This window comes from Podarcis tiliguerta (genome assembly GCF_965153285.1).
Source record: "Podarcis tiliguerta genome assembly, chromosome: 13".
In the NCBI taxonomy this organism is placed as follows: Eukaryota; Metazoa; Chordata; class Lepidosauria; order Squamata; family Lacertidae; genus Podarcis; species Podarcis tiliguerta.
The window spans coordinates 43,542,236-43,776,012 of NC_139546.1; the positions used below are offsets into that span (position 1 = coordinate 43,542,236).

Genomic DNA, 233,777 nt, shown 5'->3' on the forward strand with positions numbered 1-233,777 from the left:
AGGGCCAGGCAAGCAAAGCAGTTTTTCTACCTTATTCCCACCCGCCCAGGAATGCTCCCCTGCCTTTCAACAGCTGCATGGCAGACAGAAATTCTGGATCTGATTCTTGCATGATTTGTGTAGCTGTAAGAGAGCATTTGGGCACGATGCAGGGTATTTTGTGAATCAGGGATGCACTTTGCCAAGCAGGAGGCTGAAGGAAGGCAGACATCCCTCACTAAAGCCATTTCAAAATGTCCTCCTATGAGTTTGCTTTCAGGGGTGGAGTTACCGTATATTGTTTTGTTACATCGCACTGTATTCTATTGTAGCTTCTCAGTTTCATTCATTCGGTACATGTGTTTCATCGGCTATTTTTTAAGCCACTTAAGGGACTAAGCGGTATATAAATAAATAACCTAAAGCAGCTGCAAGTGGAGGAGCAGGGAAACAAGAGTCCTCCTCATCTCTCTCCCGGCTGAGTCTTGAGGCTGACTGTAGGTACCGTTCTCTCTTTGGCGGGCATGCCTTGCTTCCAGGCAGAGCTGGACGGGGTGCTGCTGCAGACGGCAAGAGAGAAGCAGGAGCACGAGGAGAAGGAGCAGCAGATGGCCCACCTTCTGGACCTGCGTGGGGCCCGCATCCGCCAACTTGAAGGTAGGCATGTGGACGGGCATACCTCCTCTCCATGCAATCTCTAGCTCCCTATCCACACCATAGATTGAAAGCACTCTTTAGATCTGCACAAGGTGGAACGTGTGCAGAGGAGGGAGAATAAGATGATCAAGGGTCTGGGAAGGAAGCCTTATGAAGGGAGTTGGGTATGTTCAGCCTGGAGAAGAGAAAGCTGGGGGTTGATACGAAAGGCACCTTCGAATACCTGCTGCAGAAGAGGGAGCAAGCTTGTTTTCTGCTGCTCCGGAGTGTAGGAATCCAACCAATGGGTTCAAATTACAAGGAGATTCCAGCTGAACATTTGAAAGAGCTGTTCAATGGTGGAGCGAGCGGACTCCCTTGGGAGGTGGTGGACATTCAGTGGAGGTCGGATGGTCCTCTGTCAGGGATGCTTGAGTTGAGATTCCTGCATTGCTGTCAGGGACCGTGCTGAAGAGAGCTGCACTGAGGAGGAATGGTGGGAGCCTTCCCCTGCTCTTGCTCTACAGCCTGAATCTTCCCAGGAGCAGGAGGACAGTATAGATTTGGAACAGTGGTTTGCAGAGGGACATAGTTCAGAAGGCAGAAGCTGGGAAATACTGGGTGGGGAACAGCTAGGAGAAGAGAGACTGGAAGAGAGAGGGTTAACAGATTCACAGTCTCTGGACAGCATTCACCTCCCTTCTCCAAAGTCATGAGAGCTCAGAAAGTGGCAGCACAGAAAGTACAGAGGGTACAAGCTCAGATTACAAAACATAGGTGTGATGTAGATAATAATAATAATAATAATAATAATAATAATAATAATAATAATAAATTTTATTTATATCCTGCCCTCCCCAGCCGAAGCCAGGCTCAGGGCGGCTAACAACAATAAAACAGTACAAAAGTACAGCACAAACAACACTCTAAAATCATTCATTATAAAATTAATTAATTCAAGCCACTGGCAACCATTGGGCCAGAGCTCTGCGAAGATAACCGAGGGAGGGAGTCAGGCTGTGCCCTGGCCAAAGGCCTGGTGGAACAGTTCTGTCTTGCAGGCCCTGCGGAAAGATGTCAAGTCCCGCAGGGCCCTGGTCTCTTGTGACAGAGTGTTCCACCAGATTGGAGCCACAGCCGAAAAAGCCCTGGCTCTAGTTGAGGCCAGCCTAACTTCTCTGTGGCCTGGGACCTTCAAGATGTTTTTATTTGAAGACCATAAGTTAGGGACAGAAGGGGGTGCGATCCTTAACTGGGAGCACCGCAATTCTAGGAGATGTGTTCATTGTTCTCTTGCTATGATTATTAAAGTTTCTAACTGGTAAGAAGACTCCTATTACTTTGTTCTGCTTATCTACTGCCACGGGGGAGGAAGCCGATTCCCTGAAGCCTGACAATTGCAGGGGGTTGGCCTAGATGACCCTCGGGGTCCCTTCCGATTCTGTGGTTCTGTGAACAGGTCTTTGTGGCTCCGTCTTGTTTCCCCACCCTCCCACCCCACTCCAGCGCAGTTGAAGGACGTGGCCTACGGAACGAGGGCAGCCCCGTTTCCTCCCAGAGAGGGTGACCCATCCGTGGAAGCAGTCCCTGACCAGGCCCCACAGCTGCGGCACGGAGAGAACCTTTTCGAGCTGCACATCTCGGGCGCGGTGCTGTCGGCCGAGGCGCTGCGTCTGCTGGGGGACCCGGAGCCCCTCACCTTTTGCACGTACTCCTTCTACGACTTCGAGACCCACTGCACGCCGGTGGTGCGGGGCTCCCGCGCCCGCTACGGCTTCACCTCTCAGTACGTGGTGCAGGCCGAGCCGTTTTTCCTGCAATACCTGCAAGGCGCCACGTCCCGCCTCGACCTCCACCTTGCCTCGGCCGTCGAACACGCCACCCTGGCCTCCTGCTGGCTGCGCTTTGGCGAGGTGCTGGGCAGCGGGGAGAAGGTGCATGCCACGGCGGTGCTCCGCGGTAAGGATTGCGCCGCTCCAACTGTGGCAGACATTTTGGAGTCGGAAAAGACTCAAAGAAGGGCAACCAAAATGATAAAGAGCATAAGAGCCTGCCAGATCAGCCCTGTGGCCCATATATATAGTCTGGCACCCTGTTCTCAGTGTGGCCACCAAGATGCCCATGGGAAACCTGCAAACAGGATTTGAGCATGAAAGCAATTGCCCCCTGTGGGAATCTTCAGGGAGGCAGGAGAGGATATACAGTGGTGCCTCGCAAGACGAAAAGAATCCGTTCCGCGAGTCTCTTCGTCTTGCGGTTTTTTTCGTCTTGCGAAGCAAGCCCATTAGCGGATTAGCGCTATTAGCGGTTTAGCGGTTATTAAAGGCTTAAGGGATTAACAGCTATTAAGGGATCAACGGATTAGCTGCTAAAAGGCTATTAGCGGCTTAGTGGATCAGCTGATAAGTGGCTTATATCAGCTGTTCAGCGGCTTAGAGAACAGCTGTTAAGCGGCTTAGGGGCTGGGGAAAAAGGGGGGGGGAGGGAAAAAAACCCCGCAGAACTCGCAAGACATTTTCGTCTTGCGAAGCAAGCCCATAGCAAATTCGTTTTGCGAAGCACCTCCAAAACGGAAAACCCTTTCATCTAGCGGGTTTTCTGTCTTGCGAGGCATTCGTCTTGCGGGGCACCACTGTATTGTTTATTAATATCCTTCCTAACATGTGCTAGCAAGTTCTATAACTTAGCAGAGTTTGACATTCCCCTTTCTAAACACACAGCGGATAACTGGTTGCAGGCTTGCTTAAGCCTCTTAATATTAGCTTCCTGGTAAGTTCCCTTATATCCCCCTTAAAAGAATAAACATGCCACAATCTTGCTTAAAGTATATAAAAGAAGTTTACAGAGGTATCTCGGGTTACAGACGCTTCAGGTTACAGATGCTTCAGCTTACAGACTCCGCTAACCCAGAAATAGTACCTTGGGTTAATAACTTTGCTTCAGGATGAGAACAGAAATCGTGCTCTGGTGGCACAGCAGCAGCGGAAGGCCCCTTTAGCTAAAGTTGTGCTTCAGGTTAAGAACAGTTTCAGGTTAAGAACGGACCTCTGGAACGAATTAAGTACGTAACCAGAAGTACCACTGTACTCACATCATCAGTTCACAGTTGGATCCCTGAAGGCAGACTTAATTACAAAATATATAAATGTGGATCTACCCCATATGGGGGGGTTAATCCCCGTGACTGCAGACTGGCAGTCACTGGAGTTTACACAACGAAAAGACAATGGAAAAGAAGGAAGTAGGGGGAAGAGGGCTGTGTGCCTTGTGCTTTTGTTACCTGCACAGGTAAGGTCACACCCACCTCTAGTCACATGCAAGAGGAAGTATGTTCCAGCCCAGGAGGAAACAGGAAGTTCTGACTGGCTGGACCAAACATCCCCTTGCATGTCCACTCTAGGAAAACAAGGAATGTTGTAATTTGACTGCTACCTATGTATCAAATAACACACACACACACACACTGTGGTTTACAGCAACTAGTATAGTGGTACCTCGGTTTTCGACCGTAATCCATTCTTGAAGACCATTGAACGTCCGAAACATTTGAAAACCAAGGTGCAAAGGGTGGCCTGCAAATTCAATAGAGAGAATTGGGGGGGGGGGGGGACTCAGTGGAAGCCGTTCGACTTCCGAGGAGCATTCGAAAATGGAAGCATTTACTTCTGGGTTTTCTGCATTCGAAAACCGAAATGATCAACTTCCGAGACGTTCAAAAACCAAGGCACCACTGTATTCAGAAGCAGTGCTGCCTCTGACTGTGGCAGCAAAGCCGTCTGCTCCATGAATTGGTCTAATAATTTGAATAAGGGGATGGAGTGATTCCCCTCTAAGAAAAAGTTGCAGCATTTGGGGGGGGGGTTAGTTCAGAGACAAAGCAAGCAAGAGGTGGCATGATAGAATTTTATAAAATTGTGCATGGCATGGGTTAAGTGGATAGAGAAAAGTACCCCCCCCCCCCCGGGCCATAATGCTAGCACTTCTGCAATGAAGCTGAATATTGGAAGATTCAGGACAGATAAATTAAGAGTACTTTTTCTCGCAGCACAAAGTTAAAAGATGGAACAGAATGCAATGATGGCCACCAATTCACAGAGGATGAGGCTATCAGCAGCTATGGCTCTATTGTCGGACTTTGACAGCACACATCCCTCTCTTGTTTTCCAAAGCAGGTTATGTTCTTACAGAACAGGGATGGAGAACCTCCTTCCCTACATCACTTAATCATCATGCTTGAGCAGCTGGTAGTCGTGGCCGAGTGGTTAAGGCGATGGACTAGAAATCCATTGGGGTCTCCCCGCGCAGGTTCGAATCCTGCCGACTACGTAATTGTGCTTTTGCTTCTGAACGCGGGAGAGGAGAGCGGCTCTTGGGCTTGAGTCCTGCTTCATGGTTTCCCCACATGTTCAGGGCAGCCACTGTGAGATCAGGAGGCTGGGCTAGATGGGCTTGATCCAGGAGGCTGCTCTTAAGTTCTTGGGATGTGGGGAATCTGTTAGGGCTGGGGGCCACGCACCCCCGCTCCCTCCCTACCCAACTCCGGCAGGCTTCCAGAGGAGGGACTGATGCCTCTCTTTTGTTATTCCCACAATCCTTGCCGCAACCTCCTGCCCACACCCTGGCACCACATAACTCCAGGTTCCAATGGCGAAGATTTCGGCATCCTGGAATATTGGGCGAGGCTTCGCTTCCCAATGGAGCAGATCCTGAGACTCCACCGGCAGCGAACCAAAGCCTTGGGCTACCTGTCTGCGGGGGTCCAGCATGCCATGGTGGCCCATCAGGGCTGGAGGCAGGAAGAGGAGAAGGTGAGGACAGCAGAGCGGGGGGAGCTGGTGTGTACATTGCCAAAAAGCTCCAGTGTTCTAGTCCTCATGAGGATGGGCAAAACAGCAGTTATGTAAATATTTATTAATCTGAGATTGAGAGGAGAAGTGATAATCATCTTTAAATACAGTGGTGCCTCGCAAGACGAAAAGAATCCGTTCCGTGAGTCTCTTCGTCTAGTGGTTTTTTTCGTCTTGCGAAGCAACCCTATTAGCGGCTTAGCGGATTAGCGCTATTAGCGGTTTAGCGGCTATTAGCGGCTATTAAAGGCTTAAGGGATTAGCGGATTAGCTGCTAAAAGGCTATTAGCAGTTTAGCGGCTTAGAAAAAGGGGGTGGGGAGTGAAAAAAAATCTCAAGACTCGCAAGACATTTTCGTCTTGCGAAGCAAGCCCATAGGGAAATTCGTTCTTTGCAAGAATCCCAGGCCAAACCGAAGATCAAGGGTCTGGAAACCAAGCTTCATGAGCAATGGTTGAGGGAACTGGGCACGTTTAGCCTGGAAAAGAGGAGATTGAGAGGGGATATGGTAGCCATCTTCAAGTATCTCACAGAGAGGATGGAGTGAGCTTTCTTTCTCCTGCTCTGGAAGGTAGGATTGAACCAATGGGTTCAAGTTACAAGAAAGGAGATTCCGACTAAACTTTCTAACAGTAAGCCAGTGGGTGGGACAGTGCAGCGGGGGGGGGGGATGTGTGTGTGCAAATTACTTGCCTTGCCCCGGGTGCTGACAACCCACGCTACGCCACTGCAGACTCCCTGGGGAGGTTGTGGACTCTCCTTCCTTGGAGGTTTTTAAGCAGAGGTTGGATGGTCGTCTGTTACAGACACTTTAGTTGAGGTTCCTGCATTGCAGGAGGTTGGACTGGATGACCCACCTCTACAATTCTGTGATTGTAATATCTGTTCCTCCATCGTCACCAAAGGCTCAAGGTGGGTAGGGACACTGAAGAAATGAACCACAATAAGTAGATCCAAACGCATTGTGGGAGTCATCTAAAGAGCCCCAGACTCCCTACGTTGCTTTTTCACTCTTCCATCACCACCCTGAAACCTGAAGGAGCGTTGCCACCCCCATCATTCTGCCCGGACACTGAGGTTCAGCTCCGAGGGCCTTCTGGGGGTTCCTTCCATGTGAGAAGTAAGGTTGCAGGGAACCAGGCAGAGGGCCTTCTCGCTAGTGGCACCCGCCCTGTGGAACGCCCTCCCACCAAATGTCAAGGAAGTGAACAGCTATCTGACTTTTAGAAGACTCCTGAAGGCAGTCCTGTATCAGGAAATTGTTAATGTCTGGTGTTTTATCGTGTTTTTAATATTCTGTTGGGAACTGCCCAGAGTGGTGGGTGGGGTATGTATGTATGTATGTATGCATGTATGTATAAATTATATAATAATAATAATAATAATAATAATAATAATAATAATAATAATTTATTTATACCCCGCCGTTCTGGCTGGGCTTCCCAGCCACTCTGGGCAGCTTCCAACAAAATATTAAAATACAGTAATGCATCAAACATTAAAAGCTTCCCTAAACAGGGCTGCCTTCAGATGTCTTCTAAAAGTCTGGTAGTTGTTGTTCTCTTTGACATCTGGTGGGAGGGCATTCCACAGGGCGGGTGCCACTACCGAGAAGGCCCTCTACCTGGTTCCCTGTAACTTGGCTATATCTGGTTCCTTCTATCTTTCTTTCTATGACCCCTCTCTGAATCTTAATATTATTATTATTAATAATAATTACCCTGCCCTCTTCCCCCCCTAACAGGCCCTGGGAGCAGGCTGGAACGAGGTTTCTGTGCAGATCGAAAGCTGCTCCAGCTTGCGCAGTCGCTGGTTGGGCTCTCAGCCCAGCCCCTACGCCATGTACCGCTTCTTCACCTTCCCGGACCACGACACCATCACTATCCCTTCAAGCAACAACCCCCACTTTGGGGACGCCCAGAACTTTGCTCTGCGCATCACTCCTGAGCTGCACCATTACTTGCTCCGGGACAGCCTGCAGGTTTATGTGTTCGACGACGAAGACGAGGAAGCAGGCAGCTACCTGGGAAAGGCCCAGATCCCACTGGTGCCCCTGGCACAAGGGCGCAGCGTCGCAGGTGAAATGGGCATATCTCGGGGTGGAGGGATTTATCTCGGGCTGCAGGCACTCAATACTTTTAAGGCATGTTTCAAGCATATGACTTCCTCCCAAAGAAGCTTGGAAACTGTAGTTTTCCCCTCACAGAGCTGCAATCCCTAACACCCTTAGCAAACTGCAGTTCTCATGATTCTTTGGGGGGAAGTTGTGTGCTTTAAATGAACTTTCTGTGTATGATGTGGATGCAGCCACGGTTTCTCACTTCACAAAAATATTAAATAAATAAATAAATAAATAAATAAATAAATAAATAAATGAATGAATGACTGACTGAATGAATGAATGAATGTGGGGCTCAACTCATACTTTTCAAGAGATCTTATTTATGCTTTTCAAGTTTATACATTTCATTAGCTTTACAATCAATTTAACATTTCAAAATTTGACTTCCCCCTCTTTCTGCAGTTCCTTAATTTTTTTTTAAAAAAAGATCTTCTGCATATCCAAATTCATTTAACTTGCTCATTTAATTATCTACTGTAAATATATACTCTTTTGAAACTGCAGGTTATTACAATAATCCTGCTAATGTTTTTATCTGTTTACATTTTTGCAAGGAATTCCCCCCGATATAATGCATTTCTGTATGTCATTTTCACTATGATGAGCATCTTTCTACACATTTTTTATTGGCTGCTGTAGTGGTTTTAGAGTGTTGAATTAGGACCAGGAAGACCTGTGTTCAAATCTACACTCAGCCATGAAGCTCACTGTATGACTTCAGCCAGTCTATCTCTCAGCCTAATCGACCTCACAGGGTTGTTGGGAGGATAAAACAAGGAGCAAGGGAAATCATGTATGCCACCCTCAGCCAGTGGCGTAGCGTGGGTTGTCAGCACCCGGGGCAAGGCAAGTAATTTGCGGCCCCTAACCCGGGGCAAGGCAAGTAATTTGCGCCCCCCCCCCCCCCGCTGCACTGTCCCTCCCCCAGATAGTCCCTCGCTCTCTCTCCGCACCGCACCGCACACCTGGCACCCTCCCCTCCACAGTGGGCGGGGACCCGGCGGCTCGGATCGGATTCACACAGCCAGCACTGCAGTGAGAGAGAGTGAGTGAGCCAGGTAGGGGCAGAGAGCTGCGAGTGCGAGCGCGCCCCCCCCCAGATGTTACGCCCGGTGCGGCCGGCCCCTCCTGCACCCCCCACGCTACGCCACTGCCCTCAGCTCCTTAGAGGAAAGGTGGGAGGGGGTTTTCAGTAGGTAAATAAATAAATCGGCTGTATTGTGGAAACTGCACATTTTAAAGTCATTGGTGTCAAACCTGGGTTGCATCATCGTTCAGTGTGACAAAATCATTTCAGCTGAGACCCAAACACAAACCACCCGGGTCGACTCTTCCTCCTTCCTGCAGGAGATTTTGTCCTTATGGATCCAGCAGGGAAACCCAATGGCTCCATCTGCCTACGTCTGGGGTGGAAACTCCTTTACATGCCCCCGGAGGACTTCCGCCATCAGGTGTCCGCCGACTGGGAGCAACAGCGGCGGTCTTTAGAGCTGCAGATCGAGGAAGAGAAAGCCGAGCTGCAAAGCCGGGTATGTAAAGTCAGCGTCAAGGGTCGGACTTGGCTTTGGCTGTCGCAGAGCAAGCAGGCCAGTAAACCACACAGTCCGAAGATGGAGTTAACTCTCGATTAGCAAAAACCCGGTCTCCACCATCTTGGCTGAGTTTCAGGCCTAGTGAGATCAGTTGAGGACATTAAAGGTCCCCACCTCCCCACAGCTGTCTATGACACCTCCGCTCTAGGGCTTTTCCTGTCTAAAGTCCGTTTTGGTGGCCTAATCCGGCCTCCCGGCTGGTTTAATCCGTCCCCTGTGGCAGTTTATTTCTTGGGGTCAAGAAATCCTAAAGAAAGCTCAACAACTTTGGCTGGTGACGAGGACCTGCTCATCATCAATAGATCAATCTCACACACCAAGATGGATTTTGAAGGGATCTCACAGCCTCAAAAGCTGTTGCCCGAATTTATTGTGTTCAGCAAAGGCATACAACATTGTATCAGCTAGCAGACAAAGACAGTACAGTACACCACGCCACCTCAGGCTATGCTACGTGAACCAATCACTAAATTAGCATGGACTGTTCACGCGTTGTCCATGCTCCAAGCAGCGTCTTGCTTGACCCTGTATCATACTTCCGCCCATGCCCTAACCATTTCCCTACAGGCTGGCCCTCATGAAAGTTCATCAAATCTGGCCCTCTTTGAAAAAAGTTTGGGCACCCCTGTCCTAAGCAGTCGGAGACTGTGTCTGTATGCAGCCAGTCTCCCCTCCGCTCTCTTCATGCCTCTCCTGGTTCTAGGAAATTGGAAAAGGGGAGCTTGTTGCAGAAGGAAGGGGAGACACCCATGCCTCTTCACCAGCCAGGCTCATCCCTGCTTCTTGGCCTCCCTCCTTCCCTGCTTCAGCTTTTACCTCTGATTTTGAACTTCCTTCTGCCATAGACTCTCCCCAGAACTCACTAAGCCCTGTTATCTCTTCCGCTTCTGATGCTTCTTCCGAGCTTTTTCTCTTTGACCACTCTTTGTCGTCCTACCACCAATCCCCTGGGTCTGAGCCGTCTTCCCTTGGGGGTTCATCAACTGGTTCCTCCCAGCGTTCCTCTGCGTCCAACTACAGCAGATAGGGGGACCCAACTACTTCTCATTTTGTCCTCACCTGCCTCCCTGCTGAGTTCCACAAGGGCAACACTGAGGCTAAGGAAGAGCAGGCTTTATAGCCAGGGCCATAAATAGCTGGTTATAAGGCAGGCAGAGGGATCTGGCTGAGGGCAGACTAAGGTCGATGGGCCAGCACCCTAATGGGTAAGATTCTGCTGCTTAAGGATCTTTGAAGCGGTCTCACCCTGGTTGGGCAATAAGTGTTCATCTGCAGGCATAGGCAAACTCCAGCTCTCCAGATGTTTGGGACTACAATTCCCATCATCCCTGACCACTGGTCCTGTTAGCTAGGGATGATGGGAATTGTAGTCCCAAACATCTGAAGGGCCTGAGTTTGCCTATGCCTGATACAGCAAGGAAGAGGCTGTGTCAAGGCTTGAGGCTGCACCAGCCAAGTGGAAATACCCTTACAATCTCAGTTCCTTTTAATAAAACAAACTTATGAAAAGGCTTCCCACTGTCCTTTCTACTTCTGCCATTCAGGCTTTGCATGTCATTTATTGTGTCAGGATGGCCGAGCGGTCTAAGGCGCTGCATTCAAGCTGCAGTCTCCTCTGGAGGCGTGGGTTCGAATCCCACTCCTGGCAAATAGTTGTTTGTTTTCAAATTTTCCACACATACAAGAAGAAAGGGAAAACATCAAAAATAAAAGATGAGCTTATCTAACATTGTATATTCTTAGACTGGCATAATTATTACAGTGTAGATAATAAAATTGTTGTGAAATCTAAGATAACTATATAAATACAAATATGTAAATATGATAACGTTACCAAGCATAAACGAGAAAAGATAGGGAGAGAGAGAAAAGATGAAAGCGAAAAAGAGAAAAGAAAGGAAAAAAGAAAACAGCAAAACCAAAAAACTATTAAAAAATAAGAGGGATAGAAATCTACCGGGGTCTCGTCTCCCTGCACAGGCCTGCAGCTCACTGGCAGAGCCCTCGGTATTTGGAAAAGACTCTCAAAGCATATGTCTTCACTGCCAAGCCAAAAAATAAAGTGGAACATAAAACAGTGGCATGAAAAGTTACAGGGTTTCCCTGCAGGAACCTACAGGGCATGCACTGATTGGAAACGAAGCAGTACATCCACCTTGAACCGTTTGCAGGTAGAAACCTGATACCATCATGCGCAGAAATAATTGCGAATGCACAATGAAAAGGATGCCTGGAGAGGACCACGGACTGGCAGTGACTCTCCAGAGCTTCAAACAAAACCTTTTCATAGCCCTAATTGCTGGGGATTACAGCTGGCGACACCCATCTCCTGCCAACAGTGTTTTGGTTTTTTAAAAATTAAATAAAACCCTGCAAGACGAGTGCTGGGAAAACGGGGTACTCATTGGCGCTATACATTTAAAGCCCTCTTTTGCCACTTTCAATGCTCCTGGCTTCCCTCAAAGGATTCTGGGAGCTGTAGTTTAAGGGTGCTGATAGATGTTAGGACACCCCCACCACCAGTCCCCTCACAGAGCTGCAATACCCATAGTCGTTTAACAGTCAAACCTGCTCCCTTTCCTGCAACCTCAAAATCTACCACCTGAGTGGATCCATTGCACTTCCTTCCCTAATGGTAGGGCCTGGCCTGGCAGTGGAGAGAGAACGCCAAGCTGACCACTGGCTTCTCTCTCTCTTTTTAACAAAAAAAAAACAAAAACAACAGACAATAATTACAGATCTCTTGTGTGTCGTTGTTGCAGTAGATGAGTGGAAAGGAGCAGTAAGCGTTAAAATCAGACGAACATTTTAAGTAAAACAACTTTCTGATACGGCCCCTCCACAAAACCCAGGATGGGCAGTTGGAGATCATGAACTCCTCGAGATAACTATTTATGAAAGTTAAGAATGGAAACCAGAGGGTGCCAGATGACTTAGTTATAGGCTGGTCCCTCAATTACTTCTGGCTTCTCTTATGCCCGTTCAGGTCTCCCGAGAAAGTGGTAGTGAGCGTCTGCCTTCCAGTCTCCAAAGGAAAAAGCCACGTCTCTGTACGTCCGAGGCGGAGAAACGCATTCGGAAACATGCCAGGCCAGAAAATGGAGCCATCCAGCAGGTGAGAGATGAAGACTTTGGCCCCAAGTACACTATACATTTAAAGCACTCTTAGACCACTTCAAACAGCCATGGCTTTCTCCCAAAGGATTCTGGGAGCTGTTGTTTGCTAAAGGTACTGAAAATTCTTGTTGTTGTTTAGTCGTTTAGTCGTGTCCAACTCTTCGTGACCCCATGGACCAGAGCATGCCAGGCACTCCTGTCTTCCACTGCCTCCCGCAGTTTGGTCAGACTCATGCTGGTAGCTTCGAGAACACTGTCCAACCACCTTATCCTCCGTCGTCCCCTTCTCCTTGTGCCCTCCATCTTTCCCAACATCAGGGTCTTTCCCAGGGAGTCTTCTTTTCTCATGAGGTGGCCAAAGTATTGGAGCCTCAGCTTCATGATCTGTCCTTCCAGTGAGCACTCCGGGCTGATTTCCTTAAGAATGGATCGGTTTGATCTTCTTGCAGTCCATGGGACTCTCAAGAGTCTCCTCCAGCACCATAATTCAAAAGCATCAATTATTCGGCAATCAGCCTTCTTTATGGTCCAGCTCTCACTTCCATACATCACTACTGGGAAAACCATAGCTTTTACTATACGGACCTTTGTCGGCAATGTGATGTCTCTGCTTTTTAAGATGCTGTCTAGGTTTGTCATCACTTTTCTCCCAAGAGGCAGGTGTCGTTTGATTTTGTGACTGCTGTCACCATCTGCAGTGATCATGGAGCCCAAGAAAGTAGAATCTCTCACTGCCTCCATTTCTTCTCCTTCTATTTGCCAGGAGGTGATGGTACCAGTGGTCATGATCTTGGTTTTTTTGATGTTGAGCTTCAGACCATATTTTGCGCTCTCCTCTTTCACCCTCATTAAGAGGTTCTTTAATTCCTTCTCACTTTCTGCCATCAAAGTTGTGTCATCTGCATATCTGAGGTTGTTGATATTTCTTCCAGCAATCTTAATTCCGGCTTGGGATTCATCCAGTCCAGCCTTTTGTATGACGAATTCTGCATATAAGTTAAATAAACAGGGAGACAATGTACAGCCTTGTCGTACTCTTTTCGAACCAATTAGTTGTTCCATATCCAGTTCTAACTGTAGCTTCTTGTCCCACATAGAGATTTCTCAGGAGACAGATGAGGTGATCAGGCACTCCCATTTCTTTAAGAACTTGCCATAGTTTGCTGTGGTCGACACAGTCAAAGGCTTTTGCGTAGTCAATGAAGCAGAAGTAGATGTTTTTCTGGAACTCTCCAGCTTTTTCCATAATCCAGTGCATGTTTGCAATTTGGTCCTCTGCCCCTTCGAAATCCAGCTTGCACTTCTGGGAGTTCTCGGTCCACATACTGCTTAAGCCTGCCTTGTAGAATTTTAAGTATAACCTTGCTAGCGTGTGAAATGAGCGCAATTGTGCGGTAGTTGGAGCATTCTTTAGCACTGCCCTTCCCCTCTTCCTCTTGGGGCGCTACAATGCCCAGAGTGGTTTTAAAAATCAACCCCCCTTCCCTTTGCTGATGGTCACGTGTATAGCTTTGTTGTTTTTATAGTTTTTTGATGTGCATGGTGCTTAAAGTGCAAGAGAACAAGTCCCTTGCCCTTGCAATCCATAAGGTCTCATACACACTTCCACAATTTAGAAGAAGCTAAATTATGGAGAATGTTCAGACCCTCCGTATGAAAGCAGATTTGTATACTTGCTTATTTAACACCAGTGTTTCTGTTAGAAGTCAGAGGAGAAGCCCGGTTGCTGTGCTGTTCTCAGACCCTGACCTCGGTGGGGCTTGTGTCTGTGCAGGTGGCCCTGGAAGGAGTACGAGAGGAAGAGGAGCACAAGGCGGCAGAAGCGGAAGAAGAGATGACAACCGCAAGTCGCCAGGAATCGGAAGGGAAATCAAGCCCACCGGCTGAAGCAGCCATGCTGAGTGACAATGGTACATGAAAGCTTACAATCAGTAGCTCTCCACTTGCTGCTGGACTCCAACTCCCATCAGCCCCAGCCGGCCTGGCCAATGGTCAGGGATGATGGGAGATGGAGTCTAGTAACAGCTGGAAGATGCAACATTGGCTCTTTCTGTTATGGGTGGTGTCAGGCTACTGTTGCCCCTGGAGCAATGAAACAAAATACGAGGTGCGACCAGAAAGTTCGGTGAATGGTCACAGAAATCAGACAGCGAGAAATATTCGAACATACAATCGGCACCGATAACCCACAAAATGCTCACAGTTGTGTACGGAGATGAAGCTGCAACTTGGCAGACAATGTATGACTGGTTTAAGTGTTTCCGCGAAGGGTAGCAAACCGTCAATGATGGCCCTCAATCTGGCAGACCGTCGAGAATGGCAGCAAATGTCGGCAGAGTTCATGAGTTATTGATGTGGGATTGCCGTTTGTCTGTCTGAATGATGGCGGAAGAATTGCATATTCCCTGTGAAATCGTTACTGAGGGTACTGAGTTGTCCCACCCTCCATATTGTCCCAATCTGGCCCCACCGGATTTCTTTCTTTTTCCAGAACTGAAATCTGCACTGAAAGGGCACAGATTTTCCAACATTTCACACGTCCAAGCTGCTGCGACGAGGGAACTGAAAGCAGTACGAAAAGAGGATTTCTCCAGAAGTTTCCAACAGTTCTCTGAATATTGTCAACAGTGCCTTGTATCAGAGGGGGCCTGCTTTGAAGGCCTGCAAGGCATGTATGTTCGAATATTTCTCGCTGTCTGATTTCTGTGACCATTCAACTGAAGTTTCCAGTCACACCTTGTAAATATTAGAACCAAGTCTAAGATCAGTTGTGGCATAAGCTTTCCTGGACTAGGTCTCGTTTTGCCACATTGCAGGGCAGTGAGATTGTAACAGGAGTGGGGAATAAATATGGAGGCTGTCTCTTACGTAGCTGTCTCTTGAATCTTGCCTCTAGCCTCAGAGAGACCAGATACTTCCAGTGAAGCCCAGACCACAGAGAGCGATGAAGTGGTGGTGCAATCTTCCGGGCTCCAGGAGTCTCTGGGACCGGTGGGTACTGGATTTTCTAAGCTAGTAGGGCGCGTGTTGAAAACATTGACCAAATACAATTTGTGGTGGGCTTATTCAATGCTGTATGTAGTACGTGGCGCTGTGGGTTAAACCACAGACCCTAGGACTTGCCGATCAGAAGGTCAGCGGTTCGAATCCCCGCAATGGGGCGAGCTCCCGTTGCTCGATCCCTGCTCCTGCCAACCTAGCAGTTCGAAAACATGTCAAAGTGCAAGTAGATAAATAGGTACTGCTCCGGCGGGAAGGTAAACAGTGTTTCCGTGTGCTGCTCTGATTCGCCAGAAGCGGCTTAGTCATGCTGGCCACATGACCTGGAAGCTGTACGCCGGCTCCCTCAGCCAAGAAAGCGAGATGAGCGCCGCAACCCCAGAGTCGGCCACGACTGGACCTAATGGTCAGGGGTCCCTTTACCTATTCAATGCTGTATGTCGTCCATGGGTCATGATGTGCCAAGGGGGTCGTCCCTGGGCCCCACAGGGTCTCATGCCAACTGCTGGAATGAGGCATAACAGAAGTCTTATTTCGCCAATAGATAATACATTTTTTACACCTTAATTACAGTGCGGGAACGATTGCATTTTGACATCGGGTGATAGGTAGGTGGAGTCACACATCTGATAAACATAGCCATGTGGATGTAAAGATCTGACCCACCCGCCTTCCTGATCCAGTTCTCTCTTCTCAGTGAGCATCATTCTACTCAACTGATTTGCCTCTTGGTAAGCCAAGGTTTTTGCAAAGGTTTTATTTCATTCCTATTCCTCTCCCAACTTAACCGGCAGCCTTCAGGCAGGATCCGCGTGGAGGTCATCTCCCTGAGCCTGCACCCAGACAGCCCACCCATTGCTGATGAGAACATCCAGCAGCTGTACGTGGAGTATCGCTTCCCTGGCCTGCTGCTGGAGGAAACAGAGACCCCCTTCTCTTTGCGGAAGCCCCAAGGAAACCAGGAGATCTACTTCCACTTCAGCAAAGGTGAGGAGGCGTGTGTCTGGTTCCCTTGATGCAGAAGGAAACTGTGATCTAGGGAAAGAAAAACCCATAAACTTGTAAGAGTTGGTATGGTCTACAAGGCTCCCTGCTATATTGCCAAACTTACCGTATGTTTCGCTCCATAAGACGCACCAGACCATAAGACACCCCTAGTTTTTGGAGGAGGAAAACAAGGAAAAAAATATTCTGAATCTCAGAAGCCAGAACAGCAAGAGTGATCGCTGTGCAGCGAAAGCAGCGATCCCGCTTGCTGTTCTGGCTTCTGGGATAGCTGCACAGCCTGCATTCACTCCATAAGACGCACACACATTTCCCCTTACTTTTTAGGAAGGAAAAAGTGAGTCTTATAGAGCAAAAAATACGGTACATGCCTCTAGGCCAGGGTGAGGAATTTCAAGCCTGGGGGCCAAATGTAACCCCCCCCTCCAAGCCACACCCCTTGCTGCCTCTGACTTTGCAATTCTCCTTGGGTATTTTTGCCTGGCTGGAAAATGCCCTTGAACTCGCAGGCTTCTTATCTGCCGGGCTGGAGTTGAGAGAGAAGTGTGCAACTCCTGTAGCAAATGTAAAAAAAATAAAAAATCACACCTCTTGTTCCGCCCACTTTTGTATGTAGCCCCGCCCAGGAGTGAATGTTGCCCTCGGGCAGAGAAAGGGTCTATACCAGTGTTTCCCAAACCTGGGCCTCCAGCTGTGTTTGGACTACAACTCCCATCATCCCTAGCCAGCAGGACCAGTGGTCAGGGAAGATGGGGGTTGTAGTCCAAAGACAGCTGTAGACCCAAGTTTGGGAAACACTCATCTAGTAGCGTGGAACATTTTACAAAAGACCATTGAGGGCCACACTCCATCCAAGATGAACTCTTGGGGGCCACATTATTATGATTAAATTTGTATTCCACCCTATACCCATAGATCTTAGGGGGTTCACAACCCACAGCAGCCCCCATTTCTTCTCCCACCCCCACCACATTAAATTCAGCTGCCCAGTCCTTCTCTAGGTCCTACCACCTGTTTATATCAGAACCTAGTTCCCTCTACTGCTTTCGGATACAATGCTCAATAGCACCATCTAGTGTGCATTTGAAGGGCTCCATGCTAATTTATGCACAACCCTAACTCCCAAGAGTGGGGTGCACAATTCCCTTCCACCACCAAAACCTACCCAATTTTATCCCCACCGTAAAAACGACCCCATGAGGTGTGTTAGACTGCAAAAGAGACCTGCAGAAGGCTACTTTTCTGTGGCTGTTTTAGAACTCGCCTCCCAGCCCACCCCAGATGCAGCCATTATCCCATGCCAGGTCTCACCAACAAAACCACTCTAAGCTGCCTCCCCAGATTCAAAGGCCAGCATCTCCTATCTTCATTTCCATTCTTGCAGATGGCTACACCATTGCACAACGTACGGGGATGGGGCAAGAGTCAGCTAGAATGTGTTATAAGCCACTGGCCGCCCTCCTAAATTTCTCCCCCTGGACCAGTTTGAGGAACCCATGTTCCACAAGGCCTGTTTTCCAGGCATAAGGCAGGATTGAGACCACGGGATGAAGAATTTTAAACCACAGAGCCTAGGACTTGCCAATCAGAAGGTCGGCGGTTCGAATCCCCGCAACGGGGTGAGGTCCCATTGCTCGGTCCCTGCTCCTGCCAACCTAGCAGTTTGAAAGCACATCAAAGTGCAAGTAGATAAATAGGTACCGCTCTGGCGGGAAGGTAAATGGCATTTCTGTGCGCTGCTCTGGTTCTCCAGAAGCGGCTTAGTCATGCTGGCCACATGAGCCGGAAGCTGTATGCCAGCTCCCTCAGCCAATAAAGCGAGATGAGCGCCGCAACCCCAGAGTCAGCCACGACTGGACCTAATGGTCAGTGGTCCTTTATAGCAAAGGACTAATTCCACTGTGGACCTCTCATTCTGGAGAAGGCATATTTTAGTATCGACAGCATGGTTTTTGTTGAACGCGTCTGCTTTTATCTATCTCCCTGCACTCAACATGCCAAGTGCTGTATCAGAGAGCAGCAGCGGCTCCAGTAAATGTCTTCTTGAACCTTCTACTGCAGTGATCAAAGTGGACCCAGACCCAGAGAGCCTTCAGAGGCAGCTGCTCTTTTCTATGCTGGAGGCAGAGGAGCCCCAGCATAATTGGTGAGTATCGTGTTTCCCTTCCCCTGAAACCCCAGGCGACAAAAGAATGAATGATCCCAGTGCCTGTATTCATGGAGCCCTCTTCCTTGACATAGGCTGCAATTTGCAGTGGTGAGCGAACCCCTGCCAGGGACCGGAGGAGAATGCGAAGACGTCGGCTTTGCCTACTTGGACTTGCGGGAGATTCTTCTGACAGGTAGCGATTTGCTGGAGCGAGAACTTGACGGTAAGAAGCTGGCGACTCGTGACAAAACCGAAGCTGTGTCAGAAGGAGCCTTCAAAGCCCTTCCAAGTGATGTCTAACTACAGCTCCCATCAGCACTAGCCACAGATGCTGGGAGTTGCATCCCAACATCTGGAGGGCACCAAGTTTAGGGAAGGCTGGTCTACAACTATGCCAGCTTGCTATGCCACTTGTTCTGGACCCGCCATTTCAAACCAGCCCTAATAGCTGTAATGACAATCTCCTTTGGTTGCTGCATTTTATCGACAGTGGATTGTGCAATATTTAAAAGCCAGCATTTGCAAATCTCCAAATGGGTCCGAACTTCAATGTCTAAAACTCCTGGTAGAGGACAAGGATCTAGAGATCACGATAAGGGTGGCCAAATTCTGTGGGGCTGCCATAAAACTTAGGGAACAAGCTGTTCTACCAAAATTATTAAGGTTTTAAATGACAATTTAAAGTGATCAAGATTTAATATACAGTGGTACCTTGGATTAAGTACTTAATTCGTTCCAGAGGTCGGCTCTTAACCTAAAACTATTCTTAACCTAAAGCACCACTTTAGCTAATGGGGCCTCCCGCTGCTGCCGCACTGCCAGAGCACGATTTCTGTTCTCATCCTGAAGCAAAGTTCTTAACCTGAAGCACTATTTCTGGGTTAGCGGAGTCTGTAACCTGAAGCGTCTGTAACCCGAGGTACCACTGTATATTTTTAACTGCCGCTATATCTGTATTATCTCTATTATACCCAATTGAAATTCAATGCATTCCTGTTGTGTTTTATGATTTTCCTGATATTGTAAGTGAGCCAGAACAGGTCTGTGACCGTAATAATAAAATTCAAATTCACCAGCATTTGCAGGTTCCCTCATGCGCACCCATAATAGGAGTGGGTGCTAGAACCTTAGTCCTTGTAAATGAAGACTGAGACTCTCGTGCTTTCTTCAGTAATAACAGACTCGGTTCCACATCTCTTGCACACACAAAAACTATTTTAACCTTGTCATTCTAGTTATCAGTCCTTTTGATCCCGACGCCAACATTGGGAAGCTGAAAGTGTCCATGGAAGCAGCTTTTGCCCTGAGAGCCATTTACTGGGCAGGCAAAAGGAAGAGCAGTGAGGAATGATAAGCTGAACGGGTGAAGACTGCAGAAACTTAACAGGATTCCATGACCGAAAAGATGCTTTGGGACGTTTGACAGAAGGCAAGGACGAAGCCAACGAATAAACTTTTCCAAATACTTAAAAAAACATTTTTATTGATCAGTTTTTTTCCAAAGTCAAAAATACCGAGAGTGCTAACTGCTACGGGATGGAGGGGGTTGGGGAGAAAGGAATTTTGAAAAAGCCTTTCCCTGCCCTCCCATGGGTGGGTCATGGACTCCCTCCCTTCCCCCCAGGAGAGAAGGGAGGCAGAGGGCAGACAAAGCATTCAACCCCCTACCCCTTGTCCCTAAAACACTTGCTCACTGGAGACCAGACTCTGCAGCCAAGGAAACAGATAAATACAGACAGTGCCTGACGTTTTTGTCTTTTTTAAAAAAGAGAAGAGAAAGCAAGAACCCTTGTCATTCAGTTGCGTTCCCCTGGTCTCCCACCTCTTCAAAAACTCTTGCCCTCTTCTGTGTCACTGTTCCACGGTGGGATTCCTCTACCACCCGGGGGGGGTCTGCTTCAAAAACATGGAACGCAACCACCCTTGCCCCAGCACAAAATACCACAAAAAGTTGCACAGTTCATTTTGCTGAAGTACATGCTCTGGTTGTGGAGTAGATCTCAGGGCAACCTGCGCCTCCCTGCCCCCAATCCATCCGAGAACAAAGACACCGAGAGTCGGGGAAGAGATGTAAGCGGGAATGGAGAGGCCAAGGTTAGGTGACAGAAAAGGGGAGGTGGGAACAGCAGATCACGGACACCAGATTCCTGAGCCTCTCCCCCCCCCCCCACCTTTCCTCCTCGGCAGAGTTTGCGTTTGTGGTTGACGTAACCGCAGGGCCTGGCATTCTCTCGCAGCTGATTGGTCCGTACAAATGGTCAGAGAGAAAAAAGAGAGACTCAAGGAACAAAAGCAAAATACTCCCCAGGGAGACAGAAAAAAAGGGGTGAGGGTGCGTGAGGGAAAGAGGGGAGAAGTTTGTGGGGAGGGGCTGGCTGGCCGCCCCTCGTGCCCTAAACGTTGGCTGCTGGATGAGGCCTTGAAAGCCCAAACCCCCTAAAGATTGGCGGGTGGGAAGGGCTCGCGGTTTACTTCCTCTTCTTCTTGGAGGGGCCCGAGCTTCGGCCGGGGCTGCGACTGTGGGAGCTGCGGTGGTGCCTCGAACTCTGGGACGACGACGACGGGACCTTCCTCTTCCGGCTGATGGTGCGGCTTCGCTCCTCTTCCTCCTCGTATCGGCTCTCGCGGTCAGCTGCAGAGAGACGCAAAGGACAGGACTTGGTGGTGGTGGGAAAAGACGATACCTACATTCCTGTAGTCAACTCATGGCTATTTCTCACAGCTGGGCACATATATTATGAGATACCTGCTGTGCGAGGCTAAGCACCTTTACTAATTTATCGAATCTGTATGCCGCCCTTCATCCGCAGATCACAACATATTAACGAATCACAAAATGCACAGTAAAAGCAACAAGCCAATAACCCACACAACACATTTAAAAGGGCATCGGATGTCACTCAGCCAAAGGTATGGTTAAAGAGGAACGTTTTCACCAGGCACCTAAAGGTATATAGTGAAGGTGGCAGGCGAATCTGTCCAGGGAGAACATTCCACAAATGGGGAGCTGTTGCAGAAAAGGCCTGTTCTTGTGTTGCCATCCTCTGGACCTTTCATGACTGAGGCGCATGAAGAAGGGCTTCAGGGGATGATCTCGGGGTCAGGGTTGGTTCATATGGAGAGAGGCATTTCTGAGGTGTTTATAGGTCAAAGCAAGCATTGTGAATTGGGCCCAGAAACTAACTGGCAGCCAGCGCAGTTGGACCTTTAGAGGACTACACCCTTACAGTCCTACTACAACTCCCATCAGCCCTGAACATTGGCCATCGTGGCTGTGGGAGTCCAACACATCTAGAGAAGCACTGGCTTCCAATCCCCGATACAGCTCCCCCAAGTATTTTTTAGAACTTAAGAAGAGCCTTGCCGTATCAGGTCAAAGGCCCATTCCATATCAGCGTCCTGCTGTCGCAGTGGTCAAGCAGGTGCTGGCGAGAAGCCTGCATTCAGGTCCTGGGTGCAACAGCAGCCTCCCTTGTGGCAGATTCCCCACAAACTGGGGATATATCCTGCCTTTTTTTCTTCCTTTGTGGAACCAAAGGTGGCATACATACTCCTCTCAAGCAGGCAGCCATTCAGACATTGGCCAGAACCAAGGAAGCAGGCCTCATGCACCTCCAGGTCATACCCTGGGACCCATTGTTGCTCCTGTGAACAGCCTTACAAATGCTTAAAGCAGCGAGTCCAGAAGCCTTTGCACCAAGTTGGGCTGAGCAAAGGTTCTCTCACCTTTCCGCGCTTCTTCCTCCAGCTCGTCCCAATCTTTCCCGCTCTCCTCCTCGCTGCCCATGGACTCCTTGGAGTAATCTGCTGAAAGTGGGAGGGGCTCAGAATTAGTTGCCGTGCAGCCAAGGAGGAAGTGGGGTGACGATGGAGACCCTGATAGGGGAGCAACCTGCAGTCCCCCAGGTTTTGCCAGGCTCTGTCTTTGATTTCAGGTTCTCCAGTGATAATAGGATGCAAACAGACCAAGTTAGCGTCACTTAGCACCCACTTAAAGATCAACGGGGACTTTGGGTACCAGGTCAGGCATGAGTGTTCGACTAATTTACAGTATAGTAGGATGCCTGTTTACTCAGATGTAAGACTCACTGGGATCAATGGGATTGGCTCTGTGTACCTGCGGTTAGGTTTGCAGCCTTAAAACAGCTCCGGTTCTATGAGTTTCCAAAGACTTTGTGTTGGCGCGTGTTGCATAAGAGTCAAAGAACAGAGCTACTATTTCAAGACATTTCACAAGGGAAGCACTAAACAGCTCTCCCATGAGATTTCTTAAGCTGGATCTGCAGTCGGTGCCCCTGTTTCAGCACATCACTGATCAAAATGTTTTCATGCACTTAGACACCCTGCGTCAACTTCCTGAGCAATAATGTGAAACTTCTGTTATGCTACAACCCCATGAACAATGCAGGGAAAGGGAGGCAGGCAAGGCAGGGCACAGAGCCCAAGGTTTTAAAAGGAAATGGTGATGCTACTGCTTTTATAAAAATAAAGAAAGCAAAGATGAGTGACTTCCCTTGGAAAGGAAGGATGGCCCACACAATGTGGCTCAGGAGAACTGGCTGTGCAGAAAAGGTTACTGGATATGGGTGCTTGAGCAGAACGTGTTTAAAGAGCAAGAGGAACAGTGAAATGTGGATCCACACACAGGTAGGGAGTCGAAGTGCTGGAGGAAAACAGCCCAGGAATATCCTGAGTACAGGGTGCTTGTGTGTGTGTGTGTGTGCTGGGTGTGCTGAAAAACCAAGACCCAAGGGGAAGCGAGGGCAGCTCTCAGTGGGCCTGTGGCTGGCTGTTTCCCCTCACCAGAGTCCTCTGCCTCAGAGGAATAGTCCTCATCGCTGTCCTCCTCCTCATCTTCATACTCTTCCTCAGAAGGGTTGAAGGTCTCGTCCTCGATCTCGGATTCCGACTCCCCGGCCTCGGCATCACTTCCCTGCGGGAGAAGGAAGAAGAGTCTTAACTACGTTGCTGGAATCCCATGAGTTCCATTCCGCTAACAGAAAGTTTTGGATAGGAATATGAAGTCAAGTTTGTTGGTCCATCCAACTTAGCACTGTCCACCCTGACCGGCTGTGGGTCTCCCAGGTATCAGAGGTGCTTCAGCCCTACCTGGAGATTCCAGGGATCAAAATAGGGACCTTCTGCCTGTACAGCAGATGTTCTACCATGGAGCTACGGTCCTTCCCCTGCATTAGGGTTGCTTTTGTTTTTTGTGGGGATGCAAAAGTTGGGCTAATGCAGGATTCTTTATCCCGACACCCGTTTCCTGTTGCACTAGCTTCTGAGCAGGATTTCCAAAAATCCCCAACTCCCGTACAAACCCGTTTAGCCTTTCGAGAAAAGGTAACAACCTAACAGCTAAAGATGAGGTCTTGTTCCCTGTTTTCTGGCTGCCCCAACATACCTCTCCTTCGGGCTCGAGGAATGACCAGCCCCCTTGCTCAAAGAAGCCTTCTGGGTCGTCCACAATAGTTTTCATGATTTTGGTCCAGTTAAGGGATTGTACTCCTTCTGTGTACTTAATGTCACAAGAGCTGATGTGGGTGGAGAGGGAGGGAAGAGATGAATGCAGAGAGTCAACAGAAAGGTGGGCTCACGTCCACCTTTCAAAATAGCACTAACTCACTCCTGTAGCTACTAACCTGCTTCCAAAACTAGTTCATATGAGGGTGGAGTAAATATTCTCCCATAGCTTTTCACTTATGGCAAGTGGGGAGGGAGGGGGAAGAGGATAGCTGCAGTTCAATTCTGCATTGCTTGAAGAGGCAATGCAGTCTTCAGAGAGGACTCCTGACCCAGCTACTTTTGCAGAGGTAAAAAATGGACATGTTCTAATCTGCAGCTGCTAGCACTGTCTCTTTTGAGCACTTTTTAGGGGTGTGATGAGACAGGAGGGAGCAGAAGGCAATTCCGAGGAGCCTTCCAGCAATAACCTAACAAAGGAATGCTGCCAGCAGGGTGATCCAAGAACATTCCCAACCCCTAACCCTACCCCCCGGGCCACTCACTTGAGCCACTCCTTGATGGGGTCGAGTGAAGCCACAGGAATAGCGTTGATCATTGTGACCTTTTTGCTGTAGTCTTTGTAGACGATGACCATGTCAAAGTTCTTCAGGTGGAACTGCACACGCTCAAAATGTATCAGCTCCACCTCATCCAGTGTCACCACAAATGGAGGCTGGAGGCAGAACAGAGAGGAGGTATTAGCTGTCTAAAATCTCCAAATAATTCAGAGGGACAGAAATGGGCTGGGGTGAGGCAGCTCAATCCACAACCACCTTAAATTTCTGTTCTTGAACCTCCAGTGCTGTTCTGATCTCAACAGACCATGAAGAACAGTAAGCAAATATCACTACAGTGATACCTCTGGATACAAATTTAATTCCGGGGGTCCGTTCTTACCCTGAAACATTCGCACCCAGAGGCGCCTGTTTTGCGCATGCGCGCAGCGGAAACCTTTCCGTTACTTCCGGGTTTGCCGCATGCGTAGCCTGAAGGATATGTATCCAGAGGTGTGTGCAGCTAGAGGTACCACTGTACTGAGAGCACAAAATAATGTCTGCGTAAAAGAGGGATCTCCTTGCCAGACTTTCGTTAGTAGGCCAACATACCCTCCAACGAAGACCAATCTTAAGGCTCATGGTCTCTTCATAAGTTTATTACATTTATATATTGCTTCCCACTATGAAAAGCCCCAAAGTGACTTACAACCAAAGTTAAAATGATAAAGATATCTAAGCCTGTTTTTAAAAAGTCAGAATACAAACACCCAGTCACAGGGACTACCCAAATGCCTGGACAACAAAAATGAAAAACAGCTGAGCCTGAAACCATTTTGATTTCCTAGATCCGTTTCAGTCTCATGCAAGAGGGTCAAAACCATGCCAATTTCTGGTAATTAGAGTTTTCATTTTAAAAGGACTCTGTGGTCGAGAGAAAGTGGAGGATATTCCTCCGCCAGGTGTTCAACTTGTGCTCTCCCCAGTCAAGCACAAGCTCACACTCACCCACTCCGTGCAATTCACCAGGGCGCTGCTGGTTGGTTGGAGCAGGCAGGTGCTTCTGTAGGGGGCGCCGTTGAACCTGCCGCGGTGAATTGGGGGAGAGAGAAGAAGAAGAGTGTGAAGCAGCTAGTGCAGGAGAAACAGCCAATTATCTCAACGTTTGCAACCAAGCCACCCGTTCAAGTAAGGCCTTGAGTGCCTGCGAAGTCAGAATATGAGGGCGTGGAGTTCCTCAGGGACAAAATATGCCCCCAGCAGCTTCTGCTGCCTGATTTAGAAGTTAGGAAAATTCACAAAAATGTGGTGCATTTCCTCCTCGCCACCACTAGTTCCTATTCCTAGCCATAGTGCTTTCCTGGTTCCCTGAGGCAAAAGGCAGGGTGGAAATAAGACTGTGTGTATGCATGCACTCTATACTCCATCTACGTAAGCTGGATATTCCAGTGGCACAATTCCTTGCCCCCTGTGTATTTTCTCCTCGTGTAATTCGTCCCCTGATCCCCAGCCATCCCCTCTCCTACTCAGAAGAATCCTGGAAGCTCGGCTCAAACTATATGTGTTTTATTGTCCTGCAAAACAGAAGTTGCCCTGTCACAGGGGTCCTTACCCCAGCTCCCGGAAGGGCACCTCAAATTCCAGTTCCTCCTTGGTCAGAGACTCCACCTTCTCAATGAAATTCTTGAATGCCGTTTTCAGCTTGTGTCTCATCTCACGCTCCATCTGTGCCAAACAGGATCAATCGGGATCGGCCCCGCAGCCCAGAGTTAGCTCTGCCGGGATCTGATTTCCGCCCCTGCTCCCCCCTTCCCCGGAACAGGGCCACAAGCAGCCCCCTCTCTCACCTGCTCGGCATAGAGGTCGTCGCGGTCGTGCATGTGCTGGTGCTTGCCCAGGTCGGTGGTGATCTCGCCCACCTCCGTATAAAACTGCACATCGGTGTGGCGCTTCTTGCCAAACATGATGGCATTCTGGGGTGCAGGGAGAGAGAACGGAGTTAAGCAGGGCCGGCACATTTGCGCGCGCCACCAGCGAATAAGCGGAATGCTGTTGCAAGGGCCACATAGGTTTTGCACCAATTAAAAGCTAAGGCCAGCATAAGGGATATGTTTGCACTTCTGGGGCAGTTATTTTTCACACTTTATTATGCTTATACTGGCTTGGGAGGAAAAATTTTGAAAATCAGAAAATTAAAGAATTGCAGAGTTGAAAGGGACCACAAGGGTCATCTAAGTCCAACCCCCTGCAATGCAGGATTTTTTTGTCCAACACAGGGCTTGAACCCATGACCCTGAGAGTCTCGTGCTCTACCGACTGAGCTATGTCAAAAGCAGTCGCTCTTCTCTCTTCCTTCTTACACCCCCATCCCAAATAACAGAAGTTTTTATTAGCTATGACTTCATCAAAGCAAGCGACACCTACTACAAGCTTATTTCTAAGCTTCTTTTTACAAGGACACAGGTTTTCTGGGGGAAAGCAATTCTGCAGCGAATCCAAATTCTAGGCGCAAGGAAGGAGACCTGCACCTTTGCTTTGAGTAAGACATTGATGGGGGATGATCCACAACAGCCTGGTATAATAACGCCTCTTAAGTCCTCCTAACTTAAGCTGGATAGCAGGTAAAGGTAAAGGACCCCTGGACGGTTAGGTCCAGTCAAAGGCGACTATGGGGTTGCGGCGCTCATCTGGCTTTCAGGCCAAGGGAGCTGGCGTTTGTCCACAGACAGCTTTCTGGGTCATGTGGCCAGCATGACTAAACCACTTCTGGTGCAACGGAACACCGAGACAGAAACACTGTTTACCTTCCCGCTGCAGCAGTGCCTATTTATCTACTTGCAGTGGCGTGCTTTCGAATTGTTAGGTTGGCATGAGCTGGGACAGAGCAACGGGAGCTCACCCCGTCACAGGGATTCAAACCGCCAACCTTCTGATCGGTGAGCCCAAGAGGATCTGTGGTTTAGACCACAGCACCGCGTCCCTTTTAAGCTGGATAGCTACCTTGAGGTGAAAGTGTAGCACAATGATCATCTCCCCATCGCAGGGCTGAAACACGGCATGCTTGATGTTGTTGTACAGAATGTCCACTTTGTCCCCACGCACCGAGGTGAAGCGGAAACCTGCAAAGAAGGCGTGTCAGAGAAGGAAGCCGCCTGCTCCCAGCTGATGGTTGGGCCGGAGTTGCTGGCATAGTGGGTGCTAATTGCCGCCCGCCCACCCCCAGCACAAGAGGATGTGAAAGAAGCCGATGGGTAGAGCTGGAATGAACCTAGGTATGGGATCATTTGTGAGAGTTTGGCCAAAATCCCTTACAAAAGAGGTCCTCTCAATGAACTCCTCCTGGCCTCAAGGGTATGAACACTTGTCTGCCCCCCAAAGGCAGTTCTAGGCATCCCACAGACTTCTGTACCATTTACGTGGGCCTCCAAAGACCCCTGCATCCTTTTCTGGGCGATGTTGGGGCGGATGTAAAGGTCCTTCAGCTTGGGATTGCTGCGGTTTAGGTTGATCACTAGAGAGTCTTGCTTGACAATTCCCTGGGGAAACAGAAAACAAACAGCCATGTCAGGGCGGAATTCCCACAGAGCTCCACCAACTCCACCCTCGCCCTCCCCAAGAGCCATCTGCCCAACCCAAGGGGTCCTTTCCATCACTGCGGTTTCTCAACAATTCTCCGGAAAGATGTGCAAGGAAGCTCCTGTGTGCCTCACCTCCTTCTCCTTCTCCTCAGCCTCACGGGTTTTGTAGCGCTTCTGAACCTCCTTGATGATGCGGAAGGCGTTCTGGAGGTTGAGAGCTGGCACCATCTGCTCCCCAGGTGTTTTTATATTGGATGCCCGATATGTTCTGGGAGGGGGAAGAAGAGCAGAGTTGTGTGGCTACAACACGCAGGCCCAGTTCCTTTTGGATAGAGGGGGAGCTTTGAGAAGACTCACCCAGAACCTGCTACTGGAAGGGAAGAAAGAATGATGGGACTGAAAAATACAAAACTCTACTGAGGCCTTTTAGATGCGGCTTAGGAGGCAGCCTTATACAGAATCAGACCACAGGCCCAACCTAGCCCACTGACAAGCAGCCGTTTCAGACCCTACCTAGATATACCAGGATCGAGCCTAGGACCCTGTGTAGGCAAATCAGGCGCTCTGACAGCTGAAATGCAGCATGCTCATCAGACAAAGCTAAAGGAAAAGGAAGGTCATTGACCTCCATTACATGAATGGGATAAGCCACTGGGCATGCTCCCAAGACTCACAGCGATGAATCTGCAGAGCAAGACGTACAGACAACCAATCACAAGCCCCGCAAAAATGCAAGAGGTGACTCATAAAGAGGTGTGGGGCTCGCAGGGCAATGAGGCTTCTTGACCAGACCCTGCAGTTGGTGCAGACTATGCAAGAGCGACTCACATTTCTTTAACAAAGGTGGCTTCCGGGTTGGGGAAGATGTTGCCTTCGTTGCGACCCAAAGCACTGCCCGGGCAGTAGAAGTTGATTCTCAGGTAGGTGTAGTCGCCCTCCACTGACATACTGATGTTCTGTAAGGAAGGGGAGGGGGTTTAATTGTTTATTGATTTGAGAATCGCCTTTCACATATATATACCCCCGTCATGCAAAGCCCACTCCTGTCCCTGCCCCAAGCGCCTTTTCTACACACAAATCAGAGTTGCGACGACAACGTTGAGAAGAGTGCCAGTGCATTTTCTTTGGGGAAGGTTCTGTTGGCTGCTAATCCCCATTTCAAAGCCATTTCGTCACCCAACTCAACTGCTGAGCTGGCGACCGGCATTTATCCCAAGATGCAGCAGGCATCGAGGCCCCCAGTTGCTGCAGCTGCCGTACCTTGATGGTGGCGATGTGGAAAGGGGTGGCGATGCCAAAGACAGGCATGATGACCGTCTCATACTTCTTGTCAATGTAGATCTTCATCTCCCGGATGTGAGGCTCCTTTGGCATCAGAGACGGGTTTTTGTAGGAGACGTTCGACTTACGAGCCCTGCAAGGGACCAGAAAGGTGAAGAAACCTGACCCAAGCAGCGGGGGCTTCTAAGCAGCTACTCCTGACCTTGCCAGAAGGTAGCCACTTTACAAGCAACGGAAGCCCGCATCGCTTCTACTCACTTCTGGATCTGCTGCTCCCCCTTTTGTTCTGTCAGCCTCCTCCGGGCTTCTTCGTTTAGCTGGGCAGCCAGCTCCTTCTGGTGTGCCCGACGCTTCTCCTCAGCTGTCAGTTCATTCTGGACCGGAGGAAGGAAGACAGCAAGTCTATTATTTGCCCACATACCATTTGCCAGAAACGCCCCTCTTCAAGCTGAACACAGGCAGCTTCCCTCCTTGAGGCAGCCTGAAGACCTTTTCTCAGCCCTTGAATACTTAACCCAACCCCCCACCCATCCACTCAAGCCTTCTATACCCGAGTTCTTTCTGGCAGCAGAGCTGCCCTGGAACCACGGCCAAGCAGTATTCCCTCCGTATCGTCTTCTTCCTCCTCCTCCTCTTCATCCTCTTTCTAGAATAAAAAAGCAGAACTTAGAAACTATACCCACATAAACACATACACTTGTTTTGCCTTCCTCAAGCTAGGCTTTCGTTCCCAAACTTAATCCACAATATCCTTGTTCATAAATTTCCTTCAAAATGTTTTATTTAGCAGTTAAAAACAAAAAGAAATTACAACACTGGACGCCTCTTTTTGTTCTAAATTGCCTACATGTTATTTTCATGCTCAAAACAAAACCACGTCCTCGACAATGAGGGTTAGAAGCTTAAGAGAACTTATCAGGACTTCAAATTACCAATAGGTAACAACTCTGCTCCTGCTCTCATCACAAGTTTTTCAAAAGTATCATGCTTTTTCCTGACCATACCACAGAGAAAAGCACACGTCAAGTGCCTAAGACTTGCCCCAGGACTTACCTTGAGTAAAATACTGACATTCTTGACCTTCTTCTTGACAGAAGTCAGGAGAGTAGCTGGACCATCCTGGAGGAGAAACAACAACAGTATCATCACAGACGATGTGAGCATAGAGCTCCCCGCCATCCTGGATGTTTAGGTGAGGGAGATGTACTCAGGGGCTTAGAATCTAAATATTGGTCACCTGCAGATGGGGCGCAGAGTGCAAGGAGAAACAGAGCAAGTCAGCTGGAACTCTGGGAATGAACAGGGGGCAAATGAGGCAGGATGTCCCCAAAATTAAGGCATTTGCAGATGATCTGGTGGTAACAATTGAAGAACCAACAACTACTGCTAAAGAAGTAATAGAGGAAATGGACAAGTTTGGAGAAGTGGCAGGTTTCAAATTAAATAAGAAAAAGACGAAAATGATCGTGAAGAATATGGACCAAAGTGCAATTGAAATAATGCAACAGCAAATTGAAATAGAGGCGGTTAAAAAGGTGAAATATTTAGGAATATGGTTAACTTCAAATAATATAGATTTATTCAAGAACGACTATGAACCGGTGTGGAGTGCAATAAGAAAGGACCTGGAGGTGTGGGGAAGAATGTAACTATCATTTTGGGGAAGAATATCTACAATTAAGATGAACGTGTTGCCAAGAATGTTATTTCTATTTCAGACTATTACTATTATCAAGGGGGTCAGACTTTTTAAAGAATGGCAAAGAGCAATTTCAAGGTATATATGGCAGGGCAAAAAGCCGAGAATTCAATTTAAATTATTAACAGATGCAAGAGAAAGAGGAGGCTTTGCCCTGCCTGATTTGAAATTATACTATGAGGCATCATGCCTTTGCTGGTTGAAAGAATGGATAAAATTAGACAATAAGGAACTGTTGGACTTAGAAGGATATGATAATAGATTTGGATGGCACGCGTATTTGTGGAGGGATAAAAAGAAAGTGCATAAAGGTTTTGAGAACCACATCTTCCGAGGCCCCTTAATGAAGTATGGGATAGGTATAAAAACCTATTAGAACCTAGAGTACCACACTGGTTATCCCCTCTAGAAGTCATGAGTGTAAAGAAAACTAATATGAGAGGCAATTGGGCCACATATGGCCAACTGCTATTTAAAGAGGGAGGAAAATGGAAAATGAAACCATATGAACAGGTTAAAAAACATGTATACGATTGGCTACATTATTATCAAACAAATGAAATGTTCAGGAAAGATGTGAAAGAATGTGGTTATACAGATAAAGACTCAATATTCCAGTCAGAAATAGTAAATAAGGAATCTAAAACTCTGTCTAAAATGTATAAGTTGTTATTAGAGTGGAATCTGAAAGACGAGGAAGTCAAGTCGGTAATGATACATTGGGCCAGAGACTTTGGTTATAATATCCAATTTGAAGATTGGGAAAGATTATGGAAGGAAAACTTAAAATTTACAGCATGTATGACACTAAAAGAAAATGTTATGAAAATGTTTTATAGGTGGTATATAACACCGGTAAAACTAGCGAAAATGTATAAGACATGCAATAAGTGTTGGAAATGTAAAGAAAAAGAAGGTTCATTCTATCACATGTGGTGGGAATGCAAGAAAGTGAAAGGCTTCTGGGAAATGATATATAATGAATTGAAAAAGATTTTAAAATATACTTTTACAAAGAAGCCAGAAGTCTTTCTGTTAGGTATTTTAGGAAAGGAGATTAAGAGAAAGGACAATAAGTTTTTCCAATATGCAGTGACAGCTGCAAGGGTGTTGCTGGCTCAGAAATGGAAACAACAGGAAATACCGACAATGGAAGACTGGAGATTGAAGTTGTTAGACTATGCCGAGTTGGATAAGATGACTGGGAAGATCAGATACTTAAGAGACCAAAAGTTTACAGAGGACTGGGGAAAATTTGTTGAATATCTGGAGAGTATAAGTGAGGGCCAAATAACGCTAGAGGGTTTTAAAAGAGCACTGTGAAAATGTGAGAGGTATTGTTAAAAGGGAGTAGAGGAAAAAGATTCAAATAATGACAATATGAACAAAGGAAATGCGTAAATTAATAATGACTACGAAAGATTTGCGGAAAAGCTGAAGGAAGTCTAAAAGAAAGATTTGGGAAAATTTGGATGTGAAAACAATGTATGTTTTGTTTTGTTTTTGTTGTAAATTAATAAAAAATATTTTTTTAAAAAAAAAAAAGAGACAGGATGTCCCAAGCTATGTATGTCTGGTAGGACTCCATTGACTCTTTGTTTATAGCTGAGAAAGGTGTGCCCAGCCCCTATGCAACTTCCTTTCTCAGCTAAGTAAGAGTGCAGGGAACTGGGAAAGAGCAAAGTCTGGGAGAAGAATGAACAGAAAGGGGGTTGGGTGGGGTTGCTGATAATGCTCTCACAGTGCAGGCCTACTGAGAGCATTGAAGGGACAAAGCCTTCTTTTCAAAGGCAGAAACAGAACTGAATGTAGGAGGCGTCTTCTCCTTGGATGAGACGTCACACTTTCTGAAGGTCTTGCTCCCTCTTGTCCACTGTGGTCTCTCCACCATGACTCACATTCTTCCCACCTCCCCATCCTTCTTCGTGCCCCTCGTACCTCTTCCACCAGCACCGTGTCCCCGATGAACAATGCGTACGTTTTCTCCTCCGGCTTCTTTCCTTCTTTGTTGGTGAGGTCTGAGAACCCTACGTTGAGGCTGAAAACCATTCCTGCATCAGACAGAACACAGCTTCAGAGGAGAGCGAGCCTCCGCAAATCTTTTCACGAGCAGAACCGAGCTACTCACTTCCAAAACGTAAATGAACTTTGGGTGGTATATATACGAATGAACTAATTAAGCAGGACATCCTTGCCGCTGTGTTCCTGCTCTACAATCCTTTCTTTTTAAGTCGGGAGGAGGGACGTTCTCACCTTTTTTGAGCCGATACTGGTTTTTGCTATTGATCACGAGCGAACTCTCTCTGAACTCGATGCCCATGGCAAACCTGGGAAAGAAGAGCAGGGAAAACACTGAACCCTCCAATCAAACCACTCATGAGCCTGTAAACTGGCAGGAAGGATGCCTCTGTTCCAACGGAGAGCCTTTTTTTACCCCAAGTTCTTGGTGATTTTGCTCAAGAGCTCTGGCTTTTGCTTCTTCACCATATCCATGACAGCAGCGTAGACCTCACACAGCTTTACACCTAGGATAGGCAGAGAGGGAGGAGGAAGTTAAGGAGGGAAAGAGCAAGCTGGGTCCTACTTGAAAAATAAATGCTTCAACAGGTTTTGCCCCCTGCCCTGCCCCAGCCTACTCCAACCATCACTCACACCCAAACAGTAAAAAGGTAAAGGACCCCTGGATGGTTAAGTCTAGTCAAAGGCAACTATGGGGTTGTGGCGCTCATCTCGCTTTCAGGCCGAGGAGGCCAGCGTTTGTCCACAGACAGCTTTTGGTTCATGTGGCCAGCATGACTAAACCGCTTCTGGCACAATGGAACACAGTGATGGAAACCAGAGCACATGGAAACACCGTTTACTTTTACCTTCCCACTGCAGCGGTACCTGTTTATCTACTTGCACTGACATGCTCTCAAACTGACATGCACAAGCTGGGACAGAGCAACAGGAGCTCACTCCTTCTCGGGGATTCGAACCACCGACCTTCTTATCGGCAAGCCCAAGAGGCTCAGTGGTTTAGACCACAGTGCCACCCGCATCCCTTCACGCCCAAGCACCCCATTTCTGCCACTCACCATGCCGCAGTTCTTTGAGCATCTCCTCCTGCAACTGCAGCAGGAAGGTGTAGTTGTCCTGGGTGTCCTGGGGCGGGTCAACCATGAGTGTGCGTACCAGGTTGGAGCAGTAGGATTTGTAGCGGATGCCCATGGCACAAGTCACGGTACCAAAATGCATGTAGCCCTTCTCACTGGGGACAAAGAGCAGATAGCTATATGGAGAGGCCAACTGGCAAGCCACACACAGGCAGCTTCAAACACAAACAATTGGCACTCCCATGCAGAACATTTGCCTCCAACAGATCTCATCCTTTATTTAATTAGGAAAAAAAGATCCACATATGCTGCTCTGAGCTTCCTGGAGGATGATGGGATAAAAATGTACTGAAAGAGATACAGAAGAGTGGCAAACTGGAATCTATTAAGTTTCAGCATCCTCTACTGTCCTGTTTCTTAATATATATTACCATAAAAATGCCAAAGGAAAGGAGGCTGCATGACCAGAGGTTTTAGGATACAATCCTAAGTAAGCTGCATTTGAATGGAAACCAGTACAATAAAATCAAACCACTGCTAACCAACTAAGAGCGCCCGCTCATTCAGGAAGTGCATGAATTACAAACCGGGAAACATTTTTCCTTGGCGATCTGAAAACAGTTTGCACTACCCCCATGGAGATTTGCCTACCTGACAACGCTAAACTTGAGGTTGTAATTTCCTCCACTCTGGATAATGGGAGGGTAGCACATTTCCACAGTGGAGGGATCAGCTCCGGACAGGTATTTTTTCTCCTCGATGGCCTTCTCTACAGACTCTGCCAACTTGCTGTGCCGCACTTTCTGCCGGAGGACAGAGAGGATTCAGAGGTCAGTAGAAACTTGAGGATTTGGGGGGGGGTAGGGGCTCAAGTGCCTAAAGGAGAATTATAATCCCAGAGGGTTGACACACATACACAGCCATCACAAGACCAACACTCCAGATTTCCCAATTCTTTTGCTGAAGAGGGTCATGCATCTAGGGCACTACAGCAAGGTGGTTTCTCTAGTGGATTTCTCTTCTCTGACTCTTAAAGATGTATTTCCACTGACCATTAAGACAAAAAGAGAGCATGCATACACAGCCTGTATACCGCAACCCTCTCTCTTCTCCCAAGGCAGCATGGCTATCCTAGCAATAAGTCCCATCTTAAATGGACCAGGAGAGACAGGGAGAATGTGCTGGTGTCAAAATGCCCAGTATGCAGTAGGAGGAAGCAGCAAATAGGCCTGGCAGCCAGAGGCCAAACTGCTTGTGAAAACCCACTGATCCAAGAGAGAAGATGGGCCAAAGTCAGAGGTGGTGGCCCTGTGGCCCTTTAGATGTTATTGGACTACACCTCCCATCACCCTGACCATGCTGGGTGGAATTGATGCGAACTGAGGAGTTCACAACCTCTGGATTCCCAACAGGTTTCTCATCCCCAGCCTAGGTAAAATAGCCCACCTGCCCCACTTTACTCAGGGCCTATATGTAATGCCAGCCTAGAGAGCATTATCCTTCTATCCAAGCTAAGATTTCAAACTCACGGACAGGCTCCTTCCTCACCTCATCAGCATCTACTATCTCCATGACACGCTCCTTCAAGAACTTGGTGAAGACCTCTGAAGTGATGGCGGCTGCTTTGCGCATCAGGGTGAGCTCCCCGTCCTCTTTGACGGCAATCGTGTAGGCCACCACCGCACTGATGTCCACCTGCACCAGGTCAGAGGAGGATCAGCAAGAGCAGCATTCAACCCACCTTCCTAAACCCACACGCCGGAGCTGGTGCTCCTCACCTTCTCAAAGCCTTCCTTGCTGAGAGCATCATTCCAGCTGTTCATGAAGTCCCCGGGGAACTTGTCCTTGCTAAAGATCCCAATGCGTTTGCCATTCTTGCTGCCCTTTAGGGCTTCTATCATCTTGTCAAAGTTCCCCTTGTTGCTTTCATTCTGGAGTCGGGAGAACAAAGAGGAAACAGGGGGGAGTGTTAGCAGTTTCTACACATTTCAGCCCCAAAGCTCTCTCCTTCCATATTACCTGCAACTCTGGACAGGGCTAAACAGAGGCCCACTCACCTTCTCCCGCACAAGCAATGTGATAGCCGGCACCCCGTTGGTGCTTTCATTGCTCTTGCTGTTTGCAATCTGCTTGAGAAACTCCACTTTCTTCTTGCTGGCCATGAAGAGGATCTTGTCCTCGCAGAAAACCATGATCGTGTCGGTGAGTTCGTAGCCAAACAGCCATGTCTGCAAGGGAAAGGGGATTCCAAGAGGAGCAAAGATACTCTTTTCTTTTCTGCCTAATAGTTATGTCACTTTGAGGCAGGAGCACGCCTCACCCCCGCTCACCTGCAAGGCAGTGGACTTGGCATAGACAATCTCTTCATCTACTCCAACTGAGACCACAATAGCATCAATGGTGGCATATTCGTCTTCTCCTTTCTGCAAGAGAACAAAGCCTCATATAGTGCTGTGCATACGAATTTGTACTAAACCCAGCCCAAGTGAATTTCGTCTCTCAGCTGTTGTCACATGAGAAGGATCTGATCTCCTCCCAACAACAGTAGTAGATTACAATTCCTAAGAAGAAACAAGACAGAAAAATGGGAAACAGCTGACCATTGTCTTCTGACAATGGAGCAGTTTCCAGCTTTAGCACCTTGTTATTTCCCTAGATCCTTCCCCCAACAGTCACCAAACACCGTTACTTCTTCGGCACAGCCTTTTCTACCCCCACAGCTACTCTGGGGAAAATGTCACCAGTAATTCTGCTTTTGTCATTTCATTACGTATGTGAATCTCTTACAGAAGCTACACCAAATAAAGCATATGCCTTATCACAGTAGAACACTTCCTGAAGGACTACCGCCTGAACTCGGAGAATGGGACCTGCAACAAAGTATTGTAGTATTGAGTGCTGTCATTCAGGATTCCAGCCATTCTTGTCCCCTCCTCCTATCCCTGCTCCCACTTTTCGTACTTCTGAAAACCATTAGGGCTGCCCAAGCCAGCACAAGCCTCAGACTTGTGCGTGGGTAGTTCTTTTTGGCCACATAAGCAAGAGCATGCACATCAGAAATGGGAGAACCAATGATAACTATATATTGAATTATAACACAATATTCCCTAACCTGTTGCTCTCCAGATGCTTAAGACAGCAACTCCAATCACCCTCAGTCATCATGCTCAATGGTCAAGGATAATGGGAGCCTAACCTCCAAACATCTGGAGGGAACCAGGCTGAGGAGGGTTGTTATAAGGGGTAACACCATTTTGCTGTTTGGGTCCTGAATGTTCTTCTGAGAAAGGTAAAGAAATGCACCGTGAACCAAATTTCCTTGTCCCGGCACCAAAAGGAAAGCTTTCAACAGCTAGGCACGCTGTCTCAAAAAGACAGAGAGTATTATCAAATGCAGGAGAAATCCCACTACCAAGATACGACACAGCATCCAGGAGGGAGGTGAAGACAGGAAGTGAATGGAGAAGCTTGCTACTAGTATTTTGGATCAACATCCCTGGGAACAATCTGCAATCTAAAGCTGGAATGTCCAACTACTCCCAGCTCATAAAAGAATTCCACGTCAACAGGCAAGCAGGAATAGTGCTCTCTGTCAAGACTTTCTCCCTTCAGCTGGAAAGATTCCATCACTCTCTGTAATTTGGCATCATACCAAATTTGACTAGTCCAACAAACTACAAATAAGAGCTACATATAAAGAATTTTGTACAGCTGAAAGCCACGTCCACTGTTTGATCTGCTGCTTATTGCCTTTCCTCCAAAAGTTCCTGCTTCCTCCCCAAATGTATCCTATGATTATTCACTAACCCCTGCCATTGCCCCAGTATTGATTATTGCTACCAACTTTTCTGAGTTGCCCCAATGGCAGGTTGGAAGGGCAATCTTATATTTTGCTGCCCCTTTCTAGAACAGCCCCGGCACCATACTGTTGTTACATTTGATATTATGCTATTGTTTTATTATTCCTGTTACTATGGAATTGTTCTTGTGATGATTGATCTTGATGTGTACTGCTGTTCTTCTTGCTAAGCTACTTTGGGCACAATTTTTGGGAAAGACAGCATACAAATAGTGAGGATACTAGGAAATCTGGCTCATAAGTTTTGGCTACCTGTGTCCTACATGATAGCTTGCAAGGTGTTTCTCCTGTGAAGCTTCCAATCGCTGTGATTGGGTTTCACCTGCTGCACAGGCAATTTCTCCAAAACAGCCTAGAAGTGCTCTTCCGGGGACTCTATAAATTGACCCACATGGACCCGTTTGGCATTTCTATGTCCTGGAAGCAATGAATCCTACTTTTCATTTTAGGATGGTGAGAGTGGTAAAATAACAGGAACTGGGGGATAGGAAGAAATTCAACACTGTTATCGTTGCAAATTCTGCGTCAAAATGCAGCATCTCCACCCTGGGCACTCTTGCATTTTTGTCCAAAACAGCTGCAAGAGATTCTCCAACACTAGCTTGGTATCTTCTGCCAGTGTTACAAAAACGATTTGCAAGTTACATGCTGGTCACATGGAGCTAGATAGAAAATACGCACACTGCTACCTCCTGCAACTAATGTATTTTCAATGGAGTCGCTTAATGCTGATTAGCGGCCCATTAACATGCACTGCCCAACCACACTCACAATCAGGATAGCAGAAGGCGATGAGCAAAACAACAGCTGCAATCTGCACGGTCATATACAAGGACACAATCACATGGTGAGTTAACAGGCAACGCAGCAATAGAATGGCATATTGGAAAAGTAGCAAAACGTGTATAGTAAGCCCTCACATTACACACATGCACAGGGGGGTAGTTATGATCAGGAAATGCTGCCTAAAGCCAAAATTGCACATACTGTAGTCACTATATATTTGGTGCAATGACAGATGGGATTGCCAGTTTTTTCTCCCTTTGGACAGCTGCCCCCTTTCTAACTTTTTTATTTGGTTTGCCAAGCACGTAAATCTGAGTAAGATCATTGCACATTCAACTAAAGCCATACATTGGGATGGGGAAGCGGCAACCCTTCAGATGCTGTTGGACAACAGCTGTCATCATCCTTGATGATTGGCCATACCAGTTGAGGCTGATCTAGGAACCAACATTTGGATGGCTACAAGTTTCCACTCCTCCTGCTATACAGGATTATCCTTTACAATGAAAGCTGCTTTTACAATGCAGAACAAGAAATCTTACATTATGTACAAACAAATTGGAATTACTGGATATGTTAACATGACAGAGAGGGGAGACTGCAAAAGAAATGCAAAAATGTGACAACAGAGCAGAAGGAAGTGGACTTTTTTTAAAAAAAAATGGTTTTATGGCAACATTGAGAGGATTATTAGTAAGATAGACACTACTAGTGTCTCTAGGCAAATCACTCCCTCAGTTAAAGACAGCAGCCACATTTGGACAAAAGCAGCGTTTCTGAGCACTATCCCTGACCAAACCGGGGGTGGGAGGGGAGCCACTCGTGAGAGAATATTAAAGAGAAATGGCATTTGACAAACCGTAGAGGGGAAAGGAGGGAGGGGGACACACCATGAGATGCCAAGGAAGCGGGGCAAAGGAAGGCAACGGAAATGCAAATATGTATTTTTAAGCTTTTTCTCGCTCCCCGCCCCCTTTCTTTACCGGGCACCTTGGAACTTTTGCAAAGGTGGAATACCGGCGCCTTTATTTATTTATTTATTTAGCTTAAAAGCGCGTGCAAGATAGGAATCCATCCCTCCTGCTTCCTTGGCGTCCATGGGGCACAAGGGGAGGGTCCGGTCCCTCTTTCATCCCCCCCACCCCACCGGAGGTATGTGGTGGTGGGGAGGGGAAGGGGGGGTCCCTCAGTCGCCCCAGCCTCCCGCCCCCCTCGCTCTCTCCCTCCGCCCCACCCCCGCCGCCCTCACCTGCCAGTTGCTGTAGAGGCGCTTGACGCGGCGGTAGTAGGCCTCGCGGTCCAGACTCAGCGCCATGGAAGCGGCTCCTCCGCGCCCTCCGCAAGCCCCGCCTCCTCGCACGCTCGCGCCCCGCCGCCGCGACCTCCCCGACCCCGGAAGTGAACGCTTATCTCGGCCAACCCCCGCGGACCCTTCCCTCCCGCGGACCTTTGACCCAGGACGCAACTTCCTGTTGTTGCTTATTTATCGTATCGTTTAATGTTATTATTTATTTATGTTTATTGTTTATTTATTTATTTAAAAACAACAACAGAGGGCGTCGTAAATAAAACCTGTGTGCTCATATCTAAATATGAGCAATATTGGTTTTACACCTAATAATAGCTTTGTATTTTTTTAAAAAAATATATTAAATAAATTATATCTATAAACTGTGTAACAGCAGCAATGTTGACCTAATTGCTCCGTCACAGGGTTTCCTCCCCATCCTCCCCCACACACTTTAAAGTGGGGCAGCCGCGCATGCGCCTCGCTTCAGCCCCGCCCCCCACCCAACGTCGCGCGCCTGCCTCAAGGAAGCGCGCGAGTCTTTACGCCGTCACGTGAGCAGGGCCCGCCTGCCTTGACTCAGGGAGCTCTGGCGGCGTTCTTCGCAGATTTCGCGCCCTCCGGCGCCAACCGGGCACGTGACCAAGGGAGCTGCTCGCTCCCTCCCTCAGCCCCTCTATCTTAGTAGCGGCGGTCGCGTGAGCCTGTCCCAAGCCCCGCCTACGTTGCTCCTCTAGATCCCTTAGAGATAAGGATAAAAAGTGACACATCTGCTTTAACTTCCGAGCTCGATATGACTTCCCCAACCTTCCTTCCTACTTACAGGTGCATTGTGGAATAATGCCACAGAGATCTTGATTTTTTTTATTTTAAAAAAGTAACTAAAAGCATGAAAGGGGAAAGGCCCATTGTTATGTACTGAAGTTCTCACCCCGGGCCAGCAGGGGGATACTGTAGATAGTTTTCACTCAGGTCCACATATGCAAATAAGGAATTGAAAGTGACGTTCAGTGAATGGATAGTTACAGAAAGTTGTTACTGTTGCCTTGTAGTTGAGCTCTATATAAGTAGGTTGGCTGAACCCTTCAGCCCAGTTCTGTTCTGGCCTGTGAATAAATAAGAGCTGTCTGAAGAATCGCTGTGTCGCCTGATAGGTTCACCCACAACTTAACACAGAGCGTAGCCCTCTCCTCCGTGAAATCATCTAGCCTTCTTTTAAAGCTGTGCAAATTGGTGGCCATCACTGCCTTCTGTGGAAGTGAGTTCTATAGTTTCTATGCGCAGCGATGTCCTTTCTTTTGCCCGTCTTGAATCTTCCAACATTTAGTGTCATCGAATGTCAAGTTCTAGTATTATATGAGGGAGGAAAATGTCTCTATCCACTTTCAACATGGCATGCACAAATTTTATAAACTTAGAATCATAGAATCATACGAGTTGGAAGAGACCACAAGGGCCATCAAGTCCAACCCCTGCCAAGCAGGAAACACCATCAGAGCACACCTGACATATGGTTGTCAAGCCTCTGCTTAAAGACCTCCAAAGAAGGAGACTCCACCACACTCCTTGGCAGCAAATTCCACTGTCGAACAGCTCTTACTGTCAGGAAGTTCTTCCTAATGTTTAGGTGGAATCTTCTTTCTTGTAGTTTGGATCCATTGCTCCGTGTCCGCTTCTCTGGAGCAGCAGAAAACAACCTTTCTCCCTCCTCTAGGTGACATCCTTTTATATATTGGAACATGGCTATCATATCACCCCTTAACCTCCTCTTCTCCAGGCTAAACATGCCCAGCTCATAAGGCATCGTTTCCAGGCCTTTGATCATTTTGGTTGCCCTCCTCTGGACATGTTCCAGTTTGTCAGTGTCCTTCTTAAACTTCTACCACCTCTTAATCGTTTGGCTACGAGATTGTCTTAAAATATTGATGTTTTGTTTTGATCTGCAAATGTAAAGGAAGAAGCAAACATCTGAGTAAAGTAGGGCAGAAGAGGTAGATTGGGTGGTGGGGAGAGACTCATTGCTCACTTTACATCAGGTGTAGGGAACTTCTGACCTTCTAGCTGTTGCTGAATTACAGCTCCCATCATTTGACCAGGCTCCGTGGGACTGATGGGAAGTGTAGTTCAGCTACAGCAAGGCAGCCAACCATTTCTCCAAACCTGCTTTGCAGGAACTGCTAGATATCCTGCTAAACCATCTCTGCCAAAACCAATGGTACCCAAATGAAATCTGGGCCAAAGTTTCTACCACTGGAAAACTTTAGCCTATAACTTCTCTTCATGAAAATTCTGTCAATGGTGCCCAAAAAGCTGCCAGCACTAGCCCAGGAAAAGCTCAAGCTGTTGGCTGCCGTTGACAGAGCTGATGGTCAAGACACCCACAGCAGAGTTCTTCAAAACAAAATTTGCCCTCAAAATAAGAGCAAGTATGACAAAACAGAAGTAAAATGAAGTCTATGCACAAGAGCATATGGCCGCTTGACAAAAAGCTTGCCATGTTCCATCTCAGTAAGCATGTGTAGTGAAAGAAAAAAGGAGGTTGTGGTCTGGTTTTGGCAGATGATTAGACCCCTAGCCTAGATAAAAATTGGCTACAAGCACACCCAAGGCAATAATAATGCTCCTGATGTAAAAACTGGGGGGTTGGCTTTTGCTGCCCAATTTCTCATGGGACCCTTGAGTCCCTTAAGTCCGTGATCAGTCAGAGAAGAATGGATGGAGGCAGGATCCAGTGGAAAACAAGGCAGATATTTTTCTGTTGCCTCAGCGTTCCCTCCCCTCCTTCCAAGGAGGGAGAGACCATGAACGAAAGTGTGCAGGAACCTTTAAAGATTTTTGACATTGTCCAGCCCCCTTAGCCAAAGAACACCCCAAAATCATCCATCTATCATAGGAAGCTGGTCTACAGCAGAAATCCTGTCTGCTAGGATACCTAAAATGGTCGCTAATTGCATCACCTGGCCATTCTTTTGTGGTTAATACTTTAGTTCCTGAATCCAGGTCACAGGCTCACCCTATTCATACACAAATATGCCGTTAAAACAGGATTTGTAAGTGAAAAGACAATGGGAAGGCTTTCCCCATTTGCCTCCCTTACTGCAGAGGAATATTTGGGGTCATTGGGAGAGTCAAAATGGCTTCAGGATTGCTCTCCTGTACTATTTCAGACACATGATTTATACATTTAGATCTGTGTGCATTTATGAATATTTATTCTATATTTGATACCTTAGAATTCTTATAACACTCCTTTGTCCGTTAAAAGCCAGTGCTTAGTGTGTGTACAAAGTGCCATAATTTTTATTTTTAGTCCACGGCACCTGTTGTGTTCTGGCACCCACAGCTCTTTTATCAAGCGATGAATGCCGGCACCTCATTTTTAACCAAACGAAATCACCAATGTATTTGCTGCTTGAACTTTGAAGCACCACTAGGGTCTAGCTCATTCCGGTAGAAGCGCTATGCTAGCTCTTAAAGGCAGATCAGGGCTTTGGGGGGGGGGGGGAGAAAGTGTCAAGCTCAAAGCTAGCTGCCCTAGTAAGGCGGCTCTCCACCACTGCCTATAGCGACTGTCAGTTTCTCTCCACAATTTCAGATGGGGGTCTTTCCCCCAGCCCTACACGGAGATGCCAGGGATTGAACCAGTAATGAGCAACAACTATAAGCCATAATATTTGGACTCTGCATGCGAGATCCTGGGCTCAAATAGCTGATCACACGTTTTGGCTCAGGGTCCCTTCTTTCAAGGTGCTTTATGCCTGAACTGGTGCAGGTAGCCAGCGACAGGAGGGATGGATATTCTGTCTTGAATCCAAGCCATTGTTCCAAACAAACCATCATATTTGACAGCTAAAGTTTCAAAGAGGATCAGATAAATCTATGGAAGGCTCACACTTTTAGCCACAATAGCTGTGTTTCACCACAGCTGTCAAGAGGCAGCGTGCCTCTGAATGCCAGCTGCAGATAATCACAAGAACCGAGAATGCCATTGTGCTCCTACAGGCAACTGCTTGGCCACTGTGAGAACAGGATGCTTTGGCCTGATGCCACAGGGCTCTCAAGTTCACACCTTACAGTAACTTGCAAAAAAGAGGCAGCATGGGGAAATTGCTTGGCTGAGAAATCATCCTTGCAGCTTGTTTGTTTTCTAAAGGGAGAAGCAGCCTGGATAGCTCAGTTGCTTAAGCGTATGCTGCTGCTAACACCACGGCTGCAGGTTCGATCGCCGTATGGGACAGCTGCATGTTCCTGAATTGCAGGGGGTTGAACTAGATGACCCTCAGGGCTCCCCCCACCTTTACAATTCCAATTCTCAGTGGAAGAGCTAAGGTAGGTAAAGGTACCCCTGCCCGTAGGGGCCAGTCTTGACAGACTCTAGGGTTGTGCGCTCATCTCACTCTAGAGGCCGGGAGCCAGCGCTGTCCGCAGACACTTCCGGGTCACGTGGCCAGCGTGACAAGCTGCATCTGGCAAGCCAGCGCAGCACACGGAAACGCTGTTTACCTTCCCGCTGGTAAGCGGTCCCTATTTATCTACTTGCACCCGGGGGTGCTTTTGAACTGCTAGGTTGGCAGGCGCTGGGACAGAACGACGGGAGTGCACCCCGCCGCGGGGATTCGAACCGCCGACCATGCGATCGGCAAGTCCTAGGCGCTGAGGTTTTACCCACAGCGCCACCCGCGTCCCAGTGGAAGAGCTACAATCCATCTATTGGAACACAGGAAGTCATACTGAGTCAGACCACTGGTCCATCAAACTCGATATTGTTGACACTGGCTGGCACTGGGTCTTCAAGGTTCCCAGCAGACATCTCTCCCAACCCCACTTGGAGATGTAGGCAATTGAATCTGGGACATTCTACACACAAAGCAGATGCTCCTCTGCTGAGCTGTGGCCCTTCTGATGGAGGGTAGGCATGTCAGGATCAGAGCAAAAACAGGGCACTGTGAAGTATGCTCCTAGGCACATGTGCTGAAGGACACAGTGGACATTATTGCCTGGAAAGCATGCCAAAAAATTGGTAGGGAGAGTTTGAGGGTATGAAATAATAATTAAACAAAGGTTGTTACAACACAGGAGGCTAACTTACACCAAATCAGACTGCTGGACAGTCTAGCTCTGTATTGTATACTGCCTGGCAGCAGTTTCCCTGGGTTTGAAAGAGAATCTTCCTTCTCTGAGCCTTTGACTGAAATTGGGACCTTTAGTGTGCAAAGCATGAGTTCTGCTACTAAAACAGGCATGAGTTGTCCCAAACAGATATACAGCGGTACCTCGGGTTACAGACGCTTCAGGTTACAGACTCCACTAACCCAGAAATAGTACCTCGGGTTAAGAACTTTGCTTCAGGATGAGAACAGAAATTGTGTGGCAGCAGCAGGAGGCCCCATTAGCTAAAGTGGTACCTCAGGTTAAGAACAGACCTCCAGAACGAATTAGGTTCTTAACCCAAGGTACCACTGTACTATCTCTTAGGAAGTGGGGGCGCTGTCTAGATCCTAAGTCTTTACTTCAGTGGTGTCCAAACTTTTTTCAAAGAGGGCCAGGTTTGATGAAATGAAGGGCCGTGAGGGCTGACCAAAGGGCCAACCAAAGTTGTTGACCTTTTCTTTTTTTAAGGATTGAAGTTGTAGAGATTTTTTGGTGGGATTTTACCTCAGGAAATAAACTGCTACAGAGGTCGGATTAAACCGACTGGCGGGTCAGATTAGGCCCCCGAAATGGACATGCCTGCTTTACTTGGACTTCGCATGACTCTTTATTTGCAAGGATGAAGAGAGAGAGAAACACACACCAGACAACACAGATGCACGTCCCAATTCTCAGGAAGATTTTTATGCAATTGATACAACAGCATGGAGGAGTAGGATGGGGGGGTGGAATTGGTTTTTTCTCTCCCGTGTGTGTGTGTGTGCATTTTGTTCCTTTTATTAAAAAATGAAAGAAAAAAAGGAGAAATCCAGCTACAGGAAGCTCTACCTTCTCTTCCCCCCACAGCCCCTTGCCACCCCACCCCCCAAAAACCCACCCTCCGTGACTTGACTCCCCCACAAGTTCAACCCCACAGCCTTGGCCATATTACACAAGACATATTACATATTTATAAATATAAACCCCACCCACATGGAGACAGGGGGACGGAGGAAAGGGGGAGGCCCCACCCTCTTTTCGCATTTATGTTACAGCACATGAACCTGGGGTGGGGGGGAGGGGCAGGGAGGGAGGGAAGGGCAGGAGAGAAATGGAACAGGCTGTGGGGGGAGAGCCAAAAGGGGAGTGGGGCAAGGAGAGAAGAGGAGCTGCTAACTATACCCAGATCATCTCGACTAGACAGGGCCCCCCGCTGTGGTCCTTCTGCCCAGGCAGGTCAAGACTGCAGCTCACAAGAACAGTTTCACAATGGATACCAAATGCCGGCGGGGCTTGCCAACCAAACCAACAGCCATATTTTGTTAAAAAAAAAGAAAAACAGTAAGCCACGCAAGGAGAGCGGTTGCCTAACCGGACCTTCCCGGGCTGGAAGGAACCTCTTTGCTTTTTGCCCTTCCTGCAAGCCACGTGTGTGTGTCGGAACGAGGGAGAACCCAACTGGCCTGTCCCTGGGCCTGTCCAATTCAACAATGAGGAGAAGGCTAAGTCCCAGCCAACTGGACCCTGTTTTGCGTCCTGCCCATCTGCGGGCGCGAAAAATGCTCAGTCGTCGCCCTCCTCGTCGCCCTCCTCGCTGGAGTCGGAGTTGGCCGGCATCATGGGGTCGTCGTCGAGCAAGGAGAAGTCCCGCTCCGAGCTGGCGTAGCCCTGAGACAAGTCGTCCATCTCGTCTTCCTCGTCGTCCTCGTCCACGGCCTGTGGGTGGCCCAGGTGCAAGGCACCCGTGGCGTAGCCGGGGTGGCCCAGGCCAGGGTGGAGCAGGGCTGCGGCAGCGGAGGACGAGGCGGCGGAGGCTGAGGCGGCAGCGGCGGCAGTCGAAAAGGGCATGTACTGTAAGGGAGAGCCGTGGGCCGTGCTGGCCTGGAAGTGGGCATGGTGCAAGGAGAGGGGCCCCGCGGCGCCCAGCTGGACCCGCCCGGCACCCATCAGAGCCATCATGTTGGAAAACTCCATGGGGGTCTGGCGGCCCCGCTTCTGGGCACTCTCGGCCCCAACTGGTCCGGGAAGGAGGCGGTTCATGGTGGGATCAGGCAGGAAGCTCTAGGGAAGAAAGAAAATACAACATTGCGTTGCAGGGGGCGGAACTAGGGGGCCCTTTGCATCCCTTCCAACTCCACAGTTCTACGATTCTAACACTTGGATGAAGCAAAATCTAGTAGGCTATTCCCTTCCCTTCCATCTTTATTGCCTGCCTCAAACTGTCTTCACGCGTGCCATTTGTAGGGCATGTCTCTATACAGATCACCAGGGAGAATGCAATACTTCCTCATACTGGTATTTATTTATTTATTTATTTAAAAGCATAAAGGAAAACTGTGAAGGGCATGAGTTTTTTCAGCTGCCATTTTTAACGGCAAATAAAATCAAGACTCAAAACTGAGAGTATAGAGAAGCTCAATTTTAAGTGACCAGTGTTTCAACAGATCAATCGTTATCTGTTTGGACTATATGTTGGCCTCACATTATTACTGAACGGCTATAGAAAGAAACCAGAAGCCTTTTTTGCTAGCTATAATAGGACAGGAAATTCCAGATAATGCAATAAAGAAACCAGTGGTTGTTTAAATTAATAGAGTATGCTGAACTTGCCATTATGATGGCCAAAGAAATACAGAAAGACAGTGATAAGTGAGTGGGAACAACTAGAAAGGTATTTAAAACAGAGTGGTATAAATATAAATCTACAAGCAGGGATTGATTTATGAGCACCAGCAAACAAAACAGAGTTAAGAATAGAGGGGGGAAGAGGGGAATTCCAAGGAGTTGTAGCAAACCAAAGAGGGTAAGATAGGATGCCAAGATAGGTTGGGAAGTCCATGAATAGTCAGAGAGGAGAGGAGGAATGTATGAAAACAAATCTAATCAAATGTGATCAAAAACTGCATGCATGCATAAATAATATAGAAAGACGTTTAATGCACCCATACACATTTGTTTTTGGCTCTTGCAAGTGCAGCATGACAGTGTCTTGAATGAGGATCAGGTTCTGGGGGTAGCGCATATACACAAAACTGCGTATACTCACACCTATATAAGCAACCTTACCTTCCTGAGTTCTGTGCTGAGCGGGCATTGCCCGCCAAGTATTCCAGAGTATCTCTGTTAAGCGAGGTGGAGAGATTAAAAGCTACTTCCATGCCTGCGCAAAAAGTGCTTTTAAGCTCGCCGCCTTCTGTGCATTTGTGTGATTTCAACCGTGTAATCACGCCCAAGTTGCTATTGCACTGCATATGCTGAAAGCTTTGCAAATCAGCAACTTGTTTTGCTTGGCTCGAGAAGCTGACTGGGCCACTGCAAAGAGCAAGAGGGAACACCTGTGGTTTAATCACCTTCTTGCCGTTAGCAGAGATGCTGGCTGCCTGCATCCGCTCCAGACCCATCAGGCAGGCCGGCTCTATCGGAACAGGCTTGGGAAAGCGAGGCCACCTGTGCTTCCGCCGCTCCTCCATGTACTGGCGAGAGGAAAAAAGAGATAAGAGTTAGTCGCTGTCCCGTGGAGCTAGGGTGGGCCACGTGTCTCTGAACCAGAGATCCAGAAAAGGTTTGTTTCAGTTGTTTTGTACAAAACAAGGCTCTCGTCTACAGATTGCTTTCAGAAAGAGGGCATTGTAATCTGTACTAGGATCCCCTATGCTGACGGGAAGCAATAATCCGTAGGCAGAGAGAGCACAAACAGGGAAATCTCAAGGAGTTCAAATCCATGAGCATCGGGACAGTCTTAACATCTCAGGTCACCGTGAGGATAAATGGGAGCAAAGGAGAGAACAGACACTTGTGCTACCCTGAGATTATTAGAAGATATACCGTATTTTTCGCTCTATAGGACACACTTTTTCCCCTTCAAAAATGAAGGGGAAATGTGTGTGCGTCCTATGGAACGAAGACGCCATGGCCCCGCAACCCTCGCCCGGCTGGAGAGGTGACGCGCGGCTATGGCAGGAGCCTCTATAGCTGCGTGTCACCTCTCCAGTCGGGAGAACGCGCGCGGGGCAAAGGAAGCCCCCCGTGACCCTCTCCAGGCTGGAGAGGTGACGCGCGGCTATGGCAGGAGCCTCTCCGCTGCGCCTTTCCGCTGCTCCCTGACCTGCTCTTTGGGGCTGGTGGTGGGCTTCCCCCCGCCAGCCCCAAAGAGCAGGTCGAAAGGAACCTGAAGCCTGGAGAGCAAGAGGGGTCGGTGCACACCGACTCCTCTCGCTCTCTAGGCTTCCAAGGTAGCCGCCTGAACACACCTTAAACGACACCTTGTTTTAGAGCAGGAAAACAAGAGGGGGAAAATTCTCCCCCTCCCTGCGCAGCGCCTCCTGCTGCTTCGCTGAAGGGGCGCTGGGCAGAGAGGGGGAGAATTTTTTTTCCTTGTTCTCCCCCCTCTAAAACAAGGTGCGTCCTATGGTGCGAAAAATAAGGTAAATGATAATACAGTCGTACTTTGGAAGCCAAATGCCTTGCGAGTCGAACGTTTTGGCTCCCGAACGCCACAAACCCGCAAGTGAATGCTCCGGTTTGCGAATGTTCTTTGGAAGCTGAACATCCGACGCGGCTTCCGATTGCGTGCAGGAAGCTCCTGCAGCCAATCGGAAGTCTCGCCTTGGTTATCTAACGTTTTGGAAGTCGAACGGACTTCCGGAACGGATTCCGTTTGGCTTCCAAGGTACAACTGTAATAAGTGAGTAAATATCCCAGTCAAGGAAACCAGAAATGGACATGCCGAATGTTGACTGGGGGGCCTGGCACCCGAAGTTGGAATGAAAAGGTGTTTGAGAGGCTTAACATCCAAGGAGCCCTACCTAGGGCCATAGTTCAGCTGCAAAGCAAAAGGTGCCAGGTTCAATCCTCAGTATCCCCAGGTTGGCTGGGAGAAACTCCTGTCTAAAGCCCTGGAGAGCTCTTGCCAGTCAGTGTGGACAAAGCTGAATGAGATGCAGGGGTCTGGACTCGGTAAAAGGCAGAAGCTTGCTATGTTCCTGGAGTTCTTAGTACTATCATTTGGGCACCAGATAGACAATTTCCCCCGGCTTTTAAGAACTGTGAATGAAAGCGTTCTTTCATTGATGAAAATCCTCTTTGATTTTACCATGTATTCAAAATACCTGCTGCTGATGAATCTGCATGCATTGTTGTTTTTATCAATGGTCCTTTTTGTTTCTTACTGCTGCCATGCCACTCTTGGGGACAGAAAACTATGTTGAGCGTGGAACAAATGGGAACATAGGAAGCTGCCTTTGACCAGGGACCACCGGGATCCTCCAGTTCAGTACAATCCATACTAATTGGCAGCGGCTGCCCAGGAATTCAAGACAGGGGAGATCTCTACTTGGAAATGATGGGGACTGAACCTGTGACTTCTGTATGCAAGGCAGATGCCCTACCACTCAGCTAGGGGGCCCTCCCTTGTTCACTGGGGCAGGGAACGTGAAGGTCTGAAAAACCCGGAAGCAGGAGAAGGAGGAGGAGGTGGGTCTGCAAACACTCACCGCCAAGAAGCGAGGGTCGACAGCGTACTCTGGGTGGGCCTGCAGCCACACCTCAAGGTCAGCTCGCCGGGGGGCTGCGTCACCCACCAAAAGTGTCCCGTCAGTCTTGTTCACCACTGGGATACGGGCCTCGAGGTCGATATCGGGGCCTCTCAGCGCCTCCAGACACTGCAGCTCCAGCTGAGACCCGAGAGAGATGGTAAGATGGGAAAGAAAAAGGGAGGCTGCCCCACCAAAACATTTCCCTCCGCTCCCCGTGCTCTGGAGGCTCCCATCTCTTACCTCCACCATCTTTTTGCTGCTCTTCTTTTGGGTGAGAGCGGGGCGGTCGCGCATCGTGCCGTTGGGGACCAGCTTGTGCTTCTGGAAGGTCAGCTTGATTCCCTCTTCCTAGGGACAGCACGAGAGGTTAGGCCAAGGATGGGGAAATGCTGAATTGAGGATGAAGCTGAGGGACTATGCAGAATTAGATAAACTAACAAGAAGGATTCGAAACCTGCGGGACCAGAGATTCTCAGAAGACGGGAGTAAATTTACGGACTATTTGAAAAGTAATTGTGATGAACAGATCATGCTAGTAGGTTTGCAAGAAGTTTTGTAAGGTGAATTATTTGAAATATTGCAAAAAAGACAATGAGAGTTATTAGTTAAGGATAATTAAAGGTAATATGGAATTAAGAAATGCATAATAAGTGATAAAGTAAGGGAAATCATCAGAGGCGTTGACGGAAGTCCAAAAATATTGTATAAGCTGAGAAGTTATGTTGTATGAACACAGGAATTAATATGTTAAAAAATTAATAAAAATGTATATATAAAAAAAGGATGGGGAAATGCTTTTGACCCAAGGACGGCACTTATGATGGGGCCAGGTATGGGATTAAATCTGCTTTAATGAAAAGGGAGGTAGGCAAAGACAACCTCACAGCTTCCTCTGCAGTAAAACTGTCTCCTCCATCCCTATCTCCTGGCCAACTGTGGGAAGGATCCTGATGCTTCTTACACTTTGCGACTGTAATCTTATGAATGCGTTTCAACATAGCCTGTAAGCAACCTTGTAAGAATTGGGATCCCTGTATGAGACAGCTGTATATTCCTGCATTGCAGGGGCTTTGGACTAGATGAGCCCCAGGGTCCTTTCCAACTCTTTAATTCTTTGATTACAGGAAGTACTTTCAACCCACCACTCGAAATTCCCATCTATACTGAGCATCAAGGATGTAACAAATGTTGGAAATGTAAAGAAAAAGAGGGTACATTCTATCATATGTGGTGGGAGTGTAAGAAAGTAAAAAGCTTTTGGGAAATGATATATAATGAATTGAAGAAAATGTTTAAGTACACTTTTGTTAAGAAACCAGAAGCGTTTTTACTTGGTATTATAGGGAATGAGATAAATAAGAAAGAAAGGAAGCTATTTTTATATGCAGGGACTGCAGCAAGAATACTGATGGCTCAGAAATGGAAGCAAGAGGAGCTACCTACATTAGAAGAATGGAGAATGAAGATGACGGACTATGCAGAACTTGATAGACTGACGGGAAGGATCCGAAATCGACGAGATCAGAGATTTATAGAAGACTGGGAAAAGTTTACAGAGTACATGCACAAACTAAGTGAAAATCAAATAACGCTTGTAAGCTTTAATGAAGCTCTGTAAGAAGAAATGTTAGAATATGAGTAAAATAAGACTTAATTTATAAAAATAATAGAAGTAAGGTTTTAGAAATGTGTAAGAAATTAAGAAGGGAAGGAGTATCAGTCAAGTTGAGGAAAGTCAAAAAAGAGAATGGATATAAAAAAGATGTATGAACTGTATAAATTTTATATTGGAAAAATGGAATAAAAATTATTTATATAAAAAATAAAAAAATATATATACTGAGCGTCAACAGAAAGCAAGGCTATTTCTCCGACGCTTCCTCCACTGACGCTTCCCTAAAATGGAGTACCTTTGAGCATTAGATCAGAGGGAATTGACACACCTCCCCCAAAATATTAAGTATGAAGAAAACCGGCCACTTCAGTTTCGTATGCTGTGAAATCAACCAAGAAAACCTCTCCTGCGTTTGACATATCTGGACTGCAAAGGAGGGCTTGGCTACATCTTCACCCTTGGCAAACCCCCTGGGAAGAGACTGATAATGGCTCCTTTTTCAAGTGGGAAAGCGAGGCCAAACTAGTATGAGGCCCAAGGCAGAGACCAGGGCAAAAGCAAGGCCTGCTTCCCTAAAGGAGCTTCCCCAACCTGGTGCCCCTCCAGATGCTGCTGAACAGCATCTCCCACCAGGTCACGGAGAATGGGAGTTATTGTAGACCAGTGTTTCCCAAACGTGCATCTCCAGCTGTTGTTGGACTACAACTCCCATCATCCCTAGCTAGCAAGACAAGTGGTCAAGGATGATGGGAACTGTAGTCCGAAAACAGCTGGAGACCAGTTTGGGAAACACTGCCGTAGACCAACATCTGGAGAGCACTAGGTTGGCAAAGCATCTGTTTACTGTATTTTAATTTTTTAAAAAATCTGATTTCAATATTTCACTTCTCTTTCATTACACTGATCCTTTACCAACAGTTTTGTTTTTGTTTTTTTAAAAAAAGGCCGTACAACGGAGGTGCCTCAGTGCAAAAAAGTGAAATTGCTTCATCCATCTCCGGACCAAAGCCTCGGCTCTGATCAGGGGAGATTCGGTATTAGCATGGCAAGTCATCACAGGCAAATCTCCCTGGCGTATGTCACCAGCCTGAACATCAGGCGGATGGACATTGGCTGCTCTGCCACCCTCAGCCCAGCTGTCACTCACATCTTTGATCTGCACGGTAAACTCCTTCTCTTGCCCACTGTGCCGGAGGCGGGTGAAGGAGGCGGCCCCTTCTTCTTGCGACGCCAGGGGGCAGATGTGGGGGATGGGAGAGCTGGTGTACTCCCCGTGCAGGCGGGGGAGGCCTTCTCCCTGCATGAGGCAGGATCCCACCTGGCCCTGCTGCGCTGTCGGCCATTTCCCAGAGAGCACGGCTTGACATACCAAGTCGATGCGGTTGATGAGCACTCGGTCCTGGCAGAAGGAAGAGAACAAGAGGCCGTCAGGACTGACCACAGGCAGAGCACATCCTCCAGGTTCACTCTGGCACTCCTCCATCTGGAAACTGGGTCATTCCAAACCCCCCTCCCTTTCCCTTTTAGGGACAGAAGCCCATTTAAATAATTATCTAGGGGATAAGGGTTCATCAATAAAAACCTGGTTATGTTTAGAATGATACTGCATAGGGAAATGTTCCCTGATACCAAGATGAGAGATTCTATGGAATGCAGATAGAGATAATTCATAAGAATAATGATCTGTTCTGACTTTGATGGAAGCGTACAGTAGACGAGCCTTCTTGTGTTTTGGCTCATTTTCCTCTTTTTTCCCTTTCTTTTTTCTTGTTCTCCCCCCCTTTCCTTTTTCTTTTTTCTTCTCCATAATGGCTTATATTCTATGCCATGTACTTTGCTATTTTTTGTAGTTTTTTTTTAGCTTTTTCCATTATGATTCTTAAAGATTTTTCTTTTGTAATTTTGGTTGTTTATATTTATCTGTATTTGTTTAAAGCAAAATAAAAGTATTTTTTTTTAAAGTAAAAAAAGCCCATTTCTTATTACTGAGCTATATTTTCTTATCGTGCCTCATTGCTGATCTTCACAAGCCGCTCTGGGATCAGTCTGTGGATAATTATTTCTTATAGAAACTTATGAAAATATCGGTTTCTTTCACAACCTTAGAACAGCTTCCGGAGAATGGCAGATTATTTGGCACTGGCAGACTTGGGAGGGCTGTGTACAAGTTGTGCTGAAAGGAACCCAAATCTGCTTGGCAGGGGATAGAATTTGTGAAACTGGGGTACCACCACTAAGAAGGCCCTCTCTCTCATAACCAGTTGCTGCATCTCAGACTCAGGTTCACAAAACAAAGGTTTTAAAAAGAGAGGTCTGCTGACTGGGGGTCCCCAACAGAATGCCAAACAAACACGGGGTTTAAGTGAAAACTAGGCCTTTGTTGCTACAAGCGGACGCAGGGACAGTTTCCTGAAAAATGAGAAGACAACTGCAACGGTGTACAAATAAGCAGCGCTCTTGTACAAGTCTGGTCACAAGAATGCATTCTATAGCAGTTATAACCCATTTCAACAAATCTAAGACAATCGGCAATCTTTTCGCTCCTCTGAATCGTGCTCCCCAACTTTCACATTTTAATAATGTATTACTGAACTTAAGGACAATGAACAATAACTCTTTAGTAAGCATGCATTCATCAACATCTTCATTCATTAGCTGTCTACATTGTTCAGTTCACCCTTATTCAATAGTTTAAGATTAAATGTAACTGCAATGCCTAGCTGAGTTCTTGCATTCCTCCAGGGCGCCAGAGTACTGGTTGCTATGGTTATTATCTTTAAACTGAGTCCCCCCTCCCCACGGGGAAGGGTTAGTGCAAGTTCACACAGTTATGCCAAGATAAAAACTACCAAGAAAATGGAGTCTTTGAGAAAATGCGGCTTTTGAGTTTTCTCCTTCATTCACATGGACAAGCTGGGACAGTGTGTTCCTTTTGGTACCCTGACCCTAAGTCGTGTAGGACAAATGTGGGGAACCTTTAGCCTGCCAGATGTTGCTGAACTACACTCTCTGGGCCACTGACCAAGCTTCTTGGGGCTGATGGGAGTTGTAGTTTAGCAACATCTGGGAGGACGGAAGGTTCCCCACTCCTTGGCCTAAGGTTTTAAAAAGACAAATGCCAGTGCTTTGAACTGGGAACCGCTGAAAAAGATGTGCGAGCATTCAGTTAGATACTTTCCCACTGACTGGTCCACTTCCAACAGCCTAAAAAACAACACGGGAACGGCCATGACCGGATAGTTCAGTTGGTTAGTGTGTGGTGCTGGTAACACCAAGGTTGCAGGTTCAATCCCCACAAGGGACAGCGGCATATTCTTGCATTTCAGGGGGTTGGACTAGCCTATGCTAGTTCCTACACCCCCTCACCTCCTCCCCCCACACTCTGATATTTTCAGCCAGGCAAGCAGGAAAACAATGCTAGAGTCCAAAGACACATTCCAGCCAGGGAAAAGACACTTAAAAGAGGATGTGAGCTGGGGAAGAGTCCCTATGGGCCAGAGAAGAGGGGCCTGGAGTGCTGTACAGCTTGGCTCTTCGGCCTGAGATTCCCTCATCCATGCCCTGGACCCCTGGCGATCCAATTCGGGATGCACTTAGATGGAGCTTGTCCCCCACTGCAGCACAGCTTACAGAGCCACAAACCACCTCCCTCCTGTTACCTTTGGCCACTCGTGGGCCCGCTGGCGCTCCTGCAACAGCAGGTCAGAGGCGCTGGGCTGTGGGGAGTTGCCCTCGTGGGAGGTGGGCAGAGAGAGAAGCGACGACTCTTCCTCCTCAAACAGCTTCCCGCCACAAGAGGCCTCTTCGCCTGGCAGGGAAGAAGACGGGGGGGGGGGCGGGGGGAGAGGGGGGAGAAAGAGCCTGAGAGGTGCCGCCGTGGAGAAACACATAGTGAAAACAGGCAGAGATGTCAACCTACACAAAGCCTGGTTGAGGGGCTTTTTTTTGTGCTGCCTGAAGATAGGAACGCTCTTTACCTAGAGGAGACGGTGCAATAGCTGGAATGAAAAAGCATGGGGCCACCCCCTAGCAAGGCATGCCATTTTAGGGGGATAAACGTTAACCTTTGCACGTTTCCGCAGCGAGTGGTCTTTCAAATATGTTTTGGATTCAAATCTGCTATTATTTTTGTGACTGGACAATATTTAGCTTGGTATGCCTGCATTTGATGAAGAAGCACATAAAACTGCTTTTGGGAAACCAAAAAATGTTAATTTGACCTTCTGAAGATCCCAGGTGATAATAAAAATAATTTTAATATTGTAAACTGCAAGTACTTGGCAATCATTTGTAACGATTCACACACGTTTTACTTGCCAAGCAAAACTAAATTACCTTCATTTAGCCAAAATATATTTTGAATACCCAAGTTGTGCTTCCCGATTTTCCCTCGTTTTGGAAATTTGAGAGTGGAAAAATCCGACACGCTGTAACGCCCCCAGGAAGGACGCATGCAGGGCGACTGTGGCATGCAATCGTTTCTGAAAGGGTCTGAGCGCAAATAAGAAGCCACCTTCGCTGGTCTGGGTCTGTGCCTAAACAGAAGACCACTGGGGACCCTTCTGTACACCCATCTTGATTTCCACAATGGAAGAACAGGTGGGGATTCACATATTCCAGTGGAGAATCACAGAATCATAGTGTTGGAATAGACCACAAGGGCCATCGAGTCCAACCCCCTGCCAAGCAGGAAACACCATCAGAGCACTCCTGACATATGGTTGTCAAGCCTCTGCTTAAAGACCTCCAAAGAAGGAGACTCCACCACACTCCGAGAAGTCAGAGGAGAAAAGGGGGGCAGAAAACCCCTTGGGAAAATTCCTCACCATCGCTATCATCTGAGCACCCCGAAGTAGAAGAACAAGACGAAGAAGCGGAGATCTTGCTGAGGTCCAGCTCAGAGTCCGAGTCGTCCACCGATTCAACTTTAATGGGGAGGGCCGTGGGCTGCTGTCGCGGAGTGGGGAGCTCATGCAAGGGCGGCGGCAAGAGCAGGGGGGCAGGAGGAGCGGCCGCTGTCACCACGGCAGCCCCAGAAAGAGGCAGCCCCAAAGGCTGTGGCGGGGGAGGCGGCGGGGGTGGCGGCGGCAGCGTCCCTGTGCTCCCCGCCCGACTGTGCATGTGGTTGAGTCGAGCGGCCAAGAAGGAGAAGTCCGGGTCCTGCATGATGGTGGCGTCGGTCTGGCTGAGGCCGTGGCGGGCCACGCCACGCAGCAACTCTCCGTCGTGGCGCCCGCATTGCCACCAGGGAGGCATCTCGGGGCCCGGGGGCTGGCAGAGGGCGAGGCGCTCTTCCAAGAGCGGGTGGCACAGGACTTGCTCCCGCAGGCGCCGCAGGAGGTCAATGCGGTACAGGGTGCGCGAGGCCCTCTCCTCCGTGATGGGCTCAATGAAGAGGGTCGGGTCTGGAGACTCTGGGAGGGAGAAGGGGGAAGGATGTACTAATTAACAAGAGGGAGGCACATGGACGGATGCTCCCGCCAGCTCATGCTAAAGTAGGGATTACATGACTTCATTTTGGGGAGATGATCTATAATGAACTGAAAAAAGTGTTTAAATACACCTTCCCGAAGAAACCAGAGGCCTTTCTCCTGGGCATGGTCAACCAACAGGTACATAAGGACAGGACATTTTTTATGTATGCTACAACAGCAGCAAGAATGCTCATCGCACAGTATTGGAAGACACGGGAACTACCCACGCTGGAAGAATGGCAGATGAAAGTCATCGACTATATGGAGTTGGCAGAAATGACTGGCAGAATCAGAGACCAGGGAGAAGAGACGGTGAAGGAAGATTGGAGGAGGTTTAAAGATTATTTACAGAAATACTATAAGATAATGAATGTTTGATGACACCAGATTGAATGCAAAAGGTTATTAGTAAAAAGTTTAATGATTAAGAAAGATTAAATATTTTAAGATATAAGGAAATGTAATTATATGATAATAAAATTATGACAAAAATTAAATTAAGACAGAGGGAAGGAATTTGCTGATAGAACATAAGATTTGGAATACAGAAAAGGAAGGTCTGTGGAGGTCGGAGACACAGGTTAATGCTAAGAATATAATGAGGATAAAAATTGTTTCTATTTTTTCTTTTTCATATTTTCTTATTGTTTTGTGTTTATATGTTAGGTTATTGTATTTTTCGGGGTTTTTTGCTGTATTGTCTTTTGTTTTTGTTGTTATATATCTATTGTAAAACCCAATAAAATATTTAAAAAATAATAATACATGACTTCATTTTATTGAATTTTATGTATGGCGTACATGTGCTAAAAAACCAATGGAATTGAGATTTAACCTTTTCGTTTTATCCACCTGGCAATTCAAGACATTGGCATTTACTGCTGTATTTTCTTCTCCAAAAACAGTGGTACCTTGGCTCCTGGACAAATCAGCTCCCGAACGTCGCAAACCCGGAAGTGTTTTGGTTTGCGAACTTTTTTGGAAACCGAATGTCTGTTTCGGCTGTTGGCATTGTTTCCGGGGCCAATCGGAAGCCGCGCCTTGGTTTGCGAACGTTTTGAAAGTCAAACGGACTTCCAGAATGGATTCAGTTTGGGAACCAAGGTACCACTGTAGGTGAAAACTCAAAAAGGGAAAGGAGAAAAGGAGGGGTGGTCAGCTGAGCCCAGAGAGTAGCATGCCAGAAGTGCCTGCAGCTCAGCAGGAGAGCGTCTGCCTCGCATGCAGAAGGGACTAGGTTCAATCCCTGGCTTCTCCAGGTAGGGCTGGGGTTTCCCCTGCCTTAAATCCTAGGGAGCCAGGCCACTGTGTAATAATAAATAATAATAATAATAATTTATTATTTATACCCCGCCCATCTGACTGGGTTTCCCCAGCCACTCTGGGCGGCTTCCAACAGAACACTAAAATACAATAACCTATTAAACATTAAAAGCTTCCCTAAACAGGGCTGCCTTCAGATGTCTTCTAAAAGTTTGGTAGTTATTTTTCTCTTTGACATCTGGTGGGAGGGCGTTCCACAGGGCAGGTGCCACTACCGAGAAGGCCCTCTGCCTGGTTCCCTGTAACTTGGCTTCTCGCAGCGAGGGAACCGCCAGAAGGCCTTTGGCGCTGGACCTCAGTGTCCGGGCAGAACGATGGAGGTGGAGACATTCCTTCAGATATACTGGACCAACAATACTGATGTATATACCGTATTTTTCGCCCTATAGGATGCACTTTTTCCCCTCCAAAAATGAAGGGGAAATGTGTGTGCGTCCTATGGGGTGAATGCAGGCTTTCGCTGAAGCCTGGAGAGCGAGGGGGGGGGGTCGGTGCGCACCGACCCCTCTCGCTCTCCAGGCTTCAGGAAGCTATCCGCTAGCCGTGGGAGACGCAGCTCTCCCACGGCTAGCGGAGAGCTTGCCGGCACCCAGAAGCACGCCCCAAGCTTCGGATTTCGCGCAGTCCTCCGCTAGCCGTGGGAGAGCTGTGCGAAGTCACGCAGCTCTCCCATGGCTTGCGGATAGCAGCCTGTTCTGGGGGCTGGGGTCGGGGGAGGCTCGGGCTTCCCCCGCCCCAGCCCCGCACCTGGGGGGAAAATAAATTTCCCCCCCCCCTTTATTTTCCCCCCAAAAAACTAGGTGCGTCCTATGGGGCGAAAAATACGGTATATACTGATATATACAGTACCAACAATACTGATCTGACTCGGTGTAAGACAGTTTCCAATGTTGCTATGGAAGCCCTGGTGGGGGATGGAGGTGGGTCGGCAACACAAACGGGCAAGGACTATGAAGGAGCTGGAAGGAAGAAGAGACTATACCCACAGCTGACCTCCCACTCACCATCCACAGAAACAACTGCACATTCCTGTAGGCCAAGAGATGGCAAGGAAGGCAGATGAACGCTGATTGGACCAGCCACTCTATAGTTTACATCTCAGCCTTGTGCCCTCTGGCTGTCTTTGGAACTCCAACTCCCATCAGGCTTGGCCAGCCTGATCAATGGCCAATGCGGAGGGCTGGACACTTCCCACCCACCACGGCCCCCAGGTACTAACCATCGCTTGCTGCGGGAGGCAGCCGGCACACTTGCCGGCACATGGCCACGAAGCCGTGGAAATACTTGGCGAGGCTCTCGTCCGTCTTCTTCTCCAGCCGGGCCATGGCCCGGAAGCGGCCCCAGTGGAAGCGCATGGTGTCTGGGTCGTACTCCACCCCGAACGTGGAGACGACGCGGTAGAAGTCGGATTGCTCTCGGCGTGTCCACCTTTGGAGGAGAGGCAGGGTTAGAATCATAGAGTTGGAATAAACCACAGGGGCCAACATATGGTTGTCAAGCCTCTGCTTAAAGACCTCCAAAGAAGGAGACTCCACCACACTTCTTGGCAGCAAATTCCACTGTCGAACAGCTCTTGCTGTCAGGAAGTTCTTCCTAATGTTTAGGTGGAATCTTCTTTCTTGTAGTTTGGATCCATTGCTCCGTGTCCGCTTCTCTGGAGCAGCAGAAAACAACCTTTCTCCCTCCTCTATGTGACATCCTTTTATATATTTGAACATGGCTATCATATCACCCCTTAACCTCCTCTTCTCCAGGCTAAACATGCCCAGCTCCCTTAGCCGTTCCTCATAAGGCATCATTTCCAGGCCTTTGACCATTTTGGTTGCCCTCCTCTGGACACGTTCCAGTTTGTCAGTGTCCTTCTTGAACACTGGGATTGGGGAAGAGCAAACCCGCTAGATGTCTTCATAGGAGAACTTCTAACCAAATCGATCCCAAGTCTCCTTCCCCTTCCTAAGCCAATGGCTGGCTGATGCAGGGGCGGGGCTAAGCAACCACTTCCTGGTTCACCAATCAGGACGATCAGACCACACTGGCAGGTACCAGGGACAGGTGTTCCCGCCCCCCCCAAAAAATGCCCATTGGTGATCCCACACTTTTAGAACTCCCATCCTGTGAGTTCCATTCTGCCCTCATGCTCTCCCCATTTTGACAAAGGCCACTGAAAATATCTCTCTCTTCTAGTATTTTTACTGAATATTCTTTTTATGGATAATCCCTGATGGTTTTCAACAGTTCATCCTAATGCACGCTTGAGGTTTTTTAAAAAATAAAAATAACAATGGGTGGATTTGGTATTTTTAAACTTTTTTTATTGTTTTATGTCTTTTTCTTGTTGCCTTGGAAGGATTGGCACCCTAAAAAGTAGGGTAGAAAGTAAAGGGTTATAGCCAAGGTTAATTTTTCTCAGAGTTGACCATTAAAATTAATGGATGTTCAATAGGTCTACTCATGAGTAGGCTTTCCCTGGCCAAGAATATAACCCAAAGGTATACCACCTAATTCTGATTTTTATTTTTTTGCTTATATGCAAATCCATCCAATCAACCAACCAACCGACACTCTAGCGGGGTAACCCTAAACATGATTATTCAGAAGCAAGTCCCAACCAACTCAATGGAAGCTACTCCTTAGTATATGTGCTTAGCACTGAACCTTAAGATTTACTTAACTGGGTGTGGCAGTCCTACTAAACAGAATGTCCCCATCATCTTCATGAAGTAACGCTACGCCTGTTTCAGGGGCCCTGAGCATTTCTGCCTCTGGAACTGGGGGTCACCTCAGCCCAGGCTACTGCGAAGACGTGCCCCTCGGTGGCCTCGCAGCCAAGCCCAGAGCTTTTACCTCTGCTGCTTCTCTCGCCGCACCATCTCCTTCAGCTTGAATGCGGCCTCACAGCGCCGCCGCCGCCGGTCCCCTCGTTCCGCCGCCTCCATCTTGAGCTGCTCGCGTTTGTAGCTCCTCTGGAAGGCGGTGATCAGCCTTCGCAAGCGAGCCGTGATGGCCGAGGCTGGGGGCCAGAACAGGTTCCCCGGCTGACCTGAAGGGAAGGCGCAAGCTGCGTCACAGAAATTCCTGTCCCCCTTGGCACCACAGCTGACACACAGCTAGTACCCCCCTCCAAAGCACTGTTTCCATCGACTCCTTTGACAAGCACTTTCAGCCAGCAAGTATTTACCTTCTTCACCGTCCACCACAGATATTTCCTCATCCATCATCATCAGTGGGTCACCCTGCGGCAGAGAGACTGGTGTCAGAAATAAGGGCCATTATTCTGACTAGATACTCCAACCATAGAGGGGCCACACCCAGAACATACCACCAAAATGAAAAAGAGACCCACCCCTCCTTAAAAATATATATCCCTTTTTAAAAATCAAGCTCCTAATACAAATTCTTGGTGGCCTTCCATCAACAGGCAAAATCTGTTTCATTTTAATGTCTGGCCTACTGGGCTGATTTGTTTGGTATGTGCTATTCTGCATTCGAAACAGTATTTCCAATTTAATTTTGCTGCAATTTTTACCTGCTCTTATCTGATTTTGTTGTCGTGTTGCTTACTTGTTTGGGTGTATAATACATGTAACCAATAACTTAATGTTAACTTAATATCTATAGAATATACACGGGGGTGGGGGGAGAATAGATTTCTTTTTACTTTTTTTAAAGGAAGTTTGTGGGCACATCGAAATTTTTGAACACCAACAGCACTGGTCATTCCTCTCCTCCCCGAAGGAGAAGAAAGTGAACCCAGAAATGCGCTTCCTTTTTCAAAAGGACCCAGTAGAGTTAATTTGAGCCTTGAAAAGCACATAGAGCTGAAAGAGGAAGTGGGGCAGAGTGTCACTCTTCCCACTTCCCCTCTGGGAGAAAAAGGTAGCCACCACCACCAGTTTAAGACTAACGGGGCTGTAGAGCCTTTGCGAGAAGCTGGGAACTAGATGAAGGGGGCGACATGGAGCAACAATTGTGGCTCCCATACTGCGCTGGCTCCGGATCTCACCTCATCATCCGGCTCCTTGGCAGGGCCTCCCACTGGTTTGTACTCCGGGTCCTCGCAGTCCTTGTCGAAATCAACCCTGCCAGCAAAAGAGGGGAGAGAACTGGTTCGTCATTTCCGCTTCAATCTCACCTCTCCCCCAATCCCTTTCATACAGACACACCTCAGGTCTTGCTGCGAGAAGCAAGCTGAACTCACTGGCACCCGGTGCCTCGGTATTAGCATGGCAAGTCATCATAGGTGTGTGCTTCTTCAGGCCCCCCCTCCCCCCGCACCAGCTACTCACCCCTCTCCCACATCCAGGCGATGCTCGGCGGCGATGGCCTTTTCGTCAGGGCGACCAGCCTTCTCCAGGAAGCAGAGCGCAGGATCCGCTCTCATGGTGTTGTACTTCTCGTAGCCTGAAAGGGGTGCCAGAGGGATGAGAGATTTCGGGGTTTGCCTGCACCCAATCTCAGAGAAGATCCACGGACCTTAGATTCAATACTGTCATCTTTACTTAATCATATTAAATAAAGTATTTTTCCGTGTATAAGACTAGGCTTTTCCCCTAAAAAATAATGTCAAAAATTAGAGGGCTTCTTATATAAATGGGGGCATCTGATAGACAGAAAAATACAGTACTTTAAATGCGCAATTACCGTATTTTTTGCTCTATAAGACTCACTTTTTCCCTCCTAAAAAGTAAGGGGAAATGTGTGTGCGTCTTATGGAGCGAATGCAGGCTGTGCAGCTATCCCAGAAGCCAGAACAGCAAGAGGGATTGCTGCTTTCACTGCGCAGCGATCCCTCTTGCTGTTCTGGCTTCTGAGATTCAGAATATTTTTTTTTCTTGTTTTCCTCCTCCAAAAACTAGGTGCGTCTTGTGGTCTGGTGCGTCTTATAGAGCGAAAAATACGGTATTTTGATGGATCTCCTCCAAGCATCACTAATGTTGAGAGTTACCCATATATTTCGTATGATCACAGAATCGAAGAGTTGGAAGGGAACCAAACGTAAAACTCCCTACCCAACCTATTGGTTCTCAAGGCGTACAGCACATGCTCATCACTCCATAAACATTGAATTACTTTCCCTTGGTATAATAGGGTTCATGTTTTGTAACCTTGTCTTGTTTAACCGTCATGTCTATGTTATGAATAGTTCCAGCCGCTACCTTCCATGTGTTCACATACCTGTGGTTTGTTTGTTTCGGTGTTATTTTATGTCTCTGTTTGACAGTGATATATCACTGCATATGGACTATGTTTATTGTCACCAGATCCTGTTTGGTTTTGCAGAATCTTGCATAACCTTTTCTTTTTTGAAAATTAAGAAAAATGGAAAACAAATGCCACACACCAACTTTGAAAGGAAGGACGTGGCCTACAGAATTTTAATGGAGGGGGTGAGAATGCTGGGAATTAACCTGCTATCAGGCAAGACACTGAACAGGAAGGGCTGTAGCAGAACTGTAGAGCACAATCCTAACCCGAACATCTAAATAAATGAGGGCTATAGTTTAGTGGTAGAGCAGCTGTTTAATTTCTGGCATCTCCAGGTAGGGCTGTTTCAACTATAGTGATCTAAATGAACCTATCGTCTTGATAGCCTTCATATGCTACTGTGAGCGCAGCTCAAAAGAGGATGTGACCTCAGATTCCTTCCCCAGAATGGTACTGCAGCAGCACCTACCATGTTTGAAGACCCCAAGGAGCAAAGACTTGTCAGCTTCTGTATCCCACCAGGCTGTGGGGACCTCTGCTTGGTCCACCAGTGGGAACCACATGTCGATTTCACTGCAGGATCAAACGACATTTGGGAAGGGGGTGCAGCAAAGGCAGGAGGGAAGAGGAAGAGAAAAAAACACGAGAGAGAAAAAACAAAGCGTCAGAGGCAGCCGAGTTCACGGAAATGTAATGTTCTATGGGAACAGATGCAATTAGAAGTTCATAGAGAACAGGAAGTGGGGTGGATGTGATCAGTCCTGGAATAGTGAACATAAAAACATTGGCTTTAAGAGGGATGTCACATTTTGTTTTTACAGGTAAATTCATGGAGGGGAAGGCTATCAATAGCTACCACTATGGGAATCACAAGAGAGAGTGCTGTTGCACTCAGTTTGTTGCTTGTAGGCTTCCCATGGTTGGTGACTGGGAGAATGAGATGCTGTACTAGATGGTTATGGGTTCAAGCCTCAAGTTGGGCAAAAGATTCCTGCATTGAAGGGGGCTGGACTAGATGACCCTTGGGGTCCCTCTTCCAGCTCTACAATTCTATTCTTCTTCTTATCTGCTTACAGCCCTATCTGTAAACAAGGATGCTAGGAAGCTACAGCTCTCATTCCAGGGATGGGTTTCAGCCATGAAACTCACTAGGGGATCATCTTTCAGCCTGCCCTGCCCCGCAGAGCTGTTGTGTGAAGATAAGCACAGTTGCGGAAGACACATGCAGGCTACTCTAAAAGCTGCTGAAGAGGAAAGGCAGGGTTTTTAAAAAACACCCCCCAATGCAACTTATGAATAAGTAAATGAAATATTACCTGGAAATAGTGCCTGCCAAAACTTTCTCGGCTTGGTCCCCGATCACCTCCTGGCGCAGGTAATACAGCATACGGACACGTAGGAGAACTCTGGGGAGAGAACAAGGACTTTAAGTGGGGAAAGACAGGGGGAAAGAACTGTGCACCCTTTGCTAGCTATACCTGACAATATCAAAGACTCTGCCCTTGTTATCTCTCTCCTAGGGAACTGGAAGAGGACAGTGATCATCTTTTTTTTTTGTTGTTGTTCCAGTCTGAACACATATGGATTGCAGTCTGGGGGCAGGGAGGTGGAATACACATGCTAAAGATTGGAGAAAAATCGTAAGCTTCCTGCAGGCAGAAAAAAAAATCAGAAGAGAAAGGGCAATGGGGACAGCACTACCACTAATACTCATTAGATTTATTCAGCGCCTTCCTCAGAAAAAAAAGTCTGAAAGTGCCTAGCAGAGCCATAAAAGTATACCAAACTCAAATTCAAAAATGAAAGCAAGGAAGAAATACAATATAGCGGAACTATTTACTAAAAAAGCTCATCAAACCAATGCTATAAAAAGGGCGAATTCTACACACACACGATTAAAAGATGGACACTACAAACGGGGTGGAAATTAACCACCAAAAGTCTGGGGAAACAGGAATGTCTTAGGCTGCCACCTAAAAGCTGATTGCGAAGCCACCAGGTGCATTTTCCCTAGAGGGGAGCAACCCCTGAGAAATCACGTCATGTTACCACTCTCCACACCAACTTAGATCTACGGTCGTACCTTGGATCCCGAGCGCCCTGGAACTCAGACGTTTTGGCTGCCAAACGCCGCAAACCCAGAAGTGAGTGTTCTGGTTTGCAAACGTTCTTTTGGAAGCCGAACGTCCGACGGGGCTTCTGATTGGCTGCAGCCAATTGCTTCCTGCAGCCAATCAGAAGCCGCGATTTGGTTTTCAAACATTTTGCAAGTCGAACGGATTTCTGGAACGGATTCCATTCGATTTCCAAAGTACGACTGTATGCAATTGTGTTTTTTTGGAATGGACTGCAGCCGGCCACATCCTGAGAAACCAAGCAGTTCGCAAAGCTATAGCTTTGGGGATGGGAGCAAAGTACCTGCAACTATTTCTCTACCACAGTGGCGCTGTGATGGGGCTTCTCTCTATCCCGAAGGAACAGTTAGAATGGGTTTGGGAGTTAAAGTGGGGGAAGGGACCTGCTCTCTCTAGCTGCACTGGTGTGTCAAAAAAAGAATCCCTTTGCATCCCATCCCATCCTTACTTGTTGCATTGGTGCTTGAGGTGCTTCTTGTAGCCCTCATCCTGGAAGAGGGTGTCGGGGTTGTACTTGCGGATCCATTCGGCTTTCTGGACGTCAAAAGTGGTCTGGGACTTGACCTTCTTCCCTTTGCGGCCTCGTGGGACTGGGATGGACAGGCCTGCCCGAGGAACAGGAAGTGAGCTCAGAGCAGGGGCATGGCTCTCTAGGTATAACATGGAACCAGTGCAATAGGGATTAGGGTCACCCCAGATTTTCCATCGTATCTCGAGCTCAAACATATTTCAAAAAAGAACCCATGCACACTGCCACCCAAGCAGAAGAGACAGAAAGAACCTCCCCGACTCCCGCAAAGCCATCCATATCCCCCCTCCCCAAGAGTCCCGCCATCTTGAATTTGCCAGCATCCTTGAATTTGCTTCTTCCCTCGCCCAAACAACCCACATCTTGCAATATCCCAAGACAGTGGCAATGTAAAATGACAGGCCCGGCTTGGCCAAGCCCTTCACGACAACGGAGAGAGAAATTAAAGGAGGCTTACCGGAGTGGTTCTGTAGTTCCTTGGCTTTGCCGTTCTCAACCGGGCTGATGAGATCCCAGATGAACCCCTTGATGTTCTCGTCGCCCCGGTAGTGCATCAGGCAGTAGACGAGGATGGCCCGGCAGATGGTCTCCACGTCCCGTTCAGACATGCGTCTCTTGAACCGTCCATGCGACAGGATTTCCCGCCAGCGGCCCCAGCTGTCAGGGAAAATGGGCAAAGTCAGAGCCGTTCCCTTGCTTTGTCTTTTGTCATGACTAAGGATGAGCAAGTAAAATCCTCAATGATACGTTGGGCAATACATACTGGTCATAATGGGGGAATGACAATAAAGATATTATTATTATTATTATTATTATTATTATTATTATTATTATTTACACATGGGAAGCATGGGAACAATTGCGGAATATGGATATAAAATTTACAGCATGTTACAGTCTGAGAGAAAATTATATGAAAATGTTATCTTGATGAAGAAGAAGAAGAAGAAGAGTTTGGATTTGATATCCCGCCTTTCACTCCCTTTCAGGAGTCTCAAAGCGGCTAACATTCTCCTTTCCCTTCCTCCCCCACAACAAACACTCTGTGAGGTGAGTGGGGCTGAGAGACTGTGACTGGCCCAAGGTCACCCAGCAGCTGCATGTGGAGGAGCGGAGACGCGAACCCGGTTACCCAGATTACGTGACTACCGCTCTTAACCACTACACCACACTGGCTCTCAATGATGATATCTAACACCAAGTAAATTGGCAAAAATGTATAAATCTAAATCATGTAAGTGTTGGAAATGTAAAGAGAAAGAAGGCTCTTTTTATCATATGTGGTGGTCTTGTAGTAAGGTTAAAGCTTACTGGGAAATGATACATAATAAATGAAAAGGGTGTTTAAAATAACCTTTGTAAAAAAACAACAACCCAGAAGCTTTTCTTTTGGGAATTATAGGGATAGAACTACCTAAAATGTATAGAAACTTATTCATGTATGCTACCTACAGAGGCAAGAATGCTACTTGCCCCAAAATGGAAAGAAGCAGAAGTCCCAGAAAAGGAAGAATGGATACAAAAACTTATGGAATACACAGAAATAAAGAAACTTACCAGAAGAAAAAGTAATCAAGATAATAAACTTTTTATAAAAGAATGGAAATGGTTTATTGAATAGTTACAGATAAATTGTACACAGATAAGATCACTGGCAGGATTATTGTAATAACCTGCAGTTTTATAAGAGTATATATTTAAAATAGATGAATAAATGAGCAAATTAAGTTAATTTGGATATGCAGAGGATATTAAAAATGAATTTAAGGAACCGCAGAAAGAGGGAGAAGGAAGTCAAGTTTTGAAATGTTAAAATGATTGTAAAAGTAGTGAAATGTACAGAACTAGTGAAATGTATAAACTTGAAAAGTATAAATAAAATTTGAAAAACTGGAGGTGGGGGGGGGGAGAGAGAGGGGGGGGGGGAGGAAGGAAGGAAGGAAGGAAGGAAGGAAGGAAGGAAGCATTCCCTTGCTCGCCAGGAACTGCAGACCTATGCATGCTCACCTGAGATTAAGTCCTGTAGAACACAGCGGCACTTACTCCTGAGTAAGCATGCAGAGAACTGCCCTGTGTTGTAAGCTGATCGCTGCTTCTAAAGTGGATTTATAAAAGAGTCCACCTGCCCCATAAACCCCAGAAACACATTGCCCGTACGCTGGCGAGTTTTCACCCACAACCAACAAAATCTTCCCCGTGCCACATACCCATAGACTAGCAGTTGTTTCTCCACCTGGAAGCAGTCCGTGCGCCCGTAGGAGTGGTGGAGCGGGTGGTGGTGGCGGTCGTGGCGCCGCGAGCGCGGCCGGTCGTCGTCGTCGCTCTCCAGGTCGGAGAACTCCACCAGGTCGTCGTCCTTCAGGGTGCTGAAGTGGCGTGTCTGCTTGCGCACGCGGGGGGTGTCAATCACCAGGTTGTTCTGCGGAGGGGAGAGAGGAGGAAGCCTTAGGCTGGTCTACCAAAGCACCAACCCCTCCCACGGGTAAATGCCCAAATCCCCTGCCTTCATCAAGATATGTGAAGGCTGGACCGCCTTCTTTTATTGTGGAGGCAGCAGGGAGCATTTATTTCATTACATCTGCTCAACAACCAATGCTAATTTCTCCCACTCTTATTTCAAAGCTATTTTTGCCTTTTTATCAAAAAGGCACCTGGCCCAATTTGGTTGCTGATAAATATTGCTGCAGACTTTTGTGAAATCATGGTCTTTCCAATGAGTAGCTCCGGTCCAGGTTTGTAAATTGTCTTCCTTTAAATGTTGTGAGGATCCTACACCCTTTAAAATGTGGGGGTTTTTTTGGGGGGGGGTTACTGGGTTGTTTTTATTTTATTTTGATTATGCATTTTATGGTTTTATATTTTGATTTTATTCTGTGAACCGCCCTGAGACTTTCAGGTTTGGGTGTTATATTATTATTATTAGTAGTAGTAGTAGTAGTAGTAGTAAATAAATAAATAATAATAATAATAATAATAATAATAATAATAATAATAATAATAATAATTTAAGACAGGCTGAGGGTTGGGGAAGGAAATATAATTCACTAAAAAAAAAAAAGTACACCATGCCTCAGAATGTGAAGTGTGTTGTGAAGTCCTCATGTTACTAATGCAGCCAATCAAAGCCTGAATTAACAATGGGGCAGGCTCTTTCCCCTCCCAAGCCCATTCCTCAACACACCTTGCTGTTGAGCATATCCAGGTCCAAGTCTGCCTTCTTGGCCCACTTCTGCCAGAAGTTGGGGTCGTCCAAGGCGATGTCCGTCCTATTTTCTGAGGCCACAAAGCTCGCCTGGGAGAGGAGGACACACATATATTTAAAAACAAGAATAATATAGTTTTATTTCTTCCATACAGAAAGTTATATTTGTTACGTCAACAATTATATTCCAGTTGAGAGGAGAATAATTTTTTTTAAGGATTTATGGGGATAGGGTTGGCTGTCCTACTGTAACATGACATGCACCCTTAGTGAGCATAACATCTCTACTATGGAACCTGGCAGGTTTGGTTTAGTTTTAAAACAAGGCAAATGGGTTTCTATGCTTCATGGCTTGGGTGGGAGTGAGTCAGCCAGGAACACACAATGTAAAACATTAAGAGCCTCCTGGATCAGATTATTAAGTTCAGCACCCTGTTCTCAAAAGTGGCCAGCCAGATACCCGAAGAAAACCCACAAGCAAGAAGAATCTGAGTACAAACAAGCAAATGATGATGATGATGATGTGCCCTTTCCCCTCCAGTGGTTTCCAGCAACTGGAAGACGCTTTCCTTTTCACTTCTTCAGCAAAGCCTCCCCTCCATCAATCTCCAATTCCCCTAAACGAAAAAGGAGGAGGAGGTAGCTAAAGAGCAATTACCTTGGCAAAGGTGGAGCCCTTCCCTTCGCTCTCAATGGTGATAGTGGTCGTCCGCCGCAGCAGAATCTGGTCAATGTCCTCTTCGCAGAACTTGGAGCCCTCGTCGTCCTCTTCCATGATGGCAGCATAGGCTCCCTTCCGCAGCAGGTCTTCGATCTCCTTCTTTGAAAACTGCTGGATCTGAGAGGGGAACAGGAGGCAACGACAAAGGGGGCGGGGAGATTAGAAGACCATCTTCTCTGACCTGCCTTGGAACGGAAGCAGGAATCATTCTATCAGGCTCTGCTGAAAAGCTCAACTCAAATCAGGAGAAGCCACCTTCCTCTGAAAAATTTCTGTTCCAGCTGGTTAAGATTAAGAACTACTATGTAACTTCAAGAATTGGAGTCTGAGGTTAAGCCCTGCCTTGCCTTCCTCTCCCCTTTTCCCTGTGTGTCGTGCCTTTTAGACAATAAGCCTACAGGTAGCGAAGGTTTTGCTTTATTGTACGCAAAGTGCTCTGAAAGCCTTTCTGGCTGAAGTATGGGATGCAAATGCTCTAAACTTTGTACTGCTTTTGATATTTTCTTATATTGCTGTACTTGCAAACGTGCAGTGGGTTTTTCTTTTTTAAATCAGAGGATGGTGAGCATGACTGTTTACGACTGAATGAAGAAATACACAAAATTATATTATGCAAAGCCACCAGAGCAGAATATGGACAATTGTGATACTCTGCTCTTCACCACCATTACCCAGTCTAAAAAGCAGAGTGGGATGATGCACAGAAATGGAAATAAGTTTCCAATGAAGGAGGAATGGCTTTTAAAAGTTATGGACTATGCGGAAATGGAAAAGCTGACAGCAATATTAAGAGATCAAAATGACAAACTTTTTATACAATGAACAGAGGCCTTTTTTGGACTATTTGGAAAAGCACCTGGAACAAATGAAATCGCAGGGAGAATTTGAGATAGCAGCAGCAGGATAAAAATTATAAAGGGGATGAGGGGGGGGATTTTGGTAATAGATGAGAATCTGATATATAACGCAGAAGAAAAGAGTTTGAATAAAAACACTGTGGGGGTGGGAAGTCAGTACATGAAACAATGCAACTAAACAGTTGAAGTCAGTTCGTAAAAAACGGGAAATTCAATAAAAACTATATTGGAAAAAAGCAGTGTGATGCAACTAGCTAGAATAGATGCTTCTTCGGGGTGGGAGGGGAGGAAGGTGGGCAGGGGGAAGGCTCCCAATTGGGCACACATTCCTAGAGAAACTTCAGCCTAGATCTGCAAATCCCCACATTTGCAAGTTCACCCAGGACTGCCTCTCCACCCACTGTCACTGACGTTATTTACCCCGGCGATGCTGCCCTCTCTCCCGCTCATGGACTGCAGGACGGCCTTGTCCAGCCCCAGCTTGAGGCTGGCTTTGTCAAACATCTCTCGCTCGTAGGAGTTGCGGGTGATGAGGCGGTAGACCTTCACCGCCTTGCTCTGCCCGATACGGTGGCAGCGTGCCTGGGCCTGGAAGGAAGAGGAGAAAAGAGCAGAAGGCAACTGAGCGTGTGAGAGATACACCCACTGCACAGACCCCTCTTGGGACAGAGAAAATTGTGGTTTTCTTCAAAAGAACGCTCCTTTTAGTGGCCAGAAACAGGAGCAAGGAGAGTTAAAGTTTAGGCCCCTGGGAGGCAGTAAGTAATATTCATTGCTATTATAAAGATTGATTTTACATTTATGGAAAAAGTAGGCATACATACATATATAGCGTTATTTTCATAATTCAATTTCTGACCTCTTTAATGAAAAGTAAAATTGCAAGCCATTATGTAACATCATAATACAGCATAAAACAAATTACTACAATGCTACTGCCTTTGCAACCCGCCCTAGAATAACATTCCGTTTTATGCTAGTACTACCATCCGGTAACAGAAAGGTCCTAGGATGCCCAATGACCTCCCATTTCTAAAACTAACCATGTCTGGATGGGAGGCAAATGGAAGGGATTCTTGAGAAAAGGAGATAGGTGCTAAATTATGACACAAAGAGGAAGCTTGGATACAGGTAAAGGACCCCTGGACATTTAAGCCCAGTCAGTCAAAGGCAACTATGGGGTTGCGGCGCTCATCTCGCTTTCACGCCGACAGAGCTGGTGTTTGACCCAGACAGCTTTCTGGGTCATGTGAACAGCATGACTAAACCGTTTCTGGTGCAACGGAACACCTTGATGGAAACCAGAGCACACGGAAACGCTGTTTACCTTCCCACCACAGCAGTACCTATTTATCTGCTTGCACTGGCATGCTTTTGAACTGCAAGGTTGGCAGGAGCTGGGACAGAGCAATGGGAGCTCACTCCATTGTGGGGATTCGAAGTGCCAACCTTCCGATCGGCAAACCCAAGGGGCTCAGTGGTTTAGACCACAGCGCCACCCGCGTCCCAATGCTTGGAAACAAGGAGGAAAGGATGTGTGTGTTTGTGTTCTGCTCAGTATCTGTGTATTGCTCAATAGGTAGAGTATGAAACTCTTAATATCAAAGTCATGGGTCTGAGCCCTACGTTGGTGCAACGGATTCATGTATTGCAGGGGGTTGGACTAGATCAGAGGTAGGCAACCTAAGGCCCGGGGGCCGGATGCGGCCCAATCGCCTTCTCAATCCAGCCTGCGGACGATCTGGGAATCAACATGTTTTTACATGAGTAGAATGTGTCCTTTTATTTAAAATGCATCTCTGGGTTATTTGTGGGGCCTGCCTGATGTTTTTACATGAGTAGAATGTGTGCTTTTATTTCAAATGCACCTCTGGATTATTTGTGGGGCATAGGAATTTGTTCATTTTTTTTTTCAAAATATAGTTCGGCCCACCACATGGTCTGAGGGACAGTGGACCAGCCCACAGCTGAAATAGGTTGCTGACCCCAAGACTAGATGAACCTCGTTGTCCCTTCCAACTCTACAATTCTATGATCTATCCATCACAGTTGTAGCCTGTCCTGTCTTCCTGTCTTGCCCAGGATGGCATGCATAAGGTGATCCCATCTGATTCTCACAACAAACTTGCAAGGTAGGTTAGGCCATGAGAGAAAAAGGTGAGCCTGAAGTTACTTGGTAGGCAAAGGGGGAATGGGTAATATGCCTAAAACCAGGATCAGGTTTAAGGTGCTAGTTTTAACCTTTAAAGCCCTATACGGCCTAGGACCCTCGTACCTACGGGACCGCCTCTCCTGGTATGCCCCACAGAGAAACTTACGGTCTTCAAATAAAAACATCTTGAAGGTCCCAGGCCACAGAGAAGTTAGGCTGGCCTCAACCAGAGCCAGGGCTTTTTCAGCTGTGGCCCCAATCTGGTGGAACACTCTGTCACAAGAGACCAGGGCCCTGCGGGACTTGACATCTTTCCGCAGGGCCTGCAAGACAGAGTTGTTCCACCAGGCCTTTGGCCAGGGTGCAGCCTGACTCACTCCCTCGGCAATCTTCGCGGAGCTCTGGCCCAATGGTTGCCAGTGGCTTGAATTAATTAATTTTATAATGAATGATTGTAGAGTGTTGTTTGTGCTGTACTTTTGTACTGTTTTATTGTTGTTAGCCGCCCTGAGCCCGGCTTCGGCTGGGGAGGGCGGGATATAAATAAATTTTTTATTATTATTATTATTATTATTATTATTATTATTATTATTATTATTATGTTTTCACTCAGCAGACTTCAGAGCTTTGTCTGTGGACAACACCCAGCCCCCCAAGCCCGCCCCCCTTGGAAGAAGACTGCCTCTTCCCACCCTGAAGGTGTCCCTGCTTGCTGTACCTGCAGGTCGTTCTGGGGGTTCCAATCCGAATCAAAGATGATGCAAGTGTCGGCAGCCGTCAGGTTGATGCCCAGCCCTCCCGCCCGCGTGCAGAGCAGGAAGACGAAGCGGTCCGAGTCAGGCTTGCTGAAGCGATCGATGGCCGCCTGCCGCAAGTTCCCCCGCACTCGCCCGTCAATGCGCTCGTAGAGATACCTGCGTGGAGGGGCAAGGCAATTAGGGAACACAGAGCCTGAACGAGAGGCGGCACCCCGTACAGGTGCCACAGGGAGTCATAAGAGTTAAGAACCCCCTGGCAGGAAAGCAAGAGGCTAATGGACCTAGGCATGGCATGCCGCAAAGCCAGGGCTGGTGTGCGTGTCTTGAATTTGCCACCCCCAGTAGGCTGAAGACAAGAATGTGCAAATACAGTGGAACCTTGGTTTTTGAACTTAATCCGTTCCGGAAGACCATTTGGCTTCCGAAATGTTTGAAAACTGAGGATCAATGGGCCGGCTGAAAAGTCAATGGGAAAAATGAAAAACGTGGCTCGGAAACCGTTCAGCTTCTGAAAATCCTTCAAAAACAGAAGCATTCACTTCTGGGTTGTTGGCGTTTGAGTTCCGAATTGTTCGGATTCTGAAGGGTTCAACAACCAAGGTTCCACTGTACATGATTTCCCCCGCTCCCCTTTTGGATAAGACTATGAGTCAGTAACTGGCCCAAGGTGACCCAATGAGCTCCATGGCTAAGTGGGGATTTGTTTGTTTTCATTTTTTTATAGAAAGTATTTCAACTGAACAAAATAATGTAAAAAGAAAGTGTCCCTAAAAAGAAATAGGGGGGAAAGTATAATATATCACTACACATGCAAAGAACTACAATTTCATACGTGCTTATACAATATATAATGTGTTAATGTTATCCAAATACTTATAGGGTTATTTATAAATGACATTTTTTAAAAAAAGTGTGTTCCAAAGATCATTGTACAGTGGTACCTCGGGTTAAGTACTTAATTCGTTCCGGAGGTCCGTACTTAACCTGAAACTGTTCTTAACCTGAAGCACCACTTTAGCTAATGGGGCCTCCTGCTGCTGCCGCGCCACTGGAGCACGATTTCTGTTCTCATCCTGAAGCAAAGTTCTTAACCTGAAGCACTATTTCTGGGTTAGTGGAGTCTGTAACCTGAAGCGTATGTAACCTGAAGCGTATGCAACCTGAGGTGCTACTGTACTTGGATTTGAACCCTGGTTTCCCAAGTCCAACACCGGGTCTCTTCTCGGCACAAGCCCTCACCTCTTCTGGATGAGGTAGTCCTCCAGGATGTCGAGGCAACGGACCATTTGGGAGAAGATCAGCACCTTGTGCCCGCCGGCCTTCAACTTGGGGAGCAGCTTATCAATCAGCACCAGTTTCCCAGAGGAGCGCACCATGGCCTGCAAGGGGAAATCATGGGGCAGGTGGTGGTGGCAGGAATCCCGGAACTCGGTCAAGATCTTCTCCTCGGCACCTGATTCGGCGGAGGGGGCAGAGCAAGAGAGAGAGGGCATGTCAGAATGGACTCACAGGGTCCCTGAAGCCAAAAGGCAAAGAGCCTCAAAGCACTGAAACTATACCGCAACGCGAAGTATTGGAAGACACAAGAACTACCCACTCTGGAAGAATGGCAGATGAAGGTGATGGACTATATGGAATTGGCGGAAATGACCGGCAGAATCCGAGACCAGGGAGAAGAGTCAGTGGAAGAAGATTGGAAGAAATTTAAAGACTACTTACAGAAACCACTGTAAAATTAATGAATGTTAGAATGATGTTGGATTGAAGTTAAGTGGTTTTTGCTAGTAGCAATGTTAAGCAATATGTAAAAAAGGATTATTAACGGGTGATAATCTAAAACTATAATATATTAAGATAAAAGATAAAATTAAAGGGGGAAAGGATTTGCTGAATTAACCAACTGAAATGGAATACAAGAAAGGGAGGTGTGAGGAGGTCAGGGAAACAAGTAAATGAAAGATAAGATATGGAGAGACTGATTTGTTTTTAACTGTTTTTACTTTGTATTTTTTTTCTTTCTTTTTTTCCCTTTCTAATTTTTGTAATATGTTGAAATCTCAATAAATATCTTTTTTTTTTAAAAAAAGAAACTATACCGCAATGCCCCCCCCCAAAGTAATGAGAACTAGAGACCTGCTTTTAAAAACCAGCCCTGCCCTATTTCTACTGATCCAACATATCAGAAATTCTGTCTCTGAAATGATCTCCACCCCCCTCCTGCCCACCCAGCTAACTTGCCGTTGATGAATACATCATTTATGTATGTGACCACAGCTGCTCGGATGTTATTGGACCAGAGATGGAAAGAAGATAAAGTCCAGACCAGAGAATAGTGGCAGATTAAGTTGATGGATTATGCCAAAACAGCAAAAACGACCGGAAGAATCAGAAATCAGGAAGACCCAAATTCTAATAAAGAATGGGGGAAATTTATAATTTAGCTTAAAAACCATTGTAAACAGTTAAAATTGTTAGCAGGATTGGAATAACACCTGTAGTTTAATGGTGAATTTTGGATATAACGTAGATGTAAAAGATTTGGATTATTATTAAAGATGCCGGAGGAAATGACTAACAATAGGTCCCACAAAGGGGAGGAGGGAAGTCCAGGAGATTCTTTGGATTCTTGTCTTTACATTGTATATTGGATATGTCATTGTAAAACTGTACAGTCGTACCTTGGAAGTCGAACAGAATCTGTTCCGGAAGTCCGTTCAACTTCTGAAACGTTCGACTTCCAAAGCGCGGCTTCTGATTGGCTGCAGGAAGCTCCTGCAGCCAATCGGAAGCCCCATTGGAGGTTCGAAAACTGGAACAGCCACGTCTGGTTTTTGATTGTTCAGGATCTGGAACGTTCGACTCCCAAGGCGTTTAGGAGCTGAGGTACAACTGCAACTTGAAAAACCAATATAGATATATTAATATATATATATTAAAAAAAAAACACTTGCCGTTGATGAGGTAGGGATGGTTGCAACACTTGCGTAGCTCCATCATGGTGTTGAGGAGGTTGGGCATGTTGCTGTGCCCTGCCCCTTTGGACAGGAAGTTGAAGTTCTTCTCCAGGATGGCCCGGTAGTACTTCTTCTGGATGTTGGTGAGCTCCACCTCAATGATGGTTTCCTGCTTGGGGGCCAAGTTCTTCTCCACGTCCTCCTTCAGCCGCCGAAGCATCATGGGCTTCAGAATGGCCTGCAGTTTCTGCACCTAGGAGGGTGGACGGAGAAGAGATTCTTTTAACGGCTGGGCCTATCCGGTAGGAAGGGCGAAGATGGAGGAGGAAACCAGAGGCCTTTCTCCTGGGTATTGTAGGCCAGAGTGTGTTAAAAAAGGACAGAACATTCTTTATGTACGCAACAACAGCAGCAAGAATATTAATTGCCAAGAATTGGAAAACTCAGGAGTTACCCACTGTGGAAGAATGGCAGATGCAACTGATGGACTATATGCAATTAGCCGAGATGACCGGCAGAATTCGAGACCAGGGAGAAGAAAGGATGGAAGAAGACTGGAGGGAATTTAAGATTTATTTACAAAAATATTGTAATTTGGCTGAGTGTTGAATTGGATGCCAGTGCAGATAATTGTCTACCATTAAAGTAGATTTAAGGCTGAATTATATGTCAAACCAAATTAAGATTATTAATTAAGATGAGTTAAATGATAATTTGTTTGAAATAAATTTAATAATGATGTAAGTGTATGCGGGAGGTGTGGGGGAGTCCCATGTAATAATTGAGAGATGTTAAATGGACAATGATAAGTTGTGCTTATCTAATATATGCTTTATTTGAAAACTTCAATAAATATATATTAAAAAAAAAAAAAAAAAAAAAAAAAAAAGATGGAGGAGGAACTCAAGAGTGCCTGAGAAAAGCTTCCCATGTGGTTCTTCTCATCTCCTTGGGTTGTGCGTGTATATCTTACTATATAATAAGACTGCCATGCTGTTGTCATGCTACAGTTCATGGCAGCCATGGCAACCCCAATGTGACGATGGACCAGCAGGCAGGCAGGCAGGCAAGCAAGCAAGCAAGCAAGCAGTTCGGGTGGCAAGCAGCCCAGGTGAGCTGTTTCAAGGTGAGCGGGCAGTGCCTCCCCCTCTGTATTAAACAAAGCAGGAGTGGTGTTTAAAGCAGGGGTGCTGCTGCAGAAAATGGTCTGCCAAACTGCCTCCCATCCTCCTTGAAAAGGGCTGGGGCAAGCTTTGAGGAGGTGGGTGAGATGTAAGGAGAGGAGGGAAGGGAGGTTGGCAAAAGAGTTGGTGGGTTGATAAGTGGAGAGAGCAGAGGCAGCAGTCGTGTGTGTGTGTGTGTGTGTGTGTGTGTGTGTGTGTATGAGGTGGAGAGAGACAGACACACAGAGAATTAACCAAGTAGTGTTTATTGGAATGGTTTGAGAGCAAGAAGTGGTATAGTAGGTGAGATGGTCAGGTTAGGTGAGATGGTCAGGACACTGGAACCAGGACTCCTGGGTTCTATGTCTGCTGGGCAAGGCCCAACGGGATACAAGGCATTAAAGAGAAAGGAGACCCGCCCTCTACAAAAAGAAAGAAAGAAAGAAAGAAAGAAAGAGAAAAATGGATGGGTAGAGTATATTAAATTGGGAGAGTAATGGGGAATCTGACTGCCCTGGAAGAAAAATTGGTGGAAGTCGCCACATTGGGATCAGTTTCAATGTTGCATGCTGATGATCATGTGGTGAGGGCAACTACCTGACTCCTGCCCACCATGGCTTTTAAAATCTAGTAGGAAGGGACTGGTTGGGTCCCAGGAGTGGATAATACCCAATTAGAAGAGGGAGTTATGCCCACTGCCTTGAAAGAAGCACAGTGGTGAAGCCCACCCACCCCCTTGAAAAGGCCCTCTGTGGATCCAGAGCTACACTGTGCAGTCTCTGAAATTCCCTTCATGGGAAGTAAACCTGAGGGAGAAGCCAGTGGAGGAAGGAGGAGGGCCGAGGGCCGCTGCTTACCTGCTCCTCAGTTTTGAGGTCACCAAAGTCCTTGAGGAACTCTGATTCTGAGGGGAACTGGGAGGGCTCGAGGAAATGCAGGAGGCTGAAGAGTTCCTCCACTGTGTTCTGGAGCGGGGTGCCAGTCAGTAACACTTTGTGCTCCTAGAAGAAGGGGGAAGGCAAAGGGAGGTGTCAATACATAAGCTCAGGCCTGCCCCATAGATGAAATGTGTGCGTGTGCATGTATGTGAGCAACTGCAAAATAAGTCAGGCCCTCCAATAAGCCCCAAGGTTTTAGGTAACAGGAGAACAGAGAGACTGGCACTTATGCCAACAGACTCGCTTGCAGGTCTATCCGAGGTTTGAGGATAGGGAAGTTGAGCCTTGCTTACCAACCCCCATATACAGGTGGCAAATCAAACAACTGCACATATATGTCCAAAAAACTTTGAGATCATTATTTCTGTTAGATGGGGGGAGGAGAGAAAAGGCAAAGCTCTATGGGGCTATGCTGAACCCTTCAACACTGGAGACATCATGTGGTTTGGCCTATGCACTTCTACTGGGGCATCTAATCTGACTCATGAATCCCTTTCCCCAAAAACCTCTCCTTTGTTTTAGCAGGAGATTCTGTTGCAACCCCCTCCCTGCTTCAGAAAGGGGCCTGCATCCCATCCCTTGCTAACATGAAGGGGTGGGAGAACCCCCATTGCTTTTCAAAGCATCTTGAGATGCCAGGTGATTGACAGGTGGGTGGTCTGCAGAGCCCAAAAAGGCTTCCCACTCCTGCTTGACAATCTTAAGGGCTAGAAACTCATTTTCCCAAAGTTGTGTACTTCGTCTCACCCTTGTAAGCTAGAAACAAGGTTCGACTCCTGACACCGGGGAAGGCGGGAAAGCAAAAAATAGGGTTCCCTTACCAGGTCCATGTGCTTAAGACTGTCCAGCAGTTTACAGTTGCGGTTCTTAAGGCGATGGGCTTCGTCAATGATGACGCAACGCCACTCTATTTCCCTCAGCTCGGGGCAGTCCGACAGGATCATCTCAAAAGTAGTGATCAGGGCATCAAACTTGTATGCGCCTGGAATCAGGCGGCCCTGTTGGGGGACAGAAAAGAAGGCATTCAGATAGTATATGAGCATTAAGTTACTCAAGGTTTTTGCTTTCTCCCCCAACATATGCATTTCTATTTATTAAGTTGCTAGTCCTTCTTGTTGTTATTTATCCAAAGGCAAATGTACAGAAACCGTAAAGGGGCAGGTGAGATTCTAAAGATTCAATCAAATCCACCCCCTCTACAAAAAAGTAGGAATGCTGGGAACCGTAGCTTTGCAGTCAGTTCAGAATGATGGGCTTAAACCCCAAACTTGCACTTTACAGAACTATAACTCCCAGATACCTTTGGGCGGGGATGACTGTGTAAGCAGACATGGCACTGGAACATAATTCTTCATCTCAACCATCACCCAATGCTCACTTTTGTTGTGTCCCCCCCCCCCCCCAAGTCATGACAAACCTGACTGCTGAAGTGTCATAACCCATCAGTAGTAATGTTCAAATCCCCAAAGGATGTGCTCAGGAAGGTAAGGGCAAGTGCCATACCCAAGAATCCTTTTTTCCTCTGTTTTTGCACTACTACAGAGCCCCCTTCCCAAGCAAAGATCGTGCGTTAAAGACAGAGCTTTTCCCATCGAAAAGCTATTTTGTAGACTTCTTGATACGGACAAATAGGGGACTACCTGCTCATTGACAAATTGGGAAATCAAACAGGAAGACCCAGGAGGATCAGAGTCAAGCCAGTTTCTCATCTGGACGCCTGTGTTCCATTCCTCTGGCTCATAAGCTCAGAGCCATCCTACCCAAGCACGAAATCGTTTTGTTTAATTAAGAACACAAGAGCAGCTCTGCTCTGGATTAGACCAATTTGCTCCATATGATGGGATGTGCTTGGATTCTTGTAAACCGCTTTTGGGGGGGAAATACCATACCCGGGAATCTTTGCAGTACATCTCGTATTGCTGGATCATCTGGCGGGAGGCGAGGCTGCCGTGGTAGACGATGGTGTTCATCTCGGTCCAGGTGTTGAACTCCCTCTCCCAGTTGGTGATGGTGGAGAGAGGGGCAATGACCAGGAAGGGGCCCCGGATGCCCACGTTGTAAACCTCCTGCAGGAAGGCAATCGACTGGATGGTTTTGCCCAGGCCCATTTCGTCGGCCAGGATGCAGTTTTGCCTGAAGAGGAAGACAGGGCAGACTCAGCGGTCGTTCTTTTTTGGGGGGCTTTCAGGAGCCGGTTGGTCTATTAATAGCTGGGATATTAAGGATCTAAGGCTGCAAACCCTAAACAAATCCAATAGGGACTAAATATCATCACCTCTTGAGACTACATGCGTACGATTGCACAGAAAGCAGTACTGTGCCCGTTGGACCAAGGAAGTGCAGCATTTTGAACTGGATGGACAATGCACCACCCAAATAATTTCAGATTGATTTTGCCTTGGAGTAAGCAAGATTTTAGCCCTCAAGGGTGTGAAGAGAAGCTTGAAAGTTTGTGGGGGGTAGGGAGGGACGGACACTACACCTGCTGAAATCTTAAGAGGCTGGAGGGGAGCTGCTAACAATTACTGGAAAAGACTCCCGTGGGAGATAGAGGACTCTCCTTTGCTGGAGGCTTTGAAGCAGAGGTTGGATGGTCATCTGTCATGGATGCTTTAGTTGAGATTCCTGCATTGCAGGGGGTTGGACTGGATGACCCTCAGGGTCCCTTTCCAACTCTTAAAATTCTATTACAGTGGTACCTCGGGTTAAGTACTTAATTCGTTCCGGAGGTCCGTTCTTAACCTGAAACTGTTCTTAACCTGAAGCACCATTTTAGCTAATGGGGCCTCCCGCTGCTGCTGCGCCGCCAGAGCACAATTTCTGTTCTCATCCTGAAGCAAAGTTCTTAAACCAAGGTACTATTTCTGGATTAGCACTATAACCTGAAGCGTATGTAACCCGAGGTACCACTGTATTCTAATTCCCAGATAGATGGGAGTGGGTGTTTCACTGTTCTATACAGCTCTTTGACCCTGTATATATACAGATGAGAGAACCCATCATACCTTTAATTCCCTGATTTAGCACCCAGGATACAAATGCGGATGACAGCAGAGTGTTCTGCTCTTCTCCTCTCCTCCCCTTGGGCTCACCTGTTGTACCAGTTGAACAGCAACCAATTCACACCCTCCAGCTGATACTCTCGCAGTTGGTTGCCGTTCTTGTATTCATGAGACAGCTCTAATTTCTTCCAGGAACCAGCCTGGGGACGGGCCTGAAAGGAGAAAAGTATAGAGCTTTGCACCTCAGGAATCAAGAGCTGCAGAACCTGTGGGACTCGGGATACTGTGGGACTCCAACTCCCATGAGCCCTAATTCAGCACGACCTAAGGTCAGGGGTGAGAGGAAGGCCACCAATTCTCCATCCTTGCAGATAGAACCACCTCTAAAGATTTCTCATTAACGTATCAGGACTGGAATTTATTTATTAAGAAGATTTTAATATTGCCTTCCTTCCCTCACCCCCAGATCAAAAATCCAAGTCGGTTAGCGAGAAATAAAATGGACAGGCGTCTTGCTAAATGCAAGGTGGTTCTTTTAATGAGATTCAGAAGCAATACAAACACACGTGAGTGAGAAGATTAAAGATTTTATTCTAAACAGCAAGCATTATATGCATTATCAAGCAAGCACTTCGATCTGCCACTGGGAAGCCCTCAAGAAGCGGCAAAGAGACCCCCAGGTAGCCTGAGGTTGCACGGCCCTGGGGCCCTCAGTCCATGCACAAGCTTCTCAGAACTATGCCCCAAAACCATCTGATTTACAGATAGCTAACTTGTTAGCCTACATGCCTTGCCCGACTAGCTAGTGCAGATTATTAATTAGCTAGCCTCCTCTTCCAATACCACATATGTTACTCCAATGAATGTCTAACATCAAAGAGGGTCAGAAGGTACCCTGCATTATCCCTTCCTTCCAACAAATTAAAGGCTGTTCTCAGCCATCAAAGAGCAGAACAAGAGATAGAGAGGGAAAGTAAACAGAAGCAGGAAGACATAACCATGTCAGATCACTAAACTCCTCGAAATACAAATATCTTCCGGAAACGATTGCCCATACAACAGGAATATACAGTGAGCATTAAAACTTTTTTTTTTTTTTTTTAAATCAGAACCAAAACCAACAGGAAAAAACCCAAAACACCTGTCAGGGAACTGCCATCGGAGCCAGAGGGAGAGGGAGGGCTCCGGAGGGATTCCGGAGAGCGTCCCGGGAGGGAGAGAAGCAGCACATCTTCTGGGGAAGGAAATCAGCGTAGCACCAGTGGAGGAGGGGGGCAGATGGGGGAATCGGCGAGGTGGCTCCAAGACTCCTCGCCGGGGACCAGCGGGGAGAGCACGGGTCCTCCGATGCCCACACCCTCCCTGCGCAGAAGGCTTCCGCGCAGGGAGAGTAGGCGGAGACTAGGCGTCAAAGAACTTTTATGCTGGAAGAAGTTCAAGAAACGCCCACTGACGGATTCTGCCAGTGATTGAGACAGCCACGGGCGAGTGGCTGTCCAGACAGAAAGGGTTCACCCAGGCAACCCACCCAGGTGTGGCGCCGATTTACGCACGAGCAACCCCTAGAACCATTACAACACCCAAACCAAAGACCCATTGAAATAACCAAATTACTCATTTATGAATTGCCTTCCTTCCTTTTTTTTTATAAAAAAAGTCACATTTAGGGATGCTCAAATGTTAAAAGATTTAAAAAAAATTATCTTGATCACAGTTTATAACCAAAAAATCATAGAAATATATTCAAAAACCAGTGGGGTGCAAAGCCTCACACAGATGCAATCATCCTCACTTGCAAAAATTAAAACAAAATCCTGATTTTTAAAGCAAAAATTAAAAGGGGGTAGGAAGAATGAAAATTTATTACACTTATATCTCATTTTCCTCTTAAGTAGTTCAAAGAAGCATACATGGTTCTGTCCCACTCTTTTAGCCTTACAACAATGAAGTAAAATAGGCTAAAAGAAGTTGGGCCAGGGATATATTTCTTGGAGCAAAGAAGCAGGTGTTCCAACATTAATGTAAATGTAAAGGTACCCCTGCCCGTACGGGCCAGTCTTGACAGACTCTAGGGTTGTGCGCCCATCTCACTCAAGAGGCCGGGGGCCAGCGCTGTCCGGAGACACTTCCGGGTCACATGGCCAGCGTGACATCGCTGCTCTGGCAAGCCAGAGCCGCACACGGAAACGCCGTTTACCTTCCCGCTAGTAAGCAGTCCCTTTTTATCTACTTGCACCCGGGAGTGCTTTCAAACTGCTAGGTTGGCAGGCGCTGGGACCGAACACGGGAGCGCACCCCGCTGCGGGGATTCGAACCGCCGACCTTTCGATCGGCAAGCCCTAGGCGTTGAGGCTTTTACCCACAGCGCCACCCGCGTCCCTCTGTTCCAACATTACCCAGAGCCAAAATTGCAACAACCATCCCCACAGAAGATAAATCCACATAGCAGAGAAGTCCACATATCAAGAATTCTGGGGGAAGGGGAAATGCAGAGGTGTCACTCACCACACGCTTCAGCTCCGGGTGCCTAGACTGGATGCGTTTGAACTCCCGGACCTTCCCCTCGTCCACGTCCTCTTTGAGTTCCCACGTACTGTCCTCGTAGGGGAGTGAACACCACTTCACCAAGTAATAGATTACCGGCTGCAGAGTGTTCAAGAGACATGTGCATGCTTAGGGTCCATTTGCAAGCTACAATTGCCTCTTTATTTAGTCAATAGATTTTTTTATTTTTGCACCTGTACAGCTATATTCAGAGCTGCTCAAGAACAAGCAAACTTTTTTCTTTAAAAAAGAGATAAAAGGTAAAGGTAAAGGACCCCTGACAGTTAAGTCCAGTAGCAAACGACTCTGGGGTTGCTGCGCTCATCTCGCTTTACTGGCCGAGGGAGCTGACGTTTGTCCGCAGACAGTTTTTCCGGGTCATGTGGCCAGCATGACTAAGCCGCTTCTGGCTAAACCATAGCAGCGCATGGAAATGTGGTTTACCTTCCCACCAGAGCGGTACCTATTTATCTACTTGCACTTTGATATGCTTTCAAACTGCTAGGTGGGCAGGAGCTGGGACCGAGCAACGGGAGCTCACCCCATCGCAGGGATTCGACCCGCCGACCTTCCGATCAGCAAGCTCAAGAGGCTCAATGGTTTAGACCACAGCGCCCAATAAATAACAAGATGACAAATAATAATAGTAATTATTATTATTAAAATAATAAAGAACTCCTTTAAGAGACTCTAGTCTTTTGTCTTAAGACAGTCTTTAAAAGAATCTTTCCCCCAAAATATTTTTTTTTAAATAATTCCAGTAGCAGCTTAAAGACCAACTAAGTATAAGCCTTCTAGGTATGAGCTTTCGTGTGTATACACACTTCTACAGATACTCTGAAGCAGAGGTCGCTACCACCTTTTATTGCTATCAATAAAAAGTGCCATGAAAACAGAAGAAGTCTAGGAGTAAGCAGTGTGTGCTTGTCTATCCATTTCAAAAGCAGCAGTATACTTCAGGGAACATACACTACTTTTCTGTGTATTAGACTACATTTTTTTCTTTTAAAAGTAGGTTAAAAATTTGGGCTCCTCTTATACATGGATAGTGCACAGGGGGGACGTTGAAGCACAGGTCAGGTTGGTGAGCGATATTTGGTAATCGCCCCTAAAAAGAGCTCAACAACTCTGGGCAATCATCCCCCTTTTCTTAATTTGGAGTCCCCCAAAATAGGGGGCGTGTTAAACACGGAAAAATACGGTAAGTAGTCATCACTGTAAAGCCCTTGAAACAGATACGTCTCTAACATTAATGGGAAGGAGTTAGGACCTGACCGATCTTTCCCAGGACAGGAGTTCTACAATTCTGGTGCTACCACCAAGAAGTCTCTGCCCCTTGTGCCCGCCTGTCAAAGCTCCAGAGGTGGTGGGACATAGAAAAGAGCCTCTGAAGCCAATTGACAGACTTGGGGGGCAGGCTGAAAAAGGAGCTGGCTGTTTTTGAAAGCACCCAATGCTTCGCCACAAGGAATCCGGTCACAATCTGCAACAAATCCTCCTGCAGTGCCCCCAACCTCCTCCAAGACACCAACACACCTCCCCATTGTCCTTGTCAATGCTGTGCGACTCGTCTAGGATGCGGTCAACCTCCACGTAGTCTGGATTGAAGGGCTCCTCGTCCTACGGAGACAAAACACAGGAGATGTGGGCAAGACCTGGCTGTGCACTCCATAGAAGGAATCTGGGAGCTGGGCTTGCTGAGGACCTCAGCTTTCTTTCCTCTTGAAAAAGCTTCTAGTCCCTTAGGTACCTCGTGAAAGAAGTGCCTCATCTGGGCCATTTTGGTCTTAAAGCGCTTGAGCTTCTGGTGGATCCGCTTGTCTTTCTCCAGCTGAGCGATGGTGGCCCATTCGCAGTGCAAGTAGGAGCTTGGAGAAGACGCAGAGGCAGGATGTGGTTTGGAGTAGGAAGCAAGGGAGAAAGAGAACAATAATACATTGAAAATCTCTAGGATGACCATAAAAAGGGGTACCTAACAGGAAGGGGAAATACTCCCTGTGCGGCATGCGCAATCTATCAATTCATAAGCAGGTGGGATGGCCATCTGCCATGGAGGCTTTAGTTGAGATTTCTGCATTGCAGGGGACTGAACTAGATAACTCTTGGGGTCCCCTTCCAACTCTACAGTTTGATGGTTCTATGGAAGCCCCAAAGCCCACCTCAGGTTCCCTCTGGAAAGAAGTGCTTGGATTTTATAACCAGCCAGGGGTAAGCCACCACTCTTCACTCTAACACACCCCTAGTTATATATGCCTGTGTACAAATTTGTCAGTGGCAGCTGAACTGTCTGTTTTCATCCCGTCCCCAGCTGCCTACCTTACTTACAAGAGGGTGGCATTGGCAACAGCCAATTTCTCCTTAATCTCAGTGTTGCCTCTTTAGAACTGAGCAGACGTCCGCCAGCCATTTGCTCTGGCTCCTCCGAGTGTTGTCCTCCCTGCCTCTCCCCCTACTAGTGGTACCTTGGTTCTTGAACAGCTTAGTTGTTGAACAAATCAGCTCCTGAATGCCGCAAACCCGGAAGTGTTCTGGTTTGTGAATGTTTTTCGGAAGCCAAACGCCCAACATGGCTTCCGCTTGAGTGCAGAAAGCTCCTGCAGGCAATTGGAAGCTGCGCCTTGGTTTTCAAATGGTTTCGGGAGTCAAACCAACTCCCAGAATTGATTAAGTTCGAGAACCAAGGCAACTGTAGTTCCAGTGGGCATCATCCTATACAACAGGCATCGCCTTTATCCTCGCAATCCCAGTGGGAGGGAAGTTGGGCTGAGAGATTGTGATTGGCCCAAGGTCACACAGAACGGGGATTTTCTCCCAGGTACTAGGGCATCACTCTAGCTGCTACAGCACTGGCCTCACAAGAAGCCACGTCCTACTCACTAGTTCTTGTATTTCACGAAGAATTCTTCCGCTTCTGTAAACTGTCCGGTGGGAAGCTGTAAATGGGAGAGGGCAGAAAGTGAAACCAGAGAGCCAAAGAAAAGGAAACAGGGATGTAATAGTTGTGGCAGAGTTGGATTTAGGTTTGATGAGGCCCTAAAATGCTGAAGGTAATGGGGCCCCTTATATGTCTAGCTAGGGACGCGGGTGGCGCTGTGGGTAAAAGCCTCAGCGCCTAGGGCTTGCTGATGAGAAGGTCGGCGGTTCGAATCCCCGCAGCGGGGTGCGCTCCCATCGCTCGGTCCCAGCGCCTGCCAACCTAGCAGTTCGAAAGCACCTCCGGGTGCAAGTAGATAAATAGGGACCGCTTACCAGCGGGAAGGTAAACACCGTTTCCGTGTGCTGCGCTGGCTCGCCAGATGCGGCTTTGTCACGCTGGCCACGTGACCCGGAAGTGTCTCCGGACAGCGCTGGCCCCCGGCCTCTTAAGTGAGATGGGCGCACAACCCTAGAGTCTGTCAAGACTGGCCCATAGGGCAGGAGTACCTTTACCTTTATATGTCTAGCTGTCCTTTGTCAACAACAAATTGCCACTGTTTTTTTGTGTTGAATCTATGCTATATGGTAAGTTATGGACCTAATACAAGCTTCCTCAACTTCGGCCCTCCAGATGTTTTTGGCCTGCAACTCCCATGATCCCCAGCTAGCAGGACCAGTGGTCAGGGATGATGGGAATTGTGGTGTCAAAACATATGGAGGGCCGAGGTTGAGGAAGCCTGACCTAATAGATATCTAAAGCCCTTTGCACATGTTGCCATGCAACCAATCCATGCAGAATGTAGGCATCCTATATATAGAAATGAGCAAACCAGTGATATTTTGGGGAGCAGGCTAGCAGGCGGGGCCCATTACTTACCTCACAGGAGCCTACACAACACAAAACACTGTTGCTGTATTAGGTTTTATTTATTTGGTTTTTATCTTATATTTTGGAAATGTACATCCAGTTTTTCCCCCTTAATTTTTTCTGGGGGGCCCCAAGAGAACAGCGCCCTATGCTATAGCTTGTTTAGCTTATAAATAAATCCGGCACTGGTTTTGTGGAGGGTGGAAGGAAGGAAATGCACACGGCACAGACGTGATGCACAAAATGTTGCCTCTGATGCGTCTGGGCTCACATACAAATATATACATACAAAATTATCCCTCTCCTTCAAGCTTTGTCACCTGATTTTCATAGAGTGCTCTTCCCCCACCCCAATACTGTTCTTTCGCTTTACCACTCAAAGTGGTTCTACTATAAGCCAAGGATGAGGAACCTCCAACCCAGAGGCTTAATTTGGCCCATGAGGCCATTTTCTCTTGCCTGGCCTACACCTGAGCCATGGGTCATGAGGCGCGGGGCAGGTAAGGTTGTATCCACAAAGGAATGACCAGGAGCCTCATAACTGCACTTTCGATTGCTTTACAGAACGTGAGCCCTGCATTCAGCACAACTGATCCCTGCAGAAAGCAGGGCTTGTGGTCAGCTAAGGGTGAGCCCTGCTTTCGACAGGAGTCTTTGCTTTGATTTCAAGCCGCAGCTGCAAAGGAAGCGTTACGAGTGCCCTTTGCGTGTATTCCCAGATTGTCTGCTGAAGTATGAACTACTTGATGCCAAGCTCCAGGGAGGCCTGGATTTGCTTCTCTACCACTGCTATAAGGTAAAGGTAAAGGGACCCCTGACCATTAGGTCCAGTCATGACAGACTCTGGGATTGCGGTGCTCATCTCGCTTTATTGGCTGAGGGAGCCAGCGTTTGCCCGCAGACAGCTTCCGGGTCATGTGGCCAGCATGACTAAACCACTTCTGGTGAACCAGAGCAGCGCACGGAAACACCCTTTACCTTCCTGCCGGAGCAGTACCTATTTATCTACTTGCACTTCATGCTTTCGAACTGCTAGGTTGGCAGGAGCAGGGACCGAGCAACGGGATCTTACCCCGTCGCGAGGATTCGAACCGCCGACCTTCTGATCGGCAAGTCCTAGGCTCTGTGGTTTAACCCACAGTGCCACCCGTGTCTCTGCTATCAACAGTGTTTATATAAAGTGGTATTTATAGCACCACTGCTAAAAACAGATAAAAAAGCACTGGGGTACGCAATGGAGTTAACTACGCAGCTAGTCTTCAAGGGGCAACGCCAAGTCTGTTTTGAAACAATGCTGCCAAAAGGCGGCACTATTGCCTTAGCGAGCTGTGGTGTTGTGGAAGCTGGAAGAACAAGCCTCTATAGGGGAATAATAATTATAATAATGGGTAGGAGCTAGCATGCTGCAGGAAGCTCATCTCTTCTGTAGCAGATAAAATGTTCTCACCTCCTTCTTCACTACCCGCATGGATAGAACTTTGTCCACTATAGCAGCGTCTTCCTCACTGGGGTTTTCCTTTGGAACAGAAAGGATAGAGAGAGGCAATTAAATAAGGAAGAGAAAGGCAGCCTTGATGGGCTATCTGACTCTGCATCCTATTTCCAGTAGCGGTTAACCAGAAACCTCTGGGGAGCCTGCCAAGTAGGAACAACCCTCCATCATTGATTTGCCCCCTTGGCACCTGATAAGATGCACACTGCCTCTGTACATGGAGGCTCTACTTAAGAAGCGCAGCTAATCGTCACTGATAGGGCTCCACTACACGAACCGGTATATCAGCTTATTCCACAGCAAGGATGGGGAAGCCCAACTAAGCCACTCTGAAAAGAAGCTGGTCTGGGAAGGAGAGGACCAGACAAGAGGCCTCACCACAAAAAACTGCATGGAAGGCAGCGTCTCCCCCTCGGGAATTGGCTCCGGAGCAGGTGGTTCGGGGGCTGGCGGCTGCTCGGCCTTGACGGGCCCCGTCACATCCAGCTCCTCGTCGTCCTCGTCATCCGTGATCTTGATGTCCAGGTCCTCGGTGTATTTCTTCCGCTTCACCTGACGGTTCGAGCGCCGCTTCTGCAGGGAAATAAACGCCTTGGTACTCAAACAACTTGGATCCCAAACACTGCAAACTTGGAAGTTTTTTGGAAGTCAAACATGCTCCGTTTTGAGTGTTAAGCTTCTGATTTGAGTGCCACACTTCCATTTTGAGTGTTACGCTGAGGTCTGTCTGGTTTTGTTATTTATTTCATGGTTTTGTTTTTGCGGCTCTTTTTTGTTTTGTTTTTGTGACTGTATGGAACCTAGTTCAGCTACAGATTGATTCTGTGACTGCAGTACATTGATTATTGCTTTCATTTTATGGATCAATGGTCTCGTTAGATAGTAAAATTCATGCGAAATTGCTGTTTTAGGGGTTGCTTTTAAAAGTCTGAAATGGATTAATCGAAGTAATTTTGCATTACTTTCTATGGGAAAGTGCGCTTTGGTTTTGGAACGGATTTCCGAAACTGATTAAGTTTGAGAACCAAGGTACCCCTGTATGGAGGATGGAGCTCTGTGGATGACCTTGTTTGTGAGAGCTGAAGACAAAACAATCCCCGCTTTCACAACACAAAAGATTCCAGAGCTGAGAAAACGCAGCTGGGGTTAAGACAAACATTCACTTTGTGATAACTATTTTTTACTGAAACTTGGGAAGAACGCTACAAATTTATTTTATTGATATTTCTCATGAAATGTATACACTGGTTGATTGTTAAAAACAAAACCCTCAAGGTGGTTTACAAATATGAAAAAACAAAAACATTCTCAATAAGATAAATTAAAAACACTATGTTTTAAACTTTCGAAGTTAAAATAATAGAATTTAAACAGATTAAAAAAAATCACACCAGCTTTCTACATTTAAAAACAAACCTTAATTTTCTGTGTAATACATATAGGCGAGGTCTGGGTTGAGCGTTTGAACTTATTTGGAGCCAAAAACATGGAATGATAAAGAAACAACTATGCAAACCCTTTTAAATGCTGCAAGTACGGTATAATCCAGGGGTAACCAACATGGTGGCCTCCAACTCCCATGAGCCTCAGCTAGCATAATCAATAGTCTGGGGTGATGGGAGCTGAAGTCCCCAACATCTGAAGAGCACCACATGGGCTACCATTGGTCTAGGCCTTCTCACAACTCAACCCAAGAAGCATGGGGGATCCAGAAGTCAAGCCAGGAAGACTTGACCTTTGCAATAACTTTGCAAACAATTAATGCCAGCCTCCTGTGCAGGGGTGCTGGAAAGATTACGGAGCGTGATGGGAATGTTGAGTAACTCGGGATGCTAATCCTCAATAAAACCAGAGCTGTTCCTCATGCACACCAATACATCACTTCCTCAGACATGGTCTCACCTGAACGCTGCTCTCCTCCTCCTCGCGGGGGGACTGTGCCGGCATGACCTCAGCGTCCGAGTTGTCCGAGGAAGCGTTCCGTTTCCGCTTCTTCCCTACGACTGGCGTGATGGTGCTGCGAAGAAGGAGAGAGAATGAATGAGAAACGGGCTCGCCTCCTCTCGAGAGAAAGGGAGGCGGGACGGAGGACCCTGCCCCATCGCCTTTCTCACCTGGGCTTCCCTCTTCCTTTGCTCTTCCCCGATCCCCCCTGGCCCCTGCCCTTGCGCGGCCGCTCTTCCTTGGGGACGCGGTCGCCTCCGCCTTTCCGGCGGCGCTTGCGCTCTCCCGTCTCCTCGGGGCGCACGCTGGGAAGCTCGTCCTCGTTCAGGACGCGGGGGATGTTCTGCTCGCCCCGGGCCCGAGCCCGGGCGATGGCCTCCGCCACAATCCGGTTGGCCTTCTCCTGCTTCTTCTGGTGCTCCAGCTTGCGGGATTCGTCCGAGCTGCTCCGCGCCGTCCCGCTGGAGGAGGGGAGGGCGGCCACCTCGCTACTGCTCAGCACCTTCACAACGGAGAGCCCAGAGGAGCTGCCTTGCGATGAGCTGGCCTGCGGGCGGGGTGGGGAAGTGTGACAAAAACAGGTGTGCGTTACATCCAGGCAACAGCATCCTGGTCCAGACAGAAGGCCAGGCAAAAGCGGCACTAACAAAGGACCAGCATATCCTACAGTAAGGATGGGGAACCTGCAAGCTTCCAGATACAGTGGTACCCCGCAAGACGAATGCCTCGGAAGACGAAAAACCGCTAGACGAAAGGGTTTTTCGTTTTCTGAGGTGCTTCGCAAGACGGATTTTTCTAAGGGCTTGCTTCTCTAGACGAAACAGCCCTGCCTCTCCTGTCATGGCGACGGTCGCACGCTCGCTTCCCCGCTCCTCCAGCTCCCTCCCACCTTCCTGCTGACGGCTCCTCCAGCTCCCTCCCACCTTCCAGCCGACCTTCCGACCGCCTCGCGCCGCTGCCCACTGCCCTCGCGCGCTCCCCTCAGGAGCCGTTGCCGCCAGCAGCCAGCGTTGCAGCCAGAGTCGCGCTCCTGAGCCCCGCCGTCCTCCAGCAGCCGCGTCGCGCGGTGTCCACAAAGTGCGGGTGAGTCCAAGGACCGGCTGCGGCAGCTGCCCTGCTTCTCCCCACCCCTCCCCGCCGTGGTGCTTCGCAAGGCAAAAAAACTCGCTCTACGAAAAAACTCACGGAACGAATTAATTTCGTCTTGCGAGGCACCACTGTATTCAATAATGCCTTTGGCCCTGTAACACTGGAGGAGCATCTCCCATCATTCAGCCCTGACACTGAGGTCCAGCTCCGAGGGCCTTCTGGTGGTTCCCTCATTGCAAGAAGTGAAGTTAAAGGGAACCAGGCAGAGGGCCTTCTCGGTAGTGGCACCCGCCCTCCTGTCAGATGTCAAAGATGTAAATCATTACAGTGGTACCTCGGTTTAAGAACAGTCCTGTTTAAAAATGATTCGGTTTACGAACTCCGCAAAACTGAAGTAGTGTCCCGGTTTGCGAAGTTCACCTTGGTCTAAGAACGGAACGCGGGTGGCGCTGTGGGTAAAACCTCAGCGCCTAGGACTTGCCGATCGCATGGTCGGCGGTTCGAATCCCCGCGGCGAGATGAGCTCCCGTCGTTCGGTCCCAGCTCCTGCCCACCTAGCAGTTCGAAAGCACCCTTAAGTGCAAGTAGATAAATAGGTATCCCTTTCTAGCAGGAAGGTAAACGCCGTTTCCGTGTGCTGCGCTGGTGCAGGCTCGCTAGAGCAGCTTCGTCACGCTGGCCATGTGACTCGGAAGTGTCCTCAGACAGCGCTGGCCCCTGGCCTCTTAAGCAAGATGGGCGCGCCACCCCAGAGTCGGACACGACATGCCCATACGGGCAGGGGTACCTTTACCTTTTAAGAACGGAACCCAAACAGTGGAAGGGCATCGGCAGCAGGAGGCCTCATTAGGGAAAGCGTGCCTCAGTTTAAGAATGATTTTGGTTTAAGAATGGACTTCCAGAACAGATTAAGTTTGTAAACTGAGCTGCCACTGTATACAATACAACCTTTCGTAGACACCTGAAGGCAGCCCTGTCTCAGGAAACGTTTAAAGTCAGATGCTCTGCTGTGTTTTTGTATATTCTGTTGGAAGCTGCCCAGAGTGGCTGGAGCAACCCATGTCAGGTGGGTGGAGTAGAAAAATTAATAACTATCAGTTACTACTACATGTCCCATCATCCCTCAGCAATTCCTTTGCTGACTGGGACTGATGGGAGTTGAAGTCTAAAAACATCTGGAGTTCCTTAGGTTTTCCACCCATTAGTAGCTAAGTGGATTTCGGCAGCATACGGAAAACAGGATTCAATACGACATTAACAGATTGGAGAAATGGGCCCAAGCTAACAAAATGAATTTCAACAGGGACAAATGTAAGGTTCCACACTTAGGCATGAATAACCAGATGTGCAAATATAGGATGGAGGACACCTGGCTTGCCAGTAGTACAGGTGAAAAGGATCTAGGGGTCGTAATAGACCACAAGCTTAACAGGAGTCAACAGGGTGATGCAGCAGCAAAAAAAGCTAATGCTATTCTAGGTGGCATCAAAGGAAGTCATAGTGCTGCTTTAGACTGCATTGGTCAGACCAAAACTGGAATATCGTGTCTCCATATCCCCCACAGCAGAGCTCAAGGTAGCTTAACAAAAAACATTCTTTAAAAAAAATACAGCACAATAAAAAAAGTTGAGAGTAAAGGTAGCCAACGAAAATTTCATTAAGACACACTCCAGCACTTTAAAAATTATTAATTTAAAAACTGAACACACTTATGCCCCAAAGGTTTTTGGAGGCAAATAGCAGGCTTGGTGTGTACCAGTTTTCTAAAAATTTTTTTAAAGAAAACCTAGGTGGTTTTATTTTTTTTTTATGTCAGGGGTAAACGCTACCTACAATCACCTTCCCTTATCTTCCTGCTTCGGTTGTTTCCATGATTTATCACTCATGATCTCCGTGCTACAGCAACTACAATCTGGCAGGCAGGGAATCCCATTTCCACACAAACCAAGTCCATGTTCAGTTCCGCATCACGTATGAATTGCAAAACTGCAACAGCGTTTCCCCCGCAATTTTGTCGCTGCCTGCAGTTTATTCTGGTTTTGCTGTTCACCAGAATGCAGTGGCCCCTCACTCAGTTAGTGGCATCCGTCTGTCTCTGGGGACAATGAAGGGGTACAGCCTTTGGCGGTGAGGTCAAACTGTTAGGTTTCAGTGCCTGCTGTGGCTGTCAAGACCAATGCAAGAGAGACATGCTTTGTTGCAGCCAGGGCAGAAGAAAGGCCTAGCCGCGACAAATAATGTCTCATTCAGTTAACGCTCTGGATTTGGAGATCTCTGCAAACATTGTCCACACATTTCCAAAACTATCATGAGAGCTAGAAAATTGCCTCTTCCTTTTTTTTCCAAGCTAAGGCAGAGATTCCCAGGGAGTTGGATTGTGGCTCTGCTAACATGACCAGAGCTCCACACCCCAGCACTCCCAAGGGAATTGAGGCCCCTGCACCCCCCATCATGATTTTCACTAGGCGCTCTATAGCTGTCGTATACCAAGACACCCCCAAAGCAGACTGAGCGTGGCAGAAGCGCTGCCCTTACCTGCGGCTGCAACACGACTTTGAGGGGAACTGTCACTCTCTGCCCCGAACCGCTCACCACCTGGGCTTGCTGTACGGAGGACACACCCAACGTCCCTTGCTGGCCGGAGGAGGTGGGTGGGGGCTGCTGCAGAAGCTGGATCTTCTGGGTCCCAGGCTGGCCGCCAAGTTGCTGCTGTCCGGGCTGCTGAACTTGGAGCTGGATGGTGACCACCTTGGCTGGCTGCCCTGGCGCGCCCTTGGCCTGGCTCAGGGCCGCCAACTGGTTGCCCTGGAGCACAATCTTGCCCGGCAGGCTGCCCAGAACCACGTGGCGCTGCCCTGGGGCGCCTCCACCCGCCGGGGGCTGCTGGAGGACCAAGGTGATGCGTTTTGACTCTCCCTGTAGGGAAGAAAGGGGGATCCAAGAGCCATAAAAAAAATCTCAGCACCTAATACATTAAGAAGCTGCCACTCCCATTAAGGAAGGTTACTCCGATATACAGTGGTGCCCCGCAAGACGAATGCCTTGCAAGACGGAAAACCCGCTAGACGAAAGGGTTTTCCGTTTTTCAATGCGCTTCGCAGGACGAATTTCTCTATGGGCTTGCTTCGCAAGACGAAAATGTCTTGCGATTCCTGGGGGTTTTTTTTCGCTCCCCACCCCCTTTTTCTAAGGCACTAAGCTGCTAATAGCCTTTTAGCAGCTAATCCGCTAATGCCTTAAGCCTTTAATAGCCGCTAAACCGCTAATAGCGCTAATCCGCTAATAGGGTTGCTTCGCAAGACGAAAAAACCGCTAGACGAAGAGACTCACGGAACGGATTCTTTTCGTCTTGCGAGGCACCACTGTACCATTACAGTGGCGAGATTCTTATATACACGAAAACGGAAAGAATCAGCCCTACCCACTAGATGGACCAACTGTTCGATTCTCAGTATAAGGCAGATTCCTATGTTCCCCACACCTGGCCTAGAGGCTCTTGAATTTCTAGTGACCCCCTGGCCTGAGAGCCAGTGATCCAGAATAAGGATATAAAGGAGCTGCCTTGTATTGTTCCATCATTGGAAAATATTGTGCGATGCTGTTTAAACAGCTCCTCTCTCAGGGGAACCTCTCTCAAGGGTAGCAGTTCCCTCTGTTGTTGGACTACAATTCCCATCATCCGTGAACACTGGTCCCGCTAGCTAGGGATGATGGGAGTTGTAGTCCAACAACAGCTGGAGGCCAGAATTTGAGAAACACCGGGTTAAGATGAGAGGTGGGAACTGACCCAAGGTCACCCAGGGGGCTTTGTGGCCGAGTAGGGACTCAAACCCTGGTCTCCCAGGTCCAAGTCTAACCGCGCCATGCTGCCTGGATCAGTATCCCACCCAAGCCGGCCGCCCCAACACACCCAATCGCTTTCTGCTTGCTCACCTGTGCTGGAGTCGAGGTCAGAGTGACGGCAGGCTTGAGGGGCGTGGCTCCAGTGCTGCCCCCCGGCTGGCTCTTGATGGGCTGGAGCACCAGCTGCTTGACGGGCCGGCCAGGCTGCACCAGGCGGTGGAGTGTGGCTGGGGCCCCCGCTCCAGGGGACACTTTGGTGGCCAGCACCGCGTTGCCCGAGACGATGGAGACCCCCGGCCGCAGCGGGGTGCCTGTCAGCACCTTGGCGAAGGTCACTTTGCCCCCGTTGGCGGCCCCGATGGGCTGGGCTTGGATCTGGGCCACGTGGGCCCCTGTCACCGAGCTGCCTGCCGGCGCCTTCAAGATGACAATCTTTGGGGCGGCAGGTGGGGCCGCTGTGACAGTGGCGCCTTGCTGCCCTCCGGCAGATGAAGACGGCACTGCAACTGTCGTGGTGGTGGCAGAGGAGACGCCCATGAAGGGGTTGCCCTGGCTGAGGACTTCCTGGTCCTGGGGGGCCTGCAGGAGCCCCGGCTGATCCTGCTGCGGCAGTTCAGGCACAGCCTCGGGCTGCGCGTCCGAGAGGGGCAGGGCCTGCGGCTGGGGAGGTTCAGGCTGTGTAGGGGCGGGCTGTTCTTTGGCGCCCCCTGCCAGGGAGTCCAAGGCACCGCCTGGCAGCCCCAGGGCCTCCTCAATGGGGTCTGGGGCCCCCTGGCTGAAGCTCTCATCCGTCAATGAGTCCAGGCCGAAGAGGTTGGGGTCATCGAAGAGGTCCATTATGGGGTCAGCCATGGCAGAAGAGAGAGGTTCGGCTGCTGGCTGAGGGAGGGGGCTGTCCGGAGGGGCCCCTCCCCAACTGCAGCGGTCCAAGGGTCACAATCAGGTGGGGTTGAGCCTCATGAAGCAAGAAGAAGGCGGTCTAGAGCTGGCTGGAAAGGAGGAAAGGGTAGGGCTTTAAGTAAGAAGCAACACAGCAGATTTCAATATCCTAGAATGCCCAAAGGCCACTAACAAAATACAGCTTTTTACACCTGTTCCAGTCCCAGAACCTCTCTGCTTTGTTCTCTCTCCCCCCCCGCCACACACAAATTAAACACACAACAGCTCTATAAGATTACATTTCAGTAGCACCCATCAGTAGAAGCACACACCTCTCTGTGCCCCCCAATCGCTCTTCCTATCTCCTCTTCCAAGTTCGAAAATTCATAGGAACTGGAAGTATCTGGTTAATTCATTTAGAAAGGAGCAAAAAACCAGGAAAATCCAACTCTTAAAACCACCAGGCATGCATAGAGAGGAGATAAGCCAAGCGTTTGCATGGGCCACGTCTGTGCTTTGCCCTCCTTAGGAATATCCTGTGCAACAAACAATGACCTTCTAGAATCCCAGGGCTCAAATGCTCAATGGTATGGCCCCCTGCTTTACATGCAGAAGGTCCCATGTTCAACTTCTGCTATCTCCCAGTAGGAAGGCCCCTGTTTGAAGCCCCAGAAAGCCAGTGCCAGTCCGTGGTCACAATATTGGGCTAGAAGTGGGAACAGAAGAGCCTGTTGGGTCAGCCCAACAGCCCGTCTAGCCCAGCAGCCTGTTCTCACAGTGACCAAGCAGATACGCCAATGGGAAGCCTGCAAGCAGGACCTGAGTTCAAGAACACAACATCACTCTCCCCTTCTGGGCTTTCCAGCAACTGGTCTTCAGAACATTGCTGCCTCTAACAAGGGAGGCAGAATATAGCTAGCAGTTGGCATAAGGTAGCTTCCGATATTCCCATTTACTTGGAACTACTTTTTAATAAGATATGCAGAAGATTTAAGGAACACACGAGAATGGCCGTTTCCAATTCAAATAACAGACCCCCAAAAGGCGGCTACAGACTTTCAATCATCTGATGCACAACTCAATGGCTTCTCCTGTCTATCAACAGGCACCATCTTCAAGGCATTCCATTACCACCCACTCATTTTTGCTAGAGCATATCTGGGCTCTTCATCTGGTAAAGATTGAGGCATCAAGCGGCAGCATTGGGAGCACGTGTAAATGAGCCAACAGCTCCAATTAAGCATATTGGCTCCAATGCTAGTCCTACTGAAGTTAATAGATATGACCAACTTAAATTCATTCATTTCATTGGGTCTCCTCTGAGTTGGACTTAGTTGGGAGACAAGCCTGAACATTTAAAATGGTGGAGAACCTGCATAAGGATCTAAGCCGGGGTCCCCAAGCTAAGGGGACTCATTTATCCGGCCTCCGGCAACCCCCGCCGCCCGTTCTTACCGGCGCTGCGCGGCTGCCCACTTCCGGGTCGGAGGAGCACTGGAAATAGCTTGTGCGCATGCGCAAGCGTTATTTCCGGTGCACATCCGGGTGGGAGGAGGCCCGTGCACATGAGCACAAGCTATTTCTGGTGCTCCTCCGACCCGGAAGTGCACCGGAAATAGCGTGCGCACATGCGTATGGGCACACACTCCACAGCCCTCCATGAGATCTGCGCTAGAGACACTGGCCTGATGTGCAGTTAAGTTTGCTGACCCCTGATCTAAGCCATAGACAAAGGACCTGCGGCCCCCCAGGCGTTGCTGAACAGCCATCAGTCCCAGCCAACATGGTCAACGGTGAGGAGCAATGGGAGCTGCATCTACAGGACCACAGGTTTCCCAGCACTGATCTAACTAGAGAAACCAACAACCCATTGCTGAAAACAGTGCAGGAAATTCTTCAGAAAGAAGAGTACCATAGGAAGTGCTTACACAAAAAGGACTCAAGAGCTTTGGTCCATCGGGCCCACTTCTGGCAGTGACTCCCTAGGGCAGGGTTGCGGATCCTGCGGCCCACCAGACAATGCTGAGCTATAACTCCTTGGACACTGGTCAATAGAAGTTGGGAGTCCCAAGAACATCTGGAGGACCACAGGCTCCCCATCCCTGGTTTAGCCCACAGAAGTAGCAGCTGAGTCCATATCATTAGTCTGGAGATACCAAATTGACCCATGGATCTTCTGCATTCAAATGATGTGCTCCACCATAGAGCTACGACCTCCAGTTTCCTAGAGTAGATGGGGGGGGGTCAGTTACTCAGTTTATGCAGCGGCTTCTCATTTGGGATCACCGAACCCAGAAAGGCTTGGAAATCTACAGCAAGTGTCGTCATTTAGCAGTCACCTGAAGGCTTTCAGGGCTACACGTCAACACGATGCCCTCCAAACAGAGCCATGTTCACCCTGCCTAATTTGCACTGAGAATATGCGACACACGATTTTTCAAAAATAATAATGTATCACCCAACACAGAACAGAAATAAAGAATTCGTTTCAAGCATCCAAGCGCAAAGAAGGGCAGAGAAGAGTTTTGGAATAATGTCTTCCAGGATAGAAAGCGCTGCCTAGAGTGCCCTTAGGGGAAAAGGTGTAGCTCATTGGTGCAGCAGGTCCAATCTGCAGCCTCTTTGAAACATTGCAGAGCTGCCAGTCAGTGGAAATAGTGCTGAGCTACAGGAACCAATTTTTTTACTCAATATAAAGCAATTTCCTATTGTTGTTGTTATTATATCAAATAATTAAATAATTTTCTCAGCTGTCCTTGTCCTTTGGAAAAACCAAAGCATACCCTTCTGTAAGTGTTCTCCCAGAATAACAAAGTGAAGCATGGAAAAATTGCTAGCAGGTCTAGGAACCAAAGGTCTCCCAGTCTCCCAACAGTCCATTATATCTTTTCGTATGCAGAGAATTCTTTTACAAGGGAAGGCATTGAAAAAATGCAAGCCCTGCCCCCGCCCATGTGCCCTCTCTGCCACATCCATCTGCAAAATTAGCACTGCTACAGGTGCCACTCTTCTGCAGTTGTAAGAAATTGATCTTTTTGTGGGGCAGCACCTGAACTTTGGAACTCCCCACCTGTGGACATCAGGCAAGATACCTTTGGTGAACTCTTTTTGGCACCCGCTGAAAAACATTTTCATTTATGCAAACCTATCCGGATGTGTGAATGTCAATGGGTTCTGATCTTTTTCTAGTTTACTGACAATGTTAATTGGTTTTAAACTTTCAGTGGTGGTTTTAATATTTCTTGCAAAAAGCTCCAAAATGGCCAAAGGCCTGGAAACGATGCCTTATGAGGAACGGCTAAGGGAGCTGGGCATGTTTAGCCTGGAGAAGAGGAGGTTAAGGGGTGATATGATAGCCGTGTTCAAATATATAAAAGGATGTCACATAGAGGAGGGAGAAAGGTTGTTTTCTGCTGCTCCAGAGAAGCGGACACGGAGCAATGGATCCAAACTACAAGAAAGAAGATTCCACCTAAACATTAGGAAGAACTTCCTGACAGTAAGAGCTGTTCGACAGTGGAATTTGCTGCCAAGGAGTGTGGTGGAGTCTCCTTCTTTGGAGGTCTTTAAGCAGAGGCTTGACAACCATATGTCAGGAGTGCTCTGATGGTGTTTCCTGCTTGGCAGGGGGTTGGACTCGATGGCACTTGTGGTCTCTTCCAACTCTATGATTCTATGAAAGGTTTTACTGCAATCAAGTGGTATATAAATGTTGTTAAATAAATGTACAGTGGTACCTCTTGTTGCGAACGCCTCTGGTTGCGCACGCTCCAGGTTGTGAGGTCCGCCAGCCTGGAAGTTGCTGATCCTGGTTGTGAACTTTGACCCAGGATGCAAATGGAAATTACATGCCAGAAGCGCAAGCGCGCAGCGGGACACACCATTAGCAAAAGCACGCCTCATGTTATGAGCAATTTCCGGTTATAAATGGACCTCCAGACCAGATTCCATTCATAACCAGAGGTACCACTATATGTTCTAAAGTGCAAAGCCCAGCAATTCCCCCACCCCCAAAACCATGCTTATGTTATTTCTGACATATGAATGGGTCCTAGGAGAAAAGATTGTGTGAGGAAGGGCAATTAACAGGTTCTTCTCTTAAAATCATTATTAATAGTTAGCAACAATGCACTCTCTACCCCGAACAGTTAGTGGAGGAGAAATTTGCCTCTCCAGGGATGTCTATACCTCTTGCCAAAGTAACCACACCCCCTCCAGGGAAACGAGAACAGGACTTTGAGTCAGCTTTGCACCATCCTCCTTATGGAGAGAATGTGTTCCTGTTCTTAGAACAAGTGTGGATGAGCCTGACGACAGTTGCAGAAACATAACTACTTCCAGGGAAATATTATCTACAGATTTTCCCTTACAAGGATTGCCAAAAAGCACCATCTATTCAAAAAAATCCCTAAGCCAGATGCAAAAAAATGCAACATTAAGGTATATTCCAAACTGTCCTGTGATACTTGGATGAAGGGCAGTATAGAAATTAAATAAACAAACACAATAAAACTTTTTTTTTTAAAAGCCCAAATAAGAGTTTCATTAAAACAGGATTATAGAAATAAAAATTTAGCAACAACAGGGCCCCATCTTGTGGGCCTGGCAAAATGAGATGCCTCTTTAAAAATTGCATCTGAAGCAACTGGTGGATGATGGTCCGCTAGTGGCACAATTTCTGGTGAGGAGGAAGAGGATGCAAAAATAAAGCAAAGAAGTTGTGGTTGCTTCTGTGCATAGCAGGCTGTTCCAGGGTTAAACTCAAAGCCAAAATGTGTTTCTGCATATCCGATCTTTAACCAGTAGGGTTGGGTTTTGTTTTATTTTTAAGTAGCCAGAATGCATTGGACAGGTGCTTGTTAGATTCTCTGCAATTTTGGAATCTTTTCACCTTACTCCTTAATTCCAAGGACACAAGAGTTGCTTGTCCTGGAAAATCCAGACAGAGACCACATCACCTGTGGGTGCCCTTCAACACAGGTGGGTGCCATAGTGCCCTCCAGAGGTGGGAAAACCTCCATGAACCCTGAGAATCAGCCATGCCTGCTGAGGCTGATGGGAGCCTGGAGACTGAGCACCTTTGGAGAGACACGGTTTGAGATCCTGCTCTAAAAGATAGGAATGTCAATTGACCAGTCGGCTAAGGTGTATCTTCTGCCTTTCAACCGACCAATGAGCTGATTTAATTTAATTTGCATATTATCAAAAAACCAAAGAAGAGGTCTTGTAAGGGGGTGGGGAGAAAGGCAAGGAGGAAATCTGAAGATGCACAACACCTAAAAGTTAGCAAGTCATTGTCAGGAGGAAGTACTCTTTTCTGTGTTCCCTTGTTCATGCCCTAGGTCAGGTGTAGCTAAACTCTGGCCCTCTAGATGCTGACAGACTCCAACTCCCATCAGAGTCAGGGTGAAGGGAGTTCTAGTCCAGCAGCAACAACCTCTGACCCTTCCAGTCAAGACACCCGGACCAAAAACAGCCTCAAGAGAAAAAACAAAATAGAACAAGTGGGCCTTTTAACTTGAAACGATGAATTTCCACTCCCCCTGCTTCCCTTGGCTGTTTTACTGATTTAAACAGCCCCCGCTAAAACAACATCCATCCCCTTTTCCCCCTGCACACCCTTTTTCTTGGGGGGAGCATCCCTGTACCCCACTTCCTATCCTCCTCACACCCCTCTAGTTATTTCAAGGGCTTTCTCCCATCACTTTGCAACTGCCAGCAAACCCAATTTTGAACCCCTGTACACCTCGAACTGAATCCCCTGGTCTCCCAACACTTCCTTCTTCTCCCCCCCCCCCAGCCTCACACCAGGGCCCCTTCTTCTCCTTCCAGCCCACCTGGCGGTTGTTTCTCCTCCATCCATTTGCACCCACCTGCCCCAACATCCTCCCCTCCACCCAGCCTGGGCTAATCCTTCCTCCCCCAAAGCCTTGCCCTCCGCCTGTCTGCACACCTCTGCCTTCCCAGCCCCCTAATGCACCCCATTCTCTGCACGCTGCAACCCGGCATGCCTCCCCCCCCAACCTCTTCCATCCCCACGGAACTCCCTACATAGCCTCCCTGCCTAAACCCAAACCCACCCCCAGCCGTGAACCTCGGCACCTCTTGAACCCACCATTTTTCTGCAGCCCCGGCGTTCCTTCCGCCCGGCAGCCAAGCCACCCCTCCCCTTACAAGCTCCACATCGTGCCCCCCCCTTACCTCCTCATCCGAGTGCCAGTTCCCTCCTTCCTTCGCCTCCTTCCACCTTAACCCCCAAACCTGCAAGCCCCAGTCCTCCCCAACCCCCCACCCCACCTCCCTGCTGTCTCCAGTTTCGTCGCCGTCCCCAAGCCACCCCACCCCGCTTACCTCCTGCTACCCACAAACCGCCTCCCCTCCCCCCTCCTCGCTGGAAGCTGCCTTTCCACTCCCCCCCAAGGTCTCCCCATCCGATCCCCAGATCCTACCCAGCCCCAGAGCAGCGGCAACAGCTCCTCCTCCAAACCTCCAGCATCTCCTTCCTTCCGTGTGCAGGGAGGGAGGGGGAGCCAGGCCCAGCCGCTCTCTCTTCCCACTCCCCCCTTCAGCTCCCCCCCCCCTTTCAGCTAGCCAGACACAGAGTGCCAGCCAGCCTCTTTCCTCTGCTTCACTGCAGAGAGAAAGAGGGGCTGCCCCCCTCCCCTGTCACTGCTCATTTGCATCCCTGCATCTCATGTGTGTCTGTGGAGGGGCAGAAATACATCCCATCGGCTCAGCGGAGCATTTTGATATAATGCACAAACGAATGGCATGAAAAAAAGACACCTCGCCCCCCCCCCCAATTTCTATGTGCATGCATATACACTCAAACACCTATCATAGGCCTGTGCATACATACATAGGTGCATTTATCCTGGCTGCTTCCTCTCCCACCCCAAACCGCTGGAGTATCCATTTTCGAAGGTGGGGAGCCCCACCACACCAGTACTTACGTCCACTGTGATTATTCAGTGGCACACTTTAAAATAATAATAATAATAATAATAATAATAATAATTCTCCATCCACTTGGGTGCATTGCATGCATTATGTGTACTGTTTCAAGGGCTCGAAAAGTAATTAAAATAATTTTAACCGGTCACTTGTATGAGCGGCTGATTGATCTCTCAAATTTTGCTTATCAGTAAAGGCAACCATTCTGAAGCAAGAAACTTACTTTAAAAAAAAACAAGTCTACAACCAAAAGTCTACAACCGATGATGCATACAAGCCAAAGACATCACCTAAGAAGAATCCTTCCTCCCTCCCTGTCGGAAAAGAGACAATAACTCTATCCGCAGTTTCATTAAGCGTTTTTATTAAAAACACTCCCCTCCGTAACTTTTCTCCATTTAATTGGGGACTCTCTTGGCCAATTCAACTGAAAGATGAAAAACTACCACCCGTATCAGTCGTACGAATTAAAAACTACTCCTTCAACACTCCCAAAAAACAGTGTTCATACACATGTATGGATGCCAAACACTTTGCTCCACAACAGAGGGGGAAGGGTAGGATCCTACTGGGGCATTTGCCACAAGAGGAGCCCTCCCCTTCCTGTTTCACCTTTGGATATATTGTTTGTTCAAGTACATGCATTTTCCCCCTCCTAAATATATTGTAACATTAACACCAGCATTAAAAAAAAAATCATATATTTTGTAGGCGGCTTGGATTTGGCTCACAAGAGGGAGATGTGATGATATAGGGCTGGGGAGATGAGGACATTTATTGCTCCCCCACTACATAAATTCACATGACTTGCTCAATTCAGATCACCCTCCTTGCCAAAGAAACACACACAATGCAAACATCTGGATGCCTCAAAACACTGACCGGGTCCAGAATCTATGTCACAGAGTTCTGCAAGTCAATCCCCTCCCCTAGATAGATATAAAAAAACTCGGTCCCAAATAGGTAGTCTCCCTTATATCTACAGTTCACATGAACGAGCAAGTTCTGTTCACAGATAAAGTTAACCAAACAGCACATCTCCAGCAAGCAAGGAAGCTTCCTGCACAATGGGAGCTTTGCAACGCACACCACGCAAAGCCTTTCCAAACCATGAGGATATATCCTATCTGCAAACACCCACCAAGCAGTCCCTCTTCAGAGAGAGAGAGAACCTTCAAACTAGGTTCTCAATGCACTGAAGCGACAATATAGGCATCCCAAATGCCGTGGCAGCTTGGAACGATTTCTGATCACTCCGCCCCAAATTTAGTTTCACGTCCCCTGGTTTCCAAGCACAGTTCAATCGCCAAAGCCCTAAAACAGGAAAGGGGGAACCTGTGGCCCTGCGGATGTTGCTAGACTACAACTCCCATCATCCTTGAGCGCTGGCGATGCTGACTTGGGCTAATAGGAATTAAAGAGTCTAGACGTTAAAGCAATCTCATACCACTTCAACAGTCAGGGCTTCTTCCCAAAGAAACCTGGGAACTGCAGTTAGTTAAGGGTGCTGGGAATTGTAGCTCAGTGTACGGCAAAACTACAGTTTTTTTTCTTTTGAGGTGTTTCAAGTGTTTTCCCAGCCCCAATCAGCACACTCAATGGTCAGGGATGAGACTAAACGAAGGACTACATCTCTGAATGTCACATGCTGGCATCACAAGCAGGTCTTCAGCCTGATCCAGCACACCTCGCCTTCTTATGTTCTTATGGTTTTTATTACTGGGTGGTTCTTAGCTGCTCTAAGGAGAACATTTTTTAATGGTGAAAAGCAGCATGTAAACAGCGAGCGACACACACAAGTTTTAGTTACGCCTTAACAACCTGGAAACATCCCGGGTAACTCAAGGTTGAATTTGGCAGTTACGAGACAGCTGGAAGTAACCTTCAAGCTTTGCTTTAACCACCCTGTGGTCGATACCATGAGGCTTACGACCCAGGAAAATGCCGGATTTCTATTGCAAGTTCAGAGCAGCAATAATGAGAAGTCAGGGAGTCCCATGATTCAAGTCTCACCTCAGCAACAAACGCATCCCAACAGCTTTCAGCTGTTCTTAGTCTAGCAACGTTTGCAAGGTGCAAACACAACTGGTCTACCTTGCAGGAATATTGTCAGGATTACAGATATAGTAGCGACGAAATGCTCCGAACGATCTAACAGTGTTCTCTATTGGGGTGGCTAATCTGGGGTCTATCAGATATCGTTGGGCCCCAACCTACCCAACTCAGGCAAGGGCTCAGGCAACATCCCAGATCCTTCCCGCCTTGAAGGAGGTGCAAGGTCTCCCGCAGGGTCCTAGAGCCCTTAATCCTTCTTCCCAAAGTCCTGTAAGAGCTTGCCTGGCTGTGGAAAGGAGGACTCTAGGACCCTGCCACAGCCCTCATGCCTCCTTCCCGGCTGGCTTACTCTGCCTTTGAAGACCCTGGGATGCTACCAGAGCCCTAGTACCACCTTCCCCAAGCCTTACCTGATCCAATACATGCATGCATGGGTGTTAATAAATAAATAGACATTTACTTATTCCCCCCCCTACTCAAAGCTGCAATCTAGTAAGTTAAATAAGCCTAAGATGAGAGTTATCTGTAGTATTTTTGATGCCTGTTCACACAGGGGTTTTTTTTTGTTAGGTAAGCTCACCGAGACTTGTAAATTTTATCATGTACATTTGTTTTCAAAATCTGTTGATTTTTATCAATATTCGTAATTTTATTCCGCCTATTTTAAGCAAGCATTTTATAACGTGAGCAGGATTTGAAATATGAGCATCGGCATCAATTATTAAGATAAACAGGTTAAAATGGAAGTATTAGATGTTATACATGAAATCTGCCGCATTTAAGGGTAAATATGGAAAGCATGGCGGGGACGGGAAGTCAATGGAGAAAGAAATTTATGGTCTAGGTCAAAATCTGTAAAGTTTTATTTATTTATTTATGGTGGAAAAATAAACTGAAAATATAAATAAACAAACAAGCATTTTATAATGTTTTGTGTAAACCGCTTATGAGGGGGTTTTTTAATTAAGTGGTACACAAATCTTACTAATATGTTTGGAGCCACCCCCCTGCTTGTTGGCTTGCATACCACCCCCTCAAAATAAAAAAAGAAAGATGGGTAGATCACTGCCAGTTCCTTTATGCTGGGAGTACATTGTGGCCTCTAAGGAGCTGGACGTGGCTGCACTAAAGGAACACAGCTAGAAAGATACCTGTGGGATAAATTCACTTTTAGTCACAGAGTCGCATAAGTCAAAGGATCTGGGAAAGGCATGTGTCCGTGTTTTCTCCCTCAGTTCTGGTTAAATCTGTGATGAAAATGTAACTTGTGAACAATGATAATATGCATTACCAGCGCCACCAGGTAAGACTGTCTAAAGTTAAAGCACTTTAAAATGCACCTCTGACTGGGGAGAAAGTGGCTTATTCCGGCATGAGACTGCATATAGAGTTGTTAATTAGTTTCCCCCCACTTAAATCAATGAACTTAAAAGGTGCCTAGTGTCAACTGGATTAGGCCCGTTCCCCTTAAGGAGAGACAGAGAGCTGTCTGCCTTGTGGCAAACACAACTTGTCTTCTGGAATCTGGCCTACTAGCCACAATAGCCATTAAAACGTCAATGTTTCAAAAGCTCTGATCACCAGATGCTGAGGATTAGCAGGAGGGGATGGATATTCCCATCATGCCCTGCTCCTGAACCTCCCGGGGGCATCTCACTGGCCACTGCCAGCAGACACTGAGCAGCCTTGATGGTCCAGCGGTTTGAACTCACTTGGTGATTAGCCAAATCCAGTTCAAAGCTCAGCTTCCTTTGACACTCAGCTATCACCAGGTCACGGGACACGAATCCTTCAGAACGTGGCCTGAAACCACTACAACTTCATTGAAGCAGGATAGAAGATGCAGATTAATTCTAGATTCCGACGGGTCCAGTGCTTGCATGCGGACCAGGCACATGCAGGACGTGAAGCATTTCCTAATCCATTTTCGTCAACTTTCCGAGTCAACTCTGTGCGGTGGGATAAAGAGAGCAGGCAACGGAAGCGAGGGGAGTGGGTGTGTTTCATTCCATCTTAATCTCAAAGAGAGAGGATGGGGGGGGGGAGGAATTGGATGACCTTGAAAACAGTCCTTGGGTTACAAGGCATGCCTGCTGAGCGGAGGATGCAAACTAGGATTCTAATCCCGTGTGAAATTCTGCAAAACCAGGCGTGGTAGTTATGCCAGGCTACAATCCCACACAGGAAGTGTATCACTTCTCTAAGAGGAAGGGAAACGACTTGGATCACAGCTCAGAATGCAACACACAGATGCCCCTCATTCACTTTCTTCTCCGTTTTAAAAACTTCAGCTTATTCCTTTCATTCTTACCACCAGCCAACATTGACGCAAGTCGCCTCTCCCCCACCTCAATTTGCTCTCTATTGCTACATCAGCATCTTTGCCCCTGCATCTAAAGAGGAAGACTCGGACTGGCCTCATTTCTTTCCCCTGCTTTGGAGCAGCAAAGGGGACAAACAATGAAAGACATCTACAGCTCTACTCACACACGTATGCAAGAACAAAACCCCACTTTAAAAATTACTCCAGCATTTTGAAGGCAGTTGTGTTCCCCATTCTCTCTCCACCAACATTTTAAATCGCTGCTTCCCATTTTAGGCTATTTAGCAAAGATTGATGCCGCTAATATTAGTATTAAGGGGCTGCCGTGAGCCAGCATATTTCCTTCAAGCAGCCATTATAGGTAGCACCCCCGCGAGCTACCTATTTGCAGAGGGCTCCCGGGGGAGGGGGGGAAATAAACTTGGCAGTTTACCAAATGTGCAGAAAACTAAAGTCCCACTAGGATGGGCCAGAGATTTTCCCATGCACCCACAATTTCTTGTCAGAAATTACTGCTGGCATTAACTTTGTTTTGGCAAAATCCTTGGTATGTGCAGAAGTTCATGGACTTTTAAGCGATATTCCTGCGGTGCAAGGATGAACAGATGGACAATGAAAGTGGATCCCGTGAGCCCTTGTAGTTGCCAAGAGACTTACACTTACACAAGGCTAGGAAAATAAAGCACCCACCATCCACTATTTACTGCCCTTTCGATGCTTAACCATGTGTCTTACAAATGCAAAGCTTGTTTGGCTATCTATTTGGACATATAATGCTTGTGTTAATATATATTTAAGTCAAGAAAAAGTATATATGTGTCAGTGGGTGGGTAACTTTATATCTGAAGGAAGACCAATTCTGAAGATTTCCTGCCAGCAGTGAGACACAAAATGACACCTATTTTACCCATGTAAAATACTTTATTCTAAGTGTGTTGATCGCAATGTGATAGAGTTTACTGCACTGTGCTCTCAAGAACTATCTTGCTGATGGATCACTGTGAAGAGAGACAGAAAGCTAGCTCAGCGACCTTCCTGCAAAACTACATGTTATCAGGGAACAGCACAAAAGAGCTCATCAGTGACCCTATCTACAATTAGTACAGGAGCAAACCCCCTCACAAGTTCTTCACAGGAATGACAGATCGGGGCTCCTTTTATCCTCTGATCCCACTTTGCATTTATGGAAACTGACACTAGGTAGGCCAGGCAAGTGGCTTATTTGCAAGCCCACATTAACACAGCCCGCTTTCCTTCCAGCAAACCAAGAAAGCAAGAAGATTCTCCTGCTGAGTTAGGGAAGGACAAAGTGGACCACCTATTCCAGCCTCTTGCCCTGAAGGCAGGAGCAACTTTGTCACATGCCAGTCACCTTGTTCAACACTTATTTATTGCATTTATATCCTGCCCTTTCTCCCAAAGGAGCGGCAATGCAGTGAACACATCACAACGGGAATACAGCAAATGAACCCCTTCCTCTTTTCAGACTTCAAGAGCAGCAGCCTTTCAGGAGAGCATGGAAACTGACAGTGTGCACACAGCTAACACCCCACAACCAGCTGTGTCCATGGCTCCATCCGCACTGTCTCTGCAGAGATATGCACAGTGGGAACTGGGGGAGTTTCACACTGGGCCAATAGAAACATGGGAAGCTGTGTTACAGAGAGTCAGACCACTAGATCCATCTAGCTTCATACTGTCCACAATGACCAGCGGCAATCGTCCAGGGTTTCTGAAAGCGGCCTCTCCCCGGAGATGCTGGGCACTGAACCTGGGACTTTCGGCATCCAAAACAACCTGTCAGCCAACTTCCAGAACCCCTGTCCCTCATTGCTTTCAATGCCCAGTCACTTTACCTCTCCAAGCAGACAAATAGTGACCATATTGCAGCGATTAAGCATCCTTCTCCCTCTTGCCTTGCACTCTCCTTCTGGACAGTTGGTCTGGACTTGGCCCAGGAGAAGAGGACAAGCAAAAAGAGCAGTGGCCACAACAGCAAGGAGGTGGTGTGCCCAGCTAGAACATTTCATCCAAATCATAACAATAATAATGTAATTATTATTTATACTTCACCCATCTGGCTGGGTTGTCCCAGCCACTCTGGAAGGCTTCCAACACATATAAAAACATAATAAAACACTAAGCGTTAAGAACTTCCTGATTCAGGGCTGTCTTCAGGTGCCTTCTACAAGTTGTATTTTTATTTATTTCTCTGACATCTGATGTGAGGGCATTTCACAGGGTGAGTGCCATTGCTCAGAAGGCCCTCTGCCTGGTTCCTTGTAAGTTCACTTCTCACAGTGAGGGAACCGCACCAGAAAACCCTTGGAGCTGGACCTCAGGGTCTGGGCTGAACAATGTGGGTGGAGATGCTCCTTCAGTTATACCGGCCCAAGGCCATTTAGGGCTTTATAGGTCAGCACCAACACTTTGAATTGGGCTTGGAAACATACCGGGAGGTCCACCAAACATGATCATGAAGCCAGCCTTGGCTGGAACTTGCCATCCCCAAACCAGGACTGAGGAACCATTGGACTGCCAGATGCTGGTCCAAATCCCTCGTCATCCCTGACCATTGGCTATACTGGCTGGGATTGATCTGAGCTGTAGTCTAGCAACATCTAGAGAGGACCAGGTTCCCCACCCCTGGTTTAAGGTCATGGGAGCTCAAAACAGCACATCTTTGTGGGGGACATATTAGGATAGTCCTCACTCAAAGCCTGGTGAATCCTGGTTGGTGTTTCTGGAGGCTTTGGGGATTTCCTGCTGGCCTTTCTGAAGTCACAGTCAGCTTTTGCAGTGGGTAAATGAACTTGATGCCCTTGCTTGCTTACAAAAGCCCAGCTGGCTCCCCGGTTTGCCAAGCAACTGTGGGAAATAAATTATCAGGGACTATTAGGGCGCGTGGAGAAGACCAAATGACAACTCTGATCAATGATGGGCTAAAGCTCGCCTCCTCTCCCCTTATGAACCAAACCAGACCCTGTGTTCCTCATCTGAACTCCTTCTCAGTGGGCCCTCTCGGAGGAAAATCTGGATGGTGGAAACACAAGACCAGGCCATTTCAGCGGTGGCTCTCCACTTAAGGAATGCTCTGGCCAGGGTGGCATGCTAGGCACCATCACTAGCTACTTCTAGGCACCAGGAGAAAACTTGGAGAAAGCCAAGCTTTTGGTCTTTAACTTTTTGACACTGTAGCCTCTTTCAGTGGGCGGGATTTGTTAAGACTGCTTTTTATGTATCTCAAGATTTTTAACTTTTAGTTTATTTTTAACTTTACACAATTTTAATTTTTGCTTTCCATTATATTGCAATTAGCTTTGAACTTAAGTTTTTTTAAAAGACTAATAAGTACAATAAATAATAATTTTAAGGGGGTTGGGGGCAACATGTGGCCCTCAAGATGTTGTCAGACTAAAATTCCCATTTGCATGGCCAGTGGAATCAGGGAAGGTGGGAGTTGCAGCCTTGCAACAATTGGGAAGGGGCACAGGTTCCCCATCCCTGCCCTATACCACCCATGGCAGATACCTGCCCAATTGTTGCAACGTTCTCTGGCTTCTCCATTACGTAGAAGCCAATGCCATCCACAGACCAACCCATCTCAAAGAGCAGAAGCACCATTACCAGTCCTTGGCTACAGGGAGAAAGTGAGGTTTTCAAAACATTAAATGCTGAAAATATTCAGCCCAAAAGCTGGCTGAGGGAGAAAATGTGTATAGTAGGATGCCCAGAATTGACTGACCTCTGGTGGGTCTCTAGGACTGCCTATAAAAAAATAATTATTCCCTTCCCCCAAACTAAAAAGTACAGTGGTACTTTGGGTTACATACGCTTCAGGTTACAGACTCCGCTAACCCAGAAATAGTACCTCGGGTTAAGAACTTTGCTTCAGGATGAGAACAGAAATCGTGCAGCGGCAGCAGCAGGAGGCCCCATTAGCTAAAGTGGTGCTTCAGGTTAAGAACAGTTTCAGGTTAAGCACAGACCTCCGGAACGAATTAAGTACTTAACCCGAGGTACCACAGTACATGAATGCCAAGTGTACACTTTCCTCATCCCAGCTTATGCACACCTTTAGACAGTGTAATATATTCCACCCACCCAGACACCTCATGTTAATTGTTCCATAACAACCACCACTCCCTGGCTCCGTAACAACTAGAGCAGATTATAATCCTTATTTCACCATATGCAGTAAGACTGGGTGCAGGGCAAAGGGATGCATCCTTTCACCATTTTTTTAACCATACTAACTCTCAAAACATGAGAGTGGAAGTCAAAAGATAAAGCACTGGCATTATGCATTCATAGATATTATGGGGGAAAGTTAAATATGGATGTAATCTTATACCCACTTACTTGGGACTAAGTCCCACTCAAACTGGGACTTGATTTTGAGGAGTCATGTACAAGATTGCACTGAAATCAGTTATTAGAATTCTTGAAACTGAAAAGGCCATTCTTAGCTGAAATCATTGTTCAGTTCCACTACTTCCTGTTTCCCTCTACAGACCATCTTTGACAATGTGAGCTGATCAATATTAGCTTAACCCTCAAACACATGCAAAGGCTTGAAGCCTTCCTAGTTGCCCTTTCCCCAACATACATTTTCTTCCACCCCTATTGGAAGCTACACTTACCCGAGAGTAAATCCCATTGATTCCAACAGAATTTACTTCCAAGTAAATAGCGTAGGTTTGCAGCCGACTGCTAAAGAGGAGGGGGAAAGAGAAAGAAACATAGATCAACAAGACTAGAAATATATCAGGTATTCAGCTACTTGTGTGTCTAACAAATCAAATGTTGATTCTCAGGAACCTTGAAAATGTTTCCAAGTCTGCATGGGGCAAGAGACTAAAACATCTGATGAACACTGCAGAAAATCTCCCCTCCACACCCATGTCTCAGGACTGTGGTTTAACTCTCAATACATCAGAATATTTTCCTAAACAATCTGTGAACTACAGATCACGCCTCTTCCTTCCCAATCACTGGTCCAAACAACACAAGAAAACACACTTTCACATGTCCCACCCTAAGATCATCTTTCTGTCTGAGAGAAATGGCAATAAAAAAATTAGCTGCATGCAAATCTCTCTATCATTCCAGCCCACCCCTCTGCCGTTTTTTTCACTATCCCCACTTACACTCTCCAAAGAAAGAAACTGTTAGGAAAAAAGCCTTTGCATCAACAATTGTGCATAAACATTGAAGCAACATGGGAAAGGAGTGAATGGGCAAATTCTTCCTAGCATAGGTGGAAACTGACTAGACTCTCCTCTGACCTTGTCCGTATCACCAGAGAACAGAGGAGACATCTGCACTGGTTTCCTCCCATACTTTTGTGATAAAACATATGAAAGCCATTCCCAGACGCAGATGTGTTGAAATGAAAAAAAGATGCCATGTGGAAGGCTGAAATTTCTGTCTGCAAGAACACAGCCATTGACAAGTCCCTCTCGCACACAAATGGCTAGGAAGCTGACAAGCACTTGTAGATCCACTTTCTCACCTGGCCACTCATTGATTTCAAAACCAGACACATCTGCATTTAAAGCCTTTCCCACGTGCAAGCTCTAAACATCTGAATTACCAAGTTACAGCCTGCTCCAAGATGGGCAGCCCTACAAATATGCAATAAAACCGTGTAAGAAACTGGTCCCCAAATGCACACTCGGGTTCCAGGTGCGTCTGGAGCTGACAATGTTGAAGACTGCTGCTGTTCGGCAGTACATCAGGGAACCCTACCACCCACTCCGTGCCAAACTCCATGTGGCAACACGGGACTCACTTCCTCGTCCGACTGTGCCCGCACGCTCTCTTCCCACCCCATCACAACTTCTCCACGGAACGACCCACACGCGCAAAAGGTCCACGCAGTGCAGGAGAACAGCTTGCTCCCGACAAACGTCCACCGAAATTCCCCTTCCTGGATGCAACATCCACCCACCACCCAGATCTCGGCCTCCTCCTTTTCCTCCCCAAATCCAGCTCCCTTCTTTTCATCCAAGATCAATCCACCTCCTTTTCCTCTCCTCCTCCGAGCCGGCCTGTGTGTGCAAGGGCTTTAGCAGGGGTGCAATCCTTCCTTCCCAACCTTTACTAGAAACCGGATGGCGATGAAAACACACACAAAATAAAAGAGCCGACAGGGACGGGGGAGGGAGAGAAATGCACAAGTGAGAATGCGACACGGATATTTTTTTTGGAGGGGGGTGGAGGGAGGGAATACACCCAAGCAGCCTTTTTCTTCCTTCCCCCCTCTGCAAAAGCTGGGTTTGGCTTCTCCCTCCCACCTTTCCCATTAAGCGAACCCCGGAGGGCGGAAAGCGAAGGGCCCTCCCCCTCCCTTCAGAAATGGTCCCTCTCACTCGCCGTAGGAGAACGGCGGTGGCGAGGGAGGGAGGGGGAGGGGAACGTCCCCGCATCGGGCCTGCATCGTGAAGAGGGCCATCCCATAATAATCCTCCCCCCTCTCCCTCCCCCACCCCCCCGCGCTCGTGTGGGTTTGTGAAGAGAAAGAGGAAAAGGCCTTTTTATATTTGAAAAAATATAATAGCACCTCTTACCTGAGGGCCTGGTCCCCTCCCCCCACGCGGACTCACCCTCTAAGGAGCCACTTCTCCCGCCCCCCTCCCCTCTCCTAAGGAGAGAGAAGAGAGAACAAGGCAGCCGAGCATGGACGGTGCAACTTAACTTCTCTCGGGGGCCCTCCAAGCCACGCCCACCGCTCCTCCGCCAGGCTACGGCCGCCGACGAAGGACTCGGGAGGCCTGGGGGCGGGGCCAGGCAGCAGGTTAGGTTGAGAGAACCTTCCAGGAAGTCAGTCTCTCTCTCTCTCCGGAGTGGGGCGGGGGAGGGGGAGAAGGGAAGCGGGAGAAGCGGGCCTCCAGCTCGTGGAGAGGCTGTCCAAGGAAGTCGCCTGATTTATTCCGTGCCACCAATACAAATAAAAGTAATATACAGTATTGTTGAAGGGCTGTTGTTTTTAAGCCGTGGGGGCCTGTGGAGAGGTGGCAATCTCATCTTGGCGCGCCCCGCGCCCCGGCAGACGGGCAATGCGTTAGGCACCTATATGGGGAAGCCATCTTGGGAGGGATGGAGAGGCGTGGGGGGCCAGATATATGGCCCCAGTGCAAAAGCAGTCTTGCTTGTGATATATGCATACGCTTTTGCCCTTTACTTGTTTGCCCTTTACAACAGTCCTGCAGGGCATGCCACTGTGGTTAGTTTCCCATTTCACAGAGGAGGAAAACTGAGCCTGAGCAGTTTGGGACATGGAACAGATTCCATGCCTGTCTGGTCCATTTTCAGTCTCTTGGTCCATATGATGATGCTGATCCGTATAATAATAAAAGCTAGTAAATCTGACTTCGCCATCAAGTAGTGAAACCATATGGTATTTTGTACTTTGTCTCAAGGAAGTGGGACTTGACTTGCAGGCTCCGTGATTCATTCATGGCCTTGAGATATTGGAAGACAGCTATCATATATCCTCTCAGCATCCCCTTATCCAGATCATCTTTTTCCAAGATGATGGACCATTAGGGTTGCCATATTTCAAAAAGTGACAGTCCAGAGGACTTAAGTTGTTGAGCCTTTTTTTTTTTTTTTTTTTTGAAAAGTTGAGTATTGAGCTTTTTTTACTGAGCACTCTTTCGGGGGTATATCAGAAATAAATCCTAATGTGCTCAATGTGGCTTACTTCTAGGGAAGCATACATAAAAATTGTAGAGCTGGGATGGACCCTTATAATCCACAATCTTAATCTTGACCCTAAACAAATGCCCATGCAGGAACACCTCTGGATGTGTTTTTGGCATTCTGCAGACTGTGTCACTCCCACCCCTTTGAAATACATCATTCTTCCATCAAAGAAAAGACTACCGCTGCATTTAATCACCCACGGATCTCCCCTTTCAGTTTAATAAATTGCAGAACAGGCAATGGTTGGATATACAACTTCCATTTCAAGCACACACACACACTCCACCAAGAATTGTGGGGACTGTAGTTTACCCCTCACAGATCTATAATTCCCAGCACCCTTAAGCTACAGCTCGCATTATTAACCCACCCCCCCAGTATGTGTGGACGGCATGTATGCCTCCTCACCCCACTATAACTCAGTGGAAGAGCACATGGCTTGCATTTAGTAGGTTGCCACATTCAGTTCCTCGCATCTCCAGTTTAAAAGGATCAGCAGCCGGATGAACATAAGTCCTACTGGATCAGGCCAAAGCCCCCTCTAGTCCGGCACCCCGTCCTCACAAAGGCCAAACAGGTGCCCATGGGGCACTCACAAGCAGGACCTGGGTGTAACAACATTCTCCCCACCTGAGGTTCCCATCAGCTGGGATACTCCCTCTGAAACCTACACAGACATGTGGAACATTAGTGTGTTGTATAATGTATTTTAAGTGCATTGCTGATTTTGGGAGAAGTTTTACATAGTTGTGTTAAACTGTTTTTACTGCAGGGCTTTTGTCTTATTCTCTTTGTAAACTGCTTTGAGGATTTTACAATGAATAAATGTATACATTATGTGTATATTCTAAAGATCTCTGCCTAGGCACAAAGCAGATTCCTTTGTTTATTCCAATAGCCAGAGATACTATCTCTTGCCCGCAAAGAGGATGTCACTGCGCTCAAAGCAAGTGGTTTTGATGCTTGTTGGTAGCTTCTGTTATGGAGCTGCCATGGCAGGATGCAAAACAGTCAAGTCTATTCAACATATCAATTTTTTCTTCCTTCTCCCAGTATATAAATACAAGCCAGAGATATCATCAGTTTTGTTGGACTGGTCATGTGGTCTGGATGCCTGATTATCGTCTTCCAAAACAACTACTCTATTCCCAGCTTAAGAACAGAAAGCGAAATACCCGTGGACAACAAAAGAGGTTTAAAGTCGCTCTCAAGGCAAACCTTAAAAAATGCAGGATAAGCATGGAAAACTGGGAAACACTGGCCTACCAGCGCTCCAGTTGGAGAACAGCCTTTACCATGGACTTTGAAGAGGCACAAACTCAGGATGAAAGGGAGAAATGCGCCAAGAGGAAGGCATGCTTGGCAAACCCTCCCCATGATTAACTCCCGCCTGGAAACCTATGTCCCCACTGTGGAAGGATGTGTGGATCCAGAATTGGCCTCCACAATCACTTACGGACTCACTGTTAAGACCGTGTTCATGGAAGACAATTTTACTTGGCCAGAAGTGATCACCAAAGAAGACGAAGAAGAAGACATGTCAGAGAATAATGTCAAACATGGAAATATTTAATATAAAGCTGAAACAACAGTGCAGTAGAGCTTAAAATCTAAGATTGGTTAGATTGGCCTGGATTACGCTCTCCCCAGCTCCTCTGCCAAGGCGTCTGTGAACCCAAAGTGTGGGCAATGGAAAGCTCCAACATTAGAAGAGGAAACTGCTGGAGGAAAGGCACAGATTGGTGGAGGAGGGAACCTGGAAGCACCATTCGCCTATGAGGGAGTGAAGAGAGGTCCTCAAATGGGAGGCTTTTGGAAGAGTTACTACTAGCACCCCAACAGCCACCGGCCAAAATCAACTCTAGGTCTAGGATGGCACCATTTGGAGGGCACAGATAGACTGTAACAAGGTCAAGGGAAGGTGAGCTTGAAGGATTCCTGCCCCCAGTGTGGTGCCTGAAACCAAAAGAGAGAAAGAGAGCATGACACGGAAGACGCATCTTCCCGTGTGTTCCCCAGCCTGGATGGACTTCAGGGGAAATTCAGCAGCACCCTGACCGGTCTCCAGAGGCCTGACGACCGTGGCCGGTGGTGGATCTTCCTGTGGGTTCCTGGGGGCCGATCCTGATGCCGTTTCCCTGCAGGTGGAGAAATAAAAGGGCTTAGTTAACAATAATCCGAAGGAAAGCCAGGACTGCTTCGACCGCTTTAATGATGCCATCTGTGACCGCCCAAGCCCATTTTGGCAAGCCGCAGAAAGAGGCGGTCCCTCTAGGCCAGGAGTAGCCAATCTTGTTCCCTTCAGATGTTGATAGGAGTTGTGGACCAGCAATATCTGGAGGGCGAAGCATTGACTACCCTTTCTCTGTTTCCTCCAAGAGACACCTTCAACCGAGTCTTTTAAAAGTCTGAAACTGGGTTTCTGTAGTTTCCAGCATTGCTGCCTCCATCTGTGGAGATAGAACATAGCCACCGTGGCTAGGAGCCATCAATAGCCTCCATTAATTTGTATAATCCTCTAATCTAAACCTTGGTTTAGTGCTGCGTGAATGAGCTTTGCCTCTTTCTAGCCGGTACATTCCCTGCTCTCCTTCTCTGTGTGAGCAGGAGGAATCTGGAAGCATTTACCTTCTTTTAAACACAGCTTTTTGTTTGTCTCAGCTGAGGAACATGATTTAACCCTATATTTTGTTTCAACCAGCACATGGTTTGATATAGGTGTTTTAACAAACAAAAACCATAGTTCATGTTCAAAGCATAATCTTGGTTTGCATTTAAGCAACAAGTTACATTTAAGCTGGGAAGCTTTTGCTTTCTCTATCTTCTCCTAGCCATGTGAAAGGCGACGACAGGAAAGCATGACCTGAACAGGAGCCTAGGCTTGTTCATGTAGCATTAAGCAATGGTTTATCACTCCAGTCCAATGTGACTATCGTCTGAGCTGGTATAAGGCAGCTCGATGTTCACTAGGGACATGGGTGGCACTGTGGTCTAAACCACTGAGCCTTCTGGGCTTGCTGATTGGAAGGTTGGCAGTTCAAATCCGCACAACGGGGAGCTCCTGTTGCTCTGTCTCAGCTTCTGTCAACCTAGCAGTTCAAAAGCATACCAGTGCAAGTAGATAAATAGGTGGGAAGGAAGGTAAATGGTGTCTCTGTGCGCTCTGACTTCCATCACTGTGTTCCATTGTGCCAGAAGCGGTTTAGTCATGCTGGCCCCATGACCCGGAAAGCTGTCTGTGTACAAACACCGGCTCCCTAGGCCTGAAAAGTGAGATGAGCGGCGCACCACATAGTCGCCTTTGACTGGACTTAACCGTCCAGAGGTCCTTTACCTTTACTTTTTACCTATGTTCGCTAGTATCTTAATATACAAAATCAAGTTTTATTGCGTTAAAATTTAATACAAATCACTTTACAAATCTGAGAACTACTTGTACTGACACACATACCCATTAGCCAATCCCCACCCCAGCCCCATCACAAAATTTTGAGCTACAGGTTTGATGGGCCATCAAGGTAGGCCACTAGGTCTGACTTGCCTCGTTGTTAACATCAAAATGGCCTTGCTGGATCTTTTTATAGATGGCTTTAGCTGTGTGGAGAAAGGCCTGGAAGGAGTAGATAGAAGGGGGAAAGTTTTTTTAAGAAACAAGCAAGATGGGTAAAATAATACAGCAATAAAGACAAGTTCCTATCCTGCACATCAACATGGGACACAGAAATGGGTCTGGCACTAGTACAGAGGGGGATATATTTTCCCTCTTCCAGGGCACTGCATTCCATACTGTCTACCCATCCCGTTTTTCTGTTTTCCTCCGCCAAATCCAAAGTCAGCATTCTGCCCCTGCTAAGCTTCCTCAGTCATCACCCGAGGGAATGATGCAGGACAAAGTATATGCAGGCGAATCACTCTAATGAAGGCTGTACAGGATGAACTCCCCAGCAGCTGTCGGGTATCACAGATAGCTGCTAGCTAGTCATGGCAGGAAGATGGACCTGAGCATCAGCAAATCCCCTCTTCTCTGAGCCCTTATTGTCCGTATAATACATGATTGGGCTTGTAAACAGTTACTTCATGTGTCACCTGTAGCAAACAAGAATTAGGGTACCTTCAAGCAACCAGGCAAAGGAGCTTTTGTAAACTGTAAGAGAGCTGGGTTCTTCCCCCACCTCTCCGTACCCCCTCCCAACCATATTCCACAAATAACCATCTAGATATGGTGTGGTAAAGAGGCTAGCAGGCCCCCCATCCCACTCCACATCAGCTACATTTCCCCCCCAACCTAATTGGAAAACTGCAGAGTTAAATGGACCTGGGAGAATCCAGGAACCTCTGTTCACCTCCAATGCCAGTCATACAAGTCTAAATGGGGACTTGGTACGGGTGCATGAATTCAGAATTCTGTTTCCATTTAAAGTTTCTGGTCCTCATGACAGCTAAGATGGGCATGAAATTGTATGGATGGGGATTGTCAAAACCTCAGAAGCCAGGGCAGTGCAGGACTTCCAAGGAGCAGCCTTTCAGACCTTCCCATCAACGGATGTAGCTCAGGGACAGAACATGCGTCTTGCATACACAAGGTCAATTCCCAGCATTTCTGGGAAGCACTGGGAGAGAACTCTGTTGGAAGTTCTGGAAAGCCACCTTCAGTCCGTGCAGGCCAGAGGTTTTCAACCTTTCTGAGTCCATGGCTCCCTTGACCAATTACATTCTTTCTGCGGCACCCCTGTGGGACTCAGGAGCCAGTTATGTCACCCCTTGCCTGCAGAGCCTCTCGCCCTTTTTCAAACACCCTTGTGGAGTGTTCCCTCAGCTTCCTCTCCTCTCCCATCTCCTTAGGAGTCCTCTGGGCAGCCGCTGCCGCTGCCCCTGGTCTCTGATCTGCCCCCAAGGAGAGGTGCCTCCTCACACTGCCCCACAGGGGCCTGGGAAGAGGATACAACCAGCCTTAGTGTCCCAACTGGCCAAAGGTGAATGTGAGGCCAGCACCTTACCTTGGGAGGCAGCAGGGACAGCAGCGGGCACTCAGCTCTCAGGCAGGCCTTGCACACAGCAAGCACAAGAAAGGCCAGCACGGTACTTGCTTGCCCTGCCTCTCACTAGTCTCCATTCCCAACAGCTGGTGGACTGGCTGGCTGGGCTCCCTTGCCCACTTGCTTGCTTGCTTACTCCGAGGCCGTCTTAGTTCCTGGCAACCAGCACCCCCTGGCCAGCCCCAGCAGCACCATTTGCCTGTTGAGCTTGTAGCCAGAGCTGCTGCAACAAACAGCTGTGCAAGCCTTTGGGAGGCAGAGACGTGAGAGGGCATCAGAGGCGGGTGGGAAGGAAAGAGGGACAGAGGCCACTGTTGCCCACAGCACCCCTGACCATCATTCAAGGCACCCCAGGGTGCTACAGCACACTGGTTGAAAACCACCAGTGTAGACAATACTGAGCTTGATAGACAAGTGGTCTGATTCAGTATAAGAAATATAAGCAGTTTATGTTCTCCTGCATGAGAATAAGTTATGTGAATGCTTTTCCTGGCCCAAAAGGAAACATGGACTGGCAGGGAGCGGGGGGGGGGGTAGGCAAGAACCCAGGACTTTCTTCACCTCTTCTACGTTGGATGCTGTCTTTGCAGAGGTCTCCATGAAAACCATGCCGTGTTCCCGGGCAAAAGCCTCACCTTCTTCCTTCCGTACAGCTCGCCGATTCTCCAAGTCGCTGTGGGATGAGAGAGGCATGAAATATTAATTAATAATAATAATAATTTCATTTATGAATCACTCCCTACAAAGCACCCTGAAGCAATTTCACAATACAGTGCAAACATTTACTAAAACAAATGCAGATATATTCTTGTTCTTATTTATTCCGCTTAATTTACTGATCAGCTAAACCACCACCTCAAGGTGATTTACACATAAAATAATATACAAAAATCCCAATTCACTATTATCTACCCCAGGTCAGCAAACTTTTCAGCAGGGGGCCGGTCCACTGTCCCTCAGACCTTGTGGGGGGCCAGACTATATTTTGGAGGGGAAAAATGAACGAATTCCTATGCCCCACAAATAACCCAGAGAGGCATTTTAAATAAAAGGATACATTCTACTCATGTAAAAACACGCTGATTCCCAGACCATCTGCAGGCCAGATTGAGAAGGCGATTCGGCTGCATCTGGCCCCCGGGCCTTAGTTTGCCTACCCATGATCTACCCCGAGTCCTTGGGCGGTGGGGGTGGGGGAACAAGTGATTTGGGAAGCAGAAGATGACCGGATACCTCTTATTGCCGATGAGCATGACCACCATGTGGGAGCTGGAATGCTGTCGCGCATCTTCTAGCCAGGTGTACAAATGGTTGAAGCTTTCCCGTCTGCACAGAGCAAGAAAGGTAGGTCAGGGTGTGCAGTGGGAGGAATGGGAGCCTGAAGTTTGACCACTCATCTGGGCCAGCAGTGAGCGGAACATAGAGTCCCTGTCCTCTCCCCCAAGTTGAACTCTGTGCAGCACATTCTCAGCCATGCGGACCCTAAGACCCAGGGTCTGACGTCATAAGAAGAGCCTGCTGGTTCAGGCCAATGGCCCATCTAGTCCAGCATCCTGTTCACGCAGTGGCCAACCCAATGCCCATGGGAAACCCGCAGGCGTGATTTGAGCACAAGAGCACCCTCCTCTCCTGGGTAATTTCCAGAATTACTCCAGCCGTGGAGGCAGAGCATAGCCGTCATGGCTAGTAGCCATTGAGAGCCTTGTCCTCACCTGGTGATGTCATACACCAACAGAGCTCCGGCGGCCCCTCTGTAGTACGAGCGAGTGATGGAGCGGAAGGATTCCTGGCCAGCCTTTGGAGTGGGAGAGAACCAATCAGGAAACACACAAAAATGGAGCTGTCTAAACTACTAGCTAAGCATGCCCACACCTATAGCACTCACCCCCTTTCCATCCCTCCTCCCAGGAAACCCTGGGCATTTTAACTCCATGAAGGGAATAGAGGCATCCTAACTGTTTTAGGGCATATCTGTACCATACATTTAAAGTACTAGACCACTTTAACAATCATGGCTTTCTCCGAAGATCCCTGAGAATTATAGTTTGTTAAGAGTGCTGAGAGTTGCAAGGAGACCCTTATTCCCCTCAGAAAGCAGTCTATCTTTCCATCTTTCCAGGGAACTCCGGGAATTGTAGAATTGTACAGTAGTACCTCGGGTTACATATGCTTCGGGTTACATATGCTTCAGGTTACACACTCCGCTAACCCAGAAAAATAGTGCTTCAGGATAAGAACAGAAATCGGGCTCCGGCGGCAGCAGGAGGCCCCATTAGCTAAAGTGGTGCTTCAGGTTAAGAACAGTTTCAGGTTAAGAACGGACCTCCGGAACAAATTAAGTACTTAACCCAAGGTACCACTGTAGTTGTTGTAGCAGCACCCTTAACAAACTACATTCCCCAGGATTCTTGGAGCAGTGGGCGGCCACGACTGTTAAACTGATGTAAGAGTGCTTTAAATGTAAGGTGTAAACATGCCCTGGTCTCCTTAGCCCTCAATCCCCCTCCACTTTCCAAAATTCGGACCCACAACCCCCTCCTCCTGAAATTCCAGCCTCTCTATTCTCCTAATTTGTTCCTTTCTTCCTTCCAACTCTGCAGCCCTGGAGCAGTTGGTTAAACAGGGCCGGAGGAATAATTTCCTGCCTGTCAACACTTAATAAAAACAAAACAGGTTGGAACACTGGCTGGGAACAGATGCCCAAGATGGGGATAGACAACCAACTAAAACAAAAGGAGCCCTGTGAAGCTAAAATGCCCTCGCTCTGTTTTGACACTCTGGTCCCCAAGATTGTTCCTTTGCATTTGCAAAGGGTCAAGGCTTCAAGGGGACTCACCGTGTCCCAAATTTGCAGCTTGATCTTTTTGTTGTCAATGGTGACCATCCGTGCACCAAACTCTACACCTGGTGGAGAAATGGAAGAACAGGAGAAACCTCAAAGGGGATAAACTCTCCACAACCCCAACCCGCCATATCATTCAACCCATGTTTCTCATTATAACCCGGCCTGTGACCCCCACTCCCAACTCCTTCCAGTTCTGCCACCCTCAGCCAACCAAAGGTCTTCTGCTCCTATAAGCGACTCATTCTCCCTCACTGGTCCTTAGACATGAAACTCCCGGCTTGGACACATATGTGGCATCTTTTCTCTCCTTCCAGTTGTCCTCAAATCCAGCGGCAGAGCAAGCCGATCAGGCACCTGGGGCGGCGAATGGCCTGCACCTAGGGGCGGGGCCAGCCAGGGCAGGATGCTCTGTGGGGCCTCTGAGGAGTCAGTTTGCCTCTTCCCACTCAGCTGCCCTACCGCTGGGGGGGAGGTGGCAGGCAGACCATTTGGGGTAGCATGGAGCCTGCGGGCGCCCAAGCCACTGTGCCACTCCAAGAAGAGATGTGTGGTTCGGGCGCACTGTAAGCCCCATGATGAGAGCCGCCTGGCATTTTATCACCCCCTCAGTGGTGACACCTGGGGCAGCCTGCCCCCACCGCACCCCCTTTCCTCCGCCCCTCCTCAAATCCCCCTTTATCCTCATGGATTATCTTCCTCCTCCTCATTCCCACCTGCTATGCAAACTGCTAAGCACGTGTCTTTGGTCTTAACCACATTCATTCCTCCAGGCTTTTCCCATCATCTCTCTGTGTCACTCTTTTATCTTAAATTGCAGGCTCCTGGAGAGTGGAGACCCTTTTTGCCTATGTGGCTCTGTGTATGTACATACTTACATATATACACATACACACATGCGCACACGCACAAACGCACACAGAGAGACCTTACTGTATGCTTGTGAAACATGGACCACTTATAAATGCCATCTCCAACTCCTCGAAAGATTCCATCAATGGTGTCTCTGAAAATTTTTACACATCACTTGGGAAGACAGGCGAACTAATGCCAGTGTACTGGCAGAAGCAAATATCACAAGTGTAGAAGCGATAATTATTCAACATCAACTTTGTTGGACTGACCATGTTGTGAGGATGGCTGATTATCATTTCCCAAAGCAACTACTCTATTCTGAACTTAAGAATGGAAAGCGTAATACTGGTGGTCAACAAAAGAGGTTTAAAGACTCTCTCAAAGCAATCTTTTAAAAAATGTAGTATAAACACTGACAACTGGGAAACACTGGCCTGCGAGTGCTCTAGTTGGAGAACAGCCTTTACTAAAGGTGTCGTGGGCTTTGAAGACGCTCGAACTCAGGATGAAAGAAACATGCTAAGAGGAAGGCACGCTTGGCAAACCCTCACCATGATCAACTCTGGCCCGGAAACCAATGTCCCGACTGTGGAAGGATGTGTGGATCCAGAATTGGCCTCCACAGTCACTTATGGACTCACTGTTAAGACCGTGTTCATGGAAGACAATTTTACTCGGTCACGAGTGATCGCCAAAGAAGAAGAAGAATACACACACACACAAGAGAAAGAGAGAGATGGTGCTGTTATTATGGACTGCATTTCTGTACACGCTGAAAAAGAGCCTCTGTGCTCCCCTGTTCTCTTCCTGCTGCCCAGCTGTAGGGTATCGTGCCCCCCCAGCTTTGTGTTCCTCCAATCCAAATACATGTAACAACACCCCCTTGTTTGGAACCCTGCTTAAATAATACCCCAAGGCCCACTGGGGACTCACCTATGGTCAAATCATGGACTGCTGTGAACCGCTTATCTGTGAACTGTAATAAGAGGCAGGATTTTCCAACACCTTTGGAGAAAAAAAATAGAAAAAAATTTCAGAATCTGTTGTACAAAAACAAACAAACAAACAAACAAACCCTTTGATCAGTGGTGGCTGGTGCCCATTGAGACCCGTAGGATGGAAGGAAAAAGGCCCACAAATGCCAGTGCCAAGCAGAGACACCTAACTCTAGCTTTACTCCCAGCTGAGTTCTACAAAGGCAACACCTGCAACAAGGAGGAAGCCCACAGGCAGTGCTGTCCCTGGTGGAGGCTGGCAGAAGGCCAACTGATGTTAATTTTTGTTTTAATTTTATTTATTTATTAAATTTATATACTGCCCTTTATCCAAAGATTCCAGGGCAGTATACAACATTAGGAACTTAATTTACGCGGCGTAATAATAAAAAAACATAAGGCACCGCATAATCATCAAACAATTGTAATAACAGCCCCCCTCCCCCCATTTAACAGGCCATAGATTGTTTAACGGCCAAAGGCCTGAGTAAAGAGGACTGTTTTCACCTGGCATCTAATGTCATGTAATGATGGCGCTGGGCAAGCCTCTCTGGGGAGAGCATTCCACCACAGAAAAGGCTCATTCTCATGTTGCCATCCTCTGAACCTCTCGGGGAGTGGGGACATAGAGAAGGGCTTTGGATGACAAGCAGAGGGTCTGAGTCAGTTCATACGGGGAGAGGCGGTTCTTAAGGTATTGAGATCCTGAAGCTTTGTAGGTCAAAACCAGCATTTTGAATTGGTTGGTGGGGCAGGGCCTTCTTTGCCCTATGGACTGACCTCGCTGCCTGCGAGTTGTACAAGTTACATGGAAGCCTCTGCAAACATACTGGGAGAATTTCCACACTTTCTCTTGAGACTTTATTTATTCACTATATATACAGTAGTTCCTCCTTTATACAGCCATCATGCTCCCTTTTATGTGGCTCTTACACTGGCTTTATCAATGTTGTTTTTAAATGTATGTTTTGCTATTTTTTCCATTTGTTTTATATTTGTAATTTTGTAACACTGCCCAGAAACAACATGATCCATAATTCGGGAAGAAAAGGCAAGTACGCAAGGCTAAACAAGAATGTCTTTGCTCTTCACTAATGTGAAGGACCTTTGGAAGTGAGAGCTGGACCATAAAGAAGGCTGATCGCGAAGAATTGATGCTTTTGAATTATGGTGCTGGAGGAGACTCTTGAGAGTCCCATGGACTGCAAGAAGATCAAACCTATCCATTCTTAAGGAAATCAGCCCTGAGTGCTCACTGGAAGGACAGATCGTGAAGCTGAGGCTCCAAGACTTTGGCCACCTCATAAGAAGAGAAGACTCCCTGGAAAAGACCCTGATGTTGGGAAAGATTGAGGGCACAAGGAGAAGGGGACGACAGAGGACGAGATGGCTGAACAGTGTTTGTGAAGCTACCAGCATGAGTTTGACCAAACTGCGGGAGGCAGTGGAAGACAGGAGTGCCTGGCATGCTCTGGTCCATGGGGTTACGAAGAGTCAGACACGACTAAACAACAACAATGTGAAGGACCATTTAAGGCAGAGTTGGAGAACCCATGAGCCTCCAGATATTGCTGGACTCCATCTCCCATCAGCCCCAGAAAAAAGCAAGGACAATATTCAGGGACGATGGGAATTGTGGTCCAGCAACACCTGCAGTGTCCCAAGCTCCCCATCCCTTTAAGGCTTTGTAGGTAATAACTCATACTGTCTTCTAGAGAAAAAGAGACCCTTTATTTCACTTCCACAATTCGGTTAACAGATGTGAAACCACTCCCATCTTCCATTGCTTTGATCAACAGCACAATTGAATCTCACCATCTCTCTGTTCTATATTGGCAGGTAAAAAGGTAAAAGTAAAGGCGCCCTGGACGGTTAAGTCGAGTCAAACTTGGCTATAGGGTGTGGCGCTCATCTTGTTTCAGGCTGAGGGAGCTGGCATTTGTCCTCAGACAGTTTTCTGGGTCTTGTGGCCAGCATGCCTAAACCGCTTATGGAGTCTCAGTGTTTGAGAGACTTGTAAGATTATATGTAAGAAATAGTATGGTTGGTCTGCGGGGACTTTGCAGGATTGTTGGCTTTTGAGCTTAGACCATCTTACCCAAACCTTGTGTATGGTTGGTGAGGGTGGGACTGGGCGTTAAGATTACTGTATATAATTGATAATATTACTGCTGTTCAGCCTACTCAAAGATCTACATTATAATACTGAAGAGAGCCAGTGGAGACAAGGCATCAGTTGAGGGAGGCCCTTTTGTTCATGACACCTTGCCTCTGCAACTCCCTATTTGTGTCCACTTCCCAGGTTTCCTCCCAGATTACAGTCACGTTCGCAACCTATGACTGTACTGTATCTCTTTGTAAAAGAAACAAACTGAAAATGCTTCCTTTTGCCCTGTCCTGTCCACCTCCAGCTTTCAACAGGGTTTGAAACTTGCTGTTGTTACTATTACTATACTATTATTGCAACATAATGCAACAATTCTCCTGAACTGTAGTAACCTGTCATCATGGGTTCTATGTGATTTTTTTTACAGCAGCGATTTTATACCTGTGCATCATCAGCTGGGTCCAAGATCCCTGTGATGAAGAAGTACAGGAAGGAGAAATTAAAAAACCAAAAATATAAGGAAGACCTATCCAAGCCTTTCCGTGGTTCCCACACCGACATGTTGGTTTCCACATCTATGCATGTTTACTCAGAAGTAAACAGAGTTCAGTGGTGCTTACTCCCAAGCAGATGTTGTGTTTTGCTAGCTAAAACTGTGCTTTGTTCTGTCCTTTTAATTCTAGTGTGATTTTAGGAAACGTCTCGCATCCTTGGGTGAGCTGTGCCGCAAAAAAAAAGGGGGGGGGACTATAAATGATGTCTCAAACAAAACAAATGTGCACAGGATTTGTAGCCATGTGTTGGGGAACCCAGAGCAAGGACGTGGTCCTTTTACACAGTGTCAGATGTTCAATATATGCAAAATTGGATCAACAGTGTCCTTCCTCACTGGGTTGTTGTACGGTCGCACACTCTATATAGTGACCTAAATAGTGACCTTTCTCTCTCTCTCCATGTATGTATATATATGCCTTAGATAATAATATCCCCACAGTCCCCTCCCCCGACCCGAGGCTGAAACTCCCTCACTTTCCCCGCCCATACCGGTGTCCCCGATGATGACGTATTTGAAGAGATAGGCGTAGGACATGGCTCTGAAGCCCCCCTAAACCCCAGCCCCGGCCTGGAGGTTCTCCAGGGGCCACTCTAGCTCACACAACAGCCGCCATGTCTATTGCTCTCGCGCTCTCTGTCCTTCCTCTCCCTCCCGCCTCCAGTGACGCTCTGGTTTTCCTTTTCCGGCACCTTTTCCAGCAAGCCGGTGGCTACAGAGCTCACCGGTCCTTTCCGCGGCCGCTCTGGCCCGTCCCTCGTTGGCCGGAGCCACATTTCCTGCGCCGCTCTAGGCATCCGGGCGGTTTAACGTCACAGCCCCTCCTCCTGCAAAAAGAAACGAACAACCCGAACCGTTAGGCGGTTTGCCGAACCGGCCGCTTTACGTCACATCCGCTGGTCTACTACCCTCTCCCGACGCGTGCGTAGGGACGCTCTAGCACCTGCCCTTCCTCCTGCCCCGGACTACGCTCTAGCCTCCCTCTCTATTCGGCTCTATCCTCTCCTCCTCAACGGCTCAGGCGGGCGTGTTCAGAGAAAGAGCCGCGGCCGTCCGACAGTGGGGAGCTGAGTGGGAAGGAAATTTGCCCCAATAGTTCCCCTCAGAGAAGTAATAAATAGCAGCGGAGGGAAGGCCGGGCGGAAGTGACGCGCGTTGCCGGACTGAGGTCGGGTGGGCGGAAGGGCTTTCCGGTTCCGGTTGAGGAGCTGGGGAAGAAAGACGGGGGGGAGGGGGAGAGTGCGGCGGGGTCTCCCCCTCTCTTCGGCGAGGCTCTGAGGCTGCGGCCATGGAGGTAAGAGAGCCTAACTGGCGGTAGGGACCCTGGGACAAACACGCTGGGGGGTGGGGTGGGTGACGGTGGGTCCCCCATGCCTTTTAAAAAGGGTCCCCATGGGATTGGCTCTGTGGAGGGAAAGGCCATAATATGGGGCTGGGGAGGAAGGGGAGTGGGATGGGGCTGAGGTTATCAGGGGGTGCAGTGTATCTCCCCCCCCCCCCGATTGTGTGTTTGGTACCTTCCAACGTTTCCTTATGGAGCCCAACCGAAGGCAAAAGAGGGGAGGGGTGCTGGGTTCAGCAGTTGCCTTGGGCCCAAGTTGGCCTCTCCTAGCCTGTCCATCTTCCTAACTTCTTATCCCCGCCCCCCAATCTCTCTTTTTGCCTCCTCTTGGCATTTGAGAGGATATGGAGGACCCCTCTAGCTCTTTGGGCTAGTAGCCACTGGCCGGCTCATCCTCTGTGGGTTGAACCCCACGTCAGACATATGACACAGTTGGGGACGTTTGAGGAAGGGTGTGGGGAGAAAGCGGGTGTCCTTGCAGGAAGGGGATGCCTTGAAGTGGGGGTGAGAGTTCCACCAGGAAGCAAGTTAATATTTAGTGGAGTTCATTCCGGGTCACAAAGGTGAAAGTTCAGACCTTGAATTGTGCTTGGTTAGAGTGGAATAAGTTCAGCTTGCATCTTGTACTAATGCCAGCTGTGGATTCCCCCCCCCCCCCATTGTGGGTGCTTCACTCCTAGTAACATGGATAAATGTGGCATGGGTTGCTCATGGGAAGCTCTTTGCAGATTGACCTACCTTACATGTGCACAAAAATGGCAGTTGTTCTCTAAAAGCCTGTGATCGTCTTTCTGTGTCTCTTCTCCACATCACATGCACACATCTTAAATACCCCCAAAATGGCAATAAAATGTTGATCAGAATATACTTGAGTCCATATAAGTTTGTTTTTGGAGGAAATCAGTTGAATGTCATTTGTTCAGTCTTGATCTCTCCAGGAAAGAATATCTACCCATCCCAGGATAGATTGGGTAGGAACTCATTTTGCATATAGCTGTTCTCCTATAGTTTGGTTTGTATGGTCCATCTGAAGTTACTCCTCCATTAGCACCTTGGCATTGCACACTTTCAACTGCTTGCATGTGATCCTTTTGACATTTGTTGGTCCCATTGGTGTGGCTTGAGTGTAAGATGTACCCTGCTTGGCTGGGACAGACAGTTGGATCCAATGACCTCTGGGCTCTTCCGAACCTGATGTTGTGTGCCAACTACACATGCCTTTGCCAACCTATTTACCTTCAGATGGTTTGCACTACGACTCCCATCAGCCCCAGCTAGCCTGGCCATGCTGGCTGGGAGTGATGGCAGTATAGTCCAAAACATCTTGAGGGAATCAGATTGGTGATGGCTGCCCTGCCCCTTGTTGTATCTGGTCTGCTCATGTTAGCTTGGAATACGGTTGAGCTGCATGATGACTGCAGATGTTTCCTCTCATAGTATGCTCAGTTGCCCTTTATAGTCTTTCAAAACTGTGTGAGGCAGTGATGTCATTGTTCATCTTGGGCAGGGCACTTGGGACTACCTGCATCCAAGGAGTGCCTTGGAGCATGTGCTTGGATGAAGGTCAAAGTACCACTCATTTAGCTCACTGACGCTGCTTATTACAAGGTGCCTCTGCATGAAATGATTACCTGACCTTAACATCGACTACAGGTAGTTTTCCTTGCAACAGACCTGCTTACGACATATGGACCTGTGTTCAGGGGGCTGTAAATCAGGGAGTCTGAAGTGGCAGGAAAGCTTAAGAAGTTCTAAATTCACATTTGTTTTTGGCTGTATTTGTGTGTTCGGAAGCACTGAATAGGAATTCCAGTGTGTTTTATTATTTTTCAACTCTCTGCTCTGTTAGAGAATAGGTAACTGTCTTATGGGACATGGGTGGCGCTGTGGGTAAAAGCCTCAGCGCCTAGGGCTTGCCGATCGAAAGGTCGGCGGTTCGAATCCCCGCGGTGGGGTGCGCTCCCGTTATTCAGTCCCAGCGCCTGCCAACCTAGCAGTTCGAAAGCACTCCCGGGTGCAAGTAGATAAATAGGGACCGCTAACTAGCGGGAAGGTAAACAGCGTTTCCGTGTGTGGCTCTGGCTTGCCAGAGCAGCGATGTCACGCTGGTCACGTGACCCGGAAGTGTCTCCGGACAGCGCTGACCCCCGGCCTCTTGAGTGAGATGGGCGCACAACCCTAGTCTGTCAAGACTGGCCTGTACGGGCAGGGGTACCTTTACCTTTAACTTTAACTGTCTTATACTGAGTCAGACCACTGGTCCATCTTGCTCAACATTGCCCACACTTGACTGGCAGTGACTCTCCAAGGTTTCAGTTAGGGAACAATCCCAACCCTATCTGGAGATGCTGGGGACTGGACCTGGGACCTTCTACCAGGAAACAGTTTCCTCTGTCTCTGAGCTGCAGTCATTTCAAATGTTACTTCTCAGGAGCAGGATTTGAACCCATAACTCAGGGGAGATGGTGACTTTGTCGGCACCTGAGCCGTCCTGGCTTCTTAAATCATAGTGGCTCCACTGGGGCTCAAACACACAACCCTCTGTGTTTAAGCAGATATTACAATCATGGAATCCACATGTTGTGCCCTTGCCATGAGAAGAAGCTGAGGATCTCCTTGTGCGGTTGCTAGGCAACTGCAGCATACTTCCTCCCACACCCATGAAGATTATGGTTATCCAGGACCTGGAGCATTGGGGCAGGAATGTTCAGCAGTGAGTTTTGATGCTTGTGCACATAAACCCCAGTCTGGCCCTTTGGATAGAAACCAGGCCTGTCCAACAGAGGAGGGCGGGAACTCTGAAAATGCTGGTGAGACAGCCGTGTCTCTTCCATTCATTCATTCATTCATTCATTCATTCATTTGGTATGGGGAGCATGAATATATAAAGCTGCCTTTTACTGAGTCGAATGATAACCCCATCTAGTTTTCTACTCTGACTGGCAGCAACTCTCGAGGGATACTGGAGCAGCAGCAGCAGCAGCAGCACCCCAAATCATTATACAATAACTGCACAGCACCAGGGGTTCAGAGTGTAGCAATTGGGAAGGGTGATGGATTGGGCTGTTAAGCTTCTTGGCTTCTGCTTCAGTAAGATTACTGGCCTCTGCTGCTCTGCTTTCTTAAACAGCTGCTCGATTTGCAGACATTAGCAGGAGAAAATGCTGGTCTCAGTGCCGCAAAAAGCTTTTTGTGTGCTGATGCCTGCTAAAGGCTCTGCAGTAGTTTGAATGTTTTTTTTTTTTAATAATAATAATAATAATAATAATTTGTGGGCTGGTGACACTCTCTGCTTTGGACCTTGGATGAGGCCAGTGGGTGAAAGCATGGGGACAGCCTTGGCACCATAGATGACGTTTACATCCCCCCACTACTTGGTGATGTACCTATATATCATTCAGAACTGGTTTGATATTGTGATAATCACTTTCATAATTTTTGACCTGGCAATATATCGCGAATCATGATGTGTATCTGTGTGTGCAATGCAAAAATCACACTGTGGGGGAAACCGTGAAGCTAGCTAGTGCCTAGCTCCATCCTTATTTCAGACATCTTGACCTATCAGTATATTGTGAAGTTTAACTGGTGATATATCACGATGTTGAAAAGCAAATATTGCCCAGCCCTACCACTTGGCTGAATGACACTGCACTGGTGACTTTCAAAGCAGCATTATTCTCAGTGTGGTAGCGTGGCAAGGCTAGGCCCAGGGAGGCCCAGGTTGAAATTCATTTGCCGCTCAACCACATTAGGTGACCCTGGGCAATTTTACTGTCTCTCCGCCTAACTTGGTAACTCAAAGGGTGGATTTCGTGGGCATTCAGTAAAACTGAATGTTGGGTAAAAGCCAGCACTTCTTCACACAGCATGTAATTAAACTATGGAACTTGCTGCCACTGGAGGCAGTGATGACCACGGACCTTTGAATGAGAGTTGAACAAATTTGTGGGGGAGAAGGTTACTAGCCACAATGTTACTAGCCACAATTGGAGGCATCAGTGCTTCTGAATATCAGTTGCTGAAAACTACAGGAGGGGAGAGGGGTCTTGTGCTTGGGTCCTGCTTGCGAGTTTCCTGCAGGCATCTCGTTGCCACTGTGAGAACAGGCTGCTGGACTAGATGGACTTTTTTGCTTTGATCCAGCAGGGCTCTTCTTATGTCTTCTTATCCTGCGGTAGGGCTGGGAGAAACTCCTGCCTGGAGCCACAGAGAACGGCTGCTAGTCAGTGTAGACCCAGGGGTAAAAGGTAAAAGGACCCCTGACCGTTAGGTTCAGTCGCGAACTGCTCTGGGGTTGCGGTGCTCATCTCACTTTACTGGCCGAGGGAACCAGCGTACAGCTTCTGGGTCATGTGGCCAGCATGACTAAGCCACTTCTGGAGAACTAGAGCAGCGCACGGAAACGCCATTTACCTTCCTGCTGGAGCGGTACCTATTTATCTACTTGCACTTTGATGTGCTTTTGAAATACTAGGTTGGCAGGAGCTGGGACCGAGCAACGGGAGCTCACCCCGTCGCGGGGATTCGAACCACTGAGCTTCTGATCAACAAGCCCTAGGCTCTGTGGTTTAACCCACAGTGCCACCTGCGTCCCAGACCAGGGGTAGTCAACCTTTTTATTCCTGCCGCCCACTAATGCATCTTTCTTGATGGTAAAATTTCCTTAATGCCCACCAGTGCTCAATGGAAGCTCGCAGCTTGTGCTGTGGAACCTCCTACCTCCCACCTAGAATCCTGAAACAGCCACTAGTGGGCAGTAGGGACCAGGTTGACAACCCCTGGTTTAGACAGTACTGACCTAGATAGACCAGTGGTGTGACTCCTTTTAAGGTGGCTTCCTTCGTTCCTATTCAGCATCAACTTCTGACTAATGAGCTTTTGAAGACTGCAGAAGTGGAGGTCACAAGTGATGGTTTTATGAGTTCCCAAAGTGTGACTGGTGCTGCACCACGGTTTTGTCTGGTTATATTGGACTTGGGGTGAGGCTGCATTTGTGGTCGAGGGAAAATAAATAAAGGATTGCTAACGTTTTCCCTTTCCCCCCTAAGTTCCCTGGAGGAAATGAGAATTACCTGGCTATCACCGGGACAGCGCACCCCTTTTTGTCAGGGGCCGAGGTGAGTTTGGCTGCTTGCAAGGGCTGAGGGTGCAGGGCAGTTGGCGGTGGAGAGCGTGGAATGCAAGTGCTGGATGGCAGGAACCGGGGAGATGCTGCCACCTGCAGCTCGCAGCAGACCAAATGCTTTGTTGTGCACAAGGCTCCTGGTTCAATTCCTGGTGCCTTCAGTTTCAAGGGACTGTCCTCTTGTATGAGACCCCAGAGAATGAAAACAAGGGGGAGATCAGGCTTCGGTGTTTACCCGAGGCAAGACTTTTTGCTCTGTGTGTTCCTACTTTGAAGCTTAAAAAGCTTGCAAATTGAGAATCGCCTTGTTCTGAAAATCAGAACTTAAGAAGCATCCTTAAATAAGTGTTGCTTTTTATTATTTATTTTTGCTTTCACATCCCACCTTTTCTCCAAGGCTGTCAAGGTGGCACATATGGTTCTTTCCCCCTCTCCACAACAACCCTGTGAGGTACATTAAGCTGAGAGGCGGTGACTGGCTCAACGGCACCCAGCAAGCTTCACAGCTGAGTGGGGGATTTGAACTCGGGTCTCCCAGGTCCTAGTCAGACACCCTAACCGCTACACCATCAGGGACCCTAAAGGGCCTCTTTTTCTCAGAATAGACCAAACCGGGCTGGATGGACAACATCTGATCTAGTGTAGTGAGCCTTTCCTAAGTTTCTACATCTGCATCAAAGTCTCTCTTTCTCTCTTTTCCTCCCTCCCTTTTGCTCAGACCTTCCACACGCCAAGCCTGGGGGATGAAGAGTTCGAGATCCCGCCCATCACGCTGGACGCCGACCCCTCCCTGGCCGTTTCTGACGTGGTTGGCCACTTTGAGGACCTGGGCGACCCCGTGACTGCCCCAGACACCACTTTTTCTGCCCAGTATGGGGTGCAGGCGCTTGACATACCTGTGGGCATCAGCCCTGGTCTCATGGAGCAAGGTGGGGGACTGCTGAGCGGGGGGCTGGCCATGGTGAGTACCCTGCCTTACATTGTTTTGAGAGTTCATGCAGTCATCATATGACTCTGCTGGTGGGCAGCGCAGTATCTTCTGGGGCTAAATCCGGTTTGTGGGTTATTGTGTGTTAGCTTTCGATTTGCCCCTACCCTTCGAGGGATTCTTCCAGGCCAGGGCAAGTTGGTTCAATTCCTAGCTGTCATGGAGGAGAACTGCCCCACCTTCTCTTTTTTTTGGAAATAATATTTATTAAAGGTTTTATAGTTACAGGGGGGGGGGGAGGAAAGTAAGAAAGGAAAAAAAGACAGTAAAAAATTAAGAAACAATACATCAAAAATTAAAAAAAACAATACGACAAGAAAAAACAAAAACATTTAAAAACACATCCATTTTCCATATCTTTAGCTTTCATTGACTTATTTCCTCGACCTCCTCCCACCTCCCATTTTTGTATTCCAGTTAATAATTAAATCAGCAAATCCTTTCTGTCTTTCACTGCTTTCTATCATTTAATTATCTTAATTTATTTTAACCTTATCTTACCATCAAAATCTTAAAATTTATCTATACTTAAATCCTTATCATATTTCTACTAAAGTCATATAATTTCATTCCACCATTTCCCAACATTCCTTAATTATGCTATATTACTCTGAATAAAATTGTAAAAAATTTCCCCATCTTTTTCCACCGTCTCTTCTCCCTAGCCTCGGATTTTGTCAGTCTTTTCTATCAGTTCCTTATAGTCCATCAGCCTGGTGCTCTTCTATCCGAGGCTCTTAACTCTTCTCCCTGTCCTGTCTGCAGATTTCTTTTGATGCCAAAGATTAGATCCCAAAGGGTTTCCATCTTAGCAGCTCCTTGATTCCATCTCGGCAAGTTTGCCCATACTCCATATTCGAAGCTGTAGTCCAAAAATGCTCCAGGGCATACTCCAAAGACCCTTTGAGGCTAAAGGGCTCCGCATCTCCAATCTCTCCCTCAGTGCCTCCCTCCATAGGGAAATCTACCCATCTTCCCTTCTTCGGTCCAAGCGAGGCATCGTCTCTCCAAATCTGACTCTCAAGCTCCATCACCTCTGAATTCAGCTTATGTCGAGAACTGCCCCACCTTCTCATGGAGCTGGCTTCAGGAGGTGGGGAGGAAAATGCCAGAAGCGTCCAAGCTGTTTCCCCCAACACGATTCCAGAAATCATCTTTGTGCCATTCTGGCTGCAGCAAACATTGGTGTGTGAGAGAGGGGCGACTTCTGTCAGTGCTGTGATTCACTTCATTCGCCATTCGCCACATTGCGTGATTCCGTTTAGAAGTCCTCAGTTTGTTAGTTTGTTGCCTTCCCTCCAAGGAGCCCAAGGTGGCGTGCCTCGTTCTCCCCAAAACAGCCCTGCAAGGTAGGATAGAGTGCAAGGCAGTGACTGGCCCAAGGTCACCCAGTGAGTTTCAAGGCTAAGTCGACGATTTGAACCCTGGTCTCGCCTGGATCTTAGCCTGACAATCTATCCACAACCCCACACTGGCTCTGTGTTCCATTCCTCAGTTGCTTCCCCAAAAATATCTGAGCAATTTTGCAATGAAAAGATCAGTGGCAAAAACAAACGTCCGATTTCATATGTCGTATATATGCCGTATTTTTTGCTTTTTAAGACTCACTTTTTCCCTCCTAAAAAGTAAGGGGAAATGTGTGTGCGTCTTACGGAGCGAATGCAGGCTGCGCAGCTATCCCAGAAGCCAGAACAGCAAGAGGGAGTGCTGCTTTCACTCTTTCTCTTGCTGTTCTGGCTTCTGAGATTCAGAATTTTTTTTTCTAGTTTTCCTCCTCCAAAAACTAGGTGTGTCTTGTGGTCTGGTGCATCTTATAGAGCGAAAAATATGGTATATAAAATAATTCTAACAATTAAAAAAAAATACTTCCATGTGTAAAAGCAAGTTCACATCCAGTACAGATGCAGGCTTAGATACAGATCACGCTTAAAAGACTTGCTAAAAAAAGGAGGGTCTTCAGTGGAGCTGTAGCTCAGTGGAAGATCATCTGCCTTGCATGCAGAAAGGTCCCAGGTTCAATCCCTGGCATCTCCCAGTAGGGCTGGGAAAGATGACTTGCCTGCAACCCTGGAGAGCTGCTGCCAATCAGTGTCGATGATACTGAGCTAGGTGGGCCAATGGCCTGGCTCAATAGAAAGTTGCTAAGCACCAAAAAGACACCAGAGACAGACAGGAGGAGGAGGAGTATTTCCAAGTGGGACCTGCAACAAAATGTTGCAGCGTATTCTTCCTCTTAGTGGGAGTGCTCCTATTCCAGTTTCCAGCCAGCCATTCCTTTCAAGCATGGCATTTCACTCTTCCCCCACTTCCCAGTTTTCCGGTTTTCTGTTCCTATTGACATGCAGCATTCTGTGGTCACTGAGGAACATTCTCAGCCTTCCTTTGTTTTTGGCTGAGGTCTGTGCATGCCTGAGAGTTGTATGTACTTTTGCCAACTTTGGGCTTCTCCCAAATGAGAGCATCCTAGAAGATACCACAGCTGGCTGAAATCCTGAACAGGAGCCCATTTTGCCATCTGTGTCCTGTCACCAAACCCCATTGGAGCTTTTCAGTCGGCTTCATTGTGCAATTAAACATTCTATTAATTCACACACCCATTTAAAAACATGTAAGAAATTAGGCTCCAATAATAAACGGATTCAGGCTGGTCAGGGTCGTTAGCTCAGGGGCTGAATTTCCTTCTTTCACCAGCGTCTTCCTTTAACAGCAGGAAATGGCAGGAGTCTGGTGTGCTGCTGTTATCAGCAAACAAGATAAGCTCCTGGTTCTCCCCCAAACCCTCTGACAAGTGCAGGGCCGAGCCGTGCGCTGCTCTCTACACTTCAGCCCAAGTGAAACAAGAGAGGATACACAACGCAAGGGACTCCTTGCAGGAGAAGGCTATCAATGGCTGCTATGTTCTGCTTCCATGGCCAGAGGCAGTAATGCCGCAGGAGGAGAGAGGGATCTTGTTTCTGGTTAGCCACTCTGAGAACAGGATGCTGGACTGGTTAGGCCATTGGCCTGTTCCAGGAAACACTTCTTAGGTTGCTACTGTTTGGGTTTTTTTTCCAAATCGGAGGGGACAGGAGCTGTTGGGCATCTTTCTCACCGGAGGGCCAGACCGTCGCACAGATTTCTGCCTTTCTATAACCATTGACACAACCCTGAATTCTCCCTCTGCAGGATTTGGACCACCCCATGGGGACGCAATACAGCGCCAACCCGCCCGTCACCATCGATGTGCCCATGGCAGACATCAGCTCCGGTTTGATGGGGCATGGCCAGCTGACCACCATTGACCAGTCGGAGCTCAGTTCGCAGCTGGGCCTCAGCCTGGGGGGCAGCGCCATCCTGCCCCCCGCAGCCCAGTCGCCCGAAGAGCGGCTCTCACCCACCCCCTCGCCCACCAGTTCCATGCACGAGGAAGAGACGGAAGAGATCCGGCGGGTGAGTCTTGGCTTGACGGCATTCAGGGGCATCCCAGCCTGAACGGCTGGGGTCCAGAGTCGGTGTGCAGAATCCTCTTGATTTTGCATGGATGGAACATGACCGCCATTGCTCTGTTTGCTTTGCCTCTTGCCCTGCCCACCCATCACTGATATGCGGCCCCTGGAAGGTTCCTCCACCAGGGCATGTTGCCTCAGGGCTACAAAAAAAAGGAGAAAAGGTTCCCACTTTGGGGCTAGAGGATGGCACGAGGTCCACATCCCCTGCCATGAGACTCCCCAGATGATCTTTGATCTGTCACCGCCCTGTCCTACTTCACAGGGGGGTTGCCAGGATAAAAGGAGAGGGGAGGGGAGCATGTACACTGCCCTGAACTACTTGGGAGGAGGGCAAGATTAAAGAACAAACGCGATAAGTCAGCCTTCCCCATTCCATTTCCAATTTTAAGCAGAAATTGGATGGCCATCTGTCATGGATGCGTTTAGGGTCATTTTCAGCTCTAACATTCTATGATTCCATGACCGTCTGGGTCAGGTGAGCAGGTGGTGAATTCAGTCCACCTGTTGCCCCATTCAGGCTCTCCGATATTTTGGCTTGGGGGCTATTGCCCAGGACATCTTGCTGCGCTTAACCCAGGACCCTCCCAGTGTGGCTAGGCTCCAACTCCCCGCAGCCTCAATGGTGAGAGAAAGAGAGTCGGCTGGGCTGGCAGTTGTTGTCCGGCAACCTCTGGACGACTGCCGGTTAGCCCATCTGTTTTAAAAGCGAGGGCCTCTCCATTCCATTTTTTCTTTCAAACGCCCGTTGTTTCATGCAAAAGTGGCCCACTTCCTCTCCTGCGCTGTGGTTAGGCCATTTCCTTTCAATTGCTTTGAATGCTGCCAGCCCAGCTTAGCTGCCGTTTGCCTGCCTGCCTTTTCCGTCCATTCCTTATCATCCTTGATGAGATCCGGGTGGGGGGAACGGTTTGGGATTATGCACTGAGCAAAGCGGAATTGGTTCTCTACCCGCTTCCCTATGGGCGAAACCCCCCTAGCTGCTGCAACCGCCGTGCCCTCTGCCCCGTGGAGCCGGTTTCCGACCCTCTCCCTCTCTGTCCTTGCAGCAAGTTTCTGTCGCCAAGCCGGCGGTGATGGCCCTGGCGGCCCCTGCGCCGGTCGTGGCACCCGTGGTGGCGGTGGACGCGGGGAAGAAGCAGAAGCCGGCCAAGAAGCAGAAGAAGAAAAAGGACCCCAATGAGCCCCAGAAGCCTGTTTCGGCCTATGCTCTCTTCTTCCGCGACACGCAGGCGGCCATCAAGGGGCAGAACCCCAAAGCCACCTTCGGCGAGGTCTCCAAGATCGTCGCCTCGATGTGGGACAGCTTGGGGGAGGAGCAGAAGCAAGTGCGTGCTAAGGGGGTTGGGCAGCGGGGAGGGAGGGTGAAGTGGGAGGGGCTGGGGAGGGTGGTTTTTTTGGGAGGGGGAACAGCATCGCTGAGGGGTTGAGGAGGAGGCTGTAGCTGCAAAGGAGCAAAGCAGAAACATTGGGGAGACCGTGAACGTGCAGCGTTGCCCTTACAGAGGAATGGGGAGCTGTTTTGGATTGTGGCCCCAGCCAGTAGCATCCGACAGCCACATAGGTTTGCTCACCCTGCTGTTGTTGCAGATTTTGCATTGCATAGAGACCTCCAAGGTCCTGTCCAACTTTGTGCTTCTAAAGAGAGCACTTTTTAAAAAGAGAATGCAAGCTGCCCGTAGGAAGGAATTCCTCTTCTTCCTTTTTTTAAAAAAAATAATGCAACAATACGCATTTTCTTTTAGAAACCTGCAGACTGAGTAATTGCAAGACGTTTTATTCAGTTGATCACATGCTTCTTTTGACGGAATGGAATGATCAGCCCAGATAGCTCAGTTGGTTAGAGCGTGGTGCTGATAATGCCAAGGTTGCAAGTTTGATCCCCATATGGGACGGCTGCATATTTCGACATGGTTTTCCCTAACAATTTGGGGTGCGTCAGAGGGGTGCGGCAAAGCAGCGTGGTTTAAACAGGGAGCCAGGGAGCCTCTGCCACAGCCTTCCTTCCTCTCTCCCTGCCAGGTGTACAAGCGGAAAACGGAGGCAGCAAAGAAGGAGTACCTGAAAGCGCTGGCGGCCTACCGTGACAACCAGGAGTGCCAGGTAAGAGAGATGAGCCTTCTTGCCTCTGCCGTTTCCAGGACTGCAGGGGTGTGACGCTGTCCTGCCCTCTCCTCTCCCGCCTCATTGGACACAGCAAGAAACCTAGAAAACTACCCTTCTTCCAGGCAGAACAGCCTTTGCCAACCTGGTGCCTTTGGATTCCTTTGGACTACAACTCCCATCAGCCCCAGCCGTGCTGTCTGACGGGAGTTGTTCTCCTTATTTAAGGTACCAGGATTGCAAAGGTTAGAAAAGCCTGTTCTTCCAGCCCAGAACTGTCCTGCAGTGGCTTTCCAGATTGAAAAAAGGAGAGGGATCTTCTGTCCCATCGCTTAAAGGGCCGTTGCTCAGTGGGAGAGCATCTGCTCTAAATAGAAAGTTTCAGGTTCAATTCTCAGCATCTCCAGGTAGGGCTGGGAAAAGATTCCTGCCCTGAACTCCTGGAAAGCCACTGCTACCCAGCGTGGGAAGTAGTGAGCTAACTCAGTGTTTCCCAGACTTGGGTCTCCAGCTGTTTTTGGACTACGGCTCCTATCATCCCTAGCTGGCAAGACCAGTGGTCAGAGATGATAGGAATGGTATTCCCCAAACAACTGGAGACCAAAGTTTGCGGGAAACTGAGCTAGATGGACCAGTGGGTGTGGCCATTTCCTATGTTCCTGTCACCTGTTCCCTGGAGACGCCAAGCATCAAAGGCGGGACTTCCTGCATGGGCTCTGCTGATGATGTGCATCTCCTCTGGCTGCCGAATCTGTGGTGTAACTAGAGACGACTTCCTAGGTGCCTGCAGAGAAGAAAACACAACACTCCTGGCTTGCCCACCCTTCTCTTAACTGGATCGGGTCAGGAGCAGCTATTTTCTGCCTCCCAGTGTGGTGTAGTGGTTAAGAGCGGTAGTCTTGCAATCTGGGGAACCGGGTTCGCTTCCCCGCTCCTCACATGCAGCTGCTGGCTGACCTTGGGCTAGTCACACTTCTCTGAAGTCTCTCAGCCCCACTCACCTCACAGAGTGTTTGTTGTGGGGGAGGAAGGGAAAGGAGAATGTTAGCTGCTTTGAGACTCCTTTGGGTAGTGATAAAGTGGGATATGAAATCCTAATTCTTCTTCTTCCCTGGGGAAGGGACCTTTTCGTGACGCTTCAGGGGCAGAATGGGAAGCGGAAGATCAGCTGTCCCCAATAATGGAGGAGCTTTCTGTGCCTTCCTCTTTTCCCTTCCTTGACTTCCCTTTTCTTTTGGAAGCTTTACCAGTCGCCACCTGCAATGCGACCCCAAAAGCCCCCCTAGATTGTGTCCCCCCAGCTTCCTGACTCTTCTCTTCCCCTCCACTCCGCAGACGGTGGTAGAAACGGTGGAACTGGACCCCATCTCCTCGCCTGCCGAGCAGCCGACCCCCGCCGTGGAGTCCGCCTCCCCCCCGGCCCCGATGCCGCCCACCCCGCCGGCCCTGGAGAGCCCCCCTCCTGCCCCGACCGTCGTCTCGACGCAGCCCACCGTGGTGGTGACCTCGGGGGGCGGGCCCCAGGCGGGGGGCCAGACCAGCATCACCAAGATCATCATCCCCAAGCAGATGCTGCCGTCCTCCCTGGCCGTTACCTCACAGGGCGGCGTGGTGACGGTCATCCCCGCCACCATGGTCACGTCGCGCGGCATCCAGCTGGGGCAGCTGCAGGCCGGCACGGGCACCACCCAGATCGTCACCCGCTCGGTGCTGGCGGCAGCAGCGGCGGCCACTTCCATGCACTTGCCGCGGCTCCAGCCCCCGCCCCTGCAGCAGATGCCCCAGCAGCCGCCGGCCCAGCCGGTTGCCATCCTGCAGCAGCCGCCCCCCCTGCAGGCCATGCAGCAGCCGCCCCTGCAGCAGAAAGTGCGCCTCAACCTGCAGCAGCCGCCGCCGCCCTTGCAGATCAAGATCCTGCCCCCACCCGCCCTGCAGATCCAGCCCATCGCCCTGCGGACGGAAGAAGGCAGCCCCGAGAGGCCCAGCGCCGAACTCCAAGCTTCCCCAGAGCCCGTAGACGTGGTGCCGGAGGTGAGGAGCGCTGAGCCGGGTGGGCGGGTGCTTGTTTGCTTGCTTGTTTGCATGTAGGAAACTCTTTCTTTATTATTATTTCTTTGGTTTTTCAGATTAAAATTTTACAGGCACATATCCAACATAGAAACGAGATTCCAGAGAATCTCCTGGACTCCCGTGCTCCCCTCTGTGGGTCCTTTCCTCCTGCATCTTTTATAATAATCCAAATCTTTTATCTCTCCATTATGTCCAAAGTACACCATTAAACTACAAGTGTTATTCCAACCCTACTAACGATTTTGACTGGTTACAATGGTTTTTAAGATAAATTATTAATTTCCCCTATTCCTTATTAAAATTTTGGCCTTCCCGATTTCTGATTCTCCCGGTTGTTTTAGCCATTTCGGCATAATCCATCAACTTGATCGGCCATTCTCTCTGGTAGGGACTTTGTCTTCTTTCCATCTCTGGGCCAGTAACATTGGAGCAGCCATGGTTGCATACATAAATATGTATACATGCCGGAAATTCTTATAATTGAGTTTCTGGGTCAATCCAAGAGGACCCCTGAGCATCTTAATTTGTTTTTACTTCATGGGACTTACGGACTTATTAGTTATAGGCGGAAACGTCCCAGTTTAATTTAATTTAATTAGATTTATTTCTCAAAGTCGTATGATTGTTTATCTCTGACGACTGATGGGAGGATGTCCCACAGGGCAGGTGCCACCACTGGGAAGGCCCTCTGCCTGGTTCCCTGTAACTTCAGTTATTGCAGTTAGGGAACCACCAGAAGGCCCTCAGAGCTGGACCAGGGTGCAGGTGAGCCTACACACACACACACACACACACACACACACACGAAAGAAGAGCCTGGCTGCTGGATCAGGCCAAGGGCCCGTCTGAGTCCTGCATCCCATTCTCGCATTGGCCTGAGAACAATAGCACAGAAGGGGGAGGAAAATGGGACTCTTTGCTATGTATGTTTCTCTCCTGATTGCTTGGAATCGAGGTTTACTTGCCCTAGGCGCACAACTGACTAAATCCAACAGGGCACATAGTTACTTTAGTTTTTTCTCCCCCGCCCCAGGTGGAGTCTCCGACACCGATGCACGTGGAGCTAGTGTCTGAATCGCCTGTGGCCTTGTCCCCGCACCCTCGCTGCGTCCGTGCAGGCTGTGATAACCCTCCGGTGGCCAACAGCGAATGGGACAACGAGTATTGCAGCAACGAGTGTGTGGTTAAACATTGCAGGTGGGTGGGCAGCCGGGGCTGCCTAATAATAATAATACCCCGCCCATCTGGCTGGGTTTCCCCAGCCACTCTGGGCAGCTCCCAACAGAATGTTGAAAAAGCGATAAAACATCAAACATTAAAAACTTCCCTAAACAGGGCTGCCTTCAGATGTCTTCTAAAAGTCAGATAGTTGTTTCTTTCCTTGACATTTGATGGGAGGGCGTTCCACAGGGCGGGTGCCACCACCGAGAGGCCCTCTGCCTGGTTCCCTGTAACCACTTCTCGCAGGGAGGGAACCGCCAGAAGGTCCTTGGAGCTGGACCCTATTCTCTGAGGTTTTTCAAGTCTGATAACAGAGGGTGTACAGTCTATCCTCTTCCTCTGTGAGGACTAGACACTTGGCAGACAAATGAGGGAGCAATACAAACACACACGCACACACACACACACCAGTCCTACTTAAATACACAGAGTAAATAGTTTCAACTGCCTCAGCAAAGCCAAGCCACGTGGTTTGGGAGCAGGGAATGAAGATGTGCAAGCCAGTCAGATCAGGGAGAAGCACCCGCCAGATCTTCATTATTGAACATCCAGTTCAGCAATGCACTGCCAATGGCGCACAGCAAGACACACTGCTGCCATCGCTTCTTTGTAATGGCAAGCTCAGGTTATGAGGGCGGACCGAGACTGAAGCCAAGCTGTGAAAAAAGGAGGGCCGCTGCCAGCTCTTGGGGGGGGGGGGAACATGAAATAAAGTGCATTTTTAAATACATATATCTCCCAGTCAGTGCTAGGCAAGATACTGGAGGTTCACCGGCTCCCCACTCCTGTTGTGCAAGTTTTTAGAGTAAGGATTTTTGCACCTGCAGGACTGATGCTCCATATACTACCTGCCTCTTGACTAAACCTCTGCTTCTGTCTCTCTCTCATTCCCAGGGATGTGTTTCTAGCTTGGCTGGCCTCCCGCAATTCCAACAACAACGTTGTCTTTGTGAAATAACCCCCGGCCCTTTTGCGGCGGAAGCAGCAGGGGCGGGGTTGGGGAAACGACAGTTTCGCGTTCCCACGTACACTTTTTTCCAAGGACGATCAAAAACATAAAAAAACACAAATCGCCATGCTACTGTGGGATGGGGCTGGGCGGGCAGGATTCGCGCCATCGGCCGAAGACCATCGGCAAGCGAAGACGCCATCCCGCTTGGGTGCTGCGGACTCCCCTTCCTCCCTTCCCCCTTTATTATTATTTTTTTCTATACACTATCCCTTGGTATGTTTCTGTTGATGGAGCCAATTAAAGCTGGAAGAGGGATATTGGCCAGGGCCTGCTATGTGCTGTTTTGCAGGAGGAGGCGGCGGGCGGAGATAGGAGCCGTCCTTCCGCCGCGGGTGAGCAAATAGAAAGCGTCTACAATTTAGGAACGTCCTCCCACCAAATGGATTGGAAAGGGGTGGGCAGTGTCTTGCCCCAAAGCTGGGCGTCTTGTTTTGCTTGGCACGAGCGTAGAAGTGCAACAGCCCTCTACCTTCAGACTCCAGCTCCTTGCAGAAGCACATAGGGGCCTCCTTCTGTGCCTGAAATCTGGAACCTTCTGCATGCAAAACACATTCCCACTGAGCTGCGCTCCGTTCATTGCCTCCTCTCGGTGACTGGGATCCAGCACCGTAGAGCCACAGCAACCAGGAGCAGCAGGAGCTCATCTTCACCTTGTGTGGAATTTCCCCCTGCCCTGAAGGGAGGAGAGGGTAGGAGCAAGAGGCTGGTCCCTCATCTCATGCAGCCTTTCAGTGGGATAATCCAAAGTCCAGGAGCTTCACCTTGCTGGTGAGCTGCTTCCAAGACCCACCAGCAAGGAATACGGGCAGAATAATGGGTGGGTTAGGGTCGAGGGAGTTGCAGCCTTCTACCTATCAATCACCAAGTGCCTCTAGGGGGTAAACAGCATCTTCCACAGAAACTGGGCTCTCGATTCTACGTCCCACATTCTTCCCAAGTCTCGGCTATGGAGAAAGAATCCATTTTGTTTGATTTATTTTAGAAAAAAAAAACCACCCTATATTAGAATACAATCCATTGCTTTTGCCAGCACCCCCTGCAAAACACCCCCTTTGGTCCATTGTGCTGAAATCTCCCCTTGTCTCCCCTCTACATATTCTTGGGCTTGGAGATGATTCCGTCTGGGTAACGTTGTTTGAACTGAGCCACCACGTCTGGATCCAGCAGGTGGATTCCGTCCAGCTGGTTACCAAGCGTGATCCTGAGACGTGAGAGAGAGAGAGAGAGAGAGAGAGAGAGAGAGGATGGATTAAGGGGAGGGTGGAGGGAATGAGGAAAGGGGGTCTATATAAAACCTGTGTTGTGGTTCCAGTGTGAGGCTGAGTGAAGGACTGGTTAAAGGGCACTGGTGGAAAACCTTTGATTATCAGCTGCTGAGATCTGTAAGTGGGAAGAGAATGCCAACGTATCTTTGGCTGAGCTCAGGCTCCTCACTCAGCCACAAATCAGCTGCATCCTAACCCAACTCAGGATTGCCCCCTAAATAATAGTAGCAATAACAGTATCTGCCACCTACCCAGATCAGATCACCAGATCTCTGTCTATTTGTTTAGAGTTGCCACCAAGCGTAATGTTGCATCTTTAAGCAAAACCTCATTTGACGGCCACCAGCTTGGATGGTTTTCCAAGAGGATTGGACAAATTCAGGGAAGAGAAGGCCATCGAGGTGCTAATAGTGACATTGGCTATGCTCTGTCTCCACAACTGGAGGCAGCGATGTTTCTGAATCCCAGTTGCTGGAAACCACAGGAGGGGAGATGGCGCCTGTGCTACAATTCTGCTTGCTGGTTTCCCACTGGGGCATCGGATTAGCCGCAGTGAGAACTGGATGCTCGATTAGATGGACCTTTGGTCTGAGAACGCTCTTCTCCCATCTTCAGTTCCGAGGCAGACTTGCTCCCCTCAAGCTGAGCCCTGACCTGGCTGCCTGCAAATGCTGCATAGGGGTCACCGCTCACATGTTTCCAGCAGCTGAGGCTCTTTGAAGCAGGGATGCTCTTGCCAAACTACAGTGCCTGGAATTCTTTGGTTAGGGAGGCCACAACTGTTGGTATGGTTTTAAAGGAGACGTAATTCGGCAGGTTTAAGAGAGAGATGCAAACTTTGATTTGTGTAGGGCAGGAGTGGCTAACATGCTCTCCACATGCAGCTCCACATCTGGGGCTGATGGGAGAGGGTAACAACATCTGGATGGCTACCCCTGTCTTAAACCATTCCAAAGACTACTTGGGGTTGCTTTTCTTAAAAAAAAACCCATGTAGGGTGACTTCTTAATCTGGCACTAAGAGGAGCTCATTGACGTGTCTGATGTATACTCTCAGCAACATCCTTTAAACAGCACAAACAAATTCTGAAATTTACTCGGAAGTTTGAAAATCCGTCGAGCAATCTGAACGGACTGAAGATTCTAAAGCTAAATTTTCAAGTGGGTCCCAGAAAGGGCATAAAAATAATTCCCTTTCCTTGCATGGCTTGGGCTGGATTGGGAACAGCAAAGGATGCCAAGTCAGCCCATTGATCAATCTAGCTCAGTACTGAGTGGCGGCAGCTCTCCTGGGCTGCAGATGGGATATTCCCAGTCCTACTTGGGAGATCCCAGGGATCGAACCATGCACTAAATTTCTAAATTCTGTCAAAGTTGAAATGAGAACCATGGGCTTTGCCGCAGAGTTCAAATCTTAAAGAGAGAGTTGAGAGGTCATTCAACGGTTCGGGGTCAAAAGGGATGGGTGACGCTCACCAGTTGGGCTGGACGTTATGGGGTCGCCCAAAGAGCTCTATTTTGCGGGTCCCAGGCGAGAGCCGCTCAATCATGCCGTAGATCTCGTCTGGCTTGTGACTGGTGGAGCGTACCTGCGGGACAGTAAATTTCACAGACAGTAAATATGGGGGGGGGGGGGGAATCTTTCCGCCACCCCTGGATCCAGTGTTGGGCTGACCCAACTCTCTGCCTTACCTCTGCCACAATGACGTCGCAGTCGAGACCTCGGTTGAAGCCCTGGGGGTTTCCTTTCACCCCGACCTGCCCACAAAAAAAAAAAAGATGGTTCAGGCACAATTGGACTCCTCCGTAACTTGTGCCCATTTACATGCAATGCTTTGCGTCCTCTATTACAGGGCTCCTCAAAAGAAGGGCCGAGGCATTACCTTCCCCTCTAAGGTGAAGCCGCTAAGAGCAGCTTTTGCAAAATTAGTGTTGGGACTACATCTCCTATCATCTCTTCAGTGTTGGGGCTGATGGGAGTTGTAGTCCAACAACATTTGGAGGGCACGATGTTGGCTATCCCTGAGCTATCCGTTGCAGTGAATTGGCACTGTTATCACCTGCAATATTGCACGGACCAAACGTTCTAAAGAAATAGGACACCCAGGAAAGGTGTTTTGACAGACTCCCCACCCCAGGCGAGGCAGAGAAGTACAGGCCACAGGCTAAGCATTTCAGTGGGCTTTGTGGAGCCCACAAAACAATGAGCAGTGGCCCAGGATTTATTCTCCACCCTCACCCCCCGCTGTAATCTAGTGTTCTCAATAATTTGGGTGTTCAGTTGTTTTCAGCCAGGGAAAGCCAGGGGGATGGAAAAGGCATGGGATATCTCTCGGTTCTTTTCAACAGCCATGAGGGCTAGTAGCTTGCTTTTTTAAAGTCTCTCCAGCATGCCCAAGGTCTGCACTTGAGAGGGGTTATACATGGATGAGCCAACATGCTGATAATTATAGACTGCCTGTGTGTCTCCCTCCACCCCAAAATAACCAGGACTCCTGTATGCTTTCCGTTTCCATGGGATTCCTAACCTAATTTCTCTCTTCCCCCCATCCCAATTACCAAGCAGTGCTCTTTGCCATGGTTGAGCCAGTGGCCTGTCCGCCCCGTCCGGATAATGCGCTGGAGCTGGTTTGTTTTCACCCAGATTATCTCATCTACTCGCTCGTACCTAGAAAGCAGAGGGAGGGGGGAGGACAGCAGGCAGTGAGACTGAGCAGAAAGAAGAGGGGTTCCAGAAAGGAGAGGACCCTCCACCTTTGGCGGCACTTACCCCCAGAGATTCAGGCACTCCCGGCCGAGTTCCATGGCCCTTGCGGTTGCAACAGAGAGAGAAAAGAGCAATATGAATGGTGAATGAATCAGTGGGGAAGAGAGAGACCCTTTCTGCCCCTGTCTCTTGTTGCCCCATAGTTGAACGGGTTGAGGCTGTTAACACTCTTTCCCACTCCAGAACAAGCTTGCTCCTACCTCGCAGGTGGGAGAATCTCAATGTGTCCCTCCTGCCTCTTTTAACTGGCCCCCAGGCCACATGGGCCCTACTTCACAGCCTCTGTATTTTGGCTGCACTTGACCTCTGAGAATGCCTCTTGTCTGCCTGGATGGAGGCTAGAGTTCGGTGTGTACAGACTGTAGCCTACAGTATAAAGGCAGCATTTAGATTCATTGTTCCATCTGCTTTTTTCCTCTGGTTCCACCCCTTCCTGGCCCCGAAAAGGTTACTTAGACCTAACATGGATCTATCTACCGCTCTAAGAAGCCAGGTTCTTCCTGGTTCTCTGTCGCCCTCTGGAGGCGACTCTGGGTCTTGCCGAGATGGCGGTACGTGGGAGAATCTGGTCCTGCCAGGCGTTTCTCAGCCACAGATCCCCTCCTGAGTCATGCTCCTGGGGGCTGCTGGGAGTTCAGAGCACAAGAATACCGGGAGGGCTGTAAGGGTGGGGAATACCTGGTGTACTGGTTAGACTGCTGGACCAGGGTTCAAATCCCGTCTCGGCCACCAAACTCACTGGGTGATGCTGTCCCTCTGCCTGCCCTACCTGCCAGGGTCGTTGTGAGCATGAAGGGGAAAGGGGAGATCCTCGGAGGAAGAACAGCTGGGTTAATGTCCCATACCGGCCGGTGACCCACAGAAAGAGGAACCCCTCGTCCTGCAGGACGGGGATGTTGAGGCGCCTCATCTCGTCGTCTGTGAGGGTCCCGTACGGAAGCTCCATGTGGATGTCCCAAGGCGGGTCGGCCATCACGACAGCGAACTTGCCCAGGATGCTGACGTCAAGGTAGCGGATGTCGCAGCAAATCCACTGGGGGCAAAGAGAGGAAACGGGGAAGGGAATGCCTTAGAGAACATGGAGAAGTGCTTAAAAAAAAAATCAAAATACAGTGGTGCCTCGCAAGACGAAATTAATTCGTTCTGAGAGTTTTTTCGTCTTGTGAATTTTTCGTCTTGCGAAACACGGTTTCCCATAGGAAATGCATTGACGGTTTCCCATAGGAATGCATTGACGGTTTTAAGAAAAAGGCGCAAGACGTTTTCGTCTTACGAAGCAAGCCCATAGGGAAATTCGTCTTGCGAAGCAACTCAAAAAACAAAAAACTCTTTCGTCTTGTGAGTTTTTCGTCTTGCGAGGCATTCGTCTTGCGAGGTACCACTGTACAGTGGACCCTCTGGATACGGATTTACCGTATTTTTTGCTCTATAAGACTCACTTTTTCCCTCCAAAAAATAAGGGGAAATGTGTGTGCGTCTTATGGAGCGAATGCAGGCTGCGCAGCTATCCCAGAAGCCAGAACAGCAAGAGGGATCGCTGCTTTCGCTGTGCAGCGATCCCTCTTGTTGTTCTGGCTTCTGAGATTCAGAATATATTTTTCTTGTTTTCCTCCAAAAACTAGCTGCGTCTTGTGGTCTGGTGCGTCTTATAGAGCGAAAAATGCGGTAATTCGTTCCAGGGGTCTCTGCGCACCCCAAAAATCCGTAACCAGAGGCGCCACTTCTGTGCGCGGCTGATAGAGCACTTCTGTGCATGCGCGAGCAGCGAAACCTGGAAAAATACTTCCGGGTTTGCTGCTTTTGCAACCCGAAGACGACATATCCAGACAGGGACGTAACCCGAGGTTCCGCTGTAATGAAGGCGGCATCCACAGGAAGCCACCTCGTACCAAGTCATGGATGCCTCCCCGCCTCCCCACCGCTGCAGATATCCGCTGCGGCCAGCCCTGGGTACCTGCGGAGGGAAAAGGCGGTCCACGCTGGAGTCCCTGCCCACCGCCTGGGGCAGCGCCAGCTCTTGGCCCGAGCTCAGCTCCCGCCCGCAAGGGGCGTCCAGGTCGGCACAGGCGTCGATTTCGTAGTGGACGTACTTGCAGGTGTCCATGTGGAAGCAGGTGTTGAGGAAGGAGCAGTCCCCCAGAGACTCGTCCGTGTGCTTGTTGATGATGCGGCTGCAAGGAGAAGGTGTTGGGTGTAGTGAAGGGTTAACCTTCTGTGCCTCGAGACTGAGGGGACGGGCTTACAAGGGATGTAAGCCAGGATGGGACGAAAGCAGCTTGGAATGCTGTGAGCTTTGTGGAAATCGAAAGCAGTTTTGCGTAGCTGCAAGCAGAGGCAGAAAATGCAGCTTGAGTCAGGTGGGATTTGACTGTGTAAATCCTTGTCTTTTGTGACAATAAAGTGATTTTAGAACAGAAGCAACGTTTTGGGAACTGCGCTTTCATTACACGACTGCTGTGCTACTTTGCTAATTGCTTTATGACCTGCAGAGGCTCGCAGGGGGAAGCGTGCTGGATGCCGAACAGTAAAGCAATAAATCTACCGAAGAGGTTATCGGAACAGGTCATGGAATAGAAGGGGTGGCTGGCGGCTTCTCTAGATTTTACCTTGCTTCACGTCCACCTTGGACCGTTTCATATGAAGCCTCTGACACACACACACCCCCGACTGCTCGACTGGATGCGATTTTAACAGGATTCACATATTTCTGGGTTTGGGCTTTATGATACGCGACTTTGAAAGGCAACCTATCTTAATAATTAGAAATAAAATGGCAAACTAAATATCCCACCCCCTTGAAGGCACGGTTCAGATATGAATAATTATTAAAGTTCATCTAAACTGGTGGTTCTCTAAAGCAGTGGAATCAGTGGTGGGATTACCTAGTGGTGGGAGCTAAGAGGCAAGGGGTTGGCAGCAGGGGCCCTGGAGTTGTGAATGACTATCGGACTTTGAAAAGCTGGCATCACTGGATCAAATTCATCAGTTTTGTTGGATTAATTAAACTAAACCACTTTAGCTGGATTTTGAATAAATGTGCAATTAATTGTTACTGTTTTGGATTTTGTTAGAATTATTAATTAAATTTCTTTACCTTCATCAGAGGATCAGTGTACAGTTTTACAGTATAAAAACACAAAAATGTGTAACACAATGCCAAACAAAACCACAACGCCCCACCACCCACACAGTTTAAAAGGATATAGAGCCATGGTTCCCTCAGGGGGGCAATTTGATTTTAAAGGGGGGCAATTTGAGAATGAGGTATTAACAGTTAATGGCTTTTTAGGTTTCCTCCACGTGAATTGGAGATCACCTTTTGAATAATAAGAATTATATGTCCCCAGGTGGGTGGGATGGGGGAATCAGGATTTTCGAGATGCTTAGGTGGGACATGGCAAAAAAAAGGTTGGGAACCATAGATTAGTCAAAATCCTGGTTATAGAGGAATGGTTTCTCCTGGCACCTAAAGGTATGTAATGAAGCTCCCCAAGGGAGAGCATTCCAAAAGCAGGGAGCCACTGTAGAAGAGGCCCGTCCTCATGTTGCCACACTCAGGACCTCACACAGAAGGGGCCTCAACTGATCAATGCGGGGTCTGGGTTGGTGCATACAGAGAGAGCCTGCCCTCAAGGTACAGTGGCACCTTGGGTTAAGAACTTACCGTATTTTTCGCCCCATAGGACGCACTTTTCCCCCTCCAAAAATTAAGGGGAAATGTGTGCGCGTCCTATGGGGCGAATGCAGGCTTTCGCCGAATCCTGGAGAGCAAGAGGGGTCGGTGCGCACCAACCTCTCTCGCTCTCCAGGATTCAGGAAGCTCTGGGCTCCCAAGGGTTGCGTAGAGCTGCCTGCACTCCCGGGCTTCACGCAGCTCTGTGCAACCCTAGGGAGCCTGGCGCGAAGCTGCGCCGGGCTCCCAAAGGTTGCGCAGAGCTGCCTGCTTTCCGAAGCCTGGGGTGCGCTGAAAATTGGGAAGACCGGCGCGGCTCCCTAGGCTTGCGGATAGCAGGCTGTTCTGGGGGCTGGGGTCGGGGGGAGCTCGGGCTGGGGCTGGGGCTTCCCCCACGCCAGCCCCGTGCCTGGGGGGGGGGGAATAATTTTTTTCCCTTTATTTCCCCACCAACCCAAAAAACCTAGGTGCGTCCTATGGGGCGGTGCGCCCTATGGGGCGAAAAATACGGTAATTCGTTCTGGAGGTCCGTTCTTAACCTGAAACTGTTCTTAACCTGAAGCACCACTTTAGCTAATGGGGCCTCCTGCTGCCGCTGCGCAATCCTGAAGCAAAGTTCTTAACCTGAGGTACTATTTCTGGGTTAGCGAAGTCTGTAACCTGAAGTGTCTGTAACCCGAGGTACCACTGTATTGCAGTCTGGGCCCTTCTAGGCTTTATAGGTCAAAACCAACCTTTTGAATTGGGCCCGGAAATTAATTGGCAGTCGGCGCAGCCGGGCCAGGATTGCCGTTATAGGCTTAAAACTATCTTGCCCCGTGGGTGAGCAACCTGGCACCCAAGTTCTGCACCATCTTCAGAAACTAGGTCACCTGCATCTTTAGTCTGATTCACTGGGGCTGGTTTTATAAAGCAAGGCCAAGACACTGCATGGAGAAAGACCCCGGCGCTCAGTCACAAAGCCTGACTTCCAAGACCCCGCTCTAAACATTTCTGGAAGTCCTGCAGCATTTCCAAAACTGTTTCGGGGCTCACTGAACCCCAGAGGCTCACCGGAAGTGGAGCTTTCGGCACGGCCGGTCGGCGTCGCTGGCCTTCATGCACTCCTCTTTGGTTCCGTAGTCGCAAAACTCTTGCACCTGCGCCCGGCCTCGTGAGCGGAACTTCTCCACGATGGACTGCTCCTTGGCCGTCGTCGTGTTCAGCAGCTCCAAGATCTCCTGGCTCACCTGGGGAGGCAAGGAGGCCGAGACCAGGTCAGTGGAAAGAAAGACACACACACAAAAATGGCCTGGGCTTCCAGTCTTCATGGTTCCAACTGGAATTAATCTTCATTTCTGGTCTCCATCCACATTGCTTGCTAAGAAGGCAGGTCTTTTTCTTGGGGGGGGGGGGCTTTTTTCTTTTTAAGGGGGGGGGGTATATGTCATCATATCGGGAGCTCCCACGTGCGGCCAATCCTTCCTGAAAGCAGGGCTTGGCGTTTGGAGCTAAATGACTGCAAGCCCCACTCGTCTCCTGGGTTGAGTTTGAGCCGGGATGCAAAGGCAAAAATGCTACTTTGCAGCCACAGTTTGAAGGCATGCCTGAAACGGAAAGAATCAAGGATTCTCTTCTTTGATGTCATTGTGATATCAGCTGACGTGACAGGTGTGCGGACACACCCACTTGTAAGAGTGGCCCACAGCGTGTATGTGTGTGTGTCCGCGCACTCAGCATCCTCCCTGATCCTCTCCATCGACGGAGACAGCACACTGGGAAAATTAGGGACTCTAGACCCCAAGCATGCAGACCTGCCCAGGTGTTGCGATGTGCAGGAATGCCCTGCTGACCTTTCAGCCACCCTGTGAGGTTCGTGGGGCAGCAGTACACAAGAGAGTCTTCTCTGTGGTGGCCCCCCAAACTGTGGAATGTTTCCCCTTCCAAGGTGCATCTGGCCTTCTCACTACAGTTGTACCTTGGATCATGAACGCCTTGATACTCGGACGTTTCGGCTCCTGAACGCTGCAAACCCGGAAGTGAGTGTTCTGGTGTGCGAACATTCTTTAGAACCCGAACATCCGACGGAGCCTCCGTAGCTTCTGATTGGCTGCAGGAGTTTCCTGCAGCCATTCAGAAGCCGCGCTTTGGTTTCCGGATGTTTTGGAAGTCGAACGGACTTCCGGAACGGATTCCATTCGACTTCCAAGTTACGACTGTGTATACATTTCAACGTCAGATCAATGCAATTCTGGGCTGCATCAATAGGAGTATAGCATCTAGATCAAGGGAAGTAATAGTGCCACTGTATTCTGCTCTGGTCAGACCTCACCTGGAGTACTGTGTCCAGTTCTGGGCACCACAGTTCAAGGAGACTGACAAACTGGAACGTGTCCAGAGGAGGGCAACCAAAATGGTCAAAGGCCTGGAAACGATGCCTTATGAGGAACGGCTAAGGGAGCTGGGCATGTTTAGCCTGGAGAAGAGGAGGTTAAGGAGTGATATGATAGCCATGTTCAAATATATAAAAGGATGTCATATAGAGGAGGGAGAAAGGTTGTTTTCTGCTGCTCCAGAGAAGCGGACACGGAGCAATGGATCCAAACTACAAGAAAGAAGATTCCACCTAAACATTAGGAAGAACTTCCTGACAGTAAGAGCTGTTCGACAGTGGAATTTGCTGCCAAGGAGTGTGCTGGAGTCTCCTTCTTTGGAGGTCTTTAAGCAGAGGCTTGACAACCATATGTCAGGAGTGCTCTGATGGTGTTTCCTGCTTGGCAGGGGGTTGGACTCGATGGCCCTTGTGGTCTCTTCCAACTCTATGATTCTATGATTCTATGAGCGCCTTTTTTCTGTACAGGCCTTTGAGGGGTGCAGCATCAGATCAGAATACACCTCCAGTATAAATGTCTAGGTATTGCATTGAGATGTACATAACCCACTTTGGGACTGCATAATGAAAGGAAGGCTGTAAATGCCTAATCCTAAAATAAAACAAATTTTGCCAGGACCGGCTGGTGCTCATTGGGTGGAAAGCAGAGGCCAACAGCAGGTGGCGCCAGAGCCAATGACAGCTGGAGCCAACTAATTCTCTTTATGCTGTCATTTCCCTCCCTGCTGACGTCTTCAAGGGCAACACTTAGTGTAAAAAGGAGGTTATTGTAAAGCATCTTTACAATAAGCTAGTTGATTGGATAACTGGTGATGCTATTCTTGCCAAAGAGCAAGCAGGATTTAGACAAGGCAGATCAGCTACAGACCATTGCTTTGTACTAGCCCATTTTATAGATAAGTATGTTAAGAAAGAGGGACGCGGGTGGCGCTGTGGGTAAAAGCCTCAGCGCCTAGGGCTTGCCGATCGAAAGGTCGGTGGTTCGAATCCCCGTGGCGGGGTGCGCTCCCGTCGTTTAGTCCCAGCTCCTGCCCACCTAGCAGTTCGAAAGCACCCCCGGGTAAATAGGGACCGCTTACTAGCGGGAAGGTAAACGGCGTTTCCGTGTGCTGCGCTGGTGCTGACTCGCCAGAGCAGCTTCGTCACGCTGGCCACGTGACCCGGAAGTGTCTCCGGACAGCGCTGGCCCCCAGCCTCTTGAGTGAGATGGGCGCACAACCCTAGAGTCTGTCAAGACTGGCCCATACGGGTAGGGGTACCTTTACCTTATGTTAAGAAACCAGGTAGTGTGCTCTATGCAGCTTTCATTGATCTGAAAGCTGCATTCGATTCAATCTCTTGAGTAAGACTGTTGGGATAAGTTGAACGCTTCAAGTATAGACAAAAGATTATTGTTCTTGATTAAATGCCTATAAGAAAACACTGTGCTGAAAGCGCGTAGCTCTACAAATGGGAAGCTCACAGGAGCCGTGCCAGGCACAAAGGGAGTTAAGCAAGGTTGTATCCTAGCTCCCCCATTGTTTAACTTACATATAAATGATATTGTATTACTATGCGTTTATTTATATTGTATAGATCTAATATCAGCTGAGGAAGCCCTTCGGGGTGAAACAAGGGAGATATCCGGAAACCTTGTTCTGCCCAAGTTAGCAGTTTGTACCTGCACCAACAGTCTACATCAGCTGTGTTGTTCTTGTTACCTTGAAGACTTTTCTATTTTTACCTAAGGATTGTGTTACACAGGAACTCACAAGAAGAAACGGATAAGAAAAGAAGGAATGTATTTTCATAGGTTATATATCGTATATATGAACTGTATATGTTGCACATACTGGGCTAGACCTTTATGTTAGGAAACAACCAATAAAATGTTCACTGTTATGATTATTCAGCCTGTTGCACTTTGTGTATTGTGATTACTGCATTTCTATCGCAAACAAAAGTGGGCCTGAAAAGAATGGTGACTGGAAGCGGCCGCCGAGACCAAATAACACCAGTCTTGAAAGACCTACGCTGGTTCCCAGTATGTTTCCAAGACCAATTCAAAGTGTTGGTGCTGACCTTTAAAGCCCTAAACGACCTCGGTCCAGTATACCTGAAGGAGCGTCTCCACCTCCATCTTTCTGCCTGAGGTCCAGTACGGAGGGCCTTCTGGCGGTTCCCTCGCTGCGAGAAGCCAAGTTACAGGGAAGCAGGCAGAGGGCCTTCTCGGTAGTGGCACCCGCCCTGTGGAGCGCCCTCCCACCAAATGTCAAAGACAAAAATAACTACCAAACTTTTAGAAGACATCTGAAGGCAGCTCTGTTTAGGGAGGCTTTTAATGTTTAATAGGTTATTGTATTTTAGTGTTCTGTTGGAAGCCGCCCAGAGTGGCTGGGGAAACCCAGCCAGATGGGCGGGGTATAAATAATTAATAATAATAATAATAATAATAATAATAATAATAATAATTGAGGGCATTCTCAGGATACTGCCAAAGGGAACAGCTGGCTGTGAATTACAAGAAAACTTGAGGAGGAAGTTGGCAGGCTGTGGCCTCCTCCGGATAAGATGGGCAAGTGAGGGCCGGCCGAGGGCAGGCTGGGGTTGGTGAGGCAGTGTGCCATTTGCCCTCAGGGACCAGACTCCGCTGGTTTTTCACGACCACCCTGGGATTTAGCAGCCGTCCCTCCCTCCCTCCCTTCTTTTTTAAAAAAAACTTTTATTTTGCTTTAAACAGGTACATATAAATATAGACAACCAAAATTACAAAGGAAAATTCCTTAATAGTAATGAAAAAAAACTTTATAAACTACAAAAAATATCGAAGTACCGTATTTTTCGCTCTATAAGACGCACCAGACCACAAGACGCACCTAGTTTTTGGAGGAGGAAAACAAGAAAAAAATATATTCTGAATCTCAGAAGCCAGAAGAGCAAGAGGGATCGCTGCGCAGTGAAAGCAGCAATCCCTCTTGCTCTTCTGGCTTCTGGGATAGCTGTGCAGCCTGCATTCGCTCCATAAGATGCACACACATTTCCCCTTACTTTTTAGGAGGGAAAAAGTGAGTCTTATAGAGCAAAAAATACGGTACATGACACAGAACATAAGCAACTATGGGAAAGATAAAAGAAAAGAAAAGAAAAGAAAAAGGAAGATGAGCCAAAACAGGAAAGCTCATCTATTGTACACTTCCTTCAAGCTCACAACAGATCATTATTCTTATCAATTATCTCTATCTGCATTCCAAAAGAATCCCTCATCTTGGTATCTGGGAACATTTCTCTATGCAGTATCATTCTAAACATAGCCAGATCTTTCTTGCTGAGCCCTTGTCCCCTAAATAATTGTTTAAACATTCCCATTCTTCTTTCACCAATTTTTTAGGTTTATCTCCTATTGCATCTGTCAGCTTTGCGAGCTCCAAGCACTCGCACAATTTGACTACCCATTCCCCTCCCCTACCTTCTTGCTCTGCTGCTCCTTCGTCGACTGCTGGCTCAGCAGGCTCTCAATCTCCAGGTCCAGGTCCGAGGCCTGCTTGCGAGACTTCTTGGGGGGCTCCTTGAGCACCTCGGAAGACGCCAAGGCAGAGGGAGCGGCCCCGGATGCGGAGGCGGGAACCCCGGCGTCCTGCTCCCCGGCTCTCCTCTTTGTCCCTCCGGGCCCGACTCCTTCCCCGGAGTCCTTCTTCTCGGCCACGGCACCCATCATGGCGGAGAGCTTGGAGTGGTCAGCGTAGGTGACCAGCATGGGCTGGTCGTCATCCTGGAGGAGGCCCCGTTTGACCTCGATGAGCTCCTGCGCCGCAAACTTCTGCAAGAGACTTTCCACGCTCCGCTGAGTGGCGGGGGCTTCGGGCTGCGGGAGAAGGAGTAAGCCGGTCAGAGGAGGTTGAGGAGGTGTGGACCGGCAGCATCCGACAACAGGGGAGTGGAAGAGCTGTGGCTCAGTGGCAAAGCATCTGCCTTGCAAGAAAAAGGTCCTGGGTTCAATCCCCGGCATCTCCAGGTAGGGCTGGGAGACACCAGTCTGAAGCCATGGAGAGAGACTGCCAGTCAGTGTAGAGAATAATAATAATAATAATAATAATAATAATAATAATAATAATAGTAGTAGTAGTAATTTTTATTTATACCCTGCCCTCCCCAGCCAAGGCTGGGCTCAGGGCGGCTAACAAACAATAATAAAAACAAGTTGAATGATTACAACTTAAAAACAAAATTAAAATACAACATCAAAATATTGAAACATTAAAATATTAAAATGTAGCCTCATCGCAGGAGGAGAAGGAAAAGAAAAAAGAAAGAGAGGGAGGGAATCAAATTGGCTCCAAGCCAAAGGCCAGGCGGAACAACTCTGTCTTACAGGCCCTGCGGAAAGAAATCAGATCCTGCAGGGCCCTGGTCTCATGAGGCAGAGCGTTCCACCAGGCCGGAGCCAGAGTTGAAAAGGCCCTGGTTCTGGTTGAAGCCAATCTAACTTCCTTAGGGCCTGGGACCACTAGGGTGTTGCTATTTATGGACCTTGAGGCTCTCTGTGGGGCATACCGGGAGAGGCGGTCCCGTAGGTACGAGGGTCCTAGGCCGCGATGGACTTTAAAGGTCAAAAGCAGCACCTTAAATCTGACCCTGTACTCCACTGGGAGCCAGCGCAGCTGGAAAAGCACTGGGTGAATATGCTCCCATGGCAGAGACCCCGTGAATACTGAGACAACTTCCTATGTTTCTATGAGACCAGCCTGTCACGATCAAAACAGCAACAGACTAAGCAAAGCAGCAACAAATAAACTGCTTAACCTCACCAAGTTTATATGGAACATGTAAGTTTTTGTTCTGCCCTGGAGAGAGAGGGGAAATTGCTACAGCAAATGGGAGGCAGGGATGGTCCCTTGGCTCTGCTGAGACATCAGCCTGCTTTTTTTGTCTCTTCCTTTGTCTCATGTGGTAATGGCTGTTCCATCAAACTACCAGAACAGTTTCCATCTCATCTGGTCATTATAAGAAAGCTAATTTTAAAAACCGGTGCCCAAGCAACTTTTTCCCTCCCCACTCCCCATCTTTGTCTTCCTTTCATGTCTTTTAAATTACAGCCATACCTCGGAAGTCGAACAGAATCCGTTTGACTTCCAAAACATTCGAAAACCAAAGCGCGGCTTCTGATTGGTTGCAGGAAGCTCCTGCAGCCAATCAGAAGCCCTGTAAGCCCCGTTGGACATTCGGCTTCTGAAAGAACATTCGAAAACCGGAATACTCACTTCCAGGTTTTGGTCGTTCGGGAGCCGATTTGTTTGGGAGCCAAGGTGTTTGAGATCCAAGGTATGACTGTATAAGCCTGGACACAGACTGTCTTGGTGTTTTGATTTTAATGATCTGCAAGGCCCCTCTGCCACCGAAGAGTGGAATTTGGGGGTGCATCTGGGGACAGAAAATCATACTGAAAGAGCCATGACTTTTGGGTGCCCTGATGGGGAGGAAGCATAGTTAATGCCATTCTGTTTTTATTGTAATTATTTGTAAGTTTTAAACTGGCTTTACATATGTATAGTTTTAATTCTATTAATGTCTTATTTTTTATTATTCCCCCCCCCCATGTTTTTTAGTGATTTTTGTTTTTATCTGTAAGCCACCTTGAGTCCCATCAGGGAAAAAGGGGGGAGTTTAAATAAATTAATAATAAAGCTTTAGTTGTTTTTCTTTGCAACAAAGTGGACCATGTCCCGCTCACTTTTTAAAGAATAAACAAGACTCTTAGGAACCTGCAGAGGATATTATTGTAATAACCAGAAGTTTCATGAGAGTATATATTTAAAGAAGATGAATCAAAGAACAAATTAGGTTAATTTGGATGTGCAGAAGATATTAAAAATAAAGTTAAGGAGGGGGAAGGATGTCAAGTTTTGAAATGTCAAAATGATTGTAAAATTAATGAAATGTTCAAAAGTAGTGAAATGTAAAAACTTGAAAAGTATAAATAATTTTTAATAATAATAATGATAATGGATCCTGCAGAGGATGTGCCGACTCCCAAATAAACCTGGGGGTCCCTAAAAGTGAACAGACCAATGGGAAGAATGTAGACCTTGCCTAGGAGAGGGCAAGTCAGGGGAGAAGCAGACAATGACATCCAGTCCGATTGATTGCTTTGATGCTCACCGTGGAAATGGCATGGCAGATAGACAAAGCGTCTGTGGGTAGGGCCAGTCCCAAGTCAGAGAGGTGTTGCAGGAGCTTCTTCTCAAGCTCAGGATCAGCCACGAAATCCCCTGGCTCAGTGGCGGTGCTGGGCGTGACGGACGAAGGAACCGGACTGTCGCTTCGAAAGGGAGGGCTGAGGGCCAGGTCCGGATTCCTCAGGTCTGATGTAAGGAAAGATGAGGTCATTAAAGAAGAGTGCTGTTGCTGCATCAGGCCATAGGCCCATCCAGTCTAGTTTTCTGCTCCCACAGAGGCTTGCTAAAGGAAGCCTGAAAACAGAACCTGAGTATCACAGCACTCTCTGCATTTGCAATTCCCAGCAAGTGGAACTCAAAGGCATCCTATGTTCTGCTCTGAAGCTTGCTATGAACTTTTGGAAACACGGTGTTGGTTCCTTTTAAAACCGATTTTTTCATGGAGGAAGACAAGCAACTAAAAGAAAGAAGAGTAAAGAACAGAACAGCTCCTGCCGGATCAGCTCACATTAAAAATACAGTAACCGTGGATACATCCATCTTAGGCTAAGCATATATATTGACAAATGCCCTCCAAAGGCAGGCTTCGCAGCCACTGCGTGATGTAGGCCACTGTCAATTAATAAATGAAAACAACAACGGATACGAAAGCTTTATGGAATACGCAGAAACGGCGAAACCTACCGGAAAAATAAGAAACCAAGAATTGAAATGGTTTGTTGAATATTTACAAACAAACTGTAAACAGTTAAGAACATTGGGAGGATTATTGTAACAACCTGAAGTTCTATAAGAGCAGGCTTCCTCAACCTTGGCCCTCCAGATGTTTTTGGCCTACAACTCCCATGATCCCTAGCTAGCAGGACCAGTGGTCAGGGATGATGGGAATTGTAGTCTCAAAACATCTGAAGGGCCAAAGTTGAGGAAGCCTGTATAAGAGTATACATTTAAAGTAGATGAATAAATGATTAAGTTAATTTGGAATACACAGAAAATATTTTTTTAAAAAAATTAAGGAACCGCATAAAGAGGAGGAAGGAAGTCGTGTTTCGAAATGTTAAAATGATTTGTAACATTACTGAAATGTATAAAACCGAAAAATAAATAAATGAAAGCCACTAGATGATGCACAGACGGGCACCCACGCAAAGACGATGTTGGCCAGAAGATGTATTCAGGCGCAGCGAGGATACTGGATTCGATTCACCGGGGCTCTTAAATAAATATGTTCTGGACCTGTTCTTGGGGTGGTTTGGCAACCAACCCTTCTCCCCAGGGAACTCTGGGAACTGTAGCTCCGTGAGGAGAATAGGAGTGTCTCCTGACAAGCTACAATTCCCAGGATTTGGGAAGCCCAAACTCTTTAAAGTGGCATGGTAACGCTTTAAATGTATGGTGCAAACGGGAGCCTCAGCCATACTCAAGAGGAGAATGGACTTCAGCTACTCGCGCCTAGCCTAGGTCCATTAATACCAATGGGTCTACTCTGAGCAGGACTTACTTGGATGCAGCCCTGCCCTGGTGCTTCCTAGCATCCTATCCTATCCTATCCTATCCTATCCTATCCTATCCTATCCTATCCTATCCACACACCCCTGCGCTTCCTTCGCCTGCTTCCCTTACCCAGGGGGTCCTGCTTGCGCCTCCGCTGCAGCCGCTCCCGCAGCGAGTCCAGCTGCTTCTTGTGAGCCTGGATCGAGCTCCATGTGTCCGACATCGCCCCCGGTTAGCCGGGCAGCGGCTGTCCCGGCACAGGGGAGGGCCGGGTTGGAAAGGACCGGAAGTACCCCGTGGGGGACGGAGATAAGGGAAGCACACTTCCCGTCGCGTGCCCGTAGTTCGAAGGTGAAACCGGGCAGCGGGTGGGGAGCCGCCATCTTCGCTTAAGGCGGCGAAGCTCAAGGGGCCATTTTTGAAGTGGGTTCGAGTCTCTACACTACAGATGTAAGAAAGTACTGTACAGTACTAGGATAGTGTTTTTGTCCGGAAACTGGGATTGATGAGAGCTGACCTGCTGGAGAGCCGCACACACACTCACACAGTGCTTTTTTTCTTTAAAAAAATGTTTAGGGGGTACTCTCATTTTGATTCAAGAAAAATCACCATTTTATAGTTCAAATCGGGGGAAATAAAGATATTAAACGGACAAAAGTACAAAGATTTGCAAAATGTTTAGGGTATGCGTACCCCCCCAGAAAAAAGCACTGTATTTATATAATTTTTATATAAATATTTGGGCCGCATTATGTTCTACCCAATCTCCAAATACAGTAGAAACCAATCCAGGCCTTATTTCGGGCGCAGGAAATGTGATCTTGTTTAAAAATTGTACTTTAAGAACAAAACAAAAAAGCATACACACAATCGCACTCTTAATTAGCGAAGGCCAAAGTTTCCAGGGACGCGGGTGGCTCTGAGTAAAACCTCAGCGCCTGGGACTTGCCGATCGATCGCATGGTCGGCGGTTCGAATCCCTGCGGCGGGATGAGCTTCCGTCTTTCGGTCCCAGCTCCTGCCCACCTAGCAGTTTGAAAGCACTCTTAAGTGCAAGTAGATAAATAGGTACCGCTTTATAGCGGGAAGGTAAACGGCGTTTCCGTGTGCTGCGCTGGTGCTGGCTCGCCAGAGCAGCTTCGTCACGCTGGCCACGTGACCCGGAAGTGTCTCCGGACAGCGCTGGCCCCCGGCCTCTTAAGCGAGATGGGCGCGCAACCCCAGAGTTGGACACGACTGGCCCGTACGGGCAGGGGTACCTTTACCTTTACCTAAAGTTTCCAGAACAGGAGACGAGTGTCACTCTATTGTGGCAAAAACACATCTATCGTGGCATAACCTTTCATTGACTGGAGCTCACCTTTGCCAGATCCTGAGTTACACATGGTTTAGGGAGACCAAAGTGTGAAACTGCTAAACTGCAATACTGGTAGAGATTCAGTGCCATCTCTGGCAGTCGATTTCAAGCATATTATATGTATTAATCGGCATACCAGTGTCAGGATGACTGTGTTATCGATGGCTGTTTTGCAAATTCATTGCCACTGTAAGGCACTTATCACCGTCCTAAATTTTCTGCAGTTCATTTCTCTCTGAATTCACGATTCGCACTCTAACTCCCAACTTTGTGTGTGTGTTGCAATTCAATATAACACTTTGTGCATCTGATGGACTGGAGCGAAAGCTTATGCCACCATAAATCTGCTAGTCTCTTGCAGCAGAAAGGAGTCTTCTGGCACCTTGAAAGACTTAGGCAGCTTCCCCTCTGGAATTTGCAGGATGAATAAGAGCAAAAGATGTTGAGGATGGTAAATGGGGATGGGTGGGGAGGATTAGTTCTGAGAAGGAAGTGCCCCCTCTCCTTTGGACGGCTGCCAGGTTGAAGCTGCAACAAAGGAAGAGCTTGAGCTCATAAGCCGCTAAATAGCATTATCCGTAACCGATGGGAAGGGGAGGGGAAGAGAATCGGATGCTGCTGAGGCATCTGATCAAAGATCTGTATTTTAAAATAAGCTTAAAAATATATTTGTAGATGCTTGCTCCAAATGCTTGCTCCAGGCCAGGCAGAAACCACCTGGCTGAGAGTCTTTTTGTTTATTCTCCTGACTCCTGAACAAGGGCCCCTCATTGATTTGTTGCAGTACCTCAAAGTTGTAAAAAGGAGCAAAAGCTGGGAACAAAAGGTCATATGAATTACAGAATACAATCCAAGCTGCAAAAACACTAATTAGAGTTGGTAAATAGTGCCTCCCATCAAAACATGGTTTAAGGTATCCTGAGAAGGTTAAAAGGCAAAGAGCTAATAGCAACAACTTATATTAGATTCTTATTTCATTGATGGTGTGTGAGAAGGTGAACCCAAGACCTCTGTTTATATGACAAAATTTGAAACCATGAGCCATCTGTTTTAGCCATTTGCCCCTGTTGCCAAGGGCAGAAGAGCAAAGAGCAGAAGAGCAAAGGGCATAGGGTGATCTGATATTTAAGACGCCTTGTCAAGGCAAATGTAAGATATTGATAGAAGGAAATATAGCTCTTTGTCTCCCATAAAAGGTAATAGGAAATGGGTGTATCTTTTATGATTGGTTCTAGCAAACAGCCAATAGGAATTTCAACCAGGCTGATTGGACAGAGGCAGCCAAAAGGAGGAGTAAGGAGGCTGGGCTGAGGGAATATAAGTGCTGGTCACCAGGGCTGGGGTGGTGCAGAGCTTTTGGTAAATATACCACTGTGCCAATCATTTATTTGTCTGACAAATAAATTATTATTTTAATTTCTCTATTGCTGCGTTGAATATTTCATTCCAGCTAAGCGTTAACCACAAGCAGGGTGCTACATTTTATGGTGCCTCTGTGACTCGGATAAGTGGTCTGCTGGAACGCAGCCCCTTCGCCTTAGTGGGCAGGGTACCAGAGGGAGGACACTCACTGTCTACCCAGCGCGCACTGGAACTTTTTTCCAGGGGAACGCAGCAGTCTCGTCTGTCTACTACCCTGCTCACTGAACGGCGACGGAACCGGGGGGAACCAGAGAAATTAACAGGGAACCAGCTAAGGGTAAGTGCACAAAAGGGATTGTGGCCCTCCAATTAATTGGGAGGAAGAGAAGTCTTGATCAAACTTCTGCGTCTCAGTTAAGGGGAACTGAGTACGCTAGGTGGCTGGGTACATCAGATGCTGGTCTGGTGGAGGAAAAGGGAAATATTGGGAGGTAGAGTGTGGTGAAGTATCCAGCGCATTGTATGTGTGAGAAAGTACTATTTGTAGCTGACCTGAGTGTGGAGTGGGTAGTACTTCGTTTCCCAGTAAGGCGACTTCACTGGGCAAGGAACCCCACGAAGCGAGTGTGTGAGTGACTGAGTGGATACTTCACAGGGCCATACAATGGGAGTTGGAGGTTCAAAGGGGGGAAATACACCTCTTGAATGTATGTTAAATAATTTTAAGAAAGCCTTCTCAGGAGCTTATGGTGTCAAAATGACCCCAGAGCGCTTGAGAACGTTATGTGAATTAGACTGGCCGAAACAAAATACTGCATAGCCGTCTCAAGGAACTTTTGATATAAATTTAGCAAGCAAACTTTGGTCTAACATTACCAAAGAAACTGGAGGGTGCCCAGAACAATTTTCATATATAGACTCTTGGCTGAGCACATTAAATAATAATCCTCCATGGATAAGGGAATGCAAAGTCCAACAATGCAAATTATTGGCTGTAAAAGCCGAAGCTAGGAAAGGAATCTTGCCAAATAAACTCAAACCCATTTTTGAGGGACCAGAGGAAGAGGTGCTTTCACCTCCACCCTATGCTCCACGTCGGGGGGAGCCTAATCCAAACACTCCACCAGTTGCAACCCCAAGGCAAGAAAGTGGAATGAGTAATGGAGCTGAAGTCACAGACCTTGATTCCTTGATAGATTATGATAAATATCTTCAGGAGGCATTGGAGTCCTATAATAAAGCCCAAGCAGAAGTGGTTGTTCCACCTGTGAGTCCCAGTAGAACTCCATCTACAGTCTCCTTTAGTGGAACAACTGATTGCCCACCCCAAACCCCTGTACATCCAAGTCCTAGAGAATTATTACAGAAGTTACAGGGAGACCTTGAACGGTCAGCAAGCAATACAGCCAGGCGTATAAAGCTGCTAAAAGAACGCCTTGGGACAGATACCATCCCCTATGATTTGAGGCCCCTAGAGCAAAGTGAAGAGAAAGGTCACGTAGTAGCCCCTCTTAGAAGAGTATTTGATGCACTTGAGGAGCCTGTGCTGGTTAACGGGCAACCCGGACCACGGCCACCTCGAACTTCGACCCTCCAATACATTCCATTCACGACTATGGGTCTAATGAATTGAAAAAGCACGGATATATTTGCATGAGCAGGCCAGAGTGGGAAATATTTGTCATCTCCAGGACAAACTTTCCCTTGGAAGATCCTAATTGGGATCCAAACAATGCAATTCACCTGGCCAGGCTTACTACCTACCGCCAGACGCTTGTGCAAGGTATCCGCAGGGCATGCCGGAAGCCCACTAATATGTCTAAAGTCTCAGAAGTAGAATAGAAATCAAATGTTCTACTTTTGGCCGAGAGACTTTTTGAGAGGCTGCAGGAAGTCTATCGTATATAGACTCCTTTTGACCCTGAAGCCCCTGAAAACAGCAGAATGATTACTGCTACTTTTGTGGCACAGTGCGCTTCTGACATTCGTAAGAAAATTCAGAAATCAGAAGGGTGCGCACCCACAAAAAGACTTAAGTTGTCACCTTTTGAGTTCCTGTATGGGAGGCCACCCTCCTTTGTTCGGGATATTCCAGCTGACCTCAAATAGGAGACCATGTGACACAGGGACAAGTGCAATCTCTCTCCCGTGTTTTGTTTGTTTGTTTGTTTCTCTTAACAGGTGGGCCCTCAGCGCACGCCGTGCAGCATTGCCGAGCCGATTCATCAGTTCCGGGCTGGCGATAGCTATGGGTGAAAGAGTGGAAACGTGATCCACTTGCACCTAAGTGGCGTGGGCCTTACACCGTCTTGCTCTCTACTCCAACAGCGGTGAAGGTAGCTGAGGTGACCCCCTGGATTCATCACTCCCGTTTGAAGAAGTCCGAAGGCAGTTGGACGTGCAAAGGTGACCCCTCTAATCCTTTAAAACTGACTCTCTCCAAAAACCCCTGTATCTAGCCCTACGGGGAACGGGCTAGGTCACGGGCAACATTGAGACGACCGGCCTGCTGCAGCCACAACCTGGAAGCTGGCTGACCTGCGCACGCCTGAAGCTTGAGGAGCGTCTAAACCAGCGATTGTGAACGGGAAGATTCTCTTATATAATTGATTGACTGCCCCCCCCCTTGTGGAACAATTATCAGGGATATTACTCATTGGGGATCCTCGGGATATATGTTTTGGTCTTGGTGGTTTCCCATTTCTGTCACTGGGGGAATTATATAGGGGCTAATATTTTTTTTTGCTATCACAATAAGGTAATCTTTTGTGGGAGGAATGCATATACTAGACATCAACATGATTTTATTATTAATCCTGATCCCTTGGGAAGGGGAAGGGTCCTTGAATCTGACCAAATATGCTAAATATGGATTTCGCCATGACCACAATATGTGGGTAGGCTTAGCGGAGATGGTAGCCAATGCTACAAATAAGACTAATTGCCTTGTTTGCTCTCTTGGGCCAGATGATTCAGAGGGAGGTATGCCCTTATTACCGATACCATTAAATGCCATTGGTATGGTAAGCGAAATGCCATATCAAACAGAAGTACAGAATTTCCCTGGATGGAACTCACCTAAACCAATACGAGTTATACCTGTACAAGGGGAATTCTGTGTACATAAATCATCAGATGCAGCTGATTCTACCATGGTAGGCTCTTCTCGTTGCCACTATACTTGGAATTATATTAAGAATAATCAAACCTGGGCAGACGGTACTTCCTATCGAACTCGGAATACCTTGCCCTGTGACCTCCTTTTATTCATGCATGGAAAATGGTGTGGAACAAAACTGTGACAGCAAAAGGCAATCTAACATACTGTATTGTGAACTCTTTACCCCTTGTGATATTTCGCCTTATGCACTCCACGTTCCAAAAACCTCAGACCCGATGGTTGTGGTGGATATGTGGAGAATGGGCATACAAGCAACTCCCTTCTAAATGGAGTGGGACTTGTTTCCTGGGATGGGTATTACCACCAATGTGGGTTATGCCCACTAGTTCAGTCAAACGTACACGAAGAAATGCTGATATTTCTCATATAGCAGGAGGAAGTACCCAGAGTTGGAGCGATACTGATGATTGGCCACCAGAGCGCATTATAGCCTATTATGATCCTGCCTCCTGGAATCCTGATGAGCTGATACAAGGGGCACGGGATCCTATTTATAATCTAAACAGAATAATTCGATTGCAAGCAGTAGTGGAACTTGTAACCAATGCAACGGCCCAGAGTTTGAGACTAATTGCACAACAGTTGGATGAAAGTAGAGCCGCCATTTTTCAGCTAAAATTGGGAATGGATTATGTACTTGCCAGGCAGGGAGGCCTATGTGGAGTCTTGAACTTGACAGGGAATGCCTGTTGCTTTAACATTTCTGATAATGGTGAGGCAATCCGTGTGTTGGCCACAAAGATGGAGAGTATAGCACATGTCCCAGTACAAACATGGGAAGGATGGGATATGGGATGGCTCACCAATTGGTTACCAAATGTTGCAGGACTCAAAGGGATACTATTGTCTTGCTTGTTTTTCTTGACGGTAGTAGTCATGGTTTTATGTATGGTGCCATGTATCATTTCATGTTTTAGAAGTACAATTAGCAAGATGATTTCAAATGAAACTCTACCTCATATCATGGCCCTATACAGAGCTTTACCTCAGGAATATGATGAAGGTCAAGCTATCAAGGACACTTGGGATGAAGGTCCTTGAGCTTGAAAGGGGGGAATGAGGCATCTGATCAAAGATCTGTATTTTAAAATAAGCTTAAAAATATATTTGTAGATGCTTGCTCCAAATGCTTGCTCCAGGCCAGGCAGAAACCACCTGGCTGAGAGTCTTTTTGTTTATTCTCCTGACTCCTGAACAAGGGCCCCTCATTGATTTGTTGCAGTACCTCAAAGTTGTAAAAAGGAGCAAAAGCTGGGAACAAAAGGTCATATGAATTACAGAATACAATCCAAGCTGCAAAAACACTAATTAGAGTTGGTAAATAGTGCCTCCCATCAAAACATGGTTTAAGGTATCCTGAGAAGGTTAAAAGGCAAAGAGCTAATAGCAACAACTTATATTAGATTCTTATTTCATTGATGGTGTGTGAGAAGGTGAACCCAAGACCTCTGTTTATATGACAAAATTTGAAACCATGAGCCATCTGTTTTAGCCATTTGCCCCTGTTGCCAAGGGCAGAAGAGCAAAGAGCAGAAGAGCAAAGGGCATAGGGTGATCTGATATTTAAGACGCCTTGTCAAGGCAAATGTAAGATATTGATAGAAGGAAATATAGCTCTTTGTCTCCCATAAAAGGTAATAGGAAATGGGTGTATCTTTTATGATTGGTTCTAGCAAACAGCCAATAGGAATTTCAACCAGGCTGATTGGACAGAGGCAGCCAAAAGGAGGAGTAAGGAGGCTGGGCTGAGGGAATATAAGTGCTGGTCACCAGGGCTGGGGTGGTGCAGAGCTTTTGGTAAATATACCACTGTGCCAATCATTTATTTGTCTGACAAATAAATTATTATTTTAATTTCTCTATTGCTGCGTTGAATATTTCATTCCAGCTAAGCGTTAACCACAAGCAGGGTGCTACACTGCAAGCCACTTCCTTGACACATGGAAAGAGGTTTCTAAGCTTGATGCAAAGGTGCTTAACCAGCACTGCAGATTATTATTATTTTTTTCAGTTGTCGACCAAAGATGGATGCCAACGTCCCATTTCTAAAATATTTTTTTTATTAGTATTTGTTACTTATTTACAATAAAAAAATGGTATCCAAAGGAGTCCAGGGCTGCAAACAAAAAACTGAGAAAGCATCTTAGGAGCAATTCCAATACAGATGCATACTGGGGAAGATCTCAAAAGGCTTGTAGGAAGACGAAGGTCTTCAGTAGGTGACAAGCAGACAGCAGAGATGGCACCAGCCTGACGTTCAAGGGGAAGAAGTTCCATACAGTGGGTGCCACAGCAATGAAGGCTTGAGTGGTATATTGTATTGGATGGGCGCAGAGATTGATTGGGTATGGGGTGAGAGATTCTTTCAGGTGATTATTTATGAATCAGGTGATTGACAGTTGTATCAGGGACCACACGAACCCTTATATCCCAACTTGGTCACTGAGATCGTCCGCAGAAGCATCGCTGGTCGTTCCCCAAGTTGACAAAAGCTCACCTGGCAACAAGAGACCGAGCCTTTTAGTGTTACCGGCCCAGTATTGTGGAATAGGGCAACAGTGACTCCGCAAGTGCCTTTCATTTAAAACTTGAAACATCTGCTGGAAACTTTTCTATGCCATCAGGTTCATGCTTCATCATTTAATCAGGTATTCTTCTTCTTTTAAAGTTAACTCTTTTTAATACAAATACTTATGAAAACAGCCCTAGAAGCAGCTACCCATGCTGGCTAAGAGGAAATGTCTTTTTCTAAAGCAAAGAGTGCACCACTCTTTAACTCAAGAGTAGACCCCTTGAATTGAATATAGACCTTTTAACCATGCCCATTAAGTTCAATGGGCCCATCCCAAGTAAGACAAATTTTTTTCCTTCAGAATTATCTTTATTCATATGCAAATGCTAAATATTAAAATGCATACAATTGAGTTAAGATGTATTTTGTCAGGAGGCAGCCCTTATTTAGAGAAAGACATAAATATTCCAGATAAATGGGGTGGGGGTGGATGGGGGAGAAATGCATTTGGGGGGGGGGTCAGACTCTCATTCCCTCTGTACTCATCACTGCCTCCTGCTGGACAGACTGCTATGTACCGGTAACTCGTATCTTACAGGGAGGTTACATACTGAGGGTCCACATGTATACAGTGGTACCTTGGTTTGCATACGTTTTGGATTGCAAACATGTCAAACCCGGAAGTGCATGTCCCGGTTTGCAATTTTTTTTTTGGATTACAACCATTTTTTATTATTATGAACAATTTTTTTTTGAAGGCCCCACTGGCGAAAGTGTGCCTTGGGCTACCACCTGTTTCGGTTTACAAACGGACCTCCGGAACGGATTAGGGTTGTAAACCAAGGTACCACTGTACTAAAAAAAATGTATAAAGCCAGGAACCCAGGAAGCTGCCCCCACCCCTTGCAAGGTGGGGGGGGCGGGCTGTTAACCAAAGTTTGTGTTTCCTCCGCTCTCCATTCATTTATCTATTCCACCCCACCCGTGCAATGGTGCAAGTTAAATGTGTGTGAGTTGTGAGTTACACACAGCTGTGAGTTACCTGTATTTGAAGTGTACGTGAAGAGAGACCCTTTTGGCGGCTGCCTATATTCTGTTGTTTCAAAGACTTTTGATCCACAGCTGCCATCAAAAGTATTCAACCCCCACTGCAAATCAGGTTTATTATAAGAATTCCCAGACTTTCAACTGCTTGCAATGAGCCAATTGAACAAAAGCAAATGAAATAGCTAGGTGCAAAGGATGCTTCAAGCGGGTTCCCCCAAATTCAGCTGAAATTGCAACTTGTACTGGCTCTTCACTGGTCCTGTTACCTGTATTTGAAGTGTACATGAAGAGAGACCCTTTTGGCTTGCATCAATTGAGTGTGTGTGTGTGTGTGTGTTGGGGGTCAACATCAGGGGGCTAAACCAGGTGCCCCTCCAGCTCTTTGTAGAAATAAAGAGCCAAAGACTTGGTAGTTCTGTCAAACTGCTTTTATTGGGGAGCTCAATATGTCCTTTCCTTCGCTTGAATGGACCGTCCGGCATCCTTGCCCTAATCTAAATGAGACACACTTTCACTTCCTTTTTCTTCTCCCCATGGGTGCAGGGTGTTTGCCGTGCTTCCCTGACCCGCGACAGGATCCTGCCTTTCGGCCGACGGACATCCAAGCTACATTTTAAAAGTAAAAGACTAAAATGTTGCTAAAATTAAGACCGGAGCCACTTCTCTTCTTGCGGGACTGCGCTTGGGGAAAGGGGGGGGGGGTGCGTCCCCGCCAGCCTGGGTATCGCTAAAACACTTCCGCCTGGAAAAGATAGGAAAGGAAAAGAAAAAAGTTGGTTCCGGAACTGGAATATTAATAGATAACGTGTAAAACGTGCAGGGGTAAGCAAGGAAATAATAAAAGAATCAATTGAATAATTATTAAACTACAACAACACAACAAGATGGAAGAAGTTAGAAAAATATATTGAAATCACACATGGGTCAAGGGAAGTGGGGAATTTATAAAAATTTCTAATATAATATTTCTAATTGCATTGCATTTATATATAGCAAAGGGAAGTCTAAAGCGATTAGGTGTATTTTAATCTAGTCAACTATGTAATAGGCTTATGTTACAAAACTAATATGGATTTTGAATTTGATGTTTGTAATTCTTTTTCAGTTTTGGAATAAAGTTTAAAAAAAAAGAAAAGAAAAAATTTAGGGAAAAAGAAACCACACGCACTCACCCTGTGGTCTAGCTCCTTGCAAATCACTACTTTGACACCCGCCTCGCAAAAACGTGACTGCTTTGTTCATGGCAAAGCATCCTGCAAAGTCGATCCAGAGAGTGGATGACCAAACTTTCCAAAATCTGCTCATTGTTATGAACTCTGTAACACTGAAGAACTGGTGCATGTGTTTGCTTGCTTTCCTCTTCCCTCCTCACCCCTTTTTCCTTAAGTGTTCTATCTCTTAGACCGCAAGCGGAGATGTGACTCATTGTTGCTATTTGTAAGCTATTCAAGGAGCCTTTCGGGGCTGAGGAGAAATCTAGAAATGCCTTAAATGTGCGGGGAACTAAAAATAGGGTCTTCTGCACCTTTTAACAGGTTTCTTGGAGACATCCAATTGGATACCTTTGGGAACAGGACGCTGGGCAAACATTCAAAAGACAGCCATTCCCAGGCTAGCAGCAACACGCTGTGCTCTCTTCCCTCCTTCAGCCCAACGGTCCCCATCAATTTACTCTCGCCTCTCCTTGCTCTGGAAGTTCTGACAGGGTTGCCATATTTCAAAAAGTGAAAAACTGGAGACAAAAATTGTTGAGCTTTCTTTTGCAAAATCTCAAAAAGAGAGAGGTTTCTGAGCTATTTTAAAGGAAATTTGCCAAAATCTACGCTTTCGACATGTGTTGCAATAGGTCTGGATTTTCCTGGACATTGAAGCGTTTTCTGACGAATCCTGGCTACGTCTGAGAAATTCCAGACGTATGGCAACCCTAGTTTTACATTGGGAGGATGAAGAATATGCAAACCATGCCTGTATTTCTTGCCACTTCAGACTCTACCTTGCCCTGAGCATAGGGATAGAGGAAGCTGTCTTTTACTGGCGGCTCTTGGGTCCATCTTAGCTCAGTATTGTCTACTCTCTATTGTCTGTTCTCCAGGTCCTTTTAAGCAGGGGACATTCCTGGGCATACATGGCGATGCCAAGGGACCTGGGACCTTCTGCATGCAAATCAGATGCCGTGGTAATGAGCTACAGCCCATTTTAGAAAGCAGAGTCCTCCCCAATCACATCCGAGCCATCATCACCCCCACACAAGGACCATCTAGTGAGAGGGCGAAGAGGAATGTTCTCTGCACTTTGCACCTTTTAAAGCTGCTTCCATGGGCGAAATCAGGAGTGTGGAAGCTGTGGCGTCCCCAATATTGCTGGACTCCCCACTCCCATTAACCCCAGCCAGCATAGCCAGTGGTCAGGGATGATGGGGGCAGTTGTTCAGCAACATATAGGGGGAAGCAGATCTGCCCCACCACACGATCTCTAAGTAGGACCCTCGTACCTACGGGACCGCCTTTCCCAGTATGCCCCATGGAGGACCTTAAGGTCCATAAATAGTAACACCCTAGTGGTCCCAGGCCCTAAGGAAGTCAGATTAGCCTCAACCAGAGCCAGGGCCTTCTCAACACTGGCTCCGGCCTGGTGGAATGCTCTGCCTCAGGAGACCAGGGCCCTGCAGGATCTGATTTCTTTCCGCAGGGCCTGTAAGACAGAGTTGTTCCACCTGGCCTTTGGCTTGGAGTCAATTTGATTCCCTCCCCCCTTTCTTTTTTCCTTTCTCCTCCTGTGATGAGGCTGCATTTTAATGTTTCAATGTTGTATTTTAATCTTGTTTTTAAGTTGTATTCATTCAGCTTGTTTTTATTATTGCTTGTTAGCTGCCCTTGGCTGGGGAGGGTGGGGTATAAATAAATTTATTATTATTATTATTATTATTATTATTATTATTATTATTATTATTATGGCTTCCAGCAGCAGATACACTGGGCAGAACAGGAGTGGGGTTGGATTGCTCAAGGCAGTGACAGCATACATAGCAAACCACCGAGGGCGCTGCTCGTAACAGCCTCCACCCAAGCCCATAAACGTGGGTCCCATGAATCCAGACCTCCCTTTGCCGCAAATCACAAATCCCATCACCGGTCAGATTTCAGAATTTCATAGAATTACAAATCCCACTTCTGGCTGAGCTTTGGCCAGCAAATTCTGCGTCGCAAAGTCGCACAGCGGCTGGAGATGGACAGACAGGTTGTGTACCCACAGCAGTGACCACAGGAGAAACGGCCCAGAAAGAAGAAGAGTTTGGATTTGATATTCTGCTTTATCACTACCCAAAGGGGTATCAAAGCGGCCAACATTCTCCTTTCCCTTCCTCCCCCACAACAAGCACTCTGTGAGGTGAGTTGGGCTGAGAGACGTCAAAGAAGTGTGACTAGGAGGAATGGAGAATGAAGCTAACAGACTATGCAGAACTGGATAAGTTAACTGGGAAAATTAGATATCAACGAGATCACAAGTTCATTGAGGACTGGAAAATTTTTTCGGAGTATTTGAAGAGTGTATGTGACGAGCAAACAACGCTAGTGGGTTTTAAAGAAGCTTTGTGAAAAAATAAGGAATATTGCAAAAATGCAAATAAGACTATTAAGACATTTTTTTAAAAAAAGGTGATACTAAATTTGAGGAATGTGTAGACAAAATTTTAAATACGGATGATTATCAGAGAAGTTGAAGGAAGTCCTAAAACTGAAAATATGTTAATTGGGAATTTGTATGATTGGAGATATTTGTGCAAAACTTAATAAAAATTTATTTAAAAAACAACAACAAAGAAGTGTGACTAGCCCAAGGTCACCCAGCAGCTGCATGTGGAGGAGCGGAGACGCGAACCCGGTTCCCCAGATTACAAGTCTACTGCTCTTAACCACTACACCACACTCTGCCGTGGTGTATCTGCAGAGGCACAACAGGATTCCTCCATCTGCCCCAACTGCAACAAAACATGTCTCTCCCACATTGGCCCCTGCAGGCGCTGTGACTCTCCAACAACTTGACTTCACTTCTCCCTTGTCCCTCGAGACGGATGCCAACCCAACCCACCAGGGCCCAGCTTCCAACTCCACCAGGCAAAAGTTGCAGCCATAATGGGTCTCCTCCACCTGGCCTTACCTGATGGAGGTGCTACGTCAGGATGACATTACTTTTCCCCCTTCCCTTGGTTCTCAGGGATGACCTCCGGGGCTGGGGCTGGCGGCGGCGGCGGAGGAAGCAGCAGCAGAGACCCCACCGGCGGCTTCTCCTTGGCCTCGCTGGGAGCCACCTTCGCGGGAGTGACGCTGGATCCGAAGAGGCCGTGGGTGCCCACGTTGGATGCCGAAGAAGAGGAGGAGGAGGAAGCGGCACCACTACCCCCACCGTGAGCAGGCTTCGTCGGGAGGCCTCCAGAAAGGAAGGCCGTGTACTGGTTCCAGAAAGAGAGGGGTCCCACCCCCACGAGCTGGGCCGGGATGTCGCGCCCCAGGAAGTCCTGGAGCTTGACCTGGCCCCCCGACAGCACCGGCACGGGGCCTTCTAGGGGCAGGCGTCTCCCTCGGCGGGCCTGGTTGCTGCTCCACACGTGGCCACTGAGATTAACCTTTTGGAGAAAGACGAAAGAGATGGGCACTTAACACAGGCCGACACTCCTAATAATAATAATTTATTATTTATCCCCCCACCCATCTGGCTGGGTTTCCCCAGCCACCAGTGGCGTAGCGTGAGAGGTGCAGGGGGGCCCGGCAGCACTGGGCGCAACATCTGGGGGTTAGGGTTAGGGGGCACAAATCCACGGGTTAGGGGGCGCAAATCCACGGGTTAGGAGGTGCAAATCCACGGGTTAGGGGGCGCAAATCCACGGGTTAGGGGGCGCAAATCCACGGGTTAGGGGGCGCAAATTACTTGCCTTGCCCCGGGTGCTGACAACCCACGCTACGCCACTGCCAGCCACTCTGTGCAGCTCCCAAGAGAATATTAAAAACACAATAAAACATCAAACATTTAAAACTTCCCTAAACAGGGCTGCCTTCAGATGTCTTCTAAAAGTCCTTGACATCTGATGGGAAGGCATTCCACAGGGTGGGCGCCACCACCGAGAAGGCCTTCTGCCTCGTTCCCTGTAACCTCACTTCTCGCAGGGAGGGAACCGCCAGAAGGCCCTCGGTGCTGGACCTCAGTGTCTGGGCAGAACGATGGCAGTGGAGACGCTCCTTCAGGTATACTGGGCCAAGGCCATTTAGGGCTTTAAAGGTCAGAACCAACACTTTGAATTGTGCTCGGAAACATACTGGGAGTCAATGTAAGTCTTTAAGGACAAGTGTTAAAATGGTCCGGGTGGCCACAAGGGGAGGAATGCTGCTCGTTTGACCCAGAAGACAGGAAGCTTCCTCATATCGAGCTCTCCCAGCTCAGTATTGTCTACACTAACTGGTAGCAGCTCCATACCCTCCAACATTTCTCTGACAAAAATAGGGATGCCCCATTCCATAAGGATAATTTTACTGTTTATACCCCACACATCTTACTGGGCGGCTTCCAACATATTAAAAAACATAATAAAACATTTTTTAAAAGCTTCTGTATACAGGATTGCCTTCAGATGGTGTGTGTGTGTGTGTGAGAGAGAGAGATAACTCCATAGCCTCCAACATTTCTCCAATGAAAATAGGGTCATCCTAAGGAAAGGTGAGGGACACGGGTGATGCTGTGGTGTAAACCACTGAGCCTTGGGCTTGCCAATTGGAAGGTCGGCGGTTTGAATCCCTGTGACTGGGTGAGCTCCCGTTGCTCAGTCCCTGCTCCTGCCAACCTAGCAGTTCGAAAGCACGTCAAAGTGCAAGTAGATAAATAGGTACTGCTCCAGCGGGAAGACAAACGGTGTTTCCGTGCACTGCTCTGGTTTCGGTGTTGCATTGCACCAGAAGCGGCTTAGTCGTGCTGGCCACATGACCTGGAAAAACTGTCTGTGGACAAACGTCGGCTCCCTTGGCCTGTAAAGCGATATGAACGCCGCAACCCCAGAGTCATTCGTGACTGGACTTAACTGTCAGGGGTCCTTTACCTTTAAGGAAAAGTGGGACATTCCAGGATGAAATCAGAAACCGGAATGGCTTCTCTAAATCAGGGATGTCCCCTGGAAAATAGGCACACTTGGGAGGGTCAACAGCTCTCCAGGAATTTCAGGCAGGGGGCATTCCTAGGCCTACCTGTAGATGCCGGGAACTGAACCGGGGAACTTCTCCATGCAAGGCAGATGCTCTGCCGCTGAGCTACGGCCCTGTCCCATTTCTATCATTCGCCATGGCTTCTAAGCATGCTTCCCAATGGAAGTAACACCACCTTAAATGGTGCCCACCATAGCTGTCAACTTTTCCCTTTTCCTGCGAGGAATCCTATTCGGAATAAGGAAATTTCCCTTAAAAAAAGGGAAACGTTGACAGCTATGGTGCCCGCATGTGCAATGCCGAACATCAAAATATAGGCGGCTGCCTATATTCTGCTGTTTCAAAGACTTTTGATCCACAGCTGCCATCAAAATTATTCAACCCCCACTGCAAATCAGGTTTATTATAAGAATTCCCAGACTTTCAACTGCTTGCAACGAGCCAATTGAACAAAAGCAAATGAAATAGCTAGGTGCAAAGGATGCTTCAAGCGGGTTCCCCCAAATTCAGCTGAAATTGCAACTTGTACTGGCTCTTCACTGGTCCTGCTAGCTAGGGATGATGGGAGTTGTCCAACAAGAGCGGAAGAACCAAGTTTGGGAAGTACTGCAAGAGAGACGAAGCAGAGTGGTGACAGCAGCACAGATCTCTGACCAAGAAAACTAGGGTCTAGTGACCGTGGTACAGGCCATCAGCCAAAAATCCTTTCTCCCCTTTCCTTTATGTTAATGTTGCTTTCCTTTCTTTCGTGCTTTCACACAATTCAGGTTTCTGTGTGTCTCTTTGTGTGTGTGTATTGAGGGGGTTGTTACAGGTTGATATCTGTTTTGTTGCTTTCAGGATTATAGCTATTTTTTAAAAAAACAAACGGTTTCTTTCAATTTTCTGGTAATTTCCTTAATATATTTAGTTTACTGCATGCATGCTTTATGCCACTTTCATTTCCTTTTCGGGGAAAAACATTTAGTTAAAAATAAATAACAAACACCAACAAGCTACGCCACATGGGGACAGGAAGCTGCAAGCCTTTGTAAGGCCTAGGGCAGGGGTCTGCAACCTTTAAGACAAAAAGAGCCACTTGGACCCGTTTCCGAAGGAAAAAAAAAACCTGGGAGCCGCAAAACCATTGTGACATTTAAAACAAATATATCTCCGGAGCCGCGATCTGACAGCGGGCGGGAAGGTGACGTCGGGACGGTGCGTGACTAACGCACGCACCGCCCCCATGCGACGTCACAGCCAGTACAGCGCCCGCCACAGTGGGAAGTCTCGGGGCACACAATGCGCCTCCTCCCCTCGCTAGTATCCGCCCCGGAGCCACGGCAAAGGTGTAAAAGAGCCACATGCGGCTCCGGAGCCGCAGGTTGCAGACCCCTGGCCTAGGGTAATCAAACTGGGCTGCTGCTGTACTGCCAAGATGCATTTTAAACCTTCGGGCTTCAATAAATATGCGTTTACAGGGATTCTATCGCTACAGACTTTTATTTTGTTGCTTCTAAATAAACATATCATGAACTGCCGTGTGATCTTAACCTGACGGGTGGTCCAAGTGGAAGAAACGAAAATTATAAGGCTATAAAGATGTTTTGCCACACTCCAGAACTGTGAGGCAACGTGGTATCGTATTCCCTACAACGGTGCCCTTTGTGCCCCAGTTCTGCCTCTAGAGGGGGGCAGAGAGCGGACCAAGTGCAACCAGCTTCCTGTGTCAATACTGTGCAAGGGAGATGTACTTCCTGTAACGGTGCCTTGCACTCCCCAGCTCTGCCTCTAGAGGGGGACAGACAGCACGCCAAGTGAAGCCAACTTCCTGAGTCAATAAAGTGATGGAGAAGGAAATCACAAGGGAACAGGGGATAAGCAGAACGCTTACTATAATAGGAGACACTGAGAAGGAGCAACCGTCTCTCCCTTACCTGGTGGTGGGCTGCCAGTGCATGCTTGCGCAATGCGGCCCTGTCGGGAAAGGCCTGCTTGCAAATCCCACAAACCAGCGTCGGCCCCTCTTTGGCTTGACTGCCCTCTTGCTTCTCCGATGGGCCTTCCCCGCCGGTTTCCTGTTCCTCCTCCTGTTCTTGCGGCATTGCCCCTCCTGCCTTCTCCCCCTCCGCCTTCTCTTCCCCTTCCTGCATGGGCCGCTGAGGGCTTCCTGGCCCTGATGGCAAGGCAGCACTGGTGCCACCGTCTTCCTCTTCCGCCTGCAGCGCTTCTCCCCCTTCCTTGGTGAGGCCCGGAGCTTCCTGTTCCGGGCTGGAGGGCCCCTCGGCCTTCTCCCCTCCACTTTCCAGGGAGTCTTCGTCGGTGGGTTCTTCTTCCTCCTCCTCCGACAGTTCCTCGTCTTGCGGAGGGGCCTGTTGCTGCGGTTGCTGCTGCTGCTTCTCGCCTTCCCCCAAGGTGGCCCCTTCCGAAGTCGGGGTCTCAGGGAGGAGCGCTCCGTTGGGGATCTGCCCGCCCAGGTGCATGCGGACATGCTGCTGGAGGCTAACGGCGTTGGTGAACTTCTTCTGGCAGATGGGGCAAGAGTTCTGGGCCCGGGCGGCCGAGCTGGTTTTGTGGCCCACAAAGTGAGCGCGCAGGTTCCCCCGGGTGGAGAAGGCCCGCCCGCACACCTTGCACTTGAAAGGCCTCTCCCCTCCGTGCTGCCCGTAGTGGAGCTGCAGGGCTCGAGGGCAGCTCAGGACCCGCAAGCAGATCACGCACTGGTTGGGCCCCGAAGAAGCGGGCAGGGAAGAGGAGGAGGAGGACCCAGCCACAGCTTGGGCGGCCGTAACGGGAGCAGAGCAAGAAGATGACGACGGAGACCCCTGGCGGTCAATCTTCTCCACCAGCTGCTGGAGCTTGGAAGTCTCCGAGGGGGACGCTTCCAGCACGTAGGGGAAAGGCCCCACCGCTGTGCCCGCCTTGAAGTGATTGGCTAGCAAGGCCCAGCTGGGCAGCGATCCCACCAGCTTCCCCAGCTGAAGCCGGGCACCCTCCGTCTCCCTTTCCGGTGGGGTGTTCTCGTCCCCCTTCCCTTTCGCCTCCACTGCCTTCATCAGAACCAGCTTGTTGAAGCCGGGCAAGGCCTGGGCTGCCGCCGACGGTGAAGCCCCGGACAGCAGGGTGAGGCTCTCGGTGGCGCTCAGGGCTTTGCGTTCGGCAGTGGGCGGAGGGGTGGTTTCCTCTCCGGGCTCTGCCTTCTCGGGCGGCACCGACATGCCGTAAGGTAGCCCCGAGGTGGTGAGGACATAGTCCAGGTGCTCGGGGACGGGATGGGGGTTCATCTGGACGTGGGGGTATTTCTCCCGGTGGCGGTGGAAGTGCACCTTGAGGTTGCCGCGGGTGGTGAAGCGGTTGCCGCAGATGTTGCACTTGTAAGGGCGCTCGCCCGTATGGGAGCGCAGGTGGATCTGCAGGGCGCTGTCGCTGCCAAAGACCTTGCCGCAGAAGCGGCATTTGTGGCGCCCTCCGGGCTTCTCCTCCAGCCTGCTTTCTAACCCTCCTCCTCCTCCTCCCGCTCCTCCCCCGTTCTTCTGCCGCAGGAGCCCCGGAGACGTCGCCTGCTCCAAACCCCGGGCGGTGCCCAAGCACTGGGCGGCCAGGATGCCCGTAGCTGTGGGGAAGGCCGGAGCCAAGAGCTGCTCGGCCTTGGGCACTCGGGCGCCTCCGGGGAAAGGGTGGTAGAGGTGGAAGAAAGCAGGTTTGGGGACCTCAGGGGAGCTGGACGCCTGGGTCCTCCCTGGCTCTGTTTTGATGGAGAAGACCGGCAAGGGGGGCTTAGGAGGAAGAGACGCTCCCGGGGCCGGCTCGGAGGAAGGGGTTGGGGAGCCCACCTGCCCCAGGGACCCCAGCAGCAGCACCTGGCGGCAGATCTGCTCGGTCATCTGCATTTGGTGCAGCTGGCGTTGCTGCAGGACCCGGAGCTCTTCCAAGATGAGGGGGATGTTGAGGTGCCCGGCGGGGACAGAGGCGGAGGAGGCGGGCAGTGTTGGGGGAGGCGGGGGAGGGGGCCGGGGAAGGGCCGCTTCTTGGGCTGGGTCGGACAGCAGTGTCCCCGATTCGACGTCCATGCTCTGAGGGCTCTCGGGACGGACTTCCACCGAGGAAGAGGAAGACGAGGAGGAGAGGCTGGAGTGGTCCTGACCAGCGGCGGCTGTAGCTGCCGCCGCAGAGGAGCAGGTGGGCTGCTCCGAGCAGCAGGAATCCACGTGAGCGGACAACTCGGAGGGATCCTTGAAGTTGGTACGGCAGGCGGGGCAGGATAATGGGGCTGTCTCGTCCCCAGTATCTCCTGCAGAGAAAGGGAGACAGAGAGAAAGGGGGTGCGGTTATTTTGGATCAGCAATCTATTTCTTTCATCACATTCATATACTTTCCTCCAAGATGGTGTCCGTAGTTCTCCTCTTCCCCATTTAATCCCCGGGTAGGTTAGGCTGAGGGAGCAACTCAGTCACCCAGTGAGTTTTAGGGCCAAGTGGAGATTTGAACCCTGGTCTCCCAAGTCCTAATCTGACACTCTAACCCAGTCTTTCTCAAACTTGGGTCCCTAGTTGTTGTTGGACTCCAACTCCCATCATCCCAGCTAGCAGGGATGATGGGAGTTGTAGTCCAACAACAGCTGGAGACCCAAGCTTGAGATACAGTGGTACCTAAGGTTAAGAACTTAATTCATTCTTAACCTGAAACTGTTCTTAACTTGAAGCACCACTTTAGCTAATGGGGCCTCCCGCTGCCGCCGCGCAATTTCTGTTCTCATCCTGAAGCAAAGTTCTTAACCCAAGGTACCATTTCTAGGTTAGCGGAGTCTGTAACCTGAAGCATCTGTAACCCGAGGTACCACTGTACTCTGCTCCAACCACTACAGCACTCTGGCAACCAAGCCCACCTGATCTTTAACCAGAAAGATGCACAGGACAACTGCAGATCAGATAGAAGCTAGTGGCAACACTCAGATTTTAGTGAATGGAAACAGGACGCAGGAGGTCCCAGCTTCAATCTCTGACATCTACATGAAGGACGTGGCTATCAGTGGCTACTGGCCATGATGGCTCTGCTCTGCTTCCTTGGTTGGAGGCAGTTATGCTTCTGAATACCAGCGGCCGGAAGCCACCAGAACGGAGAGTGTGCCTGTGCTCAGGTCTTGTTTGCTAGCTTTCCACAAACATCTGGTTGACCACTGTGAAAACAGGATACAGTGGGACCTCAGGTTACATACGCTTCAGGTTACAGACTCCGCTAACCCAGAAATAGTGCTTCAGGTTAAAAACTTTGCTTCAGGATGAGAACAGAAATTGCGCGGCAGCAGCAGGAGGCCCCATTAGCTAAAGTGGTGCTTCAGGTTAAGAACAGTTTCAGGTTAAGAACGGACCTCCGGAACAAATTAAGTACTTAACCCGAGGTACCACTGTATTAGACAGCACACACCACTGGCCTGATCCAGAAGGTTCTTCTTATGGCTGGAAACAAGCGTTCAAATTTCGCCAGGCACATGTTGCACCTGGCTATCGGCAACTTGTGACCGTGTGAAGATGTCCGGGTGTCAGGATGGTGCCTTGACGTCTCCACCATCTGGAGGTGCATGCCTGCGGATCCTTGGATCCGGGCTGTTTTCACACACTAGCAAGACATCCTGCGGAATTCTATCCATTATATTTTATCTGCACCATCGGAATGAATTTCTGGAACCAAAAAGTCGTATTGGAAAATACACGACTTTCGAGCCATCTGCTCCCAAAGTGGCAACTAGGCATTCCTTTTTGGCACCTGTAACCCTGGTTTAAGGAGCCATTTGGTGCATAGCTTATATAATTGAGTATCTAACACTAGTTGGAGATGTCCCTTGCTTGAAACTTTGCCGGTCAGTGTAGACAATACTGACTTAGGCAGACCAAAAGTACAGTGGTACCTCGGGTTAAGAACTTAATTTGTTCCGGAGGTCCATTCTTAACCTGAAACCGTTCTTAACCTGAGGTACCACTTTAGCTAATGGGGCCTCCCGCTGCCGCCGTGCCAGCAGCGCACAATTTCTGTTCTCATCCTGAGGTAAAGTTCTTAACCCGAGGTACTACTTCCGGGTTAGCGGAGTCTGTAACCCGAGTTGTTTGTAACCTGAGGTACCACTGTATAAGGAAGCTGGCCCATTTAATGCTCACAACTAGGTACGTCCTCGAACTTGTGTTACAACCCTCTCTCTGCTCAGGATCTGCCAATATTTTGATGTAAACATACAGTGGTACCTCAGATTAAGTACTTAATTCATTCCGGAGGTCCGTACTTAACCTGAAACTGTTCTTAACCTGAAGCACCACCTTAGCTAATGGGGCCTCCTGCTGCTGCCACGCCGCCAGAGCACGAGTTTTGTTCTTATCCTGAAGCAAAGTTCTTAACCTGAAGCACTATTTCTGGGTTAGCGGAGTCTGTAACCTGAAGCATATGTAACCTGAAGCGTATGTAACCTGAGGTACCACTGTATACTGTATTATATTAATTATATTATACATCTCGTTAATGCAGCATTTGTCAAGCTTGGATTCCCAGATGGTGCTGCACTACAAGTCCCAGAATCCCCAGGCAGCTTGGCCAATGGTGAGGATTGACTGACAGCCGCTCTTTCGGACCTCTGGTCCTTCCATTGGAGGTTCTTTAAGCTGGAGGTGTTGTACAGTGAGCCCAGCAGCTCCTCTATGCAAAAGCAGGTGCCTTGCTGTAGCCCCCTCCCCTAACACACTTCCCACCACCAAGTACCTGATTTTGCAAATACTTTAAGAAGAAAAAATGAAAGACCATAAGACGAGCCCCAGTGGATCGTGCCAGTGGCTCGTCTAAGTCCAGCATCCTGTTCTCACAGCGGCCAACCAAATGCCTATGGGAAACTGGCATGCAGGATTCGAGTTTCCAGTACGCTTCTGGTATTCAACCTCCTTCAACTGTGGAGGCAGAGCAAAGCCATCAAGGCTAGTAAGCCACCAAAAACCTTAACCTGCACAATTTTTTTCTAACCCACTAATTTTCTAATCCAAGTTGGCAGCCATCACTGCTTCCTCTGGCAGTGAGTTCCATCGTTTAACTACGCACTACGTGAAAACGTATTTCCTTGCCACACGGTGTCCCCCGTTCTACCCGGACACTGAGGTCCAGCACTGAGGGCCTTCTGGCGGTTCCCTCACTGTGAGAAGCCAAGTTACAGGGAACCAGGCAGAGGGCCTTCTCGGTGGTGGCACCCGCCCTGTGGAACGCCCTCCCACCAGATGTCCAAGAGAACAACAACTACCAGACTTTTAGAAGACATCTGAAGGCAGCCCTGTTTAGGGAAGCCTTTAATGTTTAACAGACTATTGTATTTTAATATTTTGTTGGAAGCCGCCCAGAGTGGCTGGGGAAACCCAGCCAGATGGGTGGGTTATAAATAAATTATTGTTATTATTGTTGTTATTATTATTATTATTATTATTATTATTATTATTAAAATGGAAGGAAACAAAAATATAGAAGAACCTCCTTCCTTGGAGGTTTTTAAGCAGAGGTGGATGCTTTAGCTGAGACTAGATGACCCTTGGATCCCTCCCAACTCCAAAATCCTATCATTCTACGAAATGGGAAGGCAGACAAACAGATCTCATGCAATTTTAAGAATGGAAAAGAAAGATTGGAATCACCATGGCAAACAGGTTTTTAAAATTACCTGAAAGCCCAACCCACCTCCAACTAATTTGCAAGCCCCCTTAACCAGCAACCCACCTTTGCAAGGTTCTGCCCATTCATAAATCGTTCTCTCTAGAAAGGAAGGAAGGAAGCAAAGAAGCAAGCACACCTGAAAATTATCCACCATATTCCTACAGAACAGCTAACAGGGGGCTCTGACTTCTGGATGGAGACAATGGGGACGGAAAGGCTCAAACAGGGCATGGCAAATCAAACAGGAACCTGGCTGGCTGTTTGGCTGGGTGGCGGGAGGGAAGGGCCAGGATAAACTACTAGGATGGATGGATGCGTAAATGGGTTGATGGCGATGCAGGAGCGCGTGGGGAGAGATGGGCGCCTGGAGGGAGATCTCTGGGCCCGGCTGCTTCCCCTCCAGCCCTTGCTAGGAGGCCACGGCCGCCAGGTCGCCCCCTCTCCCCTTCCCCAGCCGGCTGGACCAGCCACAGGGGCGAGGAGCCCACCTGCGGCCTCGCCCATCCTGCAGTCGCCGCCGGCGCCCGCGGCTCCGTCGCCCGACGCCGCCACCTCCTCCGGCTGCTGCTGCTGCTCTCCGTGCGCTCGGGAGCCGCTCATCTCGGCCCGCCCGGCCGCCTCCGATCCCGGAGGATGGAGGAAGAGGAGGAGGCAAGCGGCGGCCAGACGAGCGGTGGGCTGCCGAGAGCGGCTCCTACCCGGCCGCAGCAGGGACCTCTGGTGTCGGGAGGGCGGCTGCCGCCGACGGAAGGAGAGGGCGCTGCGCCCCCGTGCGCCCTGGCTCCGGAGCGCACCTGGAGACGGAGGGATGGAGAGCCGGGGAGGAGGAGGGAGGCAAGCGGGCCAAGCCCGGACGAAGGAGGAGCCCTGCTTTTAGGAGCCCCCCCCAAAAAACCCCGGGCCTTTTGCAAACCGACACATTTCAATTTTTTAAAAAATGTTGCATTTATATGAGCCCACCTTTCGTCCAAGGAGCAAGGCAGTGTACATTTTATTTTTTAAAAAATATATATTGCATTTATATCCGGGGGGGGGGGAGGGAGGGGCACCTGCCCTCCGATCAATAATAATCAATAAAAATACATAGCCAACTGAGGTTCTGTCCTTCCAACAAAAGGCCTGCCCCCTCCAATTCCTGGCTATGGCCATGTTTATATCCCAACTTTCTGCACCCCAAGGAGCTCACCGTACCTATTTCTTCACCTCCACATTTAATAATAGAATCGTAGAGTTGGAGGACCCTGAGGACCATCTAGTCCAACCCCCTGCAATGCAGGAATATGCAGATGCCCCATATGGGAACCCCCACAACAATATATATATTTATTTAAATGTTGCATTTATATGATTCCACCTTTCCTCCAAGGAGCTCAAGGCAGTGTACTGTTAATCTATGCTCTTAATTTTGTTCTATTTATATCCCAACTTTTTCTTCCAAGGAGTTCAAGGTGGCATACCTGGTTCTTCCCCATCACACTTAATCCCCACAACTACCTTGTGAGGTAGGTAAGGTTGAGAGTCACCCAGGGTGTTTCAGGGCCAAGTAGAGTTTTGAACTCTGGTCTCCTAGGTCCAGGACTCTACCCATAGCATCATACAGTGGTACCTCAGGGTCAGGGTTAGCGGAGTCTGTAACCTGAAGCGTCTGTTACCTGAAGCATCTGTAACCCAAGGTACCACTGTACTAACTTTCCCTGAAAGGTAGGTTAGAAATCTGTAACAATCTTAAAGGTAATGGGACCCCTGACCATTAGGTCCAGTCGTGACCGACTCTGGGGTGTGGCGCTCATCTCGCTCTATGGGTCAAGGGAGCCGGCGTTTGTCCGCAGACAGCTTCTGGGTCATGTGGCCAGCATGACTAAGCCGCTTCTGGTGAACCAGAGCAGCGCACGGAAACACCGTTTACCTTCCCGCCGGAGCAGTTCCTATTTATCTACTAGGACTTTGACGTGATTTCGAACTGCTAGGTTGGCAGGAGCAGGGACCGAGCAACGGGAGCTCACTCCGTTGCGGGGATTCGAACCGCCGACCTTCTGATCAGCAAGTCCTAGGCTCTGTGGTTTAACCCACAGCGCCACCCGCGTCCCTTCGTAACAATCTTAATCAGAATCTATTTTTAAGGAGGGGGGCTCCCCTTAGATGGATTCCCCTCATTCCAAACAGAGTTGCCCATCTATGTTATCAGCTTCTAGATATGTGCCTTTGAAACTGTGGGAACAAACACAAGATGCTGTCTTATCCCAAGTCAAATTGTTGGTCCATCTAACACAACATGATTTTTGCCAGGATTTTAGACAGGGTTTCTCTCCCAGTTCTGTTGCTAGGGATTGACCTGTTCTACCACAGAACTACAGCCCTTATTATCAGACTTAACACAGACTTAACACAGGACCAAGGTGACCTCCTAGCTCCCAGTTCTTAATTTCATACAGAACTGCAACCTGAAAGAAGTAACCGAAGCTTATTTTATTATTTTTATTAATATTATTTAAAAAATACTAAATTTGTATGCTGCCCTATACATGGAGGTCTCAGGATGGTTCACAGGATAAAATCAGAATATAAAATCACAAAATCAGAAAACAAAAACAACCCAATAAACCCCCAACCCAATAAACTCCATATTGCATATAATATAAAAATATATGATATGATTGCGTTTCTGTTCCCACTTTCCTGCAAGGAGTTCAAGGCAGCGTACCTGCTTCTCATTTTATCCCCACAGTAACCCTGTGAGGTAGGCTAGGTTGAGAGAAAGCTGACTGACCCAAAGTTGCCTAATGAGCTTCGTGGCTGAGGGGGATTTGAACTCCAGCCTTCTGGGTCCTAATCTGGCACTCTGACCATTAGACCACACAGTCTTACGCACTTCAGAGCATGGTGTTACTATTGGTTCATAGACCCCACCCTTCAGGGCTTTCCCCCCCAGCTGGAACTCACTGGAACTCAGTTCTGGCACCTCTCAGGTGGGTGCCATTGCCTTTATAAGAGAACAAGGGAGTCGTTCATGGGGAGTTTTGGCCCATCTTTTCCCAGAAAAACAGCACTGCCACCCTTGCTCTTGTGAGAGCCTAGGACACCTTACATCAAGAAAAAGAAAAAAAATCCATTACTGAAAACTCAAGTAAAATCCCACTGCATTATTATTATTATTATTATTATTATTATTATTATTATTATTATTTATTTGTATACCGCCCTATACCCGGAGGTCTCAGGGCGGTTCAAAGAAAAGATCAACATAAAAACCACAATACAGTGGTACCTCGGGTTACATACGCTTTAGGTTACATGCGCTTCAGGTTACACACTCCGCTAACCCAGAAATAGTGCTTCAGGATGAGATCAGAAATCGTGCTCCGGCGGCGTGGTGGCAGCAGGAGGCCCCATTAGCTAAAGTGGTACTTCAGGTTAAGAACAGTTTCAGGTTAAGAACGGGGAACGAATTAAGTACTTAACCCGAGGTACCACTGTATATATAATCAAAATAAAAACAACAACCCAATACCCCCCCCCCCAAATAGAGCCACATTTTAAAAGGGCATAGGATGCCAATCAGATCAACCAAAGGCCTGGTTAAAAAGGAACGTTTTTGCCTGGCGCCTAAAGGTGTATAATGAAGGCACCAGGCAAACTTCCCTGGGGAGAGCATTCCACAGATGGGGAGCCACTGCAAAGAAGTCCCTGTTCTTGTGTTGCCATCCTCTGGACCTCTCAAGGAGGAGGCACACAAAGAAGGGCCTCAGAAGAAGCAGATCTACCAAAACAGCCAACAGCAATGTGCAAAGACAACCAGTTACATACAATGCATCCTAAAGGCCTGCAAAAACAGGTACGTTTTCATCCGTCGCCTAAATGTAAACAAGTGGATAAACAGATCTCTACGGGGAGGGAGCTTCATAGCTGAGATGCCACCATGGAGAAGGCCCTGCTTCATGCAATAATCTCATTGACTGAACTTAATGAAGTTCCCACAAGGTGGGCTCCACCTGCAGATCTTAGCAAATAGGAATCTGCCCTATATTGCATCAGACCATTGGCCCATTTAGCTTAGTGTTGTCTTCACTGATTGGCAGCAGCTCATCAGAGTTGCAGACAGGGAACTTTGGGGAGGTGGCAAGGATTGAACCCGGGACCTTCTGCGTGCAAAACAGATGAGTTACTGGGTTGGCCAGCGCCAGGGAAGGCATTCTTCAGATATGTAGGGAGTGTTGGACTTTCCATCTAGCTTATACAGTCAAACCTCGGCTCCCAAATGCCTCCATTACGGTACGTTTTGGCTCCCGAACACCAAAACCCTGTAAGTAACTATTCCAGTTTTTGAATGATTTTCGGAAGCCAAATGACTTCTGGAGAGTATTTTTCTTTTTCCTCCATTGACTTTGCTGACCGCCCTTTGATCCTCACTTGTCGAATGTTTCAGAAGTCGAACGGCCTTCTGGAACAGATTACGTTTGACAACCAAAGTTTGACTGTACCACCAGAAGCAAAGGACTCTACGTTTTGAGAGATGCACCAGCAGGTTCGCAGGTTTCTTGCAACATGTTTTATCACATTTAGGAATAAGAAGTCACACAGCTACACGTTTGTGGGGTCTATATAATTTGCAATTATATATATTATATAATTTGCAATCAGTGCATAGGAACTCTTCAAGTTTGGTACCTAGATGAGCTTAACATAGTTACAGTGGTACCTCGGGTTAAGTACTTAATTTGTTCTGGAGGTCCGTTCTTAACCTGAATCTGTTCTTAACCTGAAGCATCACTTTAGTTAATGGGGCCTCCAGCTGCTGCTGCACGATCTCTGTTCTCATCCTGAAGCAAAGTTCTTAACCCGAGGTACTATTTCTGCGTTAGCGGAGTCTGTAACCTGAAGCGTCTGTAACCCGAGATACCACCTTACATTGGGTTCAACCTATATGTGGGGTTGCGCTTTTGCAGCTTAATGTGTGCTTCACAAGAGGTTGGTTGCTGGAATCTATAAATATAGAATATGAAAGCAAGTCTTAAAAATAATGTGTCATCGAACTCCAGCTTCCAGCAGCACCTTTTCTCTCCCATGTGCAGACAACATCAACGACATCACAAGCAGCAAATACTTTACGAAATCTAACATCTTTCCTCTAACACAGACGTAGGTAAGCAATTGCTCACAAGGAGTTATCGGCTCTGCAGTGAGCACAGAATTGGACCTTTGAGGTTTCTTTCAACACTAAAATTCATCACAACTATTAAGGTAGGGTTGCCATACGTCTGGAATTTCCTTATGTAGCCAGCAATTGGCCTGTCCAGATTTTCATTTTTTGAAATATGGCAACCCTACTATAAGGTAGCGGAACCCGTCACATCTTAGAACCAAGATCTCCAAAAGATTGCCCCATCCCCTATATTCCCAACCAATCACTGTGTTCTGATGGAGCAGGATTCTGACAGATACCACCTGGGTGAATTGACTTAGAAGCACCAGGTTGGAGCGCACACCGTATATTTGCGAAAGCAAAAAATTGTCCGATGATGTTTGCTTGTGCAGGATGATAAACCTGGCTGAGACCTTACCTGCCCGCAGACTGTCTCACCAGAGTGGTGCATGCTCTGGTTATCTCCCACTTGGACTACTGCAATGCACTCTGCATGGCCTTTGAAGGTGACCTGGAAACTTCAACTAATCCAGAATGCGGCAGCTAGACAGGTGACTGGGGGCAGCCGTTGAGACCACATAACACCGGTCCTGAGAGACCTACACTGGCTCCCAGTACGTTTCTGGGCACAATTCAAAGTGTTGGTGCTGACCTTTAAAGCCCTAAACAGCCTTGGTCCAGTATACCTGAAAGAGCATCTCCACCCCCATCATTCTGCCTGGACAGAGCTTCAGTGCCGAGGGCCTTCTGGCGGTTCCCTCACTGCGAGAAGTGAGGTTACAGGGATTCAGGCTGAGGGCCTTTTCGATGGTGGCGCCCGCCCTGTGGAACGCCCACCCACGAGATGTCAAGCAAATAAACAACTATCTGACTTTTAGAAGACATCTAAAGGCAGCCCTGTTTAGGGAAGTTTTTAATGTTTGATGTTTTATTGTGTTTTTAATATTCTGTTGGGAGCTGCCCAGAGTGGCTGGGGAATAGTTAATATATTATTATTATATTGTTATTGTTCTTTCAGGAATCCATGCTGAACTGTGCTCCGATTTCCTTTAAATAAACTCTTCCCAAAGGGACCATAAACTTGCCTGCACCTCACCAGCTTGAATTTACTCCTTTTGGAGATGAGCGAAAAGATGCATCTAATCGGCTCCTTTCCTCCACCAGCCTCCATCCTGATTTCTCGCTCCAGCACAGATTCTTAGAGGAAGCTGGAGTCAATCCAGTCCAGTTGCCACAAGCAAAGGACTGAAAAGGGGCGGTGGGGTGGGGAGAGCGAGATGAGGTGGGTGATGGGGAACGGGGGATGGGGGAAGAGAGACCTCACTTAACACAAGAGAGACTATCTAGGACTCTGCGAGTTACTTAGCAACAGCACAAAGAGCAAAGAGAGCGGGAGAGAAAAGAAGCAGTGTGTGGCAAAAATATGTGTGTGAGGAAGTGTGACAGAATGCATATGTGTGTGACCATCTCTTCCTGGCTCTCTGGGGTGAGGGGAGTCACACACACACACACACGATATGGCGAGAAAAGCTCGCAGAAAGACTGTGCCATATTCACATCACAGTTTTAAAGCGCTATGATGCTACGTTAAACCATCATGGCTTCCCCCACCCCACCCAAAGAATTCTGGGAGCTGCAGTTTGCAGAGGTTGCTGAGGGTTTTTAGGAGACCCCTCTATTCCCTTCTTGGGGCTACGCTTCCCCCAGTAGTTCCATCCTTCTTCCCAGGGAATTCTGGGAATTGTAGCTCTGTGAGGGGAATAGCGATGTATCAATAGGGGAATTCCTGAGAAACTTTGGGAATTATAGCTCTGCAGGGAGAATAGTGGTGTGTCAGTTTCTCTTCCCAGGGAATTCTGGGAACTGTAGCTCCGTGAGGGGAATATTGGCCTTATAACAACTCTTGGCACCCTTAACAAAGTGCAGTTCCCAGAATTCTTTGGGGGGGAAGCCATGACTGTTTAAAGTGGGAAAGGACAAGGTGAAAGTAGCCTGTGGCAGCGATGGCATGGAAGGGCATGTATCCCACACATGTGTAACAGAGGGTGAGACAGGCCATGTCATGGTACCAGGATGTGGGCCTGAGAGGGAAGGTGCAGAAAAATGCATGTGAGAGCAGCGTAGCAATTTTTTTGGGTGTGGGGGGGGGGGCAGGATCAAGGCACATTTGTGGAAATGATGCTCCAGTTGGCGCAATGGATTGGCTGTGTATGAACGAGGGAGGGTACAGGTGGCCAAATCCTTGCGCGCTGTCTGTATGCCATGCTCAAAATCAATGCACAGCCCCATCCTATTCTTGTTTTACTTGGAAGAAAGCCATACTGTGCTCGGGTGGATGCTTACTCACAAGTAAACGTGTGCCAGGTCGCAGCCTTTGTGTGCAAGGGAAACAAGAATGTGGGCAGGCATGTAACAAAATGGTGCTAGTCATAGTGTGTAAGGCTGCAGTCCTGAAGACTGGGAAATAAGACTCACTGGGCACAGTGGAACTTGCATCCGGCTAAATGTGCCTAGGACTGGGCTGTAGATAATGAAATAAATTGCTTGGGTTGTGGTCATGCTGATTATTCCACACCGGTCAGCTTGGGTGGTGGCTCCTCCTCCTTGTTCCATTTTCCTGATCAATGCAGCTTGACTCACTTCTTTGAGTCACCTGAAGTTGTCATGCTCTACCAAGACCTTTCTACAAGGCGCCTGAACTCTTGTAGCGGACTAAGGCCTAGTTTGGCATGAGCTCAGGACTGCAATGCCTCAAGGACTGCGTCCACCCATATGAACTGACCAGGACCCTGGAGTCATCATCCGAGGTGCTTCCTCTGTGAGAAGTCTGGCAAAATGGGAATGGGCCTTTTCTGTGGTGGCTCCAGGGAGGCTTGCCTGGCCCCTTCGTTGCATATCTTTAGGCACCAGGCAAAAACATTCCTCATTTCCCAGGCCTTTGGCTAATTAAACAATATGGCCTTTTAAACTGGGTGTGTGTGGTGGGGTTTATTGTTTTTGTTTGTTACTAGGTTATGTATTTTTGTGTTTTTATATTGTAAACCGCCCTGTGATTTACACCTGTGCAGATTTGCACCCTGTGAAGGGTTGTATAGTAATAGCAGCAACGACGACAACAACAACAACAACAATGTATATCTGTGGGGCAGTGGGAGCTAAAGGATGGAAATATCTGGGTCGCAAATGGGGCTCAGAGGTGGGGTATAGTGGCAAGCTGAGATTTAACCCGGAAAGGCCTTCAGCCACCAACTCATTAGATGTCCTTATGTGAACCAATTTTCTCTCGCTCTCAGTTCTGCCCACCCAGTCTGTAAAATGAGCATGAGTGAGGATAACTAGCCTACCTGACAGGGTTGTTGGAAGGTTTATGATTATTTCATTTATATTGCATCACTCATGTACACAACACTTCCTTGCCCCTTAAAGCATGGGAGGATTTTCAGCCCTCACCTCCAAGGGACCCACCGTGTAGATACTGACACACGGATGATTCCTGGGATAATTTTTGTGGAGCGGTCAGAAATGGCATGCATTTTGGGAGTCCGTTGATCTTTGGGGCCTTGAAAACCCAGTGAATGTGCTGGTAACTGCATCTACCCTAAGCTTTTAAATCTCATCGCCCATCCTTCCTGTAGAGGCCATTATGTTAGCGGATGCTTGGTTGCTGATGGTAAGTCAGAGAGAAAGAGAGAGAAAGAAAACGAGGATGGAAAGAAAGTTCTTCTGTGACTTCAGTACTAACAGACAAAATGCATGTGTATCTAAGCATGGCACCTTTATGCGATCAGAATTTATGCTCCTAGATAGATGTGTTTTGAGCATGTCAGTAAACCGTAGAAAGACCCAAACCCTGAACATACAGGCAACCGGCTAGTTACAAAGCATACTTTCGGAGTTTCCTAACAACTTCCTTCCAGTTTGGAAACAAAACTTTCTTTCTCTTTCGCCTCCTTCTCACCCCTTCCTGGCCACCCAGCTCCTGGTGTGCCCCCACCCCACGACGCGCCCTTTCCCACACTGTCGCCATCCCCCATACCCATGGCACCTGCCAGCTCTCCTTGACACCCCCCCCCCACAAAAGAAAACGCCCTCCCCTCCAGGAACCCACCGTTCTCAGAGGCTGTGGAACCTTCACAGTCGGAGATGAGCTGTTGGGGGTTCCGCTGTTTTCTCCGAGACATCCCTGCGGAGGGGCTGGGGGGCTGGGGAGGGGACCCCAAGTCTCTCTCTCTCTTTGGTGGGGAGCCAGTGGGCACCTGATCCCTCTCTCTCTCAGGAATGGGATCTCTCCAGCAACCCCCCCCCCGAACCCAAGCCCCCTCCTCTCCCACACTCACACATACTTAAGGGACACGCCTCCTGCTTTTGTGAACCTCATTGTAAAAGCAAAACTCTTAATCTTTCTGAACACTCTTTTTCTTTTGTACTAGCAGGGATTGAAAGGGGGGGTGGGAAGAGAGAGAGGGCAAAATTAACTCCTTCTTTGCCTGCAGCTATCCCAGTCCTCTGCAATTTTTTTTAAAAAACCACCACATAGGAGAGCATCTGCTTTTTAACGCTGAAATGCAGCCACCTCTGTGGGGTGAGGCTAGACTCCCTACTAGAGGTGAAATTTATTTGATGGGGCCCAAAGAATTTATGCCAGTTCAAATGCGGTTTGCATGCGCGGAGATTTACAGTTCACTAATATTATGTGTCCCACAGGCCGGATCTGCTTCAGTGAAGCTTGTCTTCCTAAATGCTTGGTTATGTTACCTTTCAGAAAAATTCCCACCAGTTTTCTTGGGGCAGATGTTAAGCCAACTGGCCTGCAGTTTCCAGGGTCCCATTGGATCCCTTTTTAAAAATTGGTGCTACAGTAGACGTTTTATAGTCCTTGGGTAAGAAGGCTGGACTGAGGGACATATATTTTTGTTAGAAGACCAGCAATTTCACTTTTGAGTTCTCTCAGGTGGATGCCATCCAGATGCAGCAATTGGTCAGTTTTTATTTTCCCCATTAGGCCTATAAGCTGCCAGTGTGGTGTAGTGGTTAAGAGCGGTGGACTCCTAATCTGGTGAACCGGGTTCGATTCCCCGCTCCTCCACACTGGGTGACCTTGGGCTAGTCACACTTCTCTGAAGTCTCTCAGCCCCACTCACCTCACAGAGTGTTTGTTGTGGGGGAGGAAGGGAAAGGAGAATGTTAGCCGCTTTGAGACTCCTTAGGGTAGTGATAAAGCGGGATATCAAATCCAAACTCTTCTTCTTCTTCTGCCTCTGCACCTCAGACTCCCATCCTGCAAAAAAGTTAGTTTAGGCCAGGGGTAGGCAACCTAAGGCCTGGGGGCCGGATGTGGTTCAATCGCTTCTCAATCCGGCCCGCGGACAGTCCGGGAACCAGCGTGTTTTTACATGAGTAGAATGTGTGCTTTTATTTAAAATGTATCTCTGGGTTATTTGTGGGGCATAGGAATTTGTTCATTCCCCCCCCAAAATATAGTCTGGCCCACCACATGGTCTGAGGGACGGTGGACCGGCCTCCTGCTGAAAAAGGTTGCTGACCTCTGGTTCAGGCACTAGAATCTGCCCTATATCTGCCACTTTAAAGGAAGATGCAGATCTCTCACTTTGTTGTGAGTCATTAGGTGAGCCTGGAAGACTGGGTATCAGACTTTTAAGAGAAATGCGATCATGTGCTTGAGTGGCTGGTGCTCAGATACTGCACTTCAAACCCATCCAAGCTATGGGCTTCTTAAATTGTATTGGATAAGGTGGCAGCTGAGCCTCCATTTTCCCCATCTGTGAAATGGGCAAGACGGCAATAGTAAGTGCAAATTAAATTGCCGGAGCAAGCTAAGTATGTAAATAAGGAGGAGATAATCCAAGATGAGGAAGAGATCATTAAAGGGGTGCTGAGATTTCATGGGGTTCCGGAACATTTATGGGGTAGTAGTGTAGGGTCTGAAACTTGTCAGCACATCCTGACTTGTGTTTGTGTTGCATTGGTTGTCCATAAAATATGGACAAGTTGAAGAGTTGAATGGTGGGGCCCACAATCACCAGTGGTCCGTTTCTGATCTAGAATGAGTAGAAAAATCTGGGATTTTTATTTACTTATTATTCCATTTATATCCCAACCCTCCTTCGAGGCACTTACATTCAAGGCACAAGGTACACGGTTCTCCTCTCTTCAGTTTATCTTCACAACAACCCTATGAGGTAGGCTAGGCCAAGAGAAGGTTTAAGCAATTGAACCCTGGTCTTCCAGGTCCTCATTGGAGAATAAGAAGCTTGATCACTGACTGTGCTCCTTGAAGCTCATAAAATGGAGAGCAGAAAACAAATAGAGGGACCCTCTTGTACCTGCTACCCGCACCTTTCTTTGGTAGATATTGGCCGATGGAGGAATCTCCTGAACCATGTGATGTGCTCCACGAATGCTGCTGCTTTTGAGGGATATTTCCAGATTCCATCACTGGGTGTTCCATTAAACTAAATCAGTTCACGGAATGACTTCTGCAAACCTCTGCAGCAGAACCTCTTCTCCCCTGCCCACCCCTAGATCTGCTCTGGGGATTCCCCCAAGTCTACAGAGCACATCTGGGATTGGTGGACCCAGGGAAATGAGGGCAGGAGACGGAGGAGGGACGTTCTGCTGCACTTGTGGAAGTCGTGCTTGCAGAAGTTGCCACGCACAAGTCATTCCTGGGTTAGTGTCAGCCCTAGGAACCTTTGTGAGGCCGAAGCTTCCAACCTTGTTTATTTATCTTTCTGCTGATTTTTGTTGTTGTTATACTTGTTTGTGGCTTTTCGGAAAGAAAAAAAGATGTCCCAAAGCTTTAAAAGAGGACAAGACAAATTTGTGGAGGATGTGGCAATCAGTGTTTATATCAGCCATGATGACTATTGTTCTACCTTCACTGTTAGTGCTTCTGAATACAGTACCAGTTTCAGGGAATCACAAGTAGGGAAAAGGATGTTGCGCTCACACGTTCTATTCTTGTTCTTTCGGTATGTTCCTTCCTTCATTTCCCATAAAACCCTTCCTTCCTTCCTTCCTTCCTTCCTTCCTTCCTTCCTTCCTTCCTTCCTTCCTTCCCCACACTCCTAGGCACCACCTCACCATTCTCTCTCCATCTGTCCTATGCACCTTCTTCATGCTCCATCCTTCTCTCCCATCCCCCTTTGAAAGCCAACATCTTTGACTCCCCCCCCCCATCCGCCTCCGGGGTCTCTCAATTTTTTCCTTTTTTGCCCCACACCATCCCTGCCTCCTTTTTACCTCTTCCCTGTGGCCTTTTGACCTCCCCCCAGAGCTACAAAAGTAAAATCCTCAGAGAAGCTCGCCACGGGAATGTTAATGAATCCCCAGCACAAAGGCGCAAAGACTTTTACTTCAGTGGTTCTGGGGGGAGGTAGAAAACGGGCCCCTTTGTGAGACGATATTTCTGTGTGTGGCGGAGTGGAGAGGATTTTGAGAGGGGGTGGAGAAGGGATCTCTGTCGTGTCTCCGAAAGCGCCAAGAAAATTAGGAAGAGTGGAGAAGGCTCCTTTCTTTCTTTTCATCCCTTCCTTTTCCACTATCCCTCTTTCGTCTTATTGTATCAGTTGGTAAGTTCAGTCACCTGAAACCCTGAGGGTCAGAATTAAATGTAAGCAGAGACTCAGCCTTTGCCTTTCCAAAGACAAATAAAGCAAACTCTAATTTTCCAGTGCTTTTTCATTATCATTATTTCTTTTAATCTGCTTTGCACCTCTGGGTCCAGAGATGTTAGCAATTCAGTCCAATTAAAAAACAAAACAACCCCCCGAAACCAAACTGCCATTGTTATTAACCCTAAAAGAGGATTAATTGATTGAATAATAATTCTTCCATTACCATTCTTACCACGTAGCTCTGAGCACATCTTACTTGGAGATAAGTTCTGTCAGGTTCAACAGGTAAGTCACTCTTACATTAATGAATGAAGAAATTAATTAGCAAAAATTTATGGCTCATGCTTCAACAGGGAGAAGGAGTTCAGCTGACAATTAAAAGCAACAGTTTATCTGTCGGGTTGAAAATGATAAACTAATAAATAGCAGTGACAACGGCCAACATCAAAAACCATTTTAAACTCCTCTTCCCAGCCAGACACACATATCAGCTTATCAAAGAGAATGTTTGAAAAATTGCCTGGCAACAAAAATATTATTATTGATTTGTTAATTGCCTTCTAATCCAGCAACAGTTCAAGGTGATTACACAAAAGATAACTAAAAACAGTTGAAAACACAAAAACAACAAATAGACCAAAATCCTAACAAGTGGGCCCTTGTGGCAAAGACCTATTTATCCAGCTTGGAGGGTCTGTACATAAAAAATATAATAATATATGAGTGCCAGCAGAGTCTCTGAATTCCAAGGGCACCACCACCAAGAAGCCCCTGTTTCAGTCACCTCTTCTTCATCTCAGATGGTCGTGCTGTGGCTTCAATAGCATGGTTTGTCAAAAGCTGGGATCCCCTCCCCCCCCCCCCCCGTTGCTACCAGCCTCACTGCTGCTTACCTGGACACGGACTGGACTCAGTGTGTGTGTGTGTGTGTGTGGTTAGGTTGTGCAGTTGCATCTATAGCAACTCTGAAGACAATCTCAAGAGGTTCGGTGGAGGGGAAATGCATGTACTTATGCTTCCCTGAACATCACCTTGAAAGATTCATGCAACAAACTTGATTCTCCCTGACTCAGGCTGCCCTGATTTACCTGGTTTCACAGTCCTTATCTTGTCTGGAAGTGCCCAGGGTTTCATTTGAACAGGGAAGCCTGAACTTTGCAAAGCCGTGAATGTGCCTTGTGTACGGTCATGGGATCTGACTCCCTCTAGACTCAGATCCTGAGAGGCGTAACTCAACTGTGGACACGCCATATATTTAAAACTTACCCCTCCCACACAAACAAAAAAATGAATCCTGGGAACTGTAACGATCTGAGGAACACAGTACAGTGGTACCTTGGTTGACGAACGCCTCCAGATTCGAACGTTTTGGCTCCTGAACACTGCAAACCCAAAAGTGAGCACTCCGGTTCGCGAACGTTCTTTGGAACCTGAACGTCTGACGTGGCTTCCACAGCTTCCTGCAGCCAATCGGAAGCTGTGCCTTGGTTGTCAAACGTTTTTGGAAGTCGAACGAACTTCCGGAACGGATTCCATTCGACAACCAACGTACGATTGTAGAGGTCTCCGGATTTTTCCTGGGGGAGATACACTATAAATGTGCTTTGAATGAACGTTGTATACGCAGCCTAAACTCTTCCTCTTCCCTCACTATTACTACTCTGTTTGCTATTCCCACATCCCTTTATTTCTCCCTCTTTCCTTTCCCCCCTCTTGCTCTGGAGCTGACCCATCCCTTTTAGCAACCGCTGGTTTCCTGGGGCCATACAAATTGGCCATATCCATCTTCGCTGCATGCAACTGGAGTTGGCAAGAGATGTGAGCTGAACCAACCCCTCTCTGTCTCTCTCCCCTCCCATCCTCCCCCTCGCTTTGGCTGGAGTCCCCCAAGGCCACCCCATCCTCGCTCCCCCCCCCCGGCTCACTCTCCCTCCCCAAGGCATTGTCTCCTACACAAGCCCCTTTTCTTTCCGTGTTGCACAGGATTCTGACATGGAGGAGCTGAAAGGGGGACAGGAGGTGGCTGCACGGGAGGTGAATGAGTGTGGCGGATAAAAGCATTGACTCTTTTTACATGCGGGTGGGGGGGGGGAAGAAGAGGAGGAGGACTGGGAGAGGAAGCGGGCAAGGCGGGCCCACAGCTGGGACATCAACATGGGGGAGATCGCTGGCGTCCTTGTGTGTGTTCTGCATGCCAAGATTGCGGCAGCAATCTTTGCCCTTCATTGGTGCTTGAAAAATAAATAGATTTAAAGACAGCGACTTTGCAAGCCATAGAGAAAAGTCAGCAACTTCGGATGGGGGTTCCTTTTTCTTGTAGTTAACTGATGTTTCCTTTAGTTAACTGTTTGCTGGAAACCTCAAGAGGACATCACGCTCTTATGCTCGTTCAGGTCCTGCTTTTTGGGCTTCCCATAAAGGGCCTCTCCCTATATTTAGGGCATTTTGCGATTGACCTTGCTATGCCATCGTGTGTCGTTGGGACAGGGGCACGGCAGGAATTTCCCCACTTGGCTGATTGGCTGTTGTCATTTGGGTTTCGCCTGATCGTCACAACTTGTAAGGTTGCAGATAGGCACTGGTTCAGGTGATAGGGATGGGAGAACGGTCTCGCCATCCCTATGTGAAGGGTATTCCGTTAAAGGAATCCAGGGACTCAACTTGGTTTGGTCAACCCCCAAGAAGGGGTTGTGCCCATGTCTGAGTCCAGGGGAGCATCTGGGGAGTGGACATAGTCCATTCCTGGGCTTTCCACTGACCTCAGGTGTTCACCCTTGGGTGACCTATGATAGAGCTCTGGGTCAGCGCTACCTGCAAGGGTGCAGGGAGCTGGTCAAACCAGAGCCTATGCAACCACTCACTTTCTGTAATCAATAAAGTTGTGGCCTAAATTCTACCAAAAACCAAAACTAAAATTTGAGTCAAATGTGTGTTTATTTAGGGGGGGAGGTCTCTGGGTCTGAACACGCAAAGGGCCTCTGGCTGGCCACTGTGAGAACAGGATGCTGGGCTAGATGGGCCCGATCCTTCAAGGCTCTTCTCATGTCCTTCTTATTTATATTGCTTTTTATTCATGTGCTGGTGGCTGTTTTGAGCTGCTTTCTGAGTATGAAAGCCAAGGACACATTGTGGCCAGGTGAAAACATGTAAGGATTTGCAGTGGTACCTTGGGTTACATACGCCTCAGGTTACAGACCCCGCTTACCCAGAAATAGTACCTTGGGTTAAGAACTTTGCTTCAGGATGAGAACAGAAATCGTGCGGCGGCAGCACGGCAGCAGCAGGAGGCCCCATTAGCTAAAGTGGTGCTTCAGGTTAAGAGCAGTTTCAGGTTAAGAACAGACCTCCGGAACGAATTAAGTACGTAACCAGAGGTACCACTGTAATAATAATAATAATAATAATAATAATAATAATTTATTTCTACCCTGCCCATCTGGCTGGGTTTCCCCATCCACTCTGAGCTGCTTTCAACAGAACATTAAAAACAGAATAAAACTTCAAACATAAAAAACTTTCCTAAGCAGGGCTGCCTTCAGGTGTCTTCTAAATATGTAATGAAATGAAAAGGATGTTTAAAATAACCTTTGTAAAAAAAAACCCCACAAACCCAGAAGCTCTTGGGAGCTACCTAAACTGTACAGAAACTTATTCATCTATGCGACTACAGTGGCAAGAATGTTACTTGCCCAAAAATGGAAAGACGGCTAAGCTATTCAGTCTTTCATGCTTAAGCCAAGAAATTGTCTCTTCAAAGATATTTAGCACTAGTAGACACATCAATGGCACAAGACAACTGAAGAAGCCCAGAAAACTGTGCTCAGGGAGTGTGCTATCCGCCAACCCCAACAAATCGGTCCCACTGGGGGCGAAACAGCAGCCTCTCAACTGTATAGACTGCTAGGGCGAAACGGGGATAGATCGCTGGCACCCTGTCTGCTTTATTACTTCATACGCTGCTTCATCAGCACCTCACAGCTACTGGGAACAATGTTCATAGAATCATAGAGTTGGAAGAGACCACAAGGGCCATCAAGTCCAACCCCCTGCCAAGCAGGAAACACCATCAGAGCACTCCTGACATATGGTTGTCAAGCCTCTGCTTAAAGACCTCCAAAGAAGGAGACTCCACCACACTCCTTGGCAGCAAATTCCACTGTCAAACAGCTCTTACTGTCAGGAAGTTCTTCCTAATGTTTAGGTGGAATCTTCTTTCTTGTAGTTTGCATCCATTGCTCCGTGTCCGCTTCTCTGGAGCAGCAGAAAACAACCTTTCTCCCTCCTCTAGGTGACATCCTTTTATATATTTGAACATGGCTATCATATCACCCCTTAGTAGACACATCAATGGCACAAGACAACTGAAGAAGCCCAGAAAACGCTATCCGCCAACCCAAACAAATCGGCCCCACTGGGGGCGAAACAGCAGCCTCTCAACTGTATGGACTTCTAGGGCAAAACGGGGTTAGATCGCTGGCACGCTGTCTGCTTTATTACTTCACACGCTGCTTCATCAGCACCTCACAGCTACCGGGAACAATGTTGAACTTACCCTTTACTTGAATCTTCTTGAACCTATTCAAAAAACCAGAAAACCTGAAAAACTGAGTCAAGAATTTGTAAGAACCTAGTTAAAACTGATATGGCATGTTCACTTTATTTTAGGTAGTTTGTCTGTTTTCATGGCCCTTTGTAAGTACAGTGGTACCTCGGGTTACATACGCTTCAGGTTACAGACTCTGCTAACCCAGAAATAGCACCTTGGGTTAAGAACTTTGCTTCAGGATGAGAACAGAAGTCGTGCTCCGGCGGCAGCAGGAGGCCCCATTAGCTAAAGTGGTGCTTCAGGTTAAGAACAGTTTCATGTTAAGAACGGACCTCCGGAACGAATTACGTAAGTACTTAACCCGAGGTACCACTGTAATTGTTATTTATTTATTTATTTATTTATTTATTTATTTAAAGTGTCCCCGGATTCATTGTAAAAAAATCTGGTAAACTTATAATCTAAATGCCAGTGTGCACATGAATTCCTCCAGAGGAATACCATCCGTTAAGAGTCACCCCTTCCATCTCCACAGCACATCGTTTCTTCTGCAACGTTTGCCAGACCGTTATGTTAAAACCATCCACCAGAGGGACACAACCATAAGGTAGGCATGGTAGCCTTTTACTCCCTCTAGTTTTGGGGCTTCTCACCTCAGTGGAGAGAAGAGAACCAGATTTATATGTTCAGCCATGAAACGATAGAGAAAAAGAGAGAGAGAGAGAATAGAAGGCAACCATCTCGGTTTCCGCCTTACAGTTCTTGACAATTCCTCATTCAACTAGTTACCAGAACTGAATTGTGGATTGTTCTTGCTTGCTGATATTAAATCTTTTAGTTTAATATCTTATTTTTTAAAAAATCATTTTCACTTTTAACAATTAGCATCATATATAAATCACAATCATTTTACAAATATGATTGTCCCATACAGAACAACGAAATTGAAAATCTACACCAGACATTCAAAAACCAACAAGCCTGCTATCCCAGCTATCCCAGCCTGGTTAGCCCCCTAAAATCTCTGATACCCCATAATTAAATACAATATACTGACATAGAGACTACCTTACACTGCGTTTAAAACCAAAATTGCATTTGAATAGAAACTGTTTCTCAGGTGGCTAGTCCTAGTCTTTATAACCCTGTCCCTTCTTCCAGAAGGCAGAAGCTGAAAGAAATCATTTCTGGATGTCTGGTAACCTTACTTTAACAGCCCCCAGAGCATCCTGGGAACTGCAGTTTGTTAAGGCTGCTGAGAGCTGTTAAGATACCTGCGTTCCCCTTTCAGAGCTACAATTGCCCGAGTTTCCTGGGAGAAGGATGGATGGATGGATCGCTAAACCACTCTTGGAATTGAAATTCTCAGCTTCCTGTTCACTTTGAGATGTGCTAGGCTAAGGGGTTGGAGAAGAAGAAGAAGAAGAGTTTGGATTTGATATCCCACTTTATCACTACCCGAAGGAGTCTCAAAGCGGCTAATATTCTCCTTTCCCTTCCTCCCCACAACAAACACTCTGTGAGGTGAGTGAGGCTGAGAGACTTCAGAGAAGTGTGACTAGCCCAAGGTCACCCAGCAGCTGCATGTGGAGGAGCAGGGATTCAAACCCGGTTCACCAGATTACGAGTCCACCGCTCTTAACCACTACACCACACTGGCTCTAAATGACCTCCAAGTTACCTTCCAGCTTCAAATTCTCAGGTGCCACACACACCTTGCATTTAATGCACATTTATACTGCCTTAACAGTCATGGCTCCCCTGAAATATTCCTAGGGAGCATAGCTCCCCCCCCCCAAGAGAGCTGCAATTTCATAGAATCATAGAATCTTAGATTTGGAAGGGACCCAAGGATCATCTAGTCCAACCCCTGCAATGCAGGAATCTCAGCTAAAGCATCTCTGACAGATGGCCACCCAACCTCTTCTTAAAAACCTCCAGGGAAGGAAGAGTCCATCACCTCTCACGGGAGTTCTGTTCCACTGCCGAACAGCCGTCAGAAGGTTTTTCTGCATGTTGAGTCGGAATCTGCTTTCCTGCAACTCGAAGCCATTGCCTCGAGTGCTATTCTCAAGAGCAGGAGACAACAAGCACGCCAGTTCCCAGGATTTTTTGGTGGGGACACACCATGTGATTTAAATATACAACGTGAGTATGACCTACATCTCTATGTAGGCAGAGGCGAGCCCATTTTTTAAAGTCTCCATTTCTCATCCATAGGAAGAAAAAGGCGGGGAGACAGAAATGAAAACGTGTTCATGTACCCAATGTGTGTGAACCAGAGGAAGGCATGAAACGCTTTCTAACGCTAGTGGAAGACCAAAGTAAAAAAAAAGAGAGCAACTTCCTAAGCAAATATTGTAGGGTTGTATTTGTAAGTTAAGAAAGGAAGTGGTTTCTATCTTTCCTGAGTTTCATCCGCAGTGTACACCCCCCCCCGACCCCTTGTGATGTGGAACCTTCTTCTCAACATCCACCTAGAGGAGCTAAGCGTTTGTGAGATTTATTGCTGAAGTAGAACTCTGCATTGAAGTATGAAGTTTTCTCCCGCTGCACTCTTTCTCCTAGGTAAGAACAATCACATCTACTTTTCTCTCGCCTTGTCACTTGTACAGGTGGCACAAGGAGAATCATGAAGGAAAACAAGATGACAATGGAAGGATGATAAGGCCAGCTTTTGGGAACGTTGCTCATAGATAAACTAACCTATAATTTGTGTGTTATCAGAGATCAGGAAGACATAGGATCATAGGCTCAATTATTATCAATTGGCAGGATGGACCAGCGATGACAAGAGTCTCCTCACATGCAATATTGTGGAGAAACTGGTGGAGGAACCTTTGAGAGACTTTGCAAGAGAAATTTGGATGTATTGTTTTTTCTGGCTTGACTTGGAGTCTCTGGACTGGGATATAATTGCATGCAGCAGTGATGTCCTGATACTCTGATGCTGTCATGGGAAAATAAGCAGTGCTTTTGTCAGGTTCATATTCCTCTTTCTCTCTCTCTGCTGTCTGTTGCTCAAATACAATAATGAAATAAGCTGAAAAAAAGAAAAACTTCAGAAACAAAATGCTAAAAGATGGTTAAGTGTACTCACTTCCTGAATTGGTGGTGGGTAAACTTCTGCCCATTCAGAAAGATGATGATGATAATAAAGAAGAAGAAGAAGAAGAAGAAGATGAAGATGGTGATGATGATGATAATAATAATAATAATCCAAAAGGGAGAACTTGATCCAGGAAGAGAAATTGGTATTAGGCTCCGAATGTCCAAAGTTATCCAATGTCTGGGAAGACATTACAGAAAGTCTTCAATGAACTACTTTTTCTAGGATCCATATTATTTCTCCACTAAATCTGCTAGGAAGGTGTGCAAAGTTTCTGCCTCTTTACAGCTTTGGATGGTATCAGAATTTGAGCCAAGGGGAACCAATCTCTCTCTCTCCCCCAGGTGGTTTAAGAGGCAATAGCCACCTTTAAATGCCTTTCAGAAAATGCCTTTCAAATGTGAACCAAATCAAATTTCTCCCCCATCTCTATTCGGAAGGACCTCTATGTTTCTTTGGTTTTTTGTTGCATTTATACAGCACCTTTTTATCCAAGGAGTTGCATGCATGGTCCTCCTTTTCCTTATGAACCCCCACAACAACCCTGTGAGGTAGGTTAGGCTGAGAAGCAGTGACTGGCTTGAAGCTGCCCAGCGAGCTTCATGACTGAGTTGGGGATTTGAACCTTTCTCTCAGATCTTCAATCAATATACCACTCCGATTCTTAATTCTAAAACTTTTCTATTTCTTTTTGCATACTGCTCAGCTTTGTCTACGATACATAAATGTACGTTCACTCAGCTCAGTTTTTTTCTGGGGTGTATGAATTTGCATTTGCTCCAATACTTTGGCCACCTCATGAGAAGAGAAGACTCCCTGGAAAAGACCCTGATGTTGGGAAAGATGGAGGGCACAAGGAGAAGGGGACGACAGAGGACGAGATGGTTGGGCAGTGTTCTCGAAGCTACCAGCATGAGTCTGACCAAACTGTGGGAGGCAGTGGAAGACAGGAGTGCCTGGCATGCTGTGGTCCATGGGGTCACGAAGAATTGGACACGACTAAATGACTAAACAACAACAACAGGAAAAATGATGCTTATCTTTACTATATTTATACAGACAGACAGACAGACAGACAGACAGACAGATATAGGGCTAGAAGAGTAAAGCATAAGAAAGGCAGAGATGTGTGGAAGAGGAGAAAGAGGAATCTAAGACTGTGTGTGCTTTTTATCCTGGTGGATAGGTACAAAATTCTAATATACTGAAAATCATTTCTACGCACCCTCCCAGTAACTCTAAAGTGTGTCACCTTTGGAAAAGAACCAGCATAGTGCAGTTTTTAGTGTGTTGGACTAGGGACTATATAAATGTACTTTCACTCAGCTCAGTTTTTTCCTGGGGTGTATGAATTTGCATTCGCTCCCCTCACAACATTTCTCTGCCTCCCTCTGCAGTTGCTCACAGATGGGTCTCCTCCCAGGTTCTCCAGCCTCCGCAGCTTGCCTTGGTGGAAGGAAAGCAGCTCCTGATTTCTTGCCAGCACAACATCACATCTCATAACACGATGTCTTGGTACAAACAGGCACCAGAGGCTCAGGGGGCTGTGGCTACTTTAGGGTCCAGCTACACGGGCTCAATTTCCATTGGAGAGTTCATCATGGACGTGGATCCGGCCTCACGAACAACCCGCCTAACCAAGGTAGCAGCAGCACTGAGTGACTCTGGCATCTACTATTGTGCCGTGAGTAACACAGTGAGAGGAAGACGGGAGCTGGCTGCAGAAAAAGCTGCCTGCAGAGTTTCCTGCCACCGTGGTTTCAGTCTGTACCTTGCTGGTTTTACTTGGCCTTTGGCCTTCATGACTCAGGGTGCTTCTAGACCGCCTCTGTTTTCAGCTGCTATTTGATCACGTAGCGGCAAATACAGGCTGTGCAATTAAAATTGATATACAGTCGTACCTTGGGTCCGAAACGCCTTGCGAGTTGAACATTGTGGCTCCTGAATGCTGCAAACCCAGAAGTGAGTGTTCCAGTTTGCAAACATTCTTTGGAAGCCAAACGTCTGACGCAGCTTCCACGGCTTCCAATTGGAGATTTTTGCAGCCAATCGGAAGCTGCTCCTTGGTTTCTGAAAGTTTTGGAAGTCGAACGGACTTCCGGAACGGATTCTGTTCGACTTCCAAGGTACAACTTTATAGTGCTCCTGTGTAACAAACTTACTCCTCCAACACATTGGACTTATTTTTTTGCCATTCAGGAGACAGGCAAATGCATTGGAAAGAGTGGGATAATAATAATAATAATAATAATAATAATAATAATAATAATAATTTATTATTTATACCCCGCCCATCTGGCTGGGCCTCCCCAGCCACTCTGGGCGGCTTCCAAAAATATTAAAATACATCAAACATTAAAAGCTTCCCTAAACAGGGCTGCCTTCAGATGTCTTCTGAAAGCCTGGTAGTTGTTGTTCTCTTTGACATCTGGTGGGAGGGTGTTCCACAGGGAAGGCGCCACTACCGAGAAGGCCCTCTCTCTGCCTGGTTCCCTGTAACTTGGCTTCTCGCAGTGAGGGAACCGCCAGAAGGCCCTCGGTGCTGGACCTCAGTGTCCGGGTAGAACGATGGGGGTGGAGACGCTCCTTCAGATATACTGGACCGAGGCCGTAATGATGGTATAATGTGACCCTGTCTAACCTCTCTACAAACAATTTGGAATGAATGCTCAGTAAGTAGTTGACATAAATAGCTCCCCGTGGACTTGTTGCAAATGTGCTTAATAAAAAGGCTCATCCAGAAGCGACCTGTATTTGGCAAGTCCCTCTTTATTCATCAAGCAAAGCATTCTGTGCTGCTTTAAATTTCTGTACGGGCTGCTTGCAGAGGCGTAGGAAGGTCAAGTGGTACCCGGTGCGGAAAATTTCTTGTCACCCCCAACACACACATTGGTATTTTTATTTTTATTTTGCCTGCAAAAATAGTTTTACGTTATTTCATATTTTCTTACAAAGGAATGTGGATTATGGGACTCGGATAACAAGGAGGCGACTGTGGACAGATACTCAGATCTACAGGATGGATTGTGTTTTGGCTCCACTGAATTGAAATTTCAGCCTTCACGACATATGAAAACTGCTAAGCAAACAGTTAGGGTCAAGATATTAACTGATATGCATGAAATTTCAGATATAGCTATATAATCCCTAGTGTAGTAAGATAAGACCTTTGGAGCAGGCATTTTTTAAAAAAAGTTTTTTATGAACCGGCCTGGTAGGGCAGGAATTGTTCCTTTTTGATACCCCCCTCCGCAATGGAACCTGGGGCATCCCGCTCCCCCCTTCCTACGCCCCTAGCTGCTTATCAGCTACTGAGTTGGGTTCAAGGTGTTGCTGTTGACATTTAAAGCCCTGAAACTATCTCAGGTTCAGGAGAACTAGCAGACTGGTGATGTTTCTATTTTACTTACTATGTAGGGTTTGGTGTCAGTGTTGCTTGTGTAGGTTCTTTGCTGTTTGCTTGTATTCCTTTGGTGGTGAGAGAGGTTGGTGTTGGCCTAGGGTATGGTTATTCATTTGTGGTTGGCTGTGGTGGTCTTTGTTTTCATGTGTGAGTGGAACGGGTGGGTGTTTTGGATCAGGTTAGCCATATTGATTTGTATGCTGTTGGTGGGTTTTTGTCAGTCTTGTTGGGCTGTGTATGTGATAAAGGGGAATTCCAATGTATAGTTAGCAGAGTAAAAACTTAAAACACATTGCAGGATCCCCCTAAAATAGACCAGAGGCATTTCATCCAGCAGAGCTTTACTGCTACTGAAGGCAAATGAGCATGATGGTCACAACTCCAATACATTCCGGATTGGTACTGTCGGTAAGAAGTCCAGTTGCAGGAGACTTAACTCAGACTTACAATAACTTATAATAAGACTAAACTTAACACTACATACAGAACACCACACCAGAACAAGAAAAGAGAGAAAGAGAGAGAACAAAACCCAGGCTCCTTGAATTAATCAGAATAGGAAAAATCTCTACACATCAGATCAATACTTTCTGTACTAAGAAATGCAAACTGATTCCCAGTAACTGGAATACAGCAGTGGATGTGGAACACAGACTTCATGACAAGTAGCCATGGATAGTTTTATCTTCCACAAATTTGTCCAATCCCTCTAAAAAGACACCCAAGTTGTTTGTTGTCACTATATCCTCTGACAGCGAGTTCCATAGTTTTACTCGTGAGCCTTGTGAAGCTATAATTCAAACCTCAACTCATAACTTTGAAGGAGCAACAGGCAACTGGCTAACCAACAGGACCCTAGGAAAGAAAAGAAACTCATTTATTTATTTTTAAAGAAAGGGAACTCTTGGAGTCTGTTCACCAACTTGCCTTGCTTCAGAATCCACTGCCTACAGCAGGAAGTGAATGCTTCTTGGTTAGGTTGCTAATAATAATTAATGATAATAATTTTATTATTTATACCCCGCCCATCTGGCTGGCCTTCCCCAGCCACTCTGGGCGGCTTCCAAAAATATTAAAATAATATAATACATCAAACATTAAAAGCTTCCCTAAACAAGGCTGCCTTCAGATGTCTTCTAAAAGTCTGGTAGTTGTTGTTCTCTTTGACATCTGGTGGGAGGGCGTTCCACAGGGAAGGCGCCACTACCGAGAAGGCCCTCTGCCTGGTTCCCCGTAACTTGGCTTCTTGCAGTGAGGGAACCGCCAGAAGGCCCTCAGAGCTGGACCTCAGTGTCCAGGCAGAACGATGGGGGTGGAGACGCTCCTTCAGATATACTGGACTGAGGCCGTTTAGGGCTTTAAAGGTCAGCACCAACACTTTGAATTGTGCTCGTACTGGGGGCCAATGTAGGTCTTTCAAGACCGGTGTTATATGGTCTCGGTGGCCACTCCCAGTCACCAGTCTGGCTGCCAACGTTTCAACTGACCTCTGTAGCTGTGCCATTTATTAGTAGAGCGGTCTGCATCAATGAGCAGCACAGCACAAAGGCTGATTAAAAAAAATAAAATCACAACCCTCTGTACCACAGGTAGAGAAAGGCTTTCATGGAGGCCTGTGGTCTTTTATGGCCAAATAAATGTTCCTATATCCACTCCTGAAGTATTGGAGGGGAAAGTAAGCAAGCAAGCCCATAAGCATGTACAGAGTTATTTCACCTTTACCACAAAGTTTTATGTCTGGCATTAGGCCCATGGATATTCATTCAAAAAGTATAATGGAAGTCAAGTGGAATAAAACTCCCCCATGAAAAATCATCATTTGATTTATTTACTGAATTTTATATCCTACTTTTCCTCCAAGAGCTCACGATAGCCTCTGTTATGGGTCTGTACCTTCCGGAAACAATACATTTTATTCTTCAGCTGCTACCAAAGTCTGCCTAAGACCTTTTGCACATGTGGAAACCTTTGGAATAACAAACAACCAAGCCCCTTGGTGAATTAATTAGTCTGAGGAGCTTAGATCTCCCAAGATCTTCTTCTTCTGCCTCCATTGTCTTCCAAGATGTCACACCGAGTTCTTGCAAGAAAAATAAACAAACCTTCAACCTTCATATATAATTGAAAGAAGGAAAATCTCAGAGGTGGATCCAAAAGGACTCTGGGTAAGCAACGAGCTTGAAGGGGAGATCATAACAAAGAGGTAGGATCAAGTCATGAAGACCTTGTCACAATTGCTTTCTTTCTTGACCCTTTCAGGTAAATATTTGCTACTTCGACAAGGACAGAACGGGTTGTGTCCACTGCTAGGGCTACTCAGAGTTAGCCCCATTGAAGTTAGTGGACATGACTAACTTAGGTTCATTAATTTCAGCAGGTCTCCTCTGAGTAGGGCTACCATTGGATACAAACCAATGGAGATAATATAAGTTTGAAATGGTGGCTGGGTGAATCTATCAGCTTCAGAAGCTCATTTTTTCACTCTTAACTTGCAGTCTTCCACATTTCCATACACGTTTGTGATTTGGTTTTGCGAGTCCTTTTGAAAACCACCAGCACTTTGTGACTTTCTCCTAACCTGTACCTCATTGCATGCCATTTTGACGGGTACACACATTTTTGCAAGGCAATTTTTCCAACTATGAGGCATTTTTGTATGTTACTTTTGATTATGCACAGTTATGTGTACTCTTTAACCTAATACACATGCATGCATGTGCGCGCACACACAATTATTTGACTGGAGAACTGTACTACAAAATTCAGAGAAGTGTGTATTTCGAAAGATAGTTGTGTCCAGAGCAGATTTATGGGGCACGGGGTGTGTGGTGTGTGAAGGGAGGAGAGGAGAGGGAAAGAAGGTGCTACTGTATGCGCATACCTCATTCCACACACAATCACAACTTAGCTGAATGCCGTCCATAGATATGTGACAAGGTTATTTGTGAGAGAGAGACTGGGAAGGAAGGAAAATGGGCATGGCAGATGAAAGAGAGCAAAGTAAGGAGAAAAACAAAGTGATCATAAATCCTTATATTGCAATAAAACATTCCCCTGGTTTAGCCCAAGCCAGTAATATCTTGCACTCTTCTGAAGTTTCCTTCTTAACAGGGCTGGTCCTTCCGTGAAGCAGAGTAAGGCAGCTGCCTCAGGCGGCAGATCTTGAGGGGCAGCGAGTGGTAGGAATGTAATCTAATTCTTCTATCAATCAAATCTTTACTACAGTCATAGACCAGCATAAGTAGAGTGGGGTACAATCATTTAAAATCTATAAAACGTTTCGGAAAGCTATAATTATTAAAAAAGAAGGTATATATAAAAGACTATAAGAACCTAAAAGAAGCTAAAAGCAGGGTTAGGAGCATTAAACGACTGTGGAAGAGCATAAAAGGTTAGTATATAATCAATTCATTATATATCTAATTCATTATAATGTAATTCTTGCCAAAATTGGTTTGGATTAGGATTCGGTGAATTTATCACCTGGACCATTTTACTAAATGTAACTATCTCCAATCTGGTCTTTTAGCTTTTTGAAAACAATGTTACTGTTTACTTTTTTAATGGCCAGTTCAGAGCTGGTTGAAAATCCAGTGAGCTTGTAGTTGCCCAATGAAGTATGCATGAAGTAGGCATCTTGCCTCAGGTTACTGTCTGTTCTAGCGAGAATGAAGAGGTAATAGACCTCCTCCTTCTCCACAGCTACTGTTCTTTTCCATTTTTTCCCCTTGACAGCTAGCCAGCATATTACCAACTTATTGTTGTTGTTTAGTCGTTTAGTCATGTCCGACTCTTCGTGACCCCATGGACCAGAGCACGCCAGGCACTCCTGTCTTCCACTTCCTCCCGCAGTTTGGTCAAACTCATGCTGGTAGCTTCGAGAACACTGTCCAACGATCTTGTCCTCTGTCGTCCCCTTCTCCTTGTGCCTTCCATCTTTCCCAGCATCAGGGTCTTTTCCAGGGAGTCTTCTCTTCTCATGAGGTGGCCAAAGTCTTGGAGCCTCAGCTTCAGGATCTGTCCTTCCAGTGAGCACTCAGGGCTGATTTCCTTAAGAATGGATACGTTTGATCTTCTTGCAGTTCATGGGACTCTCAAGAGTCTCCTCCAGCACCATAATGCAAAAGCATCAATTCTTTGGCGATCAGCCTTCTTTATGGTCCAGCTCTCACTTCCATACATCACTACAGTGGTGCCTGGGGTTACAGACAATTCAGGTTACAGACGCTTCTGGTTACAGACTCCGCTAACCCAGAAATAGTACCTCAGGTCAAGAACATTGCTTCAGGATGAGAACAGAAATCGCGCAGCATGGTATGGTGGCAGTGGGAGGCCCCATTAGCTAAAGTAGTGCTTTCAGGTTAAAAACAGTTTCAGGTTAAGAACAGACCTCCAAAACAAATTAAGTTCTTAACCCAAGGTACCACTGTACTGGGAAAACCGTAGCTTTAACTATACGGACCTTTGTTGGCAAGGTGATGTCTCTGCTATTTAAGATGCTGTCTAGGTTTGTCATCACTTTTCTCCCAAGAAGCAGGCATCTTTTAATTTTGTGGCTGCTGTCACCATCTGCAGCAAATGTGTGACCCATTTCACAGGTTTTGCAAAACGCCCATCCCACCCACTTGCTCCTCCAGTACAGAGACAGACTTCTCCTTGAGAAAGACACCTGAGGTTTTCTGAGCCGAGGTGAGGTCAAAGGAGATCTAATCCTGATGTTCATTCATCAGGATGTCCATATGGACCCCCTACAGCCCATCCACACAGTTTGCCCAGAAAAAAGAAAACAACAACAAAACACAGTTTGCATTTTTGCACGGATTAATAATGAAACGTAATAAGTTTAAACAGAATGATAGCAGCAGACAGTTAGCAGACAGTTAAAACCAAGGGTAGATGATGACAGTAGCTGACTAAATTAAATTATCGTTATATTGTATCAGAGCAAATATTGTCCTATCCGAAAAAATTCTAAACAACGACCACAACCAGTACAGTACAGGGAATTCTGCAGAATGTTTCTGCAGGCAAGGCTGCCTTGCAAAGAGATAGGACCAGGAGATTAAGGGCCAGTTGGATGCATGCAGTGAATTTTGCTACTGTCCCTAGTGTGTGTGTTTACATGTGTGTGTGTGTTGGCTTCTGCAGACTACTTATTTATTGAGCATTCACCCTGATTTGCTTGCAAAACACTTATGCAAAAGTTAGATTATATTTTGCATTTATTAAGCATTTGTTCTGATTTACTTGCAGGAATTTTATAGGAAAATGAGCATTTATCCTGCTCAGTGCTCCCCCCCAAATGTTTTGGGGTACTCTCAAGAAAATCACCATTTTATAGTTCAAATCAGGAAAAATAAATATAGTAAATGGACAAAAGTACAAAGATTCACAAAATGTTTAGGGGTATGCATGCCCCTACATCCCCCAGAAAAAGCACTGATCCTGTTTTCATTTGGATTTGCATACAGTGTGTTTATACATCTTTCCATTAAGCATTTGATCATTCTATATTTTTTAATGCACTTCCCTGCCACTTTCTTAACTAGAAAAGCGCCTTCCTTCCTTCCTTCCTTCCTTCCTTCCTTCCTTTCTTAAACTGGATTTGCCGCACTAGGGCAACAGAGCACTTTAAGCCACTTCTTATTACTACTAATAATCTACTCATTATTAGGCACTTGAATCCCTCCCACAAAATACTGACAGTCTGGAGGCACATTGTGTTTGTGTGTTTGCATGTGTGTGCATGTGTGTGTGTCTAAGCTAGCTTGCTGCCCTCAAGCGCAGTGGAGGAGACTGAGGTAAGGCTGTGTACACACCATACATTAAAAGCACATGACTTCTCCCAATCATGGGAGCTGTAGTTTACACCCCACAGAACTACAATTCCCAGTACCCTTAACAAACCACCATTCCCAGGATTCTTTTGTGGGGAAGTCATCTGACATACCCTCCAACATTTCTTGGATGAAAATAGGGATGTCCTTAATAATAATAATAATAATAATAATAATAATAATAATATACCCTGCCCATCTGACTGGGTTGCCCCAGTCACTCTGGGCAACTTACAACATATATAAGAACATCATAAAACATTGAACAACTTCCCTATCCAGGGCTGCCTTCAGTCGTCTTCTAAAATTGTATAGTAACTTATCGCCTTGGTGGGGGGGGGGGTCACGTAACTTCATACCCTCCAATAAAAATAGGGACGTCCTACTATACCCTCCAACATTTCTCTGAGGAAAATAGGGACTTCCTAAGGAAAAGCAGGATCTTCCAGGATCAAATCAGAAACCGGGGGGGGGGGGGGTGATTTTTTTCCTTTATTTCCCCCCCCCAAAAAACTAGGTGCACCCTATGAGCCGGTGCACCCTATGGGGTGAAAAATACGGTATACAAAGGCAGCTCTGGCATTTTTGTACATGGAATGCGGGGAGGAAATATCTTTTCCCTTTACCGTAACCAAAATATCTCCAGCCAGCTTTGCCTAGTGTCCAGTCTCTGAGGAAACAGTCAGTGATGTAGGATGTACAATATAAATTACCGTATTGGCCAGAATATAAGCCGCACCTGTAAATAAGCCGCACCTTTAAAATTCAAGGGGTGAAAAGAAAAAAAGACAATACCCAAATATAAGCCGCTCCCTTAAAATTGGGTTACAGGCTGAAAATCGCTGCAGTTGGTAGAATTGTAACTCCGAGCCAACTTAAGTCTTTGATCTTTCAAGCCCGCAAAAGTTACTGCACGATCGCTAAAATTGCAAATTGCTATTCAGTTGCTACAATTCCACAGGCACTCACACCCTAAATGGCAAATGTAGAAGAAAATCCTATGGGTTAATTGCACAACAGTCTCAAGCTCGCAAATCGGCAAGAAAACATTTTCTTTTGTTCCGTTTTGCCGTATGTCGTAAAAACCAGTTTTTGTAAGGTTGCGAATTTAAGCCGCACTTTAACATTTCACGGTCGGAATTTGGGGGAAAAAGTGTGGCTTATCTTCGGGCCAATACAGTATTGTGTTTTATAGACAAATATATAGACAATCTGTGCTTTCCCCCTCTGTGTTCAGGTTTGTCGCATGGACATCCCTCTGCTCTGTTTAAATGGATAGTCTAAACCACACCACAGTGACCCATTTTGTGTTCTTGGGGTTGACTGGCAACCGGCGGCGACTTGAGCTGGCTTTGTTTGCTATCTTCTCTATCATCTACCTGCTCATCCTAGCCGGTAACTTCCTCATCATGGTGACCGTGGTTTGCGACCGGAGTCTCCACACCCCCATGTACTTCTTCCTGGGCAACCTCTCTTTCATCGACATCTGCCATTCCTCCGTCACCGCGCCAAAGATGCTCCACGACTTCCTGTTTGCCCGGAAGACCATCTCTTTTGGTGGCTGCATAGCCCAGCTCTTCTTCCTCCACCTCAGTGCCTGTGCCGAGATCTTCCTCCTCACCATCATGGCCTACGACCGCTATGTTGCCATTTGCCACCCGCTGCAGTACATGTCCATCATGAGCCTGAAGGTCTGTGTCTGGTTGGTGGGTGCCCTGTGGGTGGGAGCCATGGTCCATTCCCTGGTGCAGACTGTCCTCACCATCCGCCTCCCGTATTGCGGCCCTAATGTCATAGACAGCTTTTTCTGTGATGTTCCCCCGGTCATCAAGTTGGCCTGCACTGACACTTACTTGACAGGGCTACTGATTGTGTCCAATAGTGGCATGATCTCTTTGGTTTGTTTCTTGGCCCTCCTGGCTTCCTACATCATCATCCTGGTATCGCTAAGAGGGAGGACCGCCGAGGGGAGGCGCAAGGCCCTCTCCACCTGTGCTGCCCACCTCCTTGTCGTGGTGCTGTTCCTGGGGCCTTGCCTTGTCCTTTACACCCGCCCTGTCTCGAACTTCTCCATGGAGAAAGTGGTGGCTGTCTTCTACACCGTGGTGACTCCCGTGCTTAACCCGGTCATCTACACGCTGAGGAACGAAGAGGTGAAGCACGCCATGAAGAAACTCAGGGACCGGAAGGTCTTCTCTTTGAGGAAATGAGTGGCTGTCCTCCTCAGGCTGGGAAAGATTGGCAGATGGTACAGATGGTGAATCTGTCAGTTTTGCTTTCTCTCAGCTTCCCATTTTCCCTCCAGGTAAGGTTGGGTGATACCTTAGAGAGCCCTTGTGTAGACAATATTGAGTTAGGTAGACCTATGGTAGAAGAGAACCAGTGTGGTATAGTGGTTAGAGCCTCGGACTAGGCCCTGGGAGACCACAGGAAGGGCGCCATGAAACTCACTGGATGTCATGGCCCAGTCAACACCTTTCAGCCTAACCTACCTCACAGAGTTTTTATGGGGATTAAGTGAGGAGGGGAAGAACCATGTATGCCACGTTGAGCTCCCTGGAGGAAAAGGTGGGCTGTAAAGGCAAGCGATGAATAAATAATAAATGAAATATTCTTTGTTTGTTTGTTTATTCCATAAACAAATGTTTGATTCTCTATGGCAGCCTGTATGCTGGGATGTTAGGGTGAAGGGCAGACTAGCATCAACAACATGATATCAAATACGAATGATACATGATATGATATCAAATACAACATGATATCAATACGAATACTAAACTGATCCATCTAGGTTAGCAGTGGACTTTCCCTGAAGTTTGATCACGCCAGAGTTCAATCTCCCCCCCCCCCCCAAATGAATGTGCAATTTCAAAAGCGGCAACAAATGGAAGGATTGCCTCTGGCCATGCACAGAGAATTTCCCTCTCTTTACTAGGTGTTCTTCCAGTCCTTCCAAAGACTGAGGTAAAACTTCCCAGGTCAAACTAGCTTCTCCACAGCATCTCTGCTTGGGACTCAACAACTTGAGGCGGTCTCATTAGGATGGCAGGGGCATTAAATTCAAAACAAAACAAGACACAGATTGCAAGGTTTATTCCTTCCCCAATATAACACTTTAAGCGGATCTCTCCCTCCACCCCCGCTCCTTCTTCACAGTCTTTTATGAAGTTTCTCATGCACTTTGGCCCATCACTCTTCCACCTCACGAAAACTTCTGTCTTCGTTTAATTAAAACCTTAGAAACTTGCTGGTGAAGTTTCATCATCCAAAGTTCCTCATCAAAGAAACTTTTAATAGGTTCCAGGGGGAGTTGATTAGAGCAAAGAAGACTTCCTTTTTCTTTTCTTGCTGACGCAGACAGGGGCCAAATGATCTCTCGATGTAAAGAATTGCAAGGATCATGTGTGTGTGAGATAGTGGAATATCCCTTTTGTACTAATGAAAGCTGAACAGGAAGGGTGAGATGAGCCAGCAAAAAGAGTTGGTGTTTTAGTGGGTGTTTTAGTTGGGGGTGCAGATGCTTTGTATACGCAAGAGGTCTTGGGTTCAAACCCTGGCATTTCTAGGTAGGGTTGGAGGAGATCTCAGTCCATTAGCAGTCAGTGTAGGCTAGAGACGGGAAACCTTAGGGTGGATGGAGGGGCAAATGTGGCCCCTGGACCACTGTATCTGGCTCTTGGGATACTCTGCAGGCCACTCCCCCTATTCAGCCACACCCCAACTCCCCAGATCACTCCCACCACTGACCTTACTTTATTCTCCTAGGTGGAATCTAGACACATAAAAAGAAACGCTGCAAAAATGCTAAAAAAAAAAAAAAGTTTTGAAAAATATATTGAATTTGCCATAAGCCCACCATCACCATCTAGTGTCACATTTGTATAATACACTCAAAGCGCACTTAAAACGTTGTATTTGCAGCTGTATAGCTGAGTCCCTAGAGTGGTTTTTACCTGGCTAGAGTGTCCCCTTGAACTCTATGATGTCTCTGGTTTACCTGGATAGAGGTGGGGAACATTTATATCCAATGCCCCACCCACTTTTGCCTCTGGCTCCGCCCACTTCTGGCATATGGCCCCCAGAAGGCAATTGTGTGCTGAAAATTGTTTCCTATCCCTCATCTACAAGGAACCAGGGATGGTTCTGGTCTCCAGTGTGGTGTTGTGGTTAAGAGCGGTAGTCTTGTAATCTGGGGAACCGGGTTCGCGTCTCCGCTCCTCTACATGCAGCTGCTGGGTGACCTTGGGCCAGTCACACTTCTTTCAAGTCTCTCAGCCCCACTCACCTCACAGAGTGTTTGTTGTGGGGGAGGAAGGGAAAGGAGAATGTTAGCCGCTTTGAGACTCCTGAAGGGGAGTGAAAGGCGGGATATCAAATCCAAACTCTTCTTCTTCTCCTCCTCATATCACTGTCTCTAAGATAAGCTACATGCAAACATTACAAAGGCCTCAATGTTTTGTTTACAGTACGACCGTGTCTTGCACAGGGGTTACATTCTGGAGGTGGCACATAGGTGCAGAAATGTGTACGCCCGAGTCACCCCCTTGGAACCGCAACCAAAAATGGAAAGAGACATAGATAACGGCAATGCTTTGCATCTACCTTTGGAGACATCTTTCCCCTTCACCCCATTTGTGGGTCCATTGTGTTCCAAAGCCCAAAGCAACCTTTGACCCTTTAGCAATACTGATAGTGAGCAGTGAGTGGGTGTTAAGGTTTTTGGTTTTCATCAACCAAGGGGGAAGTGAACATATGGCTTCTAGATGTTGTGGGACTCCAACTCCCATCAGCTGCAGCCAAAGCGGGCCATGGTTAGGTGGGGTGGTGGTGAAAGTTGCAGGCCATCTGAAGGGCCACAGGTTCCCCAGTCTTGACCTCCAGCTCCCAAGATATTTAGCTACCTTGGATGCACCACACAGGCTCATGGAAATAGGACTGCTAGGTCTTAGGGCAAAGGGGGCTCACTTGTGTTTCTCCAGATGTTGATGGATTACTACTAGGACGGCCATACATCTGAGTTTTCCTGGACATGTCTGGAAATAACATTGTTGAAATGGTGTCCGAATTGGCAAAAACCTGGGCGTATGGCAACTAGGGCGACTTTTTAAGAAGAGCACATCAAAAATACCCCAAAGCCCAAGGCTCAACAACTTTGTGCGCCCCCCTAAGAAAAATGGTCAACAACGTTGTATGGCAAACCCTAATTACAACCACCAACTATGTAGAGTGGAGTTGATGAGAGTTGGGATGTTCAAATAATATGTGGAGGACAGCCTATTGGCTACCTACTTGACCAATGAGTTACATGCCTCCCCTCGTGTGTGTGTGTGTATGTGTGTGTGTGTGTGTGTGTATCTATCATCTATCTATCTATCATCTATCTATCTATCTATCTATCTATCTATCTATCTATCTATCTCTATCATCTATCTATCATCTATCTATCTATCTATCTATCATCTATCATCTATCTATCATCTATCTATCTATCTATCTATCTATCATCTATCTATCTATCATCTATCTATCATCTATCTATATCTATATCTATATCTATCTATCTATCATCTATCTATCATCTATCTATATCTATCTATCTATATCTATCTATCTATCTATATCTATCTATCTATCTATCTATCTATCTATCTATCTATCTATCTATCATCTATCTATCTATCTATCTATCATCTATCTATCTATCATCTATCTATCTATCATCTATCTATCATCTATCTATCTATCTATCTATCTATCTATCTATCTATCATCATCTATCTCATCATGTGCCTTCAGGATTTGCCCTTACTGCAACAGGCACCATCCCTGAGCAACCAGCCCCTCCAAAATCTGAGCGTCAGGAGTCTGGTAACTTAGTGGCAAGTGTAGTATCCAAGGCCTGAGTGAAACTGGCATCTTCTATGCCATGAAGAAGATTCTTTGAGCCATCCCTCCACCTTTGTTTAGAAACTTCTCAACTCATGGCATGAAGGCTGAAGCGAGGTTTGAAGCCTCCAGGACCTGGCCTGCGGTGATGATGTCATCTTAATGCACCTGAACCTGGATGTGCCTGGTGTGCCAGAGGGCCACATTCCAGTGGTGGTGGGAAGAGCCAGAGGCATAATGCGGACCAACCAACATCCCTCAGATGAAAATAGGGACATTTCTCACTCTACCCCAACTGACCCTCCTCAACCCCCCATTTATTGCCCACCTGCCCTGGCAGAGCATTTCGTATCAGAAGAAGGGCAAGTGCCCTACTTCCATCATCCTGAGAAAACCCCTTCACCCCGATTTTATTTTATTCTTCGGTAGATTCGGTAGATTGACAAAAAGAGAAACAAGGCACGAATAAATAAATATTAGGAAAGCATTAACAAAACATTTAAAAAATAAAAATAAACATCAAGACTCCTTGTGCTCCACTCCTCCTTTCTTCCCACCCAGGACGGCTCTGCCCTCTGCCTGCCCCTCAGAGCCAGTTCCTCATGGTTCCTCATGGTCCTTGGTGGCAGTGGTCTCTTCTCCTCCTCACCTGCTCTCCAGCAACCGCTACGAGCTGTCTGAGAAAGGAGGCCGGCAGTGGCAGCTGTGGAGAGGCAATAGGAGCTGAGGACAAGCACCATGTCATTCTCCTCCCTGAGCTCAGCAGCAGCAGCAGCAGCAGCAGCAGCAGCAGCAGCAGGGGGAAATGAAATAGGGACATTCCAGGATCAAATCAGAAGCCGGGATGGCTTTTGTAATTCCAGGACCGTCCCTGGAAAATCGGGACACTTGGAGGCTTTCATAATGGGCCAAGCAGCATATGATGAATTTTACCTTGCTACATTGGGCTACTTCCTACAGATGCTTTCACACCCCCTCTGGTCTCCAACCAGGCATTATCAGAGCTCAAGGACAAATGCCAGCAAGACAAAACCACTCAAGGATAGTGTGAAGTAGAACAGGTGAAGGCCATGGCCTGAGGAGAGAGGAATGGCTGAAGAGGGATTATGGCCTGGGAAGAGACTCAAGGGCCAGGCAGAGAGGTTTGGAGGGCCACATTAGGCCCCTGGGTTTTATGGTCCCACCCCTCCATTTGTAAAGGTCCAATATAGGTCCATCATGGAGCAGGTACAGATTGTTAGCGCACCTTCGGTTAAAAACATATTTATACCACTTTAACAGCCACAACTTTCCCCCAAAGAACCCTGGGAAGTGTAGTTGGTTGAGAGAGCCCACACAGAGCTATCATTCCCAGAACTCTTAAGAAACTACAGTTTCCAATATTCTTTGAGGAAAGCCACGAGGGTTAAAGTGGAGCAAGTCTGCTTTAAATATATGGTGCGGATGTGGCCGCTGACTCTGAAGGGCATTTTATTGATTGACTTCATGAAGATTTTAAGAAACCTCCTCAAAACATTTTACAAAAGGAATAAAATAAAGAAATCATCAGTTAAAAAAAAGAACGTTTAAAAACAACTATTTAGCACATATAAAAAATAATTAAAATCAACAAGCTAAAAACCAGATTAAAGAACATGTCGACATTCTACATTTCTAGCTAGGCTTGCCTGAAATATATACCATATTTTTCGCTCTATAAGACGCACCAGACCACAAGACGCACCTAGTTTTTGGAGGAGGAAAACAGTAAAAAAATATTCTGAATCTCAGAAGCAAGAGGGATCGCTACACAGTGAAAGCAGCAATCCCTCTTGCTGTTCTGGCTTCTGGGATAGCTGCGCAGCCTGCATTCGCTCCATAAGATGCACACACATTTCCCCTTACTTTTTAGGAGGGAAAAAAGTGAGTCTTATAGAGCAAAAAATACAGTACATATATTAGCAAATGCTGAAAAGAGTACGGTGAAGGGACCTGCTTGATGTTAATAGGCAGGGAGTTCTAAAGATCAGTAAGGAGCCTGCACTGAAATAAATCCAGTAAAACCAAGGTTTCATATCCACTGCTGAATCCTGGGGTATACCCGAGTTCGATATGAAATATTGTTTGCTGATTGTAGTCAAAAGCTGTTCCTTCTTACTAGTTAGCAAATGATGTTCGAAATAAAGCAGCTTTGAGCTTTTATGAACGCACCATTTCATCCCTCTTCCTCCTAATGCCCTTTGCCTTCCAGATTGACCTGTCGGCCTCGCAGCTTGTTCAGGGCATTCAGCATGTCCTCGTTCCTCAGGGTGTAGATGACCGGGTTGAGCAGAGGGGTGACCGCCGTGAAGAAGATAGAAACCACCTTGTCCGCAGCCAAACTCTTGGCCGGTCTGAGGTAGATGAAGATGCAGTGGCCCAGGAATAAGGTGACCACCGTTAGGTGAGCAGCACAAGTCGACAGAGCCTTCCGCCGCCCTTCAGAGAAGCGGTTCCTCAGGGAAACGAGGATGACCACGTAGGAGACCACCAGAACAACAAAGCAGACCACCGAGATCACCCCTGAGTTGGAGACGATGAGGATTTCGAAGACGTAAGTGTTGGCACAGGCCAGTTTGATGACCAAAGGGACGTCGCAGAAGAAGTTGTCGATGCTGTTGGGACCGCAGTAGGGCACATTGAGCGTCAACAGTGTCAGGGCTATGGAGTGCAGCAAACCGCCCAGCCACATGGCCACAGCCAACTGGAGGCAGACCCGGCGGCTCATGATGGTGCCATAATGGAGGGGATTGCATATGGCGGCGTAGCGGTCGTAGGCCATGATGGTGAGGAGGAAGATCTCCGTGCAAGCGAAGAGGTGGAGGAAGAACATCTGGGCTATGCATTCCCCAAAGGAGATGGTCTTTGTCTCCGCTAGGAAGTCGGCGAGCATCTTGGGCATGACCACGGAAGAATGGCAGACGTCGATGAAGGAGAGGTTGCTGAGGAAGAAATACATGGGCGTGTGAAGATGTTGGTCGTAGATGATGGTGACGACGATGAGAACGTTGCCAACTAGGATCAGGGAGTAGATAGCTGTGAAGAAAACGAAGAGCGCCAGTTCGGTGCTGTGGCTAGTGGTCAAGCCTGACAGGACAAATGTCTTCACCGTAGTGACATTCTCTGGTACTGCATCCATCTCTGTGGCGGAGGCTGGAAGGGATGCAGGACAGAAACAGGGAGGATGAGAAACTGAAATTCTGATTGGCCTGGAGTCTTTTTGGGTGAAAACACACAGAACCACCCCAAATACACAGGAAGAGGAGAGGGGACCTGATTTGTTTTTTTAAAGGAAAAGGAAGTTGAAATCTACTTTTGCCTGTGATTAGTGATTAGTGTTACGTGGGACGCGGGTGGCGCTGTGGGTAAAAGCCTCAGCGCCTAGGGCTTGCCTATCGAAAGGTCGGCGGTTCGAATCCCCGCGGCTGGGTGTGCTCCTGTTGTTCGGTCCCAGTGCCTGCCAACCTAGCAGTTCGAAAGCACTCCCGGGTGCAAGTAGATAAATAGGGACCGCTTACTAGCGGGAAGGTAAACGGCGTTTCCGTGTGCTGCGCTGGCTCGCCAGAGCAGCGATGTCACGCTGGCCACGTGACCCGGAAGTGTCTCCGGACAGCGCTGGCCCCCGGCCTCTTGAGTGAGATGGGCGCACAACCCTAGAGTCTGCCAAGACTGGCCCGTATGGGCAGGGGTACCTTTACCTTTTTAGTGTTACGTGGCATTCAGAAACCTTGATTTATTTATTTTTTTAAGCTAATAAAACCAGCCGCAGACTCCCAGCAAAGGAAGAATGGATCCATAAACTTACGGAATATGCAGAAATGGTGAAACGTACCGGATGAATAAGTAATCAAGATAACAAACTTTTGATAAAAGAATGGAAATGGTTTATTGAATATTTACAGTAAACAGATAAAAACACTGGCAGGATTATTGTAATAACCCGCAGTTACGTAAGAGTATATATCGAAAGAAGATAAATAAACAAGTTAAGTGAATTTGGATATGCAGAAGATATTAAAAATAAATTTAAGAAACCGCAGAAAGAGGTGGAAGGAAGTCAGGTTTTAAAACAGGGGTCAGCAAACTTTTTCAGCAGGGTCGCTTAGACCTTGTGAGGGGCCGGACTATATTTTGGGGGAAAAACAAAAAATGAATGAATTCCTATCCCCCACAAATAACCCAGAGATGCATTTTAAATAAAAGGACACTTTCTACTCATGTAAAAACACGCTGATTCCCGGCCCATCCGCAGGCCAGATTTAGAAGGTGATTGGGCTGGATCAGGCCCCTGGGCCTTAGTTTGCCTACCCATGTTTTAAAATGTCAAAATGACTGTAAAATCAGTGAAATGTATAAATAATAATAATTTTAAAAACCAGCCGCAGAGTTCAGATCTAGTTTGGGGCTAAGGCAGTGGGAGAGAGGAGGGTTAATTCCGTCCCTACTATGAGGAGGGGAAAAAGATATACTTATTTCTAGTGATAGATTTATGGATATGCCACCTTCTGAGTCATAGCTTACCTGAGGAGGCTCAGAAAAAAAAAAGACGTCATCCACTTTGACCATGATTAAGAAGGCTAGATAAAAACAAACAACAGGGGCAAAGGGGCAGTCCTGTGGCAAGATCTGCTGGTATGAGTGGCTTAAGATGCAGAGGATCTCCACCTCAGCTGGCTGATTCCCAACCTGGGTTCAGCCAGAGATACACTGGCATAATTTCCCAGCACAGCTGGCTAAGTTGAGGCCGGTGTAAGTGCCCAAAAGGGGGTCTTTGTGCAGTGTGGTGGGACCAGAGAGTGGTGGGACCTAGGTGGGACCTAGGCTGGATCCTAAGAAAATTCTGCTCGATCATGTAACCAGGGAATCTGGTGTAAACTACTGTTTTAAAGGCTTGTTTCCCCTCTGCTAGATCTAGGCAGACCTGCAGTGGGAACCCAGCTGCTGAACAGGGGTTGGATCTGGTGTAACTTTAAAGGTAAAGGTACCTCTGCCCGTACGGGCCAGTCTTGACAGACTCTAGGGTTGTGCACTCATCTCACACTAGAGGCCGGGAGCCAGCGCTGTCCGCAGACACTTCCGGGTCACGTGGCCAGCGTGACAAAGCTGCTCCGGCGACCGGCACCAGCGCAGCACACGGAAACACCATTTACCTTCCCGCTATAAAGGGTGTAACTTTAGGCTGGCTTAATTTACACCAACCAGCTCCTTGTGCATAGGATTGCTCCCTAGCAATCCTAAAAAACCCTACAACCCCCCCCAACAGTAAAACAGCAGCAGCCCATGCAAAGGACACTGCAGCAAATGACAGAACAGAAAGAGCAAAGAAGAGAGAGGAGGGAAGGAAGGAAGGAAGGAAGGAAGGAAGGAAGGAAGGAAGGAAGGAAGTGTGCCCCTCAAGATGGCAATAGTTCAGTCTAATGATGGATGAATCGCTCAATTTCAGTTTCTCTCACTTTTTCCATTATTGAGTCCTAAATTCATTTCTCCACATTTCTGGATCAGTTCATGATTTTTTTTTTATTTACAAAAAGGTCCCTGCGAAAAGTCACCAGCATTTTTGTGCAAATTTCTCCTCACATATGCAATTTTGTGTGCTATTTTGCCTGCATGTTATTCTCATTATGCTGGATCTCATTTCTGCATTTGGGTAGTACAAATGAAGAATACACATGGCTCCCTTGATGAACAATGCATTTAAAAATTAACAACTGCTAGGACTTGGCTAATTTGTCCCAGTTTTGGACCTCAGTGACAGGTGTGATTTCGAGTATGTTTCCACATAGAATTTCAACAGAGAAGTTTTGTTCATTTAAGATCTGGTCAAATCCATAGGATAGATTTTAAACCACATCCTGCACACATTGAAAGCACATGACTTCCCCAACAAATCCTAGAAACTGTAGTTTCCCTCTTGCACAGCTGCAATTCCCAGCATCGTTAATAAATGACACTTCCCAGGATTCTTGGGGGGGGGGGAATTCATGCACTTTAAATGTGCATTATATGTGCTTTCAGGGAATGCTGTGCATCCACCCACAGAATCCCAAACCCTCCCTTCTGCAACTGAATGAATAAAATGTCACTTACATTTCTTTCTGGAGGTGCTGGAGATTCTTTGGGTGGAGATATTTTTGGACAAGCGTCTAATGTTCAATTTAAAAACAGTTTCTTCTGACTGCCTCTGAAGGCCACGCAGATCAGCTCAAGGGAATCAGAGAGAAGAACTTGTCATTTCTACACTCTCTTCAAAGCACATCCTTCCAGGCTGAGTTTCTAAGACAGTCCGAGCTGAATTTGCTTTGTATAAAATTGCTACTATAAAGTGTAGTCTTGGGCCAAATGAATAATCCTGCATATAAATTGCCTCTAAACTAACATGAAGTTTAGATCCAGATCAGGTCTCTACATTTTGGTTTTCCTTTGGCATAATTCAAATATAGAAAGAATCCAAGTCTTCAGTTTCATTCAAGTTTCGTTTCTTGAGAGACCTAAGGAGTTGTGGTTAAAGTAAGGACTACCCAACTCATAAGTAAGGGAAGCAAAAAGACTATGCTTCTTATTCTGTCATAGCCAAGAATGTGTAACACCAATTGGAGCATCAAAGCAAGGATTGCAAGCTGAAGTCCTCACAATTAAGTCACGGGGGAGGTCTTACGCAAGTTGCCCCAAAGTTTTAGAAACGTCAAAGTTAAGCTTGGTGTCGTTTAACAAGCCCTCTTAGGTTTTGAGGAATCGTGTGTCAATTTGGACAGAGAACAACACAACAATTGGCCATAATTGCACAACGGAAACTCAGTCAGTCTAACTCCATTCATGGCACAGGTCTAGAACAGGGGATGCAGTGAGGATCACTAGCTAGATCATTTTAACCAAAGGTGGGTGGATTAGGCCAAAAGCCCATCTTCTTCAATATCCCATTCTCACAGGTAACCAAGCAGATGCTTCCAGGAAGCCTGCAAGCAGGACTTGAGAATCAGTTATCTCCCCACTTGGGAAGACTCTCCTCCCTGGAAGAGAGGGGAGTGGTTGTGGGCGCGAGCCCGAGCACCGCCCCTGGCAGGGGGCGTTAGCCCCCCTGCCTCTCCCACTTACCTGGCTGGCGCCCATGCCCAGCGGCGGGCACCCAAGCAGGTGCTGCTGAGGGGGCGTGTACTGCAGCCTATATGCTGCAGCGCCAGCCCCTTCTCGGCCTCATTCTACGTCATCCTGTCGCTGTATGGCCATTGAAAAAACCAGGAAACTCCTGAATCGGGCGATAGCCCGTTGGGTGCGCTTTATGAATGGCCGAGTCATTTCTCATGACCGTATCCGGATTGACGACAAGGCCTTGTACTGGAATGATGGGGTTCATCTCTCAGACCAAGGGAATGACTTCTGGTTGGATAGCGTCACCAGTAGTATTAGGGATTGGTTGCAGCTGTGAGGGTATTGGCGGCAAGCCCTTTGCGGCTCGAGTGGCGGTTAGGCATTGGAATAATGTGTTGTGGTGTGTCGAAGGGCTAGGTGTGGCCATCGCCTATGCCTTCAATTTTTGGGTATTCCGTTAAAGGAATCTGGCGGTCGTGGATCCTGCCTGATGCCTGCTTGGCGGGAGGCCATGCCACGACCCTCGGTGACATCAGGGGAGAGCCTATAGTTGGATTAGCATCAACAGGCTCCACCTACTGGTGAATAAACCCCCCTTGTTTTGGTCATCCAATGCCTAAGCCAATACCTTTTCACTGCTGTAACCAATAAAGTTGTGGCCTTTTCTTACCTATTAACCTTATCTCATGTGTCCTTGTGTATTCATTCCACATTTCGGGGGTCGGGTCCTCGAACCACAATTCCCAAGAACTGGTTTTCAAAGGCAGAATAAAAGCCTGAAAGGAAACAAAGTATGGCTGGGAGATCCAACAATGTTTGAGTTTGGCTGACCCTCTACTGGTGACCCAGTCTATACCACTTCAGACTGCAGGTCCTCTATAGGGGGAAAAGTCCTTGCATGCAGAAAGCTAGCACATGATGCAGGATATACCTCCTAAAAAGGTATGCTGGTCTGGAAGAACCTTTCTTTCTATGGGGCGGGCACATTTACAAGTGCCACATTGCCAAGTGCCTGTTTCACACTTAATGAAGGCTTGATTTTTAGTGTGCCTGTTCTCTGGAACTCCCTGCCACTGGATATTAGGCAGGCATTTCCTTGGTGCTGTTAATGTCTGCTAAAAATAGGCAAGCCTACACGGGCATGTAATTTTATTATGTACAGTGCATTTGTTTTAAAAATCTTTTGCATTTATATTTCTGTAATTTTGCTACGTCTTTCTGCTTTTGCTGCCATTTTAAAAAACGAATATTATATATTAAAAACCCTAAGCAGTATATAAATCTTATTAAATGAATACAGTGGTACCTCGGATTACAAACGCTTTGGGTTACAAACTCTTCAGGTTACAGACTCCGGTAACCCGGAAGTAGTAAAAGGTAAAGGTAAAGGGACCCCTGACCATTAGGTCCAGTCGTGGCTGACTCTGGGGTTGCGGCGCTCATCTTGCTTTATTGGCCAAGGGAGCCGGCGTACAGCTTCCGGGTCATGTGGACAGCATGACTAAGCCGCTTCTGGCGAACCAGAGCAGCGCACGGAAACGCCGTTTACCTTCCCGCCGGAGTGGTACCTATTTATCTACTTGCACTTTGACATGCTTTCAGACTGCTAAGTTGGCAGGAGCAGGGGCCGAGCAACGGGAGCTCACCCCGTCGCGGGGATTGAACCACTGACCTTCTGATCGGCAAGTCCTAAGCTCTGTGGTTTAACCCACAGCGCTACCCACGTCCCTAACCCGGAAGTAGTACCTCGGGTTTAAGAACTTTGCTTCAGGATGAGAGCAGAAAGCGTGCAGCGTCGGCGCGGCAGGCCCCATTAGCTAAAGTGGTACCTCAGGTTAAGAACAGTTTCAGGTTAAGAACGGAATGAGTTAAGTTCTTAACCAGAGGTACCACTGTAAAAGCTTTGTCTGGAGATGCCAGGAATTGATTCTGGGACCTTCTGAATGCAAAGCAGGTTCTCTGCCTCTGAGTGACAACCTTCCCGCAGCCACACTGCCTCTCCCGTATAGACTTTTAAAGTAACACGGTGAAATCCTTCAGTTGTTTCAGGCGGCTGCAGGGATTTTGTTAGATTCCCTGCACAGTTTCTGCACCAAAATGCACCCCTCTGTACAGCACGCATAAGCCCTCCCCTCCACAAAATAGTTTGAAATCCAAGCTAAAGCATGCAAGTCATGGATGCATGTGTAAGTTTATTAAATACGCATTTTGTTCATCAACATTTGCTGCTCATGTTTATTTTCATTTGCTCCATATACAGAATCTAGAGTTTGCAAGTTTGCCAGGGGCCATGTTGGCATAGATGGACACTTCAGCATTTAGAAGCTCTGATCCATAGACCCTTGAAACGTAGCAGTGAACAGCAAGTGCTCACCCAGTAACATAATAATAATAATAATAATAATAATAATAATAATAATAATTCTCTACACGTACGATTGTGTCGCTACTCACCCTAGTAATAGGGTTGTCAAATTTGCAGATGACACAACCGTGATTGGGCTCATCTCTGAAAGGGAGGGTGAAACGGATTATAGAGATGAGGTGGAGCGGCTGACCGAGTGGTGCAGAGCTAACAACCCGCTCATAAATACAAGGAAGACAAAGGAACTTGTGGTGGACTTCAGGAGACAGAAGAGCAACGTCCAGCCACTTTTGATTGATGGGGTCTGTGTGGAGAGGGTAACAACGTTCAGATTTTTGGGCATTGAATTACAAGAGGATCTGTCCTGGAGTGTCAACACAAGGGGGCTTGTGAAGAAGGCGCAGCAGAGACTGTACTTTTTGAGAATACTAAGGAAAAACCATCTTCCGCAGAAACTGCTGCTTGCCTTCTATCACTGTGCCATTGAGAGCGTGCTCACTTATGGCTTATGTGTGTGGTACGGAAGCTGTACTACCCAGGACAGGATGGGGTTGTGCAGGGTTGTTAAGGCAGCAGAGAGCATTGTTGGCTGCCCACTCTCCACTTAGAGCAGATTTATGCCACAAGGTGCCATAGGAAGGCACTGGACAT

The 233,777-nt window shown here is 47.7% G+C and overlaps 9 protein-coding genes and 1 long non-coding RNA gene across 16 annotated transcripts in view; 4 read left to right on the forward strand and 6 right to left on the reverse strand.

Annotated features, from left to right (window-relative positions):
* Positions 1-19,922, forward strand: part of RPGRIP1 (RPGR interacting protein 1) — a 63,485-nt gene extending 43,563 nt beyond the window's left edge. Inside the window, exons 16-27 of the mRNA XM_083410052.1 lie at positions 519-636; positions 2,122-2,574; positions 5,254-5,423; positions 7,207-7,540; positions 8,932-9,113; positions 12,163-12,291; positions 14,068-14,203; positions 15,190-15,284; positions 16,088-16,280; positions 18,360-18,444; positions 18,540-18,670; positions 19,683-19,922. Of these exons, the coding sequence (XP_083266178.1) occupies positions 519-636; positions 2,122-2,574; positions 5,254-5,423; positions 7,207-7,540; positions 8,932-9,113; positions 12,163-12,291; positions 14,068-14,203; positions 15,190-15,284; positions 16,088-16,280; positions 18,360-18,444; positions 18,540-18,670; positions 19,683-19,798 (2,142 nt within the window). The 3' untranslated portion in view covers positions 19,799-19,922. The remainder of the gene's footprint in view (positions 1-518; positions 637-2,121; positions 2,575-5,253; positions 5,424-7,206; positions 7,541-8,931; positions 9,114-12,162; positions 12,292-14,067; positions 14,204-15,189; positions 15,285-16,087; positions 16,281-18,359; positions 18,445-18,539; positions 18,671-19,682) is intronic.
* On the reverse strand, positions 19,911-40,767 carry SUPT16H (SPT16 homolog, facilitates chromatin remodeling subunit). Of its 2 annotated transcripts, none has more exons than XM_083410112.1 (26): positions 39,994-40,767; positions 36,430-36,522; positions 36,157-36,327; positions 35,878-36,030; positions 35,648-35,794; positions 34,751-34,902; positions 34,082-34,254; positions 33,439-33,529; positions 33,258-33,331; positions 32,943-33,055; positions 30,359-30,424; positions 29,856-29,951; positions 29,564-29,679; positions 29,285-29,438; positions 28,853-28,980; positions 28,157-28,292; positions 27,856-27,982; positions 27,447-27,565; positions 26,294-26,419; positions 26,059-26,171; positions 25,455-25,530; positions 24,456-24,625; positions 23,852-23,981; positions 23,251-23,380; positions 22,174-22,254; positions 19,911-21,079 (listed from the first exon to the last, which is right to left on the reverse strand). In XM_083410112.1, exons 1-26 carry the CDS (start codon positions 40,057-40,059, stop codon positions 20,916-20,918), a joined length of 3,165 nt encoding a protein of 1,054 aa, XP_083266238.1. In that variant the 5' UTR covers positions 40,060-40,767; the 3' UTR covers positions 19,911-20,915. The 2 variants fall into 2 exon arrangements, with proteins under 2 accessions (XP_083266238.1, XP_083266239.1); XM_083410113.1 differs by having other exon boundaries at positions 22,174-22,251; positions 39,994-40,732.
* A 5,072-nt stretch (positions 40,768-45,839) lies between these two features.
* Positions 45,840-116,376, reverse strand: CHD8 (chromodomain helicase DNA binding protein 8). 4 transcript variants are annotated; one of them, XM_083409998.1, is made up of 39 exons: positions 116,240-116,373; positions 114,275-114,344; positions 97,511-98,409; positions 96,113-96,493; positions 92,659-93,035; positions 92,447-92,561; positions 90,923-91,117; positions 90,500-90,568; positions 88,146-88,201; positions 87,019-87,136; positions 86,805-86,888; positions 85,230-85,367; positions 82,815-82,936; positions 81,612-81,855; positions 80,544-80,720; positions 79,642-79,785; positions 77,619-77,874; positions 75,907-76,120; positions 74,628-74,823; positions 72,178-72,345; positions 70,838-71,017; positions 70,159-70,269; positions 69,185-69,396; positions 67,435-67,634; positions 66,897-67,098; positions 65,630-65,719; positions 64,783-64,886; positions 63,395-63,509; positions 63,112-63,187; positions 62,287-62,341; positions 61,953-62,148; positions 60,328-60,536; positions 57,138-57,725; positions 55,971-56,119; positions 53,459-53,710; positions 50,937-51,044; positions 50,655-50,834; positions 48,513-48,635; positions 45,840-47,223 (listed from the first exon to the last, which is right to left on the reverse strand). In XM_083409998.1, the coding sequence occupies exons 3-39, from the start codon at positions 98,270-98,272 to the stop codon at positions 46,726-46,728; spliced, it is 7,464 nt and encodes a 2,487-aa protein (XP_083266124.1). In that variant the 5' UTR covers positions 98,273-98,409; positions 114,275-114,344; positions 116,240-116,373; the 3' UTR covers positions 45,840-46,725. The 4 variants fall into 4 exon arrangements, with proteins under 4 accessions (XP_083266124.1, XP_083266126.1, XP_083266123.1 ...); XM_083410000.1 differs by lacking the exon at positions 114,275-114,344 and having other exon boundaries at positions 66,897-67,053; positions 116,240-116,376; XM_083409997.1 differs by lacking the exon at positions 114,275-114,344 and having other exon boundaries at positions 116,240-116,376.
* A 2,513-nt stretch (positions 116,377-118,889) lies between these two features.
* RAB2B (RAB2B, member RAS oncogene family) lies at positions 118,890-130,391 on the reverse strand. Its single transcript, XM_083410813.1, has 8 exons — positions 130,221-130,391; positions 127,008-127,079; positions 125,214-125,281; positions 124,090-124,172; positions 123,611-123,703; positions 122,939-123,050; positions 120,883-120,951; positions 118,890-119,479 (listed from the first exon to the last, which is right to left on the reverse strand). The coding sequence occupies exons 1-8, from the start codon at positions 130,264-130,266 to the stop codon at positions 119,384-119,386; spliced, it is 639 nt and encodes a 212-aa protein (XP_083266939.1). The 5' UTR covers positions 130,267-130,391; the 3' UTR covers positions 118,890-119,383.
* Positions 130,392-130,437: 46 nt separating this feature from the next.
* TOX4 (TOX high mobility group box family member 4) lies at positions 130,438-147,338 on the forward strand. The gene is made up of 9 exons (XM_083410351.1): positions 130,438-131,023; positions 136,123-136,191; positions 136,918-137,160; positions 140,353-140,616; positions 141,722-142,000; positions 142,695-142,775; positions 144,111-144,806; positions 145,879-146,042; positions 146,961-147,338. The coding sequence occupies exons 1-9, from the start codon at positions 131,018-131,020 to the stop codon at positions 147,022-147,024; spliced, it is 1,866 nt and encodes a 621-aa protein (XP_083266477.1). The 5' UTR covers positions 130,438-131,017; the 3' UTR covers positions 147,025-147,338.
* Positions 147,339-148,023: 685 nt separating this feature from the next.
* Positions 148,024-165,089, reverse strand: METTL3 (methyltransferase 3, N6-adenosine-methyltransferase complex catalytic subunit). Its single transcript, XM_083410395.1, has 11 exons — positions 164,929-165,089; positions 163,289-163,491; positions 160,599-160,994; positions 155,836-156,011; positions 153,064-153,280; positions 151,955-152,142; positions 151,113-151,151; positions 150,902-151,010; positions 150,035-150,100; positions 149,819-149,931; positions 148,024-148,279 (listed from the first exon to the last, which is right to left on the reverse strand). The coding sequence occupies exons 1-11, from the start codon at positions 165,020-165,022 to the stop codon at positions 148,168-148,170; spliced, it is 1,713 nt and encodes a 570-aa protein (XP_083266521.1). The 5' UTR covers positions 165,023-165,089; the 3' UTR covers positions 148,024-148,167.
* LOC310663231 lies at positions 153,154-154,161 on the forward strand. The gene is made up of 2 exons (XR_014504410.1): positions 153,154-153,293; positions 153,687-154,161. It is a non-coding gene; the product is annotated as an uncharacterized lncRNA (long non-coding RNA).
* A 9,582-nt stretch (positions 165,090-174,671) lies between the features above and the next one.
* SALL2 (spalt like transcription factor 2) lies at positions 174,672-197,477 on the reverse strand. Of its 3 annotated transcripts, XM_083410168.1 has the most exons (5): positions 188,588-188,786; positions 188,163-188,198; positions 182,363-184,716; positions 178,417-178,882; positions 174,672-175,000 (listed from the first exon to the last, which is right to left on the reverse strand). In XM_083410168.1, exons 1-4 carry the CDS (start codon positions 188,697-188,699, stop codon positions 178,445-178,447), a joined length of 2,940 nt encoding a protein of 979 aa, XP_083266294.1. In that variant the 5' UTR covers positions 188,700-188,786; the 3' UTR covers positions 174,672-175,000; positions 178,417-178,444. The 3 variants fall into 3 exon arrangements, with proteins under 3 accessions (XP_083266294.1, XP_083266296.1, XP_083266295.1); XM_083410170.1 differs by lacking the exons at positions 188,163-188,198; positions 188,588-188,786 and adding an exon at positions 197,348-197,477; XM_083410169.1 differs by lacking the exon at positions 188,163-188,198 and having other exon boundaries at positions 188,588-188,861.
* Positions 197,478-219,042: 21,565 nt separating this feature from the next.
* LOC310661369 (olfactory receptor 4E2-like) lies at positions 219,043-219,981 on the forward strand (the record flags this gene model as incomplete). The annotated part of the gene is made up of 1 exon (XM_083407215.1): positions 219,043-219,981. The coding sequence occupies one exon, from the start codon at positions 219,043-219,045 to the stop codon at positions 219,979-219,981; it is 939 nt and encodes a 312-aa protein (XP_083263341.1).
* Positions 219,982-225,850: 5,869 nt separating this feature from the next.
* On the reverse strand, positions 225,851-229,872 carry LOC310662091 (olfactory receptor 4E1-like). Its single transcript, XM_083408861.1, has 2 exons — positions 229,763-229,872; positions 225,851-226,828 (listed from the first exon to the last, which is right to left on the reverse strand). Exon 2 carries the CDS (start codon positions 226,812-226,814, stop codon positions 225,867-225,869), a length of 948 nt encoding a protein of 315 aa, XP_083264987.1. The 5' UTR covers positions 226,815-226,828; positions 229,763-229,872; the 3' UTR covers positions 225,851-225,866.
* Between the last annotated feature and the right edge of the window lie 3,905 nt (positions 229,873-233,777).

Excerpts from the sequence above, each read along its gene's own strand:
- SUPT16H (XM_083410112.1), bottom strand. The coding sequence starts at position 40,059 with ATGGCGCTGAGTCTGGACCGCGAGGCCTACTACCGCCGCGTCAAGCGC. Across the intron at positions 27,566-27,855 it reads TTTGGAGGCCCACGTAAATG|GTTTCCGCTTCACCTCGGTG; the intron begins GTACAGAAGTCT and ends CCTTCTTTGCAG. Across the intron at positions 22,255-23,250 it reads CTCTGAGGCAGAGGACTCTG|CAGATTACTCCAAGGAGTCC; the intron begins GTGAGGGGAAAC and ends TCCCACTTTCAG.
- CHD8 (XM_083409997.1), bottom strand. The coding sequence starts at position 98,272 with ATGGCTGACCCCATAATGGACCTCTTCGATGACCCCAACCTCTTCGGC. Across the intron at positions 53,711-55,970 it reads GGGCCCACGAGTGGCCAAAG|GACCGAGTGCTCATCAACCG; the intron begins GTAACAGGAGGG and ends TCCTTCTGCCAG. Across the intron at positions 50,835-50,936 it reads GCAGCAAAAAGATGGTGGAG|CTGGAGCTGCAGTGTCTGGA; the intron begins GTAAGAGATGGG and ends CTCGGGTCTCAG.
- RAB2B (XM_083410813.1), bottom strand. The coding sequence starts at position 130,266 with ATGTCCTACGCCTATCTCTTCAAATACGTCATCATCGGGGACACCG. Across the intron at positions 127,080-130,220 it reads CGTCATCATCGGGGACACCG|GTGTTGGAAAATCCTGCCTC; the intron begins GTATGGGCGGGG and ends TTTTCTCCAAAG. Across the intron at positions 124,173-125,213 it reads AGCTGCAAATTTGGGACACG|GCTGGCCAGGAATCCTTCCG; the intron begins GTGAGTCCCCTT and ends CCCACTCCAAAG.
- TOX4 (XM_083410351.1), top strand. Across the intron at positions 142,776-144,110 it reads GTGACAACCAGGAGTGCCAG|ACGGTGGTAGAAACGGTGGA; the intron begins GTAAGAGAGATG and ends TCCACTCCGCAG. Across the intron at positions 146,043-146,960 it reads TGTGTGGTTAAACATTGCAG|GGATGTGTTTCTAGCTTGGC; the intron begins GTGGGTGGGCAG and ends TCTCATTCCCAG.
- METTL3 (XM_083410395.1), bottom strand. The coding sequence starts at position 165,022 with ATGTCGGACACATGGAGCTCGATCCAGGCTCACAAGAAGCAGCTGGAC. Across the intron at positions 163,492-164,928 it reads GCGCAAGCAGGACCCCCTGG|ACCTGAGGAATCCGGACCTG; the intron begins GTAAGGGAAGCA and ends TCCTTACATCAG. Across the intron at positions 151,011-151,112 it reads GAGTGCCTGAATCTCTGGGG|GTACGAGCGAGTAGATGAGA; the intron begins GTAAGTGCCGCC and ends TCTGCTTTCTAG.
- SALL2 (XM_083410168.1), bottom strand. The coding sequence starts at position 188,699 with ATGAGCGGCTCCCGAGCGCACGGAGAGCAGCAGCAGCAGCCGGAGGAG. Across the intron at positions 184,717-188,162 it reads ATGGGCAGAACCTTGCAAAG|GAGATACTGGGGACGAGACA; the intron begins GTGGGTTGCTGG and ends CTTTCTCTGCAG. Across the intron at positions 178,883-182,362 it reads CACTGGCAGCCCACCACCAG|GTTAATCTCAGTGGCCACGT; the intron begins GTAAGGGAGAGA and ends TTTCTCCAAAAG.
- LOC310662091 (XM_083408861.1), bottom strand. The coding sequence starts at position 226,814 with ATGGATGCAGTACCAGAGAATGTCACTACGGTGAAGACATTTGTCCTG.